Source organism: Aquila chrysaetos, chromosome Z, assembly GCF_900496995.4.
Source record: "Aquila chrysaetos chrysaetos chromosome Z, bAquChr1.4, whole genome shotgun sequence".
NCBI lineage: Eukaryota > Metazoa > Chordata > Aves > Accipitriformes > Accipitridae > Aquila > Aquila chrysaetos.
The window spans coordinates 81,902,607-82,190,964 of record NC_044030.1 but is presented as its reverse complement, the minus strand read 5'-3'; the positions used below and the strand labels follow the sequence as shown (position 1 = coordinate 82,190,964).

Genomic DNA, 288,358 nt, shown 5'->3' with positions numbered 1-288,358 from the left:
GTAATAGTCAGCAGTAATAATGATCAGTATAACAATTTGAAGTGTGAATCAGATCTGGGCAAACAGTAGTTTGTCAACTTTTTTAGACACTCTTTCTGGGAGAGGTTAAAATCTTGGGATCTGGAGTATTATCCACACTCTAATCCCCTTTCTATAACAACTCAAACAAGCATTTTGATTTTGATGTATTTAGTAGAAAGAAGTTCTCAGTCTCCACTATAGTTAAAGGTTAGAATTATCTTTGTCTGCCTAAAATCACTAGTCATCTGACAACCACAATTTTTGAGGGCAGGAATTATTTCAGCACAGGTCAAAACCAGAACAATTACCTATCATTTTTAAAAACTCTGAAGTTGTTACAATATCGATTAGATCACTAACCAAATTTCACATAGTATTCTAATGTTGTAAAGTGGTTACAATCGGCATGGTAAGCTTCCCCCTAATTGCTCACTTCAGGCTGCTGTAAATGGTGAATTACAGTATCTGATATATAAAAAAATAAGGTTCCTCAGTTGTGTCAGTTATGTGTTTAAGCGTAAGGTTGAGGTGAGAAATGAGTAAGATTCTTCCCCACAACCCTTTCTGCTAGCCTTGGCACTTGTTCTCCTGTCCTTGCCCGTTAACTGTGTCAATACTGGGAAATAAAATGAACCAAGGACTTTATGAAGCTGCACAGATTGCATTCATATGGCTAAACTCTCTTTTCCAAATGCCCTATCCCCAAAAAGAAAAGCCTCATCCATGGTAACTACTGGAAAAAGTCCCTGTCCCTTTCTATTTCGCAAACTGTGCTTGAGCACTGGCTGGAAAAGGACTAACTGGCACAGGCTAAAACCAGGCTGGTGTGGCAACAATTTTTTGTTTACATCACTGAAGCATAAACATGAGGATTTTCACCAGTAGATCCATGGGTACAGAAACATTAATTTGGAAAAACAGGCATTAAAGAGATTTTGCTGGAAAAATTAGCAAGAACCTCATCTGTCACTCAAGTCTCAGTCAGGGGCACTGCCCTTACCTGGTACCAGCGGGGCTTTAAAAATGTTTAGCATTTTCAGGTAATGTTAACCAGACGTGGGTGAAGCCCTCATCCCTCTTCTTCCCACTCTTAACAGAGATTGTCATCCTGAGGGTTATACATTTAAATACCCTTTATCTGACACAGAGGGTGTTTTTCTTTCTCCCTGTTTAATTTGAGCATCCTTGAAAGGTAATTTGAAAAGCTTCTTGAATACCTTCAGGGTTGTGGAGAGTTCATATTTTCCAGTTTTCCTAAGTACCTGAACTCCAGCAAATCCCATAGTTTTGGTCACTTATCCAATTTCTTCACCTGCTTTTACGTTTCCAGATCCTTTCATATTGCCGTGATTTGACAATAAGCAATTATTTTATTTGTTTTGCATGTGTAGTAACCTGCAGGCAGCAGCTTTGCATCTAATAAATGATTCTGTCAAAGAGAGACTTGGACAAAACAGACTTTTTTGGTGATATTCATTGCCTGTAAAAAAGAATTACACAACAAACAGACATTTATTCCAGATCTAACCGCCTATTCATACAGTTCAACAGACTGTCAGATTAACTGTAATGGTGCCTTCTGGTGACTTTGAATAATACAACAGTCTGTGCCTTCTCAGATTTTTTTGCCTGTTTCTGTTTAAGTGTCTGTATCAGGTGTCCACGTTCAGGTTTGGGAGGTGGGGGGCTGCAAGGGTGGCTTATTTGAGAATAAGTTGAGGTTTCTCCCTACCCAAATCTATTTTAATTGGCAATAAAGTATATTTTCCCCAAGTAGAGTTTGTTTTGCCATGACAGTAAGTGGTAAGTAGTCTCCCTGCCTATATCTCGACCCATGAGCCTTTTTATTCTATTTTTCCCTGCATCCCACTGAGGAGAGAGAGGGAATGAGCAGCTGGGTGGGCTTCTGGCTGTTTGCGAAGGCTAATGCACCACAGTGGAGTTAAGACATAGCACTTGAAAGCAGAATGGATGCCTTTCCCTGATACAGAGGTGTAAATATCATTCAGTTCAGTTTAAATTTAAGCTCCTCCAGGTAAGCTTTAAGACTCCCTGAAACTCAAATCCCCTGACTATTCAAGTGGAAAAGCAAGCGAAGTAGTACCTTGTTTAAAGATACATATAGCTGTACACTAGGCACACGCTTGAATAATACGTATGCATTTTATATATGATGCTTTTTCAGAGACCTTATCTTTAGACAGAAAAGACTTTTTTGACTGTCATTAAATGATTTAAAAGCAAAAAGTAACAGTCTATACAGACAGAGAAAAGGCTATACAACCCTCTACTGAATAAAAGGATAGAATGAAGTAGCCAAATGAACAACAAATTCAACCAAACCAACTGTTCCCTGGTTTGTTCCACTGTGAACAACTTGCCCTCAGGCTTCTAATAATTACACTGCCTATAATTTGGCAAGTGGCATTTCTTCTTTAACTGAAGGCCAGAGAATGCAAGCACAAAGTCCTATACAACACACAATCTCTGAGAGTAAGTGGTTAATAATACAAGGAAATCCTATCTTCTGTACATAATCAAAAATGAGAATACATTATTAGCTTGACAGGATACAAGTTTCAGAAGAACACAAACGATTTAGGAGCTGAAGCTCCTATAGGTTTTAAACGAGGTTTAATTTCTAAGTAAAGCTGTGTCTCATTTATCAGTTGAAACTTGTCTTATCAACCTGTACATTCAGATCAACTGAAACAATTTGTGAATTCAAGACAATTTCAGGTAACTGTCTGAATCGGAGGAAAAAATAAGAATAGCTCTTCACTGACATTTCCCAATGAAAAAAACAATAATCTTTTTCAACTTAGAATACTGTATAACTACAGATGTAACTCATACTTAAATAAGGAAATTCTCAAAGATTTTTAGGGTATTTCTTCTAATAATTTTCCTATTGTGTATGTTTGGGTTTGTGTACTTGCATTCTCTTTCTAACCGAGGACTGGGAAAACTGGTGTTTGAGCGCAAAAGTTTTTTCTGGATGTTTCATTTCCTTTTCATACTACTTCTATGAACCATATAAAGTAACACAAATGTCACTTTAATCTTACCTAATGCAAAATGTGATAAAGTTTTCTGGTTTGAAGCTTACTGCACTTTTTTTCACCTGCATTTGTGAAAAGGCATATACATTTAAAACAAAAATTAAATAGGTGTCTATTTCTCAATCATATGTAAAAATATTCATTTCAATTACAAGTCAATCATGACATCCTTTCCTTTGGAATTAAATAGTTGGGAACATTTATTCCAGTGGTGTAAATCAACATTGTTCTATTGAAATCAGTGGAGTTCTATTTGGTTTCCAAATCCAAGAGTGATAGGCTCTTGTAGGAAAAGATAGTTTCCCTGCCTGCTGCAGATATGGAGTCTTATACATACATAAAACATAAAAACACACACCAGTGTGCCAACAGGTTTTTAATTATTTATCACACTCAGAACATAGAGTGTGATAACATTCCTGAAGTCTCTTTTTCATTTGTTATAACAGGTTTGCTTAATGAATGTTCAGCAAGTGTTTGCTAAGCATGAATGTAAAATGGAGCAAAGATCCTTGTCAAGGACCATTTAAATGGTAATGCCAGTGTTGCAAAAGGTGATAGTCTGTGTCACTTGTAAACGATTTATTCCTACTTTCCCTGCACAGCCTGCTTGCAAAGCTGACTGATTTAGCACCTGCTGTTTTGGACTAACTAAGATTTTTCTAAATGTCTGTATATTGTAAGAGGTACGTATATTAAAGGTGTGCTTGCACCAGGGTGTGCATGCAGGGAGAGGATCTTCTATAATTTAGGAGCTCTGTGGAGTTTTGTTTCCTCCCTTTCAGAGAAGATGACTTCAATAATTTTATTTTTATTTGTATCTATGGTATAGGACTGAGAGTTCTCAAACCCCAGATATCTTGTGTGTGACACTCAGAAAACTACATGGAGGAGAATTTCTTTTGACACTGAGTGTCTGTGCCATCATCCAAAGTTACAGGTCTCTTCTGAAAATCAGATACATAAAATGTTCTTGTTCAATACAGATACAAAATGAGATCCAGAATCCATGGGTGTTTATTGCCTACTTAGGCTATAAAAGTACATCTACAAAAGAGTTAATACTTCAGCTACATTTTAGGTATCTAAATATAAAAATGACCTTATTAAACTCACGTTTGGTTGAAATCCCAGATTACCCAAGGGTATAACTCTATGGATACTCATTTTGGCAATCACTTTTCCAATGTCCCTCAGCCATTGGTCCCTTAGCTATTCACTATTGTGCACAGATGTGCCAACTGCAATGATTGTTGGGTAGTTTATATTAACTGGATCTTTGAAATTATCAGGGAGAAAAAACCATTTTTTCTTGTAGGGGTTTGAGATAAGAAATAATTCTTTTTAAGTAGTTATTGTCACTTAAACAAGAGTATCGTGAAACTACATCCTGACTAACTACTAACACTGCTCCTTGGAGAGCCATTCCATAGTTTTGAATTATTCTTCTCCAGTGAGAACCCGTCTGTCTTTCCTCTTATGGTAAAAGACTTTTTCTGTGACAGAGGAGAGACTTTGTAACCAGGATCTCTGTATTAGACCTTTCAGTCACCTCTTCTACCTCTTTGCTATCGCTGTTAGACTTTTCAAGTCTGCTAGTTACTTAAGTAGCTAAGTAATTTAATTTAGACTCTAACAGACTTTTTTTTTTTTTAATTTTCTTCTTGTTTTTTTTAAAGTTTCTGGGATTAAAACTGGGTGACCATCTAGCCTGCCAAAGGAAACAGTGAGGACCTGAGCTTGGAACTTTGGGGATCTAAGTGTTGATCCCTCATTATGCACAGAATTTTTTCCTGGTGATGATGAAGTTGCTTATGTGTGATTCCTCTCATTTAATTTTAGCTGTCCAAAAAGGAGGTGTTCAATGCAAATCAGTCATTATTGGGCTTTCCAGCACAGTAGACAGAGAAAAGGATTCTGTTACAGAGGGCAAAGTGTTCCTTTCTAGGGTCTCTGACCAACAGCGTGATATACTTCCTAAAAGTATTTTTCTAGGGACTAAACAGCTGGCTTAGACTAACCACCTAACTTCAGATGTCAGTGTCAGGTGAAATGATCCCTTAACTTCAGTGCCTTTTTTTAGACTCTAGTACCTTTTTGGACCTAAGTGTACTAACACACATGTGTAAACACATCTGTGATTACCAAAAAATGCTCCTTTTCAAGCCAGCTGTCTCAACTTCATGCTTCTTGGTCGGAAATTTGTTTTCCTGATGTTCCATCCTTATTTTGTCCTCTGGCCTTTTACTGCTGCTCAGAGTTCTTCCCACACTTCCACATTAGTCAAATGGACAGCTCAAGGTTCATTTTATAAAGTTTTGAACCTGGTCTCTGTAGGTATAAAGTGTAACCTGGAGCTTGCAGTCAGAACTCCCAACTAGATGTTTTCAAATAAAACTTTTTCAAAAGGGGAGTAAAAGTTTTCACAGGAACGTATGCTATAAGAGGAAAAGTTCTCAAATCCAGGATAAAACTTCTACTGTACTGAGGGACACATCCATCTACTCCAGGATAGTTTTTAATCTTGGATAGAGGATGTTTATATTCTCAGAGTTCCATTTCGGGTTAATGCGAATTCTCAGTTTAGTTACTGCTTTATTGCCTTGAATTTACGTCTGAGCTTTCTTTGTTGATTACAGTTGGCATTTTTCCCCTTGCGTTTGGCAAGTTCTCTTTCAGTGAATACACTGGGACTACTTTAGCTCTGTATTTCAAAGCCAATGTCAAACTTATGGTTGGCCCAAGTACAGACAAGGTGACTGAATCCTCCATCTAATCACAAGGTGACCAGCATCACTACAGTGTATTGTCTATCGTAGCTGTTCCCCATTAGCTCTGTTTTCAAGTTAAGACTACTCCTACCTTCAGCTTTCTCTCTAGAGGTTAATCTTCATGAAGTATGTTCTCATATTCTGTTTGAATGCTGAAAAGAGTCCACAATTAATTCTTTCTCCTCTCTCTTGTTGAGGATATTCAGGTATTGACTGTCAGTATCAAATGAAAAACTCAGCAGTAGCTTGCACTGATGTACAGGAATACGATTCAAAGCACGAGAGTAAAAATAGGATCTCAGGAACAGCACAATGTTTTTTTACATTTTGTGATTCTAATATTGCTGCTTGACAGTGTTGCTGGTAGTGTACTGTGGCTGGCAACACAATTCAAGTGGAGTGCAAAGGGATGTTGGCCCCATGGAGCACATGAAAATTGCTGAGTGACTGGCAGCTTTCTTTTGCAAGAGAGTTACATGGAAATTCTCTGGATCTGCCAAGATTATGCTGCAGCTATCATTCCATTGCATTTCCCACAACTGCATGTAGTACATGCTTTTTCACTTTTTCAGGACACAAACAGCAGTGCATGCAACAGCAGTTCCCAAATTTTCCTCTCTCACAACACCTCAGATTCATGACTCTATTCCTACTTCTACTTTGTGGCTTTAAATTTGGAAATGGATGAACTGCACATATTTTGATTACCCTTTTCCTTTCTGCTTTTATGCAGCCTTTCACTTGACTGAAGTTTGCTTTTCCAGCAAAACCCCAGCCAGCAACTAAGCACCACACAGCTGCTTGCTCACTCCCCCCCACCACCAGCAGGATGGGAAGAGAATCAGAATGGTAAAGTATGAAAACTTAGGGGTTAAGATAAGAACAGTTTAATAATTGAAATAAAATAAAATAAAATAGAATAAAATAATAATAAATTGTAATGAAAAGGAAAATAACAAAAAGAGAGAGAAATAACCCCCCCAAAAAACAAGTGATGCAAATGAAAAACAATTGCTCACCACCAATCGACCGATGCCCAGCCTGTTCCCGAGCAGCGGCCCCCCTGACCAGATTTCCCCCTAGTTTATATGCTGAGCATGACATTACATGGTCTGGAATATCCCTTGGGTCAGTTGGGGTCAGCTGTCCCGGCTGTGTCCCCTCTCAACTTCTTGTGCCCCTCCAGCCTACTCACTGGTAGGGCAGCATGAGAAGCTGAAAATTCCTTGACTTAATGTAAGCACTGCTCAGCAACAGCTAAAACATCAGTGTGTTATCAACATTACTCTCATCCTAAATCCAAAACACTGTACTACACCAGCTACTATGAAGAAAATTAACTCTATCCCAGCCAAAACCAGGACACAAGGTTTGAAAAATATTACCTTATTATGATCTCTAACACCATGAATAAAAAATGTCTTTCATTTTTTCAGCACTCTCTCTGTAAGTTGAAGATTGTATCACTTCTTTCTGCTGTTACTCTTCCAACAAAATAACTGCAAGCTGTTCAGTCTTTTCTCCTAGCAAATGTTTTCTGAAATTGTGCTTGTTTTTCTCTTGACTCTCTTCAGCTGTTCAACATTTCTTTTGAAATTCAGTGTCCCAAAGTGGATGTGCTTGCCCTCTCTTGTTAACTTCTCTGCCTTTGTTCCCAGTCTTGGATACCTCCAAACAAGAGATGATATTGAGGTAAACTAACCCTGCTGGGACTGAGGCTGAAAAGCTATTTTTAAAGGTTGTCTGTTCTCTGATCTTTACAATAGAAAAGACTGCTCATACACTTTTGAAGTTTTGTGCTCCTTTATGGTGGTAAAGAATGACTTGTGGTTCAGATTTGCAGTCACATGAGCAAGAAGTTCCTAAGATACCTCTCACCTCTATGAATATAGCATTTCTTTTTATTTTAGCAAATTGTAAGATTTTTTCTAAATTACCTTGGAGCTTAAAACAATGCTCTGATTGTTTTACATACTCAACTTTTAACCAAGTCAGAGTGCAGAAACAAGCATTCAATTCTGGAGGGAACCTTGGAAATATTGTTTAAAAGCAAAGCTGGTTTTTTGGTAGGTTTGTCTCAGATATTCAATATAATGAACAGAATGAAGTTCCTAAAAAGTAGAATTTCTGGCTAAGAACCACTCAGTTTCAATTGATATTTCTGGCACAAGGGGACCTGGTCTGGACATTTATTACTGCTGTATGGTCACGGGTGATAATTTCAATGTCTAATTCTAGCATAAATGCTAGAAGAGTGACTTATTAGGGTGACTGCTTCTGGGTAGTTTATGTGTCTGTGGTGAGATATATTAGGAGTATTGCAGGTAGGTCTGCAGAAACTCAGCATATTGGTATGGAAGTGTGCCGGGTGAGCAGGAGTATAAAAGAAGAAAGGATTTGGGAGAAACAAAAGGATTTGCAGCCTCAGGTTGGAGGTAGGAGCAGGGAAAGGAAAATGAAAAAGAGGGGAAGTGTGATAGTGAGCTCTAAATTAAGCATTTTAGGGCCATTAATATGAATCTGTCACTGTAGGCATGATCCTTGTTGGTTTCAACTCTTGCATGAGCCATGAATTTGGGAATTCCTCCTTCTTTGAAAGCATCTAATTCCCTAGTGTCCCCACTGCCCCATAATATCGAATTCCAACTGGCTTTGGGGCATCTTTCCCTTCTGAAAGAGGTCTGAGCCCTCCTGTTCTCTCCATATACTGTCTCCCAGGTAGAGGAGAAAAGCCTGAAACTTCACCCATCAAGGATCCCGCATTCAGACCGGAGCAGAGCGAAGAGGGCATATGCAAGGTACACATCACAGGAACAGAAGCATTGATGCTTTTGTGGCAGCAATAAGAGAACCAGCTCAGGTGACTGAAGCAGTTCAAACATTTAAAAGCTGCTGCTTGAGACTAAATTCATCTCCATGCCGTTTTCTCATTCAGCTGGGAACATTTCATGGAGACGAATTGGCCACTTCACACTTCTGTGAACCTCCTAAACTACAGATGGATGTGGAGAGCCCTTTGCTTTCATCCTTCCTCTTAAAAGTCCCTTTTTCAATACTGGCAATGTCACTATGGCAAAAGCACTGTTTTGTGATTAATTTTACATAGTAGTACAGTGGAGAACTAGACTTCCTATAGTTAGGCTGAAGAATTTCTGTCTTCTGGGAACCTTTGGAGGTATTTTGCAGTCTGGATGACTGACAGGGTTGAATTAGAATTTAGGATAAGGGCTCCTGAAGCAAAGTCCTCCCAAAAGTGAAAGATATATACTGTATAGTATATACATACTTATTTTCTATATATTTATACATACGAATATGTGCATGTATGTGAATAAACATAATCCAGAATTTTAATAAGTGTAAATAAAATAGTTAATAAATTCTGATGGTTTTACTCTTTTTAACAGCCCATTGGCTCTGTCTGCCTCCTTCCAAATGCACCTCAGTTCGTACAGTCCCTCAGAGAGACATATTTCAAATTCATATTTGGAAACATATTTCAAAAATTCTTTTGGCTAATGGCTTCTTATAATGGCAGCACATGTTTCAACTCTATGCATTTTACACGTCTTTAAGGAAAAAGAAAAAACATTATCAGAGAACAGCTGTTGGTGCCTTGCTAAAATCCATTTTGCATTTTATTTCTGGAAAATACAACTGGAGAGAAATGTAGAATTAAGGAAAGAAAACAAAAAATTGTGTACAAAAGATTGATTTGACAAAGTGGGAGAGAGGCAATTAAGGCTACTCTAATGTATTTGTGGTTTACAGGAATGACACTAAGTAGAAATGGATGTGAAGGGAGAGAAGACTGTAAAGGTTCCAAGTGGGAGAAAGTGGAATGGGCAAGACTAGTTATGGAAGAGAGATATTAGATTACATCATGGACCATAGAAAGTCAGGGAAGCTTCCCAACACCACTTCTTTTTCATTTTGGGGCGATCTTCAGCAATGTAAGAATGAAGTACAGCTAGACAGGGAGAGTATCTAGAACTTCAGAGGGAGTTCCAAAACTCCAAAGGTACATCACAGATCTTTAGACTCTCCAAGAAATTCAGAGCAAGACCTTGGGCCAAGGCTGACTTTCAAGTAGGGCTGAAGATCCCAAGAAATACAACTGTTGAGCATGCAGGTACAGTATCATCTTCATGAACTCAAAAAGCAAAGGGAAAAGTTTTGGGTGAACAAGTTGACTATAAAAGAAAAAACAAGAGCCGAGAAAAAAAAAAAAAAAACAACTTAAGTACACCTAATTTACATCTGCTGTGTCACAGCTCAAGGTAAAAAGCCAACCCTGGAGACATGGATGCTGGTTGGCTGGGAATTTTTTTAACTTAAGATACACTATTTGCTTATATCCTAGTAGCAGAAGGAGCTGGTTTTAGTTATTTTGAGCAGTGTAAACTGGCCACAGTGAAAATTATTATCCGACCCAGAAGGATTATTAAATAAAATAATGCTTCCGATAAAGTGTGTTGTAGTAATTATATATATCATTTTATCATAGGCTACTTCTGGAAAGTGCATTTTCCAAATCGAGGCATTTAACAGCATTCAGAAAATAACCTACCTACTCTAGAAAAAAAAATATTTAATCAAAACCTTCGTACGTGGAAGCAGCATGAGTACAGATACAAATTTTAATTCACTGTTTAAAAAATAAGTAAGTTCTATTCAGGGAATGTTACATAAGGGATCCAATAGCTTATTCATACCACTGCAGGAAATAACTCAATATGAGATCCTTCCTGCAAGATATCGTTAGTGAAGGAACCTAAGGTTCTACTAATTTGTTGACTGAGAGGATTGGGCCTTTTTTGAATGTGTTAGACATTCTTTGATACATTTCTTTAAAAATGGCATAAGCTGTAAAATGCGCAGAATATGGGAAACTCAGTTGTCCTACACCTTTAATACAAAAGAAGAGTCACACAAACTACATTTCCCAGTGTGCATTTCTCCATCTTTCATGTGTGGTAAGGCATAACTTTTTTCTTTCTCTCCTCTCAACCCAGAAGTAGCAGCACTTCTGTGCCTACATCCATCCCTAAGCTATTTATGTGAAATAACCCTTTTTTGCTCCCTCCACCCCTCACACACGTACACAACAGAGAGCAGTGTGAAGCACAAGACTGCTCACTTAGAAAGATGTCTTACATTTTAGAGAAATAGCATTGTTTGGTAGTTATGACGTTAGGGTATGCAGGTTTTTGTTACTAAACATTGAAGAAAAGCATGTCTTCTCAAACATTCATCTGTCTGCCATCATTTCTTTAACTTCTTCATGAAGTCTAGACATCTTTAACATCTTGAAGACGCCCACTTAGCAATTTGCCTGGACAACATCCTCATCTGTCACAGCACTGCTTTACCACCAAAATCAGCAGAGCTGCATCTCTTTGTCTTGACTGAAGCATGGTCTTTTCCTTTCTCTCCTCCTCCTGTGAGTCATTAAAATACAAGAAAAATCTTGTTCTGCTTTGTACCTTATTCAGAGCCTCAGGAGACCTCAGTTTTGTGGTGGCCACTCAATGCAGAGTGACACTGAGAATTATCTCCCTCCTACAGGGAGAAGAAGCCCACTGCTGATGTGGATGCCATCACATAGACGGGCCCTTTAGACTGTGATTTTTCTTCTGAGTGACGTTGCAAGAGTAAATTCAGCTTCTGTCTCCGTTCCCCCATAGGAGTGGAAAACAGCACTCTCAGACTGAGAATAGTTGTTTCATTTCTATTTCCTTTGGAAAAGCAGAACAACAATAAAACCCAAAAACTTTGGTTTCAGCAGGAACTGTACACATTTCGAGTCAGACTAATATTTTTTCTTAGCTCTGACTGCAAGTCAGTGCCAGTCTGTGACTCATGATCCCTTACCTGTTTCCATCTTGTTTACTCGTGGAAATAAACCTATGCTGCTCCTTACTTTCTCTGCACTTCTACTGAAAGTAATAAGTCTCTGCTTTTCCTTTCTACCTGCTTGCCTGCAAAGCAAAGTAATACAGAATAACAGCTTCTCAAAGCCTGACCTCTGAGACAGTGTTAAGGGAGATTAAGAAGGACGATTAGTAAAACCAGTATATGTCTCATTGTGTATGAGAGAGAAGAAATACCCATGTCTAAGCCTTATCCCTGGATTTTGACTAGTTTTAACACCTACTTCAAACCCTTGCCTAGACTCTCAGGATAATTCTTGTGCGATGAAAATTCTTATATGACGAGTGTTTCTGACTCATTATGGTTGGAAGCTAGACAGTCCTTGAAAGACATAGCAGGTTTTTATAAAGTACTTCTGTGGTTGGTCGACCCTGGCTGGACAGCAGGTGCCCACCAAGCTGCTCTATCGCTGCCCTCCTCTGCAGGACAAGGAGGGAGAAAATAAGATGGAAAAAAAACTTGTGGAGTGGGTCAATATAAAGGCAGTTTAATAAAGCAAAAGCAAAGACTACACGTGGAAAGAAAGGAAAACAAAAGATTTATTCTCTACTTCCCATCGGCAGGCCATGTCCAGTCACTTCCCAGGAAGCAGGGCTTCGGTACGCATAGCGGTTGCTCCTGAAGACAAATGTCATAATAATAAACGCCCCCCCCCCTCTTCCTCCTTTCTCTTAGCTTTTATTGCTGAGCAGACGTCATATGGTATGGAATATCCCTTTGGTCAGTTTGGGTCAGCTGTCCTGGCCATGTCCCCTGCCAAGATCTTGCCCACCCCAGGGGAATGTTGAGACACAGCCTTGATGCTGTGCAAGCACAGCTCAGCAGTAGCCAAAACACTGGTGTGTTATCAACACCTTTCTAGCTACTAATAAAAACCAGAGCACTAAGGGGGCTGCTCTGGGGAAAACTAACTCTGTCTCAGCTGGACCCAGTACAACTTCTTAGCATTTGCAGAAAACCAACACCATTATCTTGGTTCTAATGGGTTTTTGACCTGTGGTCCATGAATCCTCGAGGTCTACTTCTAAGAGCTGCCCAAAGGATAGCAAGAAAAGCCAACTTTTTGTCAAGAAGCTATTCACTGTCAAGGGGCCTGTGCCTCCCTAAGAATATTTTGAGGGTTGAGAAAGCCTCACAAAAATTTGATAGCCACTTTAATTTATTAGTTTCTAGCCAATATATGCAAATTATATCTGTATTTAATGATTTTAAACTTTTTGCTTTCATTACTTTTCTTTTTTAAAGTGCCATTTTTTTCAGGTTATTCACTGGTGAGAAGCAATGTAACCTTGTGAATCATGGGAAATTTAACTATGATGCAAGTGCTTCATTTAAGAGGTTCTCTTTGGTTTCAGTAAGTAAGGAATCAAACCCTTGTCTCTCAAAAATATTTGTAACTTAGTTTGTAGCATTTGGCAAGTTTCACTTAAAAGTTCATATTTGACATTTACCACAGCAGCTATCTACTTTAATTCCCTGACTTTGAGACTTGAATACCAATATATAATTCAAATTTTAGCATTCACAGGACAGCGCATACATGAAAATAGAGAAGTACTTAGGAACAATTTTCTGATTCTGATTACATTAAGAAAACAGCTGACCAACTACATCCCTGTGCAGCATCTGTTCCACACATAGACATATAAACTTAGCAGGACTTACAAAATGACGGATAGCTTCCAAAAGGTTGTTTAGGAACCAAAACCTGAATTCATACATTGCAAGGAATCAATCAGTGAAGCATTGCTTTGGTTCCAAAGGAGACTCTGAATAAGGGCTAGGCTATGAAATTATTCCTGCCACCAGATGCTGTTTGTCTGCTTCTGTGCTCTAATTGCTATCAATAATTAAACACAGGTCTCTGATTCATATGCACAGAGGCAGAGATTCTTAAATTAAACATTTTAAAGTCATTATAGTACATTTTATATGTTCAGCTAAACACTGCACTCAGGCTGATTATGATTAAATATACTGATACTAAATTACATATTGATTCCATAAATACCAACAGATACCCAGAACAAATAAGAAGATTCCTGGTAAATAGAAGGAACATTTTAATTTCAGATAACTAACAGAAAGCAGCTTATATTTATTTATATATGTTACATTATGTTGCACATTGTGCAAAGAGACAACATCTCCCAGTTGACTTGCAGAAAACACAAAATAATTTCCATCGTTTGGAAAACAACAAATGCAGACAATGTGCCATGCCCGAGTTTGTGTGACAGCCACTTGAAAAGTCAAGTTTGAATGCAAGTAAAGCTCGCACTTGTTAATCAGTCTGTGACAGGTGTGATCTTTTCCAAAACTATGTCCCCAAGGTGATTCTCACTCTTTTAATAGAATACAGTCTGCAGTATGTCTAGAGAAAAAAAAAATTACGCTCTTTGAAACTGCCCGTGTTTACCCTTTGGCAGGCTGTACAATTTGATGACATACTTTCTGATGATGATTGCTATTAGTCATACTACTGTCCTGCACAAAGGTTTGGCAGACTTCCAAACAGAGGTATGATGATGACCCACCTCTGGTGATTCACTCTTTCCGCTATAGCCAGACAGGTCAGTGCAGTACGACCCCTAATATCAGGTTTGCAAAGTACAGATTGTCCGGAGTCTGATGCCACTCTTCAGCCACTTCATCTGCTGGTCCCAGACCTTTGGGACTGTTGTCTTCTGTTTCCAGAATCCCATAAGTTGTTTTCTGTGACTTCTGCTCAGCATGAGAAAGGTTCAAACCACTCAGATGCCCCTCAGCAAGGGGGTGGATTTGATACAAGTTATTATCCAAGGTAAATTCTTATTTGGAATCTGCAGCTAAAAGTGAGTCCTATTCAAAGTTGTATTAACTCCCTTTGCTTCTTTTGATAAGTTGCCGCTGAACAACTCTGGGAAGATACAAATCAGGGGAACAGAGAGCTTGTTGGACAAAGGTTACTGAAAGGCAATGAGTTCAGTTAGACTTTGAAAGACCCCATTCTTTTTGCAAAACAGTTTGCAAAACTACTTTATCTGTTGCTAGTAGGTCCCATAAGTGTTAACATTCATGAAATATTTGGTACAATAGTGTGCCCAAAGTGTAGCATGTGTCATGACATTTTATAGAGGCTTCACCATTGTACACTGTGGGGTGGAGGTCAGCAGGTGACTTTCATTCTGAGACATTGGCAAAAAAATCTTTATAAAAACTATATCATTTAAAGTTCTCTTCCTTAACTTACACTCCCAATCATTTAGCCTCTCTTCCATAGGCTCTCTTCTTACCAGAAGGGAAAATCCCATCCTTCGAAAAATCAGTTCAGATCCTAAAACGACCAGTGCGAATCAGCAGTGGTTTCTACAGTCAACTACATTTCTGAAAGGAGCTGTTGTTGCTCAGGATATGAGATAATTTAACTTTATTGCTTAACATGATATGGGTACTTAAACATAATTGTCTAATGTCATTTGTCATTTTAGATACACTAGGATTTTATGTACATGCCTCCAGCTGCACTCCAAAAGGGTACAGGTCTCTCCTAGGTCCTGTGTCATACTGAGAAGCCCAACTGAATGTCTCAGATTTCTAGGATGTTGCAAATGACATTTATGTTTAAGCAAGTTGACTCATTGGCACATGTCACTTCTAGTTTATCTGTTGCTCATAGAGTCCCATAAGCGTTAATGTTCATGAAATATTTGGAACAACGGCGTGCCCAAAGTGTAGCATGTGTCATGACACAGTTAATAAAACTAGAAATCTTCAAGTAGGTGTTGTGCATTTTTGTATTGTAGTTAGACGCTTTTGTTAGATACTTCAAGAGGAGGAACAAGCAAAAATGTGATTAAATATGGCTAAAATCCTAACAAAGCCACAAGAACCTTTCTGAATGGCTTTGAAGATACAAACTTAAAGCACTCTATATTGTGTTAAAACTAAGATACATTAAATACTGGAATGTTTCCTAATGACAAACCCAGTGTACTACTCTATTACTTTACAATAGTTCTACCATACAAAAAAAAATTGCCAGATTTTCTGACAAGCTGATACTATTAATCAGAACAGCTTACTTATGTGCTATAAAGTTCAACTGACATTATGCATTTTAAGACCTTGTTTACAGCTTCTCACAACTTTACAAGCCCATAATTCTGTGAACTGAAACACTTTGTGTATATACAGTGCTTTGTGCCTGAACTGTACCCATAGCCAGACGATACTAAAATATTGTTGAAACATTCTGGTCAAAACAGCTCAAATACCCCCTTTATTAGGCAAGCTAGAGAAACAGATATTCTGTTCTGTTCCCAGAAACCTCATAGCTAAAACCATAAAAATGCAAGCATTTTCTTTTCACAGCTGTGTGTTCTAATACAGACCGAGCATTTGGCAGGGATATGGCCCTAGCAAACTGCCTGAGTCACTTTAATTCAGTCCCTCCCTGGGAATTACTTAATGATGGGATTATGTACCATGGGTTCCCTATCTGTTTCAGAAAACTGATGTATCCCAGTGATCAGGCTCATGGAATAATGCAGACTGCTGTTTGTAGGACTCCATCTCAAAAATTGAAAGGTGAACAGTAAACAAAGTTGGAGAATGGAAAGAGAAAAAAATATAACTTGAGAACTTAATGAAGTCTTGTTTGCAGTGGTTTGGTGATTAATGACCTTGTAAACAGAATTAATTGAAGGTTGGAAAGTGAGCTCATGCCTTCATAGACTTCCAAAAAAATCACAGAAGGGAGAGATACCACGAAGGCTTCAATGAACAGATTTCAAGCATATTAGACATACTCTTAGTGGGCAAAAATCCACTTGGAGACAAATCCTGTTTGAGGTATAAATTTCCTGATGTGTTACGAAGCACAAAGTCTGTTCCCTTCCTCCTCCCATGTTTAGGACATCCATAGTGGTAGTAGACAGGTGAATTTTGTAATTTCTGAAAGGAGATGAGTTTACCATCCAGCTTTTTTCCTCACTGAGATCTTCCACCTGTCCTACTACCTCTGTCTGCCCACTTCATTCTTACAAGTTAAAAGGTATGATGGGCTACTAAAGACTTCTCCTTAACAAGGCGAGGCCAAACTTCCATCTCCTCCCCTGCAAGACCTTTCTCGTTTCTGCCCCATGCTTCCTACCTGCCAAAGACCATCTACTTCCTCCACACACCCTTCCCTACAATTTTCCATATTCCTATTTCTTTTTGGCCTGCCTCTTAGGCAAGAGGCACCGCGGGTAGTGCTGTGAATGTGGTGTCATCTGCCTCTCAGCAGCTGAATTGGCCAGGCAGAACGTGTTACTTTTTAGCAGCCACATGTAAGCCTTAGGCTGGATTTTTGTACAGCTCAGTTGTGAGTACTTTAACATCTTTGAGATTTCTACTCCTCTGTCCAGTTTGGCTGATATTAGCCAAAGGGATCAAAAGTTATTGTGAGAAAGAGGGCTGACAGAAAGACTCAGTCACAGAGACAGAAATGATGCCATCACATCAGGTTTGTCCCCTTAGGAAATCAGACTAAAATGTGGGACACTTTCAGTATTAAAAAATTTGATTACTGCCCTGGAGAATTTCCTCACTGAATCTGCCACAGCTTTCTTACATGATGGTGGGCACATCAGTTCAATCATCTAAGTCTGACTTCAAATATGAAATGCAGTGGAGCTGAGCTATGGCAACTAGAGCTGCAGTAACTAAGGGTTGTGCTTTAAAAATACATAAACTACAATATAATGCTAAGAATTCTGAAAACACGGGTCCTGTGGGACTGGTGTGGGACACTGAATTAGGGCAGGCTCATGGCCTGAATTTTTCTGGCAGGCATTTAAGAAAACATTTGGGCTCCTGAAGTGACATTTGGGTGAAATTTAGAAGCTGAAGTTTAGGAAGACAGTTCTGAAAAACTGTGCTTACTTTTTACTACTTGCTATCTGAGTGAAACTGGGGTCTTTAGGAAGATATGAAGAATTTGGGGATTCTGATCATATTTTTTTCTTTTCAATTACCAGTGATTTCTCAAGGCAAAATACATGATGAGTCCTTGAAGAAAACCATTCCCCAGAACAAGGGTTTCCCAGCACAGCTTGGTGGTGGGACTGGAACTGGTGGCGGTAGTGTCAAGGTCAGTCACAATGGCAGCAGCAGGAGGTTGTGGTTATCTGCTGGTCTAAAACTCATAATTATATCCTCCCAGTTCTTACTACAGCCAATCAAATTATAAACACAGTCCCAGTCCTCTGTCTTCATCATGCTCCCGTCTTACTTTTCACTCCCATGAGCTACATAGAGGTCATTCTGTCCTGTTACTGATGATCAGCTGATTAGGGGTAACAGTTCCTGGGCACATGCTTACACTGAAATTATTCTAAGAATACTTCTTTTTACAAGTTTCCTGTAGATGCACATACAGTACGTGCTGTTGTCTCATCCCTCTTTCAAAGCAGATTGTATATTAGACAATTGTAGGTATTGAGAATCTTACAATATTCATGTTGTCTCTTTTCATTTAACCTTTCTTGATTGCCATTGGAAAGAGGAGAAAGCTAAGGGAAAGGCATCGAGAACACGCTTACATTACTTTAAAGTGAAGTTTTCCATAAAACAGGCAAGCAAATAAGATGAGGCTGGAAGGCCAAGGTAGATCTGTACTGATGAGTAATCCTAAATACATGTGTAATATACTTACTACAGCTTTTGATGACTGTGCTATGTATCATCATTTTTTGTGCCTGTAATCAAAATGTCTGTTGTGCTTTCTCAAATAAGTCATTCTACTGAAATATTATTCTTTTCTTTAAGACTAGGTTTGTGAGACATCTTACAACATCCATCAGATAGTGGTGGAAACTGTTGTTAGTCAAAACATGCTTACCTTTTTACGGCATGGAAGCATACTACAGCTTAAAAGCAAATTATATAGGTATTTAAACTCAGATGTGGATTCTGGTTTCAGAAGTAGGTGATAATCTGAAACCTTGCCCCATTTTGGTATTGACTGATTTTGTTTTACTGATGCATTTGTGATGAACCCAATGAAATCTTGAGTATCACAGCACAGAATACCTTAACATGTAAGTCCTTTTACTAAGTCCCTCTATGCCTCTTCTTTGCACCTGAAAATCTGAGGAAGTCTATCTTAGAGGAGTATTGAGAAAATAGTTAATGTTAGAGAGGTAGCAGGGTACTGTAATAATGAGTGCCTGAGCAAAATTTCCAAGAAAATTAATAATTTTATTTCCAGAACAAGGTTTGATTAGCATCTGGTAAGACAGATCTGGGGCTAAATATGGAACAACGAGCATTAACCAAGAGCCACTGCTCATTAAATGAGCCAAAGGGCCTGTGGATTGATGTGGTTTTATATAGTATTGTAAGGTGTATAAACATGCACAAGACAAGTAAATTCAGGTACACAGATAACCTGGACTCTAACATATCTGAAAACTGAATCCTAAAGTGTGCAATATTTGCTAAGAGTCTTTTGTGTAGTTATCATTTAAATTCCAAGACTGGTATTAAGAGTTTTCCTGATTAGCTTCCATGAATATACGGTCTCATTCTAAGAATCCAGTTGAAAATGGTTCAGGCAACCTGGATAAACTAATGGATATTTCCAGTTCTTACAATCTAATGAGAAAATTCAAAAGTATGATTTGGACTGGTACCTTTAACACTGCAAAATTTAGGAGAACTCAAATCTCCCTGTTCAGGAGGTTAGTGTCGGAGATGTAATGTAGATGGCCCACTGAAGTATTGGGCATAATTTGAAAACATAATAGTGAAGGATATTTTCTGTCTGCTGCTTATAAAAATGGGAAACAAACAAACAAAAAAAAGTGTAAACTTATTTTCTGCTATTTCTTATTGAATAAAATAAAATGTATTGTTCCCCTTTTCTAACAATATGTCTCTGCATCTGAAATAATTACCTTCTTACTTCAAAATTTTGTGAGAGAACACAGAAAAACTTTGTTTATCCTTTTCAGCAATTCAAATATTGTCTTGACTTCAACATAAAAGGTCTGGAATGTTATTTTCTTTTTTTCTTTTTTCTTTTTTTTATTATTACAGCAGTTGGCTCCTTTAAACTTAGCTGCATGAAGTGAAAGCTATATCAAGCATTCTTCATGTGCTGAAGAATCTCTAACAAAACCAGCTCCTGAGAAGTGATGCATACCATATTAAGAAGAAATTCAGTGGAGTAGAATTGTATTCATAGTTTCCCCTTTTGGCTTATCAGCCACTGCTTGCATCACTACATTAATTTTTTTTGTCCTTGCTGTCCTACAGAGCTGAACGACCTCTTTTCCTCCCTTCTTTCATTCTCTCTCCCTCCTTGTGCTCTGCTTTTGAATTAGGTTGCAATAAAATTTGTCCAAATTCAGGCTTCAGATTTTATCCAAACCATATTTTAGAAAAATTTACAGGTGTAATGAAGAATAAATCTTCATTTCTACCTATTGCTGGTTAGTATGTGAATCATTTGGATGCATCAATGTACAGGATGTATAGTGGGAAGAAATAGTCGTAGAAATAAGGGGGAAGAAGTACCCACTTTCTTACAGCACTAAAGAATGGAACTCTTCACCATTTTGCAGATTTATATGGAATAAAAACAAAGAGCTCCAGACTGATCTCTTAAAGGCATCTACTTTACTCTTCATAGTACTGACGTAGAAATAATTTGGCTCAGAATTCCTAATGCTATATTTAGTTAACTGAAAGCACTTCTCATAAATGCTTTTATCTGGATGAAGTACTTGTTTTTCATCTATAATTTCCATTTACTTCTCTAGTGGCTCCAGAAGCTCCACCCCACCTTAAAAAATTTAGATTTTACCGACACTTCAATTTTTTACTTGGTGTGTATCTCTTCCCCAAAGAGCACATGCTGTGCTGGGGAAACATCACTCAGAACAGAGCGCAATATGTAACAGTACGGTATCAGATTTTCAATGAATTTGGGGAGTACTTAATCTTTCAAAACTAAGCTCCACACGTTGTAATATTAATTTGTATGCTTAAATTGAGGCATGTTAGCCTTAAGAACTTCAGTCGGAGATTTCACATGTGATGAAGACAACCACAAACTGCAGAATATTTGGGATCAAGTAGTTACCTCTAGATCTGGAGTTTTACAGGGTTTTTTTTCTTAAGAAAAATCCTTTTCAGAATCTCTCTCCTTCCCTGCTTCTCTTATTTACTGTGACTCCAGTTTCCTAAGTCTTCAGTGCATCTGTGTGCGTAGCAGTAAATGGTGGAGCATTTCCACAATTAAACTCTACAAATGTTAACAGTAATACCTTTGCTTAATTGACCATGTAATCCTTGAAATCCAAAGAGCAGTCTTAAAAAAGAATGTGGTATATAACACATTAGTTGCCCTGGTAAATCCCTCTATAGTGCAGAGTCTTTAGGGAGAGTTTCAGAGAATTTCTCCAGTCTTTGAGCCTCTAAATATTGAACCTCCCACTGGAGTGAAGCACTTGTACATGTAATATTCAGCTGCCATAGGTACTATATTAAAGCACTAATTGGAAGGAAGATGAGAAAGTAGGTCTCCATCCTTAGCGGATTACTCGAAGTGCTACATTCAGGTTGCATATTTATTTTTTGTCTCAGTACATTGTTGCATTAGAAAAATGTCAATAGGTCCATTTCTTCCTTTAAAGAATGATGCATAGGATATTCCTGCAAGAAATAAGAGCCCAGGAAAGACTTAAACCTGGTTATGGACTTTCTGGTGGAATGCTCTAATCTCTGATGTCCTAGAAGGAAAGAAGACTTTCTAGATGCTTTTGTCTGGTGCCTGCTCCATCAAGCATGTCTGGAGAATGGATAAAAAAACAGATGAGCAAGGTGAAGAAATGAACTAGGTATTTGATTTCTTCACATACCAGGGCATGTTTTCTTGAGTATGGCCAGGAAAGAAAACATTTTACAGGAATTCCTTCTTATTGTTCTAAGGTTTCTTAATGTGTTCCCAGTCTTAAACATAAGTTCAGCAGGGATTTCAAGGTTTGAATTTTAGATGAAAGCTCATAAAACCGGAGTTAGGTGTGGCTTAAGCACCTAAATCCCTGTTTTGGCATAGTCCTCAGTCCTTATATTAATTAATTAAAAAACATAAAAGGCCCGTCTGTTAATTAAGGCTGAGATTTCTAAAGAAGTCTGAATGAATTAGGTAAGAAATTCAAATTAATTTGAGACTTCTAATACCATAATACTTCTCTAAAATCTCAGCCTAATTCCCTAATGGTACCTTTTTTCTTTATTTGAGTTGTACTTTTAACTGCTAATCCTAAGTAAAAGGCAAAAGAGATTCCTGACATAAATAAGGTTCTGATTCTGTTTCCTATTTTCAGAATTGTTGGTATCAAAGCCTGTACTTGAAATAAAATTGTCTTTTCCTCAACAGGCAGAGGCCACCAAGATGAAAGAATATTCTATCTCCTGAGGTATCTATAGCCCTGGCTGAAAGTGTAAGAGTTGTTCTGACTCACCCAGATTGCAGAGCCTGTAAAACATATACAGACACAGTAATTTTACCAGCTCACACACACTACCATTCATGAACCTTAGCACATTAAAACCAGTAGAATCTAGCTGCTAACAAAATAAAACTGTCACCTGAAGCGATATATTGCCTAGGAAAATTTATATTAAATATAAAGGAAAAAGGTAAGAAATGTCATAGGAATTATTAGTAGCTGCTGCCTCCAAAACCAAAGTCTGCTTCTTGATACCTTATTACGTGAATGTACCTGTAACCCCCGGAGAGCTGATCTGCACACACTTTGGAAAAACTGTGCATGCCAGTACGTACAGACTGAAATCACTCTGGAGTGTTTGCTGTAAAAATTTAATTGCAACAGCGAGGGCTTTTCTTTTTCCCTTTCTTCATCCACCATGTGGAACTGCAGGGAGGTCTTACAATTACAAAAAGGAAAACACAATACATGTCATTGTGTACTGAGCAAAACATTGTGCAAGCTGCCTCAAATTCTGAAAGGACAGTGATATTTCTCACTCTTGGAAGAACCTTGTCATCAGTCAAACAATCAGTGATGCTTCCTTAATATAAAGATCACCATTAGGCTACTGAGATTGTATCCCTCACCCAGTCTTACAATCTCATCAAGACACTGATCTACACAGTGTCACTACACAGAGAAGAAAAATACCTGGTTTGAATATTTTTTTTTAAATGAGCAATTGCAACAGTAACGTTAGACACCTTACCTAATCTTAAGAATGGAAGTCAGTCCTAAAACTAGCATACCAAACCATGTCTCTATGTGCAATAGGTGTTCTAAATTCCCACTATAGAAAAGGAGCATCTGGTCAATACAGCCAGTGGAGTCAAGAGAAAGGTTCTTCTCAGCCTAAAGCTGATCTCTGGGGCATGGCTCAGTTTTGTGTTTGAAACATAATTTAGACTTCTGCACAGCTGTAGGTGAGCTAGGGAATTTATTCAGTTGCTTAAATGACATTGTATAATGACATTTGAGGCAGCTTACCTAGACCAACTGCTCTAGCAGGCACCTCTACCTCACCTCGCTGCTGCTCCAGGCTTGTACAGGTCTCTTTTTCATCCTGTCTTGTATCCACTAGTTCTGTATGGAAGTTTAAGGCTTCTCAGTGACTCTAGGCACATGTTCAGAGGCAATTCAACCAAGCCCCAGAGCAAAAAGAATTCATCTCTAGATTTGTAGGCCTGAAATTAGATGCTTAAATTGGTGTATGCGCTAGAGGATGACTCGGTTACCTAAATCCATATCTCTTGTGCCATTTCAGGAACTCTGTGGTATCTGATGTATCCACATGGGACTGGTAAATAAAGTCCAGAAAATGTACACCATTCTGCAGCAGAAACTGGATGTCACGGCGAAGTATTTCATGTAGGACTGGACATTAAAATGCATGACATTGAATTCAGTCACAACCCAGGGAGGATCAGTAAGTCTGTAAGGCCAAATAGGCAGCAGGCTGAGACTTCAGGTGACAAGTCCAAGCTTGTGGGTGTGCGTGGCACCCAAAGACATGCCTTTAGGCATTTAAGGAGTGTCAAAGGCTGAGAGGTGAGACAGGGAGGGATGCTAGCCCCTTTCCACTGTTTAATTGCAGAGCGAACTGAAGTGGAAATTAAGCAGTGTAACTACCTAAACCCTTTCTAGATCCCTTTGAAGTTGCTTGACTTTCAGAAGCATTGAATGCTCTGCACTTCCCTAAATCAGGGACGGATACCTGTGTTCTCACTGAGGTTTTATTTCGTAAGCATGGCTGGAGGGTGTGATTTTCATAGGTGCTGAATAGTATTAATTAGTGTCTGTCATTTGGCACCTGGCAACTGCAGAACTCAAAATTAGATGCTATTTTTGAAAATGTGAAACTCTGCCTTTAAGCTCCAGGGAAACATTTCACAGAGATGGAAAGGGTCTGTTTCACCAGCTTCACCTCATACATATAAATCACCAAGTTTTATTTTTAAATGATGGTTGACTTTTGGGCGGGGGGGGGGGGGGGAGATCTTGTTTAGAATAACTTTGGGTTTTTTTCTTTTTTAAAGGGAGAGAATTAGGTTTTCTTCACACACAGGCTTTGGGATCTGAAGAACGATGACAATTCATTTGCAGGTGGGGAACCACCTTTTCCAGACCCATATGCTTATTTGAGGACTATCTGCTTTGGGAAGTGTATAGACTCTGTCGCTTAGCAACCACCCTCCCTCTTCTCAGAGTAGCAGGAGGATGCTCTGCGCATGCATGTGCACCAGTAATCTGGTTTTCAGACCACAGAAGGCCTTGTTGTGATACAGTCAGCCAGATCATATACAGAGATATTTTGCAGCCGAGCAATCCATTTCAACTCAGTGCAGGCAAAATTTGAACCAGCACCTTTTAATGTTCTGTCCCTGAGCTGAAAGTATTTGGGATCATTGTATCTTCTTTGCTGGGAAAATTAATGGAATATTTCCTTGGCAGTGAGTTCCTAGTTCAAGTTTTTTACTGAAGAGTCTGTCGCAAACTGTGTGAAGTTTTGCTAAAGTATCCAGGAGGTTTTCATATAACAGAGGGAAATATGAAGGACATATAGCCACAAAAATGGAGAGTCATTACTGTTGCGCAGGACCGAACTGCAAGATGATCACTTAATTGGTTAAGAAACACACAGGGTTCACATGATGATTTTTTCCCTCTGGCCACTTGTCAGAAGTGTAATGAAGCAGCAGTGAGTTGGTTATGTATCTTTGTGTTTGTATTACCTACATGGATGCACGCTAGTCATCCAGTGCTGATGGGTCTAAGACGTACACTAGATGGTGCTTGCACAACGCAGGGAGCAAAAAGTGCGTCTGTCTCAAGATGTGCCAGCAACTCAATGCTCCACCTCCTCCTCGAGTATTTTCTGTGATGTGCACTCTGTTCCATTAAGTGGAGTCATGTAATTAAATATAGAAGGTTCACGAGTGATGTAAAAAATTAGTTATTCGCTATTTCATTGACCAATGCAATAAAGAGATAAAATCATTCATTTGCATATCTGTATACACATGCTTATGTATATAGAGAGTCTTGGCAGCTCCAAGTTTCTAGAGACAGAGAGCTGGCATTGTGAAACCTTTTCTATATTGCTTTAAAGAACTACATATGCACAGAACTGAGATGAAAGGAAGGGCTTTTTACTATATGTTTGTACAGCACCCAGTACCGTTCAAGTCTTAACCAGCATCTAAAATCTAGCATGAACTATCAGGAATTTTGGAAAAGGAGAAGGAAAAAAAAAAAAAAAAAGAAAAAAGAAAAAAGGAAGGACATGTATCTTCCCCATTTCATCAGCATTGTCATAGAAAATAAAAAGAAAAGAAAAAAGAACACCCTGAATGTTGAAGGAAATTATCTCTATGCACTATGTAAAGACATATAAATTGTGTAAAAGCTTTTTATATATCCTTGGGATGTCTGAGAAAGTAAAGGGAAGAAAACCTGAATCAATCATTGTTTTATTTCCATGTGCTCCATAAATTTTGTATATATCAACAAAGGATGTCTTGGATTTCATTCAAAAATAAAAATAAAAAGCTTCAAAAATTATTGACAATAATTCAAGTGTCAACATAACGTATGCTCACCATATCCCAGCCCAAATAGGTTAAACACACTACCAAGATATACTACTATACATTGATTCTTAGTCCACTGTTTTTAAAGTCCAGACACAGTAACAGTTTACAAGTCTAACATCCCAGTTAAACATGTTTAACTCTAAATTTGTTTAAGGATCTTGTTCATTTCAGTCATGTCTGAAGGCTTGTATACCTGGAATGTGGTCTAAAATTAAATGTAATTACTTTCAATGGATGCACATTTTGAGCAGGGCTGGATTTTGGACAGAGAAAGGGAAGTGGATGGCAGGGCTTGGGGGGAAGGAAGACTGCCAGAAAGAAGAGAGAAGTTGAGCCAGATTTGCTTGGATTGGTGCCAAGACATGAACCCAAACATCCCAAATCAAATAGTGCTGCCAAAACACAAACAAGAGCTAAACAACAGTTTCTGCAGTCTTCTAATACCTGAGTTCATTGTAGTCCAGGTGACTGTAAGAGGAACAGTGGTGGCAAGCTATCCTCTGTGTTTTATTAAATGGGATGGGATGTAATGAAGATTGGGGTAGTGGATATGGCTGTTCCTGGAAGAGTTATGCAGGTGCATACCAAAGCCAAGTTGCTGAAGGTGGAACAGAAGCAGATAAGCATAAACAATATTAACCAACAGGTTCTCAACTTTCAGGATAAGCCAGGCACTTCATTCAGCTGTGTTTTGACACTAGCTTGACATGATTCTGTGGCCTTCCTATTTTAATTTTTCTAAAATCCAAGGAGCTTCACTGACTTCACTGTGAAGCAAGAACTTGCTTTAAAGTGGGCCAAGACATCCTAGCTTCCAAGTGGCCCATCGTGGAGCAGGGTCATGCCAGACTATGCCTGCATCTGGATTTTGTTATTTAGAAGAGCAACAGCACCTGTTTCCCATTTACGCAGCAGAATTAGCAGTTGGGCTCCAAACTTGGCTGCTATGATTCCTTCTGAATCCAGGAGTCAGATGCCAGGTGCTGGCTTTTGCAGCTCTGTTGCACCAGGATTTAGCTTGGGTTATTATATGCTGTAGCAGTTCTAGTTACAGGCAGCCCTGCTTTCTTGTCTTGTTTCCCCCTATTCCTCCTGCCTGCCAGCCTCCCCCTGCCTCCCCAACATGTTCTCAGTCCAGACTGGGAGACAGACATCTAAACCTGGCAAAATCCAGAAGTATCTAGGTAGATTCAGCTCTTTCGTAGACCTGCAGGAAGGTCAAGAGGATTTCCAAAGTGGGGACTGAGTGTTTATGTGGGGGTGGATGGTGGGAAGAAGCAGGGAGGAGGGACGGGGAAAAGGCACATCAGGAGTTTTCATGACTCAAATGCAGTAAGTGTATCACATCAGTCATAGGAAAAATGTGTGCCTTGCAGTCGGAGCCGAGGTGTCTGGACCATCTGAGTTGGCATCTCCTTCACGTTGTTGTAGCCTGTCCAGCTGCTAGATAAATAAGCAAATTAATAAATCTTACCCCAACAAAACAGACACACCCGTGTCTTACACAAGGCGCACTGAATCACAGACATTAGCATTTCACTGTCTGTGTCCGATGGAGGATGGGAGCTCATATCTTGCAGCAGGGCAGTTAAAATAATCGATGAGTGCGTGTTCAATCCCCAGAAAGGGGGGGGGGGGGGGGGGGGAAGAGGGAGAGAGAGGGAGGGAGGGAGGGAGGGTGTGGTGGTTGGGGAGGGGGGATGGGAGGTGGGAAAGGTGCTGATTTCAGCCCTGTAGCGTCAGGATTGCGTCAATTTGGGTTTCAACCACGTCTTCAGTCTCAGAGCGGAGCTACTCAGAAGAGCCAAAACAGGAAGGGGGTTGCAAATCAGTGTGCAAAGGGGAGGACCGAAGCTTCCCCTCCCCCCTCTCCTCCAGTCCTCTCGCAGCCTCCTCCTCCACCTTCCCCACCGCTCGTGTCTCCGGGTTTGGGGGTTTGTTTGTTTGTTTGTTTGTTTTCTGGTTTTGTTTTGTTTTGTTTTGTTTTAAAAAAAAAACAAACCACGCTGGAAAAGACGCTCGCCCGGGCGCTGTGAGAGCGGAGAGCCGGGGGACGGCAGGGCAGCGCGTTCGGCGCCCCGGGCGGGTCGCTTGGTACCGGGGGAGGCGGCTCCCGCGCCCCGGACGGCGGCTCCAGCACCGCGGACAGCGGCTTCAGCACCGCGGACAGCGGCTCCGACACCGCGGACAGCGCACGCCGCCAACATGGCTCCGATCGCGGCCAGCCGCCAGCAGTTCGGTAAGCGCGTCCCGGCCCCAACTCCCCGCCCGCGGGGCTGGGGGCTGCTCCCCTCCCCGGGAGAAGTGCAGGCAGGCAGCCTCTGCTGAGCCACCCAGCGCCTCCCAGCACGCAGCCTGTTGGGAGGAACCTGATCTCCCCCAGTTCTCTTCGGTCTCTGAAGTTGAGTGAATTTGCTTGCTTTCCCTTCGGTCTCTCCCTTCCTCCCTACCCCTTCCCTCTGGTAAAGCACCGGGAGAGATGAAGAGGTTTGTGTCGGTGCGTTTTTCGGGTGAGAGAGGTTTGGGGCTGTTTTGTCTGTCTTGGTTAAAGTAGCGTGGCTTCAGAGTTAAATGATGTAAATGCATCCTGTGCCACAGAGAAAATCTTTGTTCAAGCCATTCTGGGAATAATTGTCATTCCTTTTTTCTTCTTGTAGAGAAAGACTTGTCAACTGTTAGTTAAAGTGAAAGGTAGTCTTGTAAAGGACATTGCTAGGAAGATGAAAATACAGGAACCCAGTGTTTCTAGGTGAACAGCTGCATCTTGATCAATCTGGGATCTCTGAGAATAGCAATGATAACAATGAACTTTTCAGTTTTGTCACTTCTATGCACTGGATGTAGGGTGATCAACTGTGATAGCAGAAGTTTCAGAAACAGTCATATATGTGCACTTATAAAATAGATACATAAATAGCTTTACTCAGAAAAGCAGTAAGTAGAAATGTTTCTGAACTCTGCTTTACAAATATTGACTCTAGCCTAGATTATATTTGCTTTCGCAGTGGCTTAATTCAAGGATTGACTTAAGTGAAGTGACTCCAGATTTATGTCACGTAACTGAAATAATAACTTCTCCCAGAATCAATAGGTGATGTTTCCTATTAATACACTGCCTTGAATGTTAACCAATTGATTTACATTATGACAACAGCAAGAAATTCAGGTTCCAACATAATTAGTTGTAAATATAAAACCATTTCATCTTCTTACCTACCCCACCCACTTGATGTTTCTAACCACACATGTGACATCATGCTTATCCAATTATTTATTTAAGAAAGATAATAAATATTTTAAACACCAAACTGATTCTACCACTGCTTTCAGTAGTTGTAGAATTAAAATATAGCATAGTATCCTTTACTAAAAAAAGTCTGTCATCTCATGAAAAAGCATTGTAAATGTGCATAACCTTCTTAAAAGCTATTAAAGTATTCTGATTAATTTTCAATTACTTCTTGCTTTCTACCTTTATACCATGTATATTTAAATTTCTGCAGCCCAAGGAATTCTTGAAACTCAGAGCCACGTGCTTAACTTAGAAAAAATACTTTTTGTTTACATATATAATTTTCAGTCATTTCATTAAGTTCTTACAATTAAGTACATAGACTGATACAGCTTGTAGGCAAAGGGAAAGTGACATGAATATTGTCAGAAGAAATTAATAGCCAGGCCCAATCCTTTCTGTGCTGGAGCATTATGTCCTACTTTGCTCTGATTGATAGTATTGTGGGTTTTTTTTGAATCATCTGACTAAAAAGCAAATGTGTAGTGGCAGCACATATATATGCCCAGCTTCTACCTGGATGAAGCTGATTTAGTAATACATAGAGGGGGATAGTTTTGATTTTCTCATCCAAAATGATCTGCTAATCATTTGCGAGAGAACCAGAACTGTTACACAATTGCCTTTATGCATAAACAATGTCATTCCATTAATGTTCTATTGGTCTTCCACTGTTGCAGGGAATAAAGATTAAGCTCTGATTGTTACATTGTGGGAGGTTTAAACTCACTTAGTAATGTTACTTATGGGCAAAATTCGATTTCCAATTAGTTGTGCTCATTTGCCCCTTCGATGCATGCTTTGAAGGGCTAATGATACTCTATATGTAACTAATGTATCCACATGACAATTGAGGTTGTAACACTTGCTCAGTTTTCTCTTTATTCAGTTTAAGTATAGAATTCATACTAAGGTAGAAGAGAATTATGTTTTAATGTTTTTCTTATATACTCCTAAAAAGTAGTGACCCTTCCTGTAAAGTCCCCATAGCTTTGATTTATAGTGCCTTAAATGCAAAGCTTAGTGGTTATCAATGATACATTTAATACTTTTTTCAGCTTCGGACTCACATGTGACTGCCCAATGTCACATCCATCTGGAAAAGACACTTGGTATATAATTATTCTAAATTTTCTTGATAGACTTCCTCCTGCAAAGTATTGAAAATCCCACTGAAACTGTTGAGTGTTATAACCTCCAATTAAACTCAGTTCTTTTAAGAGATACCTCCAGGCAATTATGGGATCAGACCATAAAAAATGAGTTAATTGAGTGTACAAAGCATTCTAGGAAACAGTGTGAAAAGCAGATGATGTATCTATAAGTAATGCGTATTTCAGAATCTGTTTTATCTAACCAACAAAGATCCATAAACTCAAAGCTGAAACCTTCTAAGAGCTGGTATTGCTCACAGACATATAAACTCAGAAACTACAAACAGAGGGATGAGAGAGTCGATCAATTACTAATAGTCATCACTATTAGGATGGGAATAGTATTTTCCTCCCAAACACTCTGTGTATGGAAAAATACTAACGTAACAAGCATGCCTTAGTATGGGACTACACACTCATGCCTGCAGGTGGCGAGCAATATGTACAATGCAAAGCACTTTCAGCCTGTCGATCCTGCTGCTATTACCATCTCGTGTCAGTTTGTTTTACTAAATTATTACTTTACTAAATATCACACAAGAGTCCAAGGCATTGCTGCTTATGTGCTTGTTGCTATTTATTTGATTTGCAGATGAAATTCCTACAGTGGTTGGGATCTTTAGTGCATTTGGCCTTGTCTTCTCTGTCTCCCTTTTCGCTTGGATCTGCTGCCAGCGTAAATCTTCCAAATCCAATAAGACCCCTCCATATAAGTTTGTCCATGTTCTGAAGGGGGTTGATATTTACCCTGAAAATCTCAACAGTAAGAAGAAGTTTGGGGCAGATGAGAAAAGTGAAGCAAAGAACAAATCAACGATGCCAAAGAATTCTCTCCATCTTGACCTGGAGAAGAGAGATCTCAACGGCAACTTCCCCAAAACAACCCCTAAAATCCAGAGCTCTCCAGATCTTGAAAATTTGTCTCCTAAGCACTTTGTAGAGAGGAAGAAAGATTCAGTATCCCCTGATAGTTTAAAATCCATCACTTCCCTGTCATCTGAAGATAAACAAGACAAGCTAGGAACTCTCTTTTTCTCCTTAGAGTACAACTTCGAGAAAAAGGCATTTGTAGTGAACATCAAAGAAGCACGTGGGCTGCCAGCAATGGATGAACAGTCAATGACTTCTGATCCCTACATCAAAATGACAATCCTGCCTGAGAAAAAGCACAAGGTGAAAACCAGAGTGCTGAGAAAAACCTTAGACCCAGCTTTTGATGAGACCTTCACGTTTTATGGGATCCCCTATACCCAAATTCAAGACTTAACACTTCACTTTATGATCTTGAGCTTTGACAGGTTTTCCAGAGATGATGTCATTGGAGAAGTCCTCATTCCCCTTGCAGGAATTGAACTGTCAGAAGGAAGGCTGCTAATGGACAGAGAGATCATCAAAAGAAATGTTAGGGTAACATATTTTTTATTTAAATTTTAAAAGTGTTGTGCTAGTGCTAGCTATGATTCTTGTGTAATGCTGCTACCATCTTGGAAAGAAAAGGGAACAAGCTCATCATGCAATTCATTGAGATGCTTTCATAATGGCAGTATGAGGAAGCAATTACACAAATGTAATAAAAGAACATTACAATGAGCATGTTGCAAAAAATTGCTAATGTCCTAAACTCTACTTGCTTATTCAGCCGGTCCAGCAGGTTTGAGTGGACCCATTTACCTTAGGTGAAGAGGCCTCAATCCACATTAATTTTGCTTTAAAAGGAAAGAATGCAAAGATTTAGATATTATTCCCCTTCTCCTCCCTTCCCTTTTCTGTTTGAAATCATTCTTTATTAAATCTTATTGAAGTCAATGTAAATCTTTCACTTCAACCACATGGGGTTTATAGCAGATTCTTAAAGAATGCAGGTAGTCTTTAGTTAAGGAATTGGAACCTGTTAGAGACCGTATTGTTGATGCAGTAGTATATTCTTGCACTTCAATGCTGTTACTACCTTCTCTCTCAAGAACCGTGATACAGGCTGCAGCTCTACTAAGGATAGTAAGACATGAGGGAGAAGCCAAAGACTTACTGAAGTCAAGGGCAAAACATACTGACTTCACTGGGATAAAAATATTTCATACTATCTTGTCTCATTTCAGAATGCAAAGTTCATTTACAACCATCACAGCTGAACCACAGAAATGCACATGCCTCACACACACATCTCTTAATCTCTACTAAGGAAGTGGAATGTGTATTGACTTTCAATTTGATTGTTTTCAAAGAGCAAGCATGCTGCCAAATCAAATAAATGTCTACCAGACAACATACCTATAACTAATACTGTTATTTTACAATTCTATCACTATATTGCAACAACTATAACTATGTCACTGATATTTTATTGATAACTTATTGGGTTTTCTGGTATATAAGGTATTACTTTTGCTTGTTTCCCTTGTCTTCCTCCTTTCTGTAAAATAAACTACTCCTGAAAATTCACATCTAATAATCTTAGAGAAAGTCTTTGATCTCATCTTTATTTCATGTATATTATACTACTTTAGAAAGTGTCAGGGATGAGATTTCACTAACTGTTTGAGTCTGTCCTGTTTAAAAACATTTTACTGAAGATTTTTTTTTTACCTTTTTTTTTTTTTTTCCCCCCAAAATATCTTTACAGAATTTTGTTTCGCTTAAGATCTTTTTTGTTCACTGAGTTTTTTTCTCAGGATGTAGGATTTAATTTCTAATCTCTGCAGCTAATAATGTCATGTCAACCTATATTTTCACTTAATTATTATTTATTTTTGTTCAGTCTAATAACCAATCATAAGAAGAGTTATATAACTACATTAGAGGGCAATTATATTTGTTATGTAAAGCAGTGTAGCTCCATAAGTTATATCCTTTTACACCATTTCAGGGTATACAGTTATGTGACATTTCATAAATCTTCTTAATTCTGGTTTAAAGCTTGGTCAATATAATTGCTTATAAATAGTCTTATTTCTTTTTCCTTTCATTTCCTCAGAAATCATCTGGGCGTGGAGAATTACTGATCTCTCTCTGTTATCAGTCTACAACAAACACGCTCACTGTGGTTGTTTTAAAAGCCAGGCATCTACCTAAATCTGATGTGTCAGGATTATCAGGTAATGGTTTTACTAATGAATGTGCCTTAAGAATATAAAACAAACAGACAGAAGACAGCTGAAATGTGGCGTTTCAAAGACTAAAAATATCCCATAAATGCAGAAATGGTGTCTCTATTATTTGTAGCCTATTCATTTTATTCATATCTAGGTCGATGCTTTATTTTGCAGGGTATGTATTTTACAAATTTGTTCTTCAATCACATTAAAAAAACCATGACATCTGTTAGCAGTGGAAACCAATGAGTTTTGTGATTGTCTTGAACAGAACCCATCTGCCATAAGTATGGGATGTTGTTTGCAGATACTAAAAGCTTTTATTTGTGACAAAAAAATCGGTTTATTTATAGAAGATCAGTATTGAGTGAGATCATCGTGTGGTTTATTTCAGCTTAGCACCAAGAAAAGCAACCGGTTACATCTGTGCTGAATTTGACCCACTGAGCACCAACATTTATTTGGCAAGGTGAAAAGATGAACTATGCCAGTGCTGGAAGCAGGTTGTAACGTAACACCCGTGCTTTATTATGAGCTGTACTTGGGGTGCACTAAGAAGGAACAGGTTTTGCACCCCCTTCTCCTGATCTTGTGCCATTTTGCATTCAGTGGAACCTCCTTTGAAGCCAATACTAAAATTGCACTTAGATGCACATTAATGCTAGATAACATAATAACAGAATAAAATTTAATGTACAATATACTAAGGATAAGACAACCACAGCAAAAGTACACAACAAAGGACTATACAAATAGTAGCACATCTGCTGTTGATTCTGTATAGGACTGATACTCTTTCATTTCACAGGATTTTTTTTGAAAGAAGCAGAAGAGGTAGTAGTTTTGGGAACCACTGAATCATAATTACTACAGCCAGTGATAAAGTCTTTCTATTTCTCATAGCAAGAAATACTGCCATTTACCTAGAAAGTTAACCCATCCTGGATCCAACACAACAAAGCTATAGAGAATTCCCATTTACATGGTGAAGTCCCATTGAAATCCTCCTTCTGATCTCATTTTTTTTCCACATATGATAAGGAGAAAGGATATAAATGGATCCCAACAGTTTACACCACTATAAGAGAGCATACATACTTTTAATAATTAACCCCAAAGTCACTGCAGATAGTGGAGGTTTCATGAAGACAACATCACAGCAAGCTGATCTCAACAGACCACATCTGGCTGAGGTTCACCCAGGTGGGAAAATAACTTGAAAACAAAAGCCCTCCTAGTCTCAGCAGCCACCTGGACTCTATAGCACATCCAAACCACACATTTATTTATGCACCTCTTATGAGTAAAGCTGTAAATTTTGTTTGCTCTTTCTGCTTCCCTCAGTACAAGCTTGCTAGCTATAATGGGAATATAATATTTCTAAGAGGTACAGGCAGCAATGCTACACCTGGACACCTAGTTCATTTAGACAGTTCTTCATTATTTGCTGCTCATCAGCAAGACCAGGTTCAATAGATAGTTGGGAGTCAGTAACATATTGCACTCACAACAGTCCTTATTTCATCTGTGACTTTCCCCTCAGTCCAACATAAATCTTGGACATGAAGGAGGATGAAATGGTGTTTCTATGGGGTAAGCTACACAATTGCATAACTCAATCTCCTTAGGAAGATGGGAACTTTTTTACTCAGAAGCTGTTCCATTCCCACAACCTCCTTGGTTTCCTTGATCACAGGTGTTGAGGTCTCCTAATAAAATCAAGAGGAACATTCTAGCCTTATCTAGTAGCTGGCCAGAGGTAACAGTCAGAAAATGACCTTTAAACAAAAATGAACAGCATGAATTCACCAATTAATATTGATTTTGATATTTTTAATGCTTGTGTGGCATACATTAATTCCAAAGCCAATGAACATTTTAATTACATTAAACCCTATTTCAAAATGTTTATCATGCTGATAGACTATGAAAGTGAAGATGTATTCTATCATACCTTACTCCTGTTAAACTATTGTCAGTTCAAAGAAACAAAAACCTTTTCATTATCTGACCATTTCAGTTTGATAACTCTGGCATAACACTTCTAAATATCGTTCAGTTTTAATTTTACTCTTTAAAAAAAGTACTTAACTGTTCTTGATGTTTATTAGCTGATTGTTTACACAGACTGTCTTGTTTGACTGGGTTCAGTAGAAAGGATTTTGTGCTGCGCCTTTGCACCAAAGAATTTGGAAACAGGCCCACGTTTGCACTGAAATAAATGCCAAGGTGCTTGAAAGGGATGATTTTTAAAGTGTTCTCTAGAATTCCTCTAAGGGAAGAAATATAGCCATTGCTGAAGACAATAGCAAAGGAATCTTTCAACAGTTGAAAAATTATGAGGAATGTAAACAATTAAAGTTGGTTGACAGCTAAAAATATGGACATTTTCCCTTCTTCAATGGTAGTACAGCACAGACATAAAGTCAAGTACATTTCCTAACAACAAAATACCCTTACATTTAAAGTTTAGTGTTAAATTTGTTCAGTAAAAATTTGTGGGAGCAATTTAATCAAGCTAATTGACTTTGGTAGAACTACAACAGAAACGAATCACATCCACTCATCCATTCTCTCAGCATGAGCTTATTCTCTCCTTTCTGATGCTTTTCTTTACATGAGTCTTATTAACGCTAATGATTATCCCCTACTGGTGGAATGTGTGAAAAGCAGATTTCTGTTACACATAAATACGTAATGATACATATTTGTCAGAGTCCATTAGAATTTTGTGTACTTTCAGACCACCTTTGCATGTAGTAGAGATGTTAATAGGGTTAACAGACTACAGGGCAGGATTTATCTCATGAAGGAGAGGCCTACGTATGATCAGATGAATCACAGCCTAAACCACTGACTGTCTTGAGTTCATCTTTGGTGACCATAAAGGGAGCTTAAAGGGACTAATTCAGATTTAAACACAAAAATTGGATGAGGTGAACCATCTTTAATAACTTGAAACATCTCATTGCGATGTAATTATGTTGGTAAGTTATGAAAATTTACCATTAACTAGGTCAAGGACTTTCTAAACACCACTGTTCAATAGCTGATCCGTGCTCTTTTTTTTCATTGCAGACCCTTATGTCAAAGTGAACCTGTACCATGCTAAGAAGAGAATTTCTAAAAAGAAAACCCATGTGAAGAAATGCACCCCAAATGCAGTGTTCAATGAATTGTTTGTCTTTGACATTCCTTGTGAGGGCCTTGATGATATCAGCATTGAATTTTTGGTTTTAGATTCAGATAGGGGGTCAAGGAATGAAGTCATTGGCCGGTTAACCTTGGGATCTTCAGCAGAAGGAACAGGTGGAGAGCACTGGAAAGAAATTTGTGAATATCCTAGGAGACAAATTGCCAAATGGCATATGTTGTGTGATGGTTAGCAGCTTAGAGAGGGGTTGGAACTTGAAAAACTATATATATTTCCATAGGCAAGGAGCAGTTTTCTTTCTCTGCTATGTATAATTACAGGCTTGTAACTACAAGACTTTTTTTGGGGGGGGTGGGGAACAAAAACTGGATTGAATTATCAAAACAGAAGGTAACTAAATTTTCAGAGTAAATAAAGGAATTTCTCTTTCATTAGATTTTAACATAATTGGATCAGATTCATATTCTTCTGGAGTTTAAATAACCTGAAACTTCTGAAGCACTATAAACTTCACTAAGAACAGACTATGTTTTATGAAAAAGTCACTGGAAACCTTATTAGCACTGTTATACAGAGGAAGATAACCTCATTAAAATATATCGCTAGATCTAAAAAAACCACCTGTGGCTTACTGGGGAAGGGGCTGGGTCTGTAAAAGCCATGGGGAATGAGGGTGAATAGGAGGGAAATTCCTTCTGCCCCTCCATCAGAAACCTTCTTTTATGAAAATTCAATCATTATTTGTAAGTTTTGATTACTTATACTTTGATCATCCCAAAGACTGAAGAGATTTTCAGCAATTTGCTTTACATATCACATCATGTGCAACTAGTTGTTTTATGTGTGGAAATACTGTATAATTATTTACAGTTGGATTTTTTAATATGTATATATATAACTTGTTTTATTACAGTGACTGAAACAGATACATTCTACAAATCGTTGAGGAAGTTAACATACCTTGTTTTGTTAAAAGGGCTCCTTTACGGGTGACTGTACATGTTACAGTATAGCTACAATTTGGGAATAGATATGGCTTGCGTTTTTTTCCTCTAGCAAGGATTACACTTTAAGCATTTCAAGCCATGGCAAAGCATTTCTGCTGAGATGAGGTAACATACAGGATATTACAGTCAATGACCTTTCACCAATTATATTTTAAGTCATTCAGTAATACTTAAAGAAAAATTGTTTCTTCTTTTGTTTCATTAAAGAACAAACAAAATAGTGAGACAGAGAACAAAACCTTATTCTGCTGTTTAGCTTCCTGAACTGTGACTAATGTCATTACAGTCAGTAAGACTACACCCAATGTACAAAGTTTAATGCATTTTTAAACTTTTGCAGGATAGGAGACCAAGCTCACATTGTAATTTATTCAATATTATGTTAGACAAACTACTTGAAAAGTGCATTTCACTTAGATTATATGCATTAATGTCCATTACTGATTGTACTGAAAATTGGTGGTGGTAAGGGCAAATAACATCCTAATTTCATGTTAGTGTGACATATATATGTTTAAACTTAAACTGTGCCAGGCTGGGGAAGTATCAAGTGTAACATAAACAAGTATATAAATAAAGCATTTAGACCTCCAAAATTTACTCTTGGTCATACCAGATAGATTTTTAGGCTGTCAGAACTATAGCACAACTGTAAGCAGATTATTTCCTAAAGTTTGTACACTGATTTCTGATACAGAATTGTTTGCAAATATTACTCCTACATAATTTTCAATTACTATATATATAAAGAATATAATGAAATTAGTTGTTGACATAAGAAGGATTTAAAAAGTGGAAAACCATTTTCAGTATTTTTGCATACGTCATTTTGTCATGTGTAATCCCACTGAAGTGAATGAGACTATTTGGGAATTAAGGTATAGCTCAATGCAAGTAAAGGTAACACAATGGACATGCCAGGTAAAAACCCATACATTGGATGTCAAAGTACTTTCATTAAATAACAGTTCCAGGTCCTATTCAAAATTGTTGGAGAATTGTTGTCGACTTTGCCTGTTCTCATATGGCCAAATTATGTTTGCAGTAAAGGACACTGAAATATGAAATATGCAAGTAGACAAATAGTACTGGAAGAATTCCATTGAGGTTCTTCCAGATTTTGTGTCGGTATTTTCTCCAGTTTTTGAGAATGTGTTTGATATAACAGTGTTTATAAATTTCTGTAAAAATACACTTTCAAAATAACATAAACATGCTTTTTATGATAATGCTCAATGTAAAAAACCTGCATATTGTATGTATAAAGGAGAGGAATCTTTTTTGCTTATTTCTTTAGAAAGCTGATTAACTGCTTAAGGGCTAGAGTTTGCCAGCCACATTGAAGCAGAGCTAATCCAAAGCCACCAAGTCAAAGGAAAGATGCCCACAGACTTCACTGGGGTTTGAAGTGCAATCACAGAGCAAAATTCTTCTTGTGAGTCAACCCAGCAATGTCAATGGGACCGTGGATAAAGGGAGACATTGTTTGATCTAATGGAGACTGGGAGAGTTTAAGTCAGTACCACACAACCAGAGCTGTTAAAATTTCTAGTAAGGAAAGAACTTTATACTGAAAGTGATTGCATGAAAGACAGTGGGACAGCTTGTAATTAAAAAAAAAAACTGGAGGTTTTGTATATTGGCCCATAAGTAGTACGTTATGTCTAAAAATCAGATGACAGGAGTCATCTGTCTCCAATGGACATAAATTGTGACATTAGGAGAAAAAAAAATCCACCCTTATGAATTAATGACGGGCTGTGACCATCTTTCATTTTGCATCCAACAAGTCGTCATCAATTTTTCTTTTCAAGTTTCTATAGCAGCTTGAGGGTTAATATTTCTACCAGCTAAATGGCAGTTGTTGGTGGGGGTAGGGGGTAGGAATGGGAAAGGGAAGCAAAGACATTTTTATTAAATCTAAAAAAACCTGTAAATAGAATTTTGTTTTTCATTTAAAGCAATGTTTAGCTTGGAAAGTTGAGCAAAGATGACTTGTAACACATCTGTAAACCAGACAAGGCAGGAGCGAATGTAGACCTGTACCGAGAGGAGAAATTCTGCTGTTTTATAAAGTATTCAATTCTCATTGCGAATATCTTGAACTCTGTTAAGGATACTGTACTGTATTAAACATGTAAAAAAATGATGTTTGTCTAAGTAGCTTACAAAAATAACTCCTTGAATGGGAGACTATCCATGTCTGGAGATCTGTCGTAACTAAATACCTGATTCGTTATGGTGTTGTAACTTAATAGAAGCTATTCGAGAGGAAGCATGGTGTATGAGATTTTGTAAGTTATTTGTGCTGGTTCTGTATGTTGTGCCATGTGTGTAAGACACGAATAAACTGCTGCTTTTGTTCATCCCATCCCAAAACAATTATCCCACCAATGTATCTTTTCCAGAGATTTCTGTTATTGTTTGTATTCACAGTCAACTCTCTGATGCTTCTATCAAAAAACATCTGCCTTGCAAAATCTTCCTCTTCTCACAGAGGTGGATTAGACTTGTTCTGCCAAATACTACCCAGGCATATCACATGTTCTTTATTCCTAGCTTCTTGCTGCATACTTACATTTGTCTGAATTGTACTGTACACTCAGGCTAGAACCTGAGACATGGCCCATGACGGAAGATCTGAGTCCTGAATGGGCCCTACAGGGACTGATATGCAGATGCAAATAAAAATGAATTTTAGCATATTAGGTGGAAGAAGTAAAATGCAAGTCGCATTGCTATTGAAATCCTGGTGACATTCCATTTGTTTTCCAGAAGCAAACAATATCCCTTGGACAATCATGCTGTACCACTCCTACTTCCTTTGATGTGAGGAAGTCCTCTCAGGCACCAGCTTGTCAGGTGAGTCTGGAAGTTGAGGTAGGGAAAGTATTCCTTCAAATACTACACACAAACACAAACTTTGCTGCTGGGGTCTCTGAGTTTATTAGAGTATTTTACCAGCACAGAACCAAAAGCTAGGGAAGGAAGAAAGCAGTTGCAGCAGGGATACACGTTGCCATTTAATGGCTCCCATTGTGAGCCTACAACCGATTACCTGGAAGGGATCCCTGATCCTTGTCACAGAAATCAATGACAGGATCCACTAGCCAAATGAAATGGAACATCTTCCATGGGTATAAGCTGGTATATTCTCTCTGGCAAATCTCCTGTCCCCAAGAGACAGTTATCAAGTGTGAGACTGCTCTTTTCCAACCTGTGCAGTCACTTCTTTTTTAATTCCTTGCATTGTATGGTTCTCCTCAAACAATGGTGATTCACATGGGTCACATTTCAGACCCTCTTCTTCATGACAGAGATCAAGAATGTCTTCAGGTTTTCTAACTATAATGCAGCTGAGCCTCAGGGTTAGTCTCAAGACTACCGTCTTAATTGCTATTTGTATCTCAAATTGCTGAAACAGACAAATCCTCCTCAAAACAACCCTTACAGATGTCCTCCTCTTTGCTGGAGATGTGATTCCTGAGGTGTAACACTATTCTGTAAGCCCCTTGTATTTATACAGCATCATGGTTAGCAACATGCTGCACATGCAGTAATAACACATAACCACAGACGACCATGAACAACCCTTCTTTTCCTCAAACAAGATTCAAATATGTTCTATGTAAGCTGCTACCTTCTTGTCTGTGCTCTCTGCTTCATGAGGTCTCACGAAGCTGGTGTACAACTCATGGCACTCTTTCAGCTGTTATAACTGGCACTTATTTGTTTTGCTCTGCTGATGACTCCTGAGCAATTACGTTCATTCAAAAAGTTCTACCAAGTTCTCACAGGCTTTTCCATAATATCTTTTACCTTCTATCGCCAAACACCTGTTGTAACATGACTTTGGGTCTGGAGGCAGCTTTGGAGCACTGATTACAGTTGCAGCATGGCAGAACTTTCTAGTTCAGAAGAAAGAATTAAAGTCAGTAGGAAGACACATAGGAGAAGTTAAATTCTTTACCAAGGTGTTATGTCAGTATTGTTATGCCAGTTTTGCTATTGTGCATCTGAAGTACTTTGTGCATGACCAGAGAATGTCCTGCAGTCACAGATGGGAATGCTCTGATTACACCACCAGCAACACATTACATTACAACACAATCAGGTGTTGTCCTGACAGATGAGTTGACTTCTGCTCTAGCCCTTCAGCATGAGTAGTAGGACTGAGGAGACATCACCCAGGTCCCCATACCTTACCCCTGCCCCCAGAGCTCTGCAGTCACTCCTGACATGCTCTGGATTAGCCCTGGCAGTACTGTTGGTGCCCAGATGGAAAAGCTGTAATAGTCCAAGGGCTGGACGAGCCTTGGCAACATCCTGAATCCCAAGCCTCATGGCAAGCACTAGACCTCCCAAGACATCATCAGGGCAAGTCAGCAGATTGAGCCTCCATCCCCAAGTAGAGGGTGTCTCCAGTAACTATCACATTCCTTTTCTCCTCTGTGAAGACGAGGTTTGAACCCAGTTGACTCTGATAAATCCCTGTTTGTTCTTCTCAGTGACCAGGGCAAGGTACTTGTTCTGAAGTTGCAGATGGGGCCACCTGCTCTTGTGGCTCTTGCCAGAAGTCTGAAGCTTCCAGCTTTCCCCGCTCCGAAAGCCACCCTCCAACGAAGGCCAGACCCCTCCCCAGCGCTCTTTGTATCCAGGCCAAGTTAATTAGCACCATTTAGTGCTGCAAAGCATGCTCTTTGATGTAGAGACCATTGCTCCACGACCTCCCAGCAGCCCTACCCAGTCCCGCGGAGAACGGCCGGACCTCAGCACACCGTGTTATGCTAACTGCTGCTGCGACTCCCGTGTCCCCTTCCGCTGCTGTGGGCTTGACCCTCCCCTGTAAAGTACCAAACTTCCCCATCAGCAGCCAAAACCCAGAGGGAACTTCCAGCACTGGGAGCAGAGCCCGCAACTACAACTGCATGCTCAGAGACCACCGGCTGTCGGCAGCCACCCACCTAATTGAACCGCACCGCTAATGGTGGCACCCGTGTTGGCAGTCCCTGGGCAGCAGGGTGCCCTGAGGAGCCCCTCCACAGCCACCCCCGAGCATCATTGCTCCGGGGTGAGGTTTCCTGCGTCCCTCAGCCCAGCCGTGTCCCGTCTCGGGTGTCTTCAAACCTGGCCAGGCGCTGGCGTGCACCACCGCCTGCCCTCCCTGCTCCTGGAGCGGCAGCAGCCCCAGCCATGTTGCTCCCAAGCATTGTAAAGTTTCTGGAACCGTTAACCCGCTTCTCTTTAGAGAGCAGGATGGCACTCGCCCTGCAGATCCAGTGGGATCTCTCATTATGAATCTTTCTGACAGTAAGATGCTCTTAGGTCATTAAAGAACAGGTTGGGCCTGACTGGAAAATGCTCAGCTTCCTCTTGTTCCGACGAAGGAGGTTTCATTCCTTATTGAATCTTATTCTTCCTATTTGGGCAGTCTCTCAAGGGTTTTTTTCAGGTGACTGAGCTGTAAGAAGACGTGGGTTTGCATTTTTTGTAAGTGGACGATGCGGCATGGAGTTTGGGTTTAAGTGAAACGTGCAGGAATTTAAGGTCCCACTGGGTGACAGGTAAGTGCTGTGTTATTGCAAGCAGCTTCACTAGGGCTGTGGGTGCACACAGGGCTGAGGTAGTAGTCGTGTGTAGCTGTTCTGAGTCATAGCGTTCTGGATTATGAGTTAATCGGCAAATATAAATTAGAATAGAGTGTTTGCAATATAAGTTAATGTTGCAAAAAGATCCCTGTCTTTCCTCCACGTAAGAAATACTGTGTTATGAAAGGCTCTAGTTCTAACAAAAAATAGAATACAGGAAAAAAGCACAAAGTCCAAGATGCAGAAGGTCAAAATGCACAAAGAAGCATGTTAAGACTATTTTCTTTTGAAATCTCTAGAGAAGAAGCATAATTTTAAAACAATATCATTGTGTTACATCTGAGAAGCATAATTTTAAAACAATATCATTGCTGTTACAGTTCTTTTTTCTAACCAGCCAAGGGTGCTGCATGGTGACTGCAAGATTTAATTTAGTCTTGAAGACAATCACAGGGATAACCATGAATTTTCTCTGACAGATGCTGTAAATATTTTACATGGCTCTGAAAACACAACTGGCTTTATGGAAACAAGTAAGAAGTATTTCACAGTATCACTAGCAATATTGATTACATTTCAGTAATACCCTCCAAATGAGATTGCCTTTAGGATTGTGTGAATGAAAGTTTCTAGTTGGACACTAACAGATGGACAGGGAAACCTCTGTATGTCTGCATCTGAGGTGCATACGTACATTGATTTGTGGGGCAAATAAATGGTATTCTAGCCTCAATTTTCCTTTCAGTAGCATGGGATGAAGCTTAACAACATCAATAGTAGCTACTAACTTTTGTTATGAATTATTATTTTCACCATTCTCCGGGGTTGTAATGCTGCTCTGGGGACTGCATTTTCTTCAGATAAATCCCTCAGAGCTGTATGCCGCAATGGATATATTCGGAGAAGAAAATAGCTGTGAAGTACAAATAGGCATATAACAATAGAGAATTATCCCAGGCTAATATCAGAAGTGATATTAAGCAGCAGTAAAAGTTATAGTTAAGTAAATCAGTGTGAAGAAAGCACACATGAGTAAAATGTTGTCAGCAGAGGAAAGGAGTTAGAAGTCTGATGCTTCTTCAGAAAAAGCGAAAAACAGGTGTAGTTGGCATCTGATACACATTTGTGTTGGTTGTTTTCCCCCTTATTCACTCAATGAAAGCAATACACCCTTATTTTAACCTGCTTTGATTCACATCAGTTCATGGGCATTTCTTCTAACTTTAAGTTCACTAGGTGTGATTGGTGTTGAATTTGCTTTGAATAAGGGCTGCAAGGGTTGAGTATTGCATTTCTTTAGACGTACAATAATTACCTGAAGAACTGTCGAGGCTTCGCTGTTAGGAAGTGCCTGGCACAAGGCTGATGCTGTCAGGTCTGGACTGATATGGTGATACCAGGAAGCTCTGTTTGTCTCAGGTGTTCCTCTACTATCCACAGAAAGCATTTTGCTTTGTGTCAGAAGGACCAAAGACAGGAGTGTTGACCTGGGGTATGGTCAGAACAAGAAGTTTGGTTTATTGCTCTGCTCCAGGCTTTGTGAATAAGTAGCTGCATTACTTATTATTTTTTTTCTGCTTGTCAGCCCTTGTTTTTGCTACCCTGGTATGTCCTTTTTGTTGACAAAGTCTTCACCCAAACAGACAACCTACCTCTGTTACTCCCTCCACCCTCATTTCCAGTTTTGCTGCATCCATAGCCAAATTTGGAATTTCTGATACAGTTACCTAGGTAACCTCATCCTCACATGCTTTTACTGATACCTTTTCTTGGACACAGCTGGCACTGCAAAACTTGACTCCTTCAAAGGTCTCCAGTGCTTCCCTTCGACTGCCTGTGAAATTTAGCCATTTCTGAGTACAACTCCCCCTTAAATCACTTGTGATAGCCAGCCCTCTGTCATAATGCTATCTGCAACTTTTCTCAGCTTCTTGCATTACCGTTGGTCGCATTCAGCAATTTCTTACGTCACGGTCAGTAGTTTTCCTGTTAAGTTGGCTAAAGCTCACGCCAAGGTCTAGTCACTGTCTAATTATTTGGCTGTGGTCCTAACATTGACTGGTATGTTCTTCATGTGTTCATACACTTTTGTAGGATAGAAACTAAGGTTCAAGAACTAGGCCTGGGTTCTTGGTGTCCAAGATATTAGTGTTATAAGACTAGCTAGTTTGTTTTGCCTTTCAGTAAAGGAGAAAGTCAGGCACCGTCGGATGACATTTTAGCCCTGATCTAAATCATTAAGATCTGAAAGACCGTGGCCCTCAGTCTAGCCCGTAGGTACTGTCAGGAACCAGCCCGAGCCCTTGGTTGTGGGGAGCGGAGCGTGGTAACTGGGTCAGCAGGGCAGGACCTCACCAGGCTGGGCCCAGGGCGTGCAGTACGGAGCAGGGTAAACCTGCAGATGGCACCTAGGGCGAGCCAGGAATCTGCGGGTGTGAGGGTCCTACGGGAGGCTGGTTACACCCTGAAGGCCCTCAGGGCCCTGAGACGTACCTTGAGGGGCATTTATAGAAAGCTATGGTATCTCTTAACACTTCATTTAAGTGGCTCAAAGAGTACGTGTCTTGAATCTTTCCTAAGCCTGTCCTTGTTGAATTATGTCTGTAACTTTTTTTCCTAATTGGATGAGCTCTGTCACCTCACAGTTAGTGCACAGATTCTGAACTAAATACATTATTTAGTGTAACATATTCAACAGCAAACTTCTGTTTTCTCCCTGTCTCCCTACAGCCAACATTACAAAGCAAGAGACAGAGATACAAACGATTCTTCAATACTCAGTCAAAAATCCTGGTCCACAAAGCTGGAGCAGCTCTGAGATTTCACAAATGAAAGTTCATCCATCTCTGATAACAACTGTAAAAATGCAATTAAGGTAAAAGCAAACTTGTGCCAAATCTCAGAGTAAGGCAGATTGAAGTGACCAAATGACTGTCCCTTGAAAAATTATATAAGAATATTCTTTATGGAAAGGCAGTATCTTGCCCACCAGTTTCGTTCTGAGCAGAATGTTTTGATTTGTATTTTTTAATATTCACATTCATGCAGGATTGAAAAATCTTGTCACATAGTATGCCCGATTGCTGGATCTGTCTCTGTCCCAAGGATTTGTCTTCCTTGCCCATGGAGGCAAGCTTCACGCGGCATTCTACTGGAGGCAATCTTCTGAGCGGAAAAGGATTGTTACCAAAGTTACATGAAGCTCAGAAAATGTATTCTAGGGATGGAAACTTTACTGTGATTTTTTTATTTTCCTGTTTAGAAGACCGGTATACTTTGTGGAAAATAAACAGTTTTCATAGACCTTTCAGATGGAGAGTTAATTAGACCTAAATTGAAGCAAGGAAATTAGTTTTTTTAATGTCTATTACATTAACTGAATGGTTAAGGCATTTATGAGTTGAAGAATGCTGGTTCAAGTTGTTAATCTGTCTGCCTCAGTCTCAGGTAAATATCATATCTCTGAGATCACTGGGTACTTAGAGAGGCATCACTTTCCTACCTGTGCTTTGTATGATACTCTGCTCTGGAACTACTCAAAACTTTCCTAGAAATTTCCCAGGAAGCAGGGAATTGGACCTAGGCAAGTCAGAGCTCAGAAAAGTGCCTAAGGACATGACACAAGATTTTCTTACCCCCTTCTTTTAACCTGGTAATAAAAATTATAAGAAGATGTATATATGGCACTTAGGGACATGGTTTAGTGGTGGACTTGGCAGTATTAGGTTTACAGTTAGACTCAATCTTAAAAGTGTTTTCCAACCTAAATGATTCTATGACTGTGAGAGTAATGTCTTGGTGCAGAAAAGTAGTACAGTCTGAAGATGCTGTGGGCTAAGAAAATGGTTCAATTCACACTGAAGTAAAAAAAAACACACTAAAAAAACAAAACAAAAATCCCAAACAACTTTCTTAGAGTACTTAGTTCAGAATAGCAAGTAAAATCAGATTATATTGAAGTTTGTCACTGCAGTCTTTAGAAACCAGAATAATAAAAGCATCAATACGGCCTTGGAGTTTCTACTTTATAAAATTGAATACCTGATCTTCTAAAGTTAGAGGTGGCACAAAGGGGTTGTTATAAATATCTAAGTGTAAATTAACAGGTGATACATCTCCAGCTGAAGAACAGTATTGACCCCAAATATCCTACTATTTTATTCTTTCTTACATCTGGGTATGTGCAGAATCCTCAGGGAAAAGAGCATGAAGAAATAGTGGGGACTTATCCCCGGTGTTCATACACATGCAGTATACATGCACCTGATGATCTCTGTTTAATTCTGACAATAACTGACTGTTTTCATAAAGGATGATGGGTCAATCTGCTCTCAGTGGGAAGAAGGTGTCATTGCTGTATACTTCTCAGAGTGACTGTAAAGCTCAATGAAAGAACACTTGCAAACTATATGTAGATGAGTATCGCTAAGAATTGCTGTGAAAGTGATCAGGTTGAAACTTGTGCTTGCTTGGCATTGTTTGCCCTCTCAATGGTAATTTGCAACATAGAAACTTAAGAGAGTTATGATACCCAGAATTAAGAAATATCTGCAAAAAGATTATACTGTCAGCCAGCATCAATTATTGCGATTAAAACCTGATGCAAAAATAATGCCTCTTCTAGAATCCCCTTGCTGATATCTTTGTTTTATATATAAGGCACCATGAAATATCATTCATCCACAGGCACTTAACTGAATTTGCCCTTTGCCTAAATCTACAATATATAATACCTTATATAAAGCAGACAATGCTTGATATGAATCCTCTCTGAAATATGGTCCATAAAATTGATACAAAACAGGAACAAAGTCAATGCAACTGAAATATTTACAATAAGTCATTTAGGCCTCTAATGCCAATTTCCTATTTTTTTTCCTTGTACTTCTGTGTTAAGTGCCAAAACTGGGCTATAGTAGTGAATGAATGAGAGAACTATTATATGGTATATAGAGTCCATGTCACTTTTATTCTGTGTAATAAATTTAAATGAAATATTCATTATCTGAATTGGTATCTGCTATCCGAGCTGAAAACAAACATATTCTCCTGTAATCTTCATGCTATATTACCCCAATTTTGCTTCATACTTGTCATTTTTTCCTTTCTTGCAATTAAAAGCATCTAAAAATGGTGCCTTGCAGAGCCTTTTCTGGAACCACATTGACCAGCCTGAATTCCTAATTCCTGATTGCATTAGGGTACAGGAATTGCTCTAAACCCAAGAAAACTTGGTGGAAGGTAATTCCCTCTAAAGCAGCCATGTAGATGGCAGGCTGTGAATGGGGCAGTTAACTTCTGCCCGTTGTAACCAGCCCTCTACAGTGTTTGGTCTGGCACCTTGCCTGGCTGGGCAGGTATGCTGCTACCTGGGTTTGTTCCCTGAATGGACCTAGGAAGAGTCATCCTCAGTCAGACCACACAGTAAGTTAGTTTAATAAATGGCAGAAGGCAAAGGATGTAGAGTACAAGTCTTCTGAGGAGCGGCTGAGGGGTTGTTTAGCCTGGAGAAAAGGAGGCTGAGGGGAGACCTTATCACTCTTGGTCTTTTCTCCCAAGTAACAAGTGATAGGACAAGAGAAAATGGCCTCAAGTTGCACCAGGGGAGGTTTAGATTGGATATTAGGAAAAATTTCTTCACTGAGAGGGTTGTCAAGCACTGGAACAGGCTGCCCAGGGAAGTGGTGGAGTCACCATCCCTGGAGGTATTTAAAAGATGTGTAGATGTGGTGCTTGGGGACGTGGTTTAGTGGTGGACTTGGCAGTGTTAGGTTTACAGTTGGACTCAATGATCTTAAAGGTCTTTTCCAACCTAAATGATTCTGTGATTCTAAGGAAGTGGGTGTTTAGGAAAAAAAGAGATACAGGTTTTGAGAGCAAACGCTTTGAGTGGTATAAAGACACAGGTGCTATTGATGAAATGGATGTACTTCCTGCTACCAGGAGATTCTCTTTAAGAAAATTTATAGCACATGGTTCTCACTTACTTAGGTATCAGACAACTACATGACTTCACCAGTAAGAACTAGAAGGCACAAACCAGGGTGTTGTTACGATGATGAAGATTAAGCATCTTCTCTGATAAATGGGACAATGTAGTAATACAAGTAACAGGGAACTTGTCCAGCACGCATGCCAGAGGAGATCCTGTGACGCATAGTCCACACTTTCTACAGCGCTTTGGAGGTGATCTGAATTCAGAGATTTGCTGAACAGCTCTGAATAAAGCCAGAGAAGGGAAGAGATCTCTACTTAGCATTGTGCTGTGTGAGAGAGTGGGAAGAAGGAACCCGCTAAAAGGGTTTTGCTTGAAAAGCTGAATTACACCAGAATCCATGTATGGAGCTAGTCAAAACAAATAGTGATAGAATTCAGTCAGGAAAAAAAAGAAAAAAAGAAACTGTTGTGGGGAAACATAATTCATTCTACTGATATTCTCAGAAGTGGATTTTTTTTTTCTTTTTAAAATAATGTTGAAACTATTTGATTTGCCAAGATGAGAATCATCTGTTTGAGGAAGTATTGGTGTTTGACTCCAGCTTCATTGGTTTGATTCATTTAGTAAGGTTTTACAACATTTTCAATGTTGTATTTGTATACCACAGTAAGTAGCAAATATACTTTGTCATTTTGACGTGATATAAACATTGTTTCAGTGTTTCTGAATAAAATGACTTTTTTATTTATTTGTCTTAACAATGATGCAGATGCAAAGATTTGAAAATTTGGATTGTTTTCTAGTTTCAAATGATAACAGTTTTGGAATACTTTTTTTTCTTGTAAAACAGAAATTATATTTTCTGAAAGTCTTTGTTGCTAGGAATTCGGTTCTGCAACTTTAACATGCTTAAAGCGAGACAGATTAACCCCAGCCTATAGATGTGAACAAACCTGAAGGAACTTCTTAGTTTCCAGGGCTTTTCCAAGAGCATTTTTCCACATTAGTGCACTGTGGTCTATAAGGGAAAAGAACAGTATACAAATTAAAGGCCTTCATATCTATTGTCCTGTATGTAGTAAAAATAGGAATAGAGAATTTTGGGGTAAGCTCAAGTTTTTAAAGTGATTACAGCCCTGTCCTTTATAGACCACTCTTCTGATGGGTATGTTTCCTAGGGGCAACACAGAGATCTCTTGCAGAGTTCAGGGCTAGAATACTGCTATTTATTTGTGTCTTTGAAATCAAGCTTGTTTTGCTGTTGTGATTAAGAAACCTAACTGTTCCCTTATTTTCTCCTTAAGGGCAAAGGGGACTGAGACATGAAGCATTCTGCGAAATTTTGAGGGATTCCTGAACGTAGGCTCTTGACTATTTAAAGCCTAGTGGCTTAACAAAGAGATGTTATGTTGTCCTTGTGTTCAGCCCTGCAACACTGTGATGAAATAGGACTCGGAACCTCAGGGGATGCAAGATAGGAGTTAACATGAAATTGTTACGCAACTTTCCTCCATGTAATATAGCAGTAATACCCATGCATTTCTAGCACTATACCATGAAGTAGATTAATAGAAGCCAGCAGAGCTATAGCAGATGGGTGTCTGAAAACAAAACTATGGACTTTTCAGGTGGTGCTTTTGGATTGTCAGAGTATTCTACACTATAGAGTTCAAAATGAAGGACTACGGTTTGTTTTCTCAGGAATTACACTTTAACAATATCGTGTATGCTATTAACACATTGCCAGAAAAAAGCATTACTTACACGGGGTTATGCTGTTACTTCTGCTAAAACACTGGACTCCCAAATTGCTGCATTGATGTTTTTGATTTTGATACAATATACAAAACGTTACACAAGGAGGAAAATACAGACATTCTTGATTGCCACACTTATGGATTTGATAACATGAGCTGAACAGAAGAAAGGAAGCACGCTGCAGAGCAAACTAAGCAACATAAACAATGGTTTCTCTTGGTCTTTCTGTCTGACAATTTAAAACTTTATTAGCCCTCATTTATTAAAAGGCAGCATTGCTGAAGCTTACCACAAATATATGGACACTGCTCTCCCTTAATATCATCAGAACAGATCCTTAGAAAGAATAATGCATGAAGCAACTGTGAGGCTGAAAGTTATTGGACATTAGAGGCAAAGAGTGTAGGAAACCTCCTATTTTTATGAACTTTAAAATGGAAAGCATTCATGATCCTAATACACTTACTCATTCTCTGCAGCTCATTATCACAAGTACAGTATTAAAATTAACTTACAAACTTCTCAACTGCCTCTGCTGGCTTTCTGCCTGAATTTATAGGAGTCTCTGTACATTTGAAGTGTTCCCAGTAATCACAGGGGATGAAGCCAATGCCAATTTGGAAATTAAGTTCTCTTTGCTAACTCATTCATTCTTTACCCCCTGCTCAGGGAAGGAATTCAGCTATAACCCAGTCACCAACATCAGACAGAATAGTTAGGGTAGTTGTCTACATAATGCATCAGAAAAGTAAGACAAAATCTTTTCAGATTTGCATCTTGGACGAATCTTCTTTCTCATTTGCTAGACAGGCACACTGGGTGCCATTGAGTATGGGAAATAACACTTGGTATTTTAATCAAATAGAAAACCACATTTTTCTAGCTTTACAAAATAGCTATTGATAATATTTAACAAAAATACTACATTCATTTTCCAAAAGGATGTATTTGAAAGGGAATTAGGGACAGCAGTAAAAAAAGACACTTAAAAAGCAGTAAAAAGATGATACTGCAAGTTATCATTGTTTTTAAGAACAGTTCCATTCTTTCACTCCACAAATTAATAATCTAGAAAATTAGCTCCATTTAGAGTGGTATTCTGACTGAAGAGATGGCTAAAAAGATAAAAATTATATTAGAAATTATTGTCATCATGGCTACATGAATCCTTCATGAAGACAACCAAAGCACATAATTGTTAATTCAGTGGAAAGATAGGAACCATAGAAGTTATTTTTGCAAAAGATATAATAAGTACAATATAGGAATATTACGGAATATAGGAATATTATACAATAGTATAGAGTGAGAATTTGTGTCTTAAAATGAATATACTGGATTAATGATATTAAAAGTGTTAAACATTTCATTCCAAGAGCTGTATTCAGATGGAAATATATTTTGATCAAAGCTGTTGCAGAATAATGTGAAGGACCTTATTTAGAGGTTTTTCCACTCCCTTTAATGACTGTGTGATCTGGATCCCCTTTAAGGATCCCCTTTATCTAGATTCCCTTTTTATAGAAGAGCCATGTGAGATTTACAAGGTCATGCTCAACCAGCTTCCTCATAGAGGGGAGGTGACATTTCAGTCATGAGTGAAAGAGACTTTGATTTCCTTGGGCTTTTTCTTTCAGTGGGATTGTGGAACGAACAAATATCTAATCCTAGAAGACAAAAATATAGAGGATAATCTAATAAAGAAAGTTTTTATTGGAATGCTACTAACTAATCTTTTGATGAGAGAGGTACGTATCTCACTGTTTTTATGACTTCCCGTGGAGTAGCCAAGATGCTACTTTTTCAGGTCAGATGTGTCCAACATTTATGCCATTGCTTGGATGAACTGGGAGAAGCAATGTTAAAAAGTGCCTTATTTTGCACTCTAGCTGTACCCACAAGGAAAAAGGATACTGCAGTAAGGACAGTTGAGAGGTATGAAGCTGTCTGCCTTTTATTAACTAAAAAACAAATTGGTGTAGAACAGTCTGCACTGTCTTAAGGATGAGTAGATCCTCTTTCTACGAGTATAATTGGGATCACAAAGGACAAGATGTAGTTCAAACCTTCCTCTAATGTAAGTGTCTGTCATGTTTTCCACTGGGCAGGACAGATCTCTACCTCTAGCCTTGTGTTGCTCCCCTCCCACATTGCACAAGCTAGATGAAATAATGGTGAAGATTTCAGCAGAGGTTGAAGTTTTTCAAGTTTATAAGGAGGGGTATTTAGAAACTATGTAACAAGAAGAAAAGTTTTCTAAAGTGTTCTCCCAGTGTTTGACAGGCAATTAGGATTCAGACGGAAAAAGTAAATTGTGTAAATGTGATAACCCAATATAAAATTGTATTAGACTTTTCTGCTACAAACAGTTATTGAGCTTCCCACTTGCACTCTGTATTTAGCTGTGATAAAATAAAAGGCAACAGGCTGAAGAAGCAGGAGAAGCCATATCCAGTATGGAATGCCTTTGATGGGAAGTGACATTCAATGATCCAAGAAGGACCTTCCAGCCCTTAGTTCCAGAGAAGATCAAAGGGGATGTACTTAAAGTATAATTTGGCTGGAGAAATTATTCTCAAAAATGACACAGAAAAGTTATTAGTGCTTGAAATTTCTGTTAATTTTACCAATACATTGGCACTAAAAAGACATGTCAATAATAAAATCAAGAAATTTGAATTTGCTGAGCTTGCATAGGTTCATTAAAAACAATAGGTTCATAGTGGCTTTATTGTAGCAGCAATTTGATATGCAAGAAACTTATTACAGAAGGTGATAGCCAAGATGGATTTCTGTAACTAAATCAGGATTCTAAGTCTTGCCTTTACTTATGGGTCTAATTTACCACCACCTCCCCTCCAGAAAAATCATCCCTTTACTTGTAATTATCAGACTGCAAAAAAAGACATGAGGGTATTCTGAAAAAAAGCTCAGTGGTCTCTAGAGAGAAAGAAAATTGGTACTAGGATGACCTTTAGAGGGAAATATGGAACGCTGTATAATCTGATTGTCAGACTTTACTGCAAGATCAGAGACTCATATTTATATGCTCAGGCAGGTGTTCATGTAATGATCCGATTTATTCATCCATGCCAATGCTGAGAATTATTTGTAAAAATAAAAAACTGGCAATGTGCAAAAGGAAAATACAAAACTGGGAAAGTCTGCATTGTTCAAAAATCCATTCTAACATGCAGAGAGAAAACATTCCCATAACTCTATGCATTCGTCCTAATTTTTTAGTGATTTTAATAGTGTACCATTAGTTTATGTTCCAAGGTTAAAAGCCCCTCCAATAACAAAAAGTCCATTCTGGCTTGCTACCTGGAACAAATATAATAATTTTGCATCTTAAGGGCTAAGGTGAGTACCAAAGTTGTAAAGAGAAATATTTTCTCTCTTAATTAACTACATTAAGATTAACATTTTTGGTTTTAACAGTCACGGAGCTATAATGTTCCTCTGCATAACAGCCAAGCAAATCATTGGAACAGCAAAGAGCATCTATGTTTGTGTTGAATTCAGATGGAACCAAACTGTAAAATGGCTTAAATTGTGCCTGGCATTAAACTAACACATTATGGATAATGTGTTTGGCCTAATGCCATCCTCTCTACTTGGATAGATGAACAAACACAAAAAGAGTTTCAGTAGAGGATGTTTTTGAATGGTTTTAATGTTTGAAAATAAAGAACTCTGAAAGCTACAGTCCTACAAAACTGTTTGGGAAAAAGGATACACAAATGTGTCTCTTGTAGCTAGATAGACACTGTGCTGTTGCCATATGAGTTCTCAACAATTCCACCATAACTTTCTGAATAAGTAAACAGCCACAAACCTAGTGTTGTGGCTGAGACCTTCTTTCTTTGTTGCTCTTTTCAACTAAAATGCTTGCTGAATTCAACAAAGACCTCAAGAAAGTCATATAGAAGTTCTCAATACACTGGCTCAGGTATTGGCTAAGTAAGGTAGTATTTTCCAGCTCTAGTGCAGCTTCACTGAAGTGTTTGATATTTTGTCTAATTGTAGGTTGAATTGCATAGTATAAATGTATCTTTGGAGAAAACAGTGATTCAGAGCTTCCAGCAGTTTCCTAGTCAAATCCTTGGCTTCCCTAGAGAATTGATCAATAGTCCAAGTTAATTCAGTTTAGTCATACTCAAATAATCTTTCACTAGAAAGTACATCTGAATATTTCTTAGTAGCCCTCTATTCTTTTTAATTCATGACCCCTCTAAGTGTAGTCTGATTTTTTCCCCCCCGTTTTTATTTTGAGACAGTAAAAGAAGGTTGAGTATTCACTGTGTAGTTCTCTTAAGGGGACTCCCACTGCAGCCTTGCCTACCTCACTGCAATAATATTTTTTTTTTTTACCACGAAAACAATTGGTGTTCAAAAAGTGGCTATGGGGTTCTTCTATCTTCTCTACAAGGAAGTAGGTCATAGCCTTTTTCCTCGTTGTCTCACATCAGCTCTAGTAGAGGCACTCATCCAGAGAAAAGATCTCCATTTCTGTCCTGTGCCCAGGAACCATCCTTCGCTGTTCAAACTCTCTTGCCTTTGATGTTGTTCCCTATCTTGATAAAATACCCAGTTCACCAAACGCAAGTCTCTTCCTTATGGACAAGAATTTATACTGAAACTTAATTTTTCTTACTGAATGCTTTCTGGGCTTTTTGTTTTCTTGTGTGCATGGTTTGTTCGTGGGTTTTTTGTTCGGTTAGGTTTTTTTAGTGCTCAGGAAGAGCATCCTAGACAGAGCAAAAGCAATGATACATAGGTCATAAATGAATAAGTCTTTAATGGTTTGGATATAATCTGATTGATTTATGAAATCCCCTACAGAACAGTTAATGTGCTGCAAACCTAATTGTTTCATTTGATACAGTTTTTCAGTGCATTCTGAAATACATGGTGTTGAAAAAGCATCTAAATATATCAAGTCCAGATCTGTCCTTCCCTCTTTTTTTTTAGTTTTCATTCCAATAAAGAGACGGGGCGGGGGGGGGGGGGGGAAGTAATACTGAAGCATCATGTAACCTCAAAGTATTCTGTTGTCTACACCATGTAAAAAGTAAGAGAAACAAAGATTATCTTGACCAGCTTCTTGTTTAGAAGTCAAAGGAAAGACACGCACAAAGAAATGACTGAAAGCCACTAGTCACAGGCTATAGGCTTTAACAGGGGAAAAAACAGAGCCAAATTTAGCAGTTCAGTGGTTTTCAACATGTAACCTATAGGTGTTTGGGAGAAATGGACATTATTAAATAGGAAAGACAGGCAAGCAGCAAGTCTGTTTCCTAGAATCTCAAATTTTCTGTACAGCATTTGCACCTCTCCTGGAAAGTTTTTGAACTCTGCAATTCAAAAAAGAGCGAATCTTTTCATCGTAGCCTTTTGTTTTAAACTCTTTCAATAGAATCTTAAGGTGGTTAGACCTAGTGTGATAGATTCTTCCAGCGCCGATTTTCAATACAGAGTATGGGATCCTCCTCAGAGGCCATTTAGAGGTCTTCATGTACTCTAACGGACTAAGCTCTCATGAAATCTACTGCGGGTGGTTGATTGTGTCTGTGGAACTAGAGGGCTTCTTGGATGTAGCGGTTGCTTCAGGATGAGCTGAATTAGCTCTGGAGGACTCTGGAGCTGATGGTACTGGACAGTCTGGGCCCAAGCTAAGTTACATTATTAGTACTTACTGATATTTCAGGTACAATTTTTCAATTTCATTTACCTTGGGCTTGCTTGATGCCATTATATTGATCTTCATGCTTACTGTGATTGCACCTGTCAACACACCTAACATTTAAAAAGATTTGACTCATCTGTAGTTGAAATTAGTCAGCCAGTCTTCCTTCTTAAGCAATAGAGAAATGTAACAAGTTTATCTTAGAAATGTGCTTTAAGATAGCATAAGTCCCCTTTGATGCCTGTCTTACTTTTGACTCTAAAGGAAGTAAAAGCCACTATCATACACTGAGCAGTGAGGTTCAAGTGAGATAAATCCCTACCATAACATTAATTTTTTTCTCAAAGAGAGAGAAAGAAAGATAGACAGATAGATAGATAGATATGTGGGAAGAGAATCTTATTGAACTCACCGACTTTCCTCCTGGTTTCCCAGAGAGGTTTTCAAGATAGGCTTTATGTTGTGGGGGGAAGGAAATCTCACACCCAGCCTTCCAGCTTTTTCTGAATAAATTCAATAGTATTCTGACATAAAATTAATTTGCTGTTAACATAGTTACATAAAAGTATAAAGTGCAAGTATACTATTGATAATTACAAAGCTTTAGTTATAATTAAAATCTGTTCTTCTTTTCATGTTGTGGTCCTGTACTTGTTTTGGTTTTCTGTGTGTATTTTTAAATCTTTACTTTCCTATGTCTTCTTAGTATCTGTGATAACTTTTTAAAAGGAAGAAATACAAATCATATTGTTCCACATAAGCATCGCAGCTAGAGAGCTAGCAAGAGCTACACTTGTAGTCTGCAGATATTTCCGTTACACCTTTGCCTACCCAATTGTTCATAACTTTCTGAAACTTTCAGGCTCCAATTTTATAGTCTTGGCACAACCCTGATGGTTTTTTATCAAAAGCTAAACATAGCAAATGAAGTCTTCTCCCACTTTCAATATTTCAACACTAAGCAGAGCCCCAGCACAGTGTGAAAACTTTCATCACTAGGAGACTTATGTTAATGGATCGCACAAGTGATCTGCATCGTACCTCGACCTTCAATAACAGGTATCCAACAACAGGTATTGTTGTACCTGTACGTACATATCACATGTCCGATACAGCCACGTAGCTACAGACATTAGCTGCATGCAACAGGGCTGGATTCTTTTGTTCTACAAACAGTGGATTTTGCCAACAGAATTTAATAATTTCTTCTATCTAATGTCTTTTTCGGAGAACTTAGTGCTCCTGTATGTTGGGAATACCAATACACAGGACTGTTACAGAACTTGTCAAAGTGGAATTGGGGACAAAAGTCACCCCGTGGATAGAACATTTTCTCATGAACATCTAAAGCTCATCCATTGCAGCTCCCTTGATGGTTCATTTCCAAATCTGAGTTTATGAATCTGAAACTACAGATTCAAATCAGAGGATATACTGTGCTATCAGGAGCTGTCTAGGGTGGACACCTCCTTGTACTATTGGCATTCCTGTTTTTTATCCAGTTTGCTCTGGGAGGAGGTGAAGGTGGAAAGGGAGGCAGAGAAGAGAATGTAGCAGTTATTGAATTGAGGGTATTGATTAAAGCAGAAAATATGGAGGCTTCTTGTGGGTGACTTTGTTGTTACCAACCACACAGGGTCAAGATTTCTGGACAGATCTGAAGCACCTGCCATATTATCTAAACTTCACTGGCCCTGACAAAAGCAATTGAACTAATGTCTTTTTACAAAAAGATTTATTTCCTTGCTTCCTCCTTTGAGGCTTGGAGGTAACTTTCTCTCTGAAAGGATTTTAGTGCCATAAGTTTTAAACATATAATTGCAACTGAAAAGATTAAAGTAACGCAGACCTATGGCCTACCAACCTTTTGGCTCAGAAACAACTTAATATACACTTTGTAACTTCTCAGATTTTTTCCATAGTGTATATACACCCATTTACCATCATTAAAATGGTCTATGTGAGATATATTGACCTTCAAAGAGGTATATTGACACTTTCCTACAGAACTGAAAGAGAGTAATTTCACAGTAGCACTTTTTTTATCACCTACATGAGGATTTATAAGGTGTGTACTTAAACTGAACCAGAAATTCTTTACTGTAAGAGCTGTAAAAACCTGTAATCTGCTGACACACCCTGTAGCTTGTTAAGATATGTATTAGTATATTCATGTACAGTGGTTAGAAATAACTTCTACGTTTCATTAGTAGATCATTATTCACAATCATTTTAATACCAGAATGTTTACAAGGGCTAATCAAGTACAGGAAGGATAGTCCAAGCCAAGAAAGTGTAAGTACAGAATGCAACACCTACTAAATGTTGTCCAATCAAATGAACTAAATGGAATGACACTGGGCTTTCATTGAAATAATGACTTTATAGCTCTATCCCTCTCTTTCCAAGGGTCTGATCCCATAAGGAAGTCTAGATTGCAACATCCCTGCAATGATAGGAAGTATAACCTTCATCTATTCACTTAAATACTGTTAGAACTTGAACAAATTTTTTATTTGTTAAGCTGAGCTCCCACTTCCCTTCTGAAGAAAATTAGCTCAGCAGGCTCACAGTCACCGGAATGCCATGATCTACAATCAGAAATGGACCTGTGATTCCTCTCTAATGATAGAGCTTAAGACTGTGGAATACCTAGTGACAGCTGCTATATGAAAATAATCAGCCTTCAATCAGTGGGAATGATCTCACAGCAGGCTTCTATTGTTCAACAGCAAATGTTTAGAATGAAAATTTTATTGGTGCAGAAAGGAAAAAGAATTAAGCAATAAATAGCTTGTCAGAAACACCATAGCAAGTTTGATTAGGGTTACACTATTTCAAACATACTCTAGAGACAGAGAATAATATTTGGGATTTTTTCATCCAAGACTGAAGCACGTTGCCATCCCTGTTGATTTCATTTTTCTTTCTTTTTTCATAAATGCTCAATAATAGGAAATGAATTATTTATGAAAATACAGACTTGAAATGCTGACCTGCAACTTCAATATAACATTAAAAATCAGCAATTTTACCACCCGCAACTAACAAGCTCCTGCGGTTTCACTGAAAGTCACAGAGTTTTGCTACTGAGAGTTGTTGATGCCTCTCTATCAACCCTTAGCTACTGCGATGGGTTCAGCAGAGGCCATAATAACAAGCACAACAAAACAACTGATGATATAGAACTGGACATTTACAACACATGCTTTTGCAATAGGATTACAGGATAGTCATCCTAAACTAAAATCATAATAATAATGTATTTTAAGTGCCTGAAAAAAACCACAGAAAAGAAGTTAGATTCTGTGGTACTGCTCTCTGAGCTTGCAACATCTTCTTAGATGAATAACCTTTTTACAACTAGAAAGGATGCATTAAGACCTGACCTAAAAGAGATAATGAAATTAGTATCTTGCATGGGATGTAGAGTACCTTTTATTGTCCATTTGCCCAAGTAGCTAGCATGGCAAGAGTGAGTGTGTAGGGATAAAGAGATTGCATTCCTTATTACTATTTCACACTGTGATTGGGTTAACAACAATGGCAAATAATGAGTCAATTAATTAAAAATTAGATTTTTCCCACCTTCTTTCAGTTCTCTTTTAGTAACCCTTTAGAAGTGTTAATTTAGACACACCTCCCTAATTATTATGGTCCCAGAACACATGGAGGCCTGCTTTCTGTGCACTGAAGAGAATCACCACTCAAACACTAAGGTACATTTTGGAAAAACAAGTCATTAGTTGAAATGTCCTGTCTGGGAAATCCCACTAACTTTTTGGTAGAACTGAGACTAGACGTGATCCAATAGATTGTTCTAGAACATACACTATATTCATATGACACAGGTATGAATATATATTCAAATATTACTGGACTAAAGATACAGTGGCTTTAACTGATTTTTTTCAGAAAGAAAGTAAATCCTTCACAAAGGAGCACTTATTACTGTACACACTATCTGAAAGCTTGTTCTTTGTCTCATTAACTTTGTCTTATGCCAGCAAAAAACATGTGCTGTGAAAAACTGCATGAGAAGATTTTGTCCTGATGCTTGACTCTAGGCAAGAACAACTGTAGTTATGCTCAAACCCAAAGACTGCTTTTGAAGTAAGATGATGTTTACTGAATAGCCTTATTGTGGCTATGAAATTAAACAAAAAGAGAGTGGAAAAAAGAGAGCTGGCTCCCTCATAAACTCTGTAAAGTCCCTTTCATAAAAATTATCCAAACAGAGCTTTATTTCAGATGAGAACACAACTACTCTTACTGTATCTGCAATACTGTTCAAACTGTTCACTGATTTTTTTTTTTTTTATTTAACTCCACTATTTTTTTGTCTCTAGCAATTGTGTTCAAGTTGAGGGTATTTGGATGCCACTCAGGAAAGACATGTCCCAGAGCATTTGGTTACAAAACACATTAGTATATCATTCTGTTCCTTATTTCAGATGATGAGTTGCCTGAAGGAGGATAAATGGCTCATAAAGTTCTCAATGGCCTAAAAGCAGGACCATCTGTTGAAGTCATCAGTGACTTTGTGGCTGAGCTTAGCAGCTGGGAAGCTTTCAATTCATCAGCTTCTTCTTTAATCAGGTAGGCATCTCTAAAGTCAGTGGGAATTATTGTAATAGATTCTCCAAGAGCTGAGACAATGGTAAGATCTTTCCCCATTTTGAGATGGTATCCATATTTCAACTCATTTCCATACGCAGATTTTTTGTTGTTCAGGTACCTGGCACTCTCATGCTAAAACTGCTCCACATCTGTTTGTATTGCTCAGAGAGGTTTGTCAGAATACTAGAAAGTGATAAAGATCCACTGGACCCTCAGTTCTGATACTGCTGGTAAATTTGAATATGCAGATTCACATATGTGCTTCTAATGAATTATTACTTGTGAATTCATCACCCTTGGGAAGACAAAGCATGAAATGACTGGCAAAGGAAGGGGCTAAGGTCTTGCTGGAAGAAAAGAGGAATATAGTTTTCATGGCCCCTGAAAGATCAGAAAGTTCTGTTTTCCATTCCTACTTGGGCCATAGAAATGTTTTCATGTACAACTAGATTAATATTTTATAAGTTGAATTACGGACCCGAAGTCATATTTAAACTCTTTGGGCACTACATGGGGAAAGTTCTGTGAATGAGAGTGGAACACACGATAATGGATGCTGAGTGTAGGCTGTTCTAGCTATTTACTAAGGAAAAAATGGGGATAAGAGTGTGCCTTAAATCTACCTTCTGTGAGAGGTGGATTGCTTTGAATTGTAATGTTCTATACTCTCAATGGAACTCTCCTCAAAATGTAGGAAACTGACCCATTACCTCTGAAACTTATTTCAGGAAACCGGGGGAAAAGAGGGAGACTGGTCATTCTTGCAAAAGATCTCAGCTGCTCTTTTCCCTAGCTTCAGAGAGTAAATTAAAAAAAAAAAATCCTGGCCTTTGCTTAACAGGATTTAAACTCAGAACTCTTATTTTCTAAACCTCAGTGTTGGATAAAAGTGTAAATGACAACAGTTGCTGAACAATGCATTTTGTCTCTTCATGTATTTGTCACAATTTTTTATGACTTGCTAAAATATATGGTAAATCTGTTAGTGTTTGTACTTCACCTCTACATTACCTGTATGTCTTCTGCGTGGCAGTTATACTACAGAAATCCCCATCAAAGTATTGGCACTGAAGTTCCAAAGGAGTCCTTAAGATGCAAAATTATAATGCTATTATGCACTGATAACATAATTCTGTTCACCTAAGCAAAAGATTTTGGTATAAATGTTGGAACACAAGGAGCTACTGAAACTTAAAATTAGTTTGATTTTCATAACATGCAAATTCAAAACATATTGATGAGAAATGACAAATTTGATATGCTAAGGAAGATGAAATCCTGCAAAAAGTTTTTTACCCTTTCACACAAAAAAAAAAGAGGGGAAAAAAAAAAAAAAAAGACTAGATCACAAATTTATTTGCATGTCCAGAATAAGAGCTAATATTATTTTGATACAAGTTCACTGTAGTGCTTTGTTAGATTACAGTTGTCTTCTGAGGCCCAACTCAAAGCCTACCAAAATCAGAGAGGAGAAATCCATTAACTGTGAAGGATTTCAATTGAAGTTTGGTGGTTTGTTTGGGGGTTCTTTGTTTTGGTTTTGTTTTGTTTTGGTATTTTTTTAATCTTTTTTTTTTATTTCTCTGTTTATTATGCACCAGTTCAGCCCAGAAAGGGTCAAAAAATGATGACAAACAGGTATATCTGTCTTCTGTTTTAACATGCATCAACAGCTCTAATGCATAAATCTTAGGAAATGATTAAAAAAATTATAATAATCTTCTGCTACTTGGTATTTTCTTCCTGAAGTTCCACAGCTTGAGGATAAAAGTTTTCTTGTGGATCACAACAGCATTATTTTTTGTATTATTATTTCAAGGAAAATTGATAACCTCTCAGCTTGTAGAGAAGAACTTGAAAGACATAGTAAATGCACTCTCTCATGATTAACACCCAATGGGGAAAATATTATATTTAAATATAATTTTAAATGATCTCAAGATTTTAAGTAGGCTAGAATTACAGCTTCTACATCTTTCATTTGTCAATACGAGATAAATATCATAAAGACCAGGATGGATTGGTGGATGCTTTCTGGAGTATGAGGAAGATTGGATTTTTGAGTGTCCTGTTGTGCTTTGTATATTAAATTGTATTATCACAGTGAGAAGATTTGTGTAATTTTCTTTGAAGGAGTACAGATAACCCTTTTTAGCTTCTCCATGAAACTAACTAAATAAATATAACTAACATCTGCTGGTGAGCAAAAAGTATGTGATCTGTTCAGCAGCATCAATTATATTAGAAACTGCTGCATGCTGGAAACCCATCTTGTGGGATTTCTTGGTTTGAAATAGCCATCCCTCACAGAGTGAGACTAAAAAGTCACAAGGCAACTTGCAGATGGTTAACAGATCTCACTGCCCACCTGGCAGGAATATCCTGGGAAATAAAATGAGTTATAGAGAACCTGAAAGATCAAGTTTGGGTTTGGGTTTTGTTTTTTTTTTCTTTTCTGCTGAGAAACTCAGAAATTATTGGTCACTTTCTGGTCAATTGTTGGTTTTGTGATTGTTTGGTGGAAACAAACCCTGAGGCAAAACCCCTTGCAGAATTGGAAGCCCATTCCCTTGCAGTCAGACATTATCATTATCTCAGGTAAACTGTCTTGGGAGGGTTAACTGCCCACTGTATGCTGTATCTATCATCAGGGCTGTGTGTATCACATAAAGGGGTGAGTCACTGATGACTTCAGCTTTCTTTCTCTTCTCACTCAGCAGGAATACTGAAGCACTAATTCAGAATATTTCTCTGTATCTTCTTTCCATGTGGAAGTATTTTCCTTCCATGTGGAGCAGCTTGTATTAAAGACTTGATCAGCATTTCTTTTAGCCTTTTCATGCAAAGTGCAGGGCACCTGGGGGAAGATTCTGGTTCCCTAATCATCCAGGCAATCTGTTAAGGACATGACACACTGTGGTTTGTGAACAAGAAAAACGATGGAGGTGGGGGAAAAAAGGATTGGGAGAGTCATAGCTCACAGGGATACAGAGATGTAAAACCAGTCCTTGGAACAGGGAAGCATTCCACAGTGTACTGTTGAAGAGGCAACTATTTTATGGAAAAATCACAGCCTATTGCACCTTTGCAGGGTACTAGCTGCTGCTTGTCACTAAGTTTTGAGATGCCTACGCAGTTGCATAAAGCAGAGCTATCCTTCAGAGATAAGTCAACCTACTGTAACCAATACAGCAACAGCAAGGCAGCTGATCAGAAGTGACTTGTTTATCTGACATGCATCAATACCTCACTCCCCCCATTGCTGTAGGGCTTGTATTATAACTTCAGTGGAAGGATGGTGAGAATTAGTCAAAAGAATCCTGTTTTCCCTCCTTTCTCTCAAAGTTTTCTTGACATCTATATTCCTCTGCCTTCTTTCTATTCAGTACTCTCCACATCACCTCTTCTCTTTCATTATACAGTAGTCCTTCCTCCCCAAGACATATTTCCTCTTCTGACTGCAGCAACCAAGCTTTCTCCTTCACAGTTTCAACTTTTAAATAATTCCCAGGAATCGCTCTATATAGTTTGCCAGCAAAGTGGAGGGTCAAAAAGTCAGGCTTTCCTGTTAGTCAGTGTTGTACGGTCCTACTCCCTGCTGAATGACTGGGCAACTACTAGTCCTGATAGCTCTCACCCTTGGCTGCTAAAGGTTTGACCAAGATGTAGGGGCAGGGGTACGGCTGAGAGCTGCCCAGTCTGGCAGGGCAGATATGTTATTGGGTGGAAGTTAGACTGCACTGTTGAACTGGCCTGTTAAAATCATCCTCCGTATAGACGGCATTGAATCGTCGGAGTGATCTCGGCGGATTCCCTAGGAGACCAGCTAGCATGTCAGGGACCAACAAAATATGATGACCTTAGGAAAGAAAACTGTGATCCTGGCTTGTACTTCAAAAATATCAAGAATGACTTTTGATGGTCTTGCAATTGAAAGATTGTTCTGCAGCTGAGAAAATGTTGCAGATACGAGGCAATCAATATGCCTGAGGCAAAGCCTTGAAGGGCCAGTCTAGATTTGGCAAACACTTTCCAAAAACTGAACTTTTTGTTATTAGGTCCGTGTATAAACACTACATGAGTGCTTCTGGGTGGGGGGGAAGTATCCTGTGGAGTTTTTGAAGTCATATCTCTGTGTATGAAACTTGTTTCACAGCAAGAAAAGGTGACTGTAAGTATCAGGGCAGTTAGAAGTGCCTGGGTGTGAGCTGGGGCATGGAGCTTTCGAGTAGCTCTCCTAAAGATAGAAGTAAAGAGGAAGAAAAATATAACACTCCCAGTGGTACAGTTCACAGGATAGGCTAGAAGCTATACAGATTGTATAAGACAGATAATTGTTCATGGATTTATTTGTTATGACTATGGTGGGGTTTTTTTTCCTCAAAATGTTCCAGAACTGTTTGTTGGCTTAGGTGAATAAACTGGATTTGTTTCATGTGATTTGGGTCTATTCCAAATGATTAACTTGGTTGAGATGAGTGATATTCTATGTTGCTACATTTTTGAAGAGCCAGCTCCCCGTAAAAAAGGAAAAAAATCAATATTATTACATGGATTGGAAAAGACATTGGTTTTTTCTTTATTGCAGAAGAGGATGTCAGTGTAATTTCATAAAGTGAGACGATATCTTGAGTTACCATGCTGGGTGCTTGCCTCCTTGTTTATGATAGCTTTTTTCCTCCCTCTTCCTAGCAACCAAGGAATACAATATTATCAGGCTAAGTGAAGTAGTCTCTATTCAATAAGAATTAATCACCCTTTGCAATACAGAAACATGTTTTCTGAAATCTCTGTGCCTTTTAGGTCCAGTTATACCCACACAGACACCTACAAGCCTTGGGGCACAAAGAGGAGTGGATGAAGCTGGTTTAAGTATTTCACTTTAAAATCAAGCTCTTGGGTATGATTCTCATGCATATTATCATAAAACTGGAGTAAGTCCAGAATAAAGCTGGTGCAAAATGGGAACAGGTTCTCATTGCTCTTTAGAATTCTATGCCTTTTTCCCCAAGCTATACACCTTTCTCCCTGGTATTCTTCTCTCTTTCCTGCCTTCTTAAATTCAGCATCATTTTCTCTTAAGTTTAGACAGTTAAGGAAATATTAGCTTGCTGTGTTATACTCCAGGAGGCTTTGACAGCAAATGCTGTTTCTGCATTTTCTTTCATAATACCCATTTAAAATACCTCTGACAACAATAATAATAACAGTCATGTTCTCAGATACTGCACTAGGATGGAGCTTTCTTAGTTGTATTCTGAAACTAAGGATTTATCTTTCCTAGATAAATTGAATCTTACCTATTATAATGAAGATATTAATTTAAAGATGGAAATTGTGTTCCCTCTGCATTAATATCAAAGAGTTTGTTTGCTCTTGCATCTTCACATAAATGGTATCACACCAGAAACTATTTGTTGTTTTTGATAACTTTCATATGTGTTATCCTTAGCAAGAAATTATTAATCATTCTGTAGAGTACAGGACAGACTCCTGGCGTCTCTTGGGCTAAGTTGTCACATTGTACATTGCATCCCTATCAGTCTGAAAAGCAAACGTTCTTCAGGCAATTAATTATTGTCTAGATGCTTCCCATTCTGGATTTTCAATAAGTCCTTAGTACCAAGATTTTTGGACAGGACTTTACCTATCTATGCTGGTTGGACTGTGGAGCTAAGTTGCCCTTCTAAAAAAAAAAAAAAAAAAAAAAAAAAACCAAACCACTTTCAATAGAGACTCAGCCATTGCTCAGCAGATACAGCAAAATTTGTTTTTGTTTTCTTTCTGCCTCTGTTATTGCAAGAAGTATCAGGACTTAATCACCAGGATAAGTTCTAACTTCAGCCATGCAAGATGAGAGGGTTGAAAATATCATTTTTAGGCCTTTCTATTAAGTAGAGAAAATGAATAAAGGTACCAAATGTTCCCAGCCTTCAGCTGTACTTAAAGTTCCTTAAAGTCTGAAGATGGAAGAACTGTTCATACTGAGAATATCCAAAAGCTAAAAAGTACTGCTGCTGTACAAAATAAGCAAGAAAACAAATCCCACTTTCTGTCCCTCTTACAAAATTGTCTTCCTTATTGCCATTAATGCAGTGAATATTTTCATCCTACCTTGCTCAATTATGAGTAATCTGGGAGACATATGGGGAATTGTATTTCACTTAAGTAGGGAGTGTCAGAGAGGAAAACATCCAGAAAAATAGATATTTTTTAAATCAAAAGAAAAAAGCTGTGCTTCTGAGATCAGAAAGCACCTACAAGTCTGTGCTGGTTTTAGCTGGGATAGAGTTAACTTTCTTCTTAGTAGCTGGTACAGTGCTGTGTTTAGTGTGAGAATAATGTTGATGACACACTGATGTTTTAGTTGTTGCTAAGTAGTGCTTATCCTAAATTAAGGCTTTTTCAGTTTCCTGTGCTCTGCCAGCAGGCTGGTGTGGTGCACAAGAAGCTGGGAGGGGACACAGCCAGGACAGCAATTCTTGGTTTTTTATTATTATTGTTATTATTATTTTTTATTTTGCTTTAGTTATTAAACCATTCTTATCTCAACCCACGAATTTTACTTCTTTTTTTTGATTCTCCTCCCCATCCCACTGGGACGGGGCAGGAGTGAGTGAGCAGCTGCGTGGTGCTTAGTTGCTGGCTGGGGTTAAACCACGACAAAGTCTTATTTTACAAATGATATATTACTTTGGACATGTCACATTGTGTTGTGTCGAATGTGCTTCTCTATGCGAGAAGTGATGATGTGACTAATGCCAAAAGATGCGTAATATCATAACAAGATGTGTCAGAAGAAACATTTCCAAAATATATCCCCTGAAATCTTTAACCCATCCCTTGCCTTGTAACAATTTAGAGTACAACCTGTCTTTTCTGAAATGTTTATGTTTTGTGTTAGTTATTATGGGTTAATTCCAAGGAATTATTTGTATATTCTCACAGGCTAATAAGCTCCGTCTGTCAAGAATATATGGCATAGTTTTCTGTTTTGACAACTTGCTTCTAGTGCAGCAATGCCACTGACAGGATTCATATCTGTGTTTTCTGCCAGTGAGTAACAGCTTCAGGGTAGGAAATACTAGAGTTAGTTGTATAAAGTAAAGCATTCGGAGTGTCAAGAGCGAAGAAACTGAGCTTTTGTTTATCTTAGCAATAAGGTTTGAATTTAAAAAATGCTTCTTTGGACACAGAATTTAAACACAGCACAGAACAAACCAATCTAAAAGGATTTAAATTCACTGAGTTTCTGTGCTGGTAGGTCACTGGTGCAGTTTAAATGATAGCAAAGGGCATGATAATGAAACAGGTAAAAAATAAGCATTATGGAAATTTCTGTACCTGAATAGAACCACAGCACAGAGCAAAAATGATGACCGAAGAAAAAAAAGCTTGAAGGAGCTTGTGAATTTTGAAGTCATTTCTTTGAGATTGCCAGCAGAAAAGAACCAGAGCAGTGTTAGCCAAGATGTTAATCGTGGTAGTATATGAATAGGACTGTTATCTTGTGACTACCTTCAGTTTTATAAACTTCTATAAAACTGAGTATGCCCAAGAGGATTTGTAAACATGTTAAACTGCAGGCCAAAAACATCTTGATTACATCTTGGATGGGTTTCTATGAATAGAAAAGAAGTCTCAATAGACTGTGGGGAAAAATAGAGGAATTGTGTGATGACAGTGATAGCATCAATCTATAGACACAGAGAATAGACTGAGGACTGATGAAGATACTGGATACAGGTATACAAGCAATTTTAATCAGGGTGCAAACATGTTTGCCCAAATTCTCATCTTTTCCCCGAAGTATGGAAGTCCACTGAAAGTCAAGTTCTAGCCTGTTTATATGTCAAGCATTAGGAAAAGCTATGAGATGACTAGTAGAAAGTCTGCCTCAGAGACTGAGGTTCCAGTGTAACAGCTGGAATTCAGCTTGCCTAAATTTAGCTGTCTAAATAGTGACCATCTTGCTCCCACTACGATCGGTGAGGACAGGTGGATATCTCATTATCTGATTCATTCGTGTAGGAGGAATGGGATGTCAGCACTTTTCCATTGACCTGACAAAGCAGGACAACAGAGGTGATTTGAGACAGCCAGCATGGATGCACCAAGGGCAAGTCTTGCCTGACCAAACCAGTGGCCTTCTACGATGGAGTGACTACATCAGTGGACAAGGAAAGAGCTACAGGTGTCATCTATCTGGACTTCTGTAAGGCCTTTCACATGGTCCCTCACAACATCCTTCTCTCTAAAGTGGAGAGAGATGGATTTAATGGATGGACTGTTTGGTGGATGAGGAATTGGTTGGGTGGTCACATCCAGAGGGTAGTGGTCAACAGCTCAACCTCCAGATGGACATCAGTGATGAGTGGTGTTCCTCAGGGGTCTATACTGGGACCAGTACAAGTTAATATCTTCAATGGTGACACAGACAATGGGATCAAGTGCACCCTCAGCAAGTTTGCAGATGATGCCAAGCTGAGTGATGCAGCTGACACGCCTGAGGGATGGGATGCCATCCAGAGGGACCTGTACAAGCTTGAGAAGTGGACCCATGTGAACTTCATGAGGTTCAACAAGGCCAAGTGCAAGGTCCTGCACTTGGGTCGGGGCAACCCCCGGTATCAATATAGGCTGGGGGATGAAGGGATTGAGAGCAGCCCTGCTGAGAAGGACTTGGGGGTACTGGTGGATGTAAAGCAATGTGTGCTTGCAGCCCAGAAAGCCAACCATATCCTGGTCTGCATCAAAAGAAGCATGGCCAGCAGGTCGAAGGAGGGGATCCACTCTGGTGAGACCCCACCTGCAGTACTGCGTCCAGCTCTGGGGCCCCCAACATAAGAAGGACATGGACCTGTTGGAGTGATTCCAGAGGAGGGCCACAAAAATGATCAGAGGGATGGAACACCTATCCTGTGAGGACAGGCTGAGAGAGTTGGAGTTGTTCAGCCTGGAGAAGAGAAGGCTCCCAGGAGACCTGATTGCGGCCTTTCAGTACTTAAAGTGGGCTTATAAGAAAGATGAGAACAAACTTTTTAGTAGGACCTGTAGCGATAGGTCAAGGGGTAATGGTTTTAAAGTAAAAGAGGGTAGATTTAGACTAGATACAAGGAAGAAATTTTTTACAATGAGGGATGTGAAACACAGGACCAGGTTGTCCAGAGAGGTGGTAGATGCCCCACCCCTGGAAACTTGCAAGGTTGGGTTGGACAGGGCTCTGATCAACCTGATCTAGTTGAAGATGTCCCTGCTCATGGTGGGGGGTTGGACTAGATGACCTTTAAAGGTTCCTTTCAACCCAAACCATTCTGTGATTTTAAGACCATCTTTTCTAACAGGCTTATCAACCTAGTGAGGAAGGTTTTAAACCGGCTTCATTGGAGGATGGAGACCAAAGCACACAGAAAAGTGTGAGAATGAAGGATAAGGCAGAAATATGTACAGGACAAGCAACAGGGGACCTTTCACATTCCCCTTGAGAAGCAGGGTGACACAGGCCTATATTGTGTGCCTGCCACAAATAAATGCAGCTGAGAAAGCTCAAAAAAAAAAAAGTAAACAAGTATGGAAATGAAAGTTTTTGTGTTGTTACAGAGCTGTGGAAATACAGAGATGTTGTGGGATAGCTTACATTATGGAAATGCTACCAAAGTGATGGACATAGGCTCTGTTAGGAAAGACAGGCAGGGAACATGAGCCAAGGGGGATGCACTTTGCCAAGAAACAGCTGGGACACAATTAGGTTCTACTGAGGAAGGGATGATAGGCATGCTAGAGAGATTACGAATTAGGATCTGAGATAAGGTCAACCAAAGGGCAACAGGCTCTCTGGTCAAGAAGTTGGATGAAGGCTTCTTCCTACAGGTGACAGAAGTTTCCTGGTTGTAGTCCCTGGTTCTCACAGGTGACTTCAACTACCTCAGCCTCTGCTGAAAGGGTCATATGACGGGGACACTGGATGACCTGGAGATTTCTGAATTGTCAGGGGCATTGCTAATGATGCAGGAGCTGGAAGGGCTGGCAAGAGGAGGTGCTTTGCTGGATTTGCTATTCATGAAGAAGGACCAAGTGATCAAGGAAGAGAAGAGTTTAAGAACCTGAGGAAAGTGAGGAAGACAAGTAGTTGACTAAAGACCCAGGAATTGAGGGAAGTAAACTTCAGCTTGCTAAGTGAGTGAGTAGACAGGTTCCTTAGGGAAGCTGCTCTGGAGGACAGCAGGACACAGAAGAGTCCTGATTGTCAGGGCCAACCACTTCAAAGCCCAATGTATCTTGATTTGCAGGCAAACAGGCATGACAAGAAGCCAGCTTGTTTGAACAGGGAATTCCAGACTGACATCAAACACAAAAAATGAAGCATATAGGAAGTGGAAGCAGGGAAAGACAACCAAAGGGGAATATGGAAATGTCACCCAGGCATGTTGGGATGGTATTAAGGAAGATCAAAGGCAGTTGACAAGGGAGAAGGGTATGGAGGACAAAAATAAAAAGGTTTCTACATGTAAATGACATGGTTGAGATACTCAGTGAGTTCTTTGCCTAGGTCTTTATTAGACCAGGTCTGCTGCTGGGCCTTCCCCGTCTCTCTGTATAGTTGCAAATTTGGGGGGAAAGGCATACTACCCCCAGTAGAGGAGAAACAAGGAAGGGATGACTTAGTTAACCTGGATATAGAGAAGTCCTTGAGACTAGACAGAATGGGTTGAAGGAGCTGCCTTCAACTGGTTGACCAGATAGAATAGGTTGAAGGAGATACATTGTGAGACTGTTCTGTGTCATTTGAAGAGTTAAGGTAGCCCCGGTGACAGAAAAAGGCAAATGTTTCAGCCATATCCCCAAAAGGCAAAGAATGATTCAGGGAACTAGAGGTTGGTCAGTCTCATCTCTGTCCCTGGGAACAAATTTCCAGGCACATGAAGGACAGGAAAGTGACTGAGAACAGCCAGCATGGATTTACCTAGGATAAATTATGCTAGACCAACCTGATTGCCTTTTTATTTCAAAGTGACTAGCTCTGTGGACAAGAGCAAGGCAGGGAAAGTGGCTTACCTTAACACGAGCAAGGTTTCTGAGAGTCTGACACAGTATCTTTCCAGTCAGAATGAGGAGATATGGACTGCGTTGGTGAATTAGGACGTGGATGAAAAACTAGCAGGACTGTCAGGCTTAAAGGGTGGGTGTCACTGACTGAAAGTCTAACTGGTTGTCAGGTGTGAGTAACATTCCTCGGGGCCACTGGTCCAAGGGAGTTCAACAGACTGGAGGAGGGGGCTGAGAGCAAACTTAGGAATTTCACCAGTCATACGTGAAGTCCTGTGCTGGGGACAGAAATAGCCCCATGCCTTAAGACATGCTAGGGACTGCCTGGCTAGATGGTAGGCTCGTATCTCCTTATATCTTGATGCAGGTTTTGACAAGAAGCTCTTGTTAAGAGAGGTGAGGAGGAGGGAAGAAGAGACAGCTAATCTTTCTGTAATATATATATATATATAAAAAAAAAGAAAAGCAGCAAAGTAGAGGATCAATATTTGAGATATATTTTTTTGGAGAAGACGACAGGTTGATTTCTCTTATGTTCACTGATGTTTATAAGGCTGCAGAGTATTGGATGGAAGGGACTTCTGAAATCCTTGACTCTCAGCTACTGCTATTCTAAGCAAAAATACAATGCATTTCCAAATTATTATTTGTCAGCCACAAGCATATAGGTGACAAAGCGATTCCTGACAAAGTTTGCAGGTCTAGAGGGTTCGGCAAATTTGAGGTTATTTGCTGCTCCAGTGGTTGATGGCAGGAGTGCTTTAGTACTACAGTCAGAATTTTGTGATCCTTAGCAGGATTTTTACCCATGCGAGAAAAGAATAGTCCATTCATGAGCTTTGGCAATAAAGCCTAGAAAAGGATTGTTTCTAGGGTTTAAATTACTGGCAAGAACCTTTGGCTGTTAGAACTCTAATTGTGCTATCAGTGTGAAGCATATTTTACTTCAGATTATAAATAAAACAGAAAGTCGTTCTAACCCATTGTAAGAAAGCATTACAAGACTCCGTGGAAGTGAAACCCTGGTCTGTTAAATCTGCTGTTGTATTAACAGTTACAGTAAGAATCTTGCCTCTATCACTAAGGCAGTAAAGATACATAAATATTTTAACAGGTATTTCTGTTGTGGTGCTTGGAGAAATTACTCATTGAAATACTTAAAGTGAACATGCAGGGAGTCCATCAAACTGAATATAATACATAGTGGTTTGAATCACAAAAATAGGAAACAATAAAAGTTTGGTAGAGCTTTTTTGAGAGGTGGTAATACAGCTTTAAACAGTTTTTCGCTCTGGCTTGCTGTAGAGCTACTCAGCAAAGAAATGCTTATCAGAATTTTATGCATAGGACTATAATGTGAAATGCATTATAGGGCTCTAAGGGTCTTATGGGGCCTGTATGGAACTCATAGTTTCACATAACTAAATGCACCCTAATATAACTGGACATGGGAGACTATTTTCATGCAGAATGTTTTTGACAAATTTTCTTTTTTTAATTAAATGTGGTTTTTAACTTATTTTTATTTAACAATTGAAAATTAACAGATCCTCCCCTTCTTGTGGCATTTTCTTATGTTTTAGTATTTGCCAGGAAAAAAGAACCCAAACCAACTGACCTCTTTTGGCTTGGTAAGCCTTAAGCAAAGCAGAAAGCATTAATGCTTATAATTCTTTAAACTCTGTAGTTTTCTACCATGTGCTTTCAAGTCATACAAATCATGCATTGTACAATTAATAGAATAGGTAGCTATTACCATTAGATAGAACAGGTAACGATTATAATTTGGTTTTCTATTATTCCACCTTTTTCCCCTGCTTCTCCCAAATTGTCTGCAAAAAACCTCTAGAGCTCTTCTGACTCTTGTCCAAATAACTCTACTGGAGGAACAGAACTCTATATAAATGCTTCTAAGGTCCTCATTTTGACACTTCAACAGCATTAAATGACTTAAGTGAATGTAGTTACACTATCATGTCAATATATAAGCGTGATACCGAGACTTAACGCCTCAGGTAGTCATATAACAAATATCAAATGATTATGGGCTTGATTAAAGTCAAATAAACATCTGAAAAAGGCCCTAATTTTTGTTTTGTGAATGTGACATCTAATAGTGCTCCATTTACTGTTGGAGAGAAGAAGCAGTGATATTAAGATGCTAGGCAGGAAGTCTGTGACAGAGCCACAGATTCGGAGTGTCAGATCAGTACTTTAAACATTCTTTTAAGTAACTACCATAAATACCGTTCAATTGTGCTGATACTGAAGGTTCACTGGTCTCTCAACTTTAGTTGGACATTTCTCATTCTAAAGACTCACAAGGACTGTTAAAGTACAAACCACTTTATTTCATTTTAATGTATTTTAATTGTGTTTTACACTTAAATTATACAATAGTATTGTTATGATAGTTGTCCTTAAGGGATGATATAAAATGGAAGAATTAAAATTCTAAAAATGCCACAATTATCAGGTATGGTAGAACTTTATACAGAGAAGATGATCTTTCTCAGAAATGTCTAAAGGAAGCCAAGAAAAAAAAAAATAGTGAAAGAATAATGACATAAAATGATTACTCAACATCCATATTGTCACAGAATCTGTACTGTACCTTTGAAAGTAAAGGGAAAATAGGAAAATCCTTCAGCATGTTGACTAACAAACTGGGAAGCCAGTATAGAAAAGTGATTTCTGCAACATTCTAATAATTCCCCGTCCACCTTCTTTTTCTTCTTTTTTTTTTTTTTGTATGGATTTGTTACCTCAGACTTAGGACTGTTCAGTTTTTAAACTACTTTCTTTAAATATTAGTCTATTTGGGAGAGAGATATCTTTCCCCTTTAAAAAAAAAAAAAAAAGAAAATCACTTGTTTAAAAGCCAATTTTTACTTGAAAAAACCAAAACAAAAAAAACCAAAGCAAAAACTCTACAAGTTTTGAAGGAAAGTTAATCCTCAATTTGGACCATGTGTTTTCATACCCAGACTGTAAGTTGCAATAAATTTCATTGTTTGCTAAGGTGTTACTCCTTTTTTAGGTATGAAAATACACATCTTCCCAAATGATTGTATTGCTTAGGCACAAATCGTTTTTAAGATGCAGATAGATCACTGTTGCATTAACTAGATACATGAAACTTGCTGAATATATAGGGAACATTCTCAGAATTACGTTTGCAGTAGGGAAGGAACCATGCCAAAAAAATAGCTGGGTGTCAGTAGACAACAACAACTGCTGCAATAAAACATGAGTTTAATTTCATCTTGCACCTTGGCAAGGGTAGTTCATTAGTATTTACACAGTTTTATGAAAAACTATTCAAAATAGTTAACTTAGAACGGCTGGTTAAAGTGGAAGGCTAAGTAGGTAGAAGTAAACATAAGAATAGGATAAGCCAAATCAAATTTGGCTAATTGAAATTTAATTTTTAGAAAAATTATATGACGATGAAATAATGTGGAAGCATCTCAGGGCTCCAGGCTTAATTGCCAGTGGAAAATCAATGAATCCTCTGGAGAAATTCAAATTCAGATTCAACTCCAAATTGGCAGTATTATATAGAACTCAAGATAAAACTGATAAAGGGCAGTTTGAAAGCTTCAGTTGTATTGCAGGACTTAAACGTAAGGTATAAGCTTTTTTGTGGTTACTTTTAGAACTTGTGTTCAGGATCTGATTGACATGATACGTAGAAGATGCAAGTTGAACAGTTAAATATGCAGAAGATATTCTTTAAAAAAGGCTGTATGAGAATTATTTCAAAAATGCAATTGTCATTGCTTCTTATCAAAATACAGTAAGACCTTTTCTTTCTTAATTTAATCTATTTAAAATAAATGGCAGAACAATCCACTGATATCTCATTTGGTGAAAATTTTTAGTGCAAAATACAGTAGAATAAAATTAGGAGGTAGTTATTAGAGTTCAGCAAAGATAGACTGACTTTACCACCACAGGAAGGAAGAGATTAATCTGTGTTTAAGAGAAAAACCTGACAAGTAAAGGGAGTAGCATTTTCAGTGTAAAGAAAGGTAGACATTCCATGATTTGCTGTGAATCACTGAACAGCAGATTAATCTATGTCCATCTATCAGGAAGACTGATGGTGCTCTGCTGCTCGTTAATACCAGGTCCTTTTTCATCCAGAGAGTTGTCTTTGTGATGTGCGTTTTATGGCTCTACAACTTTCCAAGGTTACTCTATTTATGATAGATAATAATTTGCCAATTCTGCTTCTGTTACTTGAAGTAACGGTCATTCTACCCTAAAATTACAAATGAATAGCTATCAGTATCTACAGGGGAGACTTCTAACTCATAGAAATAAACAGGGAGCAGGGGGTTCTTCCAAAGGTAACCTTAATTTGCTAATTTGTTAGCCATGGACTCATCCAGCTGGCAAATACAAATGTGAAAAAAATGCTTATCAGAGAAACAATTTCTAAATGGTTGCAAAAGTTAAATAGAAAAATGAAACAAAAGACACCCAACAAAAATCAAGCCTTGCTTCTTCTTGTTCTGGTATTCAACCTGTTGTAACAGTATTGTCTGTATTTTTGTCATTGGCCAGCTACATTATATGTTGTAGTTAAACCTGGTTTTGACAGCTGTGTGATCATGGACGACTGAAGTCAGTAAAAAACTGCTCATTAACCTCATCTATTTTCCCAGGTAGAAAGATTATAAGATCATCTGAATGAAATGTCTTGATAGCAATGTTGGTCAAAGTTTACAGTTGTCTTTCTCTGTTTCTGGAGGTCAACTTTAGATAATCCATGGAAGATCAAGGGCTTTGAAGACTGGAAGGCAGTCATTTTCACGAGTTGTCAAACTCCAGCTTTCTGCTCTATAGATACCCAGTCAGATGTTTTTCCCCAGAATTCTTTTATCTTTTGATTTATTTCCAGCAATGCTATGCCAGAACCCATCACACAGTTTTCCAACTGCAGTGTAAAACACTGTAATTCAGCATCTAATTTATTTATTTATTTTTAGCCAAATGATGATAATTGTATTTTGGGTTCCAGTAGTGCCAGTGGCTTTTGTGCATCTCAGTATGAGTGGATTTTGAGTCTAAGACAAAATTATTTTATGGCTAGGGCTCTTATTTACAAGATTTAGATCCAGAGATTGCTTTCTTTCTCCAATTTTAAACAGTGTAGTTATTAAAAAAACTCTTAAGTACTAATTTCATATAGGATATTAAGAAATTACATTCTGTAAATGTTTTGCTTGCCAAAATAACTTTTTATATAAGTCTTAAGAACAGATTGCAAATACTAGCTGGCTTCTGAACCAGATATTTTTGAAGGGAAGAGGAGTTTGATTATCTGTGTTCAATCAATTAATGTATTTTCTAACTGTGAAGTATTGCACAAAAATGCTGGGTGCTGGCATCAATGTTATAAAAGTTAATACAGCCAAGTTTTTCAACAGTGATCCCCTAAAGTAATGTGGGACCCTTTTTTTCCCAATTTGTACCAGTAGTACCATTCAGGTTTTGGTATCCAGTTCACTTTGGATTGATACTTTAGTCCTTTTTTTCCAAATCTCAGTGAAACTTGAAAAATGCCACAGAAGTTTGGAATAAACATATACTTGTTAGAGTTTATGTTATTTATAGTGGCTTGTTGAAAAATGAATGAATACAAGGAAAACAATAGAAGGCTAAAATCACTGCTTTTGGTACTTATTCTTTTAATAATCTTCCTTTTTTTTTTTTAATTTTTTTATTCTTTTTTTAAGAAACTGAAAACACTTCACAACCTGTGATTTGTCCACCCTGTTATGCTTAGAATATCTTTATACATAAATTGTGCTTGTCAATGTTATCAGTGATGCACTTCAGCATTTTGTGAGGATTTTGCTTCCATCTCCAGCAGATACCAAAAGCAATCCATACTTGAGCTTGGCCAAATGTGTATGTTAAAGCAAATCTAAATGATGGTCTCTGTAACAAAAAAAAAAAAAAAAAAAAAAAAAAAAAAAAAAAAATCCATAATACCAGATGCACTGATTATGGGGTGAAGTCATATAAGGTTATCATAAAGGTGTTACCTAAGGCTGAATGCATGGCTTTGGGACATATTTTGCTTCTAGTTGGCTAATAATGTTCACGGCTGTGTCATTTATCATAGAAAAAATTAGTTTCAGCCAGTCTGAAGATATTTACAGTTTTGAACAAAATTCAACTATTCTTACATGAGTACTTTTTTTTTTAAGTGCTACCTTTAGATTTGGCCACCAAACTAAAAAATCGATTATTAAGAAAGCACTGGAATCTTGTATAGTCTTTTCCAAATTTCTCCAGGTAGCTTTGTATTTAATATAAATTTGTCTGTGATAGAATACAACTTTCCCTTGGTGTCAGTGTTCAGTGTTGTAATGTTTGGGACGGATGGACTATGTTTCTTTTGCAGCGTTCGCTGCTAGACTAAATTGCTCCTTTGTTATTCACGTATGGGATTACTCTCCTGTCAGTTTACATCATTATTAGCATCTCTGTGAAGAGCATACCTGTGCAATAAGGATCCTTCCCCAGAATATCAGACTCAAATATGGCAATCGTTCTTAATTCAAAATCTCCCAATTCCAGAGTTTTTAATGAACTGAACATGGGTGAAATTGAGGCTTTTTTGTCATACCATAGATTATCTAGAGAAACAGATAAAAAAGAAATAAAAATAAAACTACTGTTCATTTCAAACTAGAATATTTCTTACACAGTTGAGAGGAAATAGAATGTTTTCTGTCTGCTGTCCAGAACAAACTGAAAACACTTGGGGTTTCCTAAGTGCAGTTTACAGATGATACTGGACTGAGGTTCAGCAAATACAGGTGCTTTGTCTGTGCAAAGGTTATCTTGCCTAAGCTCATCTCTTCAGAGCAAAGGAGGTTGTCGACATTTTTAAGAAAATCTATAGCAAGCTAAAGTCCATGAGGGAATCATAGCTTTAATTTGAAGCAGCTGGGTAGCCTGAAAAATCTATTTGCTTTAACAAAAGACAGAAAAATATGCTAATGCTAAGGCATAAGGCTTGACATGGGGTGCTGAAACCCTACAGCAGTTTATAAACCAAGCCTGCAAAAAAAATCAATGACTAAGCCCTAAGTGTTCAAATCAGTGTATATGGGTCTTAGTCATATGAATCCTAATAGTCAATAGGATTTCCATATATCCCCAAACCATGCTTTGAAAATGCATTTCTTATCCAGTGCTGTCTGAAGCTGATGGGGCAAAAAAAATTCCTCTTGATTTTACTGTGCAATGAATAGGCCACTTATGCGGAGCATATCTTTTCCAGGCAGCATCCCTAAAAAATCCATTATAGGACAGCCACACAGATATTTTAGTAGGGAAAAAAAGATTAGAGTTTAAAAGCAAAAGTGACAGGAGCTTTTCTTTGACATACAAGGAAGGGTTTTGTTAATGAAAGGGTGTTTCCTAGGCTAATGCAAAAGTCGTAATGAGTATTTAAGAGTAACAAGTATGGTACATACAGCAACTAAATCATACAGATTAATTACTAGGTTATAAGAAACTTTTCTGTTTTCCATTAGACAACGAGAAAGGGAACTAATGTTACGCATTTATGAGGATGCAGAATTCCTTTATGAAAGAGAGAAATTCTGTTCTCTCTTCTGACAATTTATATCCTGCCAGTGTTTTTCATTATTGCTGTTATTCTAGGGGAAAAAAAAACCACTTTTTTTTTTTCTGTAATAAAAAAAAAATATGGAAATACTCTGTTCTTGCAGATGTTTAATGGGGTTTGATTCTTATTGTACTATGACAGTTCTTTCACAGTTTGTGGGAGGTAGTGGGAAGGATGTCTCTGTAAGCATTATTCAGAGAAGCTCACGTGGCAGAAGACTTGCCGTGCTTCCGTGCTTGTCCTATGTGTATCATGATTGCATCCAACCCCAATCCTGTAGCTTACTAATTTGTAAATCAGTGTTCAAAAAAAATCAGCTTCCCCATCACTAAACACCTAAACATGTAATTTAGCACATCTGGCTGATATATTTTTCATTGATCAATTATTGCCCTGCTAAATGACACCAGGTTTGTTTGACAAATTGAATGTAACATCATCACTATATAGTTAATAGTTTTCTCCCCCAGCATTTGCAACCCTTGCAGATTTATTCTTTCTGACTGAAACAGCTACAGGCTCAACTAAAATAGCAAAAAGCGATTTGAAAGTTAGGGACATTCCCAGTGAGTGCCTGCAGTTAACATTGCATGAATTCTCAGAAAAGATTAAGAATTAACCACTACAGATGTATTGGGCTCCATCTGGAAAAGCCCCATTCACAGTTGCTGGGAAAATAAAAAAGACTGAGAATCTTAAAATAAGGCATAGGGATGTGTTTTCTTTTATTGACTGTAGATATCTACATGAGTTTGTCTCCTGATCTCCTTTTATAATCTAAAATTAGGTTAAGAGGAATCCTGCCTTATGTTCTTAAAATTGTGTTTCAGAACACTACCATCCATGTGGCAACCAACCATGCCACAACTGAAAACACGAGACACCGCCTTAAAACCAGGTCTGGGACCGTGTCTTAACCACAGGTAAACAACTGCTTTCTCTCTCCACCCATCAAGTATAGTGCAAAATTGCACTTATGTGTAGCAGAGGGGGCTCCTTCTTCCCAACTCTTCTGCGCTATTCTATAGCTTGGGGGAATCGGGATTCAAACTGCAGCTTCCCGGTTCCTACAGGAGTTCTAGATTCTGTTGTAGGGTCTAGTACAAAAATGTAAGTAGCTGCAGTGTCCTCTGTTATTCCTCACCCTTGTTTCATCTGCTTCCTCTCTTCTGGAAGGAAAGGCCATGAAACTGTCTCACCTCCAAATGAAATTAGGCCTCTAAATCTGTGCAGTTATTGTTTATAATGGAAGCCGCTGTAAAGAAAATAAGCTTGTTTGTCAGGGACTGAAAGATGTTGCCACGATGGTTTACAAGTGCAAACTCAAGATTGTGCTAGGCTTTTAGTTTGGATTAATTAGGGACACAGATTTACAGGAGAAAGTAAAGATCCATTTCCACTAATATTTAGTACCAGTCCCCTCTCTTGGGCAATAACAGTCACTACTTGTTTTACGTACATATTGTTCTGCTTTGTTATGTAACATTTTTCTACATTTGTACGTTTTGAATCTAATTCTCTCTACAACTCCCATAGTAAACTCTCAGCTTTCCACCTACACAAGGAACAGTATTTTATTCTTATCTTTTAAGCAGTTGTATTCTTTATATATTCCACATTTCCTGGAGATGTACTTCTCCAAGGAAATTAGGTAAGTGTGTATTAGAAGTAACAATAATAGTGAGTACTCTCTTATAGATCCCACAAAGCATTTCTGTTTAGGTTTTTTGGGTGTATAATCTCAAGATACTAGAATACCTTGTGTAACACTGAACTGAGTTATTTTGTAGTGATCATTTCCCTATTTGCATTCTTTACCATTTCCAATTCTTTAGACATAATGATACAGCTAAAATGAGATTTTCCCTTTGAAGGATAGGGGGGAATATATATACCTGCAGCCTTAACAGAGTTTCTAGGCTATTTGTATCTTAGTTTAAGGCACAAGGGAATGAACATGCATGGAATAAGCATAAAAGGGCATGGTGAGAGCATGAAGGTGGAACTGGGAAGACAAAGATGAGTTACCCCTCGCATGCACCCTTCTGCGTGTTCTAGTTTAGATTGTGATGATTGTGCTGTGTGGACACCCAGGCAAGAATCTGATATACTGAAATACTAATTCACCAGCAGAATGAATTTGGGTCTGAGTAGGAGATGGAAGAACGGCATTATCGTGTTACTGATTATGTTATTTGCTCAGAGCTGTAGAAAGAATTTACTGCCTAAGTATCTGCTGAACTGCATGTTGTCTTGTTGTCTTGTTGTTGCTTTACACTACTAAAAATGATACATAGGGAGAACTGGAAGTCACAAGGGTGAACGCTGACCCAGGCTTCAGCAGCTACTGATAATTTGGGATGTCATGATTTTTGATGTTTTTAGGCTGAGCTGAGACCTGAGTTTCTGAAAATCTTTCTGTACCAAACCCCCAAACTGTTAGATGAGGAATAGTTAGCCACTGAATATTCACTTTATATTTGTCATTATGCCTAATGAAAGGAAGGAAGGAATGCAACATTCTGGGAACTCATTTTCTTATATGACTGCAGAGATTCAAGATTTGATGCCTATTTCCTTCGTGATGGCGGGGAATGCTGGCTTTCAGCTGGTTAACTGCAATCCATTTATTCTGCTTGAATGCCAATCACTGAAGGATTTTTGCTACAAGTGTACATCGCATTTTGCACCTTCTATCATCATGTTATTTAATGCATGTTCTCTACACAAGGAAATGATGCTGAACGTGATGTCCAGCTTATCACATCAGTATCATTCATATCCATGTCACCAGTGATAATAAAAATCTAGACTTCCTGACAACTCTATGCTATCTCAGAAAAATGGGGAACAAGAAGCTGGAGCCTAGTACACAGAGCATTTAAGAAGCGCAGTATCACTATGTTTATCTGAAACGGTTATAGTGAGTGTAAATGTGCTTTTTGATGCAATGCAGGTGGAAAGGCATGAGTCTGTAGCTAGAGTGATGTAAACCCAGCAGAATACTGTGTCAGGAGTGGCGATTATTTCTACAGAAGTTAAGGAAATATCCTGTGTAAATGGAGTATAATTGCTGGGTGAAGTTTTGGAGGTTTGCTGAAATGAGTTTGAATTTACATGCTGCCAAGGTTAGGTGGCAGCTGGCTGAAGTATTATCTCATTCTTAAAGCAGACATATTCTCCTTCTGACTCTGCCAGTTCATGGCAAGATACTGCTACTTCTAATATTACTGAAGTAATGAATTCTTTGAAACCATCAGCTGGAATCCAGGGCTCATCCTTGGCTAACTGACCCAACAAGTAGGTCGAAGCTGTGTTCTTACAAAACTGTCCTGTCAATCCTATTTGCCTGCATATGTCACGGAATGAGTCATGCACTTCACTCATAAGAGAGAAACAACAATATACTTTATTGATGTAACAAAGTTCAATGGTAAATGCGACAGTGGTTTAACAAGATTTGATGGCAAGGTACACTCAATTATTTACTGCATAGAGAGCGACTGACCCTGTCCTCTACAACTACCTGAAAGGAGGTTGTAGTGAGGTGGGTACTGGTCCCTTCTATCAAGTAACTAGTGATAGGACGAGAGGAAATGGCTTCAAGTTGTGCCAGGGGAGGTTTAGATTGGATTGGAATTTCTTTACTGAAAGGGTTGTCAGGCATTGGACCAGGCTGCCCAGGGTAGTGGTGGAGTCACCATCCCTAGAGGTGTTCAAAAAACCTGTAGATGTGGCACTTCAGGACATGGTTTAGTGGGCGTGGTGGTGTTGGGTTGACGGTTGGACTCGATGATCTTAAAGGTCTTTTCCAACCTAAATGATTCTATGACTCTAACTGTCAGGGAGACCCTCCCGTTGAGTCATGAAGCTCAGAAAAGACCCCCTTGCTTTCTAAACTCCTTCTCAGAGAGGCGTCTAGGTGTGGCTGGATCCATTCCTAGTCCCAGACTTGGTCAACGGTTTATGTCTAAAGGATTATATATGTGCAGTCAATGCTTTATATCACTTAGCTAAGATTTCAAAGACTAGCATGCTATTAATCACTTGCCGAGAATCTGTTGCAGCAAGGAATCTCTCAACCTCGAGGAGTAACCTTGAGAGGCATCTCTACTCAGGGGGAGATCCTGGTGTGCAGCCCACTGCCATGCAGGATTGCTCAGCGGGCCCTGGGCTGTCCACCATTTATTGGAGTAAGATAATTGACTCATAGTCATGTTTGCATACCAGCAAGAAGTCTAGCTCATGGTTCCAGACAGCCCTTGGCTACCATGTTGCCCTCCATTCCCCAAAGTCCAGAGTAGGATGGATGCAGCCATCACAACCCTCACTGGTGGTTATGGCTTAAGCGGAAGGCATCTTACCTTCACAGAGTGGTGGTATGGTCACCTCTTGCCTCTGTGCCATAAATAGTATATTGATGGTTTATGCGCTCATAGATCGATGGTAAGTAGATAGTGAAGTACTGCTATTTGTTATTGTTAATTTGTATTTTTTGGGTGGTTGAAGTTAGTTGTTTTATCATGTGCCAAACCTCTATATACAACATAATCATAAACAATAAACATATTAAAATCAGCAAAATCACAACTGGTTGAAGCATAAGATTAAACACTCCTGTTGCTTTTAGTGACCATCCAAGAAGAGCTTCCCACCAATGGTGTTCTCCATCCTTCTTCACCTTTTCCAAGACATTGTGTATCCCTTCTGTATCATGATGAATGGTGATTAGAGTTTTGTGTCCATTGTTTTGGAAGCATTCCAGCAGTTGACATAGGTCATCGTGTTGTAGTGGTTTCTTCACCAATGTAAGATTCATTCCGATGGGGGTAGGCAATAAACCTTGACTCAATGTATAATTAGATTGTAACAACTGGTAAGACATAACAGGAGCTGCATAATTAAAGTCGCATCCCACAACTTTAGTAAAGTTACAGGTATTTGAGTGATTGCTTGTATCCACAGTAATGTTATCTATGAACATAAAATCACAGAGGTTTCTCATACAAAAACATCCTTTTTCAATATATACAAGTACAGTTTCAGGGGTTTCATTGGGATGTGTTTCAAAATGACAAATATTTTGTCCAGTGTTAAGACAGAAGTCCTGGGCTTTGGTGTTACTCTCACAAATAAATACTTGTTGTTCTCATACAATGTGTACGTTAACATCAATAGTTTGCCATGTTTCCGTTTTGTTGGGCCCATACGCTATGTTCTAATGGATCGAGACTAGCTCCATTGTGATTTAATCCTAGTGCAAAGGTTGGGTATATGGTATATACCGAAGCATTGTGTATTGTTAAAACAAAAGCTGCGGCCTTATTGTTGCAGGGGTCATAAAAGTGAAATAGACTAAATACCACCAAGATTGGAATTCTTTTTCAAATTTAGTTGCATTATCCCAAATCACCTTTCAAATTTCAGTGGGCAAGGCGCCCTTTTCACCTTTTCTTATAATTGCTTCTACCATAGATTGCATCCACAGTTGAGCTTGGATACAACTAAGAGTTAGAAAAACATTACCTTGGGCTGCATCAAGTGCATCCACAATCAGGTGATGGTCCCTTTCATTAATTCTTTCCCATTGAGACAGTATATCAGGTAAGAGCCATTGGTTGGTTCCCAGTGCTAATAGAGAAGACCACAGTGGGTGTAAGCAGCATTGTTAGGGTTGAAGTAGTAACGTGAACACGTCACTTCCATTTTCCATCCTGCGGGGTACTTCACAACAAAACAGAAACTTGTTTTGGCAGGGAGAGTTTGGACAGGTTACCCTGTTAAGAAGAAGGAAAAATCCATCGTGCACTAATTCTTTGTTTTGCACTGTTGCTATTGGGAGTTTCCCAGGGAAGTGGGACACGAGGTTTAGTTAAGATCATAGGCACAGTACCTATGGATGCTAGATTGACTATCGCAGGCTGTCCTGGCTGTAATGTTGTTCGGTATTCTCTTTTCCCAGTAAGTGGAGCGCTAAACTCAGTTTTTACAAAGAGTGCTTGGCTTACAGGTCTTCCAAGCCTATATGGGCCTACAGTAGGCCCATATTGATTATTTAATTGATGGAGTACTTTGGGAGGTCTCCTCTCCCACTGAGTCTCATGTGGTTTGAGATTCCTTTTCAGTAAGCCATTAGCTCTTTCTACCATCCCATTTGATTGAGCGTAGTATGGCGTGTGGAATACCTATTTAATTCCCTCATTTTGCCCAATCTTGCACTTCCTTACATGAAAAATGTGAGCCATTACCACTTTGGATAACATCAGGAGTAGGGAGATTTGAGAATTAAAACAATAGCCCTCGAACTGTATTTCGCCCATCGGCTTTCCAAGGCTTAGTCACCACAAGCATGCCAGAAACTACTCCCACCCCTGTGAGGATCTATCGATATCCCACCGAGGATCCCAATGGTCTGATATAATCAATTTGCCATGTAGACCATGAAGTTTTCCCTTCATTGACACGTATGTGGCAGGTAAACCCACTCTGATAGAGAGTGAAACTTCTCGGCCATGGGAAAGAGAAAAAACCTAGAAGCCACATTTTGGGGGTCGAGCCACCCCGCCTGCACAGTGGAGTCAAGTTATGACCGCCAGGTACACACTTTGGTCAGGAATAAGGAAGTGTTGGCCCTCCATCAGTGAGGACTAACCTGATTTTATTTCACCACTGGTTTGGGTTTGTGTGGTGGGTTTTGGTAGCAGGGAGGGGGCTGCAGGGCCGGCTCCTGTGAGAAGGTGCCAGAAGCTTCCCCGGCTCCAAGTCGGACCCGCCGCTGGCCCAGGCCGAGCCCGTCAGTGACGGTGGTCGTGCCTCTGGGAGAACGGATTTAAGAAGGGAAACCCACAGCAGGGGAGAAGGAGACTGGGATGTGAGAGGAACCCCTGTGCAGACCCCGAGGTCGGTGAGGAAGGAGGGGAGGAGGAGCGGGGAGCAGGGGGATGCATGCCCCCCAAGATGGCCGCCGCTCCCTGGGAGAGCCCGCGCCGGAGCGGGCCGTGACTGGAGGACCGCGGCCCGCGGGAAGGCCCCATGTTGGAAATGTTCGTGGAGGACTGTCTGCCGTGGGAGGGACCCCACGGTGGAGCAGGGCCGAGTGAGGAGTCCTCCCCCTGAGGAGGAAGGAGCGGCAGAGACAAGGTGTGAGGAACCGACCCCAACCCCCATTCCCCGTCCCCCTGCGCCGCCGGGGGGAGGAGGGAGAGAGAACCGGGAGTGGGGCTGAGGCGGGGAGGAGCGAGGGCTGGGGGGAAGGCGATTTAAAATTTAGTTTTACTCCCCATTATCCTTGTTTCGATTTGATTGGTAGTAAATTAAATTGATTTTGGTTTTTTTCCCAAGCTGAGCCTGTCTTTTGCCCATGACCATAAGTGGTGAGTGATCCCTCCCTGTCCTTGTCTCGACCCACGAGCTTTTCATTGTATTTTCTCCTCATCCCACCGGGGGGGAGGAGTGAGTGAGCGGCTTCGTGGTGCTTCATTCCCGGCTGGGCTTAAACCCCGACAACCACAGAGCAGATTCGAGAAGGGTATAGAGGGAGCCCCGCCGGAGGGCAAACTGAGTCCGTCCCCCTCGGAGCAGCGGGTCTGCAGCCAGGGACTCTCCCCTTGGGTCGGGACACAACCCAAGGTAATTCCTGCAGGTTGCGATCCCGCGTTTTTTGGGTAAGTGATATGCGTTTTTTGGGTTACCATTTCTGAAGCTTAAGAATTCTGAAGTCGGTTGTGTGGTATTAATTTGCCCTTACATCACTGAACCTGTGGTTTGCTAATGTTGTCGGGAGTCCTAAACGATTTTGATCGAAGAATAAATTTGTTGAATTTAAAACCTGTTTAATTTGGTTGTGTGAGCCTCCGTGACGAGGTAGAGGTGGTGCTTTAGCAGGGTGATCTGTCTGTAATTTGAATCTGCCCTGGGGACGTTCTGTAAGGATAGTTTCACAAATTTTTCTGTTTATAGGCCAGGCTTTACTCTGTGCCGCAAAGTGCTTCTTTACCTGCGTGGCCTAGGGTTTGATGTAACCATTCTCCTAATCTGTACCACTCAGGATTTAAGGTGATTTTCCTCATTTTAGTTAGCTCATCTGCTTTTTGATTCCACTTTGTGGCTGGTTGATTATCCTTAGCATGAGCTTTTACCCATCTCATCTTGGAAGGGTGTTTTCCTGGCTGTATCAATAATAATTGCCAATCTTTGTTTCTCCAAACTGAGGATCTATTTACTTCCCAATTCAAGATTTCCCACTGACAGAGCCACTGCGTGGCACCGGCCCACACAGCAGAAGAGTCTACATGCTTTTTGCTCCATTCTGTGCTGTCAAAACAACTGCTTTTATTTTTCCTACTTGTGCACCGCCTTCACCTTCTACTACTTGTTTGCTGGTGGTAATATCTAATGCACCGGCCTTATATTGGCATTTACGGTTTACCCTTTTTGCTGAAACGTCTGTCAACCAAATGTTTTCTGTTGGTGCAGGCTCAGTGAGGGGTGGTGCATCCTGAATGAGTGAAGGTTTAAAAGGTTGTTGTAACGCTGAAGGGTCTGTGTTTATGGGCATCCGCAATTTGGAAACCTTACTGTGTCCTTCAATTAACTGCATATTTTCTGCAACCCCTGTTAGGTAGGCATACCATTTTCTGATAGTGGGGTTTTGTGCAATTCCTTCTGGGGGAGCAGTCCCCTTTCAGATTACTTCAAGTAAATTAAATGGTCCTCTAGTTTGCACAGGTTGTCCCTGATATATTTTCTCAACTTGTTTAAGTGCTTGGACTAAAGATGAAAGTACCTTTTCCCCTTCAGGGTATCGTTGTTCTGTTTCTTTAAATGCGATTGAGCTAAACAATAAAGGTCATTTTGGCCCATCAGGGCCAGTTTGGAACAGGTTACGGTAATTAGTGTGTTTGGCGAAACCCAGTTTGGCTATAATAGGATCACGGGAAGGTACTGGTCCCAGTGACTGGCATGTTTTTAATTCTTAAGGTGAGAGTTCTGACCGCCTCTTTATGTTCTAATTTCCACTCCCAGGGTTTGCCTTTCTTTTAAGAGTGAGTATAATGGATGGGAAATGATAGAAAATCCAGGTACATGCATCCTCCAATGTCCTAAAATTCCCATCAATTGTTGTAATTCCTTCCTTGATTGGGGCATTTGCAGCTCTTCAGTTTTTCTTAATGTATCTGGAGGAATCACTGCGCTGCCTGCTGTCCGCCAAGTATCTAAAATTTTTACTTCTTGGTCCCTGACGTTTTCCGGGTGGAATCTCAATTTCTGCTTCGTTTAGTGTTTGCCATACTGGTGCTGCCGCTTCCCCCACCTTCTCAGGGGAAGTTCCTCCAACCAGAATATCATCTATATATTGGTACAGTTTCACATCCTGGGGGAGCGAGACTGTAAAAGTTCAGCAACTGCGGCATGAGTAATTGTGGGTGAATATTTGTACCCCCGTGGGAGTCTGTTAAAGGTATATTGTATTCCCTCCCAAGTGAAAGCAAACTTCTCTTTAATCCTCCTCCTTCAAGGGAACCATAAAGAACCTCTCTTTTACATCTACCGCCATCATCCATGGGGGTGCAGCTCCTTGCAAAGCAGTTGTTAAATTCGCAAAGTTTGGTGCAGCAGCTGTTCATGGGGCTGTATTAGCATCCAGGCACCGATAATCAATTGTTAAAGGCCACCTCCTGCAGCAGAAATCGGATATTGGTGGTACCTCGGTCATTTTTTAATGGGGTGGGGGGGAGCTGCGGGATGTACCCGTCCTGCCAGGGCCGGGGTGGGGTGGTTGAGCCAAAGGACCACCCGCTGCCGTTCATCAGGTTCAAACCTCGAAACCTAGAGTTATTTTCACGGTGATCTTTAATTGCAAGGCGAGTAGTCGCCATGGGCTTCTCGCCCGTAAATTGGCACTTTGACACACATCACCCGCTCCGTTCACACCGGTCAGTTTAACTCTTTGCCGTCCGGATGGCACTCCCAGCTTCTCGGCATCTTGTAGTGTTGGTATCGCAGTCTGTGCTCCTGTATCTATTAAAAACTTCACCAGTTGTCCCTGAGGACCAACTGGAATTTAAAATTTATGGGCCATCATCACTTACCCACCGATAAGCCTCCGCTTTCCAGACAGATTGGCCCAATTGCCTTCTGGATATCACTCGGGATTTTTGTTTCATGCCCTGCAATTCCTGTCCAAGGGGGATGAAGAGGTTGTCTCCCTTTCTAGGGACTGGCGCAGGAGGAGTTGAAATACACTCCTTATCTCGATATGCAGCTTCTAAACAGGTACTTAGCATCTTGCAGGTAACGCCTTGCCTTTTTCCATCTTTTGTGCGGGGAGGGGGGGGGCAATTGCTTTTAAGTGGTGTTCGGTGACTTCCCAATTATGGCAATTGTCATAACCCCATTATTCGGAGAAGCTGTCGCTCGACTCACTCCTTGCCTCTGAATAATCGGTCATACTACTTGCCAACCTGCCGACTATGCCAGTTTGTTGTGGAATAAGTCATGCACTTCACTTGTAAGAGGATCAACAATATACTTTATTGATGTAACAAAGTTCAATGGTAAATGTGACAGTGGTTTAACAAGATTCGATGGCAAGGTACACTCGATTATTTACTGCATAAAGGACAGGGTCAGATAACTGCCAGGGAGACCCTCCCGTTGAGTCATGAAGCTCAGAAAAGACTCCTTTGCTTTCTAAACTGCTCCTCAGAGAGGAGTCTAGGTGTGGCTGGATCCAATCCTAGTCCCAGGCTTGGTCAACAGTTTATGTTTAAAGGGTTATATATGCACAGTCAATGCTTTATATCACTTTACATGCTAATCTTTGAAACCTTAGCTATTAATCACTTACCGAGAATGGGTTGCAGCAAGGAATCTCTCAACCTCGAGGAGTAACCTTGAGAGGCATCCCTACTCAAGGGGAGATCTTGGTGTGCAGCCCGCTGCCATGCAGAAGAGCTCAACAGGCCCTGGGCTGTCCTCTATTCATAAAGTAAGATAGTCATGTTTGCATACCAGCAAGAAGTGTAGTTCATGGTTCCAGACATGAGTAGGATGGATGCAGCCATCACAACCCCCTCTGGTGGTTATGGCTTAAGCGGGGGGCCGAGGGGAGCGCACCACCACAGCATAGTGGCAAAGTTGCAGTAGGGCAAATGGAATCTGTCCCAACAGCCAATATTCAGTGGTTCAATATGTTCCCCTGCAAAATGTGAGTTACATGATTAAGTTCCTAAATTCTTTAGAGAGAGCTGTGGAGCTGGAATGACACTTCTGGTTCTTTTTCTCTTGCATTTTTGATGGTGTAGAGTGCTGGCACCATAACTGGAAGTGCCCTGTATACCTCTCTCTTTCCTGAATTGCTTATGGACTGAAAGCAAAGGGCTTCTTCTATGGTATAGGAAATGTGATTTCAAGAAGGTTCAGAACCGTAATGGAAAAAAGGCTCTTTGAACAAAATGAGTTGTAGCTATTATGGCATTTTTAAAAGAAATCACTTTTTTCTGGTGTGTTATAGGCCCACTTTAAGCATGCTGATTAGATGGAGAAACTGAAGAGAAATACCTAGAGTGAAACAAAAATGTGGAGTGTTAAGATTGCCTTGTTGTCCAGACCACAGTGTTTCTGGGCATGATAAGCACCATGGGAAACTTCTGAACAGGCCACGGCAGCAATTACTTTTCAGTTGCCCTGGGAATAAGTAGCGTTGGGTACTGATTTTCTGGCATATATGCAACTATGGCATGTAGACAATCTGGATTTTTAGGTATGAAGGATCTAAATCAGCACTCTCTCCCTCCTTCTTTCTGTCTTCTGTTTTTCTGTCTTCGTGTCCTTCTCTGTCTTTTTCTTCCTTTCTCCATTGCTCCTTTCTCTCTCTCTTATTTTCTTCTATCTTCAGCTGTGTCTTTTCCTTAATAAGCCAAACTGCCTATTCTTTCAGCTGAAGTTGGAATTGTGGTATTTCTGAAATACTGTTTGGAGGGATTGTTGCCATTCACACTGCAGCAAGCTCAGAAACACAGTACTGACTCTAATGTTACTTTACCATAGTGTTTCTTCTGCAAGTAGCTCCCAAATTCCTTTGCAAATTCTGGTTATTATTGCTACTACTGTTGTGTTGATTAATAGACATAAACATAGACTTGTATGCCCAACCAGAGTGGCAGTGAAACATTACAGGAGTGTTGCTACAGGGCACGCTTTTCAGGCCTCGAGGGATGTTATTTAAAATCGGGGCTTGTCATACATTATGTTAGGCCATATGCTCTGACTGCTCGGTGGATACTGTTCAGCACTGGTGCATAGCCTCCAGTGTCAGATGCAAAATGAAACTCCAGTTTGAAATCTATACCTGTCATGTTCTCATGTGTTTGGGTCCCTGAGCGCTTCAGGTAATTCCAGAGACACCTGTTTGCTAGAAATCTTTAAAAACAGTTTCAGACTATGAAAGTACTATAGAGGCGTATGATTTATGGATGTGTCTGACTCGTGTCTTTATTAGGAGTTTTAAGTACTTGAAGTAAACGTGCTGTAAATTTGGAACTGTTTGTGGACACCGAGATGTATTTTCTTAAGAAGGACATGACTGTGAAGTGTTAATACTTTCCTCTTGCAATAATCAGTGGCTTGTATTGGTTTGGCTGGTCTTATCCCAGAACAAGATTAAAGGAAAATGAGGGTAAAAGTGGTTTCATGCTAGCTTAAAAGTCATCCAGGTTTCTCAGAGCCTTTCTGACTGGCTTCCTGAAGTAGATTTCTCCAGTCTGAGGGGTTTACTAAAATACAATACTTCTCAAAGACTCCTGACACAGTGTCAGGCAGCCATGAAACAAGGAGTTAAGGAAAACCTACATGATTTTTCTCCTCCTAGAGACCAAAATACCATAGGTATTACTACAGGACTTGCTACCAATTTCTTCCCATTGGTAAAAGATTTTCCGCTGAGTTGATTTACTGGGGTTTTGGCAGCTTTGGATGAGCTATCCAGATCTAAAAGCTGTGTAACAGGTTCAGTCTTAAATAGCATCACCAATGCTGTTACTGCAATAGGCCATGCGATATTTTTGTGAAGTGGAAAGGGTCTCTCCCTTTGCACTCAACAAGGAATATGGGGCACCTGGTGCTAAAGCTTTAACTGGATGCAAGGTGTAAACAAAAATGTTTTTTATTTTGCATTTAATAGCATCAGACACCTTGCAGCTCTCTGCCCTTTTTCTTTCAGGTAGAATTTTCTTGAAAAATCCATGTTTTATGCCAATATTGCATAAAGAATTTTGCAATACCTGTATTTTTCCTTTTTCTGAAGAATATTAAAACCTTCTTTTTCTGGAGATGGAATTATACCCTTGTCAACATATCATAAAGCACTGTTGTACCCCAACAGTGAAGCTGTTGTACCCCAAATTGCCATCCCTACCCATGGATCCAGTTTTATCTTATCACTTTTTCCCGCTTTGTTGAATATTTGCATCTGCTAGTTCTTTGAAATTTATGAAACTGGATAATCCAAGGGTTGTGGTGAGAGGAGAAAAAACCCCACCAATTATTAATTATCTCCAGGAAAACTTCCCTGTCCTTCCCTGCTCTCTTTGTTTCTTGGATCTTAGAAATGACACTAGGCAGTGACATTACCAGTGAGTTCATAGACCAAAAAAGTGGATCTGTGGAGTGAATCACCTGGTGCTATGGCCCAAACGTTCTCACTAAACACATTAGTGAGGGCAGTCAGCTAATTTTCTTCAAAAGCACACTCCTAGTCCAAACTAACATGCTAGTCTGGATTCACATTTAAAGACTTCAGAACAGAATATACTATTTCAGTTGGAAGGGACCTAACAACGATCATCTAGTCCAACTGCCTGACCAATTCAGGGCTGACCAAGTTAAAGCATGTTGTTAAGGGCATTGTCCAAATGCCTCTTAAACACTGACAGGCTTGGCGTATCGACCACCTCTCTAGGAAGCCTGTTCCAGTGTTTGACCACCCTCTCCATGAAGAAATGCTTCCTAATGTCCAGTCTGAACCTCCCCTGGCTCAGCTTTGAACCATTCCCATGCCTCCTCTCACTGGATCCCAGGGAGAAGAGCTCAGCACCTCCGTCTCCACATCCCCTTCTCAGGAAGATGTAGAGAGCAATGAGGTCGCCCCTCAGCCTCCTTTTCTCCAAACTAGACAAGCCCAAAGTCCTCAGCTGCTCCTCATAGGACATTCCTTCCAGCCCTTTCACCAGCTTGGTTGTCCTCCTCTGGACACAAGGGCCCCAGAACTGCACACAGTATTCAAGGTCAGGCTGCATCAATGCTGGGGTCCAACAGGTTTCATTTTTGGATCCCATTAAGTCTATGATAAAAAAGAAAGCAAAACACTACTCCAGGCGGGATCAGAATCAATGCAGTACAATTTTTATGATGAGCTTCATGGTAAGCAAGGTAAAATGAGACTATAAAAATCCCAAATGTTTCTTCCTAGTCTGTCTGCTGTGTTCTAGTATGGTGATTAAGATAGAAACAACTAAATGGGATGACAAGGACAACAAGAGCAGAAGACAAAGTTGTTATAAAATACAGAGGAACTGACTGCAAGGGAAGCATAAAAGCACAAGGCAAACACTTCACAATGCTAAAAAAAAGTAAGCCAAAATAGAAAAATCATGGAAGTGATCTGTGGTAAATTCAAATGGGTGCCATGTCCATTTTTTGACCATTTACCATAGAAAAACTGTCAACTTCATGGCATGCTAGAGTATGTTTGTTGTCAAAACTTGGTGGTGTAAAGTTTATGAAAGCATAATATCTGTATTGGAGTTAGGGAGTGGCTGTCATCAAAACATGTCTCTCATGCAAGTCTCTGCTGTAGCTGGTTCTGCACAAGAAATTGCACAGTTCTGTGACCTTACTAGCCCACAGAGGATCTGTCTGCCTCTCTGTCTTGTCGTCTATCACTTAGGATGACTTGTGAAATTAATACTTTTTTAATAAGGGATTTTGTAAGGCCTTCATTCTAGAAATACTGACACCAACAATTAACATTAAATCTCACTGTTAATAAATGATTCATGCTAATGAAGGTATGCAGAATCATACCAGCTGGAGACCTGGCACTTCATTTCCCCAAACAGTTCAACCTGACAAATAATATAGTTCCTACTTGTTCTCCTGGAAAGTCTTCCCTAAGAATTTTGCTGGAATATGAGATCAGGAAATGGTTTTGCCTTGGGTTAATGAAGCCCTGAATGTTGATCTGAAGCACATCACCTTTCAGACTGCTCCAAAATCTGGCAATTCTGGAAGTCTAGGGGTGTAGTGGTACACTGCACCTTCAAGGAGCCAGGATGATGTGAAACCTCAAAGTGAACAAAGTTTGTGCCCCATTTGACAGCAAAAAGGGGAAATAAGAGTGGGGGCTCAAATGGAAGGATTCCTAGACTTATAAATTATTTTTGTGGTTTGAAAGGAGTTCTTTGGGTTGAGCCTTTTGAGCCCCTTTACCCTTCTCTTCATTCCAATACGAGTGCCAAAGGGAAAAATAACAGAAATCCAGAGCAGTGTGATGCTCATAAGGTCACATTCAAACCTGACCATCGCAGGTACAGATTTTAGTTTCAATAAAAATAAACGTTCTGAGAAATTATCATTGTCAGATGTACGATGCCTTCTCAGAAAACTTCCGTCTAGCTTAAATAAATACCTTGAGGACTCACTATCATCTTTTTCCGCACTAGGGATATGTGCCTGCACACACACGTACAAGCACACACACGTACAAGCACATATACTGTCTCACATAATAATTTTGTTGAAGAGTATATTGAGACAACATCAGTGCAAAAGTTTCCTGTGATTATGAATGATTTTGAGGAAGCAGTGTGATGCCAGTGATTGTTCTGGAGGATATTAATTCATCAGACAGATCTCTGTTACTGTTCATCAATTTGAAGAAAAGTGGGTAGACACTCCACTTCCAGTTTTCCCAGTTTATGATTATTCTTACCTCACATAAACAAAATCCAAAGTCCAGGAAAAAGAAAGAAAACCTGGATTTTTATCACTGAAATCTAACCCTGCCCAAAGATTGGGGGAAGTAACAAGCAACAGGGAAATTAGATATCCTTCTACGACATGCTTCAGTGAATTCTGTGCAAACAAATAACAGGGTAGTAGATGAAATAAAGATGTCATTTCAGTCATGAACTGGATAAGATTCTGTGGATAGAACATTAGAAAGATTTGTGAGAGAAATTTTATAATGATTATGTGTGATACCCACATAAAATAAAGTATATTGAAAATATTAATAGCTGAAGCTTTGCATATGAATGAAAAAGAACAGCAAGTCATAAGGAACCACTCATACTGCCAGTGGTTTTGGAAGGAAAATGAAAGCCCATCTGAAAAATAAAATGTGATAAGAAAACATCCGTTTGACATTGTCTTCGGTACAACAGGATGTGGGGCAATCACCATCTTGTAAAGTGCATTGGTAAAGAAATTGTGATTAATTGGACAGTCTTTGACAGTATCGTTCTTAATTGTCTGCCTTTAATTTGAGGTTTCCAAAGATTCAGAACTCTAGAAAATCAAATCTCCTTAAGTTCCAGTGGGCTGTCAATTAAATTTGACTGATTAAACTCACCGTTATCCTATAAAGATAATCCACAATTAATTGCTATACTGTGCAAATTGCAGCAGGACAAGAATAGTTTACAGGCTTAGGGAAATGTATGGTAATGCGTACCCATGCTCTCCAGGCACCTGAATCTCAATTTTAATATTCCCAATGTCCTTCCAATGTCAGACTTAGTGATTTTTATGGGACTCATTATAGTGCATTTCTGCTGCAATTGGAAGATTCTTTAGCATGGTTCATGGCCCATACCTGCCAGATGAATCACTATTACATATACATGAGAAGAAAAAGAAATGCAGGCTGCCAAATTCAGTATTCCAGATTTGCTTTGGGAATGTTTCTTCGGGATTCTGAGGGCTCAGGGAAGGAACTTTCTCCGGAGGGCTTTCTCGACTCCATATGTATGCAAGCTTGGCCATTAAAACTTCCTTTATTTAGAATAAAGTGGTGTAGCACCTGTTTGTATGAATAGGATTTATAGGAGGACTTAAATGAGATAATCCTGTCATTTTTTCATAGCAATGAAAGCTGACATTGAGCACAAATAGAAAAAAATATCTGGAAAGGTGAACATTCAGCATTCAACAGTTGTAAGTGACATGCAGCAGTAGTAGTGTTAGACAAAAATCCAGTGAAGGTAGCTACAGAATCTAGAGAAATGGCTCAGAGAACTCTTCTCTTTTTTTTAGAAATCATTGAGAAACATGAAAAAGCTGGGAGAGGGAAGATTGTTAAAAAATAAGACCAAAATTGTGGTGGTTCTGTTTTGCAAAATAAAAAGGTTGTGTTGAGAAAATTTTAGTGATGCTTCTGCATTACTGTGAGTGGAGATGAATACAATATAAAAATTGTAATCAAACTTACTTTGACACATTGTGTGTTTATGTAATGCAGCTGTTGTCAGTGATGCTTTCTACACAATCAAATAAATTTATGTTACTAATAACCAAATGAAAAAAATGTCGAAGATAATTAAGGAATTACTAAGCTATGTCACTACTTATGTAGCAATTACCATAACTGCAAAGGAATAATATCTTTCTTACTTACCTGTAAGTGTATTTACAGTATCTCAAATCCATCTTTACAGTCAATGAATCCTTCCTATGCTATTTTGCTTTCCCTTTCTATTTCTTTTTTTGCTAACTCGTAACATTTTTCCGAGTCAGTATTTCACAAAGAAATACCACTTAATTCATGGAAGAATTTAACTGTATTTAATGAGGTGCATGATAAATCTAGACACCATTTACTTCAGGCAAACTTGGAACTAGACTGCCTTCTAAAAGAGCAGAACATCTATTCCTTTATGTAAAAAAAAAGTAAGACGTAGCTATGGTCTTTATCTTAAAAGAGAAGCTGATTTAATAAAGAATGTGAGAATGTTCTCTTTAGGGTAGAGGATAATCTGTTTTCGGGATAATCAGAGTGATGTGTCATGAAAGAAGTTGCCTTTTCCACTTCTGTGTTAAAAAAAAAAAAAAAAAAAAAGAGAGAGAGAGAAGTAAACCTTCCATTTTAAATTTACATAATTTTACAGATTCTCCTATTAAAGCCAATGTATCTCATAATCTTCCTGGAGATGAGGGGCTTAAATGCTGTAGAGAATATTGACAGTTGACAGGCAACAGTCATATCAAAGCCACAGTCTGCTGCTCATCTAGTGGTTAAGATGCTGAGAGAGATTTTTTGGCAATACTGATATAATAGCGGGCCTTTAGATGAGAGCATGAGTTACTGTACTGTTATTGAGATGTATATGCTTTACTAAAACCTTAAGCAATGTGATTATAAAAATAGTTGTAGCTCAAGGAAAAAGAAAGTATCAGTATGCTTTTGAGGAACTTACAGAAAAATGGAAGGCATATTACAACACAGAAAGAGAAGGACCTTTCCAGGTATGGTAGGAGGGGGAAGGTAGTTCATTCCAGCACCATTAGAATGTGCAAGTCTTTAAATTCATTTAAGTGTGTGAATGAAAATGCAGACTTGAGGAGCTGAAAGGTCTTTCTGTAGGAAAAAAGATGTTTGGACTGATTTGAAAGAGATCTGAAATTCTAATTAAAAGCACATGGAAGTAAAGGATGCCTTGAAAAATAGCCTAAGTAAGAATTAGGGTTCGATTTTCAAATTAAATTTTGTAAACTTCTTGTCCCAAAGACTAAAGGATATGCATACAAAATAGAACTGCAACACAGCCTAGCCTACTCAGTGTTTGTAAAATGAGGATATTACAAGGGTTGCCCTGAGATGGTACTCAGCTAATAAAGGATTCCTGAAATCCACTCAAGGTCCTGGAAGAGCTGCTTTTCATCTGACGTGTATCAGGGTCTTGGCTGGTTGCCAGTATTCAAGAATCCTTTATGGTCTATAGTTAAGAGGAAGAACATAAATTCCTTTGATCTCTTTGTTGGCCTCTGTCTAACATGGTATTTGTGTACTCCTTCCCATTAAAGATCCATTATTGTCTCAGCCTTTTCCTTTTGTTATATTGTCAAGGTCCCTCTACAGCAAACAGCTACAGCAAAACTAAGGAGAATAAATTTTGCGGTCTAGCCCTCTTCATGAATAACTGTGCATATGCGTTCCAGGCACATTAGTACCCACAGACAGCAAAAAGTACCAAAAACTGTCTCATGGGCACATACAAAATTCTGTTTCTTTCTTAACGCAAGTCTAACACAGGTGTTCTGATCCTCAGGGCTTTTGTATCAGAACTCTGAACCTGTTCTTATGGAAGGAAAAAGTATCTGGGACTTGAGACCTGACCAGATGTGGCTCCTGTTCAAGTTTTTTTCATGAGAAAATCAGGCAGGACTTTTTTTTTTACTACTTTGTTCTTACAGGCAGCAAATTAAGTGGCTTCTCAATGATATAATTCTCATCTCTTGCAGCCCTGGAACAACATAGCCAGTAAGAAAATGGTAAAACTTCACATCAGTTGAATGCATGCTTAGAAATAATGTTGTAGGGTAGCTTCTTAAGTCTCATTTTAAAATACTCTGTTTAAGTTACATTGTCCATATATGTGTTATTATGTATGAGTTTGTATATATATGTATGTATACCTTTGATTCCAAATTTCAAAAACATCAGAAGAAAAATGTCTTAGTAGAGATTTGTGGACATAATAGGGTGGTATTTGGGAGGCGGATGTATTTGTTAGCATATTAATTTCACTTGTCATCAAGATTAATACATAAGATATATTTATTCTGGACAGAGATATGGCTCTTCATCTCAAAACTCTGAGCGCCATTGCTTAAAATAATTTGGGTACAGCCTAGCCATGAGACACTTCTCCATCACTGATTAAAGATGAATCAAGGAAGCACTATCACAAAGATTTTTTTATTTCTTAAAGTGATTGTATTTCCAGATAGCTCTAGCTAAAAGTGTTAATAGCTTCTGTGAAGGTCCAGACTGTTTAGAGTCAGACTGGGTACTTCTGGAAAAGAAACCTAAATTAACTTCGGTAAATACAGAGAAATAGTGGGACTTAATTTGAATGTAAAATTAGCTTGTGTCAGCAGTGTGCCTACCTGGAGACCTGTTTATTATATGGTTTCAGTAACCAGTTTAGCTAACTTCTTAAACTTCACAGGACTTGGCCCATTTAGGAGCTTTCTAAGTTGAAGAAAGACAAACGTAAGGGGATTCAGCTTTCCTTAAACCCTTGAAGTCCCATCTACAGGGTGTATTAACTGTGGCCTTTTGAGATGATCCTCAATGCAGAATTTGAAAAATATGTTTTCCTTGTCAAGATAAATTTTTGTCCTCCTAAGAGAAGATAATATTTGATTATGCAGTCATTATTGAAAGCACTTCATGGAAAATATGAAAGATTTTATCTAGCTAACCACTCTTTACTGTTTTATCTCTCTCTCTTTTTTTTTTTTTTTTTTTTTTAATAATGTAGTCACAAATAACAGATTTAGGCTTTTCTTTGTCATTTCCCAGAGCTTTGGTGATGATGACATGCCACTGAAACAGGGCTAGTTTGAGCTTTTTTTTCCCCTCCTTTCAGGCTATATTTTTACTAGTTTTATAGGAATACCAGTGAATGCTTAATTGAAATATTGTCTTTGCTGAGCAGACAGAAGGATCTCTGTTTGTGGGTATCTAAAGAGTCTACTTTTGGTGATCTCAGTATGGTGCTGATAGCTGCAAGAAAGTCATCACTTGGTGAATTTAACCCCTCAAATCAGTTCAGTATTTTAATTTTCAGAGCCATCTCATGCCTTTATCCTTCTTCCTCCAGATTGCAAAGAGTTATCTTTTCTTTATAGAGCAATGAAAACCACACCTGATATGAAAACTGACATTAAAGCATGGAAGTAGAGGATTAGTCTAATATGCAATATTGTCTTAGATGATTCTTTAACAAATTTGACTCCGGTAAGGGATATTAAGCATTTCCAATGCAAAGAACTGGGGTTCTGATTTTGCACCAGTTTTCTGAATGAAATTTTTTTTGCTAAAGCTGAGCTTTTTAAAGTTAGGCAGTTAGTGGTACAATGAAGCCTACAGTGATGGATTTTTTTCACTCATGGTTAATTAACAACATTATAAAATTACTGCACTGCTTTGCTTTTCATGCTATATAGAGGTTAGATTAGCTCTTTTCCTAACATGTAAGCCTATTGATCTTACAATATTTTGTAAGAATAGCATCTTTAAACTGATTAACAGACTAACTAGTGACAGACTGCAGTGTCTAGTGCCTTTGGCAGAAGCAGATCTTGAATCGATTGCAGTGGAAGTCACAAGTGGGATATTTGTAATCTTTTACAACACAACTCTGTAAGAACTTTCCAAATAAATGCATTTACATACTTATCTAGCTTATAAGCCATTTGGTAGAGCTTAAATGCTAGAGTTTCTCAGATTTATAAAATGCAGTGATATCTTTCATGCAGGATTCCTAGTGTTTTCAGTGTTATTTTTATATATGAAACTGGTCCCTTTAAACAGATTGGAAGCTATCAAAATAGGCAGGTTCCTCAGAATTCAAGCACAGGTATGAACAGAATGACAGCAGAAACTTTTAGCCAAGAAGAGTTTGCATTACTACTTCTGAAAACTACAGTATATATATATTTTCATGTTTGTGTCATTTCTTGTAATCCATTATTCAGCCCATTAGGTAGCTGAGTCCAAGTCTCCATTGCTCTAAACTTGCTAAATGTTCCTCTATTGAACATAGGAAACAATGCATCCAGTGGGAGAGTTAGCTAACCAAAAGTCTGAATTTTCTTGAAGAAACCTTTCACTGATGATTTTAAAGGAACTGACTTTGTTTTTCTTATTGTTGGTACAGTTGTTGAACTTAATTATGCACTTAGAAGATTGTTGTTAATTGCAACAGATTAAAGAACTGCAAAAGTACTCACTTCTGTTCAACCAACAGAATACTAATAAACAAATTGACTTTGAGAATAAAACTATCTCAACATGGAAAATAATCCCTGATACTAGGAAAGTCTAGATCAGAAAAATTCAGATTTATGCTCTTCGGTGTGTCCTTGATGAAGCTGAAGCTAGTCTCTGTAGGTTTACTCGGTATGGACAGCGAAGTGGAAAGCTTCTGAATGACTGATAGCAGATCAAATTCAAGAGTCTGTCTACTGCTTTTTTTTCTTTCTTTCTTTTTTTTTTTTTTTTTTTTTCACTGATACACCATTTGACATGGTTCAGTGTTAAAATTCACGTGCTTGAAGTTCAGGAAACTGTTTTCAAGGGCAAGGACTTTTGGGATGCAGGCAGTGTCATCATCTATAAACACTTTCAAGGTAACTGTCAAAATGAGAGAATCTTCTTTTTCTTAACAATCAAAATTGAAAGAATCTTCTTTTTCCAGAAACCACTATGACAAGGATGACTTGAAAAAGAAGAGAGTAGCAAAAAGCTAAAAGTCAGAAACTGGTACAATCCTAGTAGATTGTCATTTGTCACTGAGAGCATTCAAATACAGGTTAGAAAATACAAAAAAAAATTACATCTGTTATTGTTGATTGCCTGTGTTTATTGTAGTTATACTAAGCTTGAAATGCACCGGTAGTAGGTGTAAATCCATATCGCGTGAAGTCTTGAAACAACAGTGTGGCCAGATTTGGGAAGCATGCTTCAAAACAGGTGGCGGAGAGTCTTTGGGAACACAAGAAGCATGAAAGCTTAATAAATGACCTGTGAAGGAGGACTGATAGATTTACCTTTCTGGTGAAAAGGAGGAAGCATGAAAGGAAAAGAAGACAGGAAGGCTGATAAGAACAACATTCTCTATATTTACCATGTTCATTTGATTCACTAGCTAACTATTTCAATGTGTGTTTGGTATGTTCACTATGCCTTTTCATAATAGCTGTAGCAGGTAGGATGAGAAGTGATAATCTTATTGTGTAATAAAGGACATTCGGGTTTCAAAGACATTTCTAATAGGATAGTGAGGCAATTTATTTCAGCATTTGAGAAACTGGGTAATTTCGCTCTGGAAGACTTTAAAGTAAGGTTAAGCAAATATTGTTCAATTTACTTAAATGGATTTGTGGAGTGGGGCAGGGATGAAAAAGATGACCTCTTCACAGCTCTTCTAATACTATTTTTATAGTATTTCAAATTATATTCGTGCTTATAATTTTCCTTCCTAGCAAAAGCACTCGAAGGTGAATAAATTTAGAATAAACCTATATTCATGCTCACAGTGAACATGTTTATGTGCGGTTAAGGCTTTGAGATCTTTAAGATTTCACATTCTGAATATCAGTGTTGCATTTGAAAGTATAAAAGTCTTATCTATGAATGTAATTAAAATTCAACAGAAATCCATAAATGACCTGCAATCATTAGTACTTCTTGACAGTGAGATCATAAATCATTTGTGAAACCTTATTGGAAACCCAGAGAAAATAGCTTTTCCCTTTGACATAGTCTAGGACATGACCTTCAATGTTTCTGTTCTATAAGAAGTTAAAGTAGTCACTTGAAAGAATTTTAAAGTTAACACAATTTGAGTGTTCTCAAGAACGTGATAAAAGGCCCCTATTTCTCAAACCTTTGTACAGCAGGCACAATATTAGTTGCATTGTTTGACTCAAGATAATCAAAAGGAAGGTGTTGCTCGTGACCAACCTCCCTTCTTCAACATGACCAAAACCACAATGCTGCTTTACTCTATGGACTCTGAAGTTGTTTCACATTTTCTGTTAATAGTCAGTCTCGCATCTTTTCTCCTTTCATTTGCTTTTGCCTCTCGACGTACTAATAAGGCTTAGATTAAAATGCATTGCAGCAGAGACAGGGGACAGTACGTTGTCTGGCACTAGGGACAGAAATAAGAACTTCAAAACAAAAGGCATATGTCTTAACAGCTAAAGCTGAGGAGCCAGCTTCAGGGTGGGAGGTTGTCAAGCGTCTCATCAAGTATACTATGTGTGGCACACTGAGTCATCCTACAGATGAGTAATTCGGCGAATAGAAAAAGGATGGGGATTACCTAAGGAAGGCAGGGTGCCGGTGGCAGATGGGTGATTGAACCACCGGGTATTTGTAGTAGGAATCTGAATTCCAAAAATGCAGAGCTGCTTCTATAGTGTGTTGGAGGTCCCTTAGCAATATGATTCAGAGGTGCTCAGCATATTTAAGAATGAATATGTTAAATCCGTTAATGTAAAATTTAAGTTTAAAATTTTTTTGAAGTCGCCTAGCAATTACTTTATTATGCTAGCTTTACTCAGAATTGATCAAGTTAAGCTAGTGTGCCAAATGCATTTTTTCTCAGGAGCAGACTGAATCAGTTCTCCAGTGCTGTGCAATGATTTCTGCATTAGCACTCTTTCTTGTCATAGCAGCACTTCAGCAATTCAGCAAGGTGGGCTTATATGCCTTTTTATGAAGGATGCTTTTTACATTTCCTCTCTCAGCTGTGCCTAATATGTAAACATGAGGGACACAAGAGTGGTCAGTGTTTCCATAATGGCATGGACCCAGTGGGCTCATGCATATTTGCTTATTATTAAAAGGTTCACATGCCTTTAACCCATCACTTAATGGAGCACAAATCAGTCAAGATTTGCATTTTGCTTGCTATTCAAGTTTTTAAACTCATGAGCTCCCTGCCTAATGACAAGAATATTCATCCAGGTTAATTGATAAAATCTCCTCAACATAAAGTGCTCTAGGAAACAATTTCAGAACATTTACATGTTGTATTAACATCTCATTATTTTATTCAACACCCCCAGAGCAAGTGGGGGATGTAGGATGAATGGAATATGTTTTCTAATGGCACTTTCTCTAGAAAAAGCTCATTTACTTCTCTTCTAACACACCTATCCGTATGTTGTCTTTTGCTTAAGACCTAAGCATCCTTAAAGATCAAAGCATACAGCTATTTCAATATTAACTAACAAAATATGAATTCAGTTGCTAGATTTTGAATGCTGAATGGTTTCAATTGATTGCTGTATTTTGCAGTGAGTTTGAATAGAAAAATAAAAAAAAAATAGAAAAAAAAATCAGCACATTTGCTGCATAGTCATAAGCAATGTGTAAACAGCAATAGAGTTCGAATTTGTTAAGCAAATGATTCATTATAGGCTAGTAACACAAGCTTTTTTCCCACCTTTGCAGTTGCTCTTGTTTGCCTGAGGACAGATTTTCTATGAATTTACGTCATGGTAAATGTGTCCTTAAAGCAGGGAAACAAAGAGATAAAATAGAGGGTTGGAATTTGTTGTGGAATGAGTCACTCATTGTAAAAACTCTAGTATCTCAGATTCAATTGTTGGATTTTGTACTGTTTCCTCCTGTTGTCCGTAAAGCATTTATGCTGGTGATTTTTTTCCTATATTATTAAGTGTTTCAAGTTGAGTGATTTCAAATCATCTCAGTATTAATTTTGTTGGCAGCAGACTGAAAGCAAAACCTTGTACTTTTCTGCTCAGGTGGGAGAAGGAAGACTAATTGATGTTATCGTAAATGGGAATGAAGCTAAATACTTGTCCTCCACTGCGGAATTGAATGAAATTATGGCAGAGTAGGCTGTTTGTCAATAGGAAGTTATGATGAAAACTAATTAGAACAAGTCCTGCATTATAAATGGGAATGCAGTGTTACCTTTTTAGGCTCTGGACAAGTCTCTGTGGCAGTTAGGAAGATATGTTTGTCCAAGTGTTTATATAATGTAAGAATACTTTTTAAACTGTTGAAGTTTAATAAACATGAACCTGTCTTTAAAGCAGGTATTTTGAATGCTTAATCTTCAATCAACAGATAAAAATATTTAATTCCACTCTTTCAGACATAAAAACACTGTCTTTGTTTTTCTAGATTTTCTTAAAAGATGAGGAAGTGGCTTTCCATTTAGTTCTGTCTTACTCTGCTTTCTGCTCTAACATAATTCCCTTTTGTAGCCTCCTCCATTTCTTATATATCTTTCCCACTTTCCAGCTCTAAACAAAGGAAAAAAAATGACTTGCCACTTTTCTCTAGCAAACACCAACAGCTGCAAAAAAATCTGACTAATTCTTATCTATTACATATACATAATTTTCATTAATATTTTTTTGGAATATTTTGCTTAGCTTGTCTTTTGAGTCATGCCCTCAGCCACTCATTTTCCTGATGTTTTAATGTCAGCCAAATGTTACTGCCAGCTATGGGGTTAAAAGCTCCTGAGGAGGAGGTTGCTGTGTTGATGGGAGATTACCAGGAAGACCCAGCTGTTCTAAACAGCGGTTTTGGTACCATTATTAGTTCTATCTAATGTGTCAATACTGAGCACTTGAGAATGATTTTAATGAAAATGGAATTCTAATCACAACAGGGATTTACTGACCTACCTGTCTCTTTCTGCTGAAGTTCAATATTTAGACATCACGTTATTATGTTCAGAATTTCCTGTTTTAAGTCCTATTTTATGCTCTGATGACCAAATCCTTCTGAATTCTGAGGTTTACATCCAGGCATCAATACAGCCACCCAGCCCTGACAGTACAAAGCTTCTCACAGCATGGTGATTACAGAAATCCTGTAGGACAACAGAAGCAGATCCTGATTCTGGAGGAGTTCTCAGAACACAGTGGCTCTCCCTCTGCTCTCTTTTTCTGGGTAGCTGAAAACAAACCATCATACTTTGATTCTTCACTGTTTTCCCAGGATCTGTTGGTGTGAATCTTTAATACTTCTTAAGCAAGAGGTGGTGACTATATAGTCTATAATGGAATTTGTATTACTCTGTATTTAAATTCTTTTTCATTACAAGTTCATTTCTACTGCCCAAAACATCAAGTGGCAAGAAGTTCCTTAAGTCAGCCATGACTCTTATAAGTACTTTGGTTTTGAACCTGGTTATTGTCTGTTTCATCTGATGTTTCCTAATTTTTGTATTAGTAGGGAAAATGAATATTCATGTTCTGTTCACCTTCTCCATTCTAATTATCATACCTGTGTATCTCCTGTCCTTAATCATGTATTTTCTTAGTCCATTAAACTCTTTCATACGTGCATCCTTCTATACCTTGTCCTTTCCTTCCTAATTTTCTTTAAATCACGTCCTTCATCAGGCTATGTTTTTTTGTTTTGTTTTTCTTTCCCTTTCAACTTTTAATTCTGTATTCCTGTGTAATGCCATATGTCTACCCTGTGAAATAATTGGAGGAGTGGACAGATGAAGGTGTCTGACTTCCAAGGTACTTTGTTAGTTGCCTCTCCTGCTTCCATTTCCCTGTCTCCTTAATAGTTCCAACTGTCATGAAAGCCCAGCACTTTTCAAAGGAAAACAAGTTTTTGCTTTCCACCCCTTTTGCAGTAGATGCTTTTTGGTCCTCAAAAATATTGCATAACAGTTAAAGCTGGGCAAATATCTTATTACTCATCACCTTCTTTTAAATATACTAGACCTGTTATGGACATAATGAGAAATCAATGAAGAGCTGCAGTCTTTTGTTCTGAATAATTCTAATGGGAGATTTTCACACTGGATGTCATTCACAAACTTTTTGCTTTATTCTTATTTATTTGGGCTGACCAGGTTGGTTAGATAAATCACTTGCTATTAGTATGAAATACTTAGAACAATTTGGTTTTCTTCTTTCCTTACATGGATATTTTCTGGATGAATAGGTCTTTCCTCCTCCTTTCAGTCCCAATCTCCTTCTGAAATTCTGTGTGGGGAAAAAAGAAAAATAACAAATCTTTTTTTCAAAATACCTGGTTTAATTCTGCAAATACTTGATGCAAACTGAACTAAAAGACAATTGATCTGGGGGCAAACCTAACCTTAGAAAACTTCTCTGCTTTGCAGTAAGCTTCATGAAGAACAAAGACTCTTAAAAGTTGTTGCTATTTCACTTCTAATAGATTAAATGTAAATCTAGCAAACTTGATGAACATAGGATGAATATTTAACTCCAAGGTGGCAAGGAGGTTATCTGGTCTGTTTTATTATTGTTTAAGATTCAAGGAAGCACTACATGGAATAACAAACATCATAATTAAGAAATGTGATCCGTTTTCTTCTTCTGGAGGCTCTGCTCAATTTGATTCCAATGACACAGCAACACCCAGAGGTACCAGGGCTCTCGAGCCTCACAAAACTGCTTCTGTCCAGGAAAAGAAACACAGAGAATGATACAGAGCTGGGAGGGGGCAGAGAGAGATTTTTATTGGAAGCTGTTAAAGTGGTTGCTATGAGACCTTCTCCAGCTAACACAGGCACAGCAGCGAGTGTGAGGCTGATAAATCGTACCTCTTGCATTATACCTTTCCTTTCTGCCTTTTTCCCCCCCCCCTTAACACAGCTTTTGTAGTTGTTTAAGATCACAGGAAGCACCTGCCACTTGCTTTTTCTTCCCTTTTGCTCCCTTCTTCTGCCTCGTGCAAGATGGAGCTAGAAAATGAAATTATCAGCTCCTCCAGCAATTCTTCAGCAGGCTCCAGAGAGTACAAGGTGGTGATGCTAGGAGCGGGGGGAGTTGGCAAAAGCGGTAAGTTTCAGCAACAGCATTTTGGGGGAAAAGGGGTGAATTGGGAGTGTAAAGTTCACAGAACAAGAATGTTGTTTAATGCGGGGTTTCGTTCCTCTTTCTCTTGCACATGGCTTGGATAAAAGACTCTAATTCGTGACTGGGGCAATGAGTCAGCTTAATTTGTTACAGACTGAGCTGTTACAAGCCTTTTTAATTGGATATTTTTGTAAAACTAACCTTGGCTCCATTGCATATGAGGAGAGAGCGGTCAGCTTGCTGCTTTCAGTTTAAGAGCAAGTGGTCGTGTCCCTCTAACACTTGCTGAGGGGTGATGGTTTGGTGGCTGGGGTGGATGTCACTTGTTGGCCTGCCGGTCCTTGTGCTCAGGCAGAAATGAAACTAACTGCAAAGTCAGCTGTACAGTGCAAAGTGTGGAGGATGCCTGCAGTGACTCGTTTCTTTCCCACGTCTTCTTTTGACTTTTTTGCTGAGTGTCATTATGGCTCAGCTGGTGTGAGTCTCCTCTCCTGTCCGGACAGTTACTGAATGCATGTCAGAGTCTCGCTCCAGGTGATAAGGTAGATTTGCAGCATATTTTAATATCACTGTCCAGTGCCGGCAAGATATGCTAGTGTCTGACAATGGTATCTCTTCAGAGGAGTCATTATTTTCTCTGGACAATGTTTTCTTTTTCCCAGATATTATCACCTTTGATTTATTCTCACTGACACTAGCATTCTCTGTTCCTAAAAAGACTTTGCTGAACGTGCAGTGTTTGTCTCAGAAGCCAGTGTATTGAGCTGGCCACACAACAAGCATTTGATTACATCTTCTGGAAATTCAAAAGAAAGAGAAAAGAATAAAACAAACAAACAGAAAGGATAATGTAATACACCCAGGCCAGATTCCACAAAAATTTCAGGATAAATAAGCTGTGACACTAAACTGTAATAATTGTGTAGATTAAACAAGTTTTATTTCCTATTCAAATGACAAGGTATACATGCAAAAAATTACATATTGGGAGTGTATATAATTTCCTCTCTGTATTCATAATCTCTGTTTTCTTGTTATGTTTGGCTTCAACTTCAGTGGCACGTCTTTCAGTGAAAGCTATTTCCCATCAGTGTCGCTTAACCAGGCAAACAATTCTTGCACAGATGTTATGCTATGATCATTATATAAAATGGGAAAGAAGAAAATATTGGTTATCTCAGAGTAACTTTCTGCAATTTCAAATTATCTTTTCCATAGTAAAGCAGGTATCCAGGACGTGTCAGCTGGAACTTTCAGTAAAATGTTACTACTTCTTTTTTTTTTTTTTTTTTTCCTTAGTGCATCCAAAAGATGGCAGCAATTTTTCCCAAACATATTATTGTAAGAACGATGTCATTTTGAAGACTTATTCACCAAAACAAAGGATATTACAAACTATACCATATTCACAGTATAACTGAATCATAACAGCCAAATTTTATATACACATTGAGGAAATTTTAGAGTTCCCATTTACTGTTAGATAAGAGTTTTAAAGCACAAATGAAGTTTATTCAAATCTCCTTGTTCAGAAAATGTTAGCTGTTGATTTCCTGAGAATAAAGCCTTCAAATCTGTGGATTACACAAAGTAATGATATATCTCCAAAGCTGAGGACCACATAACTTTCAAGAAGAATTGGGTGTCTGTGTGTGGTCTAGAGAAGTAAAAATAGGATAAAGTGGGTGGTTATGCCATTTAGTGGGATTAATGAAAACCTGTTGTTTTCACAAAAGTGAAACTTCTAGGGGGAAAAACAGCAACTGAGAATTAAAAGTCTAGAAGAAAGGAGGGGTGGGCTGTTCCTCATTTACTGGCTATGAACTTCAAATGTGGAATGGGCTTGAAGTATTTCAGTAGAATCCGGAGACATAGTCCAGCTGATAGAATTCTGATAGAGATAAGGAAAAATTTATGTCATTCCATAAATCATGAATTCATTCTGACTGTTGTATAGGCAGGATTCATTTAAACTGGATTAAAAGCAGAAAAAGCCCTGAATGACTGCTTTCATTCTCCAAGGTGAGCTCTGCTTTCCCCTAATGACCTAGATTCACTCTGTCCAGGAAATCATGAATTTAACCATAAAAAAGGGTCAGGGTAGAATGAGACATTAAAAAAAAAAGTTCAACTTCCAGTTTAGAGTTTGACAGATAAGTGATATATGGGATGATGTATTGGTAATATCCTGGCTTCTTTCCCCTTCTTCTCCCTCCTCCTTTGCTTTTTAAGTCATGAAAAAAGCAGTCACAGCCAGGATTAAGTTGCTGAGTGGGAAACCTCTTTTGGATAAAAGCCTTTCCATTCCTCATTTTGTTCAATATTAAGTAATTCAGGTTTGGAAAGAATTTTCCTTAGGAACCAAGCTGCAGAAATGTTAGAAGATTTCTTTTTGCCCTGGACATAGTTCACTTCTAGAGATCTGCTGGGCATTTTGATCTTGTGATTCCCATACTCATTACAAGGGGCTGAGGATATGATTGTATGTGTGGACAGGGAGGAATGGGGAAGAAGACACCAACAGTGGATGTTCTTTGGACGTTGGTGTTTATAGACTGTTTGCTTTGGGTTGTCAGGCTTCTTTCTTCAGTTCTGTGCTCCAAGATGGCAGACAATCCAGGAGGACAGCCAACCTCCTGTTATTTGGGCTATTCAGTGTAGTAGAAATTTCACAAGAATTGGTAATAGAACATAAACTCAGCACATGCTAGTCTGATACCCACCACATTCAGAGTAATGATGTGTAAACTGCAAATGGTTTGAGAATTGTTATGAAAGGGTCCTCACATTTCAAAATCAGTGCCAGAAAAAAAAAAAAATCTCTGTCACTATTTTATAGGAGGAAAAAGCACCACCTCAAAACCCAGGGTTTGGAACAAACAGGTAATAGTGGTGTTTAATTAAAATATACAAAGCTATATGTAAATTTTCCTGGGAATTGATTTCTGTACTGTAATTATAGATTACCTAGAATGAGTTATCCCTTCTAAGGCTTCTGAAAGTAGAACTATTTTTGTTTTCAGAGCAATATGCTAATTCATTACTTTGTGTAGGTTGTGTCTGACATCAAGTACAGCTATACACTCTGCTGCAAGTTCAGACCGAAATTAGGCTAGAACCAGGAATGAAACTGAAATAAAATAAAAGTAAATTTTTTACTGACTCTCATTTGATTATAGTCCATACCGAAATGACACTTTTCTATAATGATAGTTAAATTTCAATTTAAAAAAGATTTTGACACTTGGTCTTCTCTGGTTTGATGACAAATCTCGGATCAGCTCAATACTGTTCAAACCTACCTCAAGTTGCCTGACAGTAGGGTTGAAACCCTAAGAATCTTAGTGGTTTTGAAACAGGTTTTGCTCACAAATACCTTCAGAGATTTGCATCTGGACAGTGAACCTAGTACGCTCTTGGTCCCTAGTCTGATGCAGCTCAGACCTCTGTTTAGGTCTATTTTTCAGTGTTACAAAAAATATACACAAAAGAGCCTCTAAATCCTGAGACCATGCATTGCTGGCTTATATTTAGCAAACTAATTACACTAATAATAATTAACTGCAGCACATTCTGCAAAACATCAGCAATAATTAACTGAGGGGTTGCACAGTGACTACCAAAAAGAACCAACAAATTGAGGTGCCTGTGCAACTGAATAAAATAGAAAACTGCTGTCTAATGAAAAATTGTTACCTAGGTATCCTTCAAATGCTGATCAGATTGCACCACAATCTAACTTTGTGTTCATCTTCTTGGCTGAATGAAAATGTTATTCTAGTTTGTTTTTTTTTTTTCCCTAATGCTAGTTAAAGTTGATTTATTTAAGGGTGAAGATGATCTACTGTTATTCCTCATAAATGGAATTACATGTTTATCCATAGAATTGTTGTATCATAGATACAAAGTGAATTTCATGCTACCTGTCCTGTGAAAGTTGCATTTCAGATGAGGAGGAATTTAAAAAAAAAAAAAAAATTAATAAATATTTGTTGCAAGTTGTTTTTTTGTCTTAGAGAAAATGTGCATTTTTTAAGATTTATTTCTCAGACTGATTGCCAGTTTATTTGTCGCCACCTTAAAAAAATTGAAGGAATTGTCAAATAGCCCCAGATTTTTGTAAAACTAATGTATTTTTAGTTTTAACATACAGGTTTCCAAAACATTTAGATATATATTTCCAGGTTTCAATCTTAAAAAAATAAAAAAGACGGGAAGAGAAAGAATTAAGAAAAGATTGTCTTAGGGTTGTTAGAGTCTAAAGAAATGTATTTCTCAGCCTGATCTGGTTAGGGGAGGCATGCTTACCCCATTGATTTCTTTCTTTTTTTTTTTGCCAGTGTTACACGAATGCTGTATTTCTACAGATACAGGTGACTCATCCAATTAATTTCAGGATTGTGCGTACAAAATAAGTTCTAAAATATGTAAAAACAGCAATGGTTTTGTGATGTGGGAGCTTCTGTACTAGGAATTAGATTAAATCCCCAATTTTCTTTTATTTATGTGATCAGCTGCCTTTGTTTTTTTGTTTTGTTTTGTTTTTTAATAGTTTTATCTCTTATTCTGTCTAGATAAAGCAAAATCTGTGCCTATTCATTTTAAGCATGTCATAACAAGAGTCCCCAGTAAGCAGAGATAGCACCATGGAGTGTGTACTGGAGAAGTGGCCCACTCCAGCTGTTTGTTAATCCCTTGGAGATAAATTAGCATATAATCCAGGCTACACCTGAAAAGGATGAAGAGTAGAGGCAGAGATTCCACTGGCATCAAAAGAGCTGAGTTTGAAAAGCACCATTTGGGTCTGCTGATGCTGTTCTTAAACTATCATAAGGCTCAGTATTGTAGAACGCACTTCATACATTAATCAAACACCTTCGGAGGAGGGTTTTGGGGGGCGTATGTTGGTTTTGGTTTGGTTTGTTGTTTTGGGTTTTGGGGTTTTTTTCCACCCGATATGCTCTCAGGTACAACTATGCTTCCCCAAATGCCTGGTAAATGGATCCAGGGAAAGAGTCTGGCCTTCTGTTGTCTTCTGAGCCAAACCGATAACTAGAATGAAGGTGAAGGATTAAGTTAGGGGTCAGTATGAGTCAAGGTGAAAAAGGTAGCCTTTCAAGTGTCTGGGCATGCTGTGGATTACAGTTAAGACAAACCAAATTGCTTCCCCCCGCCAAAGTCAATATAAGTATAGTTTTTTGTGTCTAATTTCATGCTGCTTCTCCTGTGACTGCACAAATACCCATTTTTTTTAAACTGGAATAGAAATTGAGACACCCAATTAATAAAGACACACATCTGCATCCCTCTGAAAAGAAATGTTTGTTCCCTCATCATCCTCTGTCTGAAAAAAGGTAATTTGGATTTTTAAGGCCAAATATAAGACCCTGGGAATTTCAGGGAAAGAATTAATTATACTTATTCAAATGAAGAAAAAGAATTTAAAAAATGGGAAGGAAGAAAGGGTATCTATTTGTTGACCAGAGAAAAACTTCCTTGCTTGGTAATAGTTCTGAAAGCATAAGGGTATCAATCAGTCAAAATGACATATTAATTCCCTTGGTCACTTCATAGTGCTGATGGTAACCTGTGATCAGCTGTGACCTGATGTGGAAGTGTCAGTGCAAGGCTGGGAAAGGAAGAGAGGAGACAGCAGAATACTAACAGTGGTACAGCCCAAAAGACATAGTAATACTTCTGGACAATTATGTATCCATGGAGAAAATATCCTAACTGAACACTGTAAGCCACCAGCTAAGTTTGTCATGTCTGGGATGCTGTAAACTGAATTACAGTCGTAGTTCTAATGAAGAATTACAAATGTTATATGCAGACTTGTGGTGGTATAGGTTGCATTTTCTCCATGAAAAAAACCAAAAACCATTGTAAAGAAGGCCCACTAATGCCAGACAACCACGTCCCTGGGTATGGGCAACTTCCAGTTTTTCCCATAAACCAGATTAAGCACTGGAGAATTTATAAATATAGAGTTCCGATATATTTATGATCTGTGGTAACAAAACTGTTCTTATGATTCAATTACCTTCACAAATAGGCTATTGAATTTGCTTCAAGCTCAATTTTGTGTCATTCCAACTTCTAGCTATTTGATCTTATCACTTCTTTGTTAACAAACTTTGAAAAACTCCCTATTCTCTTACTTTCCTATCTGTTAATACCTATAGACAATGATCAGTGCACACCTTGATCTTCTTTCTCTTCAATACTTTGAGCATCTGAAACCTTACTTGTAGAAGCTTATTTTCCTGCTCAGAGCATTTTGTATCCTTAATTTGAGTGCCCTAGTACTTCCACATCATTTTCTGAATATGAATTCCAAAAGTTCACATGCTATTCTGTTAGTGGTCTTACTAGAAGCAAGATTGCTTACTGGTTTCCTCTTGACAGTCCTTTTTTGTTCCTCTGAGAATAATGAATTCTTTTGTTCAGGTATAGTGCAGAGAGATCGCATACAGAGAAATATCCACAGTAACCCTTAAGTTACTTGCTCTTTCCCCCAACACAGTCACCTGTGCTATCACATCTCTAGTGATGACCTGAATTCTCTATTTCCATATGTGTTATCCTATTTTGGAAGTATTTTGCTGGGTTGTGACCATCGAAGCTGATGATTCAAATAATTCTGGACACATTTCTGATATTCTTCATTTATCTTTAGTGTGTTTATTATCCACTTGAAAGGATTAAACACATTGCTTATTAATTTTCTTGACTATGGGCAGACCTTGTGGTCAGAATTATTTGCCTTGGGGAAATGAGTTAAAGATGTTTTCATTATTTTGCCAGTTCACATAATTCAATGGCTGGAGGGGTGGAGGATTCAGTTATGGCTCCTGCATTTAATAGGATGGTTTCTGCATGTGAGATACCAATTGGCTACTGAGAAAGCTGTCTGCAGTTCTGGTTTCTTCAATACCAGAAGCCATCTGATAAATAGGAGAGAGTTCAGAGAAGACCAACAGAGATGATGAAAGGGCTGACGCAATATGATTTACGATGATAAATGACTATGACTATATTCAAATAGCTCTGTCAACTAGTAGTCCATGATTCTTTATTGTGTAATTTGCATATGTATACAGTGATTTAATGTAAATGGGACTGGATGCAGCTGTAATGTGAATGGGTTGATCTATCCAGCTTCTCCCATCATAACATCCAGATGATGAATACCCACTTGGATAAGGCTAGCAAGTGGGCTGGTCACTGTCTGTGCAACTTTGGCACAAGGGACAGAGAATTTATGCTGTTTGAAGGTAATAAATATCAAGAAAAGAAGACCTGTTTTCCAAAATTGAGGAGGAAAGGGATCAGAACTGCTTAATGGAGAGTAATCAGTTAAGTGGTAAAATTATAATTAAAATATGTATAATTAGAGATGTATGAAATCTTCAGGCCTGACTTCCTTTGGTCAATAAGAGCAGTAGATATCCTTAAGCATTTGCTTAAAAGCAAGATGGAACAGATTGTGGAACAGTCTTTGAAAGGAACAGTTTGGTGAAAGTTGTATTAGTCTAATTGGTTTATGCTAATTTAAGATAGAAGAATACTTTATAGAGGTTGAGCTTTAATGAGCAAATATACCTGAGCAGAAAAAGCATTTACCGTCTTCAGACTCTCTTATAGTGGAGATTGAAAACTATCATCCTCAAAATTATGAAATGTGTTAAAAGTCATCAGGACTTGTGGCTGATGTGGCATTATTAATGTGTCTAACTGTTGTCCTAAAAGCAGATTCGTTTACCCAGTGTGCAAACCAATAATACACAGAGTTGAGGTATTTTCAAATTAATTTCATTGATGCTCATGAATGGGTGCCTGTCTCAAGACAGCACACCTTTGTCTCAAAAATTCCCACATTTATATATTTAACTACTACATACTCGTTATTATTTCCCTTAATGATTGGTTCTTTCTTCTTCGCCTCTCATGTAAATTAGTGCGCAGACTCTGTCTTCTTCCTCCATTGTCTTCTTTTGAGTAGGTGGTATCATTTGAGTAGGTGGTCAATGAGTCGGTGGTCGCGATCTCCCCCTGTAGCAATTACCTTTTACCTACTTCTTACTCTGTCTTGGCAGTTCCAAGTGGTTCTTCAAGGTTTGTTGACCAGACCACAATCCATTACCTTTTCTGACATAAACATAAAGCCCCATTGTCTAGTAGTTAGGTCCTAAACATAAATCATGTCTAGTTATTGTTTCCCTATTTTAAATATTAACTGATGGGGGCTGTACACAGGACTTTAGCAGCTCCCTGGTTATTTCAGTCATATTATACATATTAATTGATAACATAACCAGCATTTTTCTTTATGTTCAGACTGCTTAGGGGAGATCCTAAGGCTGGTCTCAAGACTGGACTTGTTTGTTGTGTACAAAAAAAGTCATTTATGTTGCCTCACACAGAGCTAAAGTGCATCCTTTAAAGGATAAGGGCTCCTATATAACTGGAAACAGGCTGAGGTGGCACCCCAACAGTAATGGTCACTGAATGTGTATGTCAGGTAGTGGTGCAGATGGAAGGTAAGTAGATCTGTTAGCTCACCACTTGCAAAAAACTGTTCTCTGTTCTGCTGATGGAAATGGGATTTACTGATTCGGGACCTTCATCTAAACCTCTTCTACGTGAACAATGACATGAATTGATGAGAACTCACGGAAGGTTGTATTAATGAATCTGCTTTTCATGGTGTGATTTATTGAACGAGGGCTTCACTTACACACTGAAGATTTCAGTGAGATGTGTACTGCTCAGTGAGATGTATACTGCTCAGCTTTTCCCGTTCATATTGCTTGCTATTAAGAGACAGGAAACCTTCTGGACTGTTCCTGAACAACAGGAATTGAACTATCAAGGACCCTCCTCATTTCAACCACACACAAATCTGCCATTTGAAATGCCCAGATTGAAGTCTCAAATAAGGGAACAAGCACTGTTTCATGACAATGACTGGGCACTGTCGGTATTTTTGTTGTAAACAATCTGTTGAGGCAGCCACAGGAACTGTTTCCCTTCCAAGCCATCCCTGCTGCTGAGCTGAGCCATCTGCAGCATTTTCGGCACATGCTATCTGTGAGAATTTGGATGAGATTAAATCCATTAGGGACACTCTTAAAGCACAATTAGGAAAGATTTTTTTTTTTCCTTCTGTTACTGCTTTCATGTCTTTTCCTTCCATACTTTCCATTTTATTTCCTTCCATTCCTCTGGTAATCCTTTTCCACTTTTAATTTGTTCATTGACTTTAATTAGTCACCCTTTATGCCTGCAAGCCTTTCTAATTTTTTTTCCTAGAAGCTAGAAGACTCGTCGTGCTCACGCAGCTCCACTGACAGGTATGGAATGTTACCAAAGCATTGTGCAGGGTCCCAGTTTCAGAGCTCCTGCTGTCTCAGGAAGACACTTTGCTGCAAGCTATAGTGATTTGCTAATGCGTTACCTGCCCGCTAAGCAGATCCCAGAGGAGACACTGGCTAAACCCACTTTGGTTTAAGTTGTGTGGAGAATATAAGAAAGAAGAGAGAGTGTGTGTGTGTGTGTATAAAAGACTATCTCAGGAGTTGCCAGGTTGGGCTATTGTGATTCTGGCCACCAAAAGAGATATGTTTTCAACTCGCTTACCTGTTGTGAAGCAGTGTTTTTATCTTTTCATTCAGATAAATCCCAAGAACTAACCTAGTTATTTCATTATTTCAGGGGACCCAAAGGTGGACCCACAAATGGTTATAAGTTTTAAAAATTAATTTCATAAGCTTTTGCAAAGTAAAAGCTGTAATCAGCTGAAAGACTGATGTATGTAGTTCTTCTTTAACTTACGCTGACTATAGTTACAAGAAGAGCTGTTGTTTAATTTTTTTCCTTGCAATCTCATTGGAGTGCTGTGCAGTTTTGTAATTCTAGTCCATTTTCACATGCACAAAATAAAGGAACACTAGCAGAAATTCATATTCTCTGTCAGATGCTGTGATTCCTTTAGTAACTTTACTAGCCTACTACCTGCATGACAGCTTGCTGTTATACTGAACTGTTGCCTGCTAAACAGGATCTGCAGGGTCTTTACAGAAACGCCTCTTTAGCAGCTTGCAAAGTATGTACCGTTGTTTCAGATTTTTAGTCAGAATGTTCAAAATCAAACCCAAGTATTGTCAAATTCCTGATTGTTTCCAATCAGCAGAACTCTAGCTTCTTAAATCATGCAGAATGCCAGGCAGGCTGTAAAGTTTCCCCTTCTCTAAAATTTTGTCTGGAACTTTCTTAAATAGCAATAATGTTCCTTTCTCAATTTGAATAAAAAGTAATCGTTAGACATTTTCTACACAGTGAATAAACTTGCTTGGGTTGCCTGGTGACAGGGTCATCTATTCACTCATCACACACAGTATACCAGAGGTCTGCTTCGTACAATATCTGCCACTGCATACAACCAGATCTATTCCTGGGCCTCCTGAGGTCTCCTTATGTTTGTAGACATGCTCTAGAGACACTTTATTTCTTTCCTGGGAATAGAGGAGAAGAAAGAACAATCTATCACAGTAATCAAGCAGCCCCCCGTGAGCTCCAGAAACCTGGTTTCCTATGCTCTTCTTTCACTGACAGCAGTTTCAGTGGATTTTCCAGTGTCTAATAGTAGCTGTGAATTTGCATCATAGTCTCTCAGTGGGTACTCTGTTTACTGATCTGTTTTTATAAAAGTGGAAGGCGAAAGACCCATTTTTTAAATCTTTCCTCCATGAAAATTGACCAAGATACTTAAAAGTTATTAAATGTCTGACATAACAAGTAGTAAATCACGTAAGCTTCCACTTTTTTTTTTTTTTTCAGATAACATGCTCAAAATGAGAATTGGCTGTGATATTTGAGGGTGGAGAAGTGGTTAGGAAAAAAGCAAAACAGAAGATAAAAAAGAAACAAACTGAGCAGTGGGAGGGGGAAATGTAACAGAGGTGAACATCTAAGAATAGAGAAAAGAAATTAGAAAAAACAGAGGCATAGGAAAAAGATTGAGAAAACAGAAAACCAGACAAAGATGAGTAAAAGCAATGGTAAGGAAGTAAAGGGATAGAAGGAAAGGGCAGTAGTTCATACTTCAAAGAGCATTGATTTCAGATGCTGGGTTTTTGTTGTTCTTATCCTCCTAGATGCTACTGGCCCACGGTTATACTCCAACATCCTTGCAGGTATTGGTGGCCAAAAAGTATAGAGAGGTCACGTTAGTGCATATTTCTCCTGCCTCTGTGACTTTTTATGCCATGTTTCTTACCCACTTTCTACAATAAGAAGCTGGAGAGGCAGCAGCACAAATCTTCTTGGCACGGCCCTTTTTTCCCCCAGCTCTTCAGGTGGTGTAGAAGCTTGCCTCAGCCATGGACAAGGCTGTGTAAATCTGACATTAATATCAATTTATGGGCTACTAGGCAAAGCGGTGTTTCTCCTGTGTGGTGTTCTTACAATCATCCAGAACTGAGAGGAGTTTGTGGGCCCCAGCCTTAGCAATACCTAACACCTACTGAAATCAGGGGGAGGCCCAGCACTTGTCAGACTTTTCTCTGTTCTTTGAAGAATTAGATCCATCCACACACGAAAATCTCAAATAAAATAATGAATCACAGTGGTACTAGAGATACATTTCACTCAGTACGAGGAAATAAAATTAACTTCTGTCTTTCCCCAGTCTGGGAAAAATGTCAAGATGCAAAGCAAAAATACATGTATTTCTATATGTTTTCTCTTATTCTTTGTAACCCAGCTGCTACCTTTGCTCTCATTCCCTAGGTTTTTACTGCTCATCACACTTGCCTATAAACAAACAACTACCTCCCTATAATCAACTGTGGACAAATGGCAGTAGGAGGAAAAATCAAAACAAAATGCCAGTGACTATAAACAGATTTAAATACACATATCGTTGAAACATACTCATGTAAGATTTATTTAAGTGTAAAGTAACACACGTTTTCACTCTTTAAGGAAAATACTTGTTAGTGCCAATGTGTTATTCAAAGAATTATAGAAAGCTCTGCAAAACCCAGTGAGATAACCACTTCTGCTGATTGACAGTGACAGTATATTTAAAGAATACGATTATGTGGTGATTGAAACCCTTTATTCCTCAATGTCATTTACATAAAAAGAACTATGGATCAAACTAGTTTGCGAAGCTGCATCGTATGTTTCTAAAGCATCACTGTACCTTCTGGATGAGTATTAATATATTAAGTTTCAGGCATTGGTTGAACCAGTTTTGTGTGTTGGGATACTTTAGGGTGTTGTAATTCAAAGACATTAATAAGTTTGTGAATGAAGTGTCTTTCTTCTGGCCTATGGGCAGGAAAAAGGCAGAAATTAAAATTTTTGTTCCAAGAATTTTTTAACTGTTCCTTTCCTGAGTATCTCAAATGAAGTTGATCAAAATTGTAGGCAGTGAATACTTTACAGGGTTGGAACTCATGGGAATATCTTTGGCACCGCTGATGTTAATTTAGTCACAACAAATAGCAGGATGTGGATTGGGAACAAATTAGATAGGCTGTAGTAGACATGATTTCTCAGGAAATGACCTAGGTAGACAGAAAACCAGCTTGCACTGTGATGAAAGTTCCTGAGGGAATCAGAGGTTTCCCTGGCTCACAGTTCAAGTTCAATGCAATAGAAAAATACCATGAATAATTCTTTTCAGGTTCAGTGCGTAACAGGTTGCTAAAAATCGTTAAGAGGTTGGTGATAGAATTACTTGCTTCTGAGTTCTAATTCCTTCCTCCCACTTTTCTCTCTTTTTTCTTGCAGGCTCTCCCTTTGAGCATATGGTAGAATTTATGAGGGATGTGGGAAATGTAAAATACCAGCTGTTTATGTTAGTACAGTGTGTGGAGCCCATGCTATCTTCAAAATTCTTTTTATCTTTCTCATAAACTTACCTTAGGTGTATTTCCTGCTAATAAAATATTTTACCAGGAATATGGCAGTGTTGAAGGGCTTAGATTTGATAATCTATTGTGAAATAGTTTTTCGCTTCCCATTTTAATTTTTTTATGTTTCTAGTTGATTTCTATATCTATATTCATTTCAGGATGTTTAACATATGATGTTAAAAACTTACCTATCTTCAGAACCATCTCTAGCTAAACTGATAACGAAATACATATTTATTTACTTTAGCACTGGAAAACCAAGCTAGGATGGGCCTTATTTGTTCCGTCAGTGTTTTCTGTGTCATATCTGTTCAGCTCAGTGATTACTGTCAGTATTGTGGCGTCTAAAAGAAAAGCTGAAGAGAGAGTAGAAATGCAATTTGTGTTCCGTGCTGCCTCGCGTATCACAAAGAAAACTGGCAGCTTAACACAGATTCTTTGCTTGACCTTAGCAGTAGAGCAGAAAGAATACAGCTCTTCTTTCTTATACTGAGAGTTCCATCGAAATGAAGGCATCTTAATGGGGAAGCCACACACGGGAGTAGGTGGGGAGGGAAACAGGGAAAAATTATGCAGTTGAAGAAAGAAATCTGCATTTGTTCCTGATTCTCAATCTGAAATTACCATAGAATGCCTTGACCCCTGTTTTCTGCCCTACGCACTCAAATATCTGTATTAAAATGGTTAAAGCAGTGCATGGTTAAATGGGATGGAGCAGGGAGAGGGGAAGGTGTAGGAATTACTCCAGTAATTTCTGTAGTTTTGGGGAGAAGTATTAAATAGTCTTGCATCCAGCAAATATTATAACAGAATTTATACCAGAATTTTCAGGACAAAGAACCTCAAGCTTGTTTCAAGTTTGATACATTATGGAAGAGAATAGCTAACAGGATAAAAATTCCTAGGTTACGAAAAAATTTCTAAAGTTTAAGACTTTAAGTCTTTGGGTAAGCAATTATAGTGGATTGACCCCAGCCAACAGCCAAACACCACTCTCCTACAGCAAAGGGAGAAAGGGGAAGGCGAGAAGACTTGTGGCTTGAGATAACAGTTGAATAGCTGAAGCAAAAGCTGTGCTCACAAGCAAGGAAAAAGAAAGAATTTATTCACTACTTCCCTTTGGCAGGCAGATTTTTAGCCACCTCTTGAAAAGCAGGGCCTCAGCACATATAATGGTTACTCAGGAATACAGGTGGCATAACCATGAATGTCCCCATTACGTCCCGCTTTCCTTGAGCTTTTATTTCTGAGCATGACGTCATATGATATAGAATATCACAGCAATAGCCCAAACATGGCTGTTATCAACACTGGTTTAGTAACAGATCCAAAACATAGCACCGTACGGGCTGCCGTGAAGAAAATTAGCTCTCTCCCAGCCAGACCCAGTACAGCAATTTATAGTCTGAAAAGGAGTGAAGGAGATTTAACTTTTTTTTGTACTTTGTGTCTGTGACATCATGTTTATATCATATTAGCCATATGTTGGTTCTGCCATGCTCTTCTGTTTTGTTGAATTGCTATTAGAGGCCACAAAGCCAGTGGTGGCCATCATTATTTTCCTTCTCTTTTCTCCTTGTTTATAATTTGACTGTTGAAAAACTGTCTGTTGTTTCTTTGTTTCCTCATTTTTTAGAAACATCATAGTTGGAATCTAACTACCGATGGGCGTCTTGGTGGCATGGAGGTATTTCTGCTGTGCACCTTACACACGTATGGTTTACTTGTAGGCCATCTCTGCAGTGTACACACAGTGGTGTAGAAATATTTCCCGTTCAGCCACCTCACACGTTCCCGGGGAACATTGGCATTGAACCCAGCTGAGTCTTACGGTCAGGTGCTAAGGTACTTATAGAGTTCTTGTAGCTTTTTCACGCAGGAGGAAGTTTATGGCATGCTACTTTTTTTTGCAGTTGAAATGAGGAATGCCGTATTTATAGCATCATTAAATCATCATTGGCAAAAAAGGGGGTCAGTATCCCTAACATTTGGTGCCACTGCTAAAGTACCTATAGTTCCAAGGAGACTTAAATCGCTTTGAACTGTCTTTCCTGGAAGGAATCTGTTGAAGCCCATAGTGCAGGTCAGCGCTGGCCAGTGTCCCAAGCAATTTTGGTGCCATGCAGGATAGACACCAGAGCAGGACAGCAGTGCTGCCTTCACATGGCAGCTCTCGTCAGTTCTGCGAAAGTGGCTGCAGTTCTCCGTGTCCCAGTGGTATTTTTCAAAGCGTGGTAGTTTCTTGACCTCGTCAGGGTTCTTGGCAAATCTTTAGATCTGCTCTGTGGCAGGGAATGACCAGTTCTGAATGGTGATTCCCAAAGATTGTCAGCACATTCTTACCAATCCCGGTAGTCAGTATTGAAGTATGCACTGGACAAAGCTGACTGAAGTGCTAGTTATTAAAGGCAGATGAGGTTTCATCCCTCTTTCTTTCGGTTAAGTTAATTTGTTAGACATAAATGCAATAAAAACCATAAAAATAAAAAATAAAATTATTTTCTTCACTATTTCATCTGACCTAACGTAGTGTTTTTGACTGTAGCTTAAGGCTGTGTATTTCTGTGTTGTTTCCCCTGTCACCATCTTGCTTCATACATACTATTAGAAACTGCACATCTATGTGTTAGTTTTTGGGCATTGAAAAGACACAAAAAGTTTGAGTGAACTAGTAGTCCCCAGACAGCCATAAATCTGTGGTTGGATTTTAATTTTCAATTTTTAAATACATAAATCTGTATGATTAATGATCTCATAATTTACTTAAAAATAAATTTAAGCTGCATGATATGTAGCAATCAAATCATTGGTATCGTTATTGTGGCAGCTGATGCATATGCTGGTGGAAGTTAGAAAGATATTGCAAGCATAATACATGAGTAAATATAAATATCTTTCTGGTCTAAGCTTCCTAATCCACTGACACTGGAGCATGGGGCCACATTGCTATTGATTATCTAACGGTAAAAACTTGCATTGGAACACAGAATCTTAGCCTGTTATCTGATTTTCATATTTTATACCATGTTTTGCGGTCTAGTGTATACCCCACCTCTGTTTCTGTTTCCCATCTGTAAAATGAGACCAGAGATATTTGCCTTCCTTTGTATGTCATAAGCTTTCTGACCTTCAAATGCAGAATACTTTTTTTAAAGCTATTAAATGATACCACTTAGGAGATACTTAAGCCACAAGGGGTCATCATGTGCAGCATAGTTCTGTGACTGGTACCAGGTGACAAGTGCTTTGAACATTATCCAGCAATTTCTTCAGAGTCCACGTCATCTCAATAAGGAAATTAAGAAAAATGTGATAAACACTAAGATGAATTTTGTAAAGAAGTTACAGCTATACATAATGATTCAAGGAAAGAGAGTATATAATACATTTTGTTAAACTAAGCAATCAGTGAAATTAGTGTGCATCTCCTCAAACAGAAAAGGAACTGTGAATGCCTACTTGCTACAACTACTGAATTATTGAGCAGATAGGGAGGCACAGCCAGCTGCTTCTTGGCCATGATTTAGGCAGTGCCTAGTATTATTCCTCTTCTCTGAGAATTCCTCCTAAACTGAAACTCCAAAAGACAAATAATAGTTTATTTTAAACCTTGATAGACTTATATGTGAAACACCTAATCAGGTGTTCAAGATTCAGGCAGCTCTGGGATTTGCCACAAAGAAGCACCCAGGAGACTCTGTGGGGAGAAATTCAGGTACTAGTGCTGAAATTCATCTTGCCTAATTTCAGCTTCTGAAAATGTATCTGAGTCTGGATATGTAGGCGCTCTCTATAGTTGGTGGAGCGAGGTGCACAATCCTAGATACTTAATGCTTTCCATTGTTTGAGAGAAGCCTGGATGACCAGGCAACTAGGATGACTAATTGTCAGAGGATAGGTGGGGATAGCCAGAATTCAAATGTTGGTAGGAGTGGCTGTAATCAATGTGGAGAGTTCTTGAACATAATAAATTGTGGTATTCAGTACCAGTTCCTATTACTGCAGAATTTATCAATGTCTCCTCTTTTTTATATATGATGGCTTCACTTAAATTTGTTTTGAAGATATTTTTCCTCTATTAAACCCATCTATAATTTCAGTGATAATAATGCTCCCTTTTAAATTGAAAATGTATAGTCTGGTGGTCAGCGTGGCGCGTGTCTTCCTGAGACCTTAATCCACTGGGTATGTGAGACTTTTTCAGTCCCGAGTCTAAAAAGCTTGTTTCTTTTAGCTCACGCAGACTGATGAATTTAACTTTGGAGTTCCCTGTTCTAATACAGTAGCCTTCAACACGCCCAGAGGTGAAGCTTCCAGTTACATTTCACTTTCATTAAAGCAAGTTAGATTTATGACTTTTTTATTTTCAGTGAGGCAAACAGTAAGCAATTGCTGTCCTCCTGCAATCTTCTTTTCATCCATTTTCCAGCTGAAACAATTTCATTTCTACACATGACAAAACTGTGAATCAGTTATTATTTAGAGACTGTTAATTTTATCACAGTAGGTACCTTAGATTTTTGTAGAATACTCTACAAAATGTATGTTACTGCAAATTCCTTTAAGGATCTCATAAGGGAGAAGCATCATCACAGCCTACATCTCTGTAAGGAACATTTTTTATCACAGGGTAGCTAAGTTTTCCAGAAATGTAGGATTGAGGGTAGCAGGCAGGAAGCAAGGCTTTGCTTTGCTTGCATTCAGGCAGAGAATTCCTACCAGTTAGGTACTTGATATTCATAGTTTCACTGAAGCAAGTTAAGTCAACAGTTGCAAAATGGTATCACCATATTTAGAGTGTTTGGTGAAAGATGAGTCAGTGCTTCATGGAGCAGACATATCTTCTGACATCGATATCACTTTGTCTGCTGTGCTTCTCGCTTTCCCTGGCACTTGTTCTTGATTGATCTCTTGTTCTGTGCCACTTGATTCATCACGGTCAGTGATCCAAGGACATGAAAAATTCATCCCAAGACAACAAATATTTTCTAGTTTATGATATGTCTTTCCCTTTGGATTCAAGCAAATTAATTCCTCCAGAGAGCAGAAAACTTATCAAGTATAACAATTCTGGCATTTCTGTAGAGAGAGCAAGTGCAATTATGTGTCTCCATTCTCTCATGCAAGAATAAAGATAATGTGTTACAAAACTGAATTATCTAAATAATGACAAAAAATAATTCGTCTAAGGGAGTGGGTTTTGCAAAGGAATTTATTTCTGTGCTGACGGTAAGTACCACTTAATACTACGTACTAAATTTCCAGAAAGATGTATAGACCTGTATCAACAACAATTTTCTTTTTAAGGAAAATTCCCGTTTTAAACTACTTATCTTACTTAGATAAATAAATTCCATCCTGTCTTGGTGTCGCTCTACCTTTATTTATTATGATACCTACTCATCTACATTAAAAAATGGCTCTGTAATGTGTACTTCTCTCTAAACTTGCAGTTGAGATCCAGTTTTTCAGCAGAGTTTTAAGTAAAAGAACTGGGGTAGTGTTATGACTGTAGATACTTTGGAGAATCTGAAATGAAAACTATACAATCAGCCATTATTAGGTCCAAGAAGTGAATATAGAGCTCCCAAGTCACAGGACAGAATCTTATCCCCAAGATTACCTTTCCTCTCAGAATGGGAGTCCAATTTGCACATCATCAGGCCTAGAAATTGTGATATTTGATAAATGCTCTCTGATGCCTTTTATGTTATCTCCTGTAAGACAAAGTGGCATCTGAAACAATCGGAGAGACAAATGAAGTGAGAACTTTGCATAAGAGACAGATGATACGTAATTTAAACTATCTAGTGGCTGACTACAGTAATTGAGTTGAACAAATTACTTTCCTGAAAACAAGTGGTGGAGTCATCTGGTGCAGTATGAGTAAATAGGTAGTGCACATGTGTCAGAGCTGAACATGTGGTGCCTAACTGAGGTAAGGGAGCCCAAATCATGCACCTGCTTGTTCCTAGACTCTCATTACTTCACCTCTTTGTCCATGCTTCTCTCTTTCTCAATATATTCAGGTTAAACAGATAAATCTTGTCAGATTTTTTCTACTGTGCAAAAAAGAGGTATTTTCTCTTTACATTTCAAAAGCTGTGTCTTATTAAGATGTTCTGTCACTGCAATGCAGGACAGCTCTTGTCATGTTCTTTTGCCTCATACTTTTTGCCTCATACTACATCTCTAATGCTTTCTAAGAATTAACACTGTCTGCTTATTTTCTTCATGTATATGTTTGTACAGAACTGCTCATGGTTTTTATTCACAAACCCCAAAGTTTCTAGAAGTCTTATGCAAGTCATTTATTGGAAAATAATTGCACTTTACATGTGCTTTGCATGTGTTCAGGGAGGAGGAAGCAATGTCCTTAATGCAGCAGCTCTGGAGCTGGCATGAATTTATGCAGTTCCATTAGTGACACTACAGATGAATTCCAGTCCCCCCTGACCAGTGCTGTGGGTAGCATGAGCAGTATCCCACTAAAATTTCACAGACTTTGGCAGACGTGTGCAGGAAGCCATATTTACTCAGACGCAGATGGATACCTCACCAGGTGACTAGATTTTCAAAAGCAGAATGATGTGATGTCATGCCTGTTGCTTTCTTACATATGATAGCCTCCAGAAAGGAATATCTTTAGCCATACCAGTAAAATGGGTCATATAGATTCAGATTTCTATACAATGACCTATATTTGAAGCTCTGCCTGTATCTGAAGATACATTTTCTCTATTTGAATTCTCAAAGATAGATCAGTACTGTCAGAATTTCCTGACTGTGCTTGATGCTCCCCAGGATGGGATTTGCCCTCTTGGCTGCCAGGGTACACCGCTGACTCGGATTGAGCCTGCTGTCGACCAGCACCCCCAGATCCTTTTCTGCAAGGCTGGTCTGAAGCCACTCCTCTCCCAGTTTATACTTGTGTCCCGTATTACTCTGTCCCAGGTGCAGAATCTGGTAATTGTTCTTGTTGAATTTCATGTCATTGGTAATTGCCCACTCCTCCAGTCTATCTAGATCCCTCTGCAAGGCCTCTCATCTCTCGAGAGAGTCACCCAAGAGGAATCTTCTTATAGTGTCAAGAATTCAGTCTCTATTCCTCCACTAGACCCCATCTTAAAAATAAATAATAGAAATTAAATGGATTTAAGTAGAAATTTGCTGAATTTCTTGCTCTGTGACAGCTATTGAACCAATCACAGGGATTTGCCTGACTTGTTTTCTGTATCTGTTCCTGGCCAACCATATCAGACCCTGACATTCAGTGCATAGCCAGAGCTAAGGAAGAAACATGGAAAAGCTTGAGGCCCTCTAAAATGGGAGTAGCGTTGACGAAGGTATTGGCATTTCTTCTTGACCCTTGGCAGCAGATAAAGCTACTTAGCAAAAAGATAGCCTGAATGAGATCAGATGTGCATGCTGTTAAACGGAGTGACTACATGGGTTTCCAGAGTGCTCCAGAGAAAAGAAATGTAAACCACCTCCCCTTTGCAAGCCTCCAGACTCAAAGCAGATGAAGCCTGCTCCGAATCCCGTTTAATAGCACATTGATACAGCTACAAAACATGTGGAGAACATTAGGGTCAAGAAGGTCCCTTTATGAGATAGAGATTACTACTGTCAAGTCTCTTGAAATGCATAAAAATAAACTAAAGCCCTATCTCTGATAAATATTGTACATTTCAAAACTGATGCACAGGTGCTCCAAAACCAGCTCTTTACAAAAATCAATTCAGTAATTGCAAAATGCATAAAAATACACTGTGCACCTGTCTTATCATTATCCACTTGAGAATATCAGACTTTCAAAGGAAGGCAAAAAGAAACAGACTCTGAGAGTAATTCTTTTAAAGCAATAATCTAAAGAATCAATAATATGACACTCCATGTTAAAAAATAAATTGAAAAGGTGACGGTGCTCTTCTGTATATTCTGTGAGTGGCCGGATCAGTCTGACTGAATGTGTGAGAAGCTATTTGGTTGATTTTCCTTTCTCTTACATAAACTTGTGGTTAGCATGTTGGTCTTCCAAAGCCAGCTGAAGATAGTGACAAGATTTATGTCGACTTCCCTGGGCTGTGAACAAAGATGTAATGCTCACCTTCTCTGTATTTAACTGCACCAGAAGTTTTACTAATCTCTTCGTACATATAATTAATCTTTCCTCAGTTCTCAAGAGTTTTTCCCATGCAGTGATAAATGCACAGCAGAAATATTACAGGATTTTGCTACTGTCCTTTGTACACTGATGCCAGATAGGGAAACCAGTTTCAGGTTTATGTGAAATTCAGTGATCTTCAAAAGACTAATTTCTTTTTTTCTTTCTTTCTGAGTTGTACAAAAATGTTGAAGAATCTCAGCTTGGTTTAAGTACTTGGAAGTAAAAGCAGTAAAATTGGTCCAGTTTGAGAATACGACAACACAGCAGAATGACAATTCAGTCACTGAGAATTCATTTTGAAGGGTAATCTGACAAAGTCCGCTTAATACTTTCAAAAGGTTTTAGGTTTAGGTTCAAATTCAGAAGTCTCTTCCTATTTAGAAGAAGACTGATCTCTAATTAGGCATATTTTATGCTGGCTAAAGATGGGGTTTTGGTATTTCTTGAACTGGGCTCTTGTGTCCGTATTCAAAATCTAATGAATCAGTGGAAAAATCCCTGTAGATTCCAGTAGGCTTTGGATAAAGTGTTACTGTGAGACATTATATTCTATTAGAATGGATATCATATAAGAAAACAGCTTTCAGTCATGAAATGTAAATGTTTTAAATCAGCTGCCACCACTTTAATGTGTAGTTTCTATACCAGAGCGCCCACTGTCAGGTCTCTGCAGTTTAGAAGAGATGGTCAAACAGTGGTCTTAGACTTTGTGAGAAGCTGAATCGCTTTTCCTTTCCTTTTCCAAGGTAGATAACGGTAGGAGATAGCGGAGTAGAAAATGAAGATATCAGGGTGGGACTGATAAAAAGTTGAACGTAATAATAGATTAAAAATACAAGAGCTACTATTTCTTAGTGTTCACGCAGCAAACAAATCTCTCGCTTGTAATGCTAGGGGGTAAGGAGGAGAGAGCAATTCCTGGTATGTGTCCATTAGAAACAGAAGATCCTACTTTTGCTTTTAGGTACAACAATATACAGTCCATTTGAATTAAGCAATAAGACTTCTGTGCAGGTACCGTTTTGGGGGGAAGAGCTGACGCATGTCCAATACTTAAATCAATTGTTATCCTTGTTTCTGAATAAAGCCCTGGAGAGCCATCTCTATTCTTAACATAACAAAGAGACGCAAGCAATTACATGGAAAGAAAAAAATTAAATAGGAATTTAAAGAAGATTTCAATGGACAAACTGAATTAAATTCTAATATTTGCTTGGTTTTAATCTTTCTAAAGACTAGCTAGCCTCATATATTCATAGCAGCATTTAAACAGTTCAGCTACAGAATAGTTTGGTGAGCTACTACATTGCCCTGAAAAGGTTTATTTTATATTAAGTGGTTTTTTCTCTTTTGTCTTTATACACAGATTTGTTTAATGGAGAATAGAGATAATTATCAAAGTGCTGGGAAAATGTTTCACCTTAGCAGCGTGTAAATATAACAGATCATGTATGATATCATCCATGGTAATTCTGATTTTGGCATTCTGCTAATTTTCATATAATAATAAAAAGTTAAATCAGAGTCAGTATTAAAAAGAAAAAGCTGAATAAAATGCATAGATTACTTAAAAGAAACAAACCAGACCATTTTCCTGAAAGCTCTGTTATTCTTTTATATGAACATACTCTTCTAATAGCTTGCATTAAAAAAGAGGGGCAGAGAGAGGAGACACTGAAAAAAAATGGCAGTTGTAAGGAATAGCTCATAGAGGATTCACTCCCATTTCTATTTAAGTTACATTTACAGTTACTTATTTGCAGTATTTAATAATTGAACCCTATTCTCTTCATATGTATGGTAAACCCAGTAAGGACTGAGGAAGAAAGGGACTAATCAATTTTCCTAAGGTTTCTGCTGAAAAGAAGTAGCTTAACATAGATCTCCTAAGTCCAAGTCTACTCTCTGTATGGGGCTGTTCTTCAGGATGCAGTTTCAAATGACTCGGTTGTGACATACAAAATGTGTGAAGTTACAATGCAAATACTTGAAGAATTTGTTCTGTGATGTATCAGAGTCATTGGGGAATATCAAGACTGTCCTAGCTGAAAAGAATTAAGCTAAGCAGATTTTATGCATTTCATTCCCTGAATGTTGCTTGGTGGTTCTTCAGTGTACACCATGTGTAAATTGTGCCTCTGTCTCATTTTGAAGGAATGGAGATGCACCAGAATGAAGAATCTCAAGAGACATTTTTCTCAGGCAGAAACAGTACCTACTGTTGACTCTTCCACTTAAGAAGTCTGATTCAAGTAATTTGAGATCACCTGAAAGATTCTTTTGATTTCAAGGGACTTAGTAACTAAGTGGTTAAAAGAGCACAGCTACATTCCTTAGGAGTGTTCGGAGTTGGTAAAGTATGACTTCTAAAATCCTCCCTGAGCATGTCCTTTGCCGAGGTAGTCTTGAGTTTATGAATCACCAAAGGACTTGGATGAGAACAAATTTCAGATCCAGTTACTTCTGAGAAGGTCCAGAAACAGGTATGTTTGAACCAATATGTTAAAAGGGAAATTGAATGAAAAAACTTCAGATATTGGGAATGGACGTTTCTCCAGGCAACTGAGACAGGGTTTGGAAAGTTGAAAAAGTTTTGGCCACAACTATTTAAAGTGGCATTCAGGCCTAAATTCTCTGAAAATCAAAGTGATGACTCCTACTTAAGTTGATACTCAGTGAGTGCTTTCTGTGAATAACCGTATGAGACTTCATGCTCTTTTAGACATATGCTGTATGCTCTGCATCTGAATACATGTTCACACACAACTTGTACATCTACTGAGAACTAGTCATCAGACCAAGAACTCAAAAAATCCAACAGCTAAAATAAGAAATGATTTATGGCACTTTTGATCTGCTGCTCAATGAAATAAATAGAGGTGATCCCATAGATTTTAATGAATTTTGAGCAGATCCTAAATTAGGGAAGAGCTTCAGACAGGGAACCTGTCAGTTAAAATATTGGGATGGTTGAAACCTTTTCTGTTAAATCAGCTCAGTATCTAAACCAAGAAAAAATGCAGCTCTGCATTTAAAGACAGTGATAGTTGTCCAAGTACATATGACACAAAGCAAAAAAGCACCTACTGTAAGGTACTCAACACAATAAATGGAACTAAAATCAAGCAAGATAAACTTTTGCTTTGCTAGTTGATTATCTCTGTTTTTCACAGTATTGTATGAAGGAGTATTTTGCAGCTGATATGATGTGAATGATTTGTCTTTATGTTGCAAGGTAAGGGACACATTAGCTAATCACTGATATATTTAATAAGCAATCATTAAAAAAATGGAATCATGTTTCTATAAATAAAATGATCAGTGATAGCTATTACTGCTCTCAGGACCAGCTCATCCTTCTTAAAAATAAATCTGCTTTGTGTGAGCCAGGAGCAATCGTTATTTTCAGCTGATTTCAAGCCTCTGTTGGAGAGAAAGGCTCTTTGATTAACAAGCAAACCTACAGCTAAACTGAAACTACCTTAATTGACAGTGACCAACCCTTGAAACCCTTGAAGGAAAAACAATGATTTCCTTTCTTATGACTTACTCACGCTTTTCTTCCTAGTCAGATATGCTACATTCACATTCTCTTCCTTTGGTCCAGGTTTATCAGAGATGAAAATGACTCCTGTAAAAATCAAGGATTTGCTAATTGCTTTTCCACAAAGCGTTTGTCTTTTTTACAAACTTTTTAATAGTGCGGCAGAAGCTCTAGACCATAAGACCCACTTTAAGACTTGGATTTTTCATTATGGAAGTGAAAACATCTTTTCTCAGTTTTTTAGGAGGCAAGAGGATAATATTGCACTTTCCACTTGTTATTTTATCTTCTCATTGATAATTTAGCTTGCTGACAGGAATGTATTAGCTTCTGGCATGGATAACCAGCACAGAGCTCATTAACCTCGTGACTACTATTCGGGACCTTTTGGCCCAGAGCATAACTGTGGACAGCTGTAAGCTCCTGGTGTTTGAAAGCAGCTTTACAGACTGTGGTGTTTGGTGCTGATGACTTCAGTGATGTGCTTTTGGTATAAGATCTATTGAAACAGTGCCTGAGCAGCTTCTGTTGTCTTCAGGCATGTAAATTATTTATATGTCATTTTAATTACATTTTTCTTTTGAATTGTCCTAACTTTGTATATTGGGGTGAAGATATGCAGCAGTGACTATCTTTAACTGGCAACACTTCAGTGTTGTTTTTACTTTTCCAGAGTCATTATTTCTCTAACTTTGTTTTCAACTAAACTCTGTATAACTACAAAATAATTATAACGGGAATTATTACAATAATTGTTAAAGGGACACATCTGTAAGACTCAAGAACAGTGCTTGGGAACTAGACTGCATGATGTGTAATCGGTTGTCTATAAAATGAGTATGGTTATACAATGCTACTGTTTTGAGCAGGATGTTGAACTGGACTTCTTCCTGAGATGTCTTCCAAACAGAATGATTATATGATTTTATAATTCTAATTATACCCTGGGTAGGGAAAGCAGGGCTACATATTTAATATACTTAGCCAGTGTATTTTATTGTTAGGCAATCATTTATGCCTTCTGTTTGGATATACCTCTTACAGTGAAGATTCTTCATATACATTTAAAAAAAATGCTACTCAGTTACTTTGTGGGAGAGGAAGTAAAATGAGCGTATGAAAATTTGTCTGTGGATTTTACAGCTCTCAAGAGAAATGTGCTGTGTATCTTCATAGTAGACTTTTAGGAAGGAACTGCGAATCTCTTACAATGGTCTTTAAATGATCTTTTAAAACTCACATGTGCACTAAACGTTAAATATGTATTTTTTAAAATAAAATGTACCTTATACAAATTGTTTTAGCTGACTCATTTTTAGAAGATATGTACATGGTTAAAATTTCCTGATATTGCAGATGAGTCTCTTTTAAATCATTTAACCTGTCACCCTCATAATCAGCAATTTTTTTTGTATTCCGGAAACTGGCCTTTCTTAGGTATCTTATGATGGTATCTATCTCACATTTTCAAGTCTTGGCCATCTACAACTCTGCAATTATCCTCAGCTTGTGTAGTTCAGTGGGCCTGAAGATTTTACATCTTACATGTTGCATAGCTTGCTTTGTAATGAAAATGGTCATGTAGTTTTTAATAACAAGATCAAAACTTAAAAGGTTCAGACAGGAGTAATTTTGTAAAATTGTTGTTGTTCTATAGGCTCCTGAATCTTTCACACCATTTTCTTCTTTCTGAGATATTCTGAAGGAACATCACAAACCCAGACTAAGAATGTGCTAAGATGGGGACAAACTCTAATTACACAGTGAGGCATACCTGAGCAGAAAATTAAAAGTAGATTAGCTTACAGAGAGTTGAGTTCTTCTCCGAGCACAGAAGGAATGTGTTAGTTTTGTTCACTCAGAAAGGGAAATTCATGCGTTCTTGGGGGAGAGGGAGGGAAGAAATCCCAGCTATGTGCAGCACACAGATGAGCTCAGCTATTCCTAAGCACAGTGCAGATGCTGCCTGCCCAATCTAACAGCCAACAACTTTCTGTCCTGTAAGCTTTCCCAAACAGATAGCTGATCGTTAGGAACAGTAACTATTGTATATGCTGGTGTGCATTTGGGCTGCATAACTCTTATTTCTTAATTTACTTCTTGCACTTCACTGCGTATACTGCGAGAACTCCAGAGTGGCATATTTTCAGCTTGGGCACTTAGCCAAGACACATAGCATCTATCTTTGCATATGCTGAGATGCTAATACACAGGGAAAATCTCTTCTCATTTTGTCTTTTCAGTACTTTGTTTTTCAGTTTTGTCTTCACCTCAAAGTATAGCACATTATGTTCACTATAATTCAGATAGCCCCAGGATTCAATCACATCAATAGCATACACAATAAAACTGACAGTCAGACAAATGCTGACCCATCAGACATAACATGGTCAACAATTCTATATATGCCAATCAATCGGATCAATCTCATCACCTGTAAAATGGTCCTATATATCTTTTTTCCATTGACTGATGTGCTACATCATGACAGAGTAATGATGGAGGGTAAAATGAATCAGCATTGGCATATGTCATCTTGTATCGCTATTTTAAATATTGAGGATATTCATCAAAAGACTTGCCATGTTGTCATATATTTTGTCATTTATTTATCACTGTTGTTCTTAAAGACAAAGTTGAGATTGGAACATAATTTTCCCAATGAGGTTTATGGCCACAAGAACTTGCATGAAATCTGATATATAAAACGGAGACGTGACTAGTTCCTGATGTATGATATAATATTGTTGGCATTAAAAATCTGTTATTTCCTCATTGTTTCCACCTGAAATCCAACTTACTTCTTACAATGCACTCCATGTTGTCCTATTCTTGCATAGTAGACTCCTTGAAGAAGAAAGCAGGATTTTTATTCTTTGTTTTTGAAACTCTAGTCAAAAGTAGTCATCTTACAGATTAAGAGTCATCTTACTTCATTCCTGGACAGAAACTTACTGATAAAGAAAGATCGTATAAAGAACACACACATGTTCACATATACATACTAATGAAAGTAGCAGACAGAGAAAAATACTTATCTCACTATCGTGTTCATGGAGCCCACTGGAAAGCTATCACTGGTATCTGTATGAACACAATCATATATATGTCTATTCTGCATATGACCTGATGCATCTACCTCACGGCATTAGAAGATCCCCATATGTTTCTTGAATTGTCAGCAAACACCTGCCCAGCCATTCCATTGAAATGCTAAGATGCTGGATGGTATTGAATAGTTAAATCATCAGATTTGCAGAGATCTGTGTACTCTGGAAGGTATTCCCTACAAATATTTGTCTAACCCTCCAAGTTTACTGTCTGATCAAGTGGCCAACAAACCAAAAACATGCCTGGATTTTCTTTACCTGTGAGTTTGTACATCACGGTCTCTTAATACTTCTGGAGATGGTTTAGTATGAAAATTGTTATATAGATGTGAAATGCTAGTCTTATAAACACCCGTGATATGATTATGTTGGAAATAAAAACAAAATAGCATGCAGAAATACAATTTTCTTAATTCAGTGAGGTCTTTATTTTGAAATATGTCTCAGCATTAAAGTGAACATAAATAAACTAAAGTAGGAAAAGCAATCACTCCAAGGATCATGTACCTATCTTCTATAAATGCTTCAAGAGGCACAGTACTATCAGCTCTGATGATGCCAAGTATTCTTTCTGAAATTATATCTTCTTATTTAATGCATGTTACGCTGAGTAAAATGGCATCATTTAGTAATGGGAGCTAAGAAAAGATTTGTTATCTAGAAAATAAGTGCACATTAGCTGGAAATGCTGCAGCAACAGAAAAAAAGAATAATGTTTACCAGAAAGACCTTTTCGAATACTGAATTCACCCTGAAAAGGCTGGATTCTAATTTTCAGTATATAGGCCTTCAAAATTTGTCCAGTCCAGTATTTAATGCTTGAAAATAATGACCTCAAAATGAAGAGTCTGTTATGTTCCTGTTTCCAGTGATTCAAAACTGTCTTATAAACTTTCTTATGGGATGAATTCTCCATGCTTCAGAGCAAACTCTCTAAAACACTTAAACACACAGTCAACTAGAAGTGTATGCCTAAATCCTACCAAAACCAATTTCTTAAATACATGCTTCAATACTTGCATAATTAAATTCTTTAGCAGTTTTGCTGAATAATCTCTATAGCAAATACTCTTTGCAGGATTAAGTCTTGCCAAGATCCAGAATTGGTCCATAATTTAGCCAATTTTAAATTTGTACCACAGATTTATGCTGATCTTGTTTAGGTCTGATGTCTGGAGGACAAATCATTTAATCCTTTCAGTGAGAAAATGGCAGAAAATCACCTAAACTGTATATTTTTTTTTTAAAGTTTCAGTTTTGTGTGGCAGCTTTTAACTCATTTGCTCCACCAATGTTCTTTTCAGTTTTAACTCTTTTTGTCCTTTCCGGCCTAAACAACTCCATCAGTACTGGCAATAGTTGTATCTCTGTTTTGCAGCAAATAATGTGATAGAAAGAAAAGGAACTATTTGTCACCTCGTTAAGCTCCTGTTTACACTATAGCCTCCATCATAGTATGGGAACCTGATAATTCTTCTAAATTCATTTTGGTGGTTGCATATATATAGATTTTGTTTCTCCTTTTCCAATTTCCTCTGACAAGAAAAAACCTCTCTAAAGCTAAATATCTACGTTATGTTTACAAGAAATTGTAGCTAGAACAGGCTTTCTGTAATCAGCCTACAGTGTGGAAATCAGTCATCCTAGTTCTTGCAGGTTCATCTGAACCTTTAGTCCCACGGTATTTATCTGTTCTTTCCTCCACTTAATATCACTGTTTTTATCATAGCTGTTGCTGATTATTTTGCATTGGAGTAATTCTTAGGAAGGATTAGGGCTGTGTTGTGCAAGGAACTCTATCTGCAAAAAAAAAAAAAAAAAAAAAAAAAATATTACCTAAATAATAGACAAGGTATAAGAAGCAGATGAAGGAGGAAAAAAGTCAACAAGGAGACTCTAAGGCTAAGCATAATAAGCAGTGGTAATACTCCAGCAGCCGTTTAGCTGTTGCTCTCAGGTAATTTCTTAGGCTGATGTTATAGGAATATTTAAAATGTTAAGAATTGAAAGGAACAGGATGTGTGGCTCTTTGCACAGGATTTTACCCTTGTGGAATTCACTTAGCTCTGAGCATGTAAAATGTAGCTGTTTACAACTAGTCTAATCCAATAGCCTTCATACCCAATGGAGAGAGTAGGAATTCCAGGATATGATCCAGCAGACCCATTTTATCACCTGTTCAGTGAAACCGAGTGGTGTCATATATAAGCATTGCTTGTTTCACTTGACTGTATGTGAAGTCCATGTGGCAAGCCTTGGGTGCTGTCTAGGATTAGTCAACTAAATCCCCTCCCTCCTGTATGACAGCTGGGAGAAGCCCAGAAAACAGTGGTCGGAAATGCACCATCTCCTTATGCAGCAAGGATTTTTACCTTTGGATGCATTGCCTCAATAAGCACACATGAGGAGTTGGTACTGAATTCAAACAAAAGTGACTCACAAAAGTCGCACTCAGGAAACTGAAACACGGAGGTAAGGGAAATGCACTAAATCTTTGCTGGCTTTGTTAGGAGAATCCAACTACAGAAAACATCCAACAGATATTGAAAACTTAAAGGGACAGTTACAGCTCTTGTGCAGTAAGTTCTGATACAAGCATTCTTTAGTAATAAGTTTCGTTTACACTTTTCCTCAAGAGGAAAAAACTGTCCAATGCCTATAACCTACTCCTCTTTTAAAAGGAAAGGCGGCACTTTTAGTTTGTGCTGTTTTGTTGCAGATTGGCAGCATCTTACTGTTGAAGTATGACTTCAGCCTTGCTTTTACATGGCAATCTAACTATGACATCTTCTATTTTGTGACATATACAAAGATTATCATTATCATTAATTATTTTTTCCTTAAATGTCACTGCAGCAGTATTTCATAGACATTCGCACTCATTCTAGATTCATTAAAAGCAGATAGTAAGTATATTTGATAACAAGCAGTCTGTAGCTATCATCTCCAATATTAATGTTTATTTGCCAAGCGAACAGTGTGAGAAAACGAACAGGAACCAAACGGGATATTATATTCTGAAAAGCATACAACAGAAGTTTACAGCTAGTATATCCTCTTCCAGATAATGTTTTGATAAGCTGCTGTGTATGGCAAATAAGTTTTCTTTGTCTCTTCTAAGTTTGAGAAAATCTATTCTGTCCATCAGTCTTGTATTATAAACTCACCAGAGATTGCCAGAATGCTTCCTAAAAAAAAAAAACCAGTTGTTGATGAATAAACCACAAAGATGATCAGAGGGCTGGAACACCTCTCCTATGAGGACAGGCTGAGAGAGTTGGAGTTGTTCAGCCTGGAGAAGAGAAGGCTCCGGGGAGACCTGATTGCAGCCTTTCAGTACTTAAAGGGGGCTTATAAGAAAGATGGAGAGAGAGTTTTTACCAGGGCCTGTAGTAATAGGACAAGGAGTAACAGTTTTAAACTGAAAGGGTAGATTTAGATTAGATCTAAGGAAGAATTTTTTTTATGATGAGGGTGGTGAGGCACTGGAACAGGTTACCTAGAGAAGTCATGGATGCCCCATCCCTGGAAGTGTTCAGGGTCAGGTTGGATGGGGCTTTGAGCAACCTGGTCTAGAGAAAGATGTCCCTGCCCATGGCAGGGGAATTGGACTAGATGATCTGTAAATGTCCTTTCCAACCCAAACCATTCTATGATGCTACAATTCTATGAAACTTAATGGTACACAAACTATGAAATCACTGCACATCCATCATTGTTTATAGCAGTTACTACCTTGACACAACACTCTAAGAAAATAAATCATGTTGACTGAGAAGGCCTGCATTATTAGCTAGTAGCAAGCTACTCTGGCAAGTTCTGTAATTTCAGACTGCAAAAATGTACCTTATTCTTTAGTTGCTGATGTATATAGCTATGTTGATATGACTGTCACGACCGTTAAAACGACAGAATTAGAGACAACCTACCTCCACTGTGGAAGGGGCGGAAATATGAGTGGTACACCACTGTTTCAAGGCTTGTAAAGTGCTAAAAATGTGTCTTATTGAAATACAAGATGTAGTTATCTTGAGCAGTTTTTTTCATTTTTTTTCATGAAAGACTCATGAAGTATGACTTCAAAGCATCTCTTAAATTAACAAATGGAAGCCTCTGGACTATGCAGATGGTATTTTGTGTCAGTAGATCATATTTTAACTCCAGATTTGCTTTCTCATGTGCTGCATGAAATTTTGGTTTCAATCCATATATTCTACCCACAATTACACAATTCTCTGGGAAGTGAGTAAATATTCCAAGTACAAGAAGCTTGATGTTGATCTAATTCACTGTATTTTCATTATCATGCAAGTTATATATTCTGCTTTACAGTAATCAACATATTTCCCATATAAATACTGCCATAAGGTAAAACGTAAATTTTATGCTTTCCCAGTTGATCAGATAAAGTAACATGTTTTGATTTCATTTATCATAAAATGCAACTTCCTAATTTTTCATTTTTTCCTAACATTTTTCCTAAAATCCTTCATCAGTAAAAGTAATAAGTAGATTAAACTGATTGCATTTGAGATGCATGCTGCCTTCTTAACAGAAAAGGTTTGTGGTAGGCAAACTACAATGGACTTACAGTGGTTGCTTTTAGTGTACAATCTGTGTATGTTCTACAGAATTCTAAAGGAAGGCATGTTTGTTTACCTATGGTGTCTCATAAAGCCTATTTTAATATTCCCTTTAGGCACAAAATATGGATTTTTGTAGTAGTACTGGAGCTGAAGAAGCTCTGGTATATACATGTATACATGCGCGTGTGTGTATGTACATGTGTGTGCATGAATATGTATGCAATGCAAACATTTGAAAGGTTGAAAAATCTAAAGAATTAAAAGATAGCACAAAACCATGCTAAATATGTTAAATCCACCATGTAGTTCATACGCCAAGATTGACAGGCCATAGAGTGTTGTCAACTCCAGAGCAAAAAGAAATGTGTAAGCACATGTGTCTGTATGTGCAAGTAGAACTACATACATATATATATATATATATGTGTTTATGTGTCCAGTTACCATTTGGACCATATGCTCTTTTCAAAGCTACTTTTACAAAGTGACCAGAGCATAGAATAAAATTGTCATTTATGATAAGCACCATTTTTCACTCTGTAGCTAACGTTTCTATATGCAATGCAAAACTGGGCAGGTAGAAGTATGATTTATTGTTGGATGATGCCACTAGCTACTTATTCAGTATTGATCATTTTAGATTTTTGCAGCATCCAGTGCAAATTCAACCATATGATTAATGCTAAAGAAGAACTTCAGCTAACAAATGGAAAGCATAGTTTTGTCTGCATTATGTAAAAAGGATAGACCCAAGATAAACAATACTTCTCCACTATGAGTTACTAATATGTAATGTTCCATTCACATTTAACAATAGTTAAAGTAAGTGACATTTCTTCATTTGATACCAGGAGAAACTCAGACCCACATTACCATAAAGTTCCATGACAACTTCTAGGAAGTGTGGAATTGTGGTAAGGGGTAAGAAATCAGTGCTGTCTCCTGCTAATAGTCTTCCTCATGTGTCTAGACATTTATTTCGTGCTACTGGAGCATTATGTTGGTAAAAGTGGAATAAAAATAACTCTTCTGAAGAACTGTGAGATAGTGTTTATTCCTAGGTAAGTAGTTGAAATTCAGCTCCTTGCAGGTGTCCAGGACAAAGTTCATCTGAGACTTCTTCGAGGCATTAAAGAAGACTTGAGTAATGCTCGCACAAGGGGATGTTGTTGAACTGAAAGGGAATTGTGCTGAGATCGTTGAATAAAATGAGTGAGTTACAAAATATTGAATTAATTTGGTCCATAGAAGAAGCCTTGAACAGGATTTTGTGCAATTAGTTTGGGTTAAGGTAAGGATTAGTGTAGGAGACACAAAAGGTTAGCATTTCTTCATTGTTTTTGTAACCCATGAGTCGGTGCACCTTTAGCATGGGTCTCTTGTAATGAGAGACATGAAGAATATTAGTTGAGCTCGGTCTGTAAATTGTCTCTTTGCAGAAACGGTCCAGTCATTGGTGCTGGGCCAGATGGTGATTCTCAGCTATTGGCAGTGTTTTGAGCTTCAGGGGTTGCTGTAATATTTGTGCTCAGAGGGCTCATGCAACTAAATTTTAAATACTGGGTGTAAGCCGCTGCATCTATTCTAAAGGTGAGGTTATCTGTTGGAGATTCTTCAATCAAAACCTGGCAGTTGCAGGCAACTATGACATTTAGGATATTCGTTCTGCTTAACTTAGGAACAAACGTGTGCTTTCTCAAGCATGTGCACTCAAGCTGCTGACATGAATGTTCACTTTAGGGCTGTGGGTATGATCACTTTAAATTGATCTGTTGACTTCAAGGAAGAACAGATAGAGACCAGAAGATAGAAACCAAAGTTGAAAGTCATTCAGCTCTAGGACAGATGTCTATATGAAGGCAAAGGCTAGAACTGCAGAGTCTCTTCCTAGTATAAACATGAATTTCAGTGTGACCATAAATATTAAAAAAAGTCAGAGAAAAGAACCATAAAGACCTCAGAGAGCTGAACCAACTCATCCTCTGAAATAAGGCCTGAATGTTTGCATTTGTATGTAATAGATTCTTAATGCCACACTTCATCATAATGTCTTTGAACTTTTGATTGTTTTATGTAACCAGACCTCAAAAATCATCTGAGATTTCCCCCTTACTAAATCAAATGTCAGCTTCAAACTGCTGTGCTGTACATATTAGACTGTACTGCATATGTGGTTCGGTTAATTTTGCTGTTATTTATAGCTGGTAAATTTGACTCAAGCTGTAATTTAAAAACAGGTAGGGTGGCAGCACAGGTATACCCATCTAGGTAAATCTCCAGCTGTAGCTTGGAATACAATTGCTTCAGCGTCCCAATGACCTGAGAATATTTAGTAAAGAGTTTAGTCAGATCCTCCCTGGGTCCCCAGAATTCAGGAGTTTTATCATTAGCACCAAGGAGAGAAGAATCAGACTCTCTCTTTGGCAGAAATTGCTCCAAAATTCCCAACAGGTATTGTCTACCCTGCTGTTTATTAAGGAAACATGCCTTTGCGTGCTGCCCCTAAATGATTTTGTATCTGACTAATAGCAGCTTCAGCGTTTTAGAAAAAATTACTGTGGATGATAACAAGAAAGCGTGTAGGTCTATTAGGAAGGAAAATCCTGGAGGTAAAGGTGACAGCTTTACGACACTAGCCCTTGCCTTATTTGCAGTAACTCATTTTGTATATAGTGTTTCATACGGGTGAAGCCAAGGGCTAGAGCTGTTTGTTATTTACGTCAGCCCATAAGGCGGATGGTAGTATCCAAGAGGGCAGAAAATAGGTCTGTTGATTAGAACAGTAAATTAGGGGAAGACAGAAAGACAGAGAAGAATAACTGGGTTCCATAGACATGCATAAACATTTCATGTTGTTTGCTACTTGTTACTTGGCTTCCCTATAAACTCTGCTCCACAAGTCTTTAAACTAATAATAAAGCTTTCCTCCTCATCCCACTCCCTGGGTTATTTATCTCTCTTGGGTTAGTCAGACCTTCTGTTTGTCTGACCTCTGTTACGGTAACAAAAAAAGTTGTTTTCTTCAGAGCACTCAAACTGCCAAGAAGGCAAAACTATCCTCCATGGAGCTGTGCAAGCATTTGGTTTTGACATAGGTGAAAATGAACCCTATAGGCGGGGAAGTACATTTGTCTTTTCCATACTGGATTTAGCTTATACCTAACACAAGTTTATACCATGTCTTATACCATACTAGATTTAGCTCTTCAACTAATGCCCTGAAGGACCACTGGCCTCCATGTAGCAATTCAGATACCATCATATAGTGCTCTTTCTGAGACGTAAGTTCTCATCTTGATTGGGGACTTTACAAAATTCTGTTTTGTTTCATGATATATTTTATCCAGTTTGTTCCAGCTACAGTAAAATAAGTAAAAAACCTGACAGTTTCAGTTGTGCCACTATATTAACCAGTTATCAAGATGATATACAAGGCTGGTAGTATATTTCAATATTTAGTTTCTTTAAAAGTTTAGTTTCTCTAAGCAGAAATATATTGAATATATTAATATTTTAAAATAGAGAAGTATATTAAATAGATTTTACTCTTTAGTTTCTAAATATACAGTTTTTATAACAGTTTCTCTAAATATCTTACTCTATCAAGAATAGTTTCTGGTTTGATTTGATTTAATTTTCAACAGTGTACATTTTTGCTAATTCAAAATGATGATAACAGAACTCACTGAGGATTGCTGAATTTTGCAAACTAGCAGATTATACCCAATTTTAACAATTCACATGAGCATAATTTTGTCTTTAAACATACAAATAACCTCATTGCCTTTAAAATAAAGAAAGTGCTCCAGTTTTGACTTCAAAAGCATATATGATTAGAGGTAGAAATGAGCATGCATTATAAAATATATACTTTTTGATATACAGATGATAACTAGAATTTTGTTTAATTCACTTCTAATATACCCTATTTTTGCATTATTTCTGCTTTCTTGAATAGTTCTCTCAGTTTTCCATACATATTTGTCAACTTTAGAAGTATTAAGATCTTAAATGATCTTACTGTTCAAATGTTGTATCAGAGTAAGGAGAAATCTGTTACCAAATGCTTCTGAAAAGGGAAGGCTATCACACAGAAAATAAGATAAATTCGCATGCACACCCACTGGCCTTAGTGCAGTCAGGATTTCATCCATCATAATTTCTGTAAACTCAAATGCAGAACAGCTGTATGAAATAAAACAATACAATATGCTTTTTTTTGGGTAAAATTTAGTTTTCATATAGCTCTTCTATAGTACAACACAAAACTCAGGTTGCAAAGAACAACAGTATCACAGTGTCTGCTTTACACTTGAGAAAAATACAGCGTACAGTGATAAACCTAGAGTCACTCATAAGACCAGTAACCTCCTCAGCTCTTACCTGATGAAGCATCTAACAGATTAGATCATTCTGATGAGAAACTGGAAGGTGACGTTGTTTTGTAGGTACCTCCCCTGCCCCCAGCAAATATTGGCCTTTATTTATATCAAAAAATTATTCCCTTATTGTTCGAAAAGTTCTGAGAAAAAGTATGATCTAGTGAGTAAAAAACCTAGCTGAGAACCAAGACCTTCTGAACGCCCTTAACAGCTCTTGCTCTGGTTTGCTCATGAAGAAAAATCAGTCAATTTGCAGTTGCCAGCAAATAATTTTAACATGACATATATACTCTGTATTTGCTTGGGTTTCACCTATACACAGATTTGAAGATCCTGTATAATTGTAACTCTCTTTTGTCTTAGCTCAATGGATCTATCGTAGCCTAATTTAGAAATATCCTCATGGAGGTTAGACAGTTGGACTGAAGAAAATTACAGATGCAACTCTAGAGCTCTGATGTGAAATTTGAGTGCAACACTTTGGGCCAGATGTGATCGCTAGTTAAGAAAGTGCCTAAACCACTGAATACCAGCAGTAGAAGAGTATGTACTGGAAAAGATCACTTTATACCTGCTGAGTTTCTTATATTCTCCTGCCTACCTGCTGCTGGAGATAAGGTGCTACACTAGACAGACCTTTGGACTAAACCCATAGAGAAGCTTTTATGAATGTATATGAGATGTAGGTGGATGGCAATGTTCAAAAAGGATTTAAAAACCTATAACAAAAGATGCAATTATATTTAGACTTTGCATTGTCTTTCCACAGTTCATCCAAATTTTGGAATCTTCCAATAATACAGCTTCCTAAAGATAACCTCAGTGTTCAAAGAATTTTTTTTCTTTGCAAGAAAAGACATTTCTCAGTTAAAAATAGTAATGAAGATCATTAGCTGATTTTTTTTTTTTTTTTTGCTAAAAACTACAAACAGAAAGTTGTGCTTTGTAGGTATTACTTCTATTTTTTTCCATTTAGAAAATCATCAGAATTTTGAGGTGTGAAAATATATTTGCACCAAAGCAAAATTATAGGTACAGAATGTATTCACTTATACAATGTAAAGGCAAATAACCGTGGTCATACAATGATATTGAAGAAATTCCCCCACAATAGTGTCAAAGAAAGTTTTGCCACTCATTTCAGAGGAGTCACAATTTTAGCCATTATAATTTCTTTTGAAAGGTATTTAATTACTCCTACTCAAGAACATTGTGGAAAAGAGCATTGTGGAAGTAAAAATTTAATGAAACACCTACTAATATCAATGGAAAAGCTCCCATTGATTTCTGTGGATCTTGGTTCATGTCCTTCCAAAGCTTTATGAAAGGATCTCTCAAAGAAAAAGGTCGCAAGCACTGTCATGCATGACATCTAAAACTGAAGTAAAACGTGTACTGAATTAAATGCTATTGATGAAAAAATTATTTTCACAAGAAAATGGACAGAGATGTATCACTCTGTGCTTAGGTGAGTGCTGCAGCAAAGTTACATCCTCTGAATCAGGGACAGAAATGCATAAAGCTCACTGTACAGTGGGTTGGATTTGGACAGATACTACCATTAAAATGGTGTTTAGGGTTACGGATGTAATGACCTCATAGTTGGATGTTATAGAACAGCCTTAACCTCTAGATCTTTTTTGCTTACTTCATTTTGATTGCCTCCTTTTATTTTCCAGTTATAAATACTTGCCATTGAGCCAAAGACTTTGCTGACTAAAACACTGATGACAGATGAGTCATTCTGTCACATCTATATCACTGCGAGTACCTTGAAAAAAGACCTGATTCTCCTCTTTTCTGGTAACTGAGCTGACTCATTTCTGAATCAGCATAGGACAGTGTCATCACACTGTTGGGATGTGGAGTACTTCAATACCATCTTCTTCACTGAGCCCTTAAAATGCTCTCAGATCCTTTTTAGCGTACATGAGGAAACATTTCCAGTTCTTATAACCTAAGGCTGTGTGTTGCTTTGTGGTTTAGATAGTCATAAGCTTACCAGGGTCTTGAAAAAGTTCCTCTGCTGTTTCCCAGTCAGCTCCCAAATCTTTATCTTCAAGGAACTGAGTTACGATGCCACTGCACCACCAAGACAAAATATCAGTGTTATAATTACTGCGAGGATTAGGAAAACATAAACCCCAGTCCTATAATGGAGCAGATGAAGTACAGCTCCTAACCCTGGGGCAAAGTTATTTTTGTTAAGGAGTTCTGATTATAGAACAACTTTCTAGAGTAATTAGGAAAATGCAGGAGTGGTTGAATATATCCATGTCTTTTATGGCCTTTTATGAATAAGAAGATCAATTTGGTTTTACGCATTTTTTTCACAGTTCAAGGAACTGTCTTTACTCATCAGTCCCATCCCAATATATTGTGTTACCAATTAAGCTTCAAAAATCCTGAGAAGAATTTTGCCTCTGAGGGAAGTTTTTGATATTCCTGTAAATCCACTCTGTTTGTGGTGGTTGTTTGCTTGTTTGGGATGGGGGGGGAGTTTGTTTTGGATTTTTTTTGTTGTTGTTGTTTTGGTTTGATTTGGTTTGGGGTTTTTTTGTTTGTTGTTTTGTTTTGTCTTGTTTTACCTGCTGCTGGTTTTGCATGGAAAGGTCTAGGGTCACCAAACACGGCTTCTGTCACCCTTCAAGCTAAGGTGATACATAGCACCATAAACCCCTGAGACAGCTACGTTCACACCAGAATAAATGACAAGTGCATCAAGGGCAGAAAGTGCATTATGAAATACATGGAAGTAAGTTTACCCCAGAAGGGTGAAAGACTGAGACTCAGCCTCTTCTAGAGGCCTAAGTATTCTGAAGCTTATTCCTGGGTCATGAGCCATCCATCCCCTTTCAGCTGTAGGAAAAAAAACAACATTGTAAACTCTTTCCATGTCGCTAGTATCGATAGGTTTAACATTTCTTATTCACACTGAGGGTACAAACCTGAATAGGCTAATGTAGATGTTCTCTGTGAAAATACAGTCAGCCCTCTAGAACTTTTGTATGTGTTTTGTAGCTTTCTGACCTTTTCAGCGTCACACTAATGCTATAATAAATCACCTCTTTTAGTGCCTGAAGTGCTACCTTTCACCCCCAAACACGTCTGGCAACTGTGCCCGCTGTCAATATATCATCATAATGTAGCGTGTACATGTGTCAAGCAATATGAATGCGCTTTCGGCAGATGTAAACTTCCAATCGGGTTTGTACTGTGAGAGGGGGAAGAGGATGGGAGGATACGTAGCTATTTTACTTTATCGTCCTTGTACTTTGTAGTTTCTTAATCACCACGGTATTAGTAACTCATACTGGTTGTGTAAGGTGTTTGATCTCATGCCTCCTGCCTCCTTCCTATCTTCATGAAGATAACTTCATGTTGAAGGGATTGGTTAAGTCCGTTCTTAAAAATGTCATGGTTTTACTAACTTGATTTTAGATGAACAATTAAGGAATGCATTCACAGTCCAGATCTTATGCAGCAATCCTGTATCTCAGAGCTCTCTGTCCATATTGCTGCTGCCTTGGGTTTTTTGCAGGTGTGGAAACTGAGGCAAAAAAGATGTTGGTGGTAATCAAAGGATAAAAAGCTGATAGCAGAGCCAAAAGCTAGAAACACCTCTCCCCAGATCCACACGATCACATAAGCCTTCTTCAGTAGTTTTGCAGTGATTATTATGTCTTTGTAAAGCAAAAGTAACAGAAAGCCTAGGGCCAGTACTGTCCTCTGAGATAGCTCATTATTTCCCATTGTTTTGTCCCCCAATTACATGTTGTTTTCTAGATCTAGAAGCTCTCTTCTTCCCAATCAACTGGAGCATCTGAAGCCTCTAGGTGTTTAGTCATGATATTCCTTTCAACATCCTTAAAATATTAAAGCCAATGTTTAGAATTGCAGGATATCTATTCCAGGGTGTCTAAAATTTGCAGAGGTCAGATCCTAACAGCTGAATGTTTAGGGCCTCTCAGGTGTCTTGCCTCTAAGCAATATCAGGAATCCGCTGTGAATCACGTACATCAGCTGTCTCCAAGAAGGGTCTGGTGTCTCACGGAGGGATTAGGAAGGTGGCACTCATGGCTGGGAGCCACCTAAAGTCACCACCCAAAACCTGCAGCCCTCTAGAGGCTGCCAGCGCAAACCCATAGCTTTTCCCTTGCGTGCATTTATGATATTGCAGCTGAAACGTGTATTTAAATACTGTGAGAGTATTGAATAAGAGTGATAAATCTAGGAGTTGATTTACAATGGAAAAGGAGTGCCCCAGAACTTGAGTCATATTTCAACAATCTCTTTTCAATATTGTTACCTTTGCGATTTTCATTTTCCCTGCATAACCGTGTTTTAAAGTGGTGCTGGTAGCAAAACAGAACTACTTGTTCCCCATCCAGAAGACCTTGTTATCCTCAATTCCAGGCCTTCTCAACTGTTTGATTTTGCTTTTTGGGTAACAGTTTGTAATTATCAGGCTTTTTGATTTGTGTGTGTGCATGTGTGTATGCAGAGGGAGTAAACAACTGAAGAGCCTCACCAACTGAAGAGCCTCACCCTTTCCTAATCTTACAGAAATTCTTCTAATACACTAGAAAAGACATTAAAAACTCATGTCGGTATAAGTGATAATGTGTCAGATTTGACTCCATTGTGAAGTGTTGCCTAATTAGCTGAGAAAGAAACATCTCTGAGATCTCACAAGGAAAATACGTTTAGTTCAAAGTCGTGTCGGTAGTGAAGAACACTTTTCAACCCATATAATGCAAACTATGTGGTATTTAGTTTCACTGAGATACATAACTCCATTAAGATAAATATAAATTTAAATATATAAGTAGGAAATAAATTGTTGAGGACAAATTTCTAGGAACAATCAGATGTCTTTAATGACTTCAAATTTTTATTGGTATTTTAGTAATGTCCTTGTGTCAGTCTTCTGGCTTTAGATCTATATTCAGAAATGTTTCCTTCTTTCTTAGACTATTTCCTTTAAATATGATTTAACACCATTGATATTATTGGAAAAAATGTGTCGGGTGTTAAAAGAATGGATCAGAGAATTTCTGAACAAAATACAATATTTTAGATTTTGTTTACATTTTACATTGAAAGAGAAAGCCAGCATATTAAGCTATCCTAGTAAATAGAAATTTTGAAAAAGATCATGAAAGTGATGAAAAACTATCTATAAATCATATAATTCATAGTAGAAGTGTAAATATAAGTAATATCCTATAAAATATTTAACAATAAAATTAATAAATCAGTTCTGTACTTTGAATAATTTTGATACTGTTAATGCAAAGCAGTAAATTTACCATTATTTGGTTTAGTTTCCTCTCCTGAATTTCATCCAAATCGATTTTCTGTCCATGAAGTATTTTCATTTCAATGGAAATTCATTCAGCAGCAGAAAACAAGTTCATCATTTTAATGATCAACACCTTTAAAGAAACAGATCTGAATTTTGGAGGGAGATTTAGATCAACAAGGACAGATAAGCACCTAAACCCTGTAAGGTTAAAGCGAATTGAGTGCCAACAATATCTGCAAATCTGGATGTTATCCTCTACAAGACTTTAACTGATATATTGAGAAACCCTAGCATTGGTAAAAAAAAAAAAAAAAAAAAACCAAACACAAAAGCTGGGCTGTGTTTTAACCCTCAATAAGACTTCTGTGAGGGGTTAAATGGAAGAGTTGTATCTTCCTCTTTGTTGTGTCATCAATTTTCCAGACCATAGGTTTGAAGTACAGAAAAGTTGGTACCACATTACAGAACAGCAACTATATTCTCCCCCTCGCAAGAAAATACAGCTGCTGTCACTGCCAATTCATCACTGCTTGACATATGGGGTATAATTTCACATAGAAGGTATCACAGGAGCTAACCACTAGTTTATGTTAGGAAACCTGCAAACAATGTCAATTTACTACTACCTGAAACAGCAGTGAACCAAGTCAGAGCATCTTAAGTTATCATTACATGGAAACATGTCAGCAGTTAAAAAAAGGGAGAGAAATAAATGTGGTTGCTGAGAGGTTTCTTTCCATGGAATGAAACAACTTTATCCTTTCTTGAACGTCTTTTTCACAGTGAGCTAATCATACTTGAGACTGGTAGCTGCAAGCCAGGGCCCACTTGTATAAAGAACTACACTATATTTTTCTCGTTTGCTGTACTTCCTTCGTAAAATTAGGAGATTTATCCATTGACTTTAATTGAAACGTGTCTGTTTGTAATGGTTCAAGATCGGCTCTATTGTTCTCTGAAATAATATGTGAAAATTGAGACTTTCTAGCTTTATTTAATGTATTCTGTTTTAAAAATCACATTAGACTGGAGTCTGGTTTAAAACCTTTTTATGTCATTACATTTTGGATTGCTCACTAATGGAAGGCTTAAGTTACGGTTGGATTTTCTAGCTGAAGTACAGTAGAAGACACATTAAGTTTTCTCACCAATTTTAACTTGATGGAAGAAACACAGTGGGAAAATGCACTAATAGCAGCATTTACCAGAAGTAATTTCTGTTTATTAAAGCATCTTGTCAAGTCGCATAAGCTACGCAGGGTAGGGAATGTTCAGTATTTTTGTTGGAGACCTTTCTGGTCGGGGTCAGGGAAATACTACGGAGGAAATGGTGCATAAGTGGCAGCAATCTACCTTGTCATTATCGTTAATCTGTATCACATTGTGATGGTCCCTCTTATATGGGGAATAAATACAACTCTCATCTGCTTCCCTGTTTTGTTAAACACTGAACAAAAATTTTAACATGAATTTTATAATGCAGCGCATTCTGCTTCCTATATTGCACCAGGAACTGAGTCTGGATGTAGGTATTAATGTTAGTCAGGAGTTTTTAGTACAACCATTTTTCACCAGAATGAGCTGATTCAGAAGTTATAGAACTTTTCTGCAGTGAGAGCACTTTTGCTGAAGGTTTCCTGAAAGTTTCTCAAGTCCAAGATGAAGTTTTGCACAATTTCTCTTTTTGTCCTTCAGTCCCTGCTGGAAAGCTGTAACCAGCACCTAGTATATGTCTTTGTTCCACTGATCACACTTTGAAGAGAAATAGTGAGAACTCCTGTCTTTACATCTAATGCTTGTGAGAAAGAGCAGCTTGAGAGATACTCTGAGATTAGTGATTTTTATTTATTCATTCAAGGTGGGTCCCAAAACAAAACAAAGATTTTTTCCTATCCTTTCTGAGGGAGTGATTCTCCTCTTCTGCTTCCTAATTCTTTGCTTTTACCCTGGGGGCACATACTGCTAGAACGTATAGATTTCTGCATCAAGTCCTTTGTTTCCTTGGGATGCAAGAGGAGAAATTCTAAACCTGAATATTCTCCGAGGAAAGCTGTTTTCTGCCTTGCTCTGTCACCACCAGCTCCACTTCAATGTATTTTGATTATAGTCTGCTCTTACTTTACAATGGTGGAAGGTACAAAACTATATGAGCAAGTCTTTCTTTTGTTCTGCAGTCTAAACAGCAAAACCAGCTCTCCTATTTCAATCACTATGAATGTTAATTTTTGGTTTCGTTTGGTTTTTCTCTTGAGACTTACTTTAACGTGTTTCCTTAGTAATTTTGTGTGTTACTTTTTTTTAACAAGGCAATGAGGGATCTAGCTGGGACCCTCTGGAGGGAGAGAAAGACCGCAACCTTCCTGGCAAGAAAATGTGGATTCCCAGGGAGGAAATGGGATGCAAGACAGTGAGAGTCAGAACTGATGGGAGTAAATAGAAGATGGACAGGCTTTGGAGGTGATGGTCTTTAACCCAGACCAAGCCAACACAAGTTTAACAGAAGGATCCATCTGTAACAATTCAATGACAAGGAGGAGTTCCCTGTTTCTGTTTTGGCTGTCTTAGTAACTTGAGTTTTCTCTGTTTAAAATTTACATGTTCTGGGGTTTTGTGTAGTTGATTTTCATTCTAATAAGACAGATTTAATTTAAAAGACTTTTGGTTTTTAAGACGTTTTCTGATGCTTACTGCTCTTTGCTGTGGACTTCACTTTGGTAAGTGAATAAAACACCTCTTACTTTGGCAAAAAGCAGTGTAAAAAGCAATGCTGTATCAGCAGCCTAGCATATGCAGTAGATTGCTGTACAGAAAGCTTCTGTATTTTTCTAGTACACCAGAATGAATTTAACACAGAGAAATAAAATCTAGCTTGCCTTCATTTCACAGCCAAAGCTCAATAAATAATACATCGTAATACCTAAAAAATTAATAATTGCAGCTCACAGACTTTGCAGCATTCGTTCCTGAAATGATGTGGTAGAGCTCTTATCTTATTTTTTACAGGGTATAACAACATAAAAATGGCTGTACTGGGTCAGAACAAAGGTGCCTTTAGGCTGGTATCCTATCAGTGCATCTAGCCTGTAGTGGTTTTTTTGGAAGAATATATGAACAAAATAAAATGTATTAAAACTTCTTGAAAATCTTCACATCCTGCAGCAGTATGAAGATAAGAGTGTCTTATCGTGGGGTGAGATCTTTTAGTACTTAAAAAAAAAAAATCAATGTTTTAATGCAGCAATTCATTTGCCATTTACCATGTCATGGGACAATCATGCAGTTAACTATACTCAATGTGCAAAAATATTTTGTTGCTAGGTAATATTGCCTGGTATGGTGAGAAAATAAATAATCATTCTTTATTTACCTTCCTTATATTCTTAAAATTTCTTAAACCCCTGCATTAGACATCACTCTTCTTCTCATTCATCTTTTTGACTAAAATAGATACTTGTCAAAACACTCGTCGCAAACCTTCAGCCACGCTGGGTGTTCCGTGCTCAGATCCAACACAACACATACCTCAACAGTGGTAAAACGGGTAATCCCATTGATTTCTGCCTGGGGCAGGTCATTCACATACTCTTCCAGGTAAGGGTTTTAGTTTCCCATCTAACCAAGTTAGCTACCTGTCATCATGGAAGACTGCTGGTTTGGATGATCTTCTCTCTGCTGACATCAACCAACCTCTCTCACCTTTCACATTGTAGCTGTCTGGCAATTTTTTTTCACACTGATGTGAAACATTTGAATGTAACAACATTAGTAGTTCATCGTTCTGACTCCTTTTGTTTTGGTTCAGGTGACTACTGCTGTCAGTTATTTATTCTAAAATGTACTGTGATCTAAATGCAGCATGCATAGATAAAATAAACAGAAATAAACTAGAGGAAATATACTGTATACTCAAATCACATAGTCCTTTGTGACTTGGAAAGCTGTCGTCTGATAGAGATGTCTGCTATTTCGTAAGATTTCTTAGTAAGGGGCAGGAAAAAAGATAACAGTGTAGTATCTCAGAAGTGCAACACATTTTATTCAAAATAGCAAAGGCTGCAGATGGGCTGGCTTTGACTGCATGAATTGTATATGAAGCTATCTCAGATTTTATTTTACTTTTCCTCTACACAAGCATATCATAAACATAGGCTCATTTAAGTTTTCCCTGGTTTTTACAAAGCAATGTTTTCCATAAGGAAATTTCTCCCTGGAAAGCAAGAGACTCTTTATAAAATGTTTGAGATCAAAAGCACATAGTATTTTAGGAAAGCAAACATTCTCCCCACCTGAAATTGAGAGTACAGGGGAAAATTCTCCAGAAGAACCTTCTGTGTCACTGATTCAAGGCAATCTTTTCATTTAGGAAGCACCTTAAAATCAAAAAGGTTTCTTGCATCTTCCATCCATGTGTGAATTCTGTTTCAGAAAATCCCCCATCTGGTGGCTAGAAATATTTTGTAGCCTAAATTTGTCTCCAGCTAGCATCTCCCATTTGTTTCACAGAAAAATTTCCCGTTAGCTTTAATAGCTTTTCTTTTTCTTGGTTGTCTTTTACCTTGATTTATTAAACTTGCAAAAACTGACCATACATGCAATCTTTCTCAGACTGTATTTAGATTTTTTCTAACTTTTTCTTTTTTTCTTTTTTTTTTTTCTCTTTTCCTAATATATGCTAGCATTATTGGTGTCTCCAGCCATTCAAAGTTGCTGTGAGTGTTAATACAATTCAGAGAGCAGATAAGATTTTGGAAAAAACTACCGTCTTCACTTCTTGCTGTTCATCATGGATATGTTTGCACATTGTTATTACAAAGTCTATTTGATAAGATTCAATGGGCAGAAGAATGATTGCAAATGACTTTTTACTTGACAAGTCAATCTAAAAATTCAGGAATGAGTTCCAAAAGAGTTAGTTATAAGGATGTTTGTCATTTTTCCAAGCCAATGAAACAGAAGTCAACATTCCAATTTTCAGGCATGAACATTTGAAAAGATCATACATTTTAGAAGATGATACCTAGGGTCCTGTGGGTTTGAAACCATCAGAAAAACCAGAACTGTTCAAACCACCCAGTATTTCAGAGATAAAATAGTAGTAATAAAATGCTTGTCTAGTTGCTGAAATAGTCTAACTTTGAGATTGTAACATTTTTACATATATATATATATATACACAAACACCTTATCAAAAGTATAAAATCAGGTATGTTCAACATGCCCTGGCCATGTTTTTAGAAAGTTATTTCATTTTACAGATTGATAGAGGGAAGGATGTCTCTTAAACTTTTAGTGCATTTATTGCTTTTTCTTTTCTGTGACAAAGTCTCTTCCTCTGGTGCATACTTCGTTAATATGATCTACTGTTCTGGTTTTAGACTCTGTAGCTTCTTTGCCACCTTCTCTATGCTAATAATACCTATACGCTTTCTTCTTTTCTCATGAACTTCATCAACTAATCTATAAATCCACTGATTTTACCATGTTATATTATTTTGAAGTCCATCTTCTATGCTGGTATGTTCGAAACCTCAATGTCTATAAAAACCCAAGTTAAAGATCCACAGGAATAGTGGATCTAAACTAAAGTGACTCAACCGTACGGAATCACAGGTCTCTGAGTTGCAACTACTGTGGTCATTTTGTTAGCCTATTTAAAGTGCAGGATTTTGTGATGAGGGTAAAGATTCTTTTGGAAATGGATTAATATACAGTTATACACAGCACCCAGGAGAGTACGAATACATGGAAGTTCTTGGGTGAATAAAGAGGGATAGGAAGCTCAGGATGAGATATTCACATCAAGAGATACTATTACTATAAAGAATATTGCATAAGCTCACAACGTACTCTCCAGCCTTGAAAAATAGGTGTAGGACTACTTTCAAAGTTGTTGGTATAAATCAAATTTAGAACAAGTTATAAGGACAGTGGGATTCTACTGTATCTGCTCTCACAACTGCATTGGTATTGAAGCATTTTTTCTATTGACCTATGGGCTCACACAAACACATATATTTTAAAAAGTTGGTACCTTCTTTACATGGAATTTAATATTGTTGCACTGATCAAAAGGATGCTTTAGAATAAATAATATTACCTCAGCCTTTTTTTCTAAGCATGGCATTTCCTACTGGGAGGTAAATAAAATATTAGAAAGGGTGCAGGAATTACATTGGAAGTAGCAGACAGGACTAAGTTTATCGTTCATAGAAAATATATATTTCAGTGCCAACATCGATATCATGTATACCTTTCTAGATAGTTAATGAACATTGGATAAGCATAATTGGAAACAACTAAAAATTAAATGCAGGATCTGAATGCCTTTTTTATTTAAAAAATGCAAAAGAACTTTAAAGTTACACAGTTACTCATGCATATCAGGCTTACATTTATTCAGCTGAGGCTATCTGCACTTGCTTAGCCACAGATGGATATAAAGAAGATACTATTCATCTGAAACAATGATCCTTTTACTTATCGTAGTTGCCATGTGATGAACATGTCCCATTTAAATGGAATGATCTTCACAGTGTTATAAAATATTCATTAAAAATTTTCAGGCAACTTGCAATTCAAAATGTTTCACAATATCTGCTATGGATTAAAAGGTTTTGTTTTGTTTTGTTTTTTACCATTTTTTAACGGACTCTGCTTTTACATGTATATGTATTTATTCAAATATCGGTCTTATCCATTTATTCTGTTTTAATATCCTGCTTTAAAGCCGCATTTTGATTCAGTGCTTTATGTGTGGCATAAATTAGAGTTAAAGGTCCCTAATTTATAGATCTGTAAAAATTTCGAGCAGTATTATTTGGATTTCCAAAGGAAAATGGTCACAACCGTATCTGATGATGGTTTGGATTTGTTAGGTGTGAGTGTAAATTTATATGGAAAAAAAGGATAATGGATAAGGAGAAAAGGAGGGACCAAGGAGAATATTTTCATAAAGTAGCATGGAATACCCATGCCATTTTTGTATTAGTTTTCAAAATTAATTTGCTCTGGAAGATGACTTTGGAACTGATGTTAGTATCAGGGAAGAGGCCAGTATATTCCAGCTGAGGCAGCTGTCCTGCTGGGGAGCCCAGACAGAGTTGGTTATAAACACGTCTAATTCCCGAGGCTCCAGCTGAGTTGTGTGGTTTCATGCCAGCGGTGATTGAGCCTTCCTTTGCTCTGGCAAGCATTCCACCAAATTCTGATCATCATTTAGAACTAATTTCTGCATGTCTAGCAGCCAAGACTGTGGAATATCTGGTAAATCTGGACACGACTGTTGTTGTACATCTGACCTGATATTTTGAGACTTCCTTGTCCCCTGTCCTCATGAAGTAAGGGGTTTGTTGTTCGACGTCAAAAGCTAGCTGTTCCTTTCCCTTAGAGAAAATGGCCTGTTACGCCTGCTCTGAAAATGCTTGCTGCACTAATATTCAGTAGGGTTTAACAGAAAATGCAAATTCTTATTTTAAAGAACACACAGAGGAAGATGGGTTGCAATTCCCACCTCTTATACCCCAGTTTCCTTATTCTACATTGTAACTCAGTGATTAAACAGACCAGCGTACCTCCATTCCTTCTGTCTGAGAAAACAAAACCATGTAACCTGTTTCTGGAAGAGGGTCCTAATCCCCATGCAAGAGGTGACAAGCACTAAAGAGGCCAAAGAGGTTCCTTATCCTGGTAATTAGGAGGAGCCCTTGACAAAGGGCTGTCATGGAAGCACTTGTGGGATAAAATGCATGTAAAAGGAAGCTTTTATTCACCGTTTCCCTAGCCAGCTGATGGCAAGATGTTTTCATTTCATTATGTACAGTGCTTCTCTGAACACCTTTCTCAAATTCTGTACCTCTCCAGATTCATTTTATATATAACCAAAGCAGCTCATGCAGAGCTCTGGACTGAGATTAGGATCAGGCATATACAAGTCAGTGTTGTTGCACTTGACATTACAAGACATAAGTTCTTCTTCTGATCTGCCTCTAAAGCACTGTGTGCAGCCCAGGTTCCTGTAAAAGTTTTGATGATGCATATTCACACACACAGAGTGGTCTGAGGCATATAAATTTTACACGTCCCAGTGGCTAACATTTTGCATGTTACAGTAGAAAGTCAGTATGATGCTTCCAAATTATTTCAGTCCTCTTTTAGATCCTGTGGATTTGATGAGGATATAAATGATGTATTGATTTGGGGCTGTCTCAGGAGAGAGCAAAAATGTTTACCATGATTCCTGGGTGTCCTCTGAGAATTTCCATTTCAGTTCTAACAACAGATTTTGTGATGCAAGCATAGCTCCAAAAAGAAACAGAATGAGATCAGATACAGAGTAGTTTGCTTTTTAAAAAAAAAGCTTGGCAGGAAAAAGCAGCAGGTAGTAAAGCAAATTGAATTCATTTGTGGTACAGGCCCTCAGAAAACTCAAAATGTGTAGGCATAAACCATATGAACAGCATCTCTGCTAGCTGCCTCTGCTTCTCAGAGCAAACTAGGCAGATCACATTAGGCATCAATTTATTCTTCATAAACCACTAACAGTTATCAGATGGAGGTGCCTAAAAATCTGTCGTGATTAAAAAACCAGGTGTCCTGGAAATGAAAGTGTCCAAACATACACAGTACTTAAAAGTAATACATCTGACAACAGATAATACAGAAGACATGAGTGTCACTGCACGTAGATTTATTCCCCTATAATATGTATAGACTGAATGAGCTTTTTTTACACAGTTATCCTCTCTGAGTTACTATGAATTTATAATGCTGCTTCTTAACATTTATATTTGTCTACACTAAAGATGCAATAATTTATTAACATGGTAATAAATGTTTAATACTCACTGTCTGTATCATTTTGTAAAACTATCTCCTTAACCCCCTGATTCTTGAAAATATAAGGAGGACAAACATTAAACTAAATGCGGTTTTAAGAATGGGTGTATTAATACGCAGAATTTTTTAAATGTTGCACTTCTTGTTCATAACCTCTGCTATTGAAGGTAACTGAGACGTTCAAGGCATAAGGCAGAATCTCATGTTTGATTTAACGTGTTGTGACTGATAGTTATCATTCAGGTGGGGTACTTTTTTTAAACAAATGTCCACATAGCAGCTATAGAGGAATTTTAATGCAGGCATTAAAAAAACATGAAAAATTAAAATAATGAAATTGGCTTAAAAATCAAGCAATATTTTAAAAAAAATCTGTTAGGTTCTATTTTTTTGTCCTTCTGTTCAATTGATATTCACCTATTTCCTTTCTGAAGGTCTTCTCTTCACAGCTCTCAGTGCTAGGTAGATACCTTTACTTTTCGAATGAGCTGAGATTCAAACTCCTGAGGAAAACCAATAAAGATAAAATAACTTCCCATGTTGTTCTGATAACTGATGATATTACTGTGACCACTGAATACCCAAGCCCACTTTCGTGGTTATTCAAAGTCCGTGAACTCGAATACACCATAAATCAAATCAGGTACTGCAGTTAGTGGCATTTTGTAACATCATGAAAACTATTATGAATCAGCTTTGTAAATTATAGTTTATGTTTTCTCCATGGCAGTTTTCATCTGTATACAATATCAGGTTAACAGTATTTACCAAGTGTTAAAAAGATATAACATTTTAATACAGCAATTGTTAAAATGCAGTTTAAAAAGGAAGAAAGTAAGACAATTAAAGATGTTTCATTCATGCTTTTTCCATTAATCCGTTCTTAGTTATCACTATAATGCCAATTCATTCTTGCAGCTGTAGATATAAGACTGAATTTTGTCTCATTTTCTAAGCTGAATTCTGGATGAGTGAGTTCTCTGCTTCTTCTTTTCTCTGTTGTCATTTAAAGACTAATATAATTCTTTTTTCTTCCCTCTGTCTTTCTCCTCTCCAGCAATGACAATGCAGTTCATAAGCCATCGGTTCCCTGACTATCACGATCCAACTATAGGTGAGTAGAGATCATTCTCTTCTTCACCCCTTTCAAACTCTCCGCCTATTCGAGATTGCATAGAGGGAGAAGCTCTCCTAAATAGCACTTAGACAGAAGCAAGGTTTGTAAACTTTAGATGAAACCTTAATTTTGTGATGACAATTAAATTGTGTCATGGTCATACCGTAGTTATTTCTTCCTGAAATACTTTGTGCAAAATCTCTTTCAACAACAGAATTGTGGCTCCATGCTCTATAATTATTAATGTCTGTGCAATTATAATCACAGAATACAAAACAAAAATCTTACAAAATAGAAAGCAGTCTTTCAAAGTACTAAAATAATGTAAAAACTCCACTCTGGAGTGTGTTTTTAAATGTTTTGTTATTTTAGTGCTGTTTTCCACATTTAAACTGTTAGTTGACCTTCTCTAGAAAAATCAGGTGACTACTGTATTTATTATACTAGAGTTGTGCTCTGGGAACCCACTCCATTGGGTTTAGCTGCATTATAAACTTAAGTAATGATGAATATTCATGTGTATCTGCAATACACTGAAAGTCATCACCTTTAGATGCCAACCATTTTACATGACTATATGGCTGGAGTACGATGGGACAATCTGAGCTGGAAGAGAGATCTGGGATGAATTCTGGCTAACTGAGCTGATTTTCTATTTCTAAAACAGTTAACCCAAAAAGGCTGTGGCAAAAATTGTGTTTCATTAAAACATTTCAACTGTTTTTCCCCCTTCTAAGTTGGGTACAAACTTGGAAGATATTTACAGGGTATAAACCCAAGTAACTTAATGCCTTGAACAGCCCTGGATTCCTGTTGTTGTATTGGGTATAACCTATGCACATCCTGCCAGACACCTGTATAGACATAGTCCTGGGCAGCCTGCTGTCGGTAGCCCTGCTTGAGCAGGGGTTTGGCCCAGATGACCTCCAGAAGTCCCTGACAACCTCAACCATTCTATGACTCTATGATGTCAAGAATGGTTGTCAAAAGCCTGGGGTTTTTTCTTGCCGTTGAGCATCTTCTGGGCACTACTATAATTACTAATATGAATCAGTGTAGTAAAAAATGTACATCACATCGAGGTAGAAATTGGCAGAACTGAATATTTATTCATTTAAGGGTAGCTTTATTAGTTAGTTTTACTTATACGAAAAAGCTCTTACAGGGACTATCCACGTGCAGTATGTAGTTATACGTAGGGGAAGATGGCAGAATCTCGGCCTGATAAGTGAGAGGCACTAAAAATATTAACACTTACAAAGGTTGCTTGGCGGGGGGAGACTTTTCCAGACCCTCAGCCAAAATAATTTTTTTCTCATCTTTGAAATTTTCAAATCTTTCAAATGCAGGTTTAACCTCTATAAAATTACTGCATTGCTAAGTAGAGCAGCTAATGGTAGTATTTCTTTTAATTTGTTATTTCTCTAGTATTCCACATTTCCTGGATATTAACTTCTAGTAAATTGTGGTATTTTAATGATGAAAAAAAATGTATAAACTCTTCATGCCACTAGTAATTTTATAACTATTAAAAATATCACAAAATAAAAACGAGAAGTGTCAACTCTAAAGAAGGCAAAGCTACTATGGAATTGCTACAAATTCATTTGGTGCACACAGGAAAAAAATGATCATTAGATCTAATTGGAAAAGAGGAGCATTAGTAGTTACTGACACCTTTAAGTTATGTACATACACCCATCTTTATTATTAACTATCCACCTGCCATCTGTTTTTATCCATATATTGTATCTTGTCATAATCTTAACTTATTGGTCTCTAGACACTACCACAATATGAATAATAGATAATCATAAAGAGAAGGAAAGCTTATGATGCATTATAAGTACATACTGCAGGAATGCCTAGAGGATCTAATCAGGATGAAGGTCTCCTTGAGTAAGATGCAGCTTCTACTCAGTAAAACCAACATTCTAAATAGGAGAAGAGAAAGGGAGATAGAGAACAGAGAAATGAAATATTGAATTCAAACTCACACAGCTGGCTAGAGGCAGAACTGGAAATACGACTCTTGAGTTTTATCTGTTCAGCACTTCTGCCTCTCAGAACATGCTGAGGACATCTTGAGAAAGGTTTATTTCTATTCATGCTCTAAACCATGTACTAAACAGCAGAGTATAATCTTGGGCTAAGTACGTACATTCCTCTTGGGTAAATTTGTGGTATGACCCCCCAAAATTGAACATAAACCCAAAAACCGAATAGAAGCAATCATTTGTTATCTGACTTGTAATAACAAATACATTAAAAAATCTCAGTACACTGAAAAAGTTGATACTGTTGAGATTGCTAATACTACTTTTGAGACCCTGGTTTCAAATCACAGAATTCATCTCATGGCTTTTTGTACACCCACTGGTAGACATGTTTTAACTACTTCCCATCAGTCTAATAAAACATTACAGTTCTAGAGAATTTTCTGGGTTGCCAGTAAGAAAAGTGATCCAAAATGAGCATACCCAGGGCCAAGGCTGTGCTGATACCCGGAGTTGCCAGAGGGGAGGTTATTCCTCGAAGGTCACAAGGAGCTAGCCACAAACAGAAGCTTTGTGTCATGGGGAAGTTACCGTGTTGGTATAGAACATTGGTCTGTCTAGTCAGAGTTTTGTTTCTCACAGAAACCCAGCAGCAGACAATGAGGAAAGGAAAAAAAACAGGGCACACATGAAATGTAGCTTCACTCCAGCTGAGTGGCAAAGCGGAAAATTGAGTATGGCTTTTCAGCTATGTCTGAGATCACTGATCTTTCTGGATATCGATATAGTGCCTTTCCTTTGTGTCGTACATTTTAGGCCACTTTCATTCCTCAGCAATTTGTATCCTGTTTATAGAACTCGTGAGCTGCCCTGCACTTCTCTGGGCACACTGACCTCAGGTTTTAGTGTACTTCTTTGAAAATAACTTGCTCTGCCTACCTGTGGTTTTATTTGTCTTAGGGCATTCAAAGGAACAAGAGTTTCTGTAGGTGTCACTGAGAGGGTGATATTCTCTGGGAATAGCAAAAAAAGTTCTATGATGTGTTTAAATGGTAATCCATGGATTTCCAGTAGTAACCAACCTGCTTTGTCTACTGTTCTCCAGTTGAGCTTTAAGATAAGGTCTATTGTTTCTTTTACTTTATATGGACATAAGAAACTAATAAATACGTTATGTATTTTTTTCTAATGTTCTTGCACTAGCTCCCCTATTCTTTATGTTTTCTGTGGTGTGAAATTGTGGCAGCAGTGACCACGATACTTAACTGTGCAAATTTAGCCATGATTTAAGTAGGTAGTGCTGGCAGAATTGATACTGGACCTCCTTGTGTTTGATGGGGCTTTTTCTAAGAGCTGTCCTAATAGAAATGGATGGGCAGAGGGTTGTGAAATTATGGGACCTTTGTGAATAACATCATTGTGTTTGAAATCCCAGAAGTCTAACACTTTCAGTTTTACAGGCAAGATTTCAATGACCCCCGGGGCTACTAAATGTTTATAATCACTTTGTCCATTTTAACTTTTCATTGTCCACCTTAAGTGTTGATATGGGAGTGGAATACTAATTTCAGCTGGTTTTCCTTTCTGTAGCTTCTTGTGAAATATATTTGCATCTAGGTAAAGAAGACAGGGGACAATAAACCATTCCCAAAGCACATGAGCATAGGGCTGTTACAATCTGATTGATATCCTAGCTGAAAAGCGGAACCAAACCCCATTCAGTCCGTACAAAAGAGCCACAAAACCATCTTGTATGATCAGTTAGGAACCCATAAAAAGCCTGAAACAAGGAATCTACAATAGTTTTTGCTTTGACTTAACATTAAATGGCTGCCAACTGGTTTTCATGTTTTATTTCATAAGAGTCCAAATCTTTTCAATCCTAAAAAATGTTCTGAAGCTTGATTCTTTTGGTATAAAGAACACATTTTATGTCCTGACCTATTCCTTGCTCCATAGAAGCATACCCATGGGCAATTGACATTTCAAGATTTTTAGAAGATTTTTTTTTTCTCCTTATTTTATTTTTATTTTATACTTCATCTGTAAACTGATAAGACAGTGAGCTTTAAGGGGAGTCTAAAGATGAGAATATATTTCTCTTTTGTCTAGTCCAACACGAGGCTACGGTAAAAATTGCTTACTGTTACTGACCACAGAATACAGAGTCCTTTAATATGCTGCCAAATGTGCTTCCCCTTCCCACTTCTGCTTCCCTCCAAACACACAGTTAGGAATTTATCCTAAATATTGTGCAGTAATAATCATGTAGCTTTAAAAATCCAGAGGTTTTATTTTTCCCTTTTTTGTGACAGTCCCTAGGAACATAGATTTTTCCCTATCATTCCTTTTCATTGTGGTTCGACGTTATGTTACCAATGCATTAGAGTTTTCTTTTTCTACTGTGACTCACATCTCTAGCAATATAGTAGAAATATACAATTCAAATATAATGGTGCTTTGTATTTACAACATTTTTTCTGTTATCCACTGACATTTTTTAAATATTACAGGAGATCTTGATCACAGAAAGCTGCTGCTACTGTGAGATGATGCAGAATTTTTGTTAAAAGGATATTTCAGTTGCTACATTATGTGATACTTGTGCTCATAGATTTGTATGTCATACATACATATATTTCCAATGTGCTAATTTTGATCCTAAAAGAGCTATGCAAATAGATTTAGAATTATTTACATGTTTTTCTTTCTGGGTTTGTAATTTATAGAAGGAGTACCTATACTTTTGAAGAAATTACTGGATGTTGTGATGGATAGTCCAACACTTTTTTTAAGTCCAAGACTTTTTTAAAGACTAGTATGGATTTATTTGAGGGAGGAGGCTGCTTTTTGTTTGGGTTTTTTTGTTTGTTTGTTTGTTTAAATGGTGCATTTTTGTTCCAGTAAGAATTTATTCAGAGGAGTCCTCTGTACAGTGTGGATCAGACATACGAGGTCAAAATAAATGATCACAATAAATGGTCCCTTCTGATGTATGAAACTGCCTTTTATTTTAGCTGGTTGTCTTAGTTTGGAAAAACTGATAAGATCTTGAGAAACTCAAACTGCAGACGTTATATACAGATATAAATAAATGTGCATACACATAAATACACAAATAGATGTGTCGATATTTCTTTAAAATATAGAGTAGACATTGATTAAAAAGTTAAATGCTACCTGAAATGCTAATTTTAATGCTGTCAGTTTGAGTTTAACGCCACTTCAAGATAAAGCGGGAATAATGACAGTATTTTGGGCTTGCTACAAACATTGCAATTCAGAATTTTGAGACAGAAACATATTATTTTTGTAAGTAAATGGGGAGGGGAAGGATGAAATTCTTTCAGTGTTAGACTGTATGTGGGAAAAATTTCAGAGGTTAGCACTTCATGAAAATGAAATTATTTCAGCGCACATTTAATATTTAATTGTAGTCAACAATGGGAACAATTTCCAAGTGGCAGTGGATGTGATCATTTTCTGGAACAAATGAATAAGAGCAATTTACACTGTACAGTCTTTGGCAATATCAGAGAGAGTTAATGCAAGTAGAGTGGCAGGAAAGGAAGCATGACATAGCGTAGCAAACTGGACAGCCTCCAAGATGCTCATTAACCATGTGACTAATCTTAAAATGAATACATAATGCAAACGAGATGCGAAAGCAGCTTCCTGTTTTGGTGAGATATCACTGCATGAGATTGTGTCAAATGAGCAGTTGAGGGCATTAAGGCTGTGTCAATGTCAAACTTTAATTGAAATGGGTGTGGGATGGGAGGCACTCCAGCATTAAGGACACGAATTTCCATGAGGTTTCCTAACAAAAAGTAATGCATTCTCCCATGCATCAAATAAAACACATTTAAACTCATCTTTAATAAGATGGTGGAAATGTGTGGGTGAATTTGAGAAAAAAGATAAAATGTGACTGAAAATATTCTAACGTTATATAATGCCTACCAAAAAATGTCTGTGTTATAAAGAATATTATGTCTGTTTTCAAGGTACAATAATGAAAACAGATAAAACAAGGGAAAAACAAACTCATTAGTGATGACAGAGTGAAAGAAGACAAAGATGGGACACATCTACTAGATGAGGAGAGGGGCATCTTGCCACAAAAGTGCTATTAAAATTCATTTTTAGGGTACAGAAAGTTTCCAGATAATTTCTACTCTTATCTATAACATGTATATGTGTATATTCCATGCCTAGTTTCATCCTCATTCTCATTTTTCCATAGAAGATAAAATACTTAGATTGGACTAAACAAGCCGCAATTGGATTTGAGCTCCAAAAATATTAATTTTTTTAAAAATTCATATGATCAATAGCTAAATAGTCATGACTGCCTTTCATTCATCATTCTCCATACATTTATTAACCTTATCTCAGGGTGGATAAACAACTCATATAAAATGATCTGGAACCAGTACAGTTTGTTTCCAAAGTCTGTCTCCAAGGGTATTCAGACTGATTGTGTAGACATACCTAAATTGCCTATGTTTGTGTTCCATATTCATCATCATTTAACATGAGAAATTAAGAATATATAAGAATACTGGTGTATGCATTTGAACCATATTCTTAAATCTGTGGTTTATTATTAGTTTAAATTTTTCTATCTGTTGGTATTATCTTCACCGTACATCACGTTAAGAGGTTAATACTCACTTTTGGTATAAAACATTTTGTCTTACGTACACAAAGAAGAGCAAACAGATTATGCCTACTATGTTAGGACTAAGCTACACATTCAGACACCTAAATCAGAATATCTACACGAGTTGTGTATCTAGATTCCGATTATGTGGAATTCAGGGAGATTTAGGAGTGGAGATTTAGGTCTTTGCTCACTTCCCTTATCACAGGCTTTGAGAGCCATTTGAGATGCCCTACAGTATCCTGCTTTGGTTCACGATCCTGATCCAGCAGGCTGTGGATCTCCCACAGGTCTTGTGTCATCGTCATCTGGCCCACCTGTGGGTGTGACATAGGACCTATGGAACACCAGAACCCTTCTAGTCCAGTAAATGAAAGCCAGACAAGATTCCTGAGAGCATATCGAACAGCAAGAGTCAGGTATGGGCAGTTGAATAGCATCTATACTTATGTTAAGTGTAAGGGGATTTTAGATACCTACCTTGCATGTAGACACATATTTTGTAACTGTCTAAATGTAGGTACCTGATGCTGAATTGCAGTGCCTTCCCTGACAGCTTGTCAGAACAAGGGCCTTCACAGATCGTCATGATATCTCTCAGAGAGTCTGGATAGATGTCCTGCCGTAAAAGGAGGAAAATGCAGAGTAAGACTTGCAATGCAGAATCCTTGGTAAGGTGGCAAAAGGCGGGGAACACTGGCATGTGTCTGCCAGCGTAGCTGCTTCCACTGTAAGCTTAAAAAAACCCCATGAATAGAAAAGGAGGGAGTAGTATTAAGAAATCAACAATGTAAAAAGTGCTTAAGCTACTCAGTTAGTTTAGATTTCAATGAGGCAACAAAATACCTTCTGCTTAGTGTTGTTATTATATCCTGACATGAAGGGAAATAGAAATTATTTGAAGCCATGGAGAATGGAGACAGGAAAATCATAGCAGATCTTTCTGTGATGGAAAAAAACTGATTAAAAAAAAAAAAATCCTATTTCTCTTGGAAAGAATTTTTTAAAAGGTGGTAGTTTCCCTTCAAAGAGCAGATTAATGATATCTGGATCATCTCTCAACATTTCAGTCTGAGCTATACCCTCTAACTTAGATGCATTCTTAGCTCAAGGTGAGCTTTGATTCTTTACCTCTTCTTCTGTTGAGAACTTCAGTATTTTCCTCGTTAATGGAACAGTCTGGCCCCATTCTAACTATGTTGTGTTGCTCAGATACATGATCTTGAACTCTGCAGTTAAACTTTCTTTCTTGGGACTTTGCTTTGATTAGCCAATTATTCAGTCCTAAACAGTTTGCAGACTTCATGTATGAAATAACCAAAGCAAGCTACTACATTTCCCTGTCCGTACTCAAGATGAATCATCTCTAAAATCCTGGACATACCCTTAATGTCTGCTACTGCTTTGTCACATTCATTTTTTCTTACAAATGCAACTCATCATGCAATTATTTGAGGGCTGTTTATACCAGGTGACAGCTCACTGTCACTTAGCATTTTCAAAGACTGGGGAAACAGTGTTTAATCTAGTAATTTCCCTTTGCTAATATCTCTGATATAAACAATAGTAGATAAGCAAATGCTGTCTGTGTCTTTCTAGGGAGTGGGTGGCCCAGAGAGCTTCTCCCTTATCATTTTACTAAACACCTGCTCAGAGGTTGAAGGTTAATCAGAACACTTTGAAGAGCATTTAGGCTTCCAGTTTAGTCTTGGAAATGCAGTTGTCTTTCTGTGTCCATCACTTATGCCCCTAGAAAACTCAACATGGCAGCTATTGTAGCAGATTCACTTCAGCCACAGCGGTACCAGACAGTACCTATAGTTATGAGTCTCTGCAGCACGCTGTGAGGTCTCAGGGAAGGAAATGCCATATTGTCGTGGTTTAAGCCTAACCGGCACCAAAGCTACTTGGTCACTCCTTCCCCCCCAGCCCCGGCAGGATGGGGAGGAGAAAATGTAAAGCAAGGCTCGTGGGTCAGACAAGGACAGGGAGGGATCGCTCACCAATTATGGTTACAGGCAAAGGACAGACTCCACCTGGGGAAAAAACAAAATCAATTTAGTTTACTAGAAATCAAACCAAAACAAGAATAATGAGAAGTAAACCCAAACCTTAGAACAGCTTCCCCCCAGCCCTCCCTCCTCCCCGCCTCAGCCCCACTCCCGGTTCTCTCTCCCTCCTCCCCCCGGCGGCGCAGGGGGACGGGGAATGGGGGTTGGGGTCGGTTCCTCACACCTTGTCTCTGCCGCTCCTTCCTCCTCAGGGGGAGGACTCCTCACTCGGCCCTGCTCCACCGTGGGGTCCCTCCCACGGCAGACAGTCCTCCACGAACATTTCCAACATGGGGCCTTCCCGCGGGCCGCGGTCCTCCAGTCACGGCCCGCTCCGGCGCGGGCTCTCCCAGGGAGCAGCGGCCATCCTGGGGGGCATCCATCCCCCTGCTCCCCGCTCCTCCTCCCCTCCTTCCTCACTGACCTCGGGGTCTGCACAGGGGTTCCTCTCACATCCCAATCCCCTACTCACCGCAGGTTCCCCTTCTTAAATCTGTTCTCCCAGAGGCGCGACCACCGTCACTGACGGGCTCGGCCTGGGCCAGCGGCGGGTCCGACTTGGAGCCGGGGAAGCTTCTGGCAGCTTCTCACAGGAGCCGGCCCTGCAGCCCCCTCCCTGCTACCAAAACCCCACCACACAAACCCAAAACACATATAGAGGAGACTTGGTGTAGAGCTATCTATTTCTTTACCCTGAATCACGAACAAGGAATGATGCATGAACTATCACCTGCTAGGAACAGACTTCGGAGGCTCTGTGACAGACTGTAGTTTTGTGAGGTGAGGTGAGCCAAATCTAACAACTCATTTGAGTGGAAAAGGAGCAAGTCCCGTTCTTCACCTTTGTTCTTCTCCCAGCCTTATTGGCTCTCTGACATTCATCGGACATTTTTCAAGCTGATTCAACAGTAGTCCAGAAGAAAACTAAGCCACACCAACACAGAATAGTTGTCTACCAGGTTAGTGAGTTTAATCACTTCAGTAAAAACAATGCTGCAAGCTCAAAAAATGTCAAAAGGGAGAGTGTAGAACCATGTATGGGGAAATGGGAGTGTAAGTGGGAATGAAAGAGGAGAAAAGAGACCTTTTTCTTTCTGGGACAGGCAAGATATGAAAACCAAGTCAACCATCTCATGTAGAGTCACTCTCAGACACCAGCCTGTGAGCCAAAATTCCTTCCCAAGCTGATCTCTGTTATCATAAAGAATAGCGATAATTACCTGTGCCAAAAGCGTAGATGGATTCAAAAACCATTTGGGTAAACTACTGGAGGGAAAAATATCCATCAATGGCTCTTAAAAACAAAGGTTCTTCTTTTGGCTCAGAAAGGCCTTTGAGGTGCAAATAACTGGAAGCTGAGAAAATATGCCAAGCAAAAATCATTGTGTGGGATTCCTTGGGCCATTGGTCACTCTCCAAAAGAGGAAAATGGATTAGATGGACTGTTGATCTTCCATGGCTCTGCTCTTTATATTCTCATTTGGAGCATTTACCTAATCTCAATGACCTTAATTGATAATCTGGCCAGTGATCTGACTTCCCTTTCTCCCTTGTTTCAGAAAGGAAGCAAACAGATGAACACCTTTCTCAAAACATCTCTGCCCAGCACCTGCTTACCATGGCTGGAAACAGGAGGGAGAAGCGTTTCTCCCATGTGTTGCCATGAGAGACCTATGCTGCATGTTCACATGCAAAAAAGCACCGATACCCCTTAACTGTTAATGGTTCATACTTATTATTTTCTGTCCTCCATTAACGCTCTTTGTGTTAGAAGTAAGATATATTCCTGCCTTGGCCATCTTCTCTTCTCCACTGAATAAAGTGTCAATGGAGGATCAAAGCACAGTATATAACCCTTCTATTCCCCTTAGAAACCTCTGAGTTTAATTGTATATCTGCTAAATGGAGAGAGAAGAAAAATAATCAAAAGCTGTATAGAAGTGTGTGTGACCTTGTGGTTGCTATTCTTAAGCACTGATTAGCCAGATTAAAATTTAGGAAGGGAAGAAAAAAGCCTTTTCATAATAATGAAACTTCATTATAATTCTTAATAATGATATCTGCCATATTCAGGATCTAGAAAGTCAGCCAAGAATAGAAACCATTGTTAAAATATTTTTATCTGTTCTACACAAAATAGGCTATTTTCTTTGTATCAGCTTCATACAGGGAGAAGACCTCTATCTCAGCAACTGGTGGTTTTGATTTGTCTCAGTCCAACAATCCTTACTTCCCCCTGCTTTGATTCACCAAGTCTCTTATTGATCCATCTAATAAACTGAATTGGCAAAAGGAGTTGAAGGGTGCTGCTTCTTATCACAGAAGAGCTTATTCTTAGAGCCGAGCTCTTCAGGCCTCCCTTCAGGCCTATGGTGATACTCCAAACATTGACCTTTCATAGAAAATCAGGACAACATCTCCTTCTTAGGTTCTTAGCTACTGTAGGTTTAATAGTAGAGTTTCATATACACACTTTCTTTGGATTGGGCCACTTATATAATCTGGGGAATTCAGCTCTTAGTCTATAGAGCCAAACTGGGTTTAAGTGTGAGCAAAGTGTCCATCTGGTTGGTGACATTAAGGCAGGAGAGTTTATATGTTTATCCAGAACTATAAACCACAGTGAAGTCACATACAGGTTGTGGTTTCTGATCCATAACCTAAATATACCAAAGTTCTAGAGCATGATTCATCACACCCTAACATCTGCGTCTCAAGTTAGTCTGATGAATAATGCTCTCAAATGCGAACTACTATAAAGAAAGCCTAGGTTCTTAGGGCTAAAGAAGGGTGAAATGTCATGTTATGTGGCAAATGAGGAGATTCAAAGGTCCTGGTAATTAGATGACTGAAGTTGGAGTGAACACCTAAGTCATTCTGTGGCTCTAGCCCAGTGGTTCTGTTACAGGTATCACAACCCACATACAGTGATGATAATTATGATTAGCATCATGAACTTAGAAGGAGCTAAATTGAGACTTGGAACCTGTAAATAGGGTCACCAGTGGAAAACTTACCTATTCACTGTATATTGTGATTTGTAAAAGTATTCTTTAAATGATTTTTTAAATTGGAAGAGACAGTCATGCTATGGTTTCCTAGAGGTGGATGATTTATCATGCTCAATTCAAAAGTCTTCATCACAGGACAAATGTCTCCATTAACCTTTCTTTCATGGAAGCCAGCAGCCATCTACACCTTACTAAATCCAAGGCACCATCCATGCTAATAGCCACGCAGATGTAGTCAACTTGTTAATTACTCCCCCTGAAATGACAAGAAGTGAATTCATAGCTGTCAGATCCTCCCACTCAGTAGCACAATCACGGACTTGAAAGAGTAGTGAAATTGCTACCTGCTATTCTTTTTCCCCAAGATAAGGGTACTTGGACTCCTGTTAATTATCGTGTTTTGATTAAACAGGAGTACTTTGTTCACTTTGTTCATGTACATCTTTGAAGTAAATGACATTTTTCTGGAAGCAGAGAAAGTAATGATATTCCTTTATTAAATATTAGTAGCCTTATCTATATTGCAAGTGGTTTCTAACAGAAAAGCAAATGCTACAGCAAAGGTTTGCCTGAGTTATCTTTAGCCTTGCTTTGCAAAAATGCTAACATTTGTAAGAAATCCTATTTTCTCTTCGAGAGCTGGTTCTGAGAAAAATATTTGTCACTCAAATAGTCTTATTCACACAGGTGGGACACTTTATAAGCAAAATTTAGCCTGTTTGAAGGACTGTAGTACAAGGTCTGAAGAAGAGCTGAGTGAGTTTTCTGGGCAGCGAGTCATATCCTGTATAATTGTTTATACAAATTTAGTCACATCTGTGCATGTTTGCAGATTAAAATCATAAACGGTGGCTTTGTTGGTAACAACATTTGCATCATGACTGATAGTTACTGCACTGGGCCAAATTATTCAGATAGACTTTGTCAGTCTTTTATCCAAATCTCTGCCCTATCCCAGCCTCTCTGCAGAAGCCTATCATTTATAGGAAGTGACCTATATATCACATCCAGGGGAATCCTACATTTCACAGTATGTTGTTATGTAAGAATGCAATCGGCTTCTCCATCCATATGTTTATGGGAAAGAAGGAAGAGGGACACATTGTTTTCTAGACTTCATCTTGGTTATATGAACTGTAGTGAGAACTTGATCAGAACTCTTCACAATTCTGTTTTTCATGGGCTCTTGTGAAGATCCATTTTGCTTTTATTCATAATTACATTTTAAGGGGGAAATTGCATATCTGCAACTGGAAAAAAAATGTTGCAAATAGTAAAAAAATAATATACAGTGTAGCAGTATAAAAATAGCCTATGTTTCTATAGCAGAAGACATTGTGTTGGATTTTTTTTGTGTTTAATTTTCAATCTGCTCCTGGTCCTGGATTGTTTCAGGACTAGGCAAGTAGTTTTACACATTGCAGGTACTCCACATAGGGATTTATTTATGATAGTCTCTTCTTGCACATGCAGATACTTACAGTATTACATGCATCTCTCTGTATGTGCAGGTACGTACATACCAATGCACAAACACATAAAACCACATGCAGATAACATATATGTGTGTGTATCTCTAAAACCCCTATAATGAAGCACCTCATGGGAATGGATAAATATTGGTACAGAGTTTAGAAGGATCTGCTTACTTGTTGCATCAGAATGCTGAGTCAGAACTGAAGTAAAATAACTATGATGGATCCAAACCAACAGTGTGAAAGTGTTCACTGTATGGAGGGTGAGTAGTAGTGGAGAAAGTGGTTCTTGTAGTCAGTATTGTTATAAATGGTGGGTGGCTTTGGTTGATTTCTGTGGAGCATTTGCTACCATGAATGTAGACTGAAGGTGTTGTGTTCACATATACTGTTATAATTTATTTGCACCATATAAAAAATGAGCCCTCATGACAGAGGTGTGACTGTGTGCAAGGTGCTATACAACCAGAGAATGTAGCAACAAGTTTGCCTTGCTGCCCCCTTAGGTCTTACATTTTTTACCTTCTTTGCCTGAAAGTGGGTACCTTACCTTGAATTTTGTTGTACATTGTGCTTTGCCTCCTCCTTGATGAGTACATATAGATGAAAGCCTCTTCCATGCAACACTGTGCAACAGAATAACTCTTAATTTTGGTTCTTGAAAGCCACCCAGGCCATTGTCTCCTTTTGCAACTGTTTTGTTAGTAAACATCATGGTAACGAGGACTGAAAGGGAGAAGACAAACCAGATTTAACTGACTCAAAGTTCAATTCACTCAGATTTCTGTTCACACAAAACCTTTTAGAGCACAGATAATGCTTCTTTTTCATGCCTACCACAGACTAAGTGAGATTAAGTTGCTTTTGCTTCCCCTGCTTTTCAGCAGAGAATGAAAGGGTACCACAGTAATGAAACTGCAAGCTGACATTGAAGAAGAGGTGCTTGTACATATCTATAGGTACAACTGGAGGGGGAAAAAAAAAAAAGAAGACAGAAGGTGCAATGGATAACACATTTCCCAATTTGGAAGGCACTGAGTGCATTTCAGGTCACCGCGAAAGCTGCCATGTAAGTACCCACAGCTGAAAATCAATCAGGCTCCTTCAGCAGCTGTGTGTTATCAGTCTTGCCCTGCAGAGCACAGATCTAAAACATTAGGCAGCCCAACAAAGGGAGAAACTTAATTTGAGAGCAGCTGTTTTAAGACAGATACATAATGGCATTAAAAGAAGAGCGCTGCAGTGAGGTGAGAACCAAATAGAATGCACATTAGGCTAAGGAAGATTTTAGTTCTAGTATTGTAACCAGATGCAGAGAGTATGGTCAATGGCTGCCAGAATTGAAGTTAAAGGGGTTGAGATGAGAGCATGACAGTGAAGGTGGCTCAGTTAAAAAAATACTAATAACACATAGTCAGACTGCATGGGACTTACAGGGCCTAAACTCAAATCTTTATTATGCTGCAGTGATTCTGGTTGCTCAACAGGTAATTTAGGCCCTGTCCCCCTCCAGGTATTTAGGCACCAGTTTTTATTGATTGTAGCAGGATTCAGTGCAGAGGTTTATTTGAGGATCTGGGCATAGTCTAGTTATGCTTCTGCTTTCCACTGAAGATACTAGCAGTGCTTATTTCAGGGGGACAAAATCAACTAAAAGGTATGAATTCTGCTCTTTTGTTTTCAGACTTAGAGAATAGAAGTAGCTTGTTGTATTTCTGTTTGCATCTTTACTCATTGAAGTCATGAATTATCTTATGAACATTTGAGGATTTGTTTTTATGTGCCACTGAAGATACAGGAACCTCTAAAACTGAACACAGTAGTTAGTTAAGAGCATGTCATAATGCTGAACAAAGGCTAAATAAAGGAAACGAGGAATTGCGTCTTCAATTGAAATTAATAAGGAGAGCTGGAATGTACAACAGTAATATGCATTTGAATTTAGCAAGGCCATTTGAAAATGACATTACAGAATCTTTTCTGAAGACATATGTGGCCAAGACCTTGGTTTAATATCTTATCTGAAAATATGTTTATGGTAATTTGAATGCTAAAATGAAAACTGAAAGATAGAAAGTGCTGTGTTTCTCACTATGCCACTGAGTGTATAATGAATAAATGTATGAATTCCTTTTACGATAAGCACTTAACGTGACTAATGCTTTGTTTTTTCTCAGATTATTTTAATTTTTCAAGGCCTACATTATAGTCTTTTTGTAAGAATAAGGCTAGCAGTGAGGTAGTATCAGCATTAAATGCTGCATTACTCACCTGCTTCTCTTTCATAGAAACAGCAGAGATGTTCAAAGCGTGTGGTTACTGAGGGAAGAGTTTCTATCTGTGGGTTTGGAAAGGCAGCGGTCATTTTCGCTCTGTTCTGCAAACCATCATCAAGAGACTTCTGCCTGGAACGATGTCTGTTTCCATCACTTGTATAGGCAGGAGCTGGCAAATTGTGCTGTGAGCATAAAACTGAGCAAAACCTGAAAGATCTGACAAAGACCTGACAAAGCTAAACAAATGACAGCATAATGGCAAACACAGTACAATGCTGAGAAATAAATATAATGTAGAATTATGTAACACTAGACAGAACTGGAAATGGGATATTTAAGTAACCTAGCTACTAGTCTAGTACTAATTTTCCTACTTGCCTTATTTTAAAGGCTACTGCTATCTACGTGAGTATTTATGGAATACAAGGCAATCAAATCTGTCAGTTCTACTATTCTAAGCCATTCATTGCTTATCATGTGTGCATAGCTCATAGAAAGGCAACCTCTATGACTTGGTGTCCTTGTCTGCAAAATGCTGATAGCAATGCTCACCCAAATTATAAAACACTCATACTCCAGGAAAATAATTATATGTTAAGGGAAGTTGTAAGACCAGTGTATTTTGATGGGCAGTTCCTATGACATGCATATTTTTATCTCAAATAGAAGGAGTTTACGTGTAGTAGTTGGTACAGTGGTTTAAGTCCCTGTTCATCCACTCTGTTTTTATTTAAAAATTCCGTGTTGTAAATAGAAGCAGCACTCATGCAGCCAAAGACTCATGATCATCCTACATTCAGGAGCATCTCTGGATTAAAATGTGTATGTAACAGATAATCTAAGCACACCAAGAACTGGGTCTCCTGCTGTCTCTTTGGCACAAAGGGAGAACAACAAGAGGCAGAACTCCAGGTGTGGCTGACTGAGCTTGGACTTCCTTCTGCTGGTTTGGCACCTGCTTAGCCAAATAAAATATCTTTTGGCTCATCTATATATGTGAGAATCTGTTTGGTTTTAACTGCAATTGATAGTGTATAAGACAGAAGAAGAGACACTATTTATTTGGAAGGAATATAAGCAGAATTAACAAATGGAAGAACGAAGCAGCTGACCTATATTTCAGGGACTGGAACATGTCTGTAATGCAGATGAAAAGCCCTTTCCAGCTCCCCTTTAAATTGTACACCATCCAAATCTATTTGTCATGAAGCAGTTACCTGCTCATAGCTGAAAAAAGTGCTTTGATATATTTTTTATGAATCTAGCTTCTCCAGTGCTAAGATAACTGATTGCAACACAACCTTGCATTAATTATTGTACTTCTGTCTCCAGAATATTGTCCTATAAAAAAGGAAAGCTGAATAAAGAGGATGTATTCATTTTACAAAAAAAAAGCCAGATAACAAAGGCTTAAGGAAGAATTTTTTCTTTTCTTTCATAGTACTGCAAAGGACAATCAAACAATTAAGAAAAAAAAGTTAAAAAATGTCTTTTGAAAAAACATTTTTTCTTGGTTTAAATGAGATATTCAGTAAAAGAGGAAAGAATTAATAACAAAATTAATAGGTGCCATTCAGGAAACAGTTGGAGCTCTATTTGGTTTTTTCCCACACTGGAAAACATTAAACAGTCAGAAATAATTCAAGCCAAGTAGTATAATCTTTTAAGCTGAAATTTTTATCTATTTTCTTTTTTTTTTTTTGACATTTGTAGGAAATAAAATTCTTAAAGAAGTCCATATTCTATATGGAAAAAAAAAAAAAAGAGAATAGTTTTCTTTAAAAAATAACTTTTACCAATATATTTTAACTATCCAGTTCATATATTTCTATATTTACATATTCTACAGATTGTAAGGATGCAGGAGGTTTTATTTCATTTTTCTCATTGGTACCCTATGAAATGCTCATTCCTGTAGTCTGTGTTTGAATCATGGTTATATCTCACAGCAATATCAATAAACTCCATCCACAGTTTCTTCTTATAATACCCTATCTTTCTGGTGCATTTTACCTAAACCAAAAGGTGGGACCTTGCAGTTAGCCTCACAGAAAAAGACTAATACTCAACTTAATATAAGAAATAGAGTTATTGTCTGATTTTATTGTCTGATTATTATTCTTGTCTTTTTTGTACGTTATCTTAATGCTTACTGAAATTACTGAAACTGCAGCTGGAGTTTGGCCTTTTAATAAATATCACTCTTTAGAGCTGAAGAATGTAAAGTCCAGATACACGTGGCTTGGCAGCTCCCAATTAACTTTAAAAGGGATCATTATATTAGTCTTATAAATTAATTAGGTGAAAGAAAATGTGATGTACTCAAACATTGTGAATAGTGTAAATATACCAGACAGCATTTGTAATAATGTGAATAATTTTTAAAGAGAGGAGATTAGACAGGGAGTTTGCTAGTGCTCCTGATGAAGACTTTCCTGCTTTGTTTTATATATACTCAGATGCTATTTCAGTGGAACATCTTCACTTCTGTTCTTCTCAGTCCACATGTAAACAGTAGGTTCCCCTCTGATCTCAGGGTTTCTGTTTCCTTAATGTGACCATAATGTGTACTACGTTGCCTGGACTAAAAAGGCTAGCCACACAGTAATCCCTCCTGAAATACTTTAGGAAGCATGCGAAGACACTGGGGTTTCTGCTTAGCATTATAGCTACTAATAAAACAAAAATATCTTAACTGGGTTCAACATACAGACATATCCAACTCTTCATCTCTAGGAGGTTGTTTCTTTCTAGGTTAATGCTTCTGCCCCGTAGTCCAACTGAGTAAAATAAAGATGTTTGTCTATGTAATCCCTCACTCAGCTCTATTTCCATTACTTCCTGAGATGAAATTCCAGTTTTAAAGTATTACTTGTAGACCAGAACTGAATGGCACAGCTTTTCCACTCTTAGCTTCTCTTCTTGGTTTGTATGACATGAGATGGGAAATATGGTTTTCAATTTATGCATCTTCCTTCTACCTCCTGCACTGGAAAAATTCCTTGTCCTAGTAGCCCAGGAGATCAGTGAATATACAGGGTAAATGGAAAGATAGTGCCTCTCAAATCACTGGTTGTGTTTGAGCATTAAGAAGCTGATAGGTCCTAAGTGGGTGCTATGATCTGATCTCTGGTATGAGGGTGTTGGCTCAAGATAGCAATTCCCTTGATAAGTGTGGGCTTTAGGACTTCCTTTTAAATGAGTGCCACAAGAAAAACGGGTATTAAATCTCCCATCTATTTTCCATTCAATTACAGGTTGAGAATACCCCTGCTTATCACAGCCCAGTTGAGGATATTTTTAAGCTTTTCTAAATGATCTGTACTATCCTGCTTTTTACACATATGCAGAGAGAGAATATTACAAAGGGAAGTCGTATCTCCTACCTGTTTCATCTTTACATTTCTTGGGGCAAAGGCAAATCCTGCAAGTAAAAAACATCTTCCAAATACAGTTGCCTAGAAAACCATTTAGATTCATGTGCTTGGTCAATGTTCAGCAGAATATGTTTCACTACCACTAACAGAAGATGTTACATCTATTAAGAATGAAAATGAGACAGTGATTCTGGCACATCTTTGTGAAGTGCTTTAAGGTCAGCAGTTTGAGAAAAAAAAAAAAACCAACAAAAACAACCCAGTGGGTTTGTATGTTCAGTGTTATCTTTGCAAAGTAAAAGGGTTATAAACATAGCCTTGCTCCAGCTTCCCACAGCTGACACTACTGATTACAGTGGAATGATATTGGGGTACAGCTGGAGTGGCTCAGCAGGCTATTAGATGTAGATATCTTACATTTACTTACTGAAAGCTATGACTTATGTTCAGAGGCCAGTGGGTCTTTTTAGTTATAACTAACTCTGAACTCCCAATTGATTTCCTTAGCAAATAAGACAGGATTTATCTAGGTCCCAGCTTCATTTTTATCCAAGTTGAATTTCAGTATGCAAATGTCTCTGCATTAACTGTTTTAAAGCTACTGCATTAAAACTCACATTGGTCTAAGTGAAGAGAGAAATGGGACCATGGCATATTGGCTTTAGAGTATCCAGCTGCAGAGCCAAGGGTGCAAGGGAAATTTATGAAAGTTATATGTTAATTATGTATGCATGAATATAATGGAAATGGGCACCCACCTGCCTGGAAATATATTAATAATACTTTACAGTATCAATAGAATTCATATGAAGGATATACCGTATTTGATTTTATATATTTTCATATTTTGTTTTTCATTTTGAGTTAAGAAAAAAGATAAAAGAAAAAAATTCTACCGCACATATCATTGTCATATCATAATAGATTACTTAAACTGTAAGTAGCCTAATTCACTCTATCTGGTCCTTCTTTGGCATGGAGTTTCTTATTCAGCAATCCCTAAAAAGAGATCTATTGACTGAAACATGCTGGTTGGAGTGCTCTGGCTTTCTCAGCAAGGCAATCTATCATACAATTAATTAAGCCTCTGGGTCATCCTAATATCAATGGGATTAGATATTTGTTTAAAGCAAGGCATGTGCCTAAGTAATTTGCTGAACTGAGGCCTAAAAGAAGCAGGAGAGTCATGGAAATTACTGTATGTGATTATGTCATTAAAGATAGCTTGCCACTGACTGCACAGGAGTGGGCTGAGTTAAGGCCATCCAGAGTCCTTCATATCCGAATGCTTTAGTTTTTCCTTTGTGTAGGTAGAAAGCAGGTTTTTACATGCATTCATAAAATGTCATATGATGTGATATAAATATATTATGACACAAATTGGAATGTCCTGAGAATTCCAGCTACCTGCAGTATAATCCCATATTATTATCCCAGTATTATCTCAAGAGTTATAGAGAGCCTATTCCCGAGGGTCTCTGGCAGCCAGGGATTGCAGGATTGAGTCTTTGAATAGGGCCAGACATATGTTCATGATGATTAATGACACTTCTCAGATGGATTAAATGCACTTGTCTTGTCTTCATGCCTTAATGCACAGCCAAAGCATGATATCAGTCACCAAAACCACTGAGGCTCCAATGCATTATTGTTTAATTAAACAACGCTGGTAATTTCCAAGACTATTTCAAGTACAAACACGGCCTGGTATCTAAGCTCTGTTTACCCTTAGGAAAAAAGTACAAATGTTGAAAGGGGAATGAAGTTGAAATGTGAGGAAAACAACTTATGCAAATAGTAGTTCACCTTTTTTGGTTTTGTCCTTCCAAACGTAGGTTGACAAAATCATGAGCTAAGGCAATGGTCCACCAAGCACAGTTTTTCCTCCTCCACCCCAGCCATGATGAGTGTGAGGACAGCAACTACAGAATTTATTTTAAAAAATCCATTTGCATCCTCTCTGGAGATATTCAGAGGTCTAATTAATTGCTCTGACATATAGAATCATAGAATCGTATCTGAGCCAGAAACACCCTTCAGCCACAGGGAGACTATCCCAGTAATTTAGACAATCTTTAGCTTGAAACTATTTGCTGGAAAAGCTCTGTGGAAGCGTCACAGCGGTAAGTAAAAACCACTCTGCTGCATAGCACCAGTGTAACACCTCTGAATCTTTGTGACTTAAACAACACCTATGGTCTGTGCTACCTGTTCAGAGAGACAAATTTACTTCTTTAATATTTTGAAATAGTGTAATAGAAAACCTAGATCACTCCCTTTTGCTAATACTTTGCAATGATGATAGGATTTAAAAAGTGTCTTTTTGTTTTGAAATAAGCAAAGTTAGGTCAGACTGGAGAGCTTTTGAAAAGCCTACTCCAACTAGCAAAGCTATTTCATTTTCCATTCTCTGAGCCACTCCTATGCTTAGCCATACTGCACTATATTTTTCAGAGGATGCCTATAAAACTCAAGTCCGAATTGATGACGAACCAGCCTATTTGGACATTCTAGACACTGCTGGACAGGTGAGTAGTTTCCCAATGTGAATCATTCAATCAGAGATAAAACCAAAGATTTTAACCTCAGGTATATGGGTCACAGAGCTAGAAGCAAGCTTTCCTAATCAAACATAAAGGGAGTAGTGGCAAAATAGCATTGAGGAATTAACGAAGGAGAAGATTAAAGGAGGGCTTCAGTGGTATAATATAACTTCAAAATCTGACCAGAAGAGGCACACTAATTTAATCAAGTAGAAGATAAAAAGCTGTTTGTTTCTTTTTCTCTCGTATGCAGGAACTTCTGTCACAATCATGGAATGAATAAATGCTGTTGTTGGTTTGTCTTAGGTGTTTATCATTCCTGTTTTTCTATATACTACAGGAAACTTGTTTTGTTACTATTCTTCTCCTCACCACATTATATTTAAACATCAAATGGTCACCCATAAGGAAAAGATCTTAAAGCCAACAGTAACACACAGTGTATGTATAATGTGTGTATGCATGTGTAAGCAACAGTCAGGGAATTCAGTTTCCCATACAGTAAGGCAAAAGCAGAAGTTAAATGAACAAATTTCTTCTACCTGACTCAGTTCATCCTCTTTGCATCCCCATCTCAAAATGTTTTTATTGTTTAATCAAAATATTGCAGCTGGTTGATCTTCTCCTGAGGTATGCATGAGATTCTCTTTGAAGGCTTTGATAGTTTCATGAGTTTCCACAGTGTGTGTGCACCTTGTACAGGCATGAGTCAATCAACAAGGACTGTAGATCCTTAAAACAAACAAAAAAAGATTTAGGAAATATAAGCCTGGAAACCTTGATCTCAGCTTCCCAAACGTCTGAATGCACCTTGGCTGGGCACTGCAAATGGTGGGAAATGCAGTCTGCTGCCAGGAATTGGAACGGTATCAAGTCATATAAATTGAAAGTAGTTCAGGGGGATTGTGGCATGAGTTTTACATGTGAATGAAATATAGGCCAATTTCAAAGTGAACTCAACCCAGTTTCAGGAATCAAAAGATGCCCTGAATTATTCTTCCTTGACCCAAAATTATACAGTCTCAGCAGTTAACCAGTGACTTGCTGCTGAGTCTCCTGTGAAAGTGTTTGATACTCCAGAAAATTTAAGCTGAATTTCAAGGCATGTCTCCAAACCTGTGAATTTAATTGACCTAGAATTTGTTATTATAACAGGCCCAAGAAGTTTGTCATGCTTAATAGTCCTAGCATAGCTTCAGCAATGATTTGGCTGGGGGAAAGAAGGAACATCATAGTTGCTTCCCAATATGTCTGAAAATATCTGTACTTCTGTTGGAGAAGAGGAAGCAACAACTTCTTTGCTCACTCAGGAAGTATGAGACTAGTAACTTCAGCCTTGTGTTGTCATTAGTACACGGTCATTAGTGAAATTATACCTTCGGCTGCTTAGTCTTGTAAGGCTTTATGTGTTAGGGACCTCCTGTGTAGTCTTTAATATAGTTCACTGTCTAAATCTACTTCATTCTACTCCTAAATTGCCTTTAGTCCTGTTTTGTAGAGTTAAAATGCTAAAAAGTAAAATACTTCCTTACCCAGAGCTGAAGAGAGATGATGAATCAGAGTTTATGTGTCTAGCTTTTTGCTAATGGAAAGAGGAGCAAAGTGTTATTACATGATTTATTCATATTCATAGGTGTGTTCCTAATTTGCTATGGAGAGTGAGAGACTGCAGGAGTTAAATTCTGGAAACCATAGAAGAGGGTACAGTAGGTATAGAGTTCCTTGTGTTGTGCTCCTGCTTACAGACCTGTGCAGAGAAGATGAGCTACCTGATCCTAAATTTGCATCATTAATGCAAATATTTATACAAAGAAAATAAAGCAGCTTAAAATCAAAGCAAAGAATGGATGATGAATGAAACAAAAATAGATAGTCTGCTTTTATTTTGAGCTGGGGAGTAATAAGTTATAAAACCCAAAAGGAATAATTTCTTTTACTTTGATTCTTTTTCCATTTGTTTTTGCTACTAGAAACATAAAAGTTTGTGTTGTTGATAAAAAAAGATAGTATCAGATATTGAGAGTTTCCTTCTCTTCCTAAGCCCCCACCAAAATCAAAGCCTCTTTTTTTTTTAAATTAGAACAAGTATTTTTTAAATCATATTTCATTTTCTGTCCACTTCTCTTAAAATGAAATAAAAAAAAAAAAAATTGGAACGCAATGTTCAATCCTTTTGAAATTTTTTTTTAGATTCAGGAAAAAGGAAAAAAAAATATCCCTATGCACTGGCCTTCTAAGTAGCTGAAAATATTATCTTTTCCAATTTAAACAAAGCTCATATTTTGTCAGTCATGCTCACTTATTAGGAAAAGTTCCCCACAAAACTGTACAATTTTTACATGTTTTTTTTATTTTTGATCATATAAAAAAGCTAGAACAAAACCTCACTTTTAACTGGTTGGAGGCGGGGGCATGCACTTATTGCCAAAATTATGAATTTTAACAGAACTGACAGTTGTAAGGTAAGAAAAGAAATTGGAATAATGCAAACAGTGAAAGCTGGTGAGAACAATAGTAGAGAAAGGCTGGAGAGTTTTGTTTCAAGAAGGGACCAAAATATCCATAACACTAGAGGCCCGTGGCATGTAATAACCACATAACGAAATGTGGTGCAGAGATTTTGGAGCAAGCAGAGACCTGTGGCGTTAGCACCGCGCTCTGCAGATACATCAGCCCAGGACACTGTACAGCCTGGGCGTAGCTATTCTACCTCAAGATCCAAGTTGCATCGGTATGAGAAAATCTCAGCTTTAAATTTCCCTGTTTTTCCAGTGCAGACTGTCATCACTGAAACGTGTCTCCGTGTATCTGTGCTAGGAAGCTCTTCCCGCTTTCCTACACCCCTATTTTTCAGAAACTGTCCATTCTAAGTATCCTAGAATTAGCTGCTTCTCTTTGCAGATGTCCTTGAATTTGTTGCCTCTCTATCTGCACTACATAGCCCCAGAATAAATCAAGACCTAATCCAACTCCGATTGAAGTCAACAGCTAAAACAGACTCTTCCCTCACAGAGAGCTTAATGTTAGTCTCACTGAAGTTCAAACTGAAATCCTACTGTGACTTTGGGGACTCAGGGTAAAAATCCAAAGCACCCAGTTACGCTGATGATGGTGTGCTCCGACGGTGGCTCGCTGGGTTTGATGTTAAAGCAGAGATAATGTTACAGCTTCTAAATCACGTTGCGGAAATCTCATTTCTCTCTGGGTGTCCTTGCAGCCATAAATACTTCATCATCAACTTTGAATAATGTCTTTAATCACTTCAGAAGATCAAGGAGCTAAAATTGTAATTCTTCCTTATTTGGGAAACACAAGAAGTCAATAGAGAAACCGACTGAAGTTAATGTATTTTGTTGTTGTTCTAGAGAATATCCTTCACCAGATATGCTCCTCCTTTCCCTGCCGTATCTATGCACTAATTGAACACTTCAACACTGGCCAAATATTGTGATTTATTAATAATTAATATAGTTCTTTATTTTCAAGTCCAGAGTTAATAATCCACATCTGATTTCATACCTGAAACTGGATAAAAATCTTTGATATTTTAACTGATAGATAAAGTTTGGAGCACCAAAACCACAAATGGTGCTTCCAAAACACATTTCTGGTTCTCAACTTTCTGAAGTTAAAAAACATTCAGACAAAGTGAAAAATAGAAACATGAATAAACCATTAGTATTGCTTGTCTAGTTATTGGTCGTCTTCTTCCTATGCGTATACACAGATGTCATTAAATACATCAGATTGCTCCTCTCAGGAAGCAGACTGATGTTCCATGAACTCTGGATGCATATTTTCTACATCCTCAATTGTCCTCTAGTGCTCTTGCGATATCGTTTTTCCACTGAAGATATAACAGGAGGCACATTCTTAATGTCTGTAGGGCTAGCGTAAGTAGTTACGCTTCACTGAACTCACTACCCCTGCTTTTCACCAGCCCCTACACCTGCCAGCGGCGTAGCTTGTCTTTCTTTACTCACGGCAGTCAACTTTGGACAGAATAAGGTTACCTTTGCCTCAGGGAGTTTCAAGAGCAGGTATTGCAGATGTAGCTGCTCATAGCCGAATTGTCGTAAACAGCACTTACTTGAGCAGTTCCTACCACAAGGCTTGCAAACGTGGCATGCAGCAAGAAGGAAAGGAACGAAAAATTGATGTTCATTTTCTTTTTCAATGGCACAACTGAATCTAGAAGACGTGTATCCTTAGCCTCACAGTTGCTGTTAGAAGAAGCTACCAGTGATGCCTTTTGCTCTTCTTTAACTAGAAGTTCTCTTCTTAAACCAAAAGGTTTCTTTTTGCATCTACATTTCAATTAAAACAAACCCAAAAAGCAACTAAAAGCAGAGTAAATGTGAGATTGAGGTTCAGAATGAATTTTATTTAGTTAGCTTTTAACCCTTTAGGCTAGCTACAATTTGGCATGTGGAATAAATAATAAAACCTTAATGGAAATCTGCAAATGCAAATGTAAAGGTAGCTTGAGCTTCCTTGTTCAACCATGTTCATGGGACATTTTTTGAGTAACTCACCCTTGAAATTCGCCCATGTGCCTCTCTCTAGCCCTGAAGGTTGGGAGAGGTGTTGGCGGGGAGGTAGTTCTGGGATTTCCCTTTCTTATCCAATGTGTCATAAGCCTCATCTGCTCTTAAATATATTTCATTTAAACTGGTGTAAACTCTTTGATTTCTGGGAAACTTGTGGATGCAAATGAAAGAACATTCAGACCTCAAGTCCTTTATTTTGTGTTCCGTTCCCTTCACGATTATTCTCAGATAGTGACAACCCCCAGCTGCTCCAACCGTGCACAAAAAGCTTCCACACAGAGTTATAGAAACCTTCTGTTCGCTCATTCACGCTTTCTCACTCTCTCTTCTAACTTAAAAATATGTTGCTGCTTCTGGAGCCCAGTTTGAATTCCTCCTCATGGAGCATACACAGCAGTTATCTCTCCTGCTGTATTTATAAACTGTTGACTGACACCAGAGCTTTTATTCTTGCCACAGCTTTCCTCCTGATGACACATTACCCAACCTCCCTGTTTAGGCCTCACACGGAACGTTAAAAGAGCATCAGAGTTCCCTTCACTGAAAAACAATCTGAGATGACCCTATGTAGAAAAGGCAAAATTGTTTTCAGACTCGAAGCAGGCAAATATGCAGAAAAATGGATTTCTGTACCTGTCAGTGAGACAGTACATCTCAAGATTATTGCACCAATTTTTGCTTGTTAAAACGTGAGCTTTTTATGATAAACTTAGTGCACCAGTATATTTCCCAGGTGTGAGTCAGAGACTTGAAAAATTGGCCTTAAAATGTGATGGCATGCCATTTCAGGGAGATTTTCCTTTGTCTGGAGCTGTGTGCACATGAATTCATTTCCAGGCAGACACTTTTCAACCTGACAACAGCAGTGCGCTGTGTAGTGAAATCCATCTCTCAAATTGCTAGCAAATCACAGGACATGTTTATCCTGCCAACCTCCAGGACTATGATTTTTGCCCCCTGCTTCAAGCTTTGAAGAGGAACCGTATTAGTCCCAAGAGCCCTTCAGATAAACACACTTTCTCAGACTAAACACTATAGTCCGATGACTCACTCAGGCTGTTATCTGAGATCCTTCTTATTATCTAAACATGCTGCTCTAATCCTGAATCAATGGAAGTCGAATTTCAAACTACACCACTACAGCTTATCTCAAGGAAATGTAAAATGCCTTTTTGGTGGTAATTATATTTTAATGGGCCTTTACAGTGTGTTCTTTTAAGGGGGAAATAATTTCAGTGCACTTTCTGCTAGGTACTGTAGTGGGTAAATGAAATCCATTTTATTTTTAAAGCATAGTAGTAGAGAACTAAGCAGCAACCGTTAACACAGTGTATTAGGTGAAGAATTCAAAATCATTAGTTTTATTTTCTTTATATGTTGTTGTTTCACAGGCTGATGATGACATACTTAGAAAGTCAAACCATAGCACTGAAAATTTGGTGGATTCTCAAGACAAGCTGTTCTATACTTTCTAGGAAGAACTAAAATCTCTCCCATGACCAAGTCATTTTATTTGGGAACGAACAGATTTTGCAGAAGCATTTATTTGGCACAGATACTGAGTGAAAAAAACAGTTCCAGTAAATCATAGATGAAATTGCAGACCCGACTCCAATTTCCTTCAAATTATGGGCAAAATATTCTTTGGCTTCAGTAGGAAAAGATCTAGGCATATACCATCAAAAAAAGAGTATATTAGTTTAGCAAGAACAGACAACTAGCAACTAAGATTCCCAACTTCCTTTCCCATCCATGTCAATGAATGACTCATAGTGCAATAAAGGATGAATCAGTTTATATTTCTAGGTCTGCATTTATCTTTCTGACAAACAGGTGCAATAAGATGTTGCGAAGAGCAGGCGTTTAGGGTGAACATCAGAGTTTATTGAGTGTAGTGATACTGATTTCCTGCCCCTCGCTACCATTCCACTTCAGTAAAGTCAATGCTAGTGGTTCCATATTGCAGGTGGAGGAATACGTTCCAGTGTTTTCTGTTCTTTTTCAATAAATTGTTTTTTCTCTTGAAATGCTTTCTCTCTTGCTGTTCTTTGTCTTTTTTTAACTAATAAGTTCCAAAATACAGTGATACTGCTGAATGATTTATGACTTTTTTAAAATAAGAACATTTAAAAGAAGAAAATACTTTCTTACAAATTCTGATAAAAGTAGCAAAATCCTTTTTTCTTCTTTCCAGATCTTTCCTTGTAGTATTTCCATGGGGTTTTTTTTGTGTTCTGCTGTACATCGTATAGAAAACATCTATATAAACACATCCCATATGATTAAACTTCATCCAGGTCCTCCACAAGACTGTGATTATGTAGATTTACCTTTTCTTCTAACATTACAAACTGTATTGTGTACTTTTTCTTTTCACTATTGAATGGCACTGAAGCCCTTTGAAGTTACTTCCAGCAGATGTTGGACATGCTCTAAGTGTGTCCTGATTTATATATATATATATATATATGTATATATACGCGACTGTACTAGATAATCTCAGTAGGAATTCCATTTTGCAGAGTTTTGTCTATCAAAAGCTACTTGTTACCACGCAGCTGTACACAGACCAGGGACTCCAGTGGACAGAAAACTGTTTTCTAGCTGTATCAATTTTCACAAAATTCAAATCAAAAAGGTATTTCCAGGACTAAAAACTTGGTTTACATGCTGAGAAAACAAGCATGTGTAACAGCACCACCTGGTGCCATTTGACCTGGCAATAACAAATGACCAAGAGAAGGGACTTTTGCAAAGCAGGGTGTTAATGCTTCTCAAGAAAAGTGGGTTGTCCCAAAGAACCGTAGTTTTCAAAATTTATTTGTCTTTTATGCTATTCTGTAGCTGCTGGATACTCTTACCAATACCTTGAATGATGGTGTTTCCAGGCAAAAACAAAAGAAGAGAGCAAAAAGTTACATAGTCTTATCTGAATCATCCAAACCTTTGAATTGCAAAAGCTGGAAGAGGCTTTCTAAAGTTGTTATTTTAATTTCACACTAGCAGGAGGGGACTGGAAAAGCCTAAAAACAAAAGACATCTTTCACAGCTGAAGTTCCAATAGTTTGCCCCAGAACCTGGACGTGGCATCTCCCCCAACACCTCCCCCTGCCAATTCCCTCCCTCCCCCCAAAAAAAAAAACCCCAAAACCCCAAAAACCAAAACCCCAGAAAAAGTAAACCTCAGTAAATTTTTAACTCATTGCTTGTCACCTCTCCTTTATAATCTAAGGAATGTTATTGCATCTATCCAGATTTTTAAAAGAGGAAATGAAGAGCAAAGTAGAAATTCAAGAAAATAATTAGTGAAAATATGGAACATTTCTGTTTTTTTTTTAAAACTGGATATATTTCAGATATGTATTTTTCTTACTTGCATAAGAGAAAGCTTGCATAGCTTGCATAGATTTCTGTGCCTGCTTTTATTTTGTGCCTAATGGCTGAGGAGAATAAATTGTTGCCACGGGAGTTCCATGTCATTGTCAGAGCAGCGGGATGATGTGAAACAAACCATGCCAGAGAGCAACCTTTTATTTCGAAAAGACAAAACCCAAAAGCTTAGCAGGTAAGAAACCAGATCTTCTCTTGCTTGCAGTGAGGTAGCGGACTAACACCTTGAAGCAAGCTGAAGAAGTCAGACTCCGCTAACTTTCAGAATTCCAGATGAGTTGTGGCCTTGTGTTGGGCAGTCTTGGCATATCTCAGAAGCTACTCAGCATCTTTTCAGGATCTATTGATCTAACCTAGATACTTCATGACTTACGGTTTTGGAGCTCGCTCTTTGTCCTGACAGCTTTTTTCCAAAAACATTAAAACTATTCCCCTGTTTTATAGGAAGACGCAGAGGCTATGGATCTGAAAATGGGTGTCATTTACCCCACCAGAAGTGAATTAGCTTCAGTTAAACTATTCCTGATTTACTTTAGAGCCTAGATATCATAGAAACTGGTCTGGATGAAATCTTCAGTGTATGTTGAATGTATGAAGCAATGATCAAGTCCTTAAAAAGTTAGACGTTTGTTTGAATTGTCAGAGAAGAATTGGTCCCACTGAACATCTCTTAGTGCCGGATAGCTGCATTTCATGTGAAGGTACCTTCGAGACATTTTGTGAACTGCTCGCACTGGAGGTGACACACGTTCCTGCTGTTTCAGCTAAGGCTCTGTTCCCCCAAGTCCCCAGAAGGTCACTGAGAGCTGTGTTGCAGGGCTGTACATATAGATGCCAATCCAGTGCATATTGCTGTGCACGTAACACTACCGAGCCATCTCACTTGCACCAGAAACATTTGTGCAAATGCAAAGAAAAAAGAACAGTGGGATCTCCTTCATGCTGGAAGTCGTAGGGAAATGACAACTTAGTCCTTCTGTGTCACAGACTCATACCAGATTTTAATATTGTAAGCAATACAAAATCAGCGCAGCTATAGAATAGCTATTTTGCATTCGTATTGGTGATGATTTATGTAGTCCCCGGGGAGCACATCCCTCAGATAAACACTGAGCTAAATTTCAGTGGCAGAAATGAGCGCACAATTGATTAAATGCTACAAAAGTCTAAACCAGCCACCCTGCAGGTTGTTTGCTTCTTTTTTCCCCCCTCTTCAGAATTTTAGCTCAAATTATGTCTCTGGTGATGACTAGGGCACAGGGGAGGAGAGACAAATACCTGTGTTGTGGAATTTTTAAGGTAAGCACACTTGTTATGGAAGTCATCATGAGAGAATATATATGCAAGCCAGAATATCATTTGCAGTCATTTATCAGAGCAATGAGGTGTCTGACTCCACAGCCTCCCGCTTCGCTTCTGCGAGGCTGCACAAGCCTGACTGGGGAAGATGGCAAGTCTGCAATGCCCATGTAAGCTGACAAGGGCTCGTTTGAATCCCTGGCGAGCCCTTGCTCGCAGCTGCAGTCATTACCTCTTCACTAGTGGGTTGTTGTCTTTTTTTTTTTTTTTTTCCTCTGCTGTTTACTAAAATGTAATTACCGAGCTATTAATTCTTTCCCTTTACCATTTATGATGCATTTGTGATAAAAGGTGAAAATTGGCTTTAGTCTTTCTTGCATACCAATGAGGAGGGGGGAAAAGTATTATACGGTGCACGATAAACCAAATGCAGTTGGGGGTTTTAGAGCTAGTTAACAGTGAAGATTGCTTCAGTGCCTGCATTTAGGAGAAAATTACTAAGGTGTTTATCCCTAAGAGAGAAACCATTAGCATTAATATGAAAGAAAAAGACAGTTCTCTGAGTTAGGGAGTGTAGCACCGAGGCATTTTTACTGGCTTTGTGGAGAATTGATATGGTGATTTCATCCATATTTGGGGATGAATGAAAAGTAGATATCATCTCCCAGGTGATGGAGTGCATATTTTCATTACTGCATGTGACAAACCATCTTTGGAAGAGCAGGATTAATAAAGTTAACAAAAGCACAATTGCAGCAAACTGGCAAATATATTATCACCTGAAGGCAGGAGGGCAATTAGAGTGGGAACATTGGGAACATCAGTGTGGAGAAGGAGGGATGGTCTAAGTGCCAGTGCAGGTTATTTAGTAGGTCCATAGTAAGAAAGAAGGGTCACTGTGTGATGTTATTTTTTGAAGTCCTGAGTTATTATATTGGAAGTTGTTCTCATTTGTCATTTTTTTCTATATTTATTTTTCATTACTTATTTTTTTCTGCCAAGCTGATGTGGTTCAATCTTACTTTGTAAGTCAGCCATGATGCAGAACAGTATGAGAATACAGAATAGTGAGTGCATACAAAATGTTCCGCAGTTAGTGAATGGGGCAGTGCAATAGTGATCCATCAGTCTTCAGGGTGCGAAGGAACATCTACACCTGCTTTTCATGAGACTTAATCCTGCATGGTCTGTGACTGTGAACAATACCAGATATGATGGGAAGAAGTATCACAGCTGAAAAGAGAAGGGAACCTGAATCTTTTAAGCCCACATGTGGGAAACAACATGAATTCACAAATGATGAAAACAGATTGTGTCCCTCAATGATTTAAAGGAGCCAGTAATCAAACTAACCTCACAAACTCATGATTTTCAGTAAGGGTAAAAATTTAGACATACCAGTTCAAAGTCTCAGACTCATCTGAATGAAGATAAGACTAATGTCCTCATGAACTAACCTGATATAGTGACTCAGATTAAGAAATGAAAGTCTATTTTTAACTAATTCATTCTTTATATTCAGGAATTTAGAGGTTCATAAAGGCTCTCCAGTAGTCAGAGATTAAAGATGTATTAACCAGTGTGAAGGAATCCATCTCTTTCCATGCAAACACATTAGTCTTCAGAAAGAATCCTGAACTGAGGTCTAGTGTAATACCAGCTCCTGTCTGGGGCTGAAGATCTCTTTCTAGAGGGAGAAGGCTGATGCTGAAGAACATAAGTGTGGGGGAAGGGTAGGAGGAAGAAACTATTCTAGAAAGTCTTTGGCCAAAATTTTGTGAAAATTAGGGATGTAAGACTATGCTTGCATTTCATGTTCAGTGCGCGTCTAATAGTGTTTCTTAAATTGCCAACCATCCATTCAGTTGACTCACTCAGCTTGGACCATCTTCTTGCCCATAGGCAAGGGCTTGAGGTGCTCCCTGTCATTCAGTCTACCTAGGCGAGCTTATCTCCTCCACTTCCAGAGTGTACACTGACCCCCAAAAAACCCTGGAAATGAGCAGCTAAGAAGTAATGCTGCTATTTGTCACAAAAGTGAAAATTATACCTGTGTCTTCCAGCAAAGATCACCTGTCATGAATATTCTCCTTCTTTATGCTTTTTTCCCTTTCCAGGTAAATAAATTAAACAGGGGGAGGAGTGGCCCGATAAATAGGCACTGATTTTAACAGGGTTGATATTGTTGGTGCTAGTTGTCTTCTGAATTACAGATTAATTTCAGTATCTGTTTCAGCTTTTTACGTGTACATTCCAAGAGTTAAGAAAAGGCTACTGATTTTGTACAATGTGGAGTTCATAATATTGCCTTGGAAGGCTGTCAGATTAAGTTCAGAAAGACATTAGTCTGCTAGGAACATGGACTGCATCTTTTATGTTCTCTTTATACTGTTCCCATCATCAGTGATGTGTATTTTGTCCCTAGTACAAATTCACAGAAGGAAAGGGCTATTGCTGTTTTATAACAGAAGCAAGGATTCCTTCCTGTAATTATAAGGCGTGAGACACTGACTGATCATTAATCAAGGGACTGATTATAATAATAATCCACTTCCACTGCAGGCTTACGGGCTAATTCTCTTTTATACTAATCCCATTTTGAACTGTTCCTGGATCATTACTAGAGCAGGCAGAAAGGATCGCGAGAGAGGGGTCTGATGTACACCCAGAACAGTGCAGAGACTTGATGCAGAGAAGAATCAATCCCTGTCCTCCAGTATTTAAGCCAGGGCCCCTGCATCTTCTTTGGTCTGTGTCTGAGCTCTTCTACAGCTCCCTTCCTTCCTCCCAGTGATGTGGCAGATGGTTTAGGCTGGCGCAGGTGGCCGAGTACCACCTGCTGCAAATTTTTCTGTATCTTTTGCTATGTAACTCCTTTTGTTGTTGCTGTTTGCAAAGGATGACTGGAAATAGGAGGGAAGAAAGAAGAGAGCGTGAAGTGATGCTGATATCGTTCAGTGCTTTCTTGTTTTCTGTTGTGTCATTGCTGGGAACCTAGAGCTGCTGCGTGCTGGAATCCTGTGAGCAAAGGCAGCAGATTTGGAACTTTGATTTCTGTGATGGAAAAAGGGTATCTGTTTATTATCTCCTAGTGTAACTTAACCCGTACTGAGGGATAATGTTTCCCACTGCTGTGTGCTCTGAAGGGAAAAATCCTCTATTGGCTTTAGGCACTAAATGTTACATCCTCTTGACCTTTCGAACTCCGTTAGAAATAAAACAGCCTTATAGAAACTAAATGAAAAGTTTAAAGTAGAAAGGAGGACAAGCCTTATCATCCAAATGCATGAAGGATATGACTGGCCAGGGGCTGTGGCTCATCTTGTGGACCACAGAGGCTGGGATTGTTATTTAGTCTCTGTTGAGGTAGTGAGAGAGGTACGAAGGAAAGCCATCCCTGGTATCTTAAGCACTTCTCTGAGGATGGGTTGGATCACCCTCTGGAGTCGATCATCTCTCTCTCCTGACTGTAGAGAGAGACTTGAAGACTAATGTAGAATAGGTGAGTACCTCTTCAGTGGCAGAAACCAGATGAAACAAGTCCCGTCCTTTGCATCTAGATTAGTAGTGGTATTATGGTGGTTATAAGATATAATATCGACCCAATGTCCTGTCTGGATTCTTCCTCATTTGAAATGTAACTGCTGCAGGTTTTTTGCTGTTTGCTTTTACAAATAAGCTTTTAAAAGCTACTTGCTTTTACCTCCCCCCACCCCCAAAAAAAACCAAGCTAAAAAATTAGTGAAAACCAAATAATTATCACAGCACTTCTCACCAGTGTATTTTCCTTAGGTAAATCTATTTCAGGAGGTAAACGAAAAGGAAAGCACACTTTATGACAACCAGTGCCAGGTGAATGATACGTAATTCCACTGAAGTCAACTGTGATGTTTATGTGTGTAAGAGAATTTATTAACAGAGAGAGATGGGACGGTTGTACTTTGGCTTCAAAAAATCCTTTGCTGCTAAAAAATAATCTTTAACCGTATTGGCAAAAATTTTCCTGAGATAGAAGAAATTCTCAACTTGTTTGTAACCAAAAATTCTGTTGGGTCGTTTTTTGTTTGTTTTTTTTTTTTTTTAAGTGAACAATACATTTGCACATTTTTCTTTTATGTGGTATGGTCCTTACTTTTGAGTTCCTCACTCACTATTTGAAAGATTATTTTTTTTTCTCCCTACTGAGTTTCCCGTGTCCTTTTTGTTCATTTTACCCTTGTTTGTTCATTGTCACAGATGACCAATATCCTGCCTGTTTCCAAGAACATACCTCCCCCCTCCCCCAGCGTTCACTAGAAATGTAAAAAACCCCTTCATAATAAGAATGACCCCTGTGGTAATCAGGGAGACAGCTTTGATTAAGAACATCTGTTAGCAGATTCCCAGTTCTAAAGTCAAGCAGAACATAAGACAAGAAGATACAGAAAGTGGCATTTCTCAAACTGTGAGGCTGGCCTCCCTGGGGAGACTCTGACCTCTTCCAGAGATACCAGCCAAGATCATAAAAAAAGAACAGACATCAAAATGTGTGGAGTGTGTGTGTAGCTTGAAAAACATGACACCTTTGTTTCTGAGGTGCTGCATCTTTAAATTTCTAAGCACTACACCTCTGAGGAGTGTGGAGAAGGACTGCACTTCTAAGCATTGCACGGTGTTTACTCCTCAAACACACCACCACACAATGAAAAAGAAGGGACAGATATGGTGACCCCCAGCTCATTGCCTGTGTCCTTTTTTTTTGTTAGTTCTTCTCTTCCTCCCCTTGTTCTTTTATCCTTTTGGGGCTGACAGGGCTATCTATTAGCAATGCATAACATGGGGATCCAGGAGAATTGGCTTCACTTTTCAGTTCTGCTGCTGTAAAATGCTGACGTGGAAGAGGTTGCTTCTTAACAATTTCTATTCTGAGTTGGATCAAAGCTTTGTTCGGGAATAAATACTTAGGAAAGAGTAAAGAACCAGGCTTGGCTTCAGTGTACTTTGTGATACACCTTCCTGAACATTAGATCCAAACTGTTATGTTCGATAGCAACCCATAAACCAATCCTTCATAAGGATCTAGGTATCTAAGTGTACGCTATCTGACTTTGCTACTTGATGCCTTTGTTTCTTCTTCTGGAGACCTTAGGATGCTGATCTTATTTGGAAAAGTTTCTAATCTCTAAGAAAAAAATAAAACATGCAAGTTCTATTTATATTTCTATGAAAGCAATATGAATTTTAAAACTAATTAAAAATATTGCTCTTTTTGAAAAGCTTTCTTTTGCTTGTTATGAAAAGTGGGATAAAAGAGGATAAATCAAGATGCAGAGAGAAAACAGAAGTTAAGTATTTTCTTTGCTAAGTTGTTCTCCTAAAAGCTAGTAGAAACAGGGACAGTCTTCCAAGGATCAGTGTGGCAGTATTCTTGGGCATGAATGGATTGGATTATGAAAGCCAAAGCATTTCTAGAGTTGAAACTTTTGAGAGATGTAAAAGGCAACGAGATAGGTTCCTACAGGTACGCTGGCAACTAAACAAAGACCAGGAAAAATGTGGGGCTGCTGCTGAAATGAGTGAGTGGCCTAATGAGGAACATGGAAAGGACTAACATACTTAGGAGTTTCTCTATCCCAGCCTTTACAGGCAAGCTGTGCTCTTATGCATCCCACATCTTTATACCTCCCAGGAAAGTTTGAGGAAGAGATACACTGCCCTTAGTAGAGGCGGATCAACAGGCACAAGTTAGTTGATCTGGGTGTCTGCAGTTCGATACAACAGGATGGGATGCATCTGAGCATGTTGAGGGAGCTGCTCTATGTCATTGTGAAGCCATTCTCCCGTCTTTGAAAAATCACATGAGATGCCTGAGAACTGATAAAAAGCAAATGTGACATCTATTTAAGAGCAACATAATCATTGAGAGATTTTCTTGCTAACTTTCTTCAATGACAGGTAGACATATATAATCATATGAGGATTAGTATCAGGTTTTTTCTACATTCAATTATAAAGGAAAAAGAAAAGGAAAAAGTTATGCTGCCTTCTTTCAAATTTAGAGAATTTTTATTTTGTTTCTATCCAGACTTGATGCTTGTTCTCAAGTATAACATCTCTCCTAAGAAGAATGGTGATTTTGTTTCAAAAGATTTTTTACCACACTTTTCAGTTAAGTCTTAGTCATAATGCACAAGAGAGTATTAGAGACGGATGTCAAGCTGCAAAGTGCTATAAGCATGACAAATCTTCACTTTAATTCTCAGAATTGATTTCCTTTTGAGGAGGTGTGATTTCCTTCTGTCTCTTCCCTTTGGCATTTACTGACTTGGGAATGTTTTATATTTTCCCCTTCTTGAGTAGCAAATGCCATCTAGTACTATTCCTGAATAATTTTTTAAAAAGCAACTTTTACATCAGGAAACAATTAAAAAAGATATTAGTGTGCCAACTGCACTAGTGTGCCAACTGCACAGATATACTGTTGCTTTCTTTTATAAGAGAACCAGGCAAAATATAAAAAAAAAACACTGAAAAATCTGTAAAACCTCTAGATCTGTCTCAATGTACCTCTGAACATCCACAAATCCCAGGTGAATTTGGATTTTGGTTCTGCTTACTGTAGAGATACAAGTAAACTGTGAAATCTGGAGTAGGACTTGAACTAAAAAATTAACAAAGAGATTTAATTACATCTTAGTCCTTTGTCTTGTGTATATAATATGCAAACATCATTGCAATGGTTATAGTATGTTTATTAGAAATTGTATTTATTCTTTTTCTTAGTATATATTACTATGTTGGGGTTCTTGGTGAGGAGAGAAAAAAAAACATTTTTTTTTTAAATCCAGTAAAAGGTTTGTTTGTGGTTGACCTTGGAGTCCTTGACTCTGTAATGAGCAATGATGCTAAGGGGAAAAAGCTGAGAAGTGAAAGTCAACACCAAAAAAATAAGAATGGAAATGACTAACTGAGTTAAAAACAGAAAACCAAGTGGATGTTCCCAATCCAGTTTACATAGAATAATTAAAGCCTCTGAAAATGGATCACTGCAAACATGACACCAAAGTACTTTGGCTGTTTAGTCTAATACATCAGCAGCAATAACATGTCATAATAAAAAATTGCAGAAGTAAATTCATTCATATCCTTAAAGTCATAACTACGCGCAGGCGTGAACCAGAATGTGTAGGTAAATGACTCCGACTCAAGAATGGCAGTGCCTAAAAGCTGAGCACTTTGTCCCTTGGAATGATTCAGTGTATAAATTTAGGAACCCAAAGTCTCCTGGCAGTCAAGGAAAGCCACTAAACATTCCTGGGGAGTGATCCTGGGGGTCCTCATGCTGCAGAAAGTCACTTACTGTGAGTAACTTAAACAGGGATATGTGACCTAATTCCTTCTTAGTTTGCCATAAATAGCTATAAATGAGCGTACAAAGTTCTGAGCACTTCCTAGAGGTGGATCATCTCACTTAAGCAGAGCTCTAGTGCTGTGCAGAATAATCATACAGTGTTACAGTAGTTGATTTAGAAAATCTTTAACCTGGGAAGACAGGTCGTCTGGGCTGGGATTTAGGTTCCATACCAAAACATCTACTTTCTGATGTCTACATGGGAGCTAGTGGCTCCATTCAGTTGTATAAATGTTCAGCTCGCTCTAAAATGATAAACAAAAAAATAGATAATTAGGTAACTAAAGAGATAACTTTTTCATCAGCAGAAGCAATCTCTAGTCCATTAATTGCATTGACTAGCTTGCCATTATCTATAACAGGGCCTTAGATAGTGGCCTGCAGCTACACAGACAGCTAAATTCAGGAGCCTTAATCCACAAGTTTAACTTCACGTAAGGTTTCCATTGTCTGCTGAGCCTGAAGGGATCCTGGCCTTGTTCAGCTCCTCCTACAAAGGACACTACCCTACTAATCATGGTGCAGAACAGTTCTAGGTGATTGAGGCAAAGAGAGGAAAATTGGGTGCACGGGGGATGGGGGCTGCGGAGAAACCCTAATTCTGGGTCCCGAGGATCTGAGGGCGAGTAAGGGAGAAGGTGTATGTCTCTGTGTTTAGTCATTAACACTCCCTGCCCATAACTTGGACCTTGAGTATGGTCTTCTAAAGAAGATGTCAGGCAAAGACCTGGGAACAGAGACAGATTGTTCATTGTCTCGCCCGCCCCAGAAGAGCATAGAATCCTTTTTGTTGGATGTCTTCTATGTTTCTCCCCACCGCTGCCCTACTTCTTACACATCCAGTTTCAAGAGAATGGGATAGAATATGGCCTGTTCCACTCTATGCTGTAGCTTGGTAGTTAATAAACTCTCCTGGGATGCCAGTGGTGATAGTTTAGAGATTTGAAATTCTGAGTAAGTCTCAAAGCAGAATCCTACCCTTAAATTGCCTATTAGTCTGCTATTTTGGAGCTTAGTCTATGAACTTTTTCCTGTAGCAGGTGAAATATTTTGAATGATATATAAGAAAGCCCTTGGGTAAAAGATACATCATGAATAAATGATAATGGTCAACACGAAAGTCTATTCACAGGAAGTATTATCAATCAACATGAGCGACTATTGAGAAAGATTTAAGGCTGAGACTTTTAAAAGAGCATAAGCAATCCATTTCCCTTCAATTTTCAGCAAGAACTCAGGAGATATATGTATATATATAACTGAAACTGTTTTTAAAATCCTATCCTAAATTCTCAACAGAGTAAAAAATACAGGACTTGATATTGCATCCTGCTGCTCGTAGAAATGGTCCAATGTTGATACGTGTATTCCTTGCTTTATCAGACCTTCCTGCATCTTAATATCTCTGGAGAACTGATTCTGTCAGGAGGATTCTGATCCTGACCGACTGTTGCCATGGTATTGGATTATTCTGGGCTGTGATCAAGAAGAGCAAACAAACTTGAAAAAGAAACTGGCTTTAAAACATATTCTCAAGCCACGGTGCCTGAGACTAGTTGTTGAAAACTAAATCTTGACTTTTGTACAATGTGGCAGTTGTTAAATACTTCTGAAAAACCATACCAATAACAGAATTGTTGCTGTGACAATAAATACATACATAAATAGAGAAAAATGCAGGAGGAGGAAATTGGGCCAATTCTCACACTCTTTGAAATTGTTCATTTTCATTTAATGGTATTATCCTACACTGAACTGAAAGCCCCAGCTTCTCTGAGAGCATTTGAAAGAGCAGAACATTTTGCAGATTTTAGTCCTGTTTTACTAGGCACTATTCCAAAGCTGGTGGGAGTCAATGAATGTCTTTTTGATATTACTGAGCTTTTGAATTGAGTGCATAATAAGGAGTTTGTACCTGTCTCCGATCCCTAGATCGTAATATAGCTTTTTTTTTACACCTGTTAGTATTCATTCAATTGTGTCATCTATGTGTACCGAAAGCGCTGCAGAAGGTTCTAGAAATACATGAGACAGGATTTTCTGTATGCAGGCACTGGCATAATAAATTCATATTCTTGGAAGACAGAGTTTATAGGAAAAGGAAAAAAAAAGGTCTTAAGAGAAATCCTGGTGTTGTGTTATCCAGGATGATGACCCCGGAAGGATGCACAAGTTTCAGCAACCGGTATTTAAACCAGTAAAACAAGCAATAGGAAATTATGTAGGGAATGGGGGAAGTTTTCAGCAAGTTTGTTATTTACAGATGAATAATTTTGTTTGCCAAATTACCGAGCATGTTCTTCCTATTCCACAGGCAGAATTCACAGCCATGAGGGACCAATACATGCGGGGCGGAGAAGGCTTCATTATCTGCTATTCCATCACAGACCGCCAATCCTTTCAAGAAGCTGCTGAGTTTAAGGAACTCATTTATCGCGTCCGGCACACCTATGACATCCCCTTGGTGCTGGTGGGAAACAAAATAGATCTTGAAGAGTTCAGACAGGTAAGTAACTTTTCTGCTGGTTTTGGCTTGGTTTTCCTTGGCTACCTCAGGGATTTCTTGTGCATATGTTGTACAGTACTAAGAATTATTAGCACAAGATGGCGTTTAATCAAAGCGCAACACACTAGGATTGGTAATAAATTAAGGACTTAGTACTATTCATTCATATATTATGGATCTTAAAGCAGCCTTCGCCAATCACATCCAGATGTTCCTTGTTTTTACTTGAAAAGGAATCCCACTGTTTTTGTTTGAAGTAATATAGATGTTCAGCATGGAAAAAGATTCACTCAGGATCTTTGTGGCAAAAAACCTGTTTTCATTGGAAGTTACCAGCCATTAAATGGAGATTTTTTTTTTTTTCGTGAACGTACTAGATTTAATTAAAGGTTTCTCAAACTCAGACTGAAAAAAATTCTAGTTAAAATAGAGAAATATGTATGAGATTATCTTTGCCTGAAAAGCCAGTGGCTTGAATCCACTTTGATTTGTATACAAAATTTGAGCCACCACCACCCATACAGCAGCAGATGTCTTTGACTATGAGAGCATTGACTGTGGCTCTCTCAAAGTCTCTAGCAATCTTTGCTCACTCTTTTCCTTTGGCTTCCTCTCTGCTTCCTCCTTGCTGTTTGAATTGATATGTGTGTGTGTGTGCGAGGCAGTGAGTTAGAGAGAGACCATCTTAGAAATGGCTTGGTTGTGTCCCAGTACTGAATGGAAAATATCCTTAATCTCAATCAGAAACTTCGAAAAGAGGAAAAAAAAGATTTTCCTATATGGAAATCTTAAGAGGCTCCTTATGCACACTACAACTGCTTTCAAATGACTGACTTCTGTGCAGACATATGTAACAATTAAATAAAATAGTGTTTTTCAGTTCACTAGCATCTGTGCTCACATGATTCTGTCTACTCTTTTCCACTTATCCTGTCATTCTTCTCCCCATTTCTTTTGTCTTCTTTCTTCTACCTCAAGAAAATCCAAGGCAGTGTTAAGCCTGAAATTAATCCTGAAGATCTGATGACGTACATTTAGAACTTCACATCTGTTTCCAGATCGTTGACTTTCTCCCTAAATCAGACTGTGACAAAACCTTAATGGTGACAATCCAGCTGCAGTTTAACATGCAGCTTGAGGCTTCAAACAGCAGTGCCATGTGCAACATGCAGTACAATCTGTGCAGCTTCTGGGGTACTTATATACCAGATGGGGAGGGATGTGGATTCAGTTGTTCTGCTGAGAGAACAGGACATTGCACCTGATCCCAACAGAAATGGGATACGATTGATTACCTACAGTAGGTGGGGGTTTCAGGAATACTCTATTCACTATGTGATATGAAGATTCTCTTCCAGTGAGTGATCTTTGGCACTACCTCTTTCTGATCTTATGATTTGTTGGGCTTTTATATTTTAATCACTGTCAAAGCATATCAAAATATATGCCCTATTTACGTGTTTTACATGCTCCTTGATGATCTTGTCCAGTCTCCAAACAGGAAAATTAGTGTGCACGAATGTCTGACTTGGGTATCACAAACAGCACTCAAGATTATAAAGGGCATGAAGAGGCTCTTGGGAATGATATTAGAAATCATGTCTTTGTGATGTGACAGACACACAAAAACCTGTTATACAAGGTTGTCACTGAAGATTCTGCCTGAATGTGTATCAAGACAATTCCAAATAGTGGTCCTATATTTTTTAAAAATCTTTCAATGAGCTTTTAGGTCTTCAGAATCTTTTCCTCCATAAGCCCTCTACAACTGTCAACAAGTATGGCAATGTCAGAAGGGTTTTCTCAAATATTCTGCAATCCAGACTTTGAGCCATGGGACACCCTTACATCAAAGCCTAGTAAGATAATAAAATGCAGATCTGCTCCTTTGAATAAAGCAGTTGAATATGACTATGTCTACATAAGCAAGTAGTATGAACCAACAGGAGCAGAGCTATAGAACAAACCATTTTATTCTGAAGTCCACATTTGGGGAATTTGTTTTTAACTTTGGACTAACTCTACTCCAGGGCCATTGTCTCCATGAGTAGTTGGTGCTGAGGTGTACAAGTTGTGCTCCTGGACCATTATCTTCACTTAAATTTCATAGATAGTTCAGGTCATGTTCTCAGAGACCGCTCCATGATTGAAAGCAAAGCATGGTTAAGTGGAGGTGACTAGGAGATACTGCTCAGAATGCCTCTCTGACCTGAACTAAAGCACTAGTGTGGGGGAGGTCACCTCTTTAAGCGCATGTTAATGGACTTCGGTGGCTCGTTATTTCAGAACTGGGACGTAAGGTTGTGCTGTATGTTTAACAAACACTGAAATAAGTTATATCTATGTTTACTTGTTAGGTTAAGCAATATCTAAGTAACTTGATGAACTGCGGGAAGGTAAATTGAAAGGAATCTTTTCAAGGTCATGTACTGTAGTTACGGCTTCATTAAAAGCACTTGGATGGTAAGAGTAGTAGCCAGCTAACTCTGGGGTGACAGGCAGCAATGAGCTGACGATGTACAGCATTAACATATCAATGAACAGTGAGGTACACAAACATACCAAATTCAAACAACTGAGAAATAATAGGTGTCAGAACGCAATTAGCCAGATTGGAATTTGGCCAGGGCACCAGGGCTAATATTGTTGCTTTGTCTAATGACGTTTTTCTCCTATGAAATTCATTAAAGGTACTGTAATGTTATTCATGGTATTTGGAAACATAACATTAAGTTCAACATTCCCAGGCATCATTTCCATTTAATGACAATTCCACAATAATCAGACAGGCTGTAGTAGCTCGGTCAGACAAAGCTTTTGTTTGAAATATGATCCCTTACACAATACAATTAATGATGTATGTTGCTTGCCTCAAATCTATCATCAGGACTACAAGAATAAAACTAATCTGCAATTAAAATTTTGTGTTAGGAGAAACACTATTGAAAAAAACCCCAACAAGCTTATTATTTTAAAATAATGTTTTTATTTTCTGATGTCTTCAGTGAAATTATTGTTGTCTTTAAGTATGCCTCTCATTTTTAACCTCTTAAGAGATGGCTTTGTCTGTACTCCTTCTTAAAGCAATTTTTAATTACGTTCATCAGCCTAAAGAATAAACACTTTCCATTTTCTCTGAAAGAATGTGGAGGAACAACTGTGTAAAAACTGTGGGGAAAAAATATAATAACTCATTATCTTGATTTGCATATCCAGTCTGTTGGCCAGGCTCCCTCCATCCTCCATTCTCTTCCACCCATTTGTACTGCAGCTGCGTCTGGTCCTTTCTGACCTTGTTCTGTTTTGTGTTCAGAGAGTCACTGGGAAAGTGAATGGGCATGAGTGGTTAAGGCATTCATCTGTGTCCATTCCTTCATCTTTAGCCATTGCTCTAAGAAATATTTAAGTATTATATGTATTTTATCCCATACCTCTTTGATGTAAAACATAGAGCACTAAGTGCTTGATTAAATACCATTTTAATTTCAGTGTTTTCTAACATTAAAGTCATTAGATTAATAAAGATAGGCTGTATGTCTTTTCATGTTGTTAGAGTTTCAGAAACATTTAGGACCCGCTCATATGAATATAATAGATACTTTTACTTCAGTTAAGCTTTGTCACTTCACCCCAGATGAACATCTGGTTCTTACTGAAGTTTAAAATCTGTATAATAGATAAATATCTAATTAAAACATATTAATCTTTAAACAATACAGTAAACAACTGATCTTATTTGGGCTCATGCCATGCTAATGCTAAATTGCAGCTTTTAATTAAAATATTTTATAATAAAGACATGTTGCACTGCTGAAAGGTTGTTTGAAAAAATATCCATAAGACTTCGCTTACTGATCATTGCAATACATTACATTCAGCAATTCAGAGGGGAGCTAACTACATAAGCTCCTTTGAACAATGTGCTGTAGCTCTGAGCTGGAGAGAATAGATACTTTCTAGCAGCTTTTTCAAACTTTTAATGTGGATGTGAGAACCCCTCTGGAAATTCTACCTATGTAGAAATTGCATAGCCTTCATGGAGCAGTTTTTCCTATACGCTTTTGTTTGACCCTAGAGGAATAAACTGTGGGCTCAGTGAAGTCCATGGATAACACGTTGATGTCCATTGAGTCCAAGGTTATGAGGGCAGCTCACGCTTCATTCAGCTCTTGGCCTCTCTGGGAAGCCTGTCATCAAAGTTGTTAGTTTTGCCAGTACAGTCTTGGTCCTGAACAGAATTATGCAGTTGTTTACTTTTCCACACATGAATTGTCTTGTTGTATTCAAGCACAAATCTGAGTAGGAGCAGTGCTTTTGAAAGCATTTTCTTCCTTCTCTCTCCCTCTACAGCCTCCCTCCTTCAGTAGGAAATATGAAATAATATGAAAACTGTCTTTAACATGGAACAATGTCTTACTTGGAGTGCAAATTAATTACAGGGGCTTCATTATATTTTCTTTCTAAGGTTTTATTATATGATAAGATAATTCTCAAACCAAGATTACAGTGGCTCAATACATCCCCATGATCTGAACTAGCTGCCCTCAGAACTTTCTCACTTCGATGAGGTTTTACTCTGGAATTTGTTCAAGATGAGCTGACTAGTTATCAGATACCATGAGCATCAACTTTTAGATTTCTCATTTTGACAGTTGCTCTATTTTCATGCTGGCTTCTAAAACCTTGAAATATCTGTTGAGTCTGAGACAGCTAATGTTTTTTGTTTTGTTTTGTTTTTTAACTTGTGTTGTTTTGGTTTCTTTTGTATGAATAACTGTTCAGTATATTTCAACTATGTCAGTCTACACCTTCTGGTGCCTGGCTGAGACACTGAAAATACTTAAAGAATATGACATTATATTTTATTTTCATTTTCTGGTGCATGAATATGAAGCACTATTTACTAGATGCTCTCTTACTCAGATTAGTCATGAAATTACAGTATTCTGAACTTCTTACCTTAGCATCAGTCTGAATTCCTTTGCTTTTTGGTTGAACCTGCTGTCAAATTTGTAAATGTCCTTTACCACCAGCAGTTCCATTTTCTCTTAAAGACATTTGGGTAGAAGTCTGTCTACCGAAGACTCTTGTTTTCTATTTATCAGGCCAGTGCCCAACCAAAGAATGAAAGGTTTCACTCTCTCTTCTGAGCTTTCTAACTGCAAGTCAAGGGAAATGCATTTTCTACTATTTACTGACAAAGAATAGTATACATCTGAGTTAACTATAGACATGGTAAAGTGATTAGACTAAATGAGTTGGCCAGATTCTCTATAAAATCCATGCAGAAAAACTGGATTTATCACATAACATAAAATGAGATGTGTCTGCCCATGAAGACATCTGTCTTTCAGTTGACTGTAGAGGGAGGAATGGACAATTAGCTTCTTCGCCTTTATATAGCAATACCTGGGTGAGATGAAGACTAAAAGAATTCTTTATGACATCCTTTCAGTTGAGAATCTAAGCTTACTGATTCATTCTATTGTTATTGTTGCTGCTAACAACAGACTAGACTTTTGAAGCATGCTCAACTTGCCTTTGGTTTATGAATGAATAAAATCTAATAAATAGTTATTCTTAGGTGGTGCTCCGTTCTAAAGATCAGTGTGAGCTGTGATCTTAAAATATCTTAGAAGTATTCAGGTGGGCTTACCCTAAATAATGACTACAGAAAACATAGTGGTATCCTTAATGCAAAAAAAAGCCTGAGGAGAATATGGCACAGAAGAGCAAATTCTTCAAAAACTATATATTTGAATGTTGCAGTGAATTTTTAGATTAATTCATTAATCCATCTTGATGTCATCTTGACTGTTCATTTTCCATGGACACCCATGCACTTCCATTTTTCTAACATGAATGCCTGCTGAAAATGAATTACATTTGTATGGAGTTGCCATGATCACTTACATTTGCTTGCCTACATATTGCCTTTCCCCCATGACATCACATCATATTCTTTGTTTGCTCTTCAAATTCTGAATAATATAAGTCATTTTTGCTGTTTTGATGGAGTTATGACAGTTGTCTGAATATTTGGAACTAAAACCACTGAAGTTGTCATGATGTTTTATTATCTTAGAAATCTGTCAAACCTTTGATAATCACTTTCTTACATTACCAAAACATGTGTCTGGATTCTGTCATGTTCCTCTACACCTCTAATTTCTATTTATTTTTAATTGTTTTTGCTTTTTTGACATTTCTTTCACATCATTCACTGTCCTATGAAGTCTTCATTGTTTAAATAAAATCTTTTTAGTGGTTGCCCCACCACACCCCCACACCCCCTCCGAAAAGGTGTGTGCTTTCCTATGCCAGTGCAATTGTAGGAGTCAGTTTGGCAGTTGTAGTCTCTTGGAAGGAAATTCTATTATTATCAACTTAACTGTCTCTAGCAAATATTCATTTATACATAGTTTACCTCTTTGTCATTACAATGCTTTTGTATTTCCACAAAACCCCCCAAACCACAGCTTCGTATGACCCAGGCTGCAGTAAATGCAATCAGACATATAGAGAATTGCAATGAAACTGTTGGCTCATTTCTTGATTCATAATTGTGATAACCTCTAGTGATCCATCCAGTAAGCCCTGTAATTCCTTCAATACAGAGAAGAAGACATTTGAAGGGGACTAAGATGCAGATAACAAGCTGCTCTATAAAAGAAGAAACAACAGGGAAACAATAGCTGAACTGCAGATAAAAAGAATTTATAACAGAAAACCTGGATATTCAGAGATAAAACCAGAAGCAACTAATTGCTTGTAGCCAACAGAGGACATGTAGCAAGGGGTATACGCTAGGGATGGTGCTGCAAGGTCGCTTCACACCTAGGGATATTAAACAGCAACACGCTTCATGTTGTTTTAAAAGGCTCCCAGGAGTTGTTACGTCTATCTGCATTACCTTCACTCTCCTCCTCAGAGATTTTTGTCCTCCCCATGTACCAAATTCTGACTTGGTGTGGCCGTGTTTGACTTCAGTGGGAGAATGCCTTGGAGGAGAGGTGTGAAGCTACAGAGATACTCTCTCACCTCTTGTCTTCTTGATCTAGATTGCTACTCAAGGTGAACTTGGACTGTGAGATTTGTCCGTTTGGTCTGTAAATTGGGAGATAGCTGTTGTGAAGACTTTAACGCACTCTTCATTTGGTAGCCATGCCAGCAGGATCTTTCTTCTTAAGTAAAGCAAGCAAGTGCTGTAGGAACACTACCCACACAAGTCTTCTGCAAAACAGCCTTGTGTAGGTCTCTTTTGTGAGTAAGTTCAGGATGCTGTTGCTTTCCTTAGAGCCTCTCAGAGGGAACCCCCTTGGTTACACAGTGACCACACAGAGAGGTACAGCTTGCAAGGATATGGTATCATTTGTTGGGTGACTAGGGCTTAGTTAGTAGCCTGTACAGATTCCTGTGTTGGAAGGCAAAATCTGTGAGAAAGCTCATTATCCATGAAGAACTTCCACAGTTCATTTTTCACCAGCAGAGAAAGGTGTAAGGGAGGAGCCGTGTGAGACCCTCCCTCCGGTTCCTGCCCTGCTCCGGGGGGCAGTGCTCCAAAAGTCTGGTTGCAAAATTCCATTTTATTCATTTTCACTTTATTTGCTGAAATCTTCATTGTCCTGTCTGTGAATCTTCCTCTTGCACACTGTACACAAGCCAGGCATCAACCTGTTCTTAATGCAGAAAGGGGAGAGACATGACCATACCGCATCAGGCAGTACTAATTGGGGCACAGTTGTGCCTCTCCACCATCCATGCCTGAAGCAATATGACCTCCCATCTCTCAAGATTTATCCTCTCATTTTCTCCACAGGGGCACATATACGTGAAAGAGAATGGCATGCAATGGGAAGGTATCTTTTTATATACATGCTGCTATTTTTACATCAGCAAAATCAAGGTTTCAGCCTAACTCATATTTTATTTACTACAGTTCCAGTTCAGGAAACTATTTAAGCATACGCTTAATTAGAGTGGAACTAATGTGTGTTCTTCATGTTAATCTGCACTTGAGCAAAGATGCTGTCCTGAAAGCGAGACAGTAATGAGCAACTTTGTAAAAATGAAAGTACCTTGGCAAAGTAGCAGATTAATATAGGAGGCAACATTTACTGAGTGCACTGTTTATATAAAAATGTGAATTCCTGGTAGCAAGGATAGTTTGCTGTGTTTTTGCAGTAGTAGCTCAAATTACTTGAAAGAAGAAATTTTGCCAGAATTTAATTACAGCTCATCATGGTGTCACAAATAATAAGAGCATGACCTAGCATTTAAAGAAGATTAATCAGTTTAATCATCTTTGCTTTTTGAAGATTTGCTTGTCTTCTTGTCTTGACTCACTTTTTTTTTTGGTTTTTTTTCCCAAATGAATTAGGAAGTTAGATTTGTTTTTATCCAGATCTAACAACTTGGCTAAGAATAGCAGCATGTTAGCTTCACATGCTGGGACGTTGTTTAAGCTGTGTAGTCATGACAAGCAAAAGAAAAAAAAAACCAGCCCAATCCCAAAACCCCTTACCCAAACAAACCAATCTGAAAAAAGAAAATGAAAGGGAAAATACCTCTGTGTTATAGCCATTCTGGAAACTTCCAATCTCTCATCCATATTGTCCAAATTTTACAGTAAAAAAATCTATGTATAATGGCAGCTTCTAAATCTCTGAGTAAATTGTTTGATATAGCACAGTTAATTCAAGAAGGTCCAGGAAATTAGCCATGATAAAATGACATTAAAGCACATTACTACAGTTGAAACTCAAGATGTTAAATGTCTATAATATGGCACAATTCAGGTTTCAATGTTAGTCATTATCAGTATTAATCACACAGTTTTACTGATCAAAACCCCAGTCCCAGTCTGGGAGTCAGGGTATGGTATGTTGTTTATTTGAAATTGGAGTTGATACAGTTTAATATCTGCAACCACCGTGTTGTGATGGGTGTTACTTTAAAAAGAAAAAAGGATGGGCTTCCCTTCTCTCATTGCTGCATTTATTTCCTCTGTTGCTCAGGGAATGTTCTTTCCCTCTGTTTCCATCTATGTCCTTTTTACCACCTATTACAATCTAAAAAGCTTAATAAGGAGAAAAATAAAATGTCTTGTCAATTTTTTTAAATTGTCTGGCGCAAGCACTGACACAAATGCATGGAGTTTTGTGTGTGCTTGTGTGTGTCTGCATGTTTTAACATTATAATCTAACACCAGCCATGTGCTCAGTTTAGGATATTCATCAGCACCACGGGCCACCCTTTGGGTAATCCTGTCATATATAGTCAGTCGTTGAAATTTCGAATTTGCTTTACGTCTCCTCTGAGGTGGTGGGGAAGACAGTGTCTTTACATTTGATAAAGTTTTTCATTACCAAAACTATGGGATAATTCTTCCAGTCTTTTCCTAGCTGTGTCTCTTACAATCTCTTCTTTCTTTATGATTAAAAAAGTAAAACTTGCCTTTGTTTCTGAGACTCCATTCATTTCTACAGCTCACAATTTCTTGGATTTTTAAACCTGAGGAATGCATGAGATATAGATATGTTTTGCTGGGTTTTTTTCCTTCTTCGAAATCTGAGTGATATTATCCCAGACATGCTTAGTGCTAGCCCACTGAAACTACAGACCAAACCTAGTCACCTTCCTATCATTGTGTCCAACCTTCCCAGCAATTGCTTCAAAGCACACATGAACTATTGCCACAAAGTCCCGGTCTATTTTCCAGTGAAGTCTAGCACAAGGTTTATGTTGCAGGTGATCAGCCTGGGAGGTATGGCCAGATTCTCAGAATTATCTGGGCATTTTCACTTCATGAATCTTGAACTGATGCAGGAATGTGGGCTTCAGGTGACATTCCTGATCAATTTTGCTCTCTTTCTTACCATGTCGTATGAAGAAAACTGCATGTATTTTCTCTATTTAATTAAAAATAGAGATTTTTTTTTTTTAATAGGCTATTTGTTATAGGTTGGGAAGGGATTGCAGGTGGTTGTGTGTTTGGTGGAGTCAGAGGAGAAGGTGGAAGAGCGGGACGTTGGAAGAGGGAGTAGAGAAGATGATCTATGCATTCCTTGGAGTGAAATAGGCATTGAGCACTCATCAGACCTTGTAGCATCTGACTTGATTTGGGCTACAGACCTGTGTAGCTAATTTCCCAGTGCACCCCACTGAAGAAAAGTTGCTTATAGAGAAGTTGTATTCCCTTTTAATCCCATTTTCTTTCCCATCTGAAGTGAATGAGATGATTTCACTGATGATTCCTTGTGACTATAAGATGACTGGTGATGCCCATTAAACTTATCAGGATTGTAATGCTCTCAAAACCAGGAGAGGGTTAGAACTTGAGAATAGTTTGATTTGATTGTGAGGATCTGCAATTGTGAGAATCCCTAAGATCTGTCAGGAAAAAAAAAAGAGGAATGGGAGAGTTATGGACATCACAGATGGGTGAATGAAGCTTGAAAGTCCTTGGGAAACATCAGGCAGGACTTCAGACACGGTGGCAGCTGCAAAAAAAATCATTCTTGAGCCCCTGAATAATTCTTGCATAAGTATTTAATATCACCATACTTTGGAATTTTGAAACAAAGAATATTTCACTGCTACATCTGATGTCTTTGCTTTTGCTAGGGTTGTGTACCTCATTTGATAAACATTCGAGCCTTTGAGGAGGAAGAAGTGAAATGTGGGGAGGGTTCATAGGTCTCAGTTCATTAATTACTGCTTTTTCTTGCTGCAAGCATATGCTTCAGCCCTTTGCGTTTTGTTGGGAGGGAACCAGTCCCAGAGAATTGTGTGCAAAGATAATTCCTAGATGAAAAGTGTCCATGTAACTTATAAAAAATCCAGGGAGGTCGGTTATATTTTGTCCTTCAAACTCCATGGAATCTGGACTCTGAAGCCATGGCTAGATGGGACAATGGTAAAAGTGCTCTTGTACTCTCTTCTGAAAATCTTTCCTGGCATTCTTAGTAAAAGGGGTGAAAAATTTAAAGGTAATAAGAACTGAATTTTCATCTATGTCAATGCTCTGTCTTTCTGAGGTGCAATTAGTTTTTCAGAACATGCTGGACAAACTCCCACTGTTTGTACCACTGCTCTGTGGAGAGAAACAGTGTTTCATTCTCCAAGGCTGTCAACCTAGCACTGTTTATGTCATTTAAATTTAACACAAAAATTAAAAAATACTGCTTTTACTAATTTTGGAACCATAGCACATAAAAATAATTTTATATTTGTCCTGATTGCCTGACATTTTCAATATGGTACGTCCGTAAAAGAGAAATTGCTTTTTATGGAGCACAAGTAAAAAGGCCATAAGGGAAAGAGAAGGTAATTAATAAAAAAATTAATAAAAAACTATAGAATAGTTCTGATAGGAATTTTTTTATTATCCTTGTGCACTTAAGTTAAAGGCTTACTGTTATGCCAAACTTACACAGTAGTATAGAAATCTTCCTTATTTTTGTAACTGGTAAGTTCCTTAACCTTGTGACTAGAAAGCCTGCTGTTCTTTGGAAGTATATTTCATTAAAGCAAAATAGGATTGGAATGGCTATTTTCCTTCAAAAAGTGAAAACAGAAAGAAGCAGCAGAAAATTTCATGTTATTGAAATCTCTGGCAGAAAACAGTTGTGTAAAAAATCAGTGATATTTAGAGAGAAAATTAGCACAACGCAGTAATAAAAAAACCCGTCCCATGCTACCTGAAATTAAGTAATAAGCTGTTATTCAGAAACTCCATCATGCCATTATCCATTAAAATGTATTAAGCCTTCTGCTTCTTCAATGTATGGTTTTATTTGTCTAGATAGTGATTGGAACTAGACAGATGATTTAGGACATCTCCATTTTTCTATATTGATGAGAGTATCAACAGTGCCTATATCATATCTTTTTTTGTCCTGTTTGTGATTCTCATTGAAATTCTAAGGTCTGAACAAAGTCAGTAATGTTCTGTCTTTACCTGCCTCCATATCTGTGATTTTATCTTGACGGATAATGTACCTAAATGAAAGGATTTTGTGGTATTTGTATTCTGAACAATCACAGAAAAGATGGAGAATGCTGAGGTGACATTGAATGATAGAAATGTGGGTACCTAAAACTGAAAAATAGGATTATGACATTAAGTTTAGTTCCCTATTTATATCCGAGTAAGAGTGATGGTTATAGAAGATCTGCAGTCTGAATATAAGCTTCCCAAAATTTAGAATTAGGACTTCAGGTTTGAGGGTTTCTCTCGTAGGCTGTCTAAATTCAGTACTTGGGCAGCTTATAAAAATGCTAGGAATGAGAGGTCTTACAACTAACTGATAATATGAATGGTAACAAATCATCAGGAACAGATGGTATTCACCCAAGAGTTCTAAAAGAATTCAAGTATAAAATTGCTGAACTATTAACTGTGCTTAAAATGGAATCAGCACCAGGGAAATGGAAGATGGCAAGTTCAGAACAGTCCAGGGAGCTACAGACCAGTAAATGTGAGTTTTGCTGAGCAAATTGATAGCTACTATAAGAACAGAAATAACAAGTACATGAATAAATATGTTTTTACAGGCAAAAGTAATTGGTTTTCATGGAGGTTACTCATGCCTAACAAGTCTTTTTGAGTTCTTTGATTAAGCCAACAAACATACAGGGAACAGGGTTCCAGTTGTTATATTTTCCTTAAATTTCCAAAGAGGTTTATGTGTAATAACAAAAATAAGATTGAAGGAAGACGTGTCACATGTTAAGTGTCAAAAGGAGAAGAAGCAAAGGCAGGACTAAATGGTGAACAACAAACAGAGATTATCATTGTACCTCTGCGTAGATATAGACATTCCTGTTTTAAAAATATCCATTAGTAACTGGACAATAAGAGGAAACATTTTCAAAGTTATTTAACTGTTTTGGGTAGTAAAAAAAGACAGTTGACCTTGATGAGGTTTAAGATTAGTTCTTAATATGTTTAAAGCCTGGATGGTAAGATGAAATTCAATGCTGAAGACTGGAAAGTAGTAAAAGGAGAGCCATGACAATAAATACATGGCAAAGGTCTGTAAACAAGCTATCACCACGGAAAAAAGTCACCTTAGAATTACTGTTGACTGATTTCTGTCAGCTCAAGGCTCTGTAGGGCCAAAAAAGCAAACTGGAATGTTAGCAAGGGAATAAAGAATAGAGCAGAACAAAGCAAATGCTACATGTCATTAAGCATTGCTTAAATACTGTAAGAAGTGGTAGTGTCCTTCATTCTTCTCAAAAGTGATACAGTAGAATTTGAAAATATAAAAGTAAGTAGGCAAAGATGATCAGGGGTACTAAACAGCTTCCATATGTGGCTACATCAAATAAATGTTGATTTAGTCAGGAAATTGGGAGAATTTTGACATGGGGAGAAAAAGTCATGGAAAAAGTGAATAAATAAAGAATATTCATTGTTCCTAACAATACAAGAACTGGGAAGAATGAAATTAAACTTGACTAATCAGATTATATGGTAAACAAATGGAAATGCTTTCCTACACAGTGCATAACTAAACTATGGGACTCATTGCTGCAGGAATTATAAACGTAAATTTTTTGTGATGGATTAAAAAAGTAATTCAACCAGCCATCCAAGGAGTGTTAAAGAAAAACATGACATTTCTAGTTCAGGAAGTGCCTGAGCCTTAGATTCCCAAAAGCTACAAGGATATAGCAGAAGAAGTATTCTCTATGCTTGGTCTACTTTCATGTCCTGTCCCTAAGCAAGTTGCTGCTGTTGATGATGCCACTGGGGACAAGAGAAAACCGTGGGTTGATTTATTTAGTGTCGCTGCTCTTCTGCTGTGACTTGTATAAAAAATGAACCATAACAACAAATTTTGATAGGGCAAAGACACAGAGGTCTCATGAAAACATTCATTTACATAAATATTTACATTTACATACACTCATATATTATACATTAATGTGTACAGCAGTATTAACATAGCGCTAATATCGAATAATCACTGTACTTACATTATGATCATGATTATTATATAATCATTGAGATTATATGATAATTATGCTAATGATTGTTGGTACTGGGTTTCCACTGGGACTCTATTTTTTCTTCTTTGTTTCTTTTTCTAAGGTACTCTATTTTCCAAGCAAATCTTAGCTTGAAGCAGAAATCACTGGATAAAGATGTTCAGTCTGCACTATAAAGCAGTCCAGAACAATGGTCCCAAGAGTCCTTTCTTTTCAAAAGTCTATGCATCTTTTAATATTCTTTTATTTTCTCTTTAAGTGCAGGGAGATTCTTAACAGTAGTCACATTTACTAGAATTTACTAGTTTCTGGAAAGGAATATCAAAGAATCATCAGATGATGACAGCTAATTCAATTCAAACAAAAGGTTTCCAGAAACTTTTCTTACATGTGTGGTTGTATTCTCTAATTTAATGTACATATTAAATATGCACATAAGACAGAAGTCACAAGAGAATCAGGAATGGTGTCAGAGATAGAGCCCAGGAATCCTGACTTCTACTCATCAGATCAAACACCAGATAATATTGTCTCCCTTGTGCATGATTATATGCTTTGTGTCATTTCACAGCAGAAAATAACAAGTAGTAAGGGGTGGAGAGATTCACTGATGCATCTGAGGAGACAAGCTCCAAAGCCTAAGGCTGACATTGCCTTTCAAAACAATTTTGGCTATGAGTGCTTGCAAACAGATGTCAAGCTGGGGAAAAAACTGATCAGCAGTGCCACTAATTTGATGTCCTCAACGCTTCACTAGCTGGATGATTTCCCATCCTGGACTACTGGCCCATTAAACCTGTCTTTTATTGCATAGTCATAAACCTGAATGACAGAAAATAAATAATTAAGACTAGTCAAATAGAAGGCAAAAGATCTACGTGACCCCATTTGTCTAAGATAGTGAGGGACAAATTGGAATCTGAGGACTAATATAGGGAAAAATAAAAAGTGTTTGTTTTCTGTAGCACAGAGCTGAGATGTTTATAGCAATGTGGGGAAAACACTAGGTGCATAGACAGAGCTATTATCCCAATTATCTGACGTGCCAGGAAGGAAAAATCAAGCATATTTCCTGTGCTCTCAGAATTACGCTCACCTTTCTCCCAAGAAGAGGAGCCTGGATAAGATTGTCTTTGAAGCTGGATGTTTAGTGATGGGGCATTCTTAAAAGGTTAGGCTTGTGTTTACTTTGAGGAAAAATCCTTGATTTCTGATATGTATCAAGAGGTAATCTGAACTTTCAGAGCCAACGTTATTGAATTGAAAACCTTACAAGTTCAAGCTTACACTCCCCATAGTCTGAAGTACTTGACCATTATGCACAGCTAGAACTAAGTGAAGAACAATGTCCTGTTATGCTTTGTCTTTCTTTTTAATAAACTGTATGGTCTATAATTTTAATATTGCTACTTTCTAGAGGTCCTTCTCCAAAGACAATGAAATTCATGTAGGGCTTTCCTTTAACTTCAGTATGCTTAAAGTTGGAGCTTCAGCAAGTCAGAAGTGATTCCAGTTGAAATAGCTACAATGCTATTGCTCCTTCAGTCAGCAGGAATAATGAATCAAGTCAGCAGAACTGAATCTCCAGTATCACATTGCATAGTGGGATGTACATAGTTACCAAATTAAAAGATATAAATATTGTATTGCCTTTGAGCTGCACCTTTGACTATTAGAGAGGGTTGGCAATTGCCACTTTATTCTCATTTCCCAAAGCTGCAAACACCATCACTGCATTCGATTGTTCAGGAAGGGTCTGTAGGATTTGAGTCATTATCCCGGTGTGAAGTGCTGCATTTTTAAAAGCAGGCTACTTTTGCTGAATAAATGTTAATATTTTAGGCAAAGTTGAGATGTTCATTCTACTCTAACTATGTATTTCTTTATGCAGCTTATTTCCCTAGTATTTGCCATCCTGTAAAATTTTAATCTGATAAACTCCAGGTATATATTACAGTATTTATTTGGTTATTGAAATCCAGTATGAATTTCTGAAGTTGCTAGTCATACCAAATAATTGCAGGTATTCACAAGATGTACTGTCATGTACTGTAATGTACTATATCTCACTATTTTTTGCCTTAGCCTCTCAAAATAAAGGCAGGAAAATTGGATCAAGATTGATGACTTGGGCCTTAAAAATAAGTCTAATCTAGTACCTCGGAATTTTAATGACTTGTGATTTTAATACAGTTTCTGAGACTGTGTAGTCTGAGATCAGAGTCTGTCTTTCATGAAGTATTTCTGTGGTATCTATCTATAGCAGAATGATCTTCTGGTCAGTATAAATGAGGTACTTATGAACTGGCAGCAGTAATATAACTAACTGTAATGTTGCTTCCTCCTCCAAACATCTCAAGGAGTGAATTAGCTTCCTTTGGATGCACTAATATTTGGATCCTGTGTGAGAACTGCACCTAGTAATCCCATTTTCAGAGTTCCATACATTCTGGAAAAACTGAGGAATCTATACAACTCAGTTCAACAAAAATCACTAGATGTGTTGTTCATACAACTGCGGAAAGCCTTCTTTCCTAAGAAAGTGTTTCCCCCAAGTATAGGTGTCACTCCAGGTTAGGTGAGGCTTTTCTGGAGGCTTTTCTTTATTTCATCTCTTAATACTTGCTTAAATGGTGAACTGGAAATTGTCAGAAGATGTCAGTAATAACTAAAATAATGTTCTTTTAGAATGGTCATGTTGGAGTCTGTTACCCAGCTGTTGCCTGAGTCCTGGTTTACTCAGACATGTGGGTAGTGTGGCTGTTTCCATGACTGATCCACAGATTTTGTTTCTGTGGCCTTCATTCTAATCAATTTTATTAAGAATCAGTAGATAACTGTGGGTGTTTCACTGAAAAAGATACACTTAAAAAAGCCTTCAGCAACAATAGACCATTAATGTGGAAACTGATAAACCTTGTCTGTAATTTCTGTTAACAAATTTCTAGTTCGTCCTTTCATTTTTTTCTTTTAATTCTTTTTCTTTGAGCTTTCTCTTGTGTTTGCTTCACAGAAGCATCATTAACAGGCAAAGCCTGGAAAAAAATCAGATTATTTCTTTTTAATAGAAAAGAAGATTAATTTGTTGTGCTGAAGACAAAATAACATTTTAATGATAATTAGGGGTATATAAATAGTTTTCAATAAGAAAGATTAATGCAGTTTTGATAACCATTATAGCAAAATATTGAGGACAAACTGTGAATACACTGGCATCACTGATTTTATGAACTCATTTTATTTCAATTCTTGCTGTCATACAATACAGTATCTTTACACATTGCAGAAGCATATATAAATGTAATTTTCTACACAAAATAGATTAGTTAGGAATATGCAGTGAAATATGTCTGAACAATTATGTAAATTGTTGTGATTCTTAGAAAACAGAGTCTAACTAAGCATTTAAGTTTTACTGTGATATTTTTATTATTATTATTTCACCTTTAATGGAGGCTATTTTGTGTGTGGGTGAACCAGAAGATTATGTTGTAGCTAGCAAGAATGTTAACATAATTCTTGGTACGCTGCATTAATAAAACAAGTGTAATGAGCCATAGTGGTGTGCAATATCAGGTCAATGTGAGAATTAAGCTGCAAGTAATTATAATACTAAGATTGGTTGTATTCTAATTATCCTATGGCTAATAGTACAGAGATGATTGGCTGAAACCAAAATTATTTAGGCTGGAATAGTTTTAGTATAGATGAATATTAGCTGTTACATTGTCATTGTGCTTCCATGAAACAGTATGGTCATTTGTTTTTCAGTAAAAAAACATGCCCCTCAAAGAAGCAGTTAGGTTTTGCTTCTAAATTGATATGAAAAATGTTGTTAGATTGTGAGAAGCGATGACACAAAGTCCCTGCATTTATTCTAGGTTTTATGGTGTAAGTAATGTTAAGCAAATTTGTATTCCCTGTATCTCGTAATGCAAGAACATGTCTGAAAAAATGATCCCCATGAAACTAGTAATTACCAGAGAGAAGCAGTGAATAGATATAGTTATAGTCTGAGCACAAATTGGACACCAGTCTTGAGTGCAAACTTACTTCACGCACAAGCTGTTTGAATGCAAGCTTATTCACAGCTGGGAACTTTAGGAAGATTTCCAGGCATACTGAAAAACGGTGGGGGAAGAGTTGGGGTTTGTTACATTAGCATGTCGACCCCAACGTAAAAGGCACCGTTAGAAGTATACCCTCACTGGGTAGGATTTCCCTCATCTGCCTCGCCTAAGAAAGCTATGGTTCTGTTGTATAATTTGATCTGGTCTCCCATTCCCTTGTTGTTCAGGAGGAGAAACAAATGGTTTGTGCAATCAGATAATTATCCATCCTGTTTAAGAATCTTTTCTTGGGATGTGGTAAATACCTATCTGACACTGACTGTTTCATTCTGGTGATTATAAAACACCTACAACTGGTTCAGTCTTAAGGGCTTTTAGGCACTTTTATATAATACATCTGCCTGTAAGGAATATCACATGTTTAAGAGGACGCAGAAAGGTCAGCCCCTTGGGTCATCGCTGGCATATGTCAAAATTGTGGGTTAGACGATTTAAAGGAATTAGTAGAAAACCTCCTTCATACAGCTCTTTCGATGAGAACATCTGGATTACACCAAGCTGTAACTGCCCTACACTTGGCATCCACATATAGAGAACCAGGCTGGCAAAGGATACTGGACTTTGGTTCTCTTTCTGGCTTATGATTTTGGGAATAGAACAAACACAGTCAATGCAAGGGAAATTAAATAAAATAAAACTAAAAATACGGATGGATCACAAGTCTGTCCTGGGGGATATTAGCTGTGGAAGGGGTCTGATATTTGAAAGCATTGTATGTTCTCCGAACTACATAGGTTTAGTAAACAAAACAGTTTGGCTAGGTGGAAATTTTGCCCAAAGGAAATGGTTCCTAAAGGGACCATTCTGCAGAGTTCCCTGCCCCATCCCCAGGAGCAACTAACAGAGCCTGTCTTTGTAGTTTGTTACTTTGACTAAGTATGTAAATTTATTTCTTATATAACTTTCACAACAAATAACGTTCTCAAACAGCTTTTATCAACAGTGGAATTTTCAGCAAATTTATCCCTCTTTCTCACTGTAATTTATCAGTGAACACGCTTTTCCTTGCATGAATCTCTTTATTATTCAAAATCTCCATAAAGATAAGAATGCAGTTTATTTTAGAGATTGTTCATCAATTTTGCTCCAGGACTATTACAAAGAATACTGGCTCATCGTAATTTGCAATTCATGCTGCTTAATGGATTGCATCACTCACAAGTTTCTGGTTCTGCTTCTTGTTTATTTCCCCATTAAGAGACTTATGCGCAGGAACTGAAGCAGAAGCAGACATCCATGTCCCCACTGCTGGGACCTAGGGAAATACTGTCCTGCTAGGCTCCTGGCTCATTTTGAGAAGCCTCACAATGGAGATTACCAGCCAATTCCCCTCATTTTCTAAGCTGATGAGGATCCAGATAATAAGTTTTCTACAAGCAAGGAAAGTATTCACCCATGAACAAAATCTTGCTATTGAAGTAAATGAAAGATTGTTACATCCATCAGTGATTTCAAGGTGAAAACCAACAGTAGGCTAGTTACGGCTGTAACAAGGCAGTGCCTTTGCCAACACGAGGTAGTCCCACAGCACCCGAATGAGGTGAGCAGAGTGTAACCAGCTATGGGAACCAGAGCTGGTTGAGTCCAGATCCTCAGATGAGTCCATGATGAAGAGGCAAACCCAAGGAGAAGAAGCCAGGAATAGCTGCCACAAAGTCAAAGTCTGGATCAGGTCTGGTGACAGCAACCAGCATCAGCCACAATCCAGGGATCAACAGGCAAGTCCGTAGACATGAGGCCATTTCACATGCAAAATTATCTAACAGGAAACCTTGTATCAATAAATTACAGGTAAGTTACAGGTAAAACCATATTCCAAAGAGGAATATACCAGCCTCAATGTTCTGATCTGTTTTTTTTAAGTTCTCCAGCTCTTTGAAGAGTCTAAAATTAGTAGCAGAACTTCTTAACACTTTAGCATATCTGCATTCAATTCAGGAAGATTTCTAATGTGTAGGTGGTGTGGGTGAGGAAACTTCTCGGAGCACTTTGTAACCAGCAGGATTGCTGTTGGGTTTCATAAAGGTTAGTGAAACTGGGAAAAGGATCTTAGACATCTGCAGTCAAATCATCTTTCTCTCCTCTGTTTTCAAACTTATTTAATGCACTAGAATGTGAATGATCCAAGTCGTTACATTACAAGTATAATAAGCAGTCATCTAGATTGTGTGTGTTGGGACACTGGGTTGAATACTAAGCAGGTCTGTGGAAGGCAGACATTTCTTTTATGGTTATACTTTGCACATTTGTAGTGTTTTTATTGTTTCCATTTTTAATGCCAATTAATACCTATGTCTGAATCAAAATCTTTGCAAAGAAGCTGTAACTTCTGTTGTATATATAGTGATGATTTTATTTTCATTCTGTATCATATACTGTGAGAGTGATAGTGTAACTTCACTGGAACTATGAAAAAAACATTCAGAAGGGATTTTTTCCTCTTGTTCTTTCCAAGTTTCCTTCACAGTTCTGTCTTGTTGATTAACACAATACAGACAGCATCAATATTTATATTTTAAAGACAGCTATTGAGATCTATGTGTCTCTGGCTCAATAATATGTAGGTCCTGGGGTTTTTTAGGACAGTAGAAATGGAATTTAGAAACAGATCCGGATTTATAATTAATAACTCTGGCTACGCAATTCCATTGCTTTGCAATTACCTCAGAACAGGGAGTCCATTAGACTTGTAGGTACACCCTGTTTAACATAGACTCAGAGGAATATAGCTTTCTCCCGAAGGAGAGTCACTTTTCATGTCATTTAAGAAAGAAAACAAAGGGAAGAAAAGTATAAAGAAAATTCTGCAGTCTATATTGCAGATTAAGGGCTTTTCACCCTAGTAAAACTGGTAGTTTGTCACATAAAATTCAATTCAGGTTAGTGAAATGAGTATTATAGAGCTTCCATCAGGATATTGGTAACAAAGAGCCATTTGGTTTTATTACAGACACAGAAGACCTTCACTTTTTTCAACAAGAGAGGTCTGGATCTGGGTCTGCTATACAGTCTTCTCCTCTCACCAGACAACCTCTGTTTTATATATGTTCTATAGAAGTGATAACCTGTAAGGCTATAATCAGCTGGAGTGATGTAGTTACGTACGCATGCATTAAGCAGTGCAGTTTCTACCATTTACTAAATTATTATTAGCAAGGATTTCCCCTCTCTTCTTTCAAATGCTAGCAAATTAACAGAACATGTCTAAGCTGTGTGGTTTCAAAGAAACATAGCTGACTTTGCCTAGTTGCAAGATAACCAGACAAAAGGTCTTGTCTGGGAATTGTATAGTTTCATCTATATGACACCATGTCCTGCTTTGTTAACACCTGTATTTAGATTCCAGGTGAATCTTTATTATTGCCCGACTACATGCATCTGGCAGCATACAGAAGGAAGCTGATGTCTGCCCAAGTAGCCATATCCCCTATATTGTGCTCACAGGGTCAGATCTTAAATTCACATCCCTTAACATCGTTAGGGTTGGGACTAATCTCTCCTAGCTTTGGAAATCTAAAATGTAGAGCTCTACAGCAGGATGAGTGGCAACCTAAAGAGGATATCTGAATGAACCATATGTGAGAATGTTGATTTCTTTTCACTGATAAAGAGAAAATGGAGTCAAGATGACTAGCTCAGATGTAATATTATTATGGTTTATGGCAGTTGAAAATCTCGTCTATCTTAACTATTCTTAAATAGTTAGATAGGACTAGGATATGTCCATATAAAATCCCAGTGAAAATGAAATTCACAGCAGCCCATCTGTCAGAGTCTACAGGTGGAAACTGCTGTATTATTCCTCATGGAGCTTTGTGTTTGTATTTTTGGATGGTGTGTGTGGTGTGTTTAAACAAAGCAATTGTAAGAACACAGCACAATAGGTGTTTAATCAAGAGCATCTGTAATAGAGATAAATTAGGGAGATGCTGAGTGGTATACGCAAACAGTTTGTTAAATAGGATCAGAAATAATAAAACAATAAAGTGGAAATCCTTTGTGGCTAATTTCTTACCAGGTGCACCTATGGTTTAAGAAGGACAGTGATGAAAATTCTATTCATTAATTGTTTCCTACAGAACTTTCTTGCAGAGTCAATCACCATGTGGACACATAACTAGTTTTTAGGAAAAGTTCCACGGATGTGGATAATAGTAATAATAACAACAGTGCATACTTATATTGAGTCTAACGTTTGGGAATCACAAGCCCTTCATAAATACAGTGAAAACTTCCAAAACCACAGTAAGGAAGTTGTATAATAGAACTATGAAGTCTTGTAGGTCAAGCAGAAAAAACATTAGGTTTCTCTGTTAATATTTAAAGTGACCCTTGAACTGTCTGAGGTTTGCATGGACTTCTAATTAGAAGGTTTAAGCCAGCAAAAACCTCCATTCCAAGGAACAGAGTTTTCTCTTCTCTGAACTGTTTGTGATGTTGTGCAAGTAACAATTATGGGTTTTTATTCAGTGTCCAAATTGAAGGTGAATAAATTATTTAGAATGACCTCAAATTAATAATTTTTAAAGATTATATCCAACTAAAAGTGTATATCAAATAAGACATTCTGACCAAAGTGAAAACTGTTTTGCAGCACTTCCAAAAAAGTTAAAGTTATGCAGATGTCAGTATTGCATCAACCTCGCACTTATCCCCTTTGTTGCTGGCAGTCCTCGTAGGATCACTATATGAAATATAGATGATCTGTATGCAGGTTCTTTTCTTTGCTTAATTCAGAAGACGGCCTTAAAATCTCACAGTTTGCACAGGGAGAAAATGGTTACAGGGTTTGTTCTATTACAAGGATATATTCTGAGCCTTGAGATGAGCCTCAGAATAACTATTTTAGGAATCTGAAGCTACATACACTCTTCAATAATCATAGGAAATGGGTTATTCCATAATAATTTATTTATTTAATTTATTAAGTTATTTAATTTCACTCCTTTCCAAATACATATTTATGTGACTCTCACTGATGTATTGTCTGAGTGGTTTCCTGTAGTACAATAACCAAAATGTTCACCATCTGTCACATGGGGCTCATTCTCAGGGTAGGAGTGATATACAATCAGCTAAGTGTTTTGTTTTAGCAATGCTTTGTTTTATTCAATTTTTAAAATACATTCTGCTGTATATTTATCTTAGAAACAGTAGTTGAAAGAAAAATAATCTCGATCTTGGAATGCAACATGAGATTTCAGTTTTAGATCCTTAAAAAAAGTTATTCCTAGAGTTGATTTTAAGAAAGCTTTGGATAAAGTTTTGTTGTTGCTGGAGAGAAGCTTAGTGGTGGTTTAAAAATCCTTATTGCATTTGAGAAGTAAAGTTATCATCTGCAGTCCTTATTCAGACACTTGAGATAATGTTTCAGATACTGTAAATCTGGGTCATTAAACACCTTGGGTATAATATCAGAGATTGTGAATATCTCTGACAAGGTGATGTCATGTGCTAGGAACCAGGTCTAATGTAATCCTTGTCCAAGAAAGACGCATACCTATCAGAGCGTGATGTTTGATGACTTCATGCCAAAGTTTACTGCAGCAGAAGCATGAAGTGGGAACACGAGTTTCAGCTATAAAAACCTGTCCCTGATTTCCCCAATGAACACTGGGCACGGCCCATCAGAAATCGCACAGGTTTGTTTAACAGGTAGTCTGATCTTTTAAATTTAGTATATGAGATGGGCCGTGAAGCCTTTGAAAGGCAGCTGTTACAGATGGTTTTACACTCAGTGGGTCATCACTTGAGTCTTGACTAGACAAAACCCTTAGGATTTAGCTATAGCTAGAGTTATTCTTGAAAATCTAGTTAGGTAAGTGTTAAGAAATGAGGTGCATGCCTTCGTCAGTGAGAAGCTAAATAAGCATGATGCTTCTGCAGCTATACTGTCTCTGCGAGGCTTTGCCATCTGACGTATGGATTTACCAGGTTTCTCGAACTACCTCAATACTGAGAGAGCTAAACAACAAACCTAGCTGGCTACAAGACGTGGGGAAAGCTTGGGATTTCTTCAGGTTCAAAAAGGAGTGATAGTGGTGTGGGGCTGGGAAAGAAGGGGAGACATTCCTGTTTAGAAACTAATTCAGAAATGAGAATCTATTCTGGAATCAATGAAAAGAGGCCAAGAAACAAATACATAGACGGAGAACCACCAAAAGACATGTTTTGTTAGATCTTAAAAAAAAAAAAAAGAAATCAAAGTAAACAGTAAAAAAATACTAATCCAAGATAAATGACAAGAGAATGTGAAAGAACGAAGTGGGATCAATCATCCAGAGAGGCTGTGGCTGACACAACATGCTGTTGAATTGTCGCCCGAAAGTTAAACTAATACCTTGTTTATGTTTCAAAGGAGATTGTGTTGAAAATGAGCAATTGCAAGATGTGTGCTGGAGGTGATGGAGTGGAAGTGAAAGTTGCCATAGTCAGGGTTAGAATTAAATCTTAAAAGTAAAATATCTTTAAATCAGAAGAATTGGACAATGCACATCCTAGAATTCAGAATGAAATGGAAGATGGAATTGCAGGTCTGGTTCAAAGGGGGTTTTAGTAAATATCTTTAACAGTATAACAAACATGGTGTCTGTGCTTTAAGAAAAAGCGCCAAGGGAGAACGTTCTGTACACCTCAGTGATAATAGTCTGACTTCAATTAGTATATATAAGAAAGCAAAATATTTTGGAAGAGAAATTCTCAAAATGAATTGACTAAAGCAACACTATTTGACGATCTAGAAAATACAGTTGCCTTCAAAATTTTTTTCTGTTTTGTAAAACAAAATACAGTAGCTATTTTACATATTAAAGAAGTAAGGTATCTTTTCTGTTTTCCTTTTTTTTTCTATTTACATAAACCTTAATTAAATTACAATATTAAACTGGTTACACCAGGAGTCCATTAAAGATGTAGTTACCTTCTGTGGTGAACATTAAAAAGTTAATACTTATTCTGTTTAAAGAGTTAAAAGGAGTTAAAATGTATAGGAAAGATCATTACATATCATGAGCTAATTTTCTAACAAAAGCTTAGCTAGTGACAGATTGTTTAAGCTCCTCAAAGGTTTTAGGTTTGTGCTCAATAATTCAGAAATGAGAGAGGGGTTATGTTGATTTATAATTTGCTACCATCAGTTTTTCCCAGACAGAGAATGCTGTAGTATAGTATCTGGCCTTATTTTATGTTCTTTCTTTCATGTTGTGTTCTTTACACTTGAACCTGAAAGGAAAATAATAACTCATCTCCAAAACTGACCCTGCTCCAAGCACAGCTGAGTTTTCTGCTCAAATCGCCTGATAAATGAAAAGAGGGATTTTTCCTCCTTGTGATTGCTTCAGGATCTTAATTTTGCAAACTTCTGTAACTGCTTTCATTCCACAATGTGCAATTATTTTATAGTTATCATTTTTGTTGGTGGTGGTTTTTGGGTTTTGGGGGTTTTTTGTTTTTAAATTGAATTTTTATAACTGTGAATAGGTTGGTATTCATGTTTTGTATAAAACACTGTTGGACAGACCCAGATGTGGGAAGTAGAAAACCTGTATTTCAGGTTCACCTTAGTCTCATGAGTTTTTACCAACAGTTCTCAAGTTTTAGGAGAGTCTGGTAAACCTGAATCAACTGTGGTCAAAAATACAGAATTTGTGAATTAAAAAAATGTACAGAAAGACAAACTGTGTAAGGTCATGATTAGATCTTTAACTGGGAAAGAGTCTGTGCCAGTATCTAGGCCATTTTATCTCAGTATTCTTATTACTTCCATGCCACATTTAATGATATAAATCTCTAGGGGTTTTTGTTTGTGTACCCGTAATTTGCACAAGAAAGGCCTTCCTCCAGGACGACTGGGAGATCAAGACCATGTCATATAGTTCTGGCAAAGTGATTTCCTTATTCTTTCATTAAGGTTTTAATTTTCACAAATGAATGGAATCTCTTGATGTTTTAAGTGTTTTTAATATATTCAGCCCTCAGTTGGATATTCTCTATTTTTAAATGTCACATATAATTTCATTTTTTATCAGTCAAATCTATAGATAGATAGGGTTTAATTTTAAAGCTTCCCCCCCCGCCCCCGATCAGCTCCTGAAGTTAATATTTCTTGCAAAACAACTAATTTTTAAAAACACCACTCACGTTCAGTTAGCTAGTCTTATTACGATTATCTGCTTCGCGCGGCCACTGTGAATATTGTTTGTTCTAATTATAGAACGATGTTTCCTGAACACACTGGCTGTGTCCGCTGTAGGCTGAACCGCCGGGCAGAGGTCTCGAGTGCGTGAATTCAAGCTGGCACAACCAGGGACTCCGTGCAACAGCGGCTCGAGAGAGTCACCTCGGTTTTGCAAGGCGTGTGGGTTGGTTAGCGGTGAATGAGATGACTAAATCAGGCAGAGACCATGGAGATGCAACTCCACCGTTCCTTGGTTTTGTGATAAAATAGTAAATACATTCTGAAGTCCATTACATGGGGCAGAGGTTTCCGTGCCATTCCATTAACAGTCAGTGTTGCTAGTATTACTGGGTAACAGTAATCAAATTAGCACATTATCATCTCTTTGTGGTATATACGCTTTTCTATGTCTTGCTCATTTTGCAATCAACTTTTGCTTTATTGATCACTATGTTACAGGACTCCCATTTTAATGGAAGATGACTATGCGTAAACACAAATAGCTAATTAAGACGCCAATTCAGGGAGCTCAGGAGTGTGGTATGCATACAGTGTTTTATAGAATAACCCATTGCACATTGCAAATGTGCTTTTTGAGTTTCTTTTTTTTGTCTGTAGTTGTTTCCATGTTCCAGAGCTCCTGTGGAGTCAAGTGTAAGGGGAAATGCATCTTTGGAAAGATGTGAAAGCACATCCTTCTAAGAAGTACCAACATTTACTGACAGAATTCCATCCTCCAACCCAGAGAGTATTATCTCATTTATTCTCACTCTTTACCGTATGTGGACAACCTTTGGCAACTGCAGAAGACATATCAGTGAAAAAAAACCCCACCCTGTGACACTGCATTCCCTGATCCTCAGAAAGCAGGCAGTAACGGCATTCCTACTCCCGTATTTCTGAATAACTGTTCTTCAGGTGAATAGGCTGGAGATTTAGCCTTCTGGATAATGATATGGGTTAGCTGTTCTGAAATCTTCAGGCAGATTCCAACTATGCTTCCATTTGAAAAAAGAATAATGGAAAAGAACAGAAAAAATGTAAAATAAAGAGATTTTCCTTCTCTTAGGAATATAATCAGCATACACAGTGCAAAAGAAATTCCAATTACTGCATCAACGATAACAGTAGAAAGACTTGAATAATTAAATGATTATTGTGTACAGGGGTTTCGATGGGATTTATAATTCACAAAACTTTTTCAATTATTTAGATTCCTAAGGTGGAAAAAGCGAAAATTGAAAAGCAAATTGAAAATCCCATTAACTGCTCCTGCTAGCCATGCACCTACACAGGCACATGGCTGGATCCCTTTGCAACTGCAGATGCTTTAAGACAAAGGACATCTGTAGAGAATGACTGCCAGAAAAACACAGTTGGGTTGGGAGAAAACATTGTCTATTCATGTGGTATAGGCCAGGGAATTAGTGAAAAGCTCAGAGATCATTTTAAAAGCTATCTAACCCTATAACGAATGTTCCCTTGCCTGTTAATATTTCATCTGGGACCACGTCCTGCCAATATGTTTATTTGATACTTTGCTGCCTATTACAATGAGCAGGTATGGTTGGTATATTTCTACTTGAGCTGGATTTTTTTTACATTAACTGAGGTTTCAACTAACTTTCGCAATATTGATACTTACAAAACTGTACATCAAAAAGTGAAAATAATTCCCTTTATAGTACTTTGATAAATTGGATTTTCCATGAGCAGCTTTTACTAAACCTATTGCTTTTGAAATTCATTCGGAAACAAAGTCATATATTCTGACCAGCTATAGTTATGACTGAATCATGTAATTTCAAGCACTGTAAATATTATGAACTTGACAGTAAGCTCATCAAAGTAAATGACAGGAATTCCACTGACTTTCATCATACCCTGTGTCTGGTAGTAAACAGCTTCACAGTCAAGCTCAAATGTGTTACAACAATCAGTTAATTATACCACGTTCGTGTTTGCTGTTTCCGTGTCTGGCTGATCTATGAAACCTGTTTTGATTAGCCACTTTTTCCACCATCCCAGGTTTAGATTGAAATCTATAATGTCCTTTCAAAGGGCTTTAATATATGTAGGTTTTTCTAATCAACACATTTTTGCTCATCAGCTGCTGCAGTAACTGGGAACATTTCCTCTGCGTGCAGTGGACATCAGATGAGATCTCACACATTTTGGTATGCTGAGAGCTGTGTGTAACGTAATAGGTGTAATACTTGTGTCAGTGTGGAACTACAGCAAAAGAAAAAGAGGGTTTAAAAAAATGAAATTATATACAAGTTAGCAAAGAAAAAGAATTAAGAAAGTAGAATAGGACACTTAGAGATCACTGGAATCTTTAATCCCACAGAAAAGAATCTGGCAATGCTTCATTAACTAGTATGAAAGGGGATGATAGTACCATTAAAGTTTTAAGGGAAAATCCTTTGCCGTATAGAAATCATCCTTGCAAACACACTTGTCCTCAGAGAACCTAAAAGACCAGAGACTTGTAAACAAAGAGAGGGTTAAACAGGAAAGTTATAGCAGCCATTCACTACCTTATAGTGCTGAAACACAGTGACCTAAGGCAGCAGGAGGAAATTTCACTGGATATGATATACTGGCACAAAAAAATGAAAGGCCTGATTCTTCCCTCAGAAAGTCTCGGGAGCACTTCCACTGACTTCGGTGGGACGACTGCTGATGGGGGACAATTACAGAAAGAGGAAAATGACATTCCGGGGTTGTCAACCTGACAGCTTTCATTGTCACTTAATTTTTAAAAAGTACAAAAACAAATGGCTCTTTTAAAAAGAATAAAATGAGCTGCTGTCTAAAGTGCCTGAAGTCTCTTGGCAAGGTTTTATCTGAAACCTTCATATAGAAGAAAAACAACCATCTATTTTGTAGCTTTACAAAAATGAGATCTTGGATGATTGAGTTTTACGATGACTTGAGTTTGTTTCTTTCAGTTATAACACTAATTACAATTTGGAGAGGGACATTGATTAGATAATGCCACCCAAGCACCAGTTCTTAATGATGCAAAACAGGAGCCTCAGAACTAAATTGTGTTTTCAAAAATCACTGTGCTCACAGGGCCTGTATATCCCTACCCTCTCAGTCCCACCTTTTGCAGCTTGAGGCCAGCAATAGTGTTGCTTCTTTATTGTAATATGGAGGAAAGAAGGGAGACAAAAACAGAGGGAACTATTCCTGCTGTATTTAGAGGAAGAGACTAGAGCGACTTTGGTGAAGAAAATCAGTAGAGAAGAGTATTAATGAAAAAAGAAAACTGTTCAGAAGACTTGTGATGTTTTGAATAAATGTTTAGGGACGTTATACTCTCATTTCTACCACCTCACCCTCTCAGCAGCCATAGGTAATTTATTTTTTCCCCATCCTTTTCTCACAACTTCAAAAGTACATATAATAATTCTTTATTTCACCACATGTTAAACAACTTAATAAGGATTGAAATAACATATTACATGTGCTTAAAGGGCCTAGGGTAATTAAAATTCTGGACTTGGGTTGGGGCCAGCAGATGCTATTGCAGCGCGGTTTCATTATTAGAAGTTGGATAGATTGGCTGTTCTCCAGTTCTTTCCTTCAGCGTGGGTTTATTTCCTTCTGGATGCTTTTAACTCAGTGTATTTTGTAAAACCAGAATTCTCAGTCGTCAGAGTGGATTTGTGCATGCTAAGAAAGAGCCACCAATTCTTTAGTATGAAAACCACAGCTGCAAGGAAAGTCTGACTTCTTAGGGAAAGGAGGAGTGGAGATCTACCACAGAGCTCAGGATACCTTTTAAAAAATGATGGTGGTAGAGGAGTAGAACTCACACAGAATAAATACGATCTTTTCTCCTCTTCTCCTGTTCTGAACCATTTCTTTTTTCTTCAAAGTGAGAAGTTACAAGAGACCACATCATCTTGCTTTGAAATGCAAAATAAAGGAGCCTTGCTCTAAGGAAAAGTCACAGCAAAAGTGTGCTCTACTTCTCAATAGCACATTTTTTTCAGTGACTGATATTTATACTTTTGTCACCTTCACTTCTTGTTCATCTAGAGAAGATTGATTCACAAAACAAAAAATTAAATTATAGAACTACAGTTAAGGCTTGTCAAAAGACATTGCCAAGTTCATTATAATTTAACAACAGCTCTTTTGTTTCCTTTATGAAGAATGAAATAATCCAGACAGTAAAGGTGAATATGCTTCCAAATCATAACTAATTCCTTAATTGGAGGAGGGATGATTTTTAGCTCATGCCTGCCTAGGTCATATTAATTATTAAATAAATACTAATTAATTAATAAAAAGAAATCTTTCAACAAAGGAGAAGGAAAAAATATCACATGAATAAATCTATCACCTGAAACTGAACCTCAGTAGAAAACAATTTACAAAAAATCCATTTCCGAAAAATGATTACTTTGGTTACTCAGCCAGTCTGTTAAAAAGAAATTAATGCCAATTTTGTTGACATGAAAGGGATCCATTCTTGGTTTGATAAATAGTTTGACTGATGCTGCAAATACAAAAGAACATCTGAGAAATGTTTTATATATAAGATGACAGTTTTAGTTAATGCAGCTTGGAAAGCTGCCTGAAGAGGAATATATACAAGATAATGTTAAGTGTACATATAATGTAAAATATATAGATATACAATTTTAAATGAATTCCTTCTTCATTTATTTTAAGCACTGGTAGAAAAATAAGAAAAGCAAATGTCATAACAAGGATACTGTATGTACCTCTACATGGCATAATATAGAGATCCCAGAAGTAACATAAAATAAACAAAATTGTGCAGATGAGAAATACAGAGAAAATTTGTAGGCCAGAAACAGTTTACTCTCTTCTGTAAGAGACCGTTCAAAGCACTAATTAGTCTTGCTTAATTAGACTCTGCTCAGAATTGTGTTGATACAGCCATACTGTTTCCAATTCTGGAGCTAACTCCTAGGATCTATGATGAGTGTTTCTGCATTGCAAGGTACGTGTCTTCATTTTAAGCAGTGTCAGCCGCTCCTCCCCATGACAGAGCCCAGATGATGTGGCCTTGCGAGGCAGACCACGCTCCTCCAGCCTTCGGTCTCTGACAGTGCCCACCAACAGAGCCCGGGGAGGTCAGGAAAACACATAATGCCTTTTTTTTCAGGTCACACTCTAAGCCTCAAACAGCTTCTGGCCTAAAAGCTTCTTGAGCCACAGGTAAAATTTTTGTGTTTACTAGTCCTCAGTGAATTTTTCTCCTAGAAATTTATTCAATTTCTTTTTAAGCTCACGTAAATTTTTTAACATTTGAGGTTCAGTTCTGCCACATAATAAGTATCTTGGTTTATTTTGTTGCTTTCTGTTTGCCTTTTGAAAGTGAAAAATTGTTCTCCATTCACCTTGTTCCTACCACTCAGATTTTTATAAATATCTGTCACTAACAGTTTCAAAGCACTAACAGTACCAGCATCAAATAAGCTTAATTGCACAAACAACAAATGCAAAGATAGATTGGATCCTAGAAGCTGTATCATTGCCTTAGCAAAGGATCAGGCTCTTCTGAAATGTCTTTTTAGGGCCAGTTAAGAAGTATGAATAAATACTAGCTCCAAGTTTTCAGAAACAGAAAAAAATGTAATGTAGGTGGTATGCTAAATAATAATATTTCAGTGTAACATTAGAAATAAGATAGTTAGCCATATCTGGAAGAGGTGCTATATAAAGAAAAAAAAGAAGAAAAAGACAGTTTCTGGTGGACTGTGTCAGGAAAATCTAGAAAAAATTTCATCTAGTAATAAATGTAATATTTCATGACAGAATACTCTGTTCCGGTGTTCTGTTTCATAGTCGAGAAACACAGAAATTAAAAATATTACTTGCTGTTAACAGAAGTGTGATGAAGTGTAAGTAACGGTTGAAATACTAACAGAGGGCGTCCCTCGGGGCTGCATGCCACTAGAGTCCTTTTTCTCTTCTGAATATTCCAGTCTTACTAATTCCTCTCGTGCCTTTGTTTGAACTGTCTGCTTCCAAGCACATTTTCCCATGGTTTCCCATCTCCATTAGATGTTTCTTCATTATACTTTATAATTCTTATTAGTAAATCTTAATCTCTTTTCTTTATTGCTGCTTTGCCATCAGCCCTTTCCTGCCATTTCTTCTGTATTACTCCCTCTGCTATCTTCTTTTCTTCTTATATTTTCTTATGTCCATCCTTCCCAGCTAAAGATGCTCCTGTTTATTAAACTGGATATGAAAGGCAGAGGGGGTTGCTCTGCTCCTCTGAGAACTCCAACTCTCCGGACAGTGGAAGTCTTTTTCCTGTGGTTTTCCTTCAGAAGTTTCTTGTACATATCCCATACCAAATCACTTCCATTCTCTCCTGAAAAGGGGCTAGCTGAGGAATAGATCTCACTACTAACACCATATGAGAGAACAGAATGACACATATTGTGAGAGAAAATGATCCTCAATGCAAGAGGATCCCACTTTTATTCAAAATAACGTGATAGTGGTCCATTTACTTGAAAACTCATTTTAACTCAAATCTGTAAACACATGTTCCCATATAACAACAGGAGGCATTCATTCTAATCCTCTGAGGAGATTGAAATGTTATTGGTTACTTGTATTATTGGTGTTTTAGTGCAATACATGTCACAAAAGGTTACCTTTTCATTTCATATTGTCCTCCATATTATGTCGTGCTTCATCACATAATGTGCTGTCAACAGACATAGTAACAAAAGACAAGCTGATGTGGTGTGACAAGATGGGCAGAGGTCACTTTGTTACTACATGATGTAGTTTTCCAGAATGTGTCAGCAATGCCATAGTCTTAATATTTTTAAGCTTTCTGCTTTCATATAATCTTATGTAGTTAAGCCACCTCTTCACCCCCCTATTTTGGTGATATGCTGTGTACCATTTCACTCTATTCTCCTGAGATGTCTAAGGTATTTAGACTTCTCATTTATAAGGCTCAAGGTGCAAAAGTCCCTCTAGTCACTTGAGACCCTTCAAGATAATCTTTAAATACTGGATACAGCAGAGTTTTCAGAATCGGCCTTGTTTCAGCAGTATCTTGCATGGTTTCTTACAAATATATGGAGAACTTGCATTGCTCATATTGTTGATTTCCAGCTTTTTTAGCCCCATCATCTATCCAAGAAGTAAAATGGCATTAATCTTAGGATCTGGCTACAGGCACTTGGATCATGTCACCGTCTTTTTGAAGATGTGACTAATTAATTACCTTCATTTTCTTATTCCCTTGCAGTTCATCGTTAAATGTATCGTGTTCTGTACCTATAGTGTTTTCATAAAATGAGGAGAAGCTTTCTGTTTGTGACAGCTCAGCATATATGAATTTAGTGAGTTAAAAATTCTAAAAGAAGTCGGGTTTCTTTAAAGGGGGAATAGCTATTAGGTAGTGGTTCAATTATGCATCTAAATTCAATGGAAGTCTGGATTGCACTTCTGTTCCGTGGAAATAGGCATGAGATAGCTAAATACTTTCAAATGTTTCTTTTCATTCATTTGTAGTTACTGCTCTCTAGTCATGCTGCTAGAGAGGTACATGAGAGAAAAGAAGGTAAATGAAATCAAGAACCACCACTCAAGTTTACAGCCAAGGAGAAACATCTGTTTTCAGCTGTGTGATCGTTACAAGAATGGGTTAATTCTGGGCTAGTTTCTCTCCTTGTAGTTACAATCTATGTCAAGTGAATAGATGAATTTGTCCCATTTTCACTTCTCATTACAAGGTTTGTCATGAAAAGTGAGTTATCACGGGATTTTATTGCCTGATATATTTGGTGAATTATGACAGTGTGCAGAGGACATTTAACCTCTTTCAATATTGTGTGGCTTGATTGACTGACTGTTCCTGGGCATGGAAGGTGGTACATGGGAATTCAGTGCATTATTTCTTTGCATACAAAGTCAAAGATGACTCTTTTCAACAGAGCAAGGAACAAAGTTGAATCCTATTTAAGTGCACATTGTGATCAGGCAATGTTATTCCTCTGCAGCAACCTTGCAAAATCAAAGGAAAGAAAAACTAACGCTGCAAGCTGTGGTTGCAAAAGTGCTTAGCATAGTTAAAACATTTGGCCTGTAAAAGCAAATGCTTTTACCTTGCCTGAGTTCTGACCTCCAGGATGTTTCTCTGCGATGCATTTGGTCCTCCATGTTGAAAATGTTAACAAGTACAGGGGGTATTATTCCGGGGCAGAAACATTGTCATTTGATGATTTTCTGATAAGGTCATATGTCAAGAGGGCCACCACCTTCTACCTTTCTGCTATTACCACCATACTTTCCAGAACATTATCCAATTACAGTAACTAGGAAGGAGGGACAGCAGAAAGCTGCTAAAGCAGAAAGCTTCCTCTGTCATTCATCTGCAGCTAAACTTATTATATCGAATATATGGGGAGCGGGGAAGGAAGGATTGATGTTCAAGGAGCACACATTTCCTTATGTCACACAGTACAGATATCCCCATGTTACAGATAATCCCTTCTCTATGATACTACTAGTAATGATAATAATGGCCATTACATGAAGTGTCTCAATTTAATACACAAATAAGTCATAAATATCTATTACATGTTGCTAATAGCCAAGTTACAGGACAGAAGGCAGAATCGCAGTCCCAATATAAATGAAGACACTGTGAAGTTGCAGAAGCACGGAAGCGTAGTGGAAGCACACTACACCTGCCAGGGCTAACAGAGGAGATCAAAGCCATATTGGTTCCTTAGTAAACCCACATCTGGAACTTTATTATTTAGGTAGAATCTACCAATGCTTGGAGGATGGTAGGTAACATCATCTTAACCAGGCTTTGCAAGTCCACATGAAAGACATGCATAACCTCCTGGTCTGTCTGAGGAGCTGCAAGGGGTTTGTTTCAGCTGCTACTCAAATATAACACACATGTGTGAAGTACAGGCTGAAGTAAATACATAGTGGAATATATAGAGAATATATGTATGTACATACATATATGCACATGTAATGTAATTTTAATTACTAAATATAGCGGAGGCCATGTTCTAATCTAATACCAGGGAATGAACAGGGGACTTGAGTGCTGGAAGCATGAACTTCCACTGTGAGGGATAAAGAACACAGCTGTATCAGGAAAGAACAGGACCCATGGTCTGTTCTCTCGCTCTGAGGCCAACTGCCATGGTTCATGCAAATACGTCCGTCCTAATCAAGAAGGGCTTTATCTGAAGAATGAGCAGGTCCTCTTCATCAGCGGAACAGAGCTAATGCACTGGAGAAATCTTGCAGGCACTAGAAGGACTGTTTACCTTTGGGATGAGTAGAAAACAAAGAGGAATATTTCCTTAAAGGGTTGCAGGTCCTTTGATGAGCTACTTAAAGGACATCAAATGTGTGTGTTGCTCTTACACAAACCTTTGTCCATTTTTAACTGGAGAGAGTAAATTGAATGGAAAAGCTATATGGAGCTGCTCATGGGAGCATTCCTATTGGCCTTGCAGGATAAGTTCTGTTGTACTGAGTAAAAGTTGCAGAATTGAGATCCATAAAGTGTGGTCAATCAGTTCCATGAATATGGTTGTTCCAAGGAGAACCACCAGTAATTAGTCATGCAGCCCTACCCAGGAAAGCACATCTTCATCTCTTTAATCAATCCCAAATGAGGGAATAGCACAGGCAGAATGTTTAATGTGTTTTAATCAAAGGCCACAATCATCTAAATCTAATGTTATAAAGATACTGTCAGTCACCGACAATACTGCCTGCCAATTGTGCACTGTGTGGAGGTACAAACAAATCATGCGTAAAGGCTGTTAACATATTTGTCATGGAATGAGGTCTAAAACCAGATTTATGTCTAGCCAAAACATTATTCCTTACAATACAATCCATTAGCTGTGCATAAACATGTTCAAGCAATTAAGATAATGTGGGTAATGGTGGAACAGACGATATCACTACCCCAGAGAAAAATGATTCAGAGACTGGTGTCACTCTGAGTTTCATGTCCAGATGTAAAGTGACTATTCGTAATAGCAAATTAATCATGGGAAAGAAAAAGGATGGGGTAGCAATAAAAGGTGTTGTCATATTCTGAAATCCTCATTCACCCATTCTGACCAAACAATCTTAAACAATCCTACTGCTTAGTGAAAAATTTGTAGAAAAAGATGGGAGGAAGAAGATAACTTTATTTTGCTTTGTCTGATGTTGGAACATTGTAACTTTTATCCCATAGCACTTAATCTTGATGAAGTTCTTGGAACCACACTGGTGCGTCAGCACTCACCAACTTGAACAAGGAATATATTATTGATATCACTAAAGAATTGGGGTAATATGCTCTGGGCATCCAGAGGCATGAGATCTAAAAGCAGTGTTAGCAATAGAATTGTAATTTGATTTATAATTCTACTTGTGGTTAATATCAGGGTAGGTGAAATTCTTCTAAAAATAAATTTTTGAGGGAATCAAGAAGTTGCACATTCTCTTGATTTAAAGCAGCGTATCTACTTTGAAATCATCTAAGCACCTTTCAAGACAGTGTACATGAACTGGTTTTAGGAAGATCTATCAGACAGATTGCTATATTTCTACAACAGTAAGTCTGTTGTCGTTCTCTTTGTAGGGAAGGGCGTCCTAATCCAATTTTAAATTGCCAAAATTGTAGTCCTTTCACATGAATACTTTTGGATTCTATTTTTGATTCTGACTGATGACACACTTAGGGAGTGTATCCTGGGCAGGATCACAGGGAATAGTTAAACATTTCCTGTATAAAAATTCATGTGCTATCTGTAGAACAGGGGATGTCCCCGGGATAATTTTCATCAACTTTCTTTGACTGCAGGAGGAGGAGTGTATATGTGTGAAGCTGCAGTAAATGTGTTTTATATTGTATAGCTGACTGACTGCTGTCTCTCAGTGAATGTAAATTAGACTGCAAAAATTACAAATCAGGAACATTTTCTGAAATATAAAGTACAGCTCTGAAGGACTGCTTATAACTGATTTGCTAGCAGTGATCAAGGAATAATACTAAATTATTTTTTGCAGTTGGGTCTTCATCAAGTGTCAGATTCATGATTGCTTGGATTCATTAAAAGAATTTCTTCCTCCCCTTCATCAGATATTTCATTGCACTTTGGTTTAGGCCCCTGAAATTGTATATCCACCATCAACAGGATGTTCAACATCTCAACAAAAGCTCTCAAGCTTAGGACCTTGCTTCTCTCTTCTCTGTTGTTCTGGCAAAGAAACAATATTTTAATTTGATTCTGACCTCAAACAGCTAAGTGGAGCATGTTTATTTTCACAAGCACCACGCAAGGTTTGTAGGGGTTCTTCAGGAATGTTGGCAATCCATATATCAGCAAAATGGAATTGCACTGAAGCCGGTCATTAAGCAGCCACGTTGTAACCAGCTCATTTAACTCAGTTGTGTAGGAAGGAATTAAAAAAGAATGGTGATATAGTACACTGTGGAAACTACTCAAATCCCAAACTTTGATGAATCCTGTTTCGTATATTGGCTTTCCAAGTGAAAAAGTAATATATTTTCCCCCACTTCTTGGACAATTGTATGCCAGACTGTAATGTTTATTGATCACCATTCTTTTATCACTTTCCATTGACCATTTTTGTCCGTAGTTCTGCATAAGGAGTATTGATTGGGTAGTAATTACCCTCTAATGTAGGTCAGCTAAGGTCACTGGTACAAACTTGCCCTTCTTGATTTTTGTTAATTTAGTTTATTGGGATTTTGTTTTTCTCATTTTTAGTTTTGGAATTGATTTCCTTTTTTGTGCCTTTTTACATGCCATGCAATATTTAAGTTGTTTACAAGCTGCAAAGAACCTTCAACTTTATCAGTTGTCTGAGGAATATTTATTTCTGCTGTTACTATATGCTAGTCTTCAAGAATATGATATACATTTTCCTGGGTAAAATCTAAAGTGGAAATAATTAGTGTAAAAAAAGCAACATACTCAGACAGATTGTTTTTATTTGTTTCCCTTTGGGACACCGGTAGACAGTAACTCAGATTGCATCTCCTCTTCAGAATGCATAATGAATTTACCTTCATGTAGAAGCCACTGGACTGTGAGTAGGGTGGAAGTATGTTTGAAAACATGGGTCAGAACTTTAATTCTGTTCTTATAGTCACAATAGCTGAGCCAGCACAGGGAGTGGGAGTATTCATTTACTACTGAACTGTGGGTCCACAATGAATTATTGCACTCTGCAAGCAAATAATTAGAGATGAAACTGTGAGATGGGGCTATTGTTTGTTACACTTGTCTGCTATGTCTGAAATTGAATCTTGAGTTGTTCCAGGGAGAGGTCATATCTTCCAATTCACTTTCACAGATCCTAGCACACCAGGGGTCTGATCCTCACTGAGTTTGTCTTTGAGATGAGACAGCCACAGAAGTTATGATAAGCAGTAATAGAGTTTATTCAGTCATCAAATTGCAACAAATATGAGTGACACTCAAGCAGAGAATTTTTGAGGCAGTAAAGCTAATCAGCTAGTATTTGGGATTTTTTTAGACTGCTGTGTTTCAGTCAATTTTCATGCCCACATATACATTAGGACATCTGCATTTCATGGCACACGTGTATCTGAAACATCACTCAAAACTGCTTGAATCCCCCCAAACTGCTTTTTTGTGTGGTGTAAAATATATACCTTTTTCTTCTCTGGATTGCCTTTTATCTAACTCTATGCTATGAATACGTTCATATAACTTCTGAAGCAAATGGAATTCTAATCGACTCCTCCAGGCTGTTCATAGTAGTAATATTGGTGGCTTAATGAGTGACTAAGCAGTTAGGACATGTTTGTGGGAACAATTGAATTCATCTCTGTAAATTAGGAGGCACACTTCTAAAATTATCCATTGTAAAAGATATTTGCCTGCCACGGAGAGGAAAATGAAGCATATAATTTTGTTAGTAAGTATACTTTGACCTAAAGTGCCATTAGTGATGCGAACTCAGAAAGTTTGCAGGAAATGTGTTGAAACATGTTAGACACTTGAGTCTTTGCGAAGTGTAAACTGAGTTTCAGAACGCGTTTCATTCATTTCAGGGTTTACAATCTTCAGAACTACTGGCCGTACTGCTTCGTCTTTGGAAGTCTGAAATTCCCCATGGCTATTGTTCACACTGACCTTTACATTGGCTCATTGTCCATAATTGACATGGGTCAGGCAGACAAAAGCTGCTTTCCTCTGTCAGTCAAACTGAGTTCTTTCTAATTTGTCCTTTAAGGCCATGTCATGTCTTTGGTGAATTTTTGGACATGACAAATCATGTGAGAATACGTTTCTCGAGGAAGGCCAAAATGTTGTATTCTCTTATAAAAGCTGTGAAAATCACTTCAGATATTTACTGCTGCTACTAGGTACAAAACAAAGCAAAACCAATCATGATGCTTTAGAGGTTCATACAGCTCAGTTACTCTAGCCCTAAGATTAAACTGTGCCATTTGATTTGCCCTATGATTTGCCTATCTTAAGATAATTTTGCCATGAAAGAGCTATGCATGCGGAGCCACTTTCGTGATCCCCTGGGCGGGTAGCTATAGAGCCAGATACAAACAGACGATTTTAGCTGGTAAAGAACAACAAAACTCCTATTTGAAGAGCACATTAACTTGAAATTTTGCTCACAGCTACATGTTTTCCAGACCAGAACTGATGTTAGCCTTGCTATTTCAAAGAATGAACAGAATTAGTGTATGACTCTTTTCATTAGCTATCTGAATATGTCTTGTCTGCTGTTACGTAACAGTCTCCTGTGAAAAGAAACCAAACATGCCTATGGGATATTTTGCAGAAAATAACATGATTTCTGGTGTTATATATGTTGCTCAGTGTGGCATGGTAGAATCAGACTTTTCCATTTTGCTTAAGAGACAGATGCTGCTGCATAAGTTTAGTTTCAGGACTTGATGAGTTCTAATGAAAGTGGTAATGTTAGTCCTCAAAAGAAAAAAGAAAAGCAGAAACTTCAGAAACTTAGGTTAAAAAAGGTAGAAAGAGGGCACAGATGAATAAGTGCATGCTAACAGAGCTACTCAAGTGAAGAAAATGTCTTCTATAAAATAAAACATATTTTATTACACTGAAAATGTCTTCCAGTTATCATGCTTATATGTGATGCCAGCTGACATCTTGGCTGTAACAATTTTTGAAAGGAGCTGAGAATGAGCCAATGTGGCTGAGGTCAGCAGTTAGTAACTTCTCTCAGGATTAGGACTGAGCTACAAAGTGGAAAGTGTCTCAGCTCTCTCAGTGGTTTTGAAAAAATCACCCTACAATGGTGGCCAACTCTGGACATTTGTAAGATGCAGTTTCACTGCATTGTCTTTCATTAGTTAATTATCTTAGACTTTTGTTATATCAAGAAAGCAATTTTAAATTGCTTGAGGTGGGATTCATCCCACTACACTTAAGAAGGTTAAAAATAAGTTTCTAAACAAATTTGTGGTTTGCAGACCCTTTCTGTAATCAATAAACACATTCAGAGAGCAATCCAGCCATTCCAAAAGTAGAAGTTCAAGGCAGGTGGTGCACATGGCCCAGGCGTATCTATCTCTTGTCTTGAGTATAAAAGGAAGCTAGAGAACAAGTTGAGAATTTGTTCCTAACTTCCAGGTGGCTAGACTTAAGACACATTCAATTTGCAGTGTATTTTTTAAAATATTCACCCCCTTTCACCCCCTTTTTCCCCCAGCTGAACTGATTCAGCCACCCTTTCACATTGTCTCTTATTGCAGGTGTGAAATGGAGCCTTGCTCCTTTTAAAATTTTCTGTCAGACTATCATGATCACACTTCCAAAAATCTAGATTTTGCTTAGTGAATATATCTATTCAACCTTAACTGTGAGATTCATATAGTTAAGTGCTAAAGAGTCTGATAACTCCTATTTAGCCAAAACTGCCATTGATTTCAAGCACTAAAAAAATGAAGCATCAGACCTTTTATTGGGTCCACTAAGTTCTGCTCAGTTGAAAGGCGTATTGCATTTTGCCTGGTCTCTCCGTATAATTCTTCTTCTAGTTGCATTTACTGATGGAATAAGGACAACTAGAGGACTCTTACTGATCAGCTCATTCAGCAATATTAAGTGAACTTTGTTTTATGTTCAGACAGTTTAGCAATGATGCCTTTTATATGACTAATTTATGTCAAACATGTCAAGAGTGCTTTTTCAGATGTACTGCATCCAGTATGGCATCAGCTAGCTGCCGTTCAATACACAGCTGCATACCTAAGTGGGCAAAGTATTATACCTATCTATCAGGCCTGAGGCATTCCTACTAAGAAAATCCACTAGAAGCAAAGACATGGCAGCACCCCAATGTACAAAATGGATTTTCTTGAGAACTTGCTGTAATTTACTGTCTTTCAGCATCCCTTATTGTAATTTTATTTTATGGTACAATAACATATAACTTACAATTTTAGTCCCATTCAGGTAGGGAGAAGACAAAACCTAGAGAGAATTTGTAATGTATCATGAAAAGAACATGTGCCAATTTATAAGATAAAAGTCATATGGCATTTATAATGTTGTGCTTATTGTCATCAAGTCCAGTGTTGTATCCCAATAAGGTGTTATGACTCAGCTGTGAATTATTTCACTTGGACCGTGGCTCGTTTTTTAGCCATGGTTAATATTTGCAAGAACACTGAAGTGACCTAAATGCTTCAGCACCGTTTGTGAAAAATTGTCATACAGCAATAGTCAGGCTCCCAGCTGAGAGGTTTTTTTCAAAGGATAGTAGGTATTTAAAAATGCATATGCAAGTTTAAAGATATTTTTTAAAATATCTGTTCATGTTAGGTGCTTAATTCACGCTGAGATGCCTATTTCCCCCTCACCCACAATGGAAGGATCATTTCCATAACAGCCAGGGAACAGACACAGGGGATGAAGAGGAAGAAGTTTATTCGTTTTTAGCTATTCTGATGCCTTCATAAAACACTGGAGGACTTTAGTGTCAGTGTAGTCCTAGGTACCAAAACATGTAATACAACGATGCCATTGAAAACAGCCCGAGGAATACTAGGTCAGTTTGTAGTGCAATGCCTCTGAGACTTACTTCCCTGTTGTTTGAAGTACCACATCATTCTCCAAAATCATCTGCTCTTCTAGCTGCTTCTCTCTTGAACACGGACTGGGTAACTTCAGCACTGGCTTCAGATGATGCCTTTGCTACTTTTCTCTCTAGGTCATTGTATTCAATAAATATAACATTAAAATAAGCTACCTCTCTTCAAAACTGAATAAAATATTTCTCTTCAGTGTGGCTTTGGCTGTTACAATATTCAACAGAACACATGAGTGTAGATTATATATTACGGTGCTGGCATGACTCCTCGAGGTTGGAACGGTTTCAGATGCAAAGGGATTAAAATGAGACAGACATTATCACATGTTTGTGAGCAGTGATAGGAATTATTGACCCTAATTGCCTACCTTAGATTTAGACACTAAATTAGAAACCTGATATTCTGAAACTGGTAGGTTTTTACCTTAGTGTATCAGGGAAAAAGAAATCCTTTTGGGGAGAATTTCAACTCCCTTTGAAGCAGTTTCCATATCATATTAAGCATTTTCATTAATTTGTCACAGAAGCAAGAGTCACTACCAGATCCACAAAAGTAAGACTAGTTCAAAAATTTCCATGTACTTTTCTTTTGCTCTTGGTCAATTTTTCTAAATCCAATGAAAGGTTAGTCTTGTTTCCTTTCCTTTAGGAAATGGCATCAAGGTAGTTAAACTGTTAAGAAAACATTGGTTTTTTAAATTCTGGAAATTGTTTGACAGTAGGAGAAAGGAAGAATGTTCCCTGAATATTTTGGCCCAATTCTTCATTTGGTTTTGAAGACTGCATTCATTCTGTGTATTTTTTACAAAGTTCCACAAGACTTTTACTTAGGCAGATAGGTATTTAAAACCCATATCTATAGAATGAATATTTGGCCAAGAAACATAAAAGAGAGAAAATACAGCAAAGCTTGAAAACCAGTCAGAGTATTTTACTGGTCCTATAGTTTCAGTTCTAGGGATGTCAATCTGGTTGCTTTCAGCAATAACACTTAAAGAAAATACAAACCAAGAAATTTAGTGTGATGCCTTAAGCCCAACGTTTGACTAGAAATACTATTATCTCCCATCCTTTCCCTATTCCTGTAAAACATATATGTGAAGAAAAGAAAAAGGGGGGAAAAAAAGCCTGGGTGAAACACTGAAAAGTTTTGGCAAAAATAAGAGACAAAATATTTTCACTTTTAAGTCATACATAATACTTGTGTTATGGTAAAGGATACTTCACACTTCTAGCCTTGTTGGTCAAAACTGATCAGACTCCATCTTCCATCATGACATTCACTGAGAAACAGTAGGAATTTCTTTTATGTCTCTATAGTATAAAGCGAGTAGAGCTCACTTATTCCTTTCCCAGATAGCAAAAAGACTCGTATGAAGAATAGGCTGGAAATAAGTTTCAAACTAACCTATGACTCCACTATTCAATGTAGGGAACTTGAGTTGCTAAGTGCATATGTAAGGAGGGTAAAGCAATTTAATATTGTTGTAGATGACCAGCAAATTACAACCCCTGAAAGCAAAGGCGAAATAAGAAAGATGTTATGATTTAGATGTGTTATGGTACTTCCTAGGGCTACTAGTGGCTAAATGCTACTCGTACATCAACCCTTGCTTTTGGCTGTATATGAAGTCAAAACAACAAGATACTGAAAGCTGAATTCATGGGGAGAAATCCTAGCCCCACTGAAGTCAGTGAAAAGAGTCCCACTGGCTTAAATTGAACCTATATTTCACACCTGGCATTTGCACAGTGTGATGGGAAGTATCTGTTCCAAATATTTCATGGGCTTAAAATAGCACAGACAGCCTAGTGAAACAAGGGTGTACCTTATTCATAAAAATGGCAACACTGTAGTTATGCAATGTTCTTATGGAGTTTTTAAAAAAAATTTTTCCTGTGTAGCTTTCTCACTTACCAAAAAAATAAAAAAGATTTACAGGAGCATTAGCAAGAGGTTAGCCTCAGAAAGTAATTTAATATGAATATCATTATTAAAATCCCACTGCTTCAAATGAATTTTTTCAGATTAATAAATCTGCTGAGATATGAAATTATCTGATTTATAACTATGTATTACTAGATCTGAAATGTCAGTTATTATCTCCCTGCTTAATGCTTAGATTGTTATATAATTTTATGCAGCTTCTAGTATAGGTTCAAAAGGAAGAGAAATAAGAATTTTCTGGCCACCATTTCGATTAGATTTCCAGACCAGAGAATAACACTCAAGGTTACACTTTCTCTGACTAACATAATCTCAAATAAGATATCATAGTGTTAGTAATTGGCATGGTAAATATTTTCATTTACAAGAGTCATTTCTTGTTTAATGAAAAACCAGGAACTTGGTACATCAGAAATAATTTGCAATACAAAGACTTTGTTTCAGCAGGAGTCTTAGTCATTGTGGTGCATATTCTGTTAATAAATAAACTGAAAACAACCTATTGTCCATAAAAGAGCACAAAGATACTAATGCTAAAGGTTGTACATTAAGTAAAAATGCTTCGTGGATAACAACAATATCTTGACCTGATGCTGGGCAGTGAGAACAAAATCACTGGCAGTGCATTTCTTTTGTTAGTGATGGATCATGGGGTTAGTAATTACTGGAGATGTAGTCCTCTTCATTCATACAGCATGAAAATCAGGAGCCTGCCTCTTATTGCTAGAGATCGTTTGACACTGAGAATGAGCAGAACAAACTCTGCTGTGCTGGTTAATTCATAATTTACAAAACTTGGCAACTGACTTCATTGGAGCCCTGAATTTATCCTATTCTTGACATAACGCTTTCTTTTATACCTCATTTCTTTTAGTGAAAATATTCTCATTCAGTACCTGTCCTGCTTTGCTCTAAAACACAGTGCACTGGGAATACAGCCCCTGTGTAGAAAATGCATTAATTCCTGATGGGATTTCTATGTGCAAATTTATTAGATAAGCAGAACGTGATTCTACAAACCATGACTGTGTCTTTGCTGAAAACTATTTTCTGCCATACCAACACCACCGGGGTTCCTACATCCAGTTCAAGATGAATAACATGGAGAGTATGTGGCTTCTTTATCCCATAGTCCATAAAGACTCAGGGCATTCCCTGATGGAAAACACCCCAAAATGTGATTTTTAAAACCCTTCCCACCCCGCATACACACAAAAAAGTGAAGTTGCCTTTAAGTAAGGATTTCCGTTTTGAAGGAAAAGCAAAAGAAAAAGCACAATACAGGGAATAACAAAATGAGCCTTAGGGCCTATCTCTGGAAGAAAATGCACCCATACTGATATTGCAGCTAGCAAAATCAGCTGTGGAGCTAGCAGGAACTCACATTTAGCTGAGAAGCCAGCATCTGGCAATGACTGATATAAAAAGCCTAGCTCTCACTTTACCTTGTGTCAGTTGCTTTTTTTGGTAACCGCATGATATTAGCACAGTTAGGAAAACATAAATCTCGGCATTGAATGTTATAAACCTCCATCACTCCCTGCGCATCTCTAGAGTCAAACTACGTAGAAGCTTTTCTGTAGCTGTTAAAGCCAAGGACAATAGCTAACTTTGCTCCTAATTCAGGCTCCATTTTAGAACACTGAGCCATCAGACAGAAGGTCCATCAGTTTGGGGTTCAGGCTCAACGTCAGGTATTTGGTGGAAACGTTCTGCCCACGCACAGTTCATTTTACATCGTCAGTAATAACACTAGTGAAAAACTCTCTTCCAATCACTTCTCCCACTTGTTTCACAGCTATGGCTAGAGCCATTTTTATTCTATTTATATCACGTCCTTTTTATATTAACGTTCTGCTGGGCTCCAAGATCACTGGAGGATGTTTTCTATTCCCTCCCAGAATATCATTACTCTGTCTGCAGCAGGCACAGGGGGCCACATTTGAACCCCCAAGTCTCAGAGTTGTGCCATAAAAAAACTGGCTGGACGGCCAAGCCCAAGGAGTGGTGGTGAATGGAGTTAAACCCAGTTGGTGGCCGGTCACAAGTGGTGTTCCCCAGGGCTCAGTACTGAGGCCAGTTCTGTTTAATATCTTTATCAATGATCTGGACGAGGGGATTGATGGGACCCTCAGTAAGTTTGCAGATGACACCAGGTTGGGCGGGAGCGTGGATCTGCTCGAGGGTAGGAAGGCTCTGCAGAGGGATCTGGACAGGCTGGATCGATGGGCCGAGGCCAGTTGTATGAGGTTCAGCAAGGCCAAGTGCCGGGTCCTGCACTTGGGTCACAACAACCCCAGGCAGCGCTACAGGCCTGGGGAAGAGTGGTTGGAAAGCTGCCTGGTGGAAAAGCACCTGGGGTTGTTGGTCAACAGCCGGCTGAATATGAACCGGCAGCATGCTCAGGTGGCCAAGAAGGCCAACGGCATCCTGGCTTGTATCAGAAATGGTGTGGCCAGCAGGAGCAGGGAGGTGATTGTCCCTCTGTACTCGGCACTGGTGAGGCCGCACCTCAAGTCCTGTGTTCAGTTTTGGGCCCCTCACAACAGGAAAGACCTTGAGGTGCTGGAGCGCGTCCAGAGAAGGGCAATGAAGCTGGTGAAGGTCCTGGAGCACAAGTCCTGTGAGGAGCGGCTGAGGGAACTGGGGTTGTTTAGCCTGGAGCAAAGGAGGCTGAGGGGAGACCTTATCGCTCTCTGCAACTACCTGAAAGGGGGTTGGAGTGAGGTGGGGGTCGGTCTCTTCTCCCAAGAAACTAGTGATAGGATGAGAGGAAACGGCCTCAAGTTGTGCCAGGAGAGGTTTAGATTGGATATCAGGAAAAATGTCTTCACTGAAAGAGTTATCAAGCATTGGACCAGGCTGCCCAGGGAAGTGGTGGAGTCACCATCCCTAGAGGTATTTAGAAGACGTGTAGATGTGGTGCTTGGGGACGTGGTTTAGTGGTGGACTTGGCAGTCTTAGGTTAACGGTTGGACTCGATGATCTTAAAGGTCTTTTCCGATCTAAATGATTCTATGATTCTATGATTTTCTTCTATACTGGAAGTCTTTTGCTTTTTAGCTCACTTCACTGCAGTCCATCAAAATAATACTTAAATTCATCTTTTGAATGTTTTAGTGTAATAATGAGTCTCATATCTAAAAAAATCATTTGGACTAGGACAAAAGAAAAACCCTCCAAACTTTCAGTCCTTCATTCTCCAATATAACAGTCTTCAAAATACTCAAGACTTCTCCCCACATAAGAATGCTGCTTCCTAGAGAAAAAGCAGCATTTAGAACTGCAAAATAAAAATAAAAATAAAAAAAATCATTCTTGGTATCCTAGGACTGGATCATTAGTAGCACATCTGGAAAATGCACAAGAAAATGAGTTATGACTATGATTTCACCTAGTTTTTCAATGCAGCAAAAGTTGTGTCATTTGGATAAAGCATTTACACTTCTCAACAGAGATTTAAAATCACTCCTAGCAAAATCAGAAGCAATATTAAATGGGTACTAATATTGCAATTGGACAACAGGCTCCTGTTAATCTTGCCTAAAAAGCAGATGAAACATAATTCCTCACATAAAGCTAATTCTGTGGTTTCCTGGTTCCTGTGGGCTGTACTAGCAGATGGTATCAGCAGCATCCCTTCAGCTTTGGCTAAGAGTCAGCTTTTCATTTCAATTTGTCTCTTTTTAATTTCAACCATGGGCACTATATACAGTAACTGCTCAAGTTAGTCAAATAATTATTGCAAAATACCATTTGTGGTGAAATTTAATGTCTACCTACTGAACAGCAACTTGCAGATAATCTCTTGTAGAGATTTTTTCTCTACAGCCAGATACAGAGACAATTCAAAAGAACTTTCTTCATAAGCTACCCAAGGCAGACCCATGCAGTGTCACAGAACGTTCATCCTTCCTGACATTTTGGGTCTCTTTGGTGTGATACCTTTCAAGTGCCATTCCATATTAGTCATGGGCTCAGCTGGCAATGCAAAGATCCTTAGATCCTCATCTGAGCCTGAGGCTGAGGAAGAAAAGTTTGGAGCTGGCATTGCATCTCCTCAGCGATAGAGATGATTCTCCAGGAGATATATGTCTCCCTCCAACAGTCTTAACTTCCCACAGCCTGGGCCCGATTTTCCTCAACCCTGGAGACCAATCTGCCTGCCCTCAAAAGCAGAAACCATACTGCTGTCCATGCTGTTGTTGAATCTGCGGGGCACAGTCCATTTCCTATCTTGTTCGCTGTTGAAGGAGGGCAAGCAGAGAAGTCAAAATGAATGGAGTCTTATTTTCCTGGGCAGGTTTGCTTTCTTCATACAAAATAAGGATCGCTGTCAGTAGTCACTCTCCCTGCTTTTTATGGAGGATGGGAGGGAGGATCAGACAAGTAAGGATGACAGAGGAGATTATCTTCCTTGAGTGTTAACTGGAGAACCCCATTCTGTGCAACTCTGCAAGCGGTAGGGATGTAATGCTACGAGAAGACTGATTGTACACCGGTACAAGCATTATTAAAATGAAGTCAAGTATGCTTAGTAAAAATTTAGAAGGTCTAACTAAGAAAGTATTGCTGATTTCTATAACAAGAATGCACGCATAGATGGGCAGAATTAAGACTGCATGGAAAATATGTTGTATATACAATTATATACAAAAGTGAATGTATGAGAATATGCCTATTAGTGGTAAATTTTTACATAAGAATGTTCTTTCTAAAATTCTTTGTATTATATACATCAAATCAAACATAATTGATGGTTAGAGACTGTGGGAAAGGGGGCCGTAAACTTAGTGGGATACACGAATATGAGCTATAACTTAAGGATAACAATTCATATCTTTTACTTTGTTTTACTGATCTCATGTTGGGATCCTTAACCTTATTCTGCACTAGCTGCATCCACTCTTATTTTTTATTTTTACCGATGGGATTATGATCTGTTATAGTTATTATTTCAAATTATTTTTATCTACAAATAATGACTGCTGTTAGCAAGTGAACAAGTCCATTATTTAAATATCAGAGCCATACTTTGTTGACTGTAGAGGAAAAAGGTTCATTTTAAATGACAAAGAAAATTCTAAATTTTTGGCTTTTCCTATTTTTCATCAGGACAGTAACAGTGTATTAGCAAAATTCTGCCTCTAGGCTTATGATAAACATAATGCCATGCAAACCGTTTATCCTGAAATTATGAAGAGTATATATTATCTCAGTCATTTTAAATTGCATTAAAGTGTCCAGTGAGATTAAAATAACAGCATTTTCCTTCCTAAAGTAACAGCATGAATTTAGTTCTGTGTGACTGCCTTTGTAAACATTCCCTAGGGTACCCCTTAGGACCTTTTAGGAAATAGAAGATTGGTGTTCAGAACAAAAAATCCTACAACTTTCTTTTATTAATTTTAAACTTCTTAGAAATGTAACTCTGCCCTTGTCTTGATGACATTCATCAAATATTTACCGAATGTGTCCTTCCACATCATCTTAGTATGTAACTGATGAAACATTTAAAAGCTGTCAACAGTGGTATATTTATAAGTTTGACTGCAAAATCATTACATTGCCTATAAATGTCGCCATCGTGCACTAAACGATTCCTATGCAGGAAAAAAAGGAGAGATGGTCCCTCTGGTATTTTCTGGACAGGTATTCTGGATTGTTGAGTTAAAAGTTTGATTTCACAAGTGCCAGGTCTCCTCTTCACTCACTAAAGTACTGGAGCGGTGCTGGGGAATACTGGATAGGAGGGTTGTTTGCAATGTATAATTACTGACACTTGCTTTAGTACTTTAATGATGAGGGGCAGACACAAGTATCTCTTTAATATTAAGTCAAATATCACAATACTTAATGTCTCCTTAATATTAAGGAATACAAGGAGTATCCCCTTAATATTAAGTCAGATATCCTAATACTTAACATTTCCTTAATATTAAGGAATACAAGGAGATACTCCTTAATATTAAGCAGTGTTTATCTGCTTTGCTTAATCAGAACTATAGTTGTTATCTATGCATCTATTAGGAGGCTAAGGAAGGGGAACTGGTTAGGTGAGCAGGAGGACCAGTGATGGGCAGTGGTCAGCTGCGGCGATGGATGATCAGTTTAAAGCAGGTAGATGGAAAAGAATAAAAAGAGTTAATAAGTAAGAGGATGAAACTGAGAAAAAGAAAGACTCAACAGCAAGAATAAAGTTCCTAGCACTAAAGTCTATTAGTATATGAAATTATCTGCTGTAGGAAATGAGAAATATTCTATTTTTTGACTCACTGCACACTAGATGGGATAAGGTATTCATAAACAGACAATAGTAGGAAAAAGAAATCCTGTTCTTAGAAGCAGAAAGACAACAAAATAACCTTAACAAGGCTTTCCAATTTTGTAATTTCCTTGGTACTGTTTACATGACTTAGTGGCAGATACTGCAGAGCAGTCTGTCTGTCTGAGATTTTTAATAGGTTGTTTTAATAAGCCTTTCTTGTGATTTGTGTTTCTGATACGAACAGCAATTACCCAGCCAAGTAATGAGACTCTAATGAACATGTCTTTCCTAGATTACTTTAGAAGTTCATCAGAGAAGCCTGATAGCATTGTAAAACTACAATCTGCTTTTTTTTTCCTGTCAAGACACATCTGATTTTCTACTAAGTACTTTCTACATGAGTAACTGAGAGTTGAAAAATAAATGTATATAGGTAGGTGTGTATGTGTGCGAACATGAAATATATGTAATTTTTATTTACCACTATTTTTATTACTGTATGATATAGAACGAAAAAATAAATATTTTTCTGCATACAGTCTGATCCAAATCTGTGCATCAATATATTTGTTTTCACCACAGTTTTCATGTTATAGTGTATATCTCCCCTGTGTACAGGAGGAAGTATTTTAGTATTTGGTATTTCTGAAATTTTAGTTATTTAGTATTTCTGGGGGAAAAAAATATTAGAGGACCTAAACAAGGCTATGAACTTCAGTTCAATGCAGTACCATAAAGGATGGCACTATACTATGAAGAAAGGAAGAGTGGGGCAATGATTTACCTCTGCTTGCAATAGGTATGAACAATAATCTTGACTCATTGGACTACATATCAAAATATCTGTACAACCAAGTGTTGCAAATCATGTACCATATAACTTAGAGGAGTAAAAGGCTAGGGTGAATTTTTAAAAAGTAGCTTACTGGCAAAAAAAGACAGTACTACACATCCTTTTCTTTAAGGGTTTTAGACATTTATCTTATGATGGGACCATCCTAAAAGGGCTTATTTCTCTCTCTTAATAGACAGGGAGTCTTGTAAGACTAATTCTGATGCTGAGGTCTCCATTAAAGAGATTAACATTTGATCAGAAGAATCCCACCACAAAGGATAGTTCATGAATGATGTAACTCAAAAATTTTCATGGTAACAAGTCTTAATTTAAGCTGTGAGACAAGAGTTTCTTTTATAGGGCAATTAATATATGCTTTGAGTATGCAGCAACCTCATGACTTCAACTGCTCAAGGTCGACCTTTAGTCATGCAACAAAATAATACTGTGAATTGTTTTGCTGGAATAAAATTTAAAAGCAATTTCAATCATTTTTATAAGGTTTTATTCTTTTGCCAGATGATTTATGCATTTACTGATTTGTTTGTTTGTTTTGGTATATCTTTTCCTCTCACAATGTGTCCTGTAAAAAGGGGGAGAAAACAGAATAGACAGAGTTGATATCATTAATTGGAAATAATTTTTTCCTTATCATATCTACATGTTTCCCAAACAGTTTTTTCTTTACAGCAAATTACTTGATAGCAATGTGGTCAGAATTTAACAACATTTCAGTCACATGAGCTGCTCATCTTAAATGATTGCCCAAACTCCAGGTGGATGCATCCTGGTTTAGGAATTTCAATTCCAGTTTTAGACTGTAAAAGGTTTTAAGGTGTTAATTTTTAGTGGTGGCTATGCTTTTAATGCTCAAAAGAAGAAATAACTATTCGAAACCCAGGAATTTCTAGTTTTGTTTTCCTACAGGTAGTCAATAGAAATGTAGAAAAACAAGTACTGTTAATTATCCTGACACTGATCAAATAAAAATCACCGATACTTTGTCTCAAGCAAGATTCAGTGTAAAAATATTAATTCAGTCAAGCTGCTTTGACTAAGGAGAAATATGAATAGCAACAGCAAAACCTCCCTTTATCCCAAAGAGAGACCTGGGAACCAGATTCCTAGCCCAAGGTCCTCCAAACTTTTCCTTCTCGAACTCAGTTTCTTTCCTTTGATTTAGAAATTACACTCCTTGAATTCAAAGTATGTAATTGCTGAGATAAACAATTCAGGAACAAACCTTACCTTGCAAATTGATGGCTGCAGATTGCTGGTGTACAATGACAAATGATGACTCTGCTCAGGATGTGTTTGCAAGCAGAGAAATAGAGGACAGGCTACATGCATCAAACACTTAAATTGCATTGAATAACGTGACTGGTTGTAGTCAATAGTAAGTAGAAAACCTTAGCAAAAGGAGCCGGTGGTTTCACAGAGTGAAAAGAATGGCACAATATAAGAGAAAGAAGGGCTGTGAGGCTTGGGAGCATATGTGCAGAGAGAAAACTTTGAAGCGCTTGCAGAAGAACAAAAAGAACAGCAAGAAAGATACAATATAGATGATGGAAGGACGGTAACAACTACTAATTTTAATGAGAAGTTACTTGGGCTGTATCTTCGTAGCATAAAAGTGGTTGTCACTGAAATAGCATAGGTCCAAGCATCTTAGTTTAGTAAATGGGGCTTCTTAGCAGAGGTGTGGTGCCAGCAAATTAAATCTTGCAACAAAAGCACATGTTTGGACTTGAAATTCACTCATGGAACCAGGTAACTTATGTTAGTACCCTCCATCACCAGGCACCTCCACCCGTGCGTGTACAACCTCAAACACCACCATAGTGCCAGACTGAGCAGTGATATCAGCAATTTAAAACTCTTAGGTGAACAGAAAATAGAGAGGGAGGGAAATAATAAGAAAAAATATAGGTTTAACAGCTAAATATTTATATCTTTGAATACATGCTTTATTGACCAAAATATATTTTGACCTTTTTTTTTTTATAAAAGGGGAACACATTCTTCTCTTTTGATTTATTTTATTTAACAACTAAATATACTTTTCAGAGAGTTTTAAAAATAGTTGACAGACTATTAGTTATCTTTTTCTTCTGTATCTAGCTCATATAGTACTAGGTACTTTATAAGTACTTAAAAACATTAAACGATGGTAATTTTACAAAATGAGACTTGAAACAGTTCTTGTAATATCCTGACAGTTTTGCTTTGCTTCATGGAAAACAAATGACAAGAAAAGTGGTGTTGCTAGCGAACAGTGCTGCAGAGTGCTGAGCTAATGTAAATCCCTCATTTATGTAAAATAAAGGGTGAAGAGAGATTTAGTGAGTGAACTCAAAAGTCATACATAAGAGAAAACAGGTTTCAGAATTGACCTGAGCGAGATAAATTGTGGAATTACTCACACAATGCACACACAGAAATGGATTATCTAAGAGAAAAGCAATAACAAAGATATTCTTATTGAATAAACTTTCTGTGTTCATCTCAGTATTTTTTTCCACTCAGTGATGACAATAAAAAGAACAGGAAAGCTTATGCAGTAGACCTTTGAAAATGCCAGTGTCTTGTGTGCACTTAGTACAACATTTTCTTAATCTCATTTCTTCACTTTCTGTTTTATTCCTTGGGGTACCACTTTGTGTAAATTCTCAAGGGAAGGGGCCATTTGTTTACTTTGTGTGTACAATGGCCCACACGGTGTAGAATACTCAGGCAAATTATGCAGCTGGACATCGCTGTTAACTGTTGCATTACACATTGTCAATAATCATAGCCACACAAAAGCTTTGAAACAGAAACCTTTTAATTTCAGAGACAACATATTTTGAGATAGTCCTGACCTGTTACTTGAATTGAGGTCACTAGGATCGTCTCTGAGATGTTGCACATATGTTGCTGAAAACCAGGATATAACTCTTCAGCTCTTGTTACCTTAATTTGTGTATTTGTGTGACTGCCATGTTTAACTCAATGTTTATATCTGAACCACAGTTTTGTTTTATACAGGCAAATTAAACTGGATATGTCAAAGCCATACATCCCCGTAATCTCTGTAGCAATGAACCGAGATGCATGACACTTACTACAGCAGTAAATTAACAAGATTAATGGGAGATTTCTTCTTACCTTGTAAACCTAAAAAATCCATCTCTTTGTTCACACTAGATTAATTTTACCCTTTGCAAGTGGCCCATTCCTAATTTTACATTCTTCAAAGATTATGAATAATACCAGACTGTAAATTTCTGATGCAGCACTTTAGTGGGATGCCCTCTGGGATTTTGTTTTCAAGTGTACCTTGAGACTTGAAAAGCTATCTTCATCCAAATATGTACTGGTCTCTGGTTCTGCATATACTTATAGTTTGTTTTCAGATTCAAAGCAGATTTACATGGTGCAAAAAACCCCCACACAAATAAAACTCAGAACATGGGAGCTGCTGTAGTCCAGGAGGCTTAAATCTTGTTGCCACTGTGGAAAAACCATTTGACTTCTCTGTGTCCTGGTACAGTTGAAGCTAGTTGTTCTCAGCTGGAGTAAAGATAATATTATGCAGAAGTTTGTCCTTTGGCAAATTATCCTTGCAATAACTTACTACTTTAGGTATGTGGAATTTATTGTTCTAAACAGAGCACTACAATGAGCTACTATAAAATGTGTTCCTTTCTGACTAATTTATGAATAAAATGAAATTTCTTTTTATTAGAGTCATAGAATCACAGACAAAGACTACTTGAGGCTTGGAGGGACCTCTGGAGGTTGTCAAGTCCAACATCCCTGTTCAAAGCAGAGTCAACTAGAGCAGGTTGCTCAGGGTTGTATCCAGTTTTCAATATCTCCAAGGATAGAGAGTCCACAACTTCTCTGGGCAACTTGTGCTAGTGTCTGACCACCCTCACAGTAAACAAGTTTCATCTTATCCTTAAAAGGAGTTGATTCAGATTCAGATAAATAAATAATAAGTTCAGATGCAGATAAAGGTGGGAGAAAGCTAGTTTTTCCATGGTCAGTGCATTTTTTTGAGGGAACAACCTTGATAACTTTCCTCCATCACTCCAGATGATGCTGTAATTCCATTCTATTTTAGAATTATATTGCAAAGGGGATAGGATTAAAAAATATTATTTATGGATATAAACCCCATGCCAAATCCTTATTGTAACAACTAAGTGGAAACTCAATCATTTAGGTTCTTTCTATACTTGGTTTTGCTAGAAGACAACCCATGTCATAAAGAACTTGAAAGTTAATAACTGTTCCGATACATGTGAAAACTATGAATGTGTGTGGCACAAGCATAAATATGAGCAGATCAATAGGAATCTAACTTCAAAGGGGCAACAAATGTATTTGTCCTATTTTATGGATGTAGAGCAGTGTCACCATAAAAGTTCATCCCACAAGATTAGTAGAACAGATCTGGAAACTGGCATAAAATTTTAAACATGTTTCATTTGGAAAATGAATCTCCAGTAAAACTGCAAAGTACATTTGTAGTAAACTTCTAATCTCCTATATTCTGATCCAGGTCAAGATTGTTGCATATGTTATTTTAACTTTTTCCATTATTTAAATATCCCCAGAAGTGTATTAGATTTTTTACACAAATATGACAAGATCTATTCCCTTTTTCTTAGAGGCTAGATGTTAGATGAAGCATATTGAGTGATAGCAATAAACAAAAAGGAAGGATTGGAACTGTAAAGGCAAAGAAAGTCATATACTTATGTTGCAATATGAATTTCTAGACTGAGTAGACATAAAGACATTAAACATACTTACAGAGTATAGAATCCCCAAATCTATACTTTAAAAAAGCTTTTCTATTTTCTCTTTTTCCCTTCCCTTCCCTTTCCTTTCCTTCCCTTCCCTTCCCTTCCCATTAATCTAATTAAATATGTTCCAGAAATCAGAGTTGGAATTCCCCTTTTCAGATAAAGATCTGAGAAATGTATAGCTACTTATTTATGCTCTAGATGAAGACATTTGATTTTGGCTCATGAAAGCTTTCTATTTCTCAGTGCTGAATACAACACTTGTAAAAAAAATGCAAATACCTACTCACAAAGTTTCCAGCAATTTTATAAAAGGATTAGAGGCATACTTTAGAAGGTGATGTTTTCATGCACATGAAAGTAAAGAAATTCAACAGAAACCTCTTTAAATCCATTATCATTTCTTCCCCAACGTCCATAGAAAACCATCAGTATATACCATCTGATATTCAGGATTTATGATAACAATTCAAAGGATGAATAAGATGTGGGTCCAAATTTCACAATATAATCTCATGACAATAGCTATTTTCATGAGTGTTCATAAAGGTATAAATAAAGATGAGCTTCAGCCTAGATTAGATCATTTTTTAGGTAACTAAAATACGATACGTAATTAAGGATGAAGTCGTGGCTTCCTCACCACTAGAGGGTAAGCCTAGGTCCTTCAAAGAGCAGTTCAGATGTTAGGCGAACTGACTGTTACCTGTTGTTAACTGTACAGGCAGCAAGAGATGATTATGCCATTAACTTAATTAAGTGCTTAAAGTTCACAGGATGAAAACAGATCTTTGTATTCAGCATGTATTCTGAATCAAGGATATTCTCAATTTTGGGTCCTTAGCTAAGATTTAACCTAAGTATTCTGTATCTCAAAAGATCTCAATTTGTGGTCAACTCTAAAGCACAAAAAAAACCCCTTTCATATGTAAAACAGAAATATGGAAGTTCAATCATAAAATGCAAACGAGATCTTCCGACAGAGGAAAACAAAGTAATGACACCAATTAAAATTAAAACACTTAAATACCAGGCTGAGGATTCAGAAATTGGAATTGTTTTTTTCTTTCCACCTAAGTATTTTTTACTCGATATATTAAATTGCAGGTAATGAAAGCTACAAGAACTCTTAGTTTCTAGCAAAGCTATAGCCATATTTTTTGCTCATTTTTTTCTCCTTTCTGCTGTACTGCAGTCTTGAAGACAATAGGTAATATTTTCTTAGTTCACTGTTACCCTGCAGAGAAGAGAATTGGTATAATAGCATTACACCCCAAACTGGTCCCAAGTCTATAATAAGATTCTAATTTTGTTGCTGTACTTTCAGGTCATAGAGCTTTCTTGTAAGGGTAAATTGTTAGGATCATCTTTTGCTTTGGAGAACTCAAGTTATCTTCAGTGTTGTTCGAAAATTACCACTAAACAAGATAGAAGAAAAGCTATTTTCTATTTCTAGTTGGATACTATGGAACCAATCAACAGATACAAAACCACAACCTCCAACATTTCAGCAAGCTCAAATTGCTTTCTGTTTGGTTACTTTTCCACAAATTTATTTTTTCATGACCTTGCTTTTCAGCTTTTTTCTCTCCCTCCCTCTCTCCTCCTGTCCAAAACAAAAGGGAAATGCTTATGAAAGTGTGTGTGTGTATGCGTGTATGTGTGTAAGCATGTTTGAAAAATGCCAGCAGATTACATTTTTGTACTAAAGATGTTTGAGGAATTCTCAGAGAATGTCACAGATTATATTGAAATGACCTGTTCAAGACTTCCAATAACTGAATCATTGTCCAGATAATCGAAAACAAAGCCTAAATGTACAACTTTCTTGGCATTCTTCATATGTTTCATTTATTTTAATGATTTTCTTTGCTGTTTCTCATTATTTAACTAATAAAAAAATCTTGTATAGTTTAACTAGGTGTCCAGAATAAGGTTCTCACTCTGGCTCACTCTTGGAGACAAAAATAGCGATGGACACATTAGAATTCTTGTAATCTTGGGTGAAGCAAATCCTTTTTTTTCTGATGTTGAGGAAAAGTTTTAATATTGCTTCCCAAGCACTGCGCAAACCCTGAGGGACTGGGTAAGCATCACTTACCCAGCGAGAATGAGGTGGGAGGCAGTTTCATGGCACACAGAGGAGTCTAGGGTGACTTCTGTATATTGAAGCATTTCAAAATTTTTAGGCTACAAAGGTGCCTGCTATATCCAGCTCAGCGCTGCCAACAGCCATCTCCTGACTCATCTCCGCATAACTTTTCTTGGCTACCTAGCACAAGATTTTAACACCATGTTTGACTTTAGACTCATTCGACTTGAGCTTGAGCTTTAAGCTGATATTTGTCCATCCACACTTATTTTATCCCTAATAAGCAAAGCACCTTCTGACTCATGGTACTGCTGCAGCATATGTTTTCCTAGGAGAAACCATCAAGGTGCCATATTTTCACAACTTATCATTTGTAAATTGCTTGACAGTTATTTCTCCTGTTATTATTTATCATGTTTTACTCCCCATAAAGTGGAAAAAAGTTTATTTTCTGGTTAACAAGGTCTAACAAGAAGATGTCTCTTGATAAATGACAGGACGTGAATCAGCATATATCGCACATTGTGAAACATTTTCCCATAGTAAAAGTGCAACAAATAATAATTCTATCAGCTTTATTGGATATTGGTTGTTACTAGAGTTGCTCAGACTCATATGTTAAATGAATCTCTTAGAGCACCCATCAAACCCAGTATAGCTGTAAAATACACATCCCTAAGCCTTCAGCACCTGTTTTTATATGAGAAGGTAAGGATAAGACAGAAATACATTGTAAAAAGGCTATATCAGGCAGGGGAAACAGCTGATACAGTGTACCAGAGGAGTGAGGAAAAATGCTGTAGTCTTAAAACAAGTATGTGCTTTATAATTGCAAATACCAGGAACAAAAACTTCCTTGGCAGAAACAAAGTCCATGGTGGTGTCTACAGTTAAGTCCACAAAAGTGACTGCCTCTCTGCTTTTAACTAGAGTAAATGAGTAATAATAATAACAACAAAGATAGCAATAATGATAATGATGAGAAGAAGAAGAAGAAGAAGAAGAAGAAGAAGAAGAAGAAGAAGAAGAAGAAGAATAGCAGCAACAATCATACTAGTACTAGGTCTCCTGAGTGGAAGACACTCTTGGGAACTGCTCAGAGACCTCTGCCTGGACTAATGAGTGAGTTTGCACATCACCATGTATCATCCAAGTGTCTGCAGCAATTCTTTGTCCTCTCTCCCCTGACAGCAGTCTTGAGCAACAAGTACAGTAACAAGCTAAAGAAAATCCACCCAAATATCTGCCACAACAATCCAAGGCATTCCACGGCACACACCACGCTCGGACAGCAATTCATCCTACTTGTGATGAGATAATTGAGGCCGGGAGGCAGCCTGTCTCTCAGCCTCTTCACAATCAGGGAAGGCATCTCCAGAGGGTGGTTTAACGCTGTGTCTACTAATTATAGCAAGATCCTAGAGTGAGTGGGTCCATACCGTCAGTATCTCTGGAGCCAAATTTGTGTGACCCCACTTTGTCAGAAACAGCTTATCTCAGATAAGCATAATGACACAGATTGGTCCAAGATATCTTCTGACATTTATGGTTAGGGCCAAGGAGTGGGCTCAGGCACTGATCCGTAGTTATTTGTGCTGTTTAATAGCTAGCATGCTTACTCAGAAGTCTTGAGGCATGGGAGGTAGCAGCTCCCAGTATGATGCCCACAGGTGATTTGGAGGGAGGTAAGGCTATGGGTTACTTCTACTAGGCAGTATAGGCAAGGGGATGTTTCTTTGGGGTACAGAGAAAGATCAGCTGTATAAATTTAGGATTAGAGAATGGTCACCAGTCCATTTTATTTATTGGGATAGATATAGCCTGGGTAAATAATTTCTCAAACAAAAATCTTACCCTAAAAGGCAGTCTACAGAAGTCAATAAATGGTCGATACAGTTTGTTCCCTGCCTCAGGGGCTGCCTGTCATAGTTAGTCTCTTGATGTAGCTTTTGTGGTCACTCATTAACAATAAACAGTTTGCCATTCTTGTCATTTGAAAGTTTTTGATAATGGGGATACTGTCCAGTACAAGCCATTTCTTGAGGTCCTCTCCATCCACTCGCTAACCAGCCTTAGAAAGAGTGTGTTGACAGGTAGTTTACAAAACAAATATTACTCTAAGTATGTTTGCTGGGAAAAAGTGAAATACTTCCAGCTGTTTTTCCACACCCATATAGGAGGGCAAAATTTGAGGAGGAGACTAAAGGCAATAAAGCCCCAGTATAGGTATCAGGAGCAATCTGTATATTACATATTATATAGAAAAAAGATCAAAAAAACCCACCCAACAATGTGTGCTATAATGCATCCAGCCTGTTTAACGTGGGGTTTCCAGGTCCTCTTCTGACAGCAGGTGGCTACTACTGCAGAGAAGATGCTGGCTTTGGTGAGGAAGGAGAATCGATCACCACTGCTCTTTCTATGCTGTCCTCATTTATGTTTCAGAGACATATAGGTAATATGTCCAAGACCAGTCAAATGCTGCAGCTCTCAGAGCAAAATCAGACATACCCGCTAGAAAAATCCAAAGGGCTATACACCAGCACGGTGACTGAGCAAAAAAGATCTTGATCTCAGGCGTCAGTGTTTATAGAACACATTCACAAATTAATTTAAAGCAAAAGGGAAGCAGTAGGGGCAATCCACAAGGAGTCAGAAGAGCTACTTTTTATTCTCAGCCCTCTTTTAGACATTTTCTGTGAGTTAAGCAAGCTATTTTATCTCTTTGTGTCTTTTTCTAGCTCACCTCTCTTTTCCTTGGCCTCTGTAGACTAAGTCCACCAATCTCTAGGCTGTGTCTGATTATGGCGTATGATATCTAGCCCAACATTGGCTTCAGTCTCTAGATACTGCTGTAATGAAAGATCTATCCATTTTCACACAGTGCTTTGCTTTAGAATCAAGTTGTGTTCGATCTAATTGTCCAGTAGTACTATGTCCGTGGTTTTTTGACTGCTAGAGCAGCTTCTGTATCACACTGCTATTAAACCAGAATGGGTTAAAAAAAAAAAAAATTCTTTTTTCATTTCATAAAATATATATAATCCCAGGGATGAGGCCTGCAGGACGCATATTACTATGAAAGACTTAAAGAGCTCGGTCTTAAAGAGCCTTATTAAACAGAAGGTTGAGAGGTGACTTGATTGCAGAGTTTAAATACCCCAGGGGGAATAGAGATGGGGGCAAAATCCACGCTGATGTTTACTGTAGCCAGCATTGAAACAAGCAGCAATAGCTGGGAGCTAAATTCAATTACAGTTAAAACCCATTCATATTTGAAATGGTGCTCACCATTTTCAGCAGTGCTTGACCACTGCAGCATGCCACCACAGAAGCTTCTCCTTGTCTTGTCTCCTTCCTGCCAAGGTTGGATACCTTCCTTTGCAGATGATTTTTAACACAAGCTACTGAGACAAATGAAACCCTATAGCCTGTGTTACTCTGCAGGAGGTCTGATTAGTTAATTGTACCTTAAAGTCTATAAATATTATATAGTATTATGTCTACATATTATATGCATTCGAGACTGTGGTAATGAGAAAAATGCAGAAGCAGCTTGCATGTCTGTTGGCACCTCTATTTCTTAATCTTTGAGTAAAGGCACCTGTAATAAATAAATAGGTGCAAGTTGAGACTTAATGAGTCCAAAACTGCGTAAGCTGTGGCAGTGGAAGGAGCTACTTATTGGTATCATTATTGCTATTGCTGCAAGCATAGTCCTAGAAGTCAAAATTCACCACATTTACCTTTGTGGGACAGAAGCTTTTGCTTTAAGGGACATATCTGCAAGGCTTAGAAAGCAGATCTGTAGACTGTGAAGAAATTTAGTCTGACTAGTTATATAAAATGGATGATTGTGAATTTCTTTCAGTGACAAAGCAGCAGCTAGCTTTATATAAGCACAATGGTTCACAAAACACCTTTTGATGACTGCCTTATCTGATAACCACAATTACTTACAATGGGAAATGGAGGGCGACATGTTTCTATGTTAAGAAAACTCACCAGATCCAGAGATGATCTACATTACCTCTAAAATACTCTACTTTTCTTCCTTTTCTTGTGCTCCATGCCTCTAATTATCTGAAAAGATTGGGGGGGGGGGGGGGGGGGGGGGGGAATAGGCAAGTGAAAACACAGTCTGTAGAATGCATCACAAAAGCTGCACAAAATAAAAAGAAAATATGGTCAAGATTAAATCTTTTCTGATAAAAGACTTAATATTGCTACCTAATTGCCTCTATCATTTTAATTTATTTTTTTTTAACAATATGCATGACACCACATGGAACTGGCCAGATACAAGTGAGTGTCTTTTTGACCTTTGTTTGGCTGATTAGGTTTTCTTTGGGTGACTGATGACTGTCATTGATTTTAAAGTGACTCTGATGATGATATATGTGTGATATGTGGCTTGATTTTCAAAAGCACTTCTTATTGGCCTCGCTCTAAGTATTACAGGTCAGTAATACAATTGTAGAGAGAGTGAAGTTAAGTCACTGATGAGTAAATGAAAGAAAAAAATCCATGTACAGTAGATTTGGGGATTTTTTTTTTTTTCAGGGGATATTTAGAAAGCATCTTTTGTTTAAAAAAGACCTTTGAAAATTAGGACCAGTCAGCGGTTCTCAAATCATAAGCCAAACAATGGAGATACCAAAATAGACAGTCAATTTTGAAAGTATCGGCAAGACATGGAGATGAAAGAAAAAGGACAGACTGAGAGAGTTGGGGTTGTTCAGCCTGGAGAAGGGAAGGCTCCAGGGAGATCTTCCAGCAGCCTTCCAGTACCTAAAGGGGGCCTACAGGAAAGATGGGGAGGGACTCTTTATCAGGGAGTGTGATGATAGGATGAGGGGTAATGGTTTTAAACTGAAAGAGGGTAGATTTAGATTAGATATTAGGAAAAAATTCGTTACTGTGAGGCTGGTGAGGCACTGGAATAAGTTGCACAGATAACTTGTGGATGCCCCATCCCTGGCAGTGTTCAAGGCCGGGTTGGATGGGGCTTTGAGCAGCCTGGTCTAGTGGAAGGTGTCCTTGGTCCTCAACCGGACAGGGGAAAGAAAATATAACAAAGGGCTTGTGGGCCGAGATAAGGACAGGGAGAGATCACTCAACCAATTACTGTCATGGGCAAAACAGACTCCACTGAAGGAAAATTAACTTAATTTATTGCCAATCAAGCTAGAGTAGGGTAATGAGAAATAAAACCAAATATTAAAACACCTTCCCCCCACCCTTCCCTTCTTCCCAAGCACAGCTTCACTCCCAGATTCTCTACCTAACCCCCTCTCCAGTGGTACAGGGGGACGGGGAATGGGGGTTGGGGTCAGTTCCTCACACCTTGTCTCTGCCGCTCCTTCCTCCTCAGGGGGAGGACTCCTCACTCGGCCCTGCTCCACCGTGGGGTCCCTCCCACGGGAGACAGTCCTTCACGAACTCCTCCAACATGGGTCCTTCCCACGGGCTGCAGTTCTTCACGAACTGCTCCAGCATGGGTCCCTTCCCTGGGCTGCAGTCCTTCAGGCACAGACTGCTCCAGCAAACTGGGTCCTGCCAGCAAACCTGCTCCAGCATGGGCTCCTCTCTCCACTGGTCCACAGGTCCTGCCAGGAGCCTGCTCCAGCATGGGCTTCCCACGGAGTCACAGCCTCCTTCAGGCACCCACCTGCTCCGGCGTGAGGTCCTCCCTGGGCTGCAGGTGGAGATCTGCTCCCCCGTGGACCTCCCTGGGCTGCAGGGGGACAGCCTGCCTCACCATGGTCTTCACCACGGGCTGCAGGGGAATCTCTGCTCCGGCGCCTGGAGCACCTCCTCCTCCTCCTCCTTCACTGACCTGGGGGTCTGCAGGGCTGGTTGTCTCCCATGTTCTCACTTCTCTCTCCAGCTGCCGTTTCTGTGCCGCAGCAACTTTTTTTACCTTCTTAACTCTGTTCTCCCAGAGGCACTACCTCCGTCACTGACGGGCTCAGCCTTGGCCAGCAGCAGGTCCATCTTAGAGCCAGCTGGCATTGGCTCTATAGGACATAAGGGAAGCTTCTAGCAGCTTCTTACAGAAGCTGCTCCTGTAGCCTCCCCACCCCACACCGCTACCAAAACCTTGCCACACAAACCCGAAACAGTATGTTAAATTTTACTTCAGTAATGAGTGGGAATTGCAGTGATATGCTCGCAGAGCTGAATTCACCTTGCATAAATTTAAGAGAAACTACATTATTCAGAGGCCATGGTATTCTGAAGGATGGCTGGACTTGATAATTATTTTAACAACATGCTACTTTCTAGCACAAGATGAAAGAAATTACATTACTGAAACTATATTAGGCAGACTGGTCAGTCAGTACATTTCTGAATCTCTGAGCACCGTGGAAGAACATCGTATAGTGAGGACTGCCAAAGACATTATGTTGCCTGGGTAATTACTCAATTGTTTTTAAACTTATCTTTCAAAAGATGTGAGTACATTTAGGCATCATGGAAGTACAGAAACTCACTGAAACCTCTGTACTCAAGAGTAGTTTGGAGAAATGCTGTGAAAACATCCCAACGTAAGCCTTGCCAGTACAATTCAGTCCTGACCTCATTATAATGCCTAGCTTCTTTCCAGCAAAAACTGCCCAAGTCTGCCAAATTCTGCCAGTACATGGTGGTTTCATTGTACAGACTCAGATGAGATGCCAGGCTTATTCCTGTGTGTGACCCATGTGAAATGAGGTTTGAATGAAAAGAAAACAGTCCGCTTAGTACGTGGCAGGATAGAGAGGATATCCACCCCATAGGCTAAATAAAAAAATTGGGAGTCTGTTAACTCTACAGGTAAACAGGTATGACATTATACTGTGCTTTTGTGTGGTGGCTACAATTGCAGCTGGAATATTCAATTTAATACAGCTTGTGAATTATTTTAAGGATGACAGTATAGATCAAAACCTATTTTATTTTCTTCTATCTATTCCTCATTATCCAAATATGCTTTGGATGCTTATCACTGGATTTGACATGTATGGTAAGATTATACCATAAAACAGGTTGATATAAAACCTAATTGGATATCTGCAGAGTGCTTTGAACTTGAAAGGAGATACGTTACATAGCATATTGTATGTGGTATATAGAAGTATTATAGGACAAAAAAGTTAGAAGTTTGATCACAAATTCTTGTCTTTTCAAGGGAAGTCTATGCATACTCACATATAACCTTTTTTTTTAAACTTCAACACTTAGTTTAAAAAAAACCCACAAAACACACACCATTTGTCTGTCTCATCTCTTAGAAAAAACAAAGTATAGCCAACTAGTGGCCCAAATAAGGCTGATTCTGCAGCAAAACATAGACAAATAATATCTTTAAATGACTTAAATAATAATTGTTGGATTTATCTGTTGGTTTGTTCTGCCATTTTTTATTTCATTTGTTGTATAATGGAATTCAGTGTACTCTCTTGAGAATGACATTACAACTGTGTTGCCAGGGGCAAACAAACAAGGTACAGATGCTTAAGGGAGATAAAAAAATATGCTAATATTTTAGTGATGTTAAAAAAAAAAAAAAAAATATGTCCGGGAAGGAGCTGTGTTCAGTGCTTTTTTTCTGTGTTAAAAGAGTAGTTCTCCCATATATGGGGCAGTTACAGTTTTAAACACATAGATTTTATTTCCACGGGTTTTAGTGTTGGGAAATGTGACGAAGTAGTTTCTGACAGATTGCCCTGAGCGTATATCTGATCTTTCCAACTGCTGCCTCTACGGTTCACTGAGAGGAGATCAGAAGGCCTGAGGTTGGCAGGTGGCGATGCAAAGCACACAAACGAAAGGGTTGTCTTTCACAGCTTTCTTTTTTTTCCTTTTTTTTTTCCCTCCTTTTTTTTTTTTCCTTTTTTCCCCCCCTCCTTATCGCTGGCTTCCAACAGTTTGGCCTGTACAAATCCCCATCTGCTCTATCCCCGTCTCCAAAAAATGGCACTTAAAAGCAAGCCCGTGCAGTTAATTCATATAGAAGCCTCGAGGTGTTGGATTATTGGAATTAAAAATGCGCTGCCGAGCAGCGTGGGTCACGAACGGGGCCCCCCGTTGTGCTAGGAGCCGCACGAAGGGCGATTCGCGGAGTGGGGAGTCTGGAGCAGCACAGCTTCGTGGCTTCTTGCCATGGAGCATTTAGTGTCTGTCAAGTCGGTGTTTTCACATGGAAAGCGATGTCATTAGACTATTTTCACCCAATGTAGCTGGGAAGTCATAATCACACATTCATAAAGATAGGGATGATCATCCGGCATTTCATAAATCAGCCTTTTCCCCACTATGTTCTGTATAACCGTAACAGATGGGTTAGTTGAGATGGGCCAACAGAGATGGGTGATTTACTGGCAAAAAAATTATGACAGCTGGATTGCACACATATACAATCACAAACGCTCTTAAATTTAAGTAACATTTTAGAAAGGGAGGGTTTGGTTCTGACCCCACCAGTTGGAACTGGATCTACCCCCTAAGAATATTAGGTATTACCCTTCAATTTGCTGATCTTTAACATTTTCATTAATGACCTAGGCATAAAAACGCAGGAGTGTACTGACACAATTTGCTGATAACACAAAGTGGGAGCATTTTCTATCTAGAAGAGACAGGATTATTGTAGAGGAAAAGCTGTGTGACCCAGAGGAGTGATAGAAGTGGAATTAAATGTAATTGTAAAAAGTGCAAGGCCATGCCCTTAAGGACTAATAGCAAGACAGTTTGCTATAACACATCAGCTGGAAGGCAGGAGAGAAAGTCTTGGATATATCAGCCACTTACAGGGTGATTATAAACCACAAACCTCATGCAATTGTGCAAAAAATAAATGTCACTTCAAGAGGTATTTGGAGTGATATGTTTATTAGTGGCATGGAAGCATCGAAGGTTTTATAGAAGATACAAGTGAAATCTCAGTTAAGATTAGCTGTAGTTGCTTATGGATGATGATGGCAAATTCAAATTGGAACAGGTGCAGACAATGCATATCAAGCTGGTCCTATCAGAGGAAATTAAAGACAGCTTAATTTCTTTAGCCTAGGTAAATGAAAGTAGAGAGGTGATAAAAGTACTGTGCACATGTTGATAAGAAGCGAAGGGACATAAAGAATTGTGAGGAAGAACCATTTAAAATAAAGAACAACGATGGGAAAACATCTAATGGGTATTAAGTGGCAAGGAACACATTCTGCCTAGAAGTTAGATGATGGTTACTGATCAACTCGTAACAGTACAGAGGCTCCAGGACAGCTGTTCAGTGGGAATGAAATGGGGCACAAACTTCCCTTCTCCTCTCTTCTGTTTTTGAATGGGGTATATAGTGTCATTGCCAGAAATACTGAAGGACTGAAATAATGACAAGGAGCTCTTAAAGGCCTATGTCATTCTTCTGAGCATCCTCCACAGGTGCTACGGTACCTGTTTCTCTACAGTGTGTGAATAATTGATTTCATTAAGTTAAAATCAGAGCAATTGTCCCTAATCAACTTTAACTTGTAGTTTGCAGCTTCTGATTTAGACCTGAAAAACAGATTGTGTAGCTTAAAGTTTGTCTATGTTTTCTTTTTTCAGTTAGATCAATTGATTTGACAGACAAAATACTGCATCTCCATTCCTTTCGGGACTGTATCAATGAGTGTTAAAATAATGTTCTAAATATAACTTTTCAAATACCTATGACCACTGGTCCTAGTAGGATTACCTTCAAAAGGCTTCTCTTCAATAACTATTTTTTATTCTTTACTTGTCTTGTTTTGTCTTCTAATTTTTGGGGGGCTTTCAGAAAAACTTTTATAACATCTGAAAATGTTGCTCTAGAACTATTAAGCTACAAACTTAATTAACAAAGAGGAAGAGAAAGGTAAGAAGAGATGCCGTATTTGGCATATTTCACTCGAATCCTTTAACTGGGCATAAAAAATAACTATAAATTCTGGAGTGTTAATGTTTTATCTGTGGCTACATGGCACTCCAACTGTAACCTTTCCAGCCCATCCGTTTGCTCATACAAGAGCCAGGTACACTTAGGCAGGTGGAATGCTACTGAGATACGTCTCATGGTGTCCTGTTAGTAGTGCACTCAACCTGCTGACACCCAGCTCAGCAAACCTGTGTTTTGGTTGTACCCAAGAAAGTTGAAAGGACAGAGATCCTTACCCAAGACAAGAGAATTATTACAACTGATGGGCAGAATTAAACATTTGTATTTTCTATGAGTAACCCTATTGATTTCACAGGACTACATGGCTTACAAATGCACAGAACACTAGTAACAGAAAAGAAAGTGAGTCAACATCAGACAGTTAATCCCTAGAAGACCAAAGAAATTGAAAACTGTTAAATCCTATTGTGGATGAGCTGTAGTGTAATTTTCATTTAAGCTATTTACTCATCCCATAGGTACAGCTTTTCTGCAGTCTGCAGTGTGCCCCACAACCAGATTATGGAGTGCAAAATTCAGTGTATGTTCCAGAATGAAAGCAGTATTGAACAGTGGATATAAATCAAACCAGTTCATCTTTCACCAGAGACATCAGAGAAAAATAACTATTGCCATCGATGTCAAATCTACATAGGAAAGCAACAGCAAACCACCTTTTTCGTGGGTGGGTCTCAGTGTCCAGAGATGTATATGAAAAGGTGCAGTCATTCTGGATTAAAAACAAATATTCTCTTGGGTCATTTTAAGCTACCTGTGGTCTAAGCTGTTCCCTTCTTTCACTGTTCCCTTCCTCCCCCCACTTTTTATTTTGTATACTCAGGTATACCACCTGTTCAGAGATGGATGGCTGCTTGCTACCAGACTGTTTCTTTAGGGCCTGAACCAAAGTGTAATAGGAATTTTTCCATTTACTTCAGTAATTTTGCTTTATTTGCTCAACCCTCTTGCCCATATGGCCTGAGAATTGAGTACTTCTACTCTTTTTCATTGTCTCAGGCTGTGAGGCTGTATTCTGCCCTCCTTGATAATATGTGGTCTACTTTGGTTTTGCATTTTTTTCAAGAAAATACTAGTAAGAAAAAGAAAAAGGGTCAGAAGTATTTGATCAAGCTTTTAAAACATGGAAAGTGGTTAGAAAAACAAAAACAAAACCAAAAAGAAGCGAAGCAGAAATCCAGCAGGTAGAAAATTTAGGTAGTGACCCAAAATCTTTCATTATCAGAAACTTCCACCTGTCTTTACTAACATGGGCCACGGTTATCTCTTGTTATGCTTATCTCAACTCAGCAGTTACATTTGCATGTACATTCTCTGAGCGACCTTGGAAGAAGCTTCAGTGAGGCTGAAGTGACAGGGGGCTCAGCTGGTGAGTGTACACTCAGGTTCCTGGATAGGACTGTACAGCATGTGCTGAAGTCTGTGTTTTTAAATATCAATACCTGAGCTAAGTGGTTTAAAGCTAAATCAATTATGTCCGTAATTTTTTTTCAATCTCAGTTGCCTTAAAAGAAATGGATGATTCATTTATGAAGCAAATCCTCCCCATAAAGCCACGTCCAGGCACATGAAGGATAAGTGTATGCCTGGGAACAGCTAGCATGGATTTACCAAGGGCAAATCATGCCTGACAAGCTGACTGAGCTCTGTGATGGCCTTCAGATGAGCGACTCTGTGGATGAGAGAAGCAGATTATGTTTACCTTGACTCTAACAAGACTTTCAACTCAGTCTCTCATAGTGTCCTTTTAGCCAGACAAGTGAGATATGGTTTGGATAGATAGACTACAAGGTGGATGGGAATTAGCTGGACCACCAAGCTCAAATGATTGTGATGAGCAGTGCAAAGTCCAGCTAACAGCGAATTACTAGTAGCATTCCTCAGAGATCAATCGTGAGGCAGTATTTTGAGTATCTTTACTGACAACTGATGAGTTGACCATGAACCAGCAATTTGCCCTTACAGTGAAAGTGGCCAGGTGCATCCTGGGTTGTATTAGTAAAAGTGATCCTTGGACCTTCATGCAGCACTTGTGGGAATGTATCTGGAGTATTGTGTCTGTTTTGGGCTTCACAGTACAAGAAATAACTTGATGTACTGGAATGAGTTCAGCAGAAATCCCCAAGATGGTCTTGGGGATAGAGCACAAAAAGTAACAGGAGAGGTTGAGAGATCTGAGCTTGTGGATTTGTTCAGCCTGATGAATCAAAAGGGAATCATCTTGCTGTCTTCAGCCACCTAATAATCGATAGAGCGAAGACAAAACCAGATTTTTCTTGGAGGTGCACAGTGAAAGGACGAGAAGAAATGAAAAGAGATTTGCAGCACAAGAAAATCTGATTAATTATGAGGTTTTATCCCCACCACGAGAGTGGTTGAACAGTGGAACAAGCGCCCAGAGAGGCTATGAGATTTCCTTCCTTGGAGGTGTTCAAAACTTGACTGATAGTGACATGAGTACTCTGCTCTGGGTGGACCCACTATAAGCAGGAGTTTGGACTAGATGACCTGCAGAGATCTCTTCCATCCTAAACCACGCTATGATTCTCTGATTTCTATACATCTTTTAGCAGAATATATTTAATTCCAGCTTGAAAAATTTGTGTCAGCCATAGAAACTGCCTCTTCTCTCTGAAATGGGATCTACATTTCTTTTTCCACATCTTTCTCTTAAAGATATCATACCTGTCCTCTTATTAATATTCCTTCCATTGAGTACAACAAAACTTTACCACAGGCAGTTGTCGTTTTCTAAACCATTTAATAACACTCATTTTATTTCTAAGGGTAAAAAAATAATGGGGTGATAACATGTCCTGAATTGCTAGTGACAGTAACTGTTAAGGCTTCAAGCACTTACTGTTTTTCACCTGCTGTTGCTTTTAGTACCAGCAATTTTATTCCCCCAAACCTAGGCTTATTTATGTATTTAAGAAAAAAAAAACAAAACAAAACAGCCATTAGGAAATTGTGAACAAGCTTCATGAGAGAAATCAAATGAGTTATTGTCTGCCTTTGTCATTGTTATACCTGTGTGGCTGAGTAAAGATGTTACATTTCCACTCTCTAGTCTGAACCATGGTGTTGCTCATCCAGGCACACATGGAGATCTGCGCTAGTTCCAGATTTACCTACCAGCCACCGTGATTATCAGTGATAAAATACTGTTAATATTTCATCGACCAGATTAGGTTACTCCTGAGAAACTGTATCTTTCTTCCCCACAGCCCTTACTACTCTTTGTGTTTTAAGGTATTATTTATTTCCCACATAGTATTATTTAAGTATGTATCGTAACTTATGTGTTATCTATTTCCTGTCCTTCATTTTCAATCTTTTCTGTCTGGGAGGATGCAGAAGCAGCGGTTCACCTGGCTGCATGTACTCCAGGTTACAACCCACCATTTTTCCTCTAAGAATTTCTGGAAAAACTTGAGAAGAGGCAGGAGGGCAGCCTGGCTTGCGGCATCTGCGCTACACACGTCGTTTTTTCACCTTTTCAGTGCCGTTTCCAGAATCTGACCAGGCTGTGGGTTTGAACTAGCTAGCTGACTGAAACACGAGAAATAAATAAATGTCAGAAACCAGCTCTATTCTGCAGAGAAGCTGATGTTGAATGCCTCTCAGTACCAAAGGGACTCTTTAGAGCAGTGTTTTGTCAGCATCTACATCCAAGTTTTGCTGTAAAACCAAACTTTTCTGCCAGGTATATTGGAGAGGCTCGACCTGACCCCAGCAGCATTAGTGGTGTGTGTGTGTGTGTTGATGTGTGTAGGTGCACATTCACACATGCCGCTGGGTAAACTGAGCTACAGCTTTATCAGTGGTGGACTGAAATATCTGTTATTCTGGATAAGAATATGAGTTTATCAGCTGTAATCATGATTTGGGCTCCCAGGGTGTATTAATACAGCATCTTTTACACATCAAAAGAATATCTGCATAATTGGATGGATACATCATGGATAGAGGAGGTTAAACGGATGCTTCTAGCAAGGAGTTTCCACCATTCTGTTTGTTAAGAGTCTGTTTTTTCATTCTACCCCTGAGCTAGCATAATAAAGGTATACTGTGTCTCCCTTTCCTCCACCATCCTTCCACCTTCACTCTTCTGCTTCTCTCTTCTTCTCTCTTCACTACATCCTTTCTTTTGTGGCAACCAACAAGAACTTGCATTCCAGCCAACCTGTTTGGCTTCAGTCAAAACTTAGATTCTAGAAAAAAACCCTACTGGTTAATCCCTGAGCATCATCATTACTTAAAGTTTCTGTTAGTAAAGTATCCAAGATGTCTTGGGGATGCATGCAAGAAAGTTTGGGATTTTAACAAAGTTAAGATTCTGCCAGCTGTTAGCTGTTGCTCTGCTTACTTTAAGGTGCTCAGTCTTCTGAGTAAAAATCAAAGCCCACAGGCAGCAAATACAGAAGGATTATCCAAAGAAACCGCTCACCGAACAGCGAGCTTGCCAACAGGACAGGCTAACCACAGAAGTACAAACAAGTTACCACGGAAACTACGCGAGTGCATGTTCTTAGCCTGCAGCAAAAGTGAGGTAATTTGAGGGAGGTTAGCAGGCAATAAGAGAGCTTGTTATGTCTAATTAGCTAAATGCATTCTTACAGCTCTTCCTACCCACTGGCCATTTAAGATTTTTAATTTTTCTCCCTCAGCACATTCATTTCTCATTGTTATCCCCTTCATATGCAGTTCTTCAGACTGAATATTTTATTGCACATTGTCCATGCTGGCGGATCACATCACATGATGGAGCTAAGTGGATGCTCCTTATGCAGCTGTCATTCCCGTTTTAAGGTTCCGATGTCATGGGCCTCTCTCTTTCAATGTTCCTGGACCACGAAAAGACCCTTTGCTTCTCCATGAGCTCTCCTTTCAGCACATCATAAGGAGCTGAAAAGGAAGACTCCAGTGAAGCTCCCATGAATTTTTTCAGTCAATTCATATTCTGCAAAAGTGTAATATTTTGCCTGAACTAATATTGACATGGGGAAGATCAATGCCACTAGTTTAATACAGATATTGTGCAAGTATTTCCCGTAATGAGATTGTTTGACAAACCTTCCCAATAAACTTCAAAATTATTAAACCCTCAAAATTAATTACATGTTCCAGGAAAAAAACCAACAGCTCACCACTCCCATTTCCTGATACAATGTCCCCCTTTCATTGCATCGAGTAACTTTTTCTTTGTAAAGCAACCCAAGTAACAGGTGGAAAGGTGAAACATTGTTCTGTAAATTGTTCATAAGGCACTGTGATACCTCATACATTTCAACACTTGCTTACTTCAGCAAACAACTTCTGAAAAATATATTAAATTATTCCATTGCAGCCCAAATCTCTATAAATCTACTACAAATTCTTCCTCTGCCTCCCTTCTGTTGAATACCCACTTCAGCAGCCTGGACAGAATCCCTGAATCTCAGCAAATGACAATTGCACAGAGATGAAGGGAGAAGGGGGAGATTTGTTGCAATTTTCTTTTCACTGTCAGGAATGTAGCATGGTGTTCTCTGTTTGCCTGCAAGCTGTGTCTGGGAGTATGTTTAGATGTGAAAACCATACACCAGAATATATGTGCATTGCGCTTAATGTAGTGTGAAGCAATATGTGGTGTTAGGACACACAACACTTTTTACTGCCTTTGGAACAGGTATTTTTTGTGACCTTTTTATTCTAGTGCTGGAAACTCATATTCAGCTTAAACGTAAAGGGAACTTTCAGAGTTTAATTCCAGTAGTCTGCTCATATGTCTAAAAATGACACATTTAACTGAACATAAGTTTTGGATACTTTGGCTCAAAAGATTATTTCAGTTGTGTGAATCACCAATATTTTTGTTTGTTTGTGTGCGGTTTTTTACTTCACTTACAGTTCTCCTTTGTGACTATATGTACAAAGACACACAAATAAATATACAGCTGTTTCTGCCTCTTTCTTGTCTTCTGTTTAGCTTTACAGATTTCTTTCTGATCTCCTTCAAATTTCTTGTATCACATTTCCCAATCTTCAGCAGACAACTGTGGAAAATAACACACTGAAAGCAGCATCCTGCTCTGCCATCCTCACTGACTCCTGCTCTGTTTTCTTATCTTCTCATGTCAGTGCAGTGTTTTCAGGACAAAATATTGCTGTTAGAGGCTGTCTTACTCCCATCTTCAAAGTAAAATAATAACAGAGAGATTTGCATAGGTTACCAGGTATTAAGTGGATTTACTCAGTACCCAGTCTGCTTAGTGCCTGAGACCTAGTGAATTGAATTCAAGTGACTAGTGGAATTTTAATATCTAACACATGAATGAAAATAGCCTACACCAGTCTATAGATAGATAAGAAATATGGGGGCTGGCTGAACTGGACTAATAGTTAACTTGTGCTCACAAAGCAATAGAAATCACTTGCAGTGTTAAAACAAGAGTTCAGCACTATTAATTTTCTATTTGCTTAGGAAAAAATCTGAAAGGTACATTTGCAGCTTCTTTACATGTAAATTTTTTAATAACCATCTGTTGTTAGCAGATGATAATTGAGTTGTTTGTTGTTCCTTACAAAAAGATTGAAAAGATTTTCCTTTCTTGTGAACTTAATACTGCAATTCCTAGATTTTTTCCCTACAAAAACTTGGTATCCTCCTGTGAGTGTTCCAAGCTGAACAGGTGTACAAACGTTTCTTTTTGCAACCATCTCATAGCCATCTATGTCTTCAGCTGAGCGTTGCAATCAAAGTACCTTTAAAGATGATGGACAATTTAGAAAATTGTCAGATCTCTGAAAAATGCTTTGAGCAATTGACCCGTACTTGTTCATCTTGAAGACTGATGCTAAGGATTTAACACTTACACATTCTCTTCAAATTAGACCCAGAGCTATTGCTGACTGATGCAAGATCATGTGGCTTTGAGTATCCAATTCAGTCAGATCCTGAGGCCATCTCTCTAGAAACATTTCCTGGTATAAAGATGCTTTAACCCACTCATCAGTCTTGCTTTTGACAAGATAAAGCCAAAAGAGTACAGTCTGTAGTAGAGAAGAACAACTTCAGAGTCTAACCTGCAGCCAGCACCCTGATTCCATAGTGATTTTACATGAAGTGAGACATTGATTTAATTATTTAGCATTGCATCTGTGAAATAATGAAGTAGCATTATCACAAGTTGGAAACAATAGACCTAGGAACCTCATGAGTTTCGCTTGCTTTGCAACTAGGTAACTGCATGGAGAATGTTTCTCTTTACTCAAAACATTTGCCCAAAGCAGGAATGAAATTACCTGGAGGTATAGCTCCTGTGTTAGAAGGATAGTGTGGATTCAAAGTGTGGAAAAAAAAAAATCCAAAAGAGAGAGAAAGACTAGACAGAAATCAGTGCTGGGCAGTAATCTCCATCACAAAAGATGCTAAAAATCTACAGAAATTATTCAAGTGTGAATTAGCATTGGATCTAGAATTTTTTCATTTGAAAAAGAGTGAGACAGATGCATTTAATGAAGGAGCTAGTAATAGCTTAGGGTTTTCATATAAGCGTGTAGCAATGACCATAGCAGGTCAGAGAAAACGTCAGTCTAATCTAACATTGGTCAATAGTGAAGAGCATAAGAGCAAGTGTTCAGTGATGTTTCATCAGATTACTTTCTCAGCCCTCAACGATTTGCAGTTCCCTTGGATCAAATGAGAGTATGATTCTTCCTGGCTAAAAACAGGGAGTTTAAGCTGTGTTTCATGTCCCATCTTAGTGACTAAGCAGGTGAGAAGTGCATAATTTGGGACAGAATGTCTCTGGTTCTGTCTAGAAATTTAATTTTTCACAAGACTATTATACAGTTTTCCTTTAAAAAAATGAGCAAATTAGGTTTACAATCCCACACTCCCCATCCTCCATCCCCTAAAAACAAGCCACAGAGCTCATCAGAGAAGCCCTAGACAGTACTATTATTTTCTGCATTACTAAAGCTGCATTTTCCTTCATGTCCAAATGCAAAGGCCAGGTTATGTGGGGAAGGGAAAGAATATCTAAGCCTCTGTAATGCAAATGCCTTCAGAGGTTGGAACAGCTGAGGATGTGAGACGTGTAGTACTGCGCCACGTTCTATTTCCATACCATCCAGTCTGCCAGGCATAAGTTCACACAGCAAGACCACATCTTCTCCTTGGCCCAGTCTGCTAATCCTGTCTACATCCATGGCCGTTCATGCTAGACCCCATTCTGGTTACCAATAATTCTTAAGTGTGAAACCAGTAAAAAGCGTCATAGAGTGGCAAGGCAGGAAGGAAGACATGGAAAACTCTTACAGGACACCAGCTTTCATGTAACTCTGGGAAGGGAGAAAGAAGAACAGAACTAATTGCAACACCCTCACAATAATGATTAATTGTATGGCAGCTTTTATCTCATCTAGCCTTGCAATCTAGAAAGCCAGCAAAGCTGAGCCTGCAGAATTGCCTGCCATGAAGTCGGAGTGAGGTTTGTTCAACTAATTACTTCTGAAGACTTCCAAATGGATTTAAGAGTAATGGTGTTGACATGAAATTCTCCTCTCACGTTTCTGCAGCGTGTTACTCATTTACTGCTTAAGTTGCTGAAAAGAGGTGTCTGCTTCCCCAGGGACTGAGATAAAAAATAAGTTGCACATGTTTGGTTGAATGAAAAATGCTGGTTTGTGTCAGTGGAAACTAGTTGTGAATTCTAGTGGAATCTTGGCCAAATCGAATTGGTAACTGCAGTATATACATTAGCAGATGAGATTGTACATAATGGTTAAAATGCTTATGTTTGCAGAAGGAAAAGTTTCAAGATTATATTTTTTAAGCAATAATTAACTTTAAAAATCATATAAAATTCTGAAACAAAGCAGAGTGTTTGTGTTGAGGGAGATGGAAACTGGAGATTTTAACATTAAGGATTTTTGTTTTACTTTTGCATTTACTGTGCATTTGTTTAGACCTGAAACATAGTCATATTGAATGACTGGCCACAAAGAGGAAACACTGGTTCCTCACAAAGCCTAGTCTTCAACATTTCTTTCAGCCTGAATTGATTTCCACTTGATCTTGGTTTTTTCCCCCTTCTTTCAGGGATGTCATTGCTCAGTGGCGAGAATATGATAGGCGGTTTATAAATGTAAATATCTGAAGAAAGAGAAGAAGGGTAAAAGGGCTTGGAACATTTTTTTCTTCTTTTTAAAAAATATTCCATGAAAAATACTATGTAAACAAATAACAACAGTGCTGCTTGTCTTAAAAAGACAGAAAGATTGATTTTTCTGTTTTATCTGGTTCTGCTCAGGTTTTCAACCCCAGCCACTGCTGTAATATCCAAGTATTTGAGCTTTGACCTGAACAATAGCATTTCACACTTGGAAAGATCCTTATACCAGCCTGTAGAAAGTCTCTGCCACCATGCCTGTTGATACAACACTTGTCCAAGGAAAAAAAATGAGTAACTGTCAAAAATGACATAGATATAATAGATCTGCTTCTGGGTTAGTGGATTGGGTCGCATGTTGCTCCAAACAAGAAACAAAATCTTACAGTGAAAGCCTTTGGCTCTAGGAAAGGCAGGTGACAATGTAGGAACACATCGGCCTTTGCTGGACCCAATCCCATCTATAAAAATACGGAGCTTGTCCCTGTCCCGATTGCTGGGCAGGTCCCTGACGGTTGTCAGTGCTGGGTGGCCGGGGACCAGCTAATTTCTTCCTGGTACCTTAGACATAGCACGATGGACTGAGACTAGTGAAAATTGGTCGGTCCTGGTTGTTGTTCATCATTAACGAGAAAACTCGCAGGTGCTGTGCGGGAGTGCCTTCGGCATAAACTCAGTGGTCAGTGCTGGGGTTAAAAAAATTATCATTCGTGTCAGATAGGCAATACCCATTTTTTGCTTTTTGTTGTCCGGGATGGCATTCGTTTTCTAGACCCGTGAGATTACTTTTCTCTTTTTCTCTTGGCAAATTTGCTTATTAGAGACTGAGGAAAATGTGAATACCATTGATCTCTCCAGCTTTTTCCTGTGGCATATTATAGGTTTGCGCCTGAACCAAAAGCTTATTATGTTTGTTCTGGTATGCTGAGGGAATGGACTGTGATGGGAAGGGACCCAAACATTTGTGTGGATTCTTCTGGATTGTCTGCCTGTCTCTAAACTGATATCCAGGTGCTAATACACAACCTGGCATCTGGTTCTTGTTTTCTGGAATGGGGCCTGTTTGGAAACAGAAAAAATCCGCCAGAGATGAAGGGAAAGGACATGAATCTTTCCTAGACATCATTCAGAGTACTTGTGTTTTTTCCTACTCCTTTTGTTATTTACTGTGGTGCAAACAAGGCTGCTCAAGATGCTGCTTCCCTCCCTCTGTTCTTAAACAGTTATCTTTTGGTTACAGCTCAGATAAATTATTGCTGTCAAAAATAGAGCTTGATCAAAACCCACTGGAAGTCCTCCTATTAGCCTCAGTGGGATTTAGGTGAGCACTCATGTGTCCCCTTCTGTCTCTTGATTAGTGATCAACACCACATGTCTTCAGCAAAAAAAATCACAGAATGAAGCTTTTGGATCTATAATTATCACTCTGTTTCCCATTGCAAAGTTAATGAGGACTGCCGGGGTGGAAGTCTTTAAGAGTAATTTAGGAGAATCCTTGCAACACTTAGCACTCCACCTGCAGCCTCCAGACCTCTCCGTGGCAACCTGGAGGTCCCAATCACAGAGGAAACCTTCCAAAGCCATCCCAAGTAGACCATGTTGTTGCAGGGATGAGATGCAAAGTGGAAATGCATTGTTTTGCTGCATGAAGACCACCATTAGCTCTGCCAAGGTGATGCTGTTGACTCTGCTAATACAATCTTTGTCAATGAAATCTAGTTTGGGATGCTTCTGTTGTTGCCTTGACCAAAGGAGACACAAAGCTGAACACAAAATAGTCTGATCCTGATGGAGATTTTCCAGCTAATGACAATCCAAGTGCAGACGTAGGCTATTGATCTGTTTAGTTCCTTTGCACTTTCCTTCTCAGATACAGATTTTTTTATGTTCTGCCTATAGGGGCCAATGATTGCCAGTGCCTCCCCACCCACCATCCAGCCCAGGTGGCTTTGTGCTCTCCTTTTGGTTGTGCAGGAGCTGACCTTAGTGGGGAGCTGGCTGTCTTAAAGACGGCAGCTCATCCATCATGGCTTTCACAGGCTGTCAGCGTTGCATTTAATCTCACTTGTAATTTTCCAAGGGAGGTTTGCAAAAGCCACAAACAGAATCTTAATGCTACAAAATGTGGTTTGTAGCCAGTGAATAATTCCTGTCTGTATGAAGCTGTGCTGAAGTACCCAGAGATGAAAAACTCCCAAATTCAGCCTGCAATTCCATGTGTTCTCCACAGTCCACGTGCTGTTGTAACTGGTATATCTTCCCTCTCAACTCACATGTGCCCAAATGGGCTCTCAGAACCATGCAGTTTGCAAGGAAGATGTGAAAAGACTGTTTTCCTGAGCCTCACACATCACGTTCATGATGCTTCATTGCCCATTTTACAGACCTGTCCTTCTGGGGGATACAACTTTTTTGGTTATACCGCAAGCTTCATGCCCTGCTTCTGTAAGTCCTGATCCAAACCCTGCCCAGACAATCACAGTTTCTAAAGTTTGGATGAAACTCGGGAAGCTTCTGCCAGCTCTCAAATTTTCATTTTTCATTATGTTCACTACGCCAGTCTTCCACCTTCATTCCCTTCTTAAGCTTTACCAGCAAAGGAACAAGCTGAATTGGAATCAATATAACCAGAATTATACTCTGGGAAACAATGCCAGATTCAATCATGGAGGTTTACTCTAAAGATGAGATATAAAGCTCTGCTTCCCAGATATATATTCAATAGAATGACCTCGCTCCCTGACCTGTCTGTCCGTGTCACGCTGACAGATCATATCTTCCACTGATACAGACCCGAGGAAGCTGCAATTTGTCAACAAGTCCCTGAGCTGTGCAGATCAGGGATGGATTTCTATGATACAGTTTCTCCTCTGGCAATAAGATGGGAACAAGGTAAATCCCTGGAATTATGTGGGCGTCAGTGACCTCATCAAGGGCTTTATCTCTTGTTTCTCATTCCATAGGTGTCTAGCCTCTTGACCAAATCATGAGCTGAAAGAAAAATGTGTGTTTTTTCCTCTAGATATCCCTCTATATTTACAGTTTCATCAGCAAACAGATTAATTAAATTACTATAGCTCTATTTTCATTGGTGCTGGAAGCAGTAATGATAATTATGACTGCATTAGATTTCAGAGGAACCTGTTTTCAGCCTTGAAGCTGAAAATCTCCAGCTAAATGTCCTGAAATTGTTTGTGCCAGGTGTCCTCCTCATGCTGAATTAGTTCATAAAATTTCACCAAAGCAGTTAATCAGGTCCTGAGGGCAAGATTTAAGAAAAATATCATGCTTTTAAAATGAACTATTGCCATTAATAACTTTAATGTTGTCGCTGTAATTTGGCAGGAAACTGGAGTCCAAAACAAAACTTTTGCTGCTTTTTATAGAAATCCAGCCAAATTTGGCCAAGTTACAAGCCTCCAGCCACATAGAGACTGGGAGGAAGTTTTTCTGCACAATTTATTTCTCCTGAGTGTTCTCCAGTTCTCACAGCTCTTAGCAGTCTTGTTTCATTACAGAGCATAGCATGTCTTCCCTGCAGTTGTTCTTCCTTGCAGGTGGGAGAAAACATAGTTTTGATCTCTGAAAAGAGAAAAAAAAAGGAAAAAAAGAAGAGTGGAACAAAGGAGGAATTAGATGGGCAAAGACTAGAAAATCACAGAGCAAAAGGAAGAGCCATTTTTTATATTTGAGTATTGCTGTGCTTGCACCTTAATTATATTTACAACCTTACCATTCTTTAACATAAGGATGTTTCCGTTTATGTGCATTTTTTTTTCCTTTTAGGTAATGAATGGATAAAATCTTCACTGAAACTGCAGCTCTGTGTAATCATTTGCTCAGAACTGCAGTGTCTTTAACAAAATAAAATAAAAAAATCCTCCTTCATCTCAAACAAGGCATAGCAAGGAAAAAAATGATTATAAAGTCCAAAATAGACCAAAATAGTCTTCTATCCAGACAATCAATTTCACAATGGTGCCCAATAGACATATTGAATCCCGCATTTTGCTTACACAGCTGCCCAGAGAAAAACAAGGACCATATTGCTACCCATCTCCTTTTGCTAAAGGTTGGCAATTATAGCAGTTGGAAAGCTGTGGCAATCTTTCATTGTGTCAGTGAGTATTATTCAGGTTGGCATACAACCTCCCTGCTTACCCTTACAATATTCTTAATTAAATTAAGATTATACCTGTAACATAGAGGAATGGTCCTACTAATATTACAAAGTTTGTGACTCAGTGCAAAGGTGATGTGGAGGAATTTTGTGGTCTGTGTCATGCAGGTGCACGCTCGGTGCAGATTTACCTCCAGGATGGAATGAACGGATTTTCCGTTTCATCCCAAATCCTGTTTCTCACTGTGTCCAGCTTTACAGATAGATGCAAAAAATGCAATGAGGTCACAGCTTGATCATAAAGGGCATTTTCCTCATGGTAGGTATAACAGAGTTGTTTGTACCTTGAAATATCAGGGTTTGTTTCCCTGGTAAATATAAATGGCACTTTGGGTGCATGAAGATAGAAATAAGAAAAAAAAAAACCAACAAGATTAGTTTTGTGGCAGACAGTAGCAACTGAGACTTTTCATAGCCTATTATGCAGTCTTTCACAAGGCTGTCTCAAAGTACTTTTTTGCCTTTCTATCCAGAAGGTTGGAAAGTTACTTGAATAAATCATGATATCCAAATACAAATAAACAAAGGATGGAATTTCTGACCTAGAATTTGAATATACACCATACATGTCATTCATACAGTTCATTCATTCAGTTTTATGCTCAAATCCTGAAAAGAAAGGATAGTCTATTGGCTGGAAAGCCAGTTTAACATTTAGAAGCTCATAGGGTTTGCTCCTTGTTTTGCTGCAGACTTGCTACATGTTACTGGATGAGCTCCAAAAGTGCAAAAATTACCTCAAATGGTAGGCAGTGATACTCCTTATGATAAGCATTTAAACTCTGTTTAAACCACACATTAATCAGCACGCTAAGCACCCTTCCATTTAGCAGGCTGGCAGGTCAAATGCCAAGAGGTAGCCAATATGGAAATTTTAGGAGTAAGATCCCCATTTCAAAATTCAGGCAAATTAAACAAGAGCTGCCTTGGTTCTCTCCAGATTCATGGTGTTTCCTCCCCTTACAGTTCCTCAAAATACAAAGCCACATTTCCTCGATGGTCTCTGAGAACAGTAAGTACACGAGGCCACTTAGGGAAGATGAGCTGAAAAACAAATATATTTTACATCTTTGTACTACTCAGGCATGAGCTAAGTGATAGGATTACAGGCCTGCCAAGACCAAAACACTTAAAGGCATGCTCAGAAATTAATGTGACTGAAAAAATCTTAAGGTATGAAAGCTGGTATGCTTAAAGAGTCAAGTTGCCTCCAGGATTAGGTTAATGCTGAACAGGGATTTTCTAGGACCTTAATTCTGTGTAAGTCTTTCTGGCCATCCGTTCCAGTCTATGGAATAAAGGTACCAGCACTATCAAACTATAGGATTACTGCACTAAAGAGAGGAAATGCTTGGAAAAATTGATGCATCAGAATTAGGGAAATATACTTGAGCACATGAATATTGCCATTATGCTCTGTTCAACCATCTCACGGATTCAGTCTGATCCTTTCACTCTTTCACGTCTCTATTGGGTACTGATAGAATATTTTCCTGTAAAATTAAAGGTCAGTGATTTGCAGTATCCAAAAAGCCAGACTACATATACGGTAATGTTCTTGTGTTGATTCATGCTCTGTGCATTAGGCAATATTCATGGACTTTTCTTTTCCTTGTAGGTCTCGACTGAAGAAGGAATGAGCTTAGCCAGAGAATACTCCTGCTCCTTTTTTGAGACTTCAGCTGCCCTCCGCTTCTACATTGATGATGTCTTTCATGGACTAGTGAGGGAAATCCGAAGGAAAGAGTCCTCACTGCCCATGGTAGAGAAGAAGATGAAGAGGAAGGATAGTCTGTGGCGGAAACTGAAAGGATCCCTGAAGAAAAAAAAGGAAAGTACAACCTGATGGCAATTCCCCATGAGCCACCCATCAGGAGCTGACCACAGTAACCTGTAACAGTTCAAAAAGGCAGCATTGACACAGCATCTTCCAGATCAGGTCCTGGAGTTCCTTCCCTTCAGCCCTCATGCAGAAGTAGCTCCTTGAAGGCCCAATTCATGGTTGCCCTGTGGCTCCTCTGTATTATAGATAAAGTCACTTAGCATACCCTCTCATCCCTTCTCTGCAAATCTGAGCGGAGAAAATACTGTGTTTTTTAACCTGTGGTCCCTGGCTGGTGTTCAAATGCTAGGAGTTAAGCCAGCATCCAAGGCAGAACCAGCTTCCACCAGCTCTAGGACAACGGATGCACTTATTGCCTCCTCTCTACATGCATGGATCATTTCACCATCCCAGGAATGAATAACATTGATTTCAATGGACATTTTGACTGTTTAAGGACCTTAGGATTTGTCCTTCAGCTTTGCATTCACATGTAGGTTTAGGGTTAGACTGCGCTCAGCCCGCACGCACGTGTCTCTGTGCCAATGTGTGTGTGTGACCCAGGCCCGAAGGGAACGCTGGGGGTTCCCGATTTTGACCCTGTAAAGCCCTATCCTCATTGTGTCCTTTCCATTTAGGGGGAAGGCTTGGCAAGCATAGCACAAATCACGCACCAGCTGTCTGGAGGCTGCAGGGCGACTGCTCTGTCCCCTCTGCTCATGAGTCACCGGGACTGCCTAGCAGAGCTACCGTGTCCTACAGACATGCCGTGCATTCGATTCACAGAATAGTTTGGGTCGGAAGGGACCTTTAAAGGTCATCTAGTCCAACCCCCCCCGCCAAAAGCAGGGACATCTTCCACTAGATCAGGTTGCTGGGAGCCCCGTCCAACCTGACCTGGAATGTTCCCAGGGATGGGGCATCCACCACCTCTCTGGGCAAACCTGTTCCAGTGTTTCACCATTGGCCACACTCCTGCATCCCACCAAGGAGCGTACAAAGGCACTGTCTGTCTGATGCTTCCCAGAGCCCTCCCTAGAGCGATGCAGCTCTGTCCCAGCATGTAATAACATCTGCGATGTAGCATTCAGCCCTCGATTTACTAGAGAATTGCATCAGGTCAGTTACCATCTTTCACAGTCCTTGACCATCCAAGTGAATCACTTGATCGATCAGTTGGACAGATCTTTTAAATATTCCTTTTTAAAGCTGGCATGAAGTAGAGTATACTCTCATGGACCATTTTTTTCCCCAGACTTCTTTTACTATTGAGTTTTATTTATAAATTTTACAATTAATACATGCATTCATTTTGTCAAAAAATAAAGTTCGTGATTTCCATGAAACCATAATAGTCGTCAGTGTCATTTGTGTTTGTCCTGGAGTGATAATTGATAACATTAGAAAAATATGTATGTTTGTTAGTAAATGTTCATTTTTTTCATTTTTTTCTTTGGCTTTTTCGCAGGGTTTCAACTAATTATATTTTGGATGATTTGGGGGGCAGTTGATTTGTTTTGCTCTGTTAAACTTGAAAAGGTTATGGTTTCATGAAGAATTTCAGTTCATTAAAATCTGATATTTTGTTCTCCACTTTCCCTTCAAGAAAATCCAGTGGTATTTTTTGACTTGTCAGAAATTATCCTTCAGAAGTACAACTTTAATGTCTATAGTTAGATAATATGTGGCTATATTTCTATTTTGGAAAGATTATTTCAGAGGAATACGAACACGTGCATGCATTTAAGGTGAATTTTCTGTTTCCTGCCTCCAACAGCTGAAGTCTGCGTTTATACTGTTGTAATTACTATTATTATTTCACCTGTATTGCCACAGAGATTTTAGGTCAAGCATCCTAGAGACAAAGAGATGTGCTTGTCCAAAGAGTTTATGAGCTAAGTATTGGTGGAGAGACAACAGGAGGCTTCACTGAACAGATGGCAGCTATGAGACAATAAATAACAAGGGGAAACATCTGTGACTGTTTCAATACTGCACACTGCATAGAGGGGAATGAAGCAGTCGTTCCATGCATAAAAGACCATAGGAATTACTATCCTGAGAAATCTTGAGGGATGCTTGTTGGTCTTTTTCAGGCAGATGCCTAAGCTTTGAGTCAACTGAAAACCATTTAGTGTTAGTTATTATGTCGTTTCACCCACCCTACTGGGGGACATATTATATCAACACTGGCTTGGCTCCGTAGTTTTAGGGGTACCTTGCTTCAAGTCAGTTTGTGTTACAGAAACGATTGCAGAAGAGGGCACAGCCTAAGATGAAGCCTTAAATGGATTCATGTATTAAACATGCCCATTCTCTGACATTAAGGTCATCTGGCACGGAGCATCTTTCCATACTATTAAACTCTCTTAGCCTTCACAGCAGGGTTTCCGCACACAAACTGCTGTTGGAAGTGTTCCCTGGACTCTGCTGGGTTCTGCACCATGCTCAGCAACTGGTTACAAAAGTGCTAGCCTGCCATGGTCTGAAGCCAAGCTAGGGATCATTTTAACAATTTAACAGTATAGATGTGCTCGGGTGCCTCCCTGGGTATGTTCAAATTACTAGTACAGACACAGCTTACATAGCCATATTTTTAGGTGTACCAAGCCCATGAAATCTCGAGATTCAGAATGTCTCCACACCCAGCCCCTACATGCCATATTTTGAAAGATATTTGGTACTAGATTAGTCTCTTCAAGAAAAATGACTCATCACACCCTCTGAGGATCTTCTGCTACATCTTCCATGAGCAATTTCAGGCTCATGGAAATTTTTCATAATTTCTGAATATGTATTGGGCAGAAAGGTCTGTATTTATCTCACACCACTTTGATCATATAAAACTTGAGCATGACATCCAGTCATTCAGAGTCCCTCTTCAGTTAATAAGGAGAAAGAGTGGTGATTTGTCCCATCTGACCTGGATGGTTAGCATAGGTTGAATCACCCCCTGAAATGGCTGCTTCTTTCCAGTGGCTATATGTCACTCCATAAAGAGCAGCTTGGTCTCTAAGCCTAACTTCTTGATGGCTATATTCAGTTATGATAAACCCCATCTTTAATGATTTGTCCACCCAATATCTATGGCAGAGAATGGTGCTGCAAATGCTTGGCATTGAATCTTGTCTCTGAAACACCTGACCACCCTTTGTTTTTAAATTGGGAAAGTCATTCTGATTTACCATCACCCAATTCCTCAATAATCTATAATGCTTAACCTCAGTTAATTGAGCAGAGCTGATGGAGGTTTATAGTCAGTGAGGATAACATAAGTCATAACTGCACAAGAGGCTGGGTGCAGCTGCTTTACCTAATTAATCACTATGATTCCATCACAGAAGATTGTATTTAGCTGTGAAACCTAGCTGACAGAATTAAGAAACAGCAGGTCTGTGTCTAAAGACTTTTCCATCTCTGACTAGTCTCTCATCTAATCATGTCTGGAAAATTTGAAGAAGGAAACCGATCACTTTATTTTGCTGTGTTGCCTATAGTCCCATGAAGGTGGCAGCTATAACTTACTCCACTGTCAGACTACGTTGCAGTTAGACTGTAATTCAGTTTCCTCCAGGATTATAATTAAAGCCAGCTAATAAATAAAATAAAATAATAACACTTTGCAAACATATCCATGGTGTCTCTCGCAAATATATACTATATGGCAGTTAATTACCCTTCTTCCCAGTTACAGCAGATCACATGTTGTATCTAGTTGAGAAGTAATCTGGGGAAGGCTGTAAGTTAAGGTGGAATATTGCAGTACTTAAGTTTTCCTTTTTCATGGGTTTTGCATACAGGCCTTAGGACCTAAGCACAGAAACCTTCT

At 38.2% G+C, this 288,358-nt stretch overlaps 2 protein-coding genes across 4 annotated transcripts; both read left to right on the top strand.

Annotated features, from left to right (window-relative positions):
- Nucleotides 1–27,625: 27,625 nt before the first annotated feature.
- On the top strand, nucleotides 27,626–39,969 carry SYT4 (synaptotagmin 4). 2 transcript variants are annotated; one of them, XM_030005504.2, is made up of 4 exons: nucleotides 27,626–28,146; nucleotides 30,946–31,754; nucleotides 33,325–33,445; nucleotides 36,521–39,969. In XM_030005504.2, the coding sequence occupies exons 1-4, from the start codon at nucleotides 28,113–28,115 to the stop codon at nucleotides 36,826–36,828; spliced, it is 1,272 nt and encodes a 423-aa protein (XP_029861364.1). In that variant the 5' UTR covers nucleotides 27,626–28,112; the 3' UTR covers nucleotides 36,829–39,969. The 2 variants fall into 2 exon arrangements, with proteins under 2 accessions (XP_029861364.1, XP_029861363.1); XM_030005503.2 differs by having other exon boundaries at nucleotides 27,627–28,146; nucleotides 30,946–31,760.
- Nucleotides 39,970–87,512: 47,543 nt separating this feature from the next.
- Nucleotides 87,513–285,881, top strand: RIT2 (Ras like without CAAX 2). Of its 2 annotated transcripts, none has more exons than XM_030005758.2 (5): nucleotides 87,513–87,563; nucleotides 160,450–160,506; nucleotides 181,817–181,890; nucleotides 200,849–201,040; nucleotides 284,326–285,881. In XM_030005758.2, the coding sequence occupies exons 2-5, from the start codon at nucleotides 160,452–160,454 to the stop codon at nucleotides 284,551–284,553; spliced, it is 549 nt and encodes a 182-aa protein (XP_029861618.1). In that variant the 5' UTR covers nucleotides 87,513–87,563; nucleotides 160,450–160,451; the 3' UTR covers nucleotides 284,554–285,881. The 2 variants fall into 2 exon arrangements, with proteins under 2 accessions (XP_029861618.1, XP_029861617.1); XM_030005757.1 differs by lacking the exon at nucleotides 87,513–87,563 and adding an exon at nucleotides 108,162–108,510.
- Nucleotides 285,882–288,358: the final 2,477 nt, after the last annotated feature.

What these genes read in the sequence shown, in the direction of transcription:
- SYT4 (XM_030005503.2), top strand. Translation starts at nt 28,113, where the DNA reads ATGGCTCCGATCGCGGCCAGCCGCCAGCAGTTCG. An exon ending in TCATCAAAAGAAATGTTAGG is followed by an intron (nt 31,761 to 33,324) that starts GTAACATATTTT and finishes TCATTTCCTCAG; the next exon opens with AAATCATCTGGGCGTGGAGA. An exon ending in TGATGTGTCAGGATTATCAG is followed by an intron (nt 33,446 to 36,520) that starts GTAATGGTTTTA and finishes TTTTCATTGCAG; the next exon opens with ACCCTTATGTCAAAGTGAAC.
- RIT2 (XM_030005757.1), top strand. Translation starts at nt 108,408, where the DNA reads ATGGAGCTAGAAAATGAAATTATCAGCTCCTCCAGCAATTCTTCAGCA. An exon ending in TTCTAGACACTGCTGGACAG is followed by an intron (nt 181,891 to 200,848) that starts GTGAGTAGTTTC and finishes CCTATTCCACAG; the next exon opens with GCAGAATTCACAGCCATGAG. An exon ending in ATCTTGAAGAGTTCAGACAG is followed by an intron (nt 201,041 to 284,325) that starts GTAAGTAACTTT and finishes TTTTCCTTGTAG; the next exon opens with GTCTCGACTGAAGAAGGAAT.